The sequence below is a fragment of the Chlorocebus sabaeus genome, chromosome 12 (genome assembly GCF_047675955.1).
Source record: "Chlorocebus sabaeus isolate Y175 chromosome 12, mChlSab1.0.hap1, whole genome shotgun sequence".
NCBI classification, from domain to species: Eukaryota; Metazoa; Chordata; class Mammalia; order Primates; family Cercopithecidae; genus Chlorocebus; species Chlorocebus sabaeus.
The window spans coordinates 28195418-28483775 of NC_132915.1; the positions used below are offsets into that span (position 1 = coordinate 28195418).

At 42.7% G+C, this 288358-nt stretch overlaps 2 protein-coding genes and 2 long non-coding RNA genes across 11 annotated transcripts; 2 read left to right on the forward strand and 2 right to left on the reverse strand.

Moving 5' to 3' along the window:
* The first annotated feature begins 2770 nt into the window (after positions 1–2770).
* On the forward strand, positions 2771–14418 carry LOC103219553 (uncharacterized). The gene is made up of 5 exons (XR_492020.3): positions 2771–6326; positions 8240–8339; positions 8664–11495; positions 12944–13067; positions 14317–14418. It is a non-coding gene; the product is annotated as an uncharacterized lncRNA (long non-coding RNA).
* Positions 14419–15148: 730 nt separating this feature from the next.
* Positions 15149–81840, reverse strand: ENTREP1 (endosomal transmembrane epsin interactor 1). Its single transcript, XM_007969440.3, has 11 exons — positions 78331–81840; positions 68644–68700; positions 35556–35666; positions 31269–31397; positions 29676–29783; positions 29423–29556; positions 23548–23677; positions 23282–23360; positions 21377–21529; positions 18555–18847; positions 15149–15426 (listed from the first exon to the last, which is right to left on the reverse strand). The coding sequence occupies exons 1-11, from the start codon at positions 78742–78744 to the stop codon at positions 15223–15225; spliced, it is 1812 nt and encodes a 603-aa protein (XP_007967631.3). The 5' UTR covers positions 78745–81840; the 3' UTR covers positions 15149–15222.
* Positions 81841–94508: 12668 nt separating this feature from the next.
* LOC140713042 (uncharacterized) lies at positions 94509–107567 on the forward strand. The gene is made up of 5 exons (XR_012094925.1): positions 94509–94711; positions 95265–95407; positions 99190–99325; positions 100276–100278; positions 107419–107567. It is a non-coding gene; the product is annotated as an uncharacterized lncRNA (long non-coding RNA).
* Positions 107568–141573: 34006 nt separating this feature from the next.
* Positions 141574–280156, reverse strand: TJP2 (tight junction protein 2). Of its 8 annotated transcripts, XM_007969434.3 has the most exons (24): positions 279712–280152; positions 250037–250157; positions 186484–186537; positions 182587–182711; positions 180689–180791; positions 177568–178171; positions 172538–172641; positions 171773–171926; positions 169449–169557; positions 169208–169341; positions 168025–168091; positions 167048–167198; positions 162772–162880; positions 161417–161627; positions 160529–160716; positions 159546–159641; positions 158742–158821; positions 157501–157711; positions 150330–150430; positions 148899–149111; positions 147648–147758; positions 145463–145792; positions 143896–143981; positions 141574–142569 (listed from the first exon to the last, which is right to left on the reverse strand). In XM_007969434.3, exons 3-24 carry the CDS (start codon positions 186526–186528, stop codon positions 142404–142406), a joined length of 3498 nt encoding a protein of 1165 aa, XP_007967625.2. In that variant the 5' UTR covers positions 186529–186537; positions 250037–250157; positions 279712–280152; the 3' UTR covers positions 141574–142403. The 8 variants fall into 8 exon arrangements, with proteins under 8 accessions (XP_007967625.2, XP_007967624.2, XP_007967623.2 ...); XM_007969433.3 differs by lacking the exons at positions 250037–250157; positions 279712–280152 and adding an exon at positions 224523–224727; XM_007969432.3 differs by lacking the exons at positions 250037–250157; positions 279712–280152 and adding an exon at positions 193841–193944.
* Between the last annotated feature and the right edge of the window lie 8202 nt (positions 280157–288358).

Below are 288358 nucleotides of genomic sequence, written 5' to 3' on the forward strand. Positions count from 1 at the left end.
TTGCTGAGGAGTGCTTTACTTCCAATTATGTAGTCAATTTTGGAATAAGTGTGATGTATGCTGAGTAGAATGTATATTCTGTTGATTTGGGGTGGAGAGTTCTGTAAATGTCTATTAGGTCTGCTTGCTGCAGAGATGAGTTCAATTTCTGGATATCCTTGTTAACTTTCTGTCTCGTTGATCTGTCTAATGTTGACAGTGGGGTGTTGAAGTCTCCCATTATTATTATTATTAATGTCTCCCATTATTATTCCCATTATTATTGTTTAATATTAATATTATTATATTATAATATTTTAATAATATTAATATAATATATTAATATATTATATTAATATATAATAATATTATATATTAATATTAATATATTAATATATTATTATATAATATATTATTATATATTATATATAATAATATATAATATATTAATAATATTAATTAATATTATTGCCATTATTATTAATTAATAATATTAATTAATAATATTTAATAATATTAATTAATAATATTAATCCCATATTATTATTAATGTCTCCCATTATTATTATTATTATGGGAGTCTAAGTCTCTTTGTAAGTCTCTAAGGACTTGCTTTATGAATCTGGGTGCTCCTGTATTGGGTGCATATATATTTAGGATAGTTAGCTCTTCCTGTTGAATTGATCCCTTTACCATTATGTAATGGCCTTCTTTGTCTCTTTTGATCTTTGATGGTTTAAAGTCTGTTTTATCAGAGACTAGTATTGCAACCCCTGCTTTCTTTTGTTCTCCATTTGCTTGGTAGATCTTCCTCCATCCCTTTATTTTGAGCCTATGTGTGTCTCTGCATGTGAGATGGGTCTCCTGAATACAGCAAACTGATGGGTCTTGACTCTATCCAGTTTGCCAGTCTGTGTCTTTTCATTGGAGCATTTAGTCCATTTACATTTAAGGTTAATATTGTTATGTGTGAACTTGATCCTGCCATTATGATATTAACTGGTTATTTTGCTCGTTAGTTGATGCAGTTTCTTCCTAGCCTCGATGGTCTTTACATTTTGGCATGTTTTTGCAATGGCTGGTACCGGTTGTTCCTTTCCATGTTTAGTGCTTCCTTCAGGGTCTCTTGTAAGGCAGGCCTGGTGGTGACAAAATCTCTAAGCATTTGCTTATCTGTAAAGGATTTTATTTCTCCTTCACTTATGAAACTTAGTTTGGCTGCATATGAAATTCTGGGTTGAAAATTCTTTTCTTTAAGAATGTTGAATATTGGCCCCCACTCTCTTCTGGCTTGTAGAGTTTCTGCCGAGAGATCTGCTGTTAGTCTAATGGGCTTCCCTTTGTGGGTAACCCGACCTTTCTCTCTGGCTGCCCTTAAGATTTTTTCCTTCATTTCAACTTTGGTGAATCTGGCAATTATGTGTCTTGGAGTTGCTCTTCTCGAGGAGTATCTTTGTGGCGTTCTCTGTATTTCCTGAATTTGAATGTTGGCCTGCCCTACTAGGTTGGGGAAGTTCTCCTGGATGATATCCTGAAGAGTGTTTTCCAACTTGGTTCCATTTTCCCCCTCACTTTCAGGCACCCCAATCAGATGTAGATTTGGTCTTTTTACATAATCCCATACTTCTTGCAGGCTTTGTTCATTTCTCTTTCTTCTTTTTTCTTTAGATTTCTCTTCTCGCTTCATTTCATTCATTTGATCCTCAATCACTGATACTCTTTCTTCCAGTTGATCGAGTCGGTTACTGAAGCTTGTGCATTTGTCACATATTTCTCGTGTCATGGTTTTCATCTCTGTCAGTTCGTTTATGGCCTTCTTTGCATTAATTATTCTAGTTATCAATTCTTCCAATCTTTTTTCAAGATTTTTAGTTTCTTTGCACTGGGTACGTGATTCCTCCTTTAGCTCTGAGTTTGATGGACTGGAGGCTTCTTCTCTCATCTCGTCAAAGTCATTCTCCGTCCAGCTTTGATCCGTTGCTGGCGATGAGCTGTGTTCCTTTGCAGGGGGAGATGTGCTCTTATTTTTTGAATTTCCAGCTTTTCTGCCCTGCTTTTTCCCTATCTTTGTGGTTTTATCTGCCTCTGGTCTATGATAATGGTGATGTACTGATGGGGTTTTGGTGTGGGTGTCCTTCCTGTTTGTTAGTTTTCCTTCTAACAGTCAAGACCCTCAGCTGTAGGTCTGTTGGAGATTGCTTAGGTCCACTCTAGACCCTGTTTGCCTGGGTATCAGCAGCAGAGGCTGCAGAAGATAGAATATTGCTGAACAGCAAGTGTACCTGTCTGATTCTTGCTTTGGAAGCTTCCTCTTAGGGGTGTACTCCACCGTGTGAGGTGTGGGGTGTCGGTCTGCCCGTAGTGGGGGATGTCTCCCAGTTAGGCTACTCAGGGGTCAGGGACCCACCTGAGCAGGCAGTCTGTCCGTTCTCAGATCTCAACCTCCATGTTGGGAGATCCATTGCTCTCTTCAAAGCTGTCAGACAGAGTCGTTTATGTCTGCAGAGGTTTCAGCTGCTTTTTTTTTTATTTTGTTGTTGTTGTTGTTGTTGTTGTTTAGCTGTGCCCTGTCCCCAGAGGTGGAGTCTACAGAGACAGGCAGGACTCCTTGAGCTGCTGTGAGCTCCACCCAGTTCGAGCTTCCCAGCAGCTTTGTTTACCTACTTAAGCCTCAGCAATGGCGGGCACCCCTCCCCCAGCCTCACTGCTGCCTTGCTGGTAGATTGCAGACTGCTGTGCTAGCAATGAGGGAGGCTCCATGGGTGTGGGACCCTCCCGGCCAGGTGTGGGATATAATCTCCTGGTGTGCCCGCTTGCTAAGATCCTTGGTAAAGCGCAGTATTGGGGTGGGAGATACCCGATTTTCCAGGTGTTGTATGTCTCAGTTCCCCCGGCTAGGAAAAGGGATTCCCTTCCCCCTTATGCTTCCCAGGTGAGGCGATGCCTCGCCCTGCTTCAGCTCTTGCTGGACGGGCTGCAGCAGCTGACCAGCACCAATTGTCCCGTACTCCCTAGTGAGATGAACCCAGTACCTCAGTTGAAAATGCAGAAATCACCTGTCTTCTGTGTCGCTGGCACTGGGAGTTGGAGACTGGAGCTGTTCCTATTAGGCCATCTTGCTCCACCCCTCCTAAATCTTTCCTAATGGTATTAACAATAGCATCACAAAAGGAGTTCATATTTCCAGTTTTTTCCACTCCAGCTCATACTCTCTGCTGTCACTGGGCTTACTAAGGGTCTCCTCATGCGCCTCCAAGAGTAAAGGCTAATGGATTTAGCTTGGCATTCCAGGGTCTTTGCAAGCCTGGTTCTAACTTTCGTCATGCCTCATCTGTGGCCCCTCACTGCTCCCGGACACGGACAGCTTTATCCTGCACCTGCAACACCTGCCACCCCATTCCTGCCCATGCAAATCCTATTCAGTCTTCCTGCCTGCTCATAGGGTGAATGACTTGCTGCTTTGTGATGCCTCTAGTATTTTTTCCAGTATTTAGCACATTGGAATGTGATGTATCTGCTCTGCCTCTCTTCTCTGCTGTTCTGTGATTGTCATGAGAGTGGGACGGTGTCTGGTTCACTTCTTTACCCATTACGCCAGGATAGCACCTGGAACATAGTACATAACATGGGATTTTGTTAAAAGAATGACCACCAGTTAGCTAAAAACATACAAAAGTAGCAGAAACATCCTTGTTTTAAGTCATCAGCACCACTTCCCAGAAACAGCAATGTGGGAGGTATCACATCCAAATCTGACCATGTCTCATGACCTCCACTGTGTTCGCCTCAGAACAAGCCACCACCTTCTTTACCTGAATGACTGTAGCAGTCCCCTAACTGGCCCCGTTTCCTCTCTTCTACCCCATCCCATCCCTCATTTAGCAATCAGAGTGACCCCAATAACATGATGAAATCAGATTGCATCTTTCCTCTGCTCAAAACCCTCCAAGTGAGTCCCATCACACTGGACTAAACCTAGGACCTTGCAAAGCCCTGATCTGATGCCTGGCTACCTCTCTGATTTCATTTCCTATTCATCATTCCTTTGCTTACTCCATTCCAACCACACTACTCCCTGAACACACACCGAGAACACTCCTGCCTCAGGACCTTTGTCCCTGCTATACTTTCTCCCAATATCCCTGTGGCTGACTCTCATTTCATTCAAATGTCTGCTAAAATGTCACCTCATCAAAGGGGATTTCTCTGAGCACCTCCTCCAACACAGTGCAGAGGACCTACCATGGTCACTCTAAGGTAGCAGTGCCCATCACCTCCTATCCATTATTTTTCTTCATAGCCCTTATTACCATTGCTGTTACTTCAATTATCTTTTTATTCATTGTCTGACTCCTCCCATTCAAATATCAGCTCTATGAGGGCAGAGACTTCATGTGCTTTTTCCACTTCTTTATCCCCAGTACCTGGGGCTATACCCAACATTTCATTGTCACTTGATGAATATTTGCTGAGTGAGTGAATGAATGCAGGCATGAATGAGGGTGATCTCTTCTCTTTATGCCACAGGGCATGATGAAGCTTAGATTTACAGGGAGAGCAAGGAATGAGATCTGGAGGATGGCTTTAGCCTAGGCAAAATCCCCTTATTACAAATCCCATGGCAGAAATAAATTCTGAAAGGTCTGCATACGCAGCCAGTATCACTGTGATGGGTTTAAAAACACATTGTGAGAGAGAAAAAATTCCTCTTTTCACCCATGGCTAGCTTCATGGTTGAGGACCCTGTAACAAAAGACAAATTAACAAGAGAAAAGGTGTACAAATTTATTTAACATATAAAGTTCATGTGACATGAAAGCCTTCAAAACTGAAGACCCAAAGGACCAGAGAAATTTGTGTATTATTATGCTAAGTATGATGAAGTAGTGGATAGGTGTAGACAAGTATGTTTTGACAAAGAAGTTATGGTCTAATGGTAATAAACTGGGGAAAACTTAAGCAAGGCCTGGTTGTTCATGTTGCTCTCTGTGTCCTTGCATCTTCGGAGACAAAGACGTTCCTTTCCTCGGGTATAGGAAGGGAACCTCTAGAATGAAGGTTTTGTGACCTGCTTTAGGAGAGAAGAGTGAGGAGAAGGTGAAAGTGAGTTTCCTGCTTCTACTGTTTTCTCAAATGCCAAGGTGGCATATTTTGGGGTAGTGTGTTGCTGTGGTTTGTGGTTTGAGTGTGTTCCCCAGAATTCGTTGGAAATTTGGTCCCAGTGTGATGGTATTGGGAGGTGGGGTCTTTAAGAGGTGATGAGGTCTTTAGGAGGGATTAACACTGCTCTCTCAGGACTGAGTTAACGCTCATGGAGGTGAGTTCTTGCTCTCAAGGGACTGGATTAGTTCCTGTGAGAGCATGGTGTTATAAAGCAAGGCCACCCCTCATGTTTTGCCCTCTTTTTGCTCATGCCCACTTCCCTGTTCACTTCTCTGTATGTAACAACACAGTACAAGTCTTTGCCAGAAGCTGTCACCATGCTCTTGGACTTCAGTCTCCAAAACTGTGAGCCAAATAAACTTTTTTCCTATGTAAATTACCCAATCTCAGGCTGGGCATGGTGGCTCACTCCTGTAATCCCAGCACTTTAGCAGGCGGATCACCTGAGGTCAGGAGTTCGAGACCAGTCTGGCCAACATGGTGAAACCCTGTCTCTACTAAAAATACAAAAATTAACCAGGCATGGTGGAATGTGCCTGTAATCCTAGCTACTCAGGAGGCTGAGGCAGGAGAATCACTTGAACCCAGGTGGTGGAGGCTGCAGTGAGCCAAGATGCACCACTGTACTCCAACCTGGGTGACACAGCAAAACTCTATCCAAAAAAGAATCACCCAGTCTCAGGTATTTGGTTATAGCAACAGAAAACAGACTGAGATATGTGTCCTGAACCTCATCAACATCCATACATATTTTAAATACCCCTTCCTTCAAAAGGTACAGCTCAATTTCCCTCCCCTTGAGTGTGGGTAGGACCTAGTGATTTGCCTCTAATAAACATAAATGATGCTATATCACTTGTAAGATATGTTATAAAAGGACTGTGGCTTCCATCTTGGGTGGGCTTTCTGGTTTATCCTCTCTCTCTCTCTCTCCTCTCACTCTGGGAAGCAAGCTGCCATGCTATGAGCAGCCCTGTGGAGAAGCCTACATAGTGAGGCCTACATGGTGAGAATTTCTGCATGGTGAAGTCTTGGTAACCAGTGAGAAACTGAGGCCCATCCATAACTGCATAAGCGAGCCTGGAAGCAGATCCTCCAGCCCCACTTGAGTCTTGAGATGAGTGTAGCTCTAGCCAAACATTTGATGTCAACCTCATGAGAAAACCTAAGCCAGAAGCACCCAGGTAAGCTGCTCCTGAATTTCTGACTCTCAGAGCCTGTGACATAATAAATGTTTGTCACTTGGGGATAATTCAGTACACAGCAATAGATGACTAATAATTTGGTCACCGTGGTTTGTCAAATTCCCTGCAATAAGTAATCCCACACTGCCAGTACTTGTCTTTCCAGGTGACTTTCTACAAGAATTTCCTCAGGTCACGGCTTGTGGAAGAAGATGGCAGGAGCACTGAAGCCAGTCCTTTCTCGCACCAGCAATATGGTGCATGTAGTGAGGAAAACATAGCCTTCAGGGTTGGACTGGGCTGGATGTAGCCTCACTTAACCACATGTGTGATCTGAAACACATTACTTAACACCCAGAAACTCCTTTTAATCATTTGCAACTGGTGATAGTAAAACTACCAATATGGTAAGATTATATTGAGATTAATTCTGCCAAGTGCCTGGCACAAGATACACATTATAGTTCATTCTCTTTCTAGTTCCTTTTTCTTGTTACTCATGGCCTCAGAGTCTTTTCTTACTGCTGCCGATCTCAAAAATGCCAACCACTTACCCAAAACTCAGGTGTAAACTCCGAAGCCTTGTTCTTGAACAACGGTGGATTTATTGTGAAGCCACTGAAATTCAAGTATCATAGATTGTCCCATAATTAGCCCCTTTCAATGCCCTGTACCTAATTTTGTGTTCTTCTTTTTCCAAGGGGGTCCCTAATCACAATGAAAATGTATACGATTCTATGGGACTCAATTCAAGCAGTGATAAGAAAATCCATTGCGCTAAACACTTTATCAAAGTAAGAAACTAACATGAAACGAATTCAATTTCCAGCTCAAAGCACCAAACAAAGAACAACAAAGTAAAGCAAAAGAAAGCACAAAAAAGAAAATAATAAAGTTAAAGGCAGCCAGGTGCTGTGGCTCACATTTGCAATCCTAGCATTTTGGGAGGCTGAGGTAGGAGGATTATTTGAGCCCATGAGTTCCAGACCAGCCTGGGCGATGTGGTGAAACCCCATCTCTACAAAAAACACAAATATTAGCTGGCCGTGGTGGCATGTGCCTGTAGTCCCAGCTACTCAGGAGGCTGAAGTAGAAGGATCACTGGGCCTGGGGAGGTCAAGGCTGCAGTGAGCCATGGTCTCACGACCGCACTCCAGCCTGGGTGACAAAGTGAGACCCTGTCTCAAAAAAGAAAAAAAAAACTAAAAGCAAAAATTAATGAGAAAGCAAATAAACAGTGGATATAATTAATAAATAAAAATAGGTTTTTTAAAAAAAATAGCTAACAAGAAAAAAGAGGGGAAACCATAAATATATAAAATTTAAAATGGCAAGGGGGATAACCATTGGAACAAAAGAATTTTTTTAATTATAAGAGATGACAAATTTCTATTCAAATGAATTTGAAAAACTGGGTAAAGTAGACAGATGATTTCCCGGGGAGATAAAAATTACCAAAATTGACCCTCACTAGAGTTGGAAAGTTTAAATGGACCAATTTTAATAGAAGAAATAGAGAAATTTATTAAGGAACTATTCTGCCCAAAAGCACCAAGGGCTTTGACAGGAAATTCTACCATGCCTCCAAAGACTAGTGTTCTCTAAAATATTTCAGAGCCCTGAAAAAGAAGGAAAAGTTCCCAATTCATTTTATGAATCTAATAAAACACTGATACCCAAACCAGATAAAGAGTATACAGAAATATACAGACCAGCATCATTAATAAAATGCATTGAAATTTTTTGAAATAAAATATTAGCAAACAGAATCCAATATCACATTAAGAAAATAATACACCATGAATTAATGGGATTTATTCAATAATTCAAGGTTGGTTCACTATTCAAAATCCATTAATACCATAGTCCACATTAATAAACCTAAGGGGGAAAAATAATCTGATTATTTCCAGAGATACTGAGTGAGCCGTTGACAAAATCCAGTACCCCTTCATGAAACAAACAAAAGTCAACTAGGACAAAACAAAAACCCTCAAGAACACAGGAACTGAGGTATGCTATCTTTATATTTTATTTACTTATGTATTTATTTATGTCCTAAAGCTAATATCTTATTTAATGGAGAAACATCAATGGCATTTCCTCTAAGATCAGGAACATGACAAGGATGTTCTATTTCCACTACTCTTCAACATTGTACTAGAGATGTCCGCCAAATGTAATTAAACAAGAGAAATCAAGTAGAGTCATAAGAGATCGGTAAAGAATTGTGAAGACTATTACGAAGATTACTTGAACTTAATCTTACGTTAATAAGACAGCTCTGGAAGGGCTCACAATAAATGCCAGTCATTATCTTTTTTTTTTTTGAGACAGGGTCTCGCTCTGGCACCCAGGCTGGGGTGCAGTGGCACTATCACAGATGACTGCAATCTCAACCTCCTGGGCTCAAGCGACCCTCCCACCTCAGCCTCCCAAGTAGCTGAGACCACAGGTATACACCACCATGCCTGGCTTTTTTATTTTGTGTGGAGACAGGGTCTCACTATATTGCTCAGGCTGGTCTCAAGCTCTTGGGCTCAAGCAGTCCTCTCACCTTGGCCTCCCAAAATGCTGGGATTACAGGTGCAAGCCACTGTGCCTGGCCGCACTATCACTATTTGTAAGTGACACACTGGTGTTACCATTTCAGCTCCCTATGATTTCCAGTGATGTGTTTCTTTCGCCTCCCCAGAGTTCCCTGCCGCGGCAGTCTAGAGAAGAGCAAGCAGTCGGCTGTAATGGAAGGCAGGAGACACAGGCTAAAGTTGTGGCATGCTGACACTTGCAGCTCGTATGAGACCAAGCAAATCTGTTTACCACTCTGGATACTGGTCTCCTCGTCTGCAAAATGAGGAGAGAGGCCTCCGTGCCTGACATCTCTCATATTTTGGTGTATGATTACTGTTGAACACCTGCTTGCCTCCACCAAGCAGACACGGGGCGGCGGGAGAAACAGCTCACGACCAGAGCAGAATAATCCCAGCAACTCTCCTTGCTTGGAATTTTTTTCTGCCTAATCTGTGGCCCTGCCCCCAGTATGAAATGTTCCTTTTGGATCAGAATTCATGAACAGTGTCTAAAAGATTCTGGGAAAGCCTCCATAGACCTGGGACCTACAGCCACTTTGCCAGAGAAGAACGATGAATCATCCTGAATTTTGGCTCTAGCTTCTTTGTTAGGGCAAAACATAGAGATCCTGCCAGCTGTTGGAATGAAAGGAGCATTTTTCTTTAGACAGTGACAAGCCTGAGGCAAGGGACACAGTGTGATGAGAGTTCCCACTCAGAAACAGAGGTGCTCCTTGGAGTCTGACAAACTCGCCCCTTGACCAAACTTGAGTAGGGCTCCTCTGAGTCATCTTTCTTTTTCTTTTTTGATGTTTTTTGTTGTTGTTGTTTTGTATTTTCGAGAAAGTGTCTCACTCTGTCTCTCAGGTTGGAGTGCAGTGGTGCAATCATGGCTCACTGCAGCCTCAACCTCTTGGGTTCAAGTGATCGTCCAACCTCAGCCTCCTGAGTAGCTGGGACTACAAACATGCCTGGCTAATTTTTACACTTTTTTGTAGAGATAGGGTTTCACCATGTTATCCAGTCTGGTTTTGAACTTCTGGACTTGAGTGATCCTTCCACCTTAGCTTTCAAAGTGTTGGGATTATGGGCATGAGCCATTGCACCCTACCTTAGTCCTCTTTCTGACTCTTGGACTCTTAGTTCAGTTTTAGCAAGAATACTGCTGAGTCAGTTTAGCAAAAATCTCCTATCCTTGATATCTGATCACATTCCTCATTCCCTACCCTGATAGCTTATCACCCTGGCCTGCCTTCAACAAGAATCCTAATGAGTTGGTCTATCAAGAATTGCCCCAGCCCTCATGTTGCCTCTTAGTACTTTTCCATCTACTGACCCCAACATTGCTCCTTGGCTATATAAATCTCCACTTGTCCTGCTATGTTTGGGGTTGAGTCTGACCCTTCTCCCCTATTGCAGAACCCCACTGCGGTGGCTCCTGCTTGAATAAGTCTTCCTTACCATCTTTTTTTTTTTTTTTTTTTTTTTTTTTTTTGAGACGGAGTCTCGCTCTGTCGCCCAGGCTGGAGTGCAATGGCACAATCTCAACTCACTGCAACATCCACCTCCTGGGTTCAAGCAATTCTCCTGCCTCAGGCTCCTGAGTAGCTGGGATTACAGGTGCCCATCATCACACCCGGCTAATTTTTGTATCTTTAGTAGAGATGGGGTTTCACCATGTCGGCCAGGCTCATCTCGAACTCCTGACCTCAGGTGATTTGTCTGCCTTGGCCTCCCAAAATGCTGGAATTACAGGTGTGAGCCATGGCGCCCAGCCCATTACCATCTTTAACAATAGTCATGAATAACTTTTCATGAAGAATTCCCAGGATGGTGAACCACCTGCCACGTGAGCCTGTTCGATAATCAGGGATGAGGGATCCTTCACAGCAGCCTCTAAGAAACCAGGCGTGTGCCTGTTGGTCTCAAAGTCACCTTCTCTTGGCTCCTCCTCCTTGCTGGGGCCTGGGCGCAGTTCAGCAGCCAGGAGGAAGACGGCTTTGCGTTTGTAATTTGTGATTTGTGTGTCCCCTCTCCTTGCTCAGCATTCTACCCTCAGCTCCTGGTTCACAGCCTGGTCCCCTGGAGCTCCATAAATACCTGTTGAGTGAATGAGAGGATGGAGGCTCCTGCAGAGAGAGAGGAGTGGAAGGCGTCTTTGGACTTCAGACTTGGCTTTCCTGGCAGAGGCCTCAGGGAGGTACAACATGGAAACAAAGATGGCCTTGTCCTGGGCCCTTCCCTCCCCGCCCCACCATCCTCCTCTGCATCCCACAGCAGCCTGGGGGGAGGCGGAAATGGACCCCTTTGTTCTACTTCCAGAGTTCCGCTCCTGCGGGGTGGAGGCCTGGCTGCAGCCCCCTCCTTCCTCTGCCAGTTCTTCCTAATCCTGAAGGATTCTCCAAAGCCTTGGAGACCCACACCGTGAGTCTAACTGTGAGGACGGGCCTCACCTCACAGGTAGCCTCAGAGATGGACATGGGTGCAGAGAGAAGAGGGGGTCCCCACCTGTTCCCTCCCAGTCCTCTTCTTCCGTGTTCCCAGGGCCTGTCACACAAGACAAACGAAACTGGGAGGCTCTGTCTATAGTGGAACCCAGGTGAGCACTAATCCAGTATGGCCTGCAGACCTGCTTTTCCCTGGTCCCTGACATGAGTAAATTCAGAAAAGGAGGGTCAGTGTTTTGAGATGTTAACATGATAGAGTACTTTTATGACTATTGAATCAAATAATTTTTCAAGGGTTTGAATGGATTATCAGACCATGAAAAGATACAGGAAACTTGAATGCATATTACTAAGAAGTGAAAGAAGTCCGTCTGAAAAGGTTATGTAGTACCTGATTCCAAGTGTATGACATTCTGGGGAAAGCAAAACTCTGGAGACAGTAAAAGGACCAGCGGTTGCCAGGAGTTAGGGGAGAGAGGCATGGCTGGGTGGAGCACAGAGGATTTCAGGGCAGCAGAACTACTCTGTATACTACTACAGTGGTGGATACATGTCACTATGCATTGTTCAAATTCATGGAATGGACTACACCAAAGGTTAACTCCAGCCAGAAGTCTTAGTCTCTTACCCCTGCCCCATTCTTAGCATTGGGCCTCAGTTTCCTTTTCTGCAAATTGAGGGGGTAGCATGATCTGACCTACCCAATTTGACAGTTCAGCTAATGTCTGGTTCTTTTGACAAATACAGGCAGCCTCTGGCAATTAGGGGCCATAGACTCCCCCTCCAAACCTCACCATCAAGATGTTCCAATGAAAGCAGGTCTTGTTCTGCCAGCCAGCCACGCTCATTGGCAAGGCTGCACAAAATAGTGTGTACGCTTGGGGAAGTCCTAGCTGTCCTCAGACTCTCAGACATGTAGCTTGCTTGAAAGGTTGGGGTTCTGAAGGAGCAGCCTGCATCTCGGTCCATCCTGTGACAGTCTCACAAAGTGGGGACCAGATTCTGATGCCTTATTGGTACAGAGGCAACGATGACTGTGCAGGGCTCCTAGCTGTCTACATTCATGAACATTATTTACTTCACCAGTGAAAACTTATTTCAAATATCCCTTATGCTGATTAATCAACCCTCGGGTGTAATTTTGATGACCACATTTGAAATGCTTTGTCAACACCTCTGGACTATGGATTCCTAAAGAACTCCAAAGGCAAAACAGCTGCCTTCCCTATGTATATTCAATTAACCTATAAGCATGTGTATTATTAATGCCTAAGTATTTAAAAGTATATTACTACCCAGATGAACTAGCAGGAGATAAATCACATGACTTCTGAGTTCCCTCCCACGCTAAATATATGTAAACTATTGTATTACATATATATAAAAACATATATATATATATTTCCATGTGGTTTTTTTTATTTTTATTTTTCACTTTAATACTCCTTAAAGTCAGGGAAGGAAGGCAGAAGTAGGTTTTCAGATTTCGCCATCTCTCAAGTTGCAGGGACAATTCTGTGAAGCTAAGACAGGCCCTCACTTGCTCCTGGTGTCCATCTAACTGATGCTCTCATGTTTTATGCCTCCTCTCCTCTTCCAGTTGTTGCTGGCAATTTCTCATTCCTCGGGATGGCTGAGGCCATCTCTGTGACTGTCCCCTCAAGACTAGAAGCCAGACACTGTCCACACTTGTGGTGCACACCTGTCTTCCTTGAGCCTTTCAGGTACATAGGGAGGCCTGCGGTGGCGGGTGGAGGTGAGCAATAGGGTTCAGAAGGGAAGGTGGAGAGGGATGCAGCTAGGAAAAAAACAAAAAAAACAAAACTGATTCCAGAGCTGTAAGAAAGGTGCAGCCAGGCCTGAGTGAGGGAAGGGAAGGCCAGTCCCTTCTCTTGCCTGGCTATGGGAATGGGACAAAGTGGTTGGCTAAGAGCTGTAGGGCTTCACTTGGAGAAAGCAGTTTGAGGGTACACAAGCAGCTGTGAGGGAGAGAAGAAACCAGAGGACTCCTAGAGAAATGGAAAGATCATGAGCCTGAAGGGGAATTCAGTTTCTGGGAATGGGCAGATAAGAACGGAGAAAATGTCATTCTGAGATGTCACTGTAGTTCTTCCCCAAACACAGTTGACCCCAGGCAAGAGGCCAGACCCCAGCCTGTTCACAGCCCTCCATCTCTCCCCCATTTCCAGGGCTGTTTCCACAGCCTCCTTCCACCCCAGCTCAGCACCTCCACATGAGTGTCTTTCCCCTCCTTTCCTCCCTCCCTTGTCCCCACCGCAGTTCCCACTCTGGCATCGTTCGTTGGCTTGGAGCCAGGGAATCTGTGGTCTGGGGAGGCAAGCTAGAAGTCTTAACAGCCCTTTCTTACAGGAACATGAAATGGCAAATCCATTTCACGTTTGGGAGGTCGAGGAATAGAGCAGTTTCTGGAGTTGGACTGCCTGGGTGTGAATGCAGCTCCACCCCTTAGCTGCGGAGACACCATGGGCAAATTACTGAACCTCATTTTCCACACCTGTAAAATACGGACAATAACAGCTTCCACCACCTACGCTGTCATGAACACAAAATAGGAGTGTGTACAAAGCTCTTAGCATAGTAGCTGGTGCACAGGCAGTGCCCAGCAAGAAGCAGTACTCCATTTCTTATGTAACCTCTTTACTCAGCTCCTCACCTCCACTCGTGTCTGGCCCAAACTATTCTCCATGCAGCATGGTGATCTTTTGAAAATATGCTGACATCCATCACTCTCCTGATGAAAACTCCTTAACAGTATCTCATTGCTAGCACAGCAGGCAGCCTGCGCAGCTACTGCCCACCGCTGCCCTGACTCGGGGCTGTGGTCACAGTGGCCTCTGCTGTTCTTCATCTCTCTCTACCTGGAACATTATTCCCTGACCCGCTAAGTCATGACTCAGCTCAAGTGTCATTTTCTCGAAGAAGCCCCTCTAACCACCTACTGCTCTTTTTCAGCAATAATCCTCAATCTGTAATTACTTCATTGATTTATTGTTCACGATCCCACGAGAAGGCAGCTCCATGAAGCCATCCAGCCAAGCGCTTGCTGAAGGAATGAAGGACACGTTATCCACGGGTTTTAGGTGCTTTATAAATTAAACCGGTTCAGTGGCCTGCCCAGTGAGCCTGACCACCACAGTTCCAAGTTCCCAGCCCTCTGTACGGTAAGGCCTGGCTACCTAAGTGTAAACAAATATTACACATCAAGCCCAGTGGCCCAAAGTAAACATTTTTATTCTCAGTTCTGCCTTAAGGGTGTCTAGTTTTGCAAGCATGAGTAAATGGAATCAATAATAATCCCCTCCTTAAATGTCTGGCATTAAAATTTGTCACTTAAAAAGTTTCTGGTTTTGCCTAAAGAGAGTGTGATTTGAGGGTGACCTGAAACAAGGCTTGAGGCTTGTGGACACATAGGGTTAATCGCCTTATTTCCTGCCAATTCACAGAGCAGTGAAAGGCCACAGGCAGCTATAAATAGCAGTCAGGCAGATCTGTCCTTCCAAGAGGGAAAGAACTTAGCAACAAAGAGACGCGAGGGGTGAGGCGGGCAAAGAATCATTAGCCCAGTTTCTGCCCGTGCCAGGGCATGTGACCCTTGGGAATGCCGCGAGGCCCAGCAGGGGAAGGAGAGGATCAACGCTTTCATAACCTCCAATGCGGTGCATCCCAAACCCAGACGGGCCTGGACCGACCTGTGCATTTACTCCTGAATGTCCTCCGTCAGCAGACACGGGAGCCAACAGGTGGGAAAATGTGTCCTCCAGAGTGCTCCTTTTTTTGAGGGGGACCCAGTTCCCAGGCAGGAAATGGTAGAGAGGAGGTGGATCCTTTCCCTTGGAGTGGCCTTCTGTCTTCCAGGGTTCACAGGACAGTCTCTCGGATGACCCCAATGAGGCTGTGTGGCCGCTCAGCCTCCACTCGCCGGGACCTCCTCTCGGCTCGGGGCCTCCCCGCCGGTGCGAAGGTGCTCAGGTCGCCGCAGCTCTGGAGGTGCAGCAGGCCAGGCTGTCTCCGCGAGGGCAGCGTGCGGGCCCTGGATGTGCTGGGTTGCAATGGGGCCATTATCTTTGGGAAAAGAGAGGGTGGGGAGAAGTTAAGTAAGCTTTACCAGATGTGGCCCTTTGACCTACCTCCTAGGTCCATCCACCTATCTTAATGTGTAATTGCTTTGAAAAAGAAAGAAAAAAACGCATTTTCCCAATGTGGAACTCACCTGGAATTCCAGGGGTTCTTTGTAAATCCTCCAAATGTCCTACCACTTCCACTGTAGACCCATAAACCACACTTAACTGATTTGTCCACTGCAATTTCTTGCTTTAACATTCTTCTCAGAGCTTTTCTCTAATTTCTCTGAAGCCTAAGTCAGTGATCCTCACTGGCATCTGAACATTATTACTGGGTCAGGGAGGGACGGGTATTGTCAGAAACATGAATTTCCTGCTGAATTGCCACAGAATTCCCACAGCAATGGGAACAGTTAGCCTGGACTCAAGAACCTGCATTTTTAACAAGAATCCAAGTAAAAACCACTGGTATGGGATTGGGACCAGGTGATGGGTTTATAAAATGTCAACCAAGTCAACCAAGTATAGGCACAGTGGCTCACACTTGTAATCCCAGCACTTTGGGAGGCTGAAGCAGGTGGGTTACTTCAACCCAGCAGTTTGAGACCACCCTGAGTAACATAGTGTGACTCCATCTCTACAGGAAAAAAAAAAAAAATTTTTTTTTTAATTAGCTGGGCATGGTGGTTCATGCCTGTAGTCCCAGCTACTGGGAGGTTGAGGCAGGAAGATCACTTGAGCCCAGGAGTTCTAGACCAGCCTAGACAACATCGCAAGACCTCGTCTCTACTAAAAATAAGAAAACTTAGCTGGGCGTGGTGGTGTGTGCCTGTAGTCCCAGCTACCTGAGAGGGTGAGGCAGGAAGATCACCTGAGCCCAGGATTTCAAGGTTGCAGTGAGCTATGACTACACCACTGCACTTTAGCCTGGGTGACAGATGGAGACCCTGTTTCAAAAGAGAAAAAGTCAACCCAAACCATCCAATGATGCTTCAAATGGATCTGATAATCCTTTAATAAACAATATAAAAACTAGGCCAATTTATTTGTAAAAAGTCTTTAAGAATGATTCTTTTCGCTAAATCTATTTTGCAATGTGTCACAAACATAATTTTGAATATATAATAGTATCACTTACTCTGTAAAAATGGCAAAAATATGAAAAATTCCTCATCCAACTGGGATTGAAGAGGAGAAAACTGTCCCGTCAATTTTTTGTACATTGCACAGCCATGTCTGTTTGACCTGTAATAGTGTCAGCAGCTCGGGGAAAACTCGGGGCTTTACTGTTACCTAACATCACAGCACAATCACTTGGGTGACTTTTTGTTTCATTTGTACCATTCTGAGCTTTTAAGGTCATTAAAAGATTATTCCCCCAAAGATGGGAAATTAAATTTTATTAACAATCTACTTAATGACATCTGTCTTTGAGATCTGTCCTTGTCTCCCGATTAAGAAAAGTTCAACATTCATAGAAGTTGACTGTGCTACACAGTAAGTTAGGACAAGTGGTTTTGATATCAGTGAAAATTAAAATGGATCTAAAACCTCCAATATGCGAAGCCAGCTAGAGTCAGAAATAACCAGTCTCCTGCTGTCCTTACCTCCTTCTGCCTGGGAAAAGGTATGGAATTGTGAAACCTCACCTCTAGGGTCCAGTCCTGGAAGGCCCTGCAGATGACCCAAAATCCGTCGCAACAATCTCAGCACCTGAACTTTTAAACTGCCTGAGGCACAAAGATCTAGCAACCATCTGTGATGATAGCATCTAGTGAACTGTATAAGTGCTTGTTCTTTTTCCCCAGAGTTATTTCCCAGGGGGCAAGACTTTGCAGAAGGTCCAGGCCCGCTGCCTGGTGAATGCTCCAGCTCTTAGCTCAACAGAGCTTGGCAGCCTTCCAGAAGCAGCTCCTGTTTATTGGGCTCTTGGGGCCAGAGAGAGGGAAGGTGACAGAGAATGACATCTGGAGTAGCTAAGGGACACGAGGATGTAAAATGTTTCCCCCACACAGGTTAGTAACTAGAGCCTGACCCGTAATCGTAACTGATCACTCTTTTAGAGTGCAAACGCAAGACGGTCTGTGGTTCATGTATCTCTTCATGCAAGGAATCAAATCATTCCTCTCCCTGAATCCCCTGAGGGACTGGGAGAGAGTTTGGCTTCTGGCTTCTGTAAGAAGAGGCCAGCAGGTAGAAAGGGGGAACAGAAGGGAAAGTGAGAAGGGTATTTACTCAATCTGAATTAAAAATTTACCTACATCCTGAAGTTGGTAATTACCCTGAGAAATTAGCCCACTTCAATTGAAGAAGTATTTGTTGGACATTTAATGCACAAAGACACAGAGTCACATAACATCCATACGCCATTGTGGGGTGCTGTCTACGACATCTACCCCACTACCTACAGCAATGAAGCCAACACCTAAAAGGGAATGGCTTTTTAAAAAGGTGGAGAGAAGGCTCCTTCCAGAAGGAAACACCATTCATTCAGAAATAGAGATATAGAGACTACCTAGTCCAACCCTTTACTTTAAAGAGGAGAAACCTGAGACCTAACTGGATTATGTTCGTGCCCAATTCTATCTTTTCTCCAAGTGGCTTCAGTTTCAGGGATTGCCTTGTATTTTTTAATCTATAAGAAGAAAGGTGTTTATTCCCTTAGGACCTGTTGGCTTATCTTGCCAAACATTTCATGGGAATGTGAACAGCCTCTTAGAATCTTGTCAATATTAAAATTCACCTATGTCATCATTTTCAAAGGGCTGAGAAAACATGCCTTATCAAAGGAAACCTTCAATTCAGGAAATCAGATGTTGAATGCACTCCCCATTGTCCATATCCTCCGCTTTTATTCCTGGCATGCACTCTTTTCTTTTTGCAGACATGCTTCCACATCCCAGGAAAACTGGGTTCTCTTCCCTTGAGCCAAGAATGACGTGGGAAAGTTACCACACTTGAAAGCTCCATGGCTTCCTCTCTCTCTCTCCCTCCCCTGACCTCCCAACCCCATTTCCCTGAAGACTGTGACCATGAATTTACTCTGCCTTGGGCAGGAAAGCAGAGAAGCCACTTTAGCTGCTATAAAAGAGTTATCTGATTCACATCTGAGATTAATAATAGAACTACCTGTTCTAGGAAACTGGCACTTGTGATGGCTTCCTCCATGTGCTCCTCATCAGACTTCAAAACAGATTTAATGTTTTCTACAAGTTCATGGATGTCTGGGGTCATGGTACAGGAGGACTGCTCCAGGAACCTTGCCACCAGCAGCTTGGTGTCCAGGTAGGATTTGTAATCTATCAAAGACCGCGGTCTGCATCGCGAAGCTCTCGATCTCAAGCCTCTCCTCAGAGTCACCGCAGCCAGATCCAGTCTCCTTTCAGTCTGTGTCGCAGCTTCACAGCTGAGCACTGGGGCAGCTGTGGGCAGAAACAAACAACGCGAACCCATTGGCCAACCCCTTTTGAACACATGCCCATACCTGAAAGCACAGACCACAAAACTCAACATGGAAAGCATCTGACAAATGCTGATAGCCATGCACATCCTGCTTTTCATCTTGCAGAAGGGGGGAAAACAATTATGACACACGGTTATTCCCTGAAGTCCAGTTCCAATACGATATGGCCCAAAACATATCATCGTGCCATGTGACATCACCCGCAAGGTAAAGCCAGATGGTGGAGAGGAGAATCCAGAATGCAAACCATAATGAAGTTAAGTTTCATGGGGTATGACAAACAGATGGGCATGGATGGGCCAAGCAGGAAAAATGTGGTTGACCCATGAAAGGATGTTCCAAGGAGCAAGGATGAAGTAGTCAATTAAGAGAGGAAAGGGCTGAAGAGAGACAAGACTTGTCAGATGAATGTAATGCTCTGATCACTTTGACTATACCTTTGTCCCAAACATCCTCAAGGACATTGTACTGACTTGTGCTATCGATGCTCACACCATGGATATGAGGTAGATCTATAGCTATTACAGAAAGAGAAATTCAGATGCAGAAAAAGTACACATCATGCTGGAAGTCAACAGAGGGCCTGGGAAATCCATCGCAGGCTCTAATTTCCATGGCTACCTACATCAGCAAGGGTGTAAAGACCAGCAGAATGCTTCTGCACTTTGAAGTGGGTGAAGCAAAACTCAGATCTGGTCATTATGTGTCCAGAAGCCAGCCAGCAGCCTTCAGCATACACAACACTGGCATCAGTCAATGAAGGCCTGATAAGCAGAAATTTAGAAATTCAAAGAAGACAAGAAGCAGGGGATGAGAGAGCAGGTGGAATAAGGGGAGCACTCCTTTTCCTCTGGAGAAAGGCAGGCGTGGGGAGCTCTAAACCAGGATTCAAGACTGTCCTCTCAGGCAGCCATATGCGTGTCACAGAGAGCAAGAGTCTTCCAGAAGCACTCGCCAAAGACACTCATGTGTGAGGACAGAGTCAGGGTCTCCACTCTTCCACTTGAAGGCAACCTGACGCCTTCCACAATGGAGGGCTCCAGCAGCTGCTGTCTTCACCCCTGCAGGTCTGCAGAATGAGAAGGGGTTCCAGAAAGATTTCCCTAAGCTGTGCAAACAGCTAAGTTCCTGTTGAGGCTGGAGTCCTCAACTTGCCAGGTAGGGTGTAGGAGACCCACAGTGAAGGCAGGTCTTGGGAATCAGAAGCCAGGCTGCCCGGCCACTGTGCTTCAGAGACACGCTCAGTACCAGGCGGCAGGATTTCCCCTCCACTCAGAAGCTGCTGTAGAGACAAGAGGAATGTTCTCTCTGGCTCGAACATGGTCAGTCCAGAGCTGTGGCAAATAACACACACTGTCAGACAGGCAGAACCAAGACTGCAAGGGCTCAAGACAGGACCCTGGGGAGAGCAGGGTGGAAGATTATCAAAGTTTTATTTGCATAGGTGTTTTAGAGGAGCAGAGGTCGACTCTGCTAGACTACTTCACAGGAAGAAGCTGGTGCTGGTGGAGTTATAGGAGGTTTTAATATTCTTCCTTTAGTTTCTTTATTTTTTATAATTTTCTACAATGAAGAGATATTTGGAGATGTTCAGGTATTCATATATTCAGGAAAAACTCAGTGTTATTTTAATTTTTAATTATTCAGGTAACAGCTGTACACAAACAAACTTAACACAGAGAGAGAGGTGAAGTGTGTGGGTGTGTGTATTTCATTCTATCCAAATAAAAACAAGGTCAGATTTCAATAATTTAATCATCTACTCATACATAGTAAATATATAACAAACTATAAAAGAGGGAGTATACAAAAATCTTTTTGACTTTTTTTAAGACAGTGCATATTCCCATAGGATTGCAGCATCTAGAAATCAGAACTAGGTGTGCATAACTGTCTTCATGTAGTACCTAGCATAGTATCATGTACCACCAAATTCTTTTGATGACGACTTAAAAAAAAAAAAAACCCTACCACCTTTTTTTTTTTTTTTTTTTTTTTTTTTTTTGATACAGGAGTCTCACTCTGTTGCCCAGGCCAGAGTGCACTGGCGCAATCTCAGCTCACTGCAAGCTCCACCTCCTGGGTTCACGCCATTCTCCTGCCTCAGCCTCCCGAGTAGCTGGGACTACAGGCACCCACCACCACGCCGGGCTAATTTTTGGTATTTTTAGTAGAGATGGGGTTTCACCGTGTTAGCCAGGATGGTCTCGATCTCCTGACCTCGTGGATCTGCCTGCCTCAGCCTCCCAAAGTGCTGGGATTACAGTTGTGAGCCACTGCACCCAGCCCCCACCATCCTTAAAAGACATGGTAGATGTATAATCCTAACATGGACGTAGAATATTTTACTTTCCCAAGACCTCATAAACTCCTTCAAATGACCACTTAAACTGCAGGGTCTTGAGCTGGCCGGAGCCACCCACCTTCACCTGGCTCCTTTAAGCAAATAAGCACAGAGCCCCGCGCAGAGCTTGGGGAATGACGTCACCTCTGTCCTCGGCATGATGGAGCACAGGGTCGCTCTTTGACCTCGTCCTCAGGGGTGGGAGGGCTCTCCGGCTTCTCACAGGACGCACCAGGGTTGAGCTGGGAGTTGGCATGGATGCGTTTTCTTCTGCAGGTATGTTAGGAATGGCCCCACCTGATTTAAAAAAAAAAAAAAAAAAAAAGGCGAAACATAAATTATTTCACCAGCTGCAGTACTCAAAATGCTCAGGAAACACCTGTGAGCCTAAACCTGCCGGGGCAAGGGTAACGCAGTTAATAACATTTACTCCGGCTGCTGGCCCAGTAGGTTTTTATATCTCTGCGCTACGGGAAAACTTGCCTTTCCAAACCACCCCTCCACACCTAAAACAAACAAACAGAAAAATTTACATCCAACAGCAAAATAAAGGAGCCATGCCAAACTGTCAGGCTGTTTTTCCCAAAGGTGCTTAGACTCGTCTCCAGGGAAGCATCCTGGGGCAGTACTGAGAAGCACCCTGACCTATCGGGATGAGCCTGGTTCTGGGAAGGTAATACCTGCACAGATGAGGTGGCTGCTCTGTGGGCTGCAGAACTCCCGGAAGGCTGAATTAGAGAGTCAAGTGTCCACTAAACAAATCTGTAAAACCCCGCGGGAATTGGATAATTTATGCTCATAAAAATAAAATTGCATCATTCGTGAGCCTGAGTTGCAATTCGGGAAACTTTTCAAAATGGAAAAATTCGCTGGGCACAGTGTCTCATGCCTGGAATCCCAGCACTTTGGGAGGCCGAGGCGGGCAGATCACCTGAGGCAGGAGTTCGAGACTTGCCTGGCCAACATGGCAAAATCCCGTCTCTACTAAAAATACAAAAAGTAGCTGGGCATGGTGGCGGGCGCCTGTAGTTCCAGCTACTCAGGAGGCTGAGGCAGGACAATCACTTGAACCCAGGAGGCGGAGGTTGCAGTGAGCTGAGATTGTGCCATTTCACTCCACCCTGGGCAAAAGGAGCGAAACTCTGTCTCAGAAAAAATAAATAAATTGAAAATAAAGTTAAAAAATGGAAAAATTATGAACATACTTAGGAGACAGAACACTGCTTCATAATTCTACTTAGGATAGAAGGTGAACAGAACACAAAGTATTACATTACACATAGTGCTGCTGAAAAATTACCTTCATCTAAAATTGCTAAGTTGATCCATTATTTATTGCCATTTGCGATTTTGTCCTGCTGGACAATTTTCTGGGCCAGTTAAAACCTCCCCAAAGAGAGAAGGCCATAACAATGTTCCCTTAAATTACAAGGATAAATGTAAACTGACTCTAGTACTTACTATAGTACTGAAAACCAGAATTCACTCACTGCTCAGGCAGCATGACCTGGGCCCTAGGTTATAAATGACACAGCAAAATCTCACTGCAAATTCCCCCTGCAATAGAGGAAACTTTTTTCCCCCTGCCAAAAGTCTAGCTGATTTTAATAGGAGGAAGAAAATTATAGATCAGAAAACACAGGAATACCAAATCAAACTCTGTAACCTATTTCACGGTGCCTGAGAATAGTCTGGTTCATAAAAATGTCTAAGGATATCTTTTTTCAGCTCATGTATTTTCTCCCATTTATAAGCCCTAATAGTTGATGGCATTTTTGCACCTGGAGAAAAAGGTAGAGCTTGAACTATTTGCTCCGAGAATATCTGCCCTCCAGCACAATACCAGACAAGATCATTATTATTATTATTATTATTCGTTTGTAGAAACAGGGTCTCTCCATGTTGTCCAGGCTAGCCTCAAACTCCTGGCCTCATGTGATCCTCCCACCTCGGCCTCCCAAAGTGCTGGGATTACAGAGATTAGCCACCTTGCACAGCCTATTTCATCATGTTTTAATCTACTGAATCATGTCACAATGTATCTATTACCTTGAGTCACTTGTGTGCAGCCCGGATCCAGTGGGATCATAGCAGCTTCTGATCCTTCTGCCATTTGGAATGAAGATCCCTGCATCACAGGAAAAAAGAGGATTATTTTGTTGATGTTTAACTCATGGCTCATTAGACCCAGTTAACTCCTTAAAAAGATGTGTGGGGCCTGGTCTCCCTGCTGTTCTCTGGGGGCAGGGGTTGGGGAGATGCTGTGTTTCCCACTTGCAGTCAATGTACTTAGAGAGATGTGGGACAGACAGTACCTGCTCCTGGTCCATCTGGCTCACCACAGCTTCATACGGCGGCGGGGGATCCAGAGGACAGAACACTTCCACACCTTTGATTCGAGCTCCGTAGATGTGTGGCAGGGGAATAACATCAGGACCAACCATCCTAGGAAAAGGAACTCGGCGTCAGAAAGCACATTCTACAGACTGGCCACGTGACTGCAGTGATGCCTGGATACTGGCTTCGCTCTAAACGGTGGGCAAAACCACTCACCTCTCCATACCATGGTCTGCTTGGCCAGGAGAGGGAGAATAACAGAAGCTGCTCTCTGACGAAGTGGCCAGAGTTCCTTAAGCAAACGACAGTGTATAAAATGCAACCCCATCATTCCTTTTAAACCCATCAGTCAAAAAGCAAATAATCCACAGAGACACAGAGCAGATGAGTGGTTGCCAGGGGATGGGGGAGAAGGGAATGGGGAGTGACTGTTTGAGGGGTATGGGGCCTCCTTGAAGTATTGAAAATGCTTTGGAACTAGATAAAGGTGATGGTTACAAAATAATGTGAATGTACTAAATGCTACTGAATCATACACTTTGGTTAATTTCATTTTATATGAGTTTCGCCTCAATTTAAAAAACAACTAAGGATTCAGGAAAATTCAATTATTTCTTACATTCTACATGGCTCTTGTTTTTGTCCTGTGGGTAAAGAACCGTCAACAGCAAAATTCAAAATAATAGCAAAATCCTCCACAAGATTTCTCACTAGTGTTGATAGAAAATTCCACAAATCTTTGCCCAAGGTGCTAGATGATCTAGATAATGATGAACCTAAGTTTTAAAATAATTTATAAAATACATATAAAAGCCAGAAAACCTGTATTCCGCTATGGAGTATCAAAGAATGAAAAGAAAAGGAAAAAAAAAAAAAAAAAAAAAAACAGCAAAAGTTTGTTCTTGAAATACAAAAAGAGGATTTTAAAAAGCTAAAAGAAATGGATGAGAAAACAGATTCTGGGACTAGTTGCTTGCAGGCACTGCCTTTTGGGGAGCAGTGTTCTCTGAATTTATAGTTGTTTCATTTTATTCTTTGTGGGCATGTACAAAATGTGATGGGTGGAAGAAAAAGTTTGAAAAGGATGTCATCTTCTTTCTTCCTAACAATGAAACTTCTGGAATTCTGGGACTGAGAAGAACGAGACTCTGCAACCTGAATGAAAAGACGAGAATGCACTCCCTCATTTTCCTCTATATTTGTCTGTTCATAAGCGAGGCTCTCATCCCTTGCTTGACCTGAAAGGGAAGGCAGAAAGTGATGTGCTAACGCCTGACGTGGAGATGTTTGCAGGTTCAGCACGCAACACGTCAAGCCTCCAGTTGAATGCGAGGCACTAGCACAAAGGGTCCCTTCGTGGGGGAGGGGTCCTGGCAAAGTTATCAAGAAAGAGAGATTCTCCCCTTAGAGCAGGACTTGCCAACAGGCTTCATTCCAACTCCCATACTCCACTGAAACTGTTTAAGAACTGTAAGTGCTGAGTGACTCTGAGAAGCCAGACCCTTCTTGGATCTAAGAGTGAAGATTCTTTCCTGGCAAATGAACAGTGCAATTTGTTTTCATCGATGAGACCTATGGACTTCTATCCTCTCTAGAGGGCCAGCCTTCCATCTTTAATGAGCATAGCCCACATAAGCCATCTTCCTAGCACTTACAAACACTTGACTTTTTCTCTCTAACAAATGACACCTGTATTTCTTTGCTGCTGTGTCCCCTGCCTGGAAAGTTTCTATCCCCAGCTTTGTTACCTGTTTCTTAGCTCTGATGGTCCCTGTTTGGCAGTCCCAACGCAATGGGTACCTATGTGTCCAGAGAGAGAAGAGGGCTTGCTGAGGGCCAAGAGGTCAGAGGAACAGGCCCTGTTTTAGATCCTAAACTATTGTAGAATTTCTTCCAGAAGAATAGCTTGGGAAAGAGGAGGCATACTTTATCCAAGTTGACCACAAAATAAACAGCTTCTATGGTAGTTTTGATAATGCCCATAAAAGCCTCACTTTGAAGGAAGATGCTGCTAGAGTTGACACAGAAGAAAAGTTCCTTTCCAATTAAGCAATTTCTTGTTTTACTTCATTTGTGTTAACGAGGGTCTGTGGAGGAAAATAGGTCTGCTCCATACTGGCAGGTTGGTTTTTGTGTGTTTTTTGACTACTGTTTCTTTCCCCGGATCCCCATGGCTCTCAGTCCTGGCAAGGTGGGTAGAATCACCTTGGGAGGTTCTAAAACTCTGGATGGCCCAGGCCTCACTTCTAGAAATTCTGCTCTCATCGCCTATGGTGGGGCCCAGGAATCTGCCCGTTGTTAGCGCTCCTACGGGATTCCAATGCACCACCAAGATGGAGCACCACTGCAAAAGCAAATGGATAATGGTGATTGAAATTAAAGCCCTGTTCTACTGGGAAAGTTGATCAAATTTTTATTAAGAATGAGGGTCTTCAGAAGACAGTTGCCTAATAAGGTCAGGCTAAGGTTAAGAGCTAAGTGTTTCTTAAGAGCAGGACACATACTGAGAGCATTTTAAAACCCCGAACCAACACTGGGAAAGCCCAGTCTAAGATGCTCTTTTCAGAAAGCTTCTTAAGTCCATTCTCTCATAACGATACTCCCCGCAGCCACATGAAAACAAAGGTGAATGAGGAAACTGAGGCTCAGAAATGGTGACAGACTCATCCTGGGTCACCCTCTGCAGTGACTCTAGAGCTTGAGCTCTTTCGAATTCATCACCAAGTCCCCAGGAAGCCTTCACTGGTGCAGGCTCAGGAGCACTGAAGATGGAAATGCAACGCATGTTCTGCTTTCAGGCTACAAATAGGCCCTGAAGACTTACTCAGGGGGAATGCAGCAGCGAATACACCATTGACCAGAGAATCCTCCTCCTCCTGTACTGGAAAACTGTGCCCTGTGACTGAGTACAGGGTTGCTGCTCGCGGAGTGGGGCCCTCTCGCCCACTCCCTAGAGCTGAGCACAGACTCAACCCCAGCACTACCGGACTCCGCTTGAGTTTGGGTTTGGAAATTCTTAGGAAAGGAAATGAGTGGGGTTTGAGGGGGACTCTGCTTTAAGAAATGCCCATGTCCACCATGTCAATGCCCAAGACCCCCTCAGTCCTCAGTTTTCTTTAATAGGGTACATCGCCAGAGTAAAAACCAGGTCCATGTTCAAGAAATAGCTTGGAGACTCCTTGATTCCTGGTTCAAGCCAACTTCTGAGAACAGAGACACCCCGGAGTAGTGGAGGTGGGGTGCACAGCCCCTCCTGTATCACAAATCAATTCACAAAGTGGCGAATTCATCTTTGGACAGAAACCTCAACTGCAATCAGGCTTCCGTTTATGATAGTAACTCGAGAAGCCTTTTCTCAAGGAGATGCCAACGCATGAAGTGGTTGTATTTATAGAAGTTAAATCAACCTCTTCTGAGAGGTCATAATACCTTACAGGAAATGGGGAGCCTCTGTTGTGTGAAAACTCTGGATAAAACTGATCGCAGAAATAGTAACAAAAACATTCGTGAATATTCTTGCCTGCCTGCTTATGAGAAAGAAAATTACCAGCTGAGGTTAAACCATTAGTGTCTATAAAGTTTATTTATACTGTGAATCTAGCAAAGTTGGTCACATTTTAAAATATTTTTGATAGGACATGTATTTAAATGTGAATAAATTCAGCCCTTTTGAAAAGGAACGTGGACTACACTCTGATATTGGTAAAATTTCCAAAAATTAAGGTGTTTGCCCACTGGCAATATGATTATAGGGCTCTGGGCACGTTTTAGACTGGGCAATGTCTTCTTTCTCACAAGACTGTTTAGATTTAACTCCCTCCTTCTGCCTTCTTTCTAGAAAGTTCTGAATGATAAAGCCCTTGATGAGGAGCTTGTCTGTTTTCTTCCAACCTAGATTTGGCCAGAGGTTGTCTCAAGACTCAGAGACAAATCCGAGGATGTACCTAGATCTTAAAGAATGGAAATATCTGCAGTGATGAGCACTATTACAGTGAAGCAGAGAAGAGAAAGGAAAGCGAGGAGACAGGAAGGTCGGGAGTGCTCAGAGCACACTGCTGGATGGCTCAGCTCCTAAACCCACATGAGTCACTTTCCCCTTCTGCCACTGCAGAAACTAAATCTGTCTGTTGCCTCCTCCTAGGTCAACAGAGTGCTCATCTGCAACCTCAGCGTCAAAGAATTCCTCTTATTGGAGAGGGTATTTCTCATCCCCACCAAGAAATATCAGTCATTTTTACTGTCCTCCAATGTACCCTCTACAGACAGCCTGAGACAGTGCTAAGATTTTCGCAAATGTGTCCTCAGGTACAGAAAGAACATGTGTTTTGCTGCTGTATCTCTTCATCCTCTGTCATTCTTGGCTCATTTCCTGAAAGATTAGGGAAGTCATCCCAGCCCCTGAGGCTTTGAAATTCCAGTAGAGGCCACTCCCTGAACACCAGAGAGGCCAAGCTGTCCCACAGGCCTAGCCAAGCCACCTGTCACCCAGCTGATACCCCCTCCAGCTTTGCGGTCATCTCTGCCACTGCCTGGGCAAGTAAGCTGGGGAGAGTATAGAGGTAGGGTTCAGGTATAACTCTAAGGGACAAGTCAGCAGCTAAGTCACTGAAAAGAATACTAACAGTGTCTGGGTGGCAGCCCCACTGGTGACCCATCTCAAAGTCACATACAGTCACCCTGGACATTAGAAAATACTTCTCTAAAAACCTCAAGCTCAGCACCAACTTGGTTTGATAAGTCTCTACATGTACTACAGGGATTAAAAAAATAGAAATTTCTGGCCCTCTGAATATGAAGCCAAAGACACTAGTATTTCTGTGGAATTGAGAGATTCTCTTTCAGAAAGTTCAACAGAGGTTTGCTTATCCTTTAAACTCAGCTTAACGTTACTTCTTCCAGGAAGCCATCTTTGACTGCCTCGCCACTCTGGGTGAGGTGGACCTTCTCTGTGCACCCAAAGTCCCTCTTTTGAATACTACTGTGATCCTTCCAACACATTTTAATGACCTAGACTGTGAGCTCCTTAATGGTAGGGGAGGAAGCAGGTCTAGCTCATTTTGAATTCCAGTAACCTAGCACAGAGGATTCTATGTTTGTTGAATGAATAAATGAAGTCATTCTTTAAAAAAAGATTTGTTTCTAGAAGTTGCTAACAATCAGACAAATGTATATGGCACTTCAATGTACCAATAAAAATCCTTGATATTTAAGAAGGTCAAAATTTTGAGTTTGAAATTTGAAAAGGAAAGTAAGTACAGTATCTATTTTTTCTAGACCAGGGAAAGACAATTAATAATTAATCTCTTTTTAATGGCTAGGAAGAATTTCATGATTGTTGAGACCTGCTGATGGTATTACAATGAAACATCGATTTGGCCTAACTGGGAGTGTTTCCAAGGCAACAGCGACTCTAAATCATGTCAAATTACAGCTGTTATCTCCCTGGGTGTCATTTTCCCTTAGAAAGCTAATTGAAATTGAAAATGTCTACCTTTAGGTCAAAGTTTAACTTTTCTTTGGATCCATCTGTTTTATCAGACAAAAAGAGACAGACAAAGTAAGACAGAAAACAGAGAGAGTGACAGAGAGAATAGAAACCCCTGAAAAACAGCACAATTGTTTTTCAGTTTTCTAAAGAAGGCTGGCAGAAGTGGACTCTCTAAAAGCCATACCTCGGGGTTCACTAGCTGATTTTGTCACTCAATGGGCTAATAATGTTCCTTAAGTCGGGAACAATTTTTCTTTTTCTTTTTCAAAGCAAAGTGAGATCTCATGCTGTGAGTTCTGGAGATACTTCAGTCTTCAGAACCTACAGCACCCCACTCAGACTGCAGGGGAACTCAGGAACGATACCTGCGGTTCATCCGGGGTGTGCACGAGTAAAATGTGGCAAAATAGGAAGGGGGAGGCACAGGCGGCACAAAATCATCAGGGTCCGGGATGTGTCCATGATCCTCCACTTCTTCAGCAGAAATCTGGGATTCATCCTAATTAAACAGCAGCTCGGTTAGTGAAGAGTCTTCATGACAAAGGCACGGGGAGAGAGACAGTGGAGGACACGAAGGGGTCCATGGGCTGGCTCAGCGAAAACATGGCCATGACTTACGATGCAGGATCTCCTGGTTGCGAATATCTGGAGGTAGCGGAGGGCGGCGGCCACCAAGCAGACGGTGGTGGTCAGGGCATTCAAGGCACACAGGGCAAAGAGGACTTTCTGGGGCAAGGAAACAAGGGCACCACTAAGTCCTTCAACACACATCACCAGAATATCATGTAGAAAATCTTAAAAATAATAATAATGCTGCCTCCATAAGACAATTCTCAGGAGAGGCTGCATGTAAAGGATTTAGGTGGTGTCTGGCTCGTGGAAAGCACCCACATAAATGCTGGCTATTATTATGACCCTCATGCAATAATGCTCACTTCTTAATTCCAAAAACTTTTCTTAGAAGCTCCCTGTCACAGAACGCCCTGGTATGACAGTATTTCTTTTTGCAAGCATCAGAATACTGTCGGGAAACATTCCTTCCAGGAGAGCAGTGAGTTTCTCTTCTGAGGCTGATTTCCCCAGGGATAGCAATTCCCAGCCTCCTCCCTCCCACAGCCTCCCACCAGCACAGCGCACTGCTTAAATTGTGGCCACTGATTCTATTTCAAGAGCAATTGGCTGTGCGGCCCCATGCACACAAAGAGGACGCTGCAGGGGCTGGCCCAGCCAGAGTGGAAATAGGACTTCTCACCACTAAACACACATCTCAAAATAGCAAAAGCCATTCCAAACACTTCTGATAGTACAGTCCTGGCTCCTTTAGTGGGGCTTTCCCCAAGCTAAGTCCTGGCTCAGAAAGTTTGGGGGTGACTCAGCTACCAAAAATGCAGAAGCCACGGAAAGCAGGCCATTTCTACATCCCACACAACCCAGAGCTGGTAGCTTGGAACAGTTCTCTCTTTGCTTGGAGACTCTTCCTCCCCACCAAAATGAAACCCAAAACAAATATCTAAAGAAAACCAGTGGAAGTGGACTCTCTAAAAGCCATGCCTCAGGGTTCACCAGCCGATGTTGTCACTCACTGAGCTAATGTTCCTTAAGTCAGGGCACAAATTTTATGCAACTCCCTGATGAAGGCTAATTTTGTACTTCTCTTCAACTGGGATCATCCATTTGTTTAATCTCTTTTGCTTATTATAGTTGTTGCTTATTAAACAAGAGCTAAGGTGCTTCAATTCCCCCATACTTTCTGGCCAATCTCTCTCCTTAGTCTATGTGTTGCAGACTGGTAGTACTCAGTGGTGCATATGACCCATGTAAGCAAACAAATGAGCATCAGAACAGTGACACATGAGTGTGCAACTTAAAGGTTTTGCTAACAGCTACACCGTATATATGTGTGTATGTATACATATGTACGTATGCATATGTGTGTGTGTATACATATACATATATATAGTCAGGCTCCTTTCCATTTTTTACTATCTTATAGTTCTTCAGCACAAAGAAGGCTGTCCATACATAATTTAACACACACAATGATCTGTGGTTCTTTCTGCATTCAATTCTGTCTCTGGGGTCACTCACATGTGCTTTCAGCAGCTTAACTGTTTGAAGCAGGTAACAGAACAGGAATAGTTCAAGTAATTTTGCCTTCTTTGGGGGCTCCATGGTGTATTGACCGTGGGGGTGGGAATCTGTTCAAGGTACCTTAAGTAGAAGGTGAACAGCACTACAGGGCTGAACTGGAAAGAGTTTCAAGGCATTTTCTTTGTCTGTGCACTTGGCTGGTTGAAATTCTTCACAACAGAAGCAAATCTTGCCTTCACCTAAGTCCACCTTAATGGAGGAAAGGTAGAAAAATACTTTAATTATTAAGAAAACCACGCCGGCTCCACCATGGAGCACCGATCCTGTAGAATGAGGTTATGGCAGGGTTCTGTGTCAGGCAATGCCTCTCTCGGTCAGGATGGGCTAGGGTATGGCATGGTAACAACCAAAACCTACATTTCGGTGGCTTTCCCAAAACAAAGGGAATTTTAATATTCCTCCTTTATCCTTTAAAGTCTCCAGCTGAGAACTTCCTGTTTTTACACTAATCCTGTTTAGTACTAACAAATAAGCAGCTAAATGAGACGAAGTATCAGCCTCCATTCTGCTCATGTACACGAGTCCCACTCTTCCCCAAAAGGAACCAAACTCACTTTCTTTTTCCAACACGATGCACTCTGATTTTCATTTTTTGCACTTGGTGCAAGCCTCAAGCTCTTAACCTGAAAGCTCTCTCTCTCTCTCTCAGACAATACTAGGTATCATCTTACAAAGTACTCCCTTCCCAAACAAGTCCATTCTTGATACAAAGCATTTAGTTAAGTGGGAAACCAGGCCTATGTGGGCTGCACCCATGTGAGTGCTTTATCCATATAACATAGATGTCCAGCTCTTCAGAAACTTCAGCTACCTAGAACCTCTGCAGTGAGCCAGTCTGGATGGCAAAATTTTCCAGATGGGTGAAATTTAATCCCTTTAAACAAACCTATTTGAAAGTTTACTCATTATACAAATGATCATGAATACCAACTAATTTTCCCACTAGATACAAAGAAGCCCTCAGACTCTGTACAAAACGATTCCAGGCAACTGTGTATTGTGTATTCCTGCTCCCCTATTCCTGATCCTTGCAGAATCTAATACCTTCACCTCCATTCTTAATCCCATCTCTGCCCAATATTTCTAAAAACTTACTCTCGCTTCTCATCAGTCACTTTAGCCTATCCACAAACAAATCTGTAGAAGTCTCCCCGATCCTAAATAATGAAAATCCACCCCGCATTCTTGATGCTATTGCCTGAAGAGGTCAGATCCTTGTCTTCCCCCCATCGCCTTTCAACAGTAGCATTCTTAACCCTACCAGCACATTCGAATTTTCTGGAGAGCTTTTTTAAAAACGATGATGCCATCTTTAGCACTCAGGGAACTACAAATTAAAGTGACAGCAAGCTCTCCCTTTGGCCTCATCAGACTGGCAAAAGTTTAAAGAGAGAGAAACTCTCTTTGCTGGTGGAGATGTGGAGAGCCACTAGTAGAAACTCACCAGTCACTGGGGAGTTTAAGCCCTTTAATGAAGGAACTGACTATCCATTTTAAATTAAAAATACGTCCCCAACCACTTTGGAAAATTCTTCAGCACCACATGATCCAGCAACTCCATGCCTAGGTATTCACTCAAGAGAAATGAAAAGTGCCTCCCCAAAACAACAATGCTCACAGCAGCTTTGTTCATAATACCCCCAAACCGGAAACAGTCTAAATGTCCATCAACAGGAGAACAAAAAAAAAACAAAAAACAATTCTGGTATTTTTATAAAATGAAATAGTGTCCTGAAAAAAAGAAACAGCAGATACAATATAAAAATATGGATGAAGTTCAAGCACATTACTGAGCAAAGTAAGTCAGATACAAAAATGTTCAAACCATGTGACTCCATCTATATGAAGTTCAAGGACAGGCAAAACTAACCTATGGTGAAAGAAATAGGAACAGTGGTTGCCTATGAGAGAGTAGAGACTGCCTGAAAAGAGAAACTAAAGAACTTTTTAAGGTGATAGAAATACTGTTTGGAGTATAACAAACAATATTTTGTTTGCAGTATAGAGATTGGCATATAACATGATGTATACATTTGTCAAAATAAATGTATACATTGGTCAAAACTATAATGAACTGCACACTTAAGAGTTGTGTTTTTCACTATAACTTTTACCCCAATTTAAAAACAATGGATAGAACAATAAAATGGTTGAATTTGTAATAATAAATGAGACAGGCAGGAGACAAGATACTGCTGAGAACAATTCCTTGTCCTGGGAACCTACTCCGCTTAGAACTAAAATCTCCTTGAGAATATACAGAATGGTATTAATGGCAGCACTATGTCTATTGGTCAAAATCCAAGCCACAGCAGGCAATAACAAAATAAGGAACTAACTTGGTAGAAGAAATTAAGGGTGTTAGTCTGTATTTAATCTTCTCTAAGTGATACATCTTTAAGTGATAAAAACAGGATGCAGGGAAGTACATACAATATGCCCATTTTTAAAAACTCATGAACAACCCCACCCCATACATATTTATGTAATATTACATGACCATGAAAACATTAAGAAATATAATTCCCCAGCCTGTTACTAAGGATTTGGGGCGACAGATAGGGGCAGAGCGGGAAAGAGGAAAGAACAACTCCTTGCCTGAAAAGGTTTCATTTGTCAATAATTTCCCCAAAGGAAAACAACACTTATAGCATGATCCTGTTGACTATGTGCATTTTTGTGCATAAAGAGATGCTTAACACATGGCCAAACTGTTATCCAGGGATAGTGGGAATTCAAATGATATTTAAGTTCTGCCTTATACTTTCATGGCTTGCCCAAACTTTTATAATTATATCATCAGAAATAATCACAGAGTTGGTTTTGTGGTAGAAAAAAAATTTATTAAAAATAGACTTAGTGCAAACCATATTCTGATATACAGAATATATAAAGAACTTCTACAACTCAATAACAAAAAAACAAATAACTCAATTTTAAAATGGGCAAAAGACTCGTATAGACGTTCTTCCTTTAATGAAAACATACAAATAGCCAGCAGGCATATGAAGAGACTATCAACATCACTAATAAGGAAAATGCAAATCGAAACCAAATGAGGTATCACCTTATACTCATTAGAATGGCCACTTTAAAAAACAAAAAAGCAGAAAATAACAACTGTCACTGAAGATGTGTGGAAATTGGAACCCGTGTGCACTGTTGGTGGAAATATTAAATGGTGCAGTTGCTATGAAAACCGATACAAAGCTTCCTCAAAAAATTTCAAATAGAATTACCAAATGATCACTTCTGGTTACATATCCCAAAGAATTAAAACCAGGATCTCAGAGACATATTTGCATGCCCATGTTTATTGCAATGTTATTCACAATAACCAAGAGTAGGGGCCAACCTAAATATCCATCACAGATTAATGGATAAACAAAAGGTATCATGTACATACAATGGAATATTACACAGTCTTAAAAAGGAAGGGAATTCTAACACATGCTGCAACATGATGAACCTTGAGGAGATGATGCTAAGTGAAATAATCCAGTCACAAAAAGACAAACAATGTATTATCCTACTTGTATGAGGTACCTAGGGTACTCAAATTCATAGAAAGGGAATGTGAAGTGGTGGTTACCAGGGGCTGGAGGATGGGGAGCTGTTGTTGTTTAAAATGCATAGACTTTCAGTTTTGCAAAATGAAAAGAGTTCTAGAAATTGGTTGTATAACAATGTGAATATACTTACCTCTACTGAACTGTAGACTTAAAAATGGTTAAGATGGTAAATTTCATGCTATGTGTATTTTACAATAAAAGTTTTTTCTTTTAAGTTCAGAGATGGTACAAGTCCACAACCTCTTACTCACAATGCTGAAATCCAAAAAGGTCTGAAAACCAGAAGTCATGATAACAGCCTGCTGTCCCAGACTCCACTGGCATGCTATATAATAAATAGTATATGCAAAATATTTAACCTTCTAAAATTGGAAAAACTCTAAATGCTGACACACACCTGGCCTCCAAAGGTTTCAGATAAAAGACTGTTGACCTATATTCTGGCAATATCCAAATATCCATTTTTTTTCTCTTTAGATGAGGACAGAGACTGATTGCTTGTGGACACCTGATCCATCTATTCACTAACTAATGATGCATTATATCACTATGGTTCCAGGGTTTTGCTGGCTGGTCCCTGCTTTGGAAAAAGTAATCGACAACCTGGGTGAAATAATCAGCAGGCAGCTCTTTGTTTTGTTTTCCCACTTCCTTTTACCCATTTCAGGTTTCACTTCAGGACAGTTGCCTGGTGCTGAATGTTGCAAGTCTTGCCAGGAACACCTGACAAGCCAGGGTCTGCCTAGATGCCCGGTGATGTTTTAAGACTGCTTACCAGATCACACCTGGGGACACTGGACACAAACTGGGCCCCTTGGCAGCCTAGGATAAATCCAGCTAGATTTAAGAGGACACAAACCACAGAGAGCAGCACAAAGAGGTTTACCTGAAATGGCAAGAGAATGGACAGTTAGTAAAAGATAACAGCTAAATTCAGACAAGTTTTATCTAATTTTAAAAACTCATATTCTCTTCCAAGACTAAATTTTTTTAAAAAAGATCAGAACCATGTTTTTAATGTGACAAACTTTTTTTTCACATTTTAGAGTTGTTAAAATTGTGCTGAGGGATGCCATTGACTCTTAAGTCTTCTCAATAACCTCAAGTCCTTATTTTTTCCTCTTTGAAAATAATTCTTACTCCCTTATCTTTCATCCACCACATTACGCTAAGCCCTAGCTATTTCCTCCTTGAGCCACTCTTATTTTTTTTCTTTTAGTTTTGTGGGATCAGCAGCAAATAAACAAATGGAGAACTCTGGAATATAAGTGAAACCCAGGTACATCAAAGAGCTCAGAGCCTTTATTATCCAGAAATCACAGTATGCAAATGGACATAAAGATGGGTCCTTTTTTCAGTTCTGAACACTTTAGGTACTAAAGAATACGTACACAAAGATTTTCCATGTGCTTTTCTCTAAAGTTAATTATTACAACTATCACGCCGAATAATTAAAAAATTGATAGTAGTCAACTGAGAAGCCAGTATTTACTTAGTATAAGTTAGAGATTATGTAGGCTTTTCAACTTGAGAGCTATGATTATTAAGAAAATCAAATCTTATTGCAAATACAAAAGATTAGAGGAAATAATTATCAGTGTTAGAACCACACGTCAATTCAGGTAGCTGATATGTCAGAGTTGGCTGGTAAATGAGTTCACATATGAGCACTAAGGGAGAAACCTTGTTCTTTATTGTTATTCCAAGTCAAGCTTGAAAGCATTTCCAAAGACCCATTTTGAGTCAATGTTTAATATTACATGATGCCACTTTACCTAGGGGGAATTCCTTCTTCTCTCCAAGAGAAGTTTGGCTTCTTTCCTTTTATTGTTAATTTGGATACAGCCTGCCATCAGATTTTGGGGAAAATACTAATGGAAGCTGCTGTTGTTACTGTTTCCCAGGCTGGATTCCTCAGTGTCTATTGGACTTGACTTGAGCAGCATACAGAATATGTCCCCTCCTGCACTGTATCATTTATGATTATGCCACAGTTTCTTGGAAAAGGAGAATACATAATTGGCAAAGGACAGGGCTTGATCTTCCCACATGGGCTTCTATTACACACTAGCAGTTGCTACTCAGAGAGATCTAATATATCTGGAATCTTTATACCCAATAACACAGTCACTGTTACTATGGAAAAGTCTTGAGTTTTCCTTTGGAAGTTTTCTTTTAAGACAATGTACAATGCCTTGAAAAGAAAGTGTGGTTATAATGCCCATCAGCACGCCAATAAAAATTAACATCATCTGCTATAAAATGGGTGAGGGCCCATTACTCCTAACACCAAACCCAAAATCTCTTCACTAAAATCTTAAAGCCAGCCCACCGAAGGACATAGTTAGGAAAATCCATAGTAGGCAAGCTACAGACCGGTAGAAAATATTTTCATGCATACATTCAACAAACAACTTGTGTCCAGAATATACAAGTAACTCCTCAAATCAATAATAAAGAGACAAGCAACCCAATTAAAAATTGGGGCAAAAGACTTAAATAGACATTTCATACAGACACACAAAAAATATAAGACTAGCCAAAAAGCACATGAAAAGGTGTTCAACATAATTAGTTGTCACAAGTACAAAGTAAAAACCAAATGAGATACCATTTCACACCACCTAGAATGGTTAAAATGTAAAAGACTGACAAAACCAAGTGTTGGTGAGAATGAGGAACACTTGGACTCTCAGACACTGCTTGTGCAAGTATAAGATGGCACAACCACTTTAGAAAATTTTTGTCATATTAAAAAAAAAAAGCTCATCATCACTGGTCATTAGAGAAATGCAAATCAAAACCACAATGAGATACCATCTCATGCCAGTTAGAATGGCGATCATTAAAAAGTCAAGAAACAATAAATGCTGGAGAGAATGTGGAGAAATAGGAACGCTTTTACACTGTTGGTGGAAGTGTAAATTAGTTCAACCATTGTGGAAGACAGTGTGGTGATTCCTCAAGGATCTAGAACCAGAAATTCCATTTGACCCAGCAATCCCATTACTGAGTATATACCCAAAGGATTATAAATCATTCTACTATAAAGACACACACACACGTATGTTTACTGCAGCACTATTCACAATACCAAAGACTTGGAACCAACCCAAATGCCTATCAATGACAGACTGGATAAAGAAAATTTGGCACATACACATCACAGAATACTATGCAGCCATAAAAAAGGATGAGTTCATGTCCTTTGCAGGGACATGGACGAAGCTGGAAACCATCATTCTCAGCAAACTAACACAGGAATAGAAAACCAAACACCACATGTTCTCACTCACAAGTGGGAGTTGAACAATGAGAACACATGGACACAGGGAGGGCAACTTCACACATCAGGGCCTGCCGGGGCTGGGGGGGCTAGAAAAGGGAGAGCATTAGGAGAAATACCTAATGTAGATGAGGGTTGATGGGTGCAGCAAACCACCATGGCACATGTATACCTATGTAACAAACCTGCATGTTCTGCACATGTATCCCAGAACTTAAAGTAGAATAAAAGAAAAAAAAAGAAAATTGTTTGTCAGTTTTTTAAAAATTAAATATAAATGTCCCATGCAGAAGAACTGCAAATAATTTATGAAGCCACTGCCAAATTCTACCAAACTTATAAAGAAGAACTAACACCAATTCTCCTCAAGCTACTCCAAAAAATTGAAGGAGAGGGAATTCTCCCTAACACATTTACAAAGCTAGCATTATCCTAATACCAACACCAGACAAGGACACAACAAAGAAAAGAAAATATCCAATGTCCCTGATGAACATAGACACAAAAATCCTCAATAAAATGCTAGCAAACTGAATCCAACAGCACATCAAAAAGATATACATCATGATCAAGTGGAATTTATCCCATTCATGCAAGGATAGTTCAACATACCCAAATCAATAAATGTGATACATCACATCATGACAATGAAGGACAGAAAGCACATGATCTTCAAATTTAACATCCCTTCAACAGACTAGGCATAGAAGAAACATACCTCAACATAATAAAGACCATAAATGAAAAACCCACAGCTAACACCACATTGAATGAGGAAAAGCTGAAAGCCTTTCCTCTAAGAACTGGAACAAGAAAAGGATGCCCATTTTTACTACTTAAAGTAGTAGTAGAAGTCCTACCCAGAGCAATCAAGAAAGAGAAAGAAATAAAAGGCATCCAAATTAGTGCAGAGGAAGTCAAATTGTTCCTCTTTGCAGATGACATAATCTTATAGCTAGAAAAATCTAAAGACTCCCCCAAAAGACTCTTAAATCTGATAAATAAATTCAGTAAAGTTTCAGGATACAAAATCAACATTTAGAAAATCAGTAGCATTTATATACACCAATAACAAATGAGCTGAGAAAGAAATAAAGAAGGCAATCCCATTTACAGTAGCTACAAATATATATATACACACACATATATATACACATATATATGTGTGTGTGTATGTTTATTGCAGTACTATTCACAATAGCTAAGCTATGGAAGCCACCTAAGTGCCCATCAGCAGATGAATGAATCAAGAATATATGGTAATATATGGTATATATACATATTGAAAGGTTTAATTGGTCATAAAAAAGAATGAAATCCTGTCATTCGCAGCAACCTGAATGGAACTGGAGGCCCTCATGTTAAGGGAAATAAGTCAGGCACAGAAAGATAAATATTGCATGTTCTCATTCACATGTGGGCGCTTAAACAGTTAATCTCACGGAGATAGAGAGTAGAATTATAGTCACCAGAGACTGAGATGGGTGCATGTGGGGTGTGGGGGATAGGATCAAGGAAGAGAGGTTGGTTAATGGATACAAACATACAATTAGATAGAAGGAATAAGTTCTAATGTTTGAAAGCAGAGTAGGGTGACTGTAGTTAACAAAAATATATTGTATATTTTGAAACAGCTAGAAGTCTTGAAATGTCCCCCAATACATAGAAATGATAAACACTCAAGGTGAAGGATATCCTAAATACCCTGATTTGATCATTATATGATCATTATTTTGTTGCTATCCATGTAATGAAATAGCACGTTTAACCCGTATGTCCATATATTATGTATCAATGTTTTAAAACTGCATTGAGTGAAATTAGCCAGATACTGTATGATTTCACTTACTTAAAGTTAAGGAATAGACAAAATAACCTATAGTGATAGAAATTAGAAGAGCAATTGCCTATTTGGGAGGAGGGCAGGGAGGGAGGAGATTGACTGGAAACACATGAAAGAATGTTCTGGGGTGATAAAAATGTTCCACCTCTTGTTCTGGGTGGTAGTTACATGCAGTATTCAAATTGTCAAAATTTAGCTAACTGAACACTTGCAATCTGGAACAGGACTGTATATAAATCATACTTACCTTGTTTTTTAAAAGAAAATCCTAAATCCAGCAGTCAAGGCAGGATTGTGAGATCATACAATGAATGTGGCTACTTCTAAAATGTCTGATTGGCAAACAAGCTGAGAGAATGCTCCAGGGAGTCACTGCCTGGTAGGCTTCATTTCCCTCCTATACTGGAGGGGCTGCCAAGTGCAAGTCAAAGTCAAATCGTTAGAATGCCGCTCCTGCAAAGCCCAGAAGGAAGATCTGGGGTTTCACTTGTATACACAGACTCCGTACAAAATCGCCATGCACTGTTCTTCAACTTTATTCCTGCATATGACTTTACTATTACGTTATTAAAACTCTGGTCAAACTTAGCCAAATGGTCACCTGAATTACTCTAGCACAGACAACTATGGCATAAATCAGACATAGCTCTTTCAGAAGTTGGATCATCTTCCAGGATACAAAATATTGGAGTCATAAAGAACTCAGGGTTTACAGGGACCTTCAGAATGGACCCCTCTAGCTTTAACCTGGTTAAAATGTGATCACTTCCAAGACCCAAATGTATATCCCAAGCTTCATCAAATGGCATCCGCCTTAAACTGGTGACAATAAAATATCAGCTGCCAAAGCACATTATAGTCACAAAGACGACTCAGCAACATCTGGGAAGGGGAAGAATTTCTTATATTTCTTATAAGAAATTACTCTTGCCTTAAAAAAAAAAAAATCATTGCAGGTGATCGGAGTTTCTCTTGAAACTCAAATCTGAATTTGACATCTGGAGACCTGGCTCAAACTCAGGCTTTCCCACTTGTTTGCTGTGATATCTTAGGCCAATTTTGTGAGATTTTTCTCATCTATTAAGTGGGTCTATCTTCCCACCTACCTCACAAGATTATTAGGAGAGTCATGTTAGCTTATTTATATGGAAGTCCTTTATAAACTGCAAAATACAATGTACACAGCTTTATTATTAATGGGAATTTCCTCTTTGCAGGAGCAGCTTGTTATTACAAAGTGAATTTCACAAAACACATTTCATTAGGTTTGGTACCAGAATTTCATTCTTTTGCTTGTGACACCTGAATTTATGGCAGCTGGAAGGGACATTCAAATTGTAAGATAAATCTGCAGTTATATTATTTCCAAAACTTGTCCAAAAAGAATGATGTCTGCAGCCTCCTTTAGGAACTCGCTCTACACTGGACCACTGACATCTGCAAGTGGGGCATCTCCCTGTTTGCCCTGCCACAGCCTCTCTCCACACTTACCCTCCCTTTACTCTACCCATGGGGAAGGCTGAGCTATGCAGACTGGCTCAGTGGGGCTCCTCTGCCCTCTGGTCTCCAGTGAAGCTAACCAACAGGGACCCCGGACGGAAAGAAGACCACAGGAAGGGAAGAGGGTGAGGCTGGGGAAGTTCTTCTCCTGGTTCCTTCTCTGCAGCCTCAGGCTGGCTGTGTCCCTCAAAGGAAAGCCTCAGGGGTTCTCTGTACATGACTCTGACTCCCAGATTCTTGCCACCACCCCCACTCTTCCCTGCAGGCTTAGAAAAGGTTAACAGTTTCATCATTCCCCATACCCTGCACATACCTTTGTGAGTCGTCCCTTTATTAACCACTTGTCAATTGTAACTGTATTGTCCCATCTGTTTCCTGCTGGGAGCTTGACTGATCCAACTTCTCTATAAAATTTTTCCTTATATTAATATTTAACCTAATTTTCTTCCTGCTCATTAAGCCCCATTCCTATTGTTCTCATTTCAAATTAATCATCACTTGCCCAGTGAAGTGAACACTATGGATTACTGCTCCTGAATTCTACTAAAGCCAATGCATCATTGAGGCTTACTCTCGAGAAACAGAAAAACACAAAGTTGACAGCAAACTGTCTTTCTAGAACTTGTATTTTAGACCGTAAGAGGCGGTGGAAACCAAAAATTAGAGGGCTTGCCCCACATTGCCCTGTGGTCTTTAAGAGTAAGATGCAAAATCCAACCATTCAAGGATACATTGCAAAATCCAAGATCCAAAGAGCTAGTGCTCTCACAGGGACTGACGACACGGGCGTATCGGTCAGGGTTCTCTAGATGTGCAGAACTAACAGGACAGATCAATATATAAAGGGGGGTTATTAAGTAGTATTAAATCACACAATCACAAGGTCCCACAATAGGCTGTCTACAAGCTGAGGAGCAAGGAAGCCAGTCTGATCCCCAAAGCTGAAGAACTTGGAGTTCAATGTTCAAGGGCAGGAAGCATCCAGCACAGGAGAAAGATGTGGGCTGGGAGGCTAGGCCAGTCTAGCCTTTTCACATTTTTCTGCCTGCTTTCTATTCACTGTCAGAGATTAGATGGTGCCCACCCAGATTAAAGGTGGGTCTGCCTTCCCCAGCCCACTGACTCAAATGTTAATCTCCTTTGGTAACACCCTCACAGACACACCCAGGATCGATACTTTGCATCCTTCAATCCAATCAAGTTGACACTCAGTATTAACCATCACAATGAGTTAAGTCTTCTATGCTTTTCTTATTTTTTGTTATTCATTTGAATCATGACTATTTTATGATACTTATACCAGGTGCCTTTATGCAAAACGAATTATGTTTTTCAGTTCAGTATTTTGAATTCGCCTCAGCTCTGATCTCTGGTAATTGTGCCCCCAGTTCATTCCAGGTCTCAATTAACTGACCCAATGAAAGAATGTTTGGGGAACCTGAGGCTATCAAGAAGCAACATCACCTTCAATTTGCCTATCCTTTCCTGCTAAGATTTCTTCATAATCCCTGTCACACTGTATCATTAAATAATTATGCCTATGACAGCTTGGTATTGTTTGATATAAGATTTCATTCTTTAAATAGGCTGACCTTTCCCTACTGCCTAAGGACTTTCATTTTGCTCCTTGCTTCCCCACTGCTCCAATCTCTAGATGCGACTTAAACTTACTGTGCAGGTTTAAATAAATAGTTCCAATAACTGTGGGAAGGCAGAATAGTTTAAAAGTGAATAGGTTTTAAATGGTGAATTGAGCATAAGGATTTAGCTCTACTAGTTCCTGAAAACTCACCAAAATGACAGGAAAAGAAAATATTTTTAATGCAGAAATCCTTAAGGACAGAGAGAACATGAGAACAGCAACAAAATTTTAGAAGGTAGAAAGTTGGTGGACAAGAATGAATTGACTCAGTGGTCCTGAGAAAAGTGAATCCCACGAAAGCAATGAAGAAAGCCAAAACTCAACAGGATTTACTCTTCAGAATCCCCAGATGTTCAGAAATGGTGGCACCAGATACTCTTTGGAATGAAAGTGAGCCTCAAAATAGAACTGACAAGAGTCTATTTAAAAAAACAATTAGAAAATGGTACAACCACAATGGAAAATGATCAGCAGTTTCTAACAAAGTTAAATTTATACCATTCTATGACCTTTGCATATGTTCACAAAAAAATATAGACAAGAATGTTCATAGCACATGCTCCTAATGGCCCAAAACTGGAAAGAACCAAAATGTTAATAACAGAAGAATGGATGAACAAATTATACTACATTCATAAGTGGAATGAAGCTCAACAATAGAAAGAAACAGACAACTGATGCATATAAAACATGGATGAATCGCAGCAACCTTATATTGACTGAAAGAAGCCAGACACAAAAGGGCATGTGCTGTATGATGCCATATAAAAAAAAGTTCTAGAACACATAATAACCTATGGTAGAAAAAAATCAGAACAATGGTTACTCCTGCAGGGAGAGAGAGGAATCGACTGAGAAGAGGCATAAGGAAACTTTGTAGATTGCTGGAAAAGTTCTGTATCTTGATCTGGATAATGATTACACAGGTGTATACATGTATAAAAATTCAGCAATCTATACATTTAAGATTTGGGTCTGGTACCATATATAAATTATCCCTTTTTTAAAAAAGTCACTTAGAACTCCTGATTCCTTTTTCTGACCACACCTTTGGACCCAGAAGAAAAATCTCAACCACAGTTTAAGGTTGAAAGATTTTTCCACTGGAGAGCCAAAATTCTATGGAGCCATGCCTTCAAAATTTTCAACTTAGCTAAAAATGTTGATCAAGTTTGAATAGGATAAAAATATTTTCACTTTTTTTTTTTTGCAATTTACACATAAGATTTTTAAAATGTGTTTTTAACATACCCTTTTCTCAGAAATTTACTACAGGATGCTCCACCAAAATTTGGGGGGAGTTAGGGAAAAAAAGAAGCTATGGAATCTAGGAAACAGGGATCCAACTCAAGAGAGGTTAAGGGAACGCCCAGGATAATGGTGAAAGGATGACAAAGATGATAGTAACATATGCAGAGCCTACTGGACTGGCTAGTCCAGATAGAGCAAGTCAAAAGGCTCCAGGAAGGATGAAAGTGATAGAATATCCAACAGATGTGCTTGAATATATGGAAAAGCAACTTAAACAATAAGAGGATGGTTGACATTTGAATCAATAATACACAGAAAAATGAAGCAAATGAAGAAGGAGCACCTTTGTTAACTTGAAGAAAAATAAAATATTTTACTGGAGAGGAAAGGGGATAGTCAAAATAAAATAAGCATTGAAAATAGCTCTGACCAAAATCATGATAGAACTTGATTGAGAAAAGAACTATAAAAGTATGTATTGGGGCAGAGAGGTGAAATGTAAAAGAGAAAGATTTCCTAATTGTCTACAATGCCTCAGTGACTGATTGCCTTTGGAAATTGGTTGAAGTGATTGTGTTTGGAAAATGGGATAAAGAACTGAGGATTTCTTCTTCAGACTTACAGCATTATTTGACCCTTTAAACTATGTGCATACATAACCTTGATAAATGGAAAAACTAAATTTAAAGCATAAAATGGAATAAAAAACATGAACTCAGAATGAGATAAATGTGTGTTTAATTTCCAGCCCATTGGCTTACTGGATGAATACTCTTGAGCAAATTACTGAAACTCACTGGGTCTCACTTATTTACTTATAAAAAACGAGTAATACCTCAAATGGCTGTTGAAAGGAACAACAAAAAAAATAAAAGCAAAATAAGAACATGTCTATAAAGCTGCCCACAGCAGTGCCCAACACGTATAATACATTCAATACATCTCTCCTCAACAAATGCACTTGTCAATTCACAAACTTTTAATAGATCGGGAACTATGGCCATCTTTCTGTCTTCCTGCCCATCACTCCAGCTTAGCACTTCTCCCTTCGTGCAGTTGTCATCCCCATCTAGCCTGTAACTGTCCTCATTGTCCCACTCTCAGTCCTCACACCTGTCCCTGACCTTTGCCATTTGTGTTAGTCCATTTTCATGCTGCTAGAAAGAACTGCCCAAGACCAGGTAATTTATAAAAGAAAGAGGTTTAATTGACTCACAGTTCAGCGTGGCTGGAGAGACATACAATCATGGCAGAAGGTGAAGGGGAAGCAAGGCACCTTCTTCACAAGGTAGCAGGAAGGAGATGTGCCAAGTGAATGGGGAACAGCCCCTTATAAAACCATCAGATCTCATAAGAACAGGATGAGGGAAAATGCCACCAAGATTCAATTACCTCCACCTGGTCGCTCCCTTGACATGTAGGGATTATGGGGATTACAATTCAAGATGAAATTTGGGTGGGGACAAAAAGCCTAACCCATATCACCATCTCACCTCAAGTTCTTAGTATGCTCATAGGTGGATGTTGGTATAAAGCAACTTCCCAGCTGGGTTTGGCCTCTGTCACATCTGTCTGGCATCACATGCATTATTCTAATCAAGAAAGGCTTTGACTGGGCGCAGTGACTCACATCTGTAATCCCAGCACTTTGGAAGGCTGAGGCGGGCGGATCACTTGAGGTCAGGAGTTCGAGACCAGCCTGGCCAACATGGTGAAACCCTGCCTCTACTAAAAATGCAGAAATTAGCCAGGCATGGTGGTACACACCTATAATCCCAGCTACTCAGGAGGCTGAGGCAGGAGAATTGCTTGAATCCAGGAGGCAGAGGTTGCACAGTAAGCCGAGATAGCGCCACCGCACTCCAACCTGGGTGACAGAGTGAGACTCTGTCTCAAAAAAGAAAAAAAAAAAGAAAAAAGAAAAAAAAGGCTTTATTAATGCTTTAAAAAAATTTCCTTAACAATTAAATATGTTCATCAAATGTGATGTTTCTTTTTAAATTATCAGAAATAACACATATTTTTCCTAAATGTTAACAATGAATTTGTGCAGGTATGTGTGTTGTTTTCATTTAAATATGAGCAGTTCACCAAATTATTTCCTCACGAGAAGAAACTTCTAAGAAAGCAGGAACTTTTACTTCAAAAGGTGCTAATCCCACCCTAGAATTCTTTGCTTTCACACTCTGTTTTGTCTTTTAATTCCCCAAGAAAATATTACTGGTCCTCATTTCATCATTGTGCCCTTTTATCCCCCTCACATGCAGCCTTTTGATACTCTCAAAAATAAATTTTAAAAAAAATGCTTTTCTCCAGTGGGGTAGAAAATCTGAAACAAGAACACAAAAACATAAGTGGTGGTAAATAATACTGAATGAATCAGTCAACCAATCAATGGACAAATGAAAGAAAATCTATTCTTTCTGATAAGTGCTATATACAGGTATCATAATTCTTACTAATATTCTAGGACATATACAGACAGGCCTGAAAGGTAAACACCTGATTGACTATCACTGCTAGCATGAAAATGGCTACCACCATTGCTTCTGCTGGGAACTCATCACTTCCCCAAGAAAGAAGATAGGAAGGGTTGGGACTTCAATTCCATTATGTCGAAGGAAGAAGTGAGAATGGTGGGTGGGTGGGAGAACAAAATACCTGTTCCTTAGAATTCAAGTTCCATTTTCCCACTGAAACAAGAACAATTGTGTGGTCTTGCTGTGAATCTGCCATTTAACATGTATGTCCTCAGTGCCATGGAGTCCAAGCACCAAAAAATCTGATTAGTCACTGGTTAATAAGACAAATGGCACAGGACCCATGACAGTTGATGTAACCACTTATTTAACTCTTAACATTTTACATTTCAATTTAATTTGGGGAAGCATTTCAATATAAAGATCTAGAATCATGAGCAAGTCATCTGAACACAACACGATGGCACTGGAAAAAAAGTAATTAAAGACAAGGCACCAAACTAAAATTTTTCTGAACTGGTCTAGCAAAACGAATGCTTGGATTGACAGCCCAGCACCACAGCAACCAACAAAACATCATAAATCACAACCACTCACAAAGCCCACATTCTCACTACTGTCAACCTATTTCAGGAGCTCCCACATGCACTGACTTGGTTTGCCTGTTTGCCTTTAATCCTTAGACCCCAACAGAACCTACTCCCAGTTTCAGTCCCTTGACACCCTTTAAACTTCTGCCAGAAGTTTGGCAGATACATTACCATCACCCAGACCAGCTCTCCTTGCCAACAAGCCAAACACAGGCCCGTTGCTGTGAACAGAACCGACTGTCTCTCTTTCCTCTCCAGCACACTGAAGTGCCAGGTTTACTCATATCATGGAAGTCCCTGATTTTCTTTTTATAAAGTGTCTAAGATATAATAATAACCATTGCTTTCTCATTCCTCTTTCAACAGGGGTGAAAGGCCTCTTGCTTCTCCTACCAGAATGAGACAATGAGACACAAATATTTATCATTTGGGGACACAACTTTCAGGAGAGCTAAAAGCTCTTATAAGCCAGAGTTGCCTAGTCCTAATGAAAACACACATGTCTCAAGGGCACTTTCAAGCCTCTTGTGAAAAGCAAATTCTGCCCTCTCCCGGGTCCTTCAGTCCCTCCTTTTAGCACATTGTCTCTCATTTCTCAGGAAAGTGATTTTTTTTTTTTTTTTTTTTTTTTTTTTTGTAGAGACAGGGTCTCACTTTGTTGCCCAGGCTGGTCTCACACTCCCGGCCTCAAGCTGATCCTTCCACCTCAGCCTCCCAAAGCACTGGGGTTGCTGGTGTGAGCCACCACACCCAGCTGAAAAGTGACTTCTTATAAGCCAAGCAATCAGCCTCTGCAGAGAAGAGGGGACCCTCAGCACATATCTAGCTCTACAATTCCTCAACTCAAGTTGGGCATCACTGTCACCCCTACATTAACATGTTCTCATTAGGAATATGACCAAGACGAGGGAAGAGTCACAAGAGAAACAGTAAGTGAATCATGTGATACATGAGATTTATTGTTCCAATAAGGTGAACTGGTCAGGAACCCGATCTGCTATGCCACTTGGGAATAAGGTGGCCAAAATCAATTTGGATGTGAAGATTAGAAAGGCAGCAGAAAGCTCATTGTAAACAAAGTTGCATATCCATGGTTCCTAAGACTCCACTTCTCTGACTTCATTCCTCTTTTATCCTTTCCTCTGTGCCTCTCTAATTTTCTTTCTTTCCCTACTTCTGGCCCCTTCTTTGCTGCTCTTAGCTTCTCAAGGTTCAGCAGGTTCAAGAGTCAGGTCATATGACTCCCCAACCACAAAGATCACAGCTCCTAAGAAGAATCTGCAAACCATGGTCAGCAGTCTCCGAAGATGGCCAACAGCAAGTCCTTCCCTCTCTATACTCACAGGGCGTTCCTCACATCAAGAGGTGAGGTCCAATACCTACCATGTAATCTCATTCAGCCATGAAAAGGAATAAAGTTCTAATACATACTCCGACAGCATGGATAAACCTTGAAAACATTTTGCTAAGTGAAATAAGCCAGACACAAAAGGACAAATATTGTATGAGTCCACTTACTTATATGCAATACCTAGAACAGGCAAAGTCATAGAGGCAGAAAGTAGAATAGTGATTGCCACAGACTTGCAGGGAGAAGGAAATGGGGTATTGTTGTTTAATGGGTATAGTTTCTATTTGGGATGATGAAAAAGTTCTGGAGATGGACAGTGGTGATGATTGTACAACACTGTGAATGTGCTTAATGCCACTAAATGTACACTTTAAAATGCCACTGAATTGTACACTTTAAAATGTTTAAAATGGTAAGTTTTATGTTAGGTTATGTATGTTTTACCACAATAAAAAATGCACACACACACACACAAGTAGGCCTCCTGGAACACTACTCACTTGAGACACTCCATCTCAGAAACCAGCCACCATGTTCCATGAGGAGGTCACAGGGTCACACTCTAGTCACCAGCCCTAGCTGAGCTCCCAGGCAACAGCCAGTACCACCTGCCAGTCATGTGAAAGAGCCATCAGGGAGGTTTGGGGCAGTCAAACCTCCGGATGATTCCCAACCCAGCTGCCATCTAACTGCAATCACATGAGAGACGCCAAACAGGAATCCTGTCAATCCACAAAACCATAAGAGACAATGATAAGCTGTGGCTTGAAACCATTAGGTTTTCGGGTGGTTCGTGATGCAATCAGTCATGGATAATTGGAGTGCCTCACCCTGTCTCTCCCCTCTTCAACTCCTGACTAAGCAGTGGAATGAAAGCCCGATTATATGACTCTTCGGAGACAGGGATATTGCCTGTTTTGAGACACTGTATGCCCCAGTGATCAGATCATTATAATCTGCTAAGTCAAGTATTTCTCTCCACGTGACATTTGAAATATTCTAACACCAGACGAGTAAAGAACCAATCAAGCTTGAGAGTCCATTTCTATATATGTGTTTAATACAATGCCTGACATAAAGCAGGTGCTCGAAAAATGCTTACTGAGTGACTGAACAAATGATTTAAGGTGTTTCTCAAATAACTTTCCATTGATTACTTTTCTGAGAGGGCTTAATACGTAGTCTGTGAAGAAAGAGGCATGAAGTGAGGTAAATCTGAGAAACCTTAAGTTAAACAAAGTTAAACAATTAGCACTTCCAAGAGCCATTATAATTTTACAGTAAACTAAATTATCATAATTAAATGCCATAAGTGAACCTTGATAACATCCTGGATTATTTTTTAAAGCAAGGCTACATGGGAGTATTTACATTGTAATAATTCATCACAGTATATGGCACTCCTTGAATTTATATAAGGCCCCCCTTTTCCAAGGATACCAATCTAATATCTCAAAGGACAGAATGGTTTAATGGATATGGTGTGGGGATCAATGGTTTAAAGATTCCTACTTGCAATTGTTATTTATTGACATTTTTTAACATAAAAGATTCAAGTTACTCAAGCGATCTAAGGAAGTGTCATCACTGACTGCCAATATCACAAAAAGAGAGACAACTGAACAATGTGTGCTTCCTGTTGGAAATACACACCACCACTGGTGAAGTGTTCTGACCCCAGAACCGAACCTGAATCAGACCAAGCCTCTAGATTTAACTACCAGTTACTGGAAATAAAGGGGACAGAGAAACATGTTGAACAGCACCATGGGGATGCAATGTAACTCAATGGAACAAAGGACTTGGTTACTTTAACAAATAAGTTGCAATGGGCCAGGTGCAGTGGCTCATGCCTATAATTCCAGCACTTTGGGAAGCCAAGGCAGGTGGATCACCTGAGTTCAAGACCAGCCTGGTCAACATGGTGAAACCCCGTCTCTACTAAAAATACAAAAATTAGCTGGGCATGGTGGTGGGCATGCTACTCAGGAAGACTGTAATCCCAGCTACTCAGGGAGACTGAGGCAGGAGAATCACTTGAACCCAGGAAGCAGAGGTTGCAGTGAGCCAAGATGGCACCACTGCACTCCAGCCTGAGCAACAGAGCAAGACTCCATCTCAAAAAAAAAAAAAAAAAAAAAAGGTTGCAACAGAGAAAACAAGAGAAAGAGGGACTTACTGATTAAAAGAAACTTAAGAGACATATCAGCTAAGTGCAATGTGGGTCAAATTAAAACAAACAAAAAATATGTAAGGCAATGCCTAGATACTTGATGAGTCTGACAAATTATGTATCTGTTATAAATATATACTAAAATATTTAAGGATTAAATGTTATCAAGGCTGAAATTTATTTCAAAATAATCCAGTGGCAAAAGAGAAGGAAAATAGGGGTCCAGATGAGACAAGCCTGGACATGTGTTGATTGCTGTAGCTGGGCAATGGGTACATGGGGATTTTTGTATTTCTCTCAACTTTGGAGTATATTTGAAATTTTCATATCAAAGAAGAAAAAGAAGAACAACAATAACATATAAGCCAATTGGAGTAATCTCTTCACTAATTCCTACAAAAAGATAAAAAGGAAAAAGAAGAGTATTCTAGAACACAAAAGACTAAAGAGACAGACTAATTAAATGCCATAAGCAAACCTTGATAGAATCGTGGACTTTTTTGCACATTATACCTACAGAAATGTGCACAAATCATACTTCAGTTACAAAGGTTTTGATTAAGAAAAGTTATTTAAAGATTTTGAACCAAGTGGGGAAATTTAAACGTAGGCTGAGTATTAGATGACATTAGGAAATTTATTAGGAAAATTATAAGAAAGATTTTAATAACGTGATCATGTTATTATGGTGACGCAGAGAACGTTTTATCTTTAGAAGGTGCTTCCTATAGCATATAGGGGTGAATCACCACGAAATCTGCAACTTTGAATAGTTGAATATAGAATATCTATTTATATAGAGACATAGCAAATGTGGCAAAATGTTAATGGCATTGGAATTCAAGTGAAGGGCATATCAGAGTTTATTGTGCTATTTGCTCAACTGTTCTGTTGAGAATTTTCATAATAAAACATTGAAAAAATATTGAAGAGACATTCAAAGATGCAAAAGTAATAGAGAGTACAAGCATTTGTCCACCAGCAAGTACTAGTGAGCTTCACTCAGAGAGTGAAATAATGTGCCTTGGGGTACAGGGGTCCTGGTGCGGTGTTATCTTCTTTTACCTTTATTTTTCTTAGAGGTAGGGTCTCACTCTGTCACCCAGCCTGGACTGCAGTGGTGCAATCATGGCTCACTGCAGCCTCAGTTTCCTGGACTCAAGTGATCCTCCTGCCTCAGCCTCCTAAGCAGCTGGGACTACAGGCATGTATCATTATGTCCAGCTAATTTTTTAAGTTTTTGTAGAGATGGGGGTCTAGTTCTTTTGCCCAGGCTGGTTTCAAAGTCCTGGCCCCAAATGATCCTCCCACCTTGGCCTTCCAAAGTACTGGGATTACAAGCATGAGCCACCACATCCAGCCTTGTTGTCTTCTTTTTGGCATATTGGGGGTCATCGGCTTGCTTCTCTCAAGCACACACTAAAATGAAGCCTATCAATCGCTATGGCCCATTAAGCTGCACAGAGCTCTCAGACAGCTAGCTGGCCTCCCAAACAAGCCTGCTATGGAACCAGGTAGTGATTCCAGAGACAGACCTGCTGGAACTGCAGCCCAGCTCTGCCACTTCTAGCTATATGACCTAGGCAAATCACTTAAACCTCTCTGTGTCTTGGTTTCCTCAGAATGAGGATACTAATAATACCTCATGTGATTAGTCGCTTAGTACATGCATCTCAGTTATGTGTTGTTGTTATGATTGCAAATATTATTGTAAATATTACCAATCTAGCTCTTTAGTTATGACTAGAATGAATGATCAAGGATCAACAGACATTCAAAAATCTAACAACATGGCTGGATGCAGTGGCTCACGCTTGTAATCCCAGCACTTTGGGAGGCCGGGTGGGTAGATCACCTGAGGTCAGGAGTTCAAGACCAGCCTGGCCAACATGGAGAAACTCAGTCTCTGCTGAAAATACAAAAATTAGCCAGGTGTGGTGGCACATGCCTATAATCCCAGCTACTTGAGAGGCTGAGGCAGGAGAATTGCTTGAACCTGGGAGGTGGAGAGGTTGCAGTGAGCCGAGATGGCACCACTGCATTCCAGCCTGGGCAACAGAGCGAGACTCTGTCTCAAAAAAAGAAAAAAAATCTAACAATACAAAAAAGAAGGACCTAGATGTCAACCAGAATCACTGACCCCCAAAAAGAAAACAGATTACTCAGATAATAGAAAAATGTTAAATATATGTAACATGTATCTTCAAATAGGAAAAAAATACAGCATAATAACACAAGAACAGCTGCTAAGAAAAAGAATAAATCAGATCAAAAAAGTGTTCTTGAACATTAAAAAAATATAATTGTCAAACACTCCAATAGAATGGCAGGAGCAAAAATTAAGACAATACATTAAAAAGACAAACAGAAATGTGAAACTCTGAAAAGTTAAGAAACAAAGAGGTTCAATCCAAGAGGTCCAACATCTGATTTTTAGATGTTCTAGAAGGAAAGAACAGAGCAAATGGAGGGAAGAAAATAATCAAGGAGGCTGGGTGTGGTGGCTCGCGTTTGTAATCCCAGGACTTGGGCAGCCGAGGCAGATGGATCACTTGAGATCAGGAGTTTGAGACCAGCCTGGCCAACAAGGTGAAACGCCGTCTCTACTAAAAATACAAAAATTAGCTGAGTGTGTTGGTGCATGCCTGTAGTCCCAGCAACTCCAAAGACTGAGGCAGGAGAATCACTTGAACCTGGCAGGCAGAGACTGCAGTGAGCCAAGATTATGCCACTACACTCTAGCCTGGGGGCCAGAGTGAAACTCGGTCTCAAAATAATAATAATAATCACAATCATCATACCATCATCATCATCATCAGGGAAACAAGAAAAATTCTCAGTGGTGAAGAAAGGCACATATATTCAAATCACAAAAGCTCACCAAATACTCAAAAGGATAAAGGAGAAAAGACTCCACCTAGACATAACTTCATGTAACTTCAGAAGACTCCGAAAAATTATCTGAAACTTGAAAACAGGCAGAAGAGATTACTGGGTAATCTATTTATTGAAATGGCTACTTTACATCTGTAGAACAGAGTTTAAGTTGTAGATGTTATTTCAGTAGAGATGAAAATAAGGTTCTGTTCAATTGGAACTTCAGAAGTTACAGTTTATGGCTTTGCAGTATTAACCAGTTTTGTGTCTATCCCAGCAATCTTCTCCCAACATTGTCAATAAATGCTTAGTTTCTCAAATGCTCTTTGAACCAGTGCTCCCTCGTTAATCAGTCATGTTCATTTTATATTTGCCTGAGACTCATGATTTTATCGTTTTGAAAATCAAATTTTATTGATTTTCAAGGAAAAGAAAATATCTTAAAAGCTTCCGGATAGAAAAAGAAAAAGGTTTTCTACCAAGGAACAAGAATCAGATCAGCATCAAGATTCTCATCTATGACAACAAGCATCAAGCAATGACTTCATTTTTTGGAAGAAAAGTTATTTTGAACCCAGGATTCTATATCCAGACTAACTATTATTCAGGTAAGAGGGTGAAAACAAAGACACATCAAGGTGTTCAAACCCTGAGAGAGCTGTCTTCTCTCAATTCTTTCTGAAAATTATTATTTGAGAATGTTCTCTGGCAAATGAAAAAGGAACCCAAAGAAAAAGAACGCATGAGACCTAAGAAACAATGGATCTAATTTAAGAATACAATGAAAAGAAATATTCAGATGACATCTGTGCAGCAGGCCAGAAAACAATTAAGTCCAGACTAGAACAGGAAGTGAGTGGTCTTAACAAAAAACATCCAAAAGGGAAAGTGGAACAACTAGCAAAAAGAACATGTTCAAGAAGCCAGATACATAAACTTCACACTTAGGGTCAACTTATTTTCAACAAAGGTGTCAAGATAATTCAATGAGGAAAGAAGAGTCTTTCTAACAAATGGTGCTGGGGCAACTGTATATCCACATGCAAAAGAATAAACTTGGACCCCTGCCTCACACCATATGCAAAAATTAACTCAAAAAAAAATGAAAGACCTAAGCAAAACAGCTAAAATAATAAAAATCTTAGAAAAAATTTATAGGAGTAAGCGTTCATGACCTTGGGTTAGACAAAGCCCTGCTTAAATACAACAGTGTAAGCTACAAAATTAAAAATACATGAACTGAACTTCAAAATTGTAAACTTTTGTGCTTCAAAGGGCATCATCAAGAAAGTAAAAAGACAATCCAGAGAATCCAAGAAAATGTTTGCAAATCATATCCGACAGTCCCCAACTTGACAATGATTCACCCCATAATATTTTGCCTTTAAAACAGTGTGAAAGCCATACTCATTCAATAGAAACTATACTTCAAATATCCATACAACTATTCCATTTTTCATATTCAGTACAGTATTCAATAAATTACATGAGATATGTAATACTTCATTATAAAATAGGCTTTGTGTTAGATGACTGCCCAACTGTTGGCTAATTTACATGTTCTGAGTTTGTTTAAAGTAAGCTAGGCTAAGCTATGATGCTCAGTAAGTTAAGTGTATTAAATACATTTTTCACTTACAGTATTTTCAATTTATGATGAGTTTATCTGGACATAACCCCCATTGTAAGTGGGGAGTCTCTGTATCTATTAAAGACTCATAATAAAAAGACAAGCAACCAATTTTTAAATGGGCAATGGATCTCAGTAGACATTTCTCCAAAGATGATGTACAAATGGCCAATACATACATAAAAAGATGCTGAACATCAAATCAAAATTACAATGAGATGCCACGTCACACTCCAAAAAATAGCCACAATCAAAAAAAACAGATGATAAGTTTTGGCAAAATCGTGGAGAAACTAGAACCTTCAAACACTGCTGGTGGAAATATAAAATGACACAGCCACTTTGAAAACAGTTTAGCAATTTCTCAAAATGTTAAACATATAGTTACCATATGAGTCAGCAATTCCACCCCTACAAATATACCCAGGAGAAATGAAAACATATCCACAAAAAAAATTGTACATTAATGTTCATAGCAGCATTATTCCTTTTTTTTTCTTTTCTTTTTTTTTTTTTTTTTTTTTTTTTATCAGATGGAGTTTCACTTTTTTGGCACCCAGGCTAGAGTAGCATGGTGCAATCTTGGCTCACTGCAACCTCCACCTCCTGGGTTCAAGCAATTCCCCTGCCTCAGCCTTCTGAGTGGCTGGGATTACAGGTGCCCACCACCATGCCTGGCTAATTTTTGTATTTTTAGTAAAGACAGGGTTTCACCATGTTGGCCAGGCTAGTCTCAAACTCCTGACCTCAGGTGATCCACCCGCCTCAGCCTCCCAAAGTGCTGGGATTACAGACATGAGCCACCATGCCTGGCCCAGCATTATTCCTAATAGCCAAAGTGGAAATGTCCATCAACTGATGAATAAATAAATAAAATGTGACATATCCACATAATGGAATATTATTCAGCAATAAAAAAGGGAAAAGTACTGAAAGATACTATAGCATAGATGAAACTTAAAAATATTAAGCTAAAAAGATATGCTAACTAAAAGAAGTCAGTTACAAAGGATCACATACTGTATGATTCAAGTTATTTGAAATATCCAGAATGGGCAAATCTATGAAGACAAAAAGTACATTAGTGGTTTCCTGGGGCTGAAAGTGTTAAAAAGAAATCAGGAGTGACAGATTTTTTTGGAGGATGATGAAGATATTCCATAATTGATAGTAGTGAAGTTTGCATAGATCTGGGAATATGCGAAAAATCCATTGAATTGTATGCTTTAAATGTGTGAATTTTTTGGTATGTCAACTACATCTCAATAAAGAAAAAAGCAGCAGGTTGGGCATGGTGGCTCACACCTGTAATCCCAGCACTCTGGGAGGCCAAGGTGGGCAGATCACTTGAGCTCAGGAGTTCAAGACCAGCCTGGGCAAAATGGTGAAACCCTGACTCTGCAAAAAATTAAATTAAAAAAATTAGCTGGGCATGGTGGCACATGTCTGTAGTCCCAGCTAGTTGGCCTGAGGTGGGAGGATCACTTGACCCCAGGAAGTTGAGGCTGCAGTGAGCTGTGTCCACGCCACTGCAATCCAGCCTGGGTGAGAGTGAGATCTTGTCTTAAAAAAAAAAAAAAAAAAAAAAAAAAGACAGAAGCAGCAACTAGATGATCTCCAAGATTAGGTGCCTTTTTATCAACAAAAAGAAATAAAGAAAAGAATCATTTAGAACCTCTGAGAAAAATATAAAGATATACATCAAAGTCATGGTCCAAACATGAAGCAACCTAGAATGTGGCATGATACCAAGAACATACTAGAGAATAAGAAAAAATAATGCATTTGACTTGGCAAAGGAAACAGTCTTCCTTTGAATAACATGGAATTACATTTCCTTCTCTTTAGTGTCAATCATTCTTCCTGGTGTTGCAGTAAATAATGTAGCTGGTCCCTTGAACAAGCAGGGCTTATGGAGGTCAACAGAAAACCACTTTGTTTCCTTGCTGCAATGTTGTTCAAGGCCACTCTGTAGCGTTCATTATTCCTGATTGTTTAAGATGAAATTTGAGTACAGGACCATGACTTCTCTGATCAATATCAGGTACAAAAAGTCCTCCAGTCACTTCAAGTCACAAAACAACTCATTTCAGTAATTACAATGTCCAAGCCTGTGTCCCAGTCAAAACTTGGAACTTCATTTGAATGTAAGCTTCTCTCTCTGCCATCAGGCTTATTACTCTAGGCAGGGAGCAAGCCTGCTGTGGGAAGGCAAGGGAATGGCCTCAATCTGCTCTGTTTCCCTTTTTCCGTGTGGGTCTACCGCTCCCCCTACAACAGAGTTGTGTCATTTTAGATAGAAGGGAGTGTGGGGAAGGCCAAAGCCATGTTGGTAAGCAAGGTAAGGGGCAGGGAGAGTTCACCTGCCTGTTACGTTGGGACTTGGCAAGTGTTTACAGGGGAATCTCTCTGGAATGGAGCTTGCATTGGCTCCTCAGAGATACCTACTGCTGAGCTTCCAGCTCCCTTAACCTGAGCATCCAGGCCGAGCCTCCTTCTGCTGTGGTCCACTCACTCTCTATGGCCTCTCTGGGCAGGATGTGAGCTCACTCCACGCCTGCTATTTCCTGGGAGGCCCATCTGGTTGGGCTTAGTCTATGAACATAGAGTTATTTTCCAGCTACAGGCTTTAACTCTGAGGCCACATGGTGCTCCAGTCCATCCTTTAGAATCCCCAGGCATAGCGACAATGGTCCAGTCAAACACCAAAGAATCCCTATCATATTCTCCAATTGTTTATCTTTAAATACTCCCCCTTTCCCCCATGAGAAGGTGGAACTCAAAATGCCACAGCAATTCAGTAAGTTTCACCAAAACATTTGTCTCTTTAATCCCTAATCTTTTTCTAGGCTGGGAGATGGAGATCAGCTAAGGGTTGCAAAACTGGTTTTCACCCAGCAGCTTTGCAAGCCCTGCTTAGATAGTCTAACACAGACACTGGAATGTTGGCATCCCTTATACCAAGGCCTCAGGTGAATCTGGAAATAAAGAATCTAATAAATGCCATTAGCAGTTTTCATTATCTGAGAAACAATTTATAGGCAAAGTTCGAATTATATAATATAGTTTAAGAGCAAAATGTAAATGTTAAGACACTGACAACATAAAATAATAATGTCACTATCAAAAACTGGGAAAGCAGGGTAAGAAGAAAAGTCATAATTTCTTTATCTTATATAAGAGAGGGTCAAAAGATACTATCCAAAGTTCAGAAATTAAGAAATAGAAGCTTATAATATTATCTACAACAATAAAGTCATTAATAGGAGTAACAAAAGTAACTTTTTAAAAAACAAGAAAGAAGGGAAGTGGGTTAACATTAACCGTGGCAAATTCCTCACTTTTAACAAGGTGGGACAACCACCAAGAATGCTAAAACCAGAAAGTTTTTAAAATGTTATTTCTGGCCAGGCGCAGGGGCTCACGCCTGTAATCCCAGCACTCAGGGAGGCCTAGGTAGGTGAATCAACTGAGGTCAGGAGTTCGAGACCAGCCTGGCCAACGTGGTGAAACCCTGTCTCTACTAAAAATACATAAATTAGCCGGGCATGGTGGCACGTACCTATAATCCCAGCTACTCAGGAGGCTGAGACAGGACAATCGCTTGAACCCAGGAGACAGAGACTGCAGTGAGCCAAGATCGCCACCACTGCATTCCAGCCTGGGCAACAGAGTGAGACTCCATCTCAAAAAAAAAAAAAAGTGTTATTTGTGTGGAGTGTAAGTCAGGTTTAGGTGTGGGATAAATGAAGAGGTCTAATTATTTTTAATAAGAATAAGAAGGTAGGCCAGGCACAGTGGCTCACACCTGTAATCCCAGCACTTTGGAGGACTGAGACGGGCAAGTCATATGAGGTCAGGAGTTCAAGACCAGCCTGGCCAAGATGGTGAAACCCCATTTCTACCAAAAATACAAAAATTAAAAGAGGTATGGCGGTGCGTGCCTGTAATCCCAGCTACTCAGGAGGTTGAGGCACGAGAATCCCTTGGATCCGGGAGGCAGAGGTTGCAGTGAGCCAAGATTGTGCTACTGTACTCCAGTCTGGGTGACAGAGCGAGACTCCGTCTCAAAAGATAAAAATTTTCAAAAAAGAGTAAGAAGCCTAATGAACTCCCATTTTTTTAATAAAAAAATGTTTTCCCTCTTAAAAGGCACCTACTAAATTATAAAATATCACTGTGGTGTATTTGAGATACAGGTAGATGGATAAATAGAGAGATAATAGATTTAGATGTATAACTGTAAATATGAAATAAATGAGAAACAGTCTCCGAGGGGTAAAGTATTATGCCAAATGAATCAACTAACTACAGGACCCAGGTCAGATCTGGGTCTGACCCAAATCTATCCTCTTTCCTCTCCTTCAATGTGCACAACGCCTGCTAACACAGAATGCCCATTTAGAGATCATTACTTTCTCTTCACAGAAGACCTTTACCAGGAAACTCTTTGATATCATCATTGAGAGATTACAGCTCATAAGACCCAATTCTACCACCACCCATGCCCTGACACCCCGACCCAGCCTCCTTCACCCGACACTTCCCACCAATGCTGAGCTCACCACCAATTCGTCTACTTTGCATGCCCACTGGATTTCTTGTTTTTCAACTGAGTTACCATCAGTGTCCAAATGTTTAAAAACGAATCTACTTAGTTTGAAGTATTTTTAATTATTATAAAAGTCATATTCATAGAAGAAAAATCATGGTCTTAAGCATTCAGGGTTCTTGATTATGTTAGGAACAAGAGAAACCAACTCAGGCTATTTAAGAAGAAAAGGAATTCCTTGCAAGACTATCAGGTAGCTCACAGAATCCACAAGAACGAGGCCCAGGAACCCAGAAAGGAGCCAAAGAACCTGGGAGCCGGAACTTCTAGGAAGGTCATGCCACAGGAAAGCCAGGTCCCTTGTTGTCAGCCTTGGACACAAGCTGCCTCCTTTGCCCAGTAAGTTCCAAGTGGCCCCAGGGCTACAGCACATCCACGGCTCCAGATTCAAGTCCTGGGCTAGAGCTCTGGTGGGTAGAGGTCATGGACTCACAGGCTGGCTGCTGGCATTCAGAAACACAAGCACGTGTCCTCCGAAGCTGCATCGCTGGAGCAGGGCCCCGCGGCTCACCAAGACGCACACAAAGGCAGAGACACCAACTCCATAAAGGGAATTCAGACATTGCAGGTACAGGGTGGCAAAAATCAAACAAAAGATAACTAAACTAAAAGTCTCCTCTTCACACAATACGGCACTAATTCCTCCAAATACAAATTGGAGAGCAAGAAAAATCTTCCTCCTTCCCATTCTCATTTCACTCCACAGAGGGGCCCACTGTAAACAATTTCTCGTATATCTTTTCAGAAATTTTCCCTGTAACTACAAACACACATGTATGATCACTTGGTGTTTTTTAACATACACTACACACACACACACTACACACACACACACAGATAGGACCGTACACATTATTCTGCAACATTTCTTGACAACACATGAATTTTAAGATGTTCCCCAACTCAAAGTGGTCTCCCCTCTTGGCCTGAATCATTCATAATTGGAGAATTTTCTCATAGTCATATTCAGAAATTGATCACTGTAGTCTATCGGGCTCAGACAACCTGGATGCAGGACTGGTCAGAGGGCTCCCTTAAGCAACCCAAATACATATGTACTACTATTAGATTTGGTGCAAAAGTAATTGCGGTTTTTGCCATTACTTTTAAATCACAAAATAGTCTATAATGCACTTTAGCACTGGCAGTGTGATATTATGTATGTACACATTGGTTGGTCCAAGCTACACCCAAGGATAGTCAAGAATTCATATTCCAGGATGGTCAGCTAGCATTTATGAGGAAGGCCAAACTCCAAAAGCTTGCTTCCCTTATCTTGATCTCCCAACAACACCCAACTGATTTTGCTAAATTAGCAGAGTGAATATGCAAATGAGATGCCATTGATGAAATTATTAGCTTGTTTAATTAGCATAATGGATGTTAAAAATGGGCTCTCATGTTTAATTGTTTATATTAAAGGTATATTACATGATGTTTTGATATTGTGGTTTTGATTTTCATTTCCCTAGTGACTAGCGATGTTGACCAAGCTAATGATTACCTTTTCAACATCAGCTACTCAGGAGGCTGAGGCTGAGGTGGGAGGATCACCTGAGCCAAGGAGGTCGAGGCTGCAGTGAGCTGTGATGGTGCCATTTCACTTAGAAGCCTGGGTGACAGAGTGAGACCCTGTCTCAAAAAAACCAATCATCCAGCAGGGGCTCTAAAATCCTGTAAATATCCTCTCTTTGGCTCACCCCTTCTGAGAACTGACAAAGAGCTGCTCTCCCTTACTGAAGTGGGTCTCATAAACTTAGCTTTGCTTGGTCAACAGGTTTTCAAGGAATCCACAGTGGTATTCAAGACAAGTGAATAGGAAAATGAGAGACAAAACATTGTTCACACACCCTATTTTGTAAGCATGATACAAATCTCAACTCTCTATACTTTGAGCTTCAGAACAAAGGGCATGAACAATTTTTTTGTCTGATGGATAGCAATAAGTGTATGGATAGCAGAATTTGATCTGAGAATCAACTTCATTTGAACAATTAACTTGGCAGAAAGGTTACTTCTAAGATTTGGCAATTACCTGTAGCTACCAAATTAAACCCACTAATTAAAGCATACCCAAATTGGCTTAGGTCAGTCTGCAAAACAAGGTACTGCCCAGGTCTTGATTCTAACCGTAGATGAACTACCCAAGACTGCTTTCAATTTCTGAGGATCCCAAGTTCTTACCCAATGCACAGTTCCTGGGAGAAGGTGATTGGGGGAGAAACCAAAGATCTGTTGCCAACAGACTAAATGCACTGTGATCACAGAGAAGCCTGAACCCAGCCTAAGATGCCTTCACAATACCTAAGTGCACATTTTTCTACCATGGGTTGTTACATAATGACACATCAAATTGAGAGGCCAGATATTCTCTTGGAGATTTTCTCAATGAACGATTAAAAAATAATTCATAATGTGTTTACACAGCCTTAAATCCCATTGTACAGTTTAGTTTCAATGTGCATTACGATCCTGAGGAACGGGTATACTCCCACTGTACAGATGAGCGTACAAATTAGATCATTTCCTTGGCCACTCATTGATTGAAATTGATAGGACTGAGACTCAAAACTACACCTTGTGTTACCTTGGTCGTTTCTGCCTCTGGCTCTTTTGAGTGAAAGATAAAATTCCCAAAACGTTTGCCACTTCAGATCTTGAAAAAGAATTGGATATTCACAAATAAGACAACAGCTTATTTAATTTATATTCTACACCACAAAAAAACCACTGTTGACCACAGTGAGATGGCTACTGATTGGCTAATGGAGGAGGTGGTAAAATGTTACAATGCAAGAAGCAATGAACTAGGAGCCCAAATCCCTGGGTTCTTTCTAATAATCATTCAACTCATTGTGAACTGGACAAGCCTGAGCTAATATTAACTCCTGAGCTAATATTCTCTTATCCACATAAAAGGAATAATATCTGCCATGAGAAAAGTTACATGAAAGAAACTGGAAAATTCTTAAGCATTATATACATGCAAGAATGTATTACTAATAATTCTGAAGAGTAAGAAGAGTCTTCCATTTTATGCCTTAAAAGTAAGAAGAGTCTTCCATTTTATGCCTTAAAAAACACTGAGTGAAATAATCATAGCATTTCAGTTTATATACAAGGAGCTTATAATGACCAGTTGAAATGTCCATCTGAAATTAAAATACCATCGAGGTAACTAAAGAGGACTCTGGAAATCTATAATATGAGAGTTGGAAGGAATCTTAAAATATTATTCTGCTCTAAGCCATTTATTGGTTTAGACCTTGGGAAAATCTCTTGACTTTTGGGTCAAGAGATTTCCCCAAGATCACCTGACAATCAGTGGTAACGTGTCAGCATTAAAATCCAGGTTTTGTGAACTATCAAACAAGGGTTCATTTCAATTTATTGAAATGTACTTCAAAGAACTCAACTGCCAAAGTCAGAGAGCTTCAAAAACTGCACATAGGTATTCTGACCCCTCCAGCTCTCCATATCCTCAGGAAAAAAAAGACCACAATCTAATCTCACAGCATAATCCACCTAAAACTATTTCTGACTTTTGACAAAGTAAGTATTCTATGACTCTCCATCCAAGACACAATAAGAGGAAAAATTCCTAGCTCCCCAAATGGCTTTGTGAGCTTAACTATCTTACCAACCTAGCCTATATGGACTCTTAGATGAAAGAAAAAAAAAATTAAGCATACCTTAAGCCATTTTGTAGTCTCTTAAGGTAATGAGGTTTTATCCTAAATACTATAATCTTGAAGTTAGAAAATAAACTGAAAGACCAATAGCCAATACATTTACCCTCATCTATTCTTGGTCTGGGGTACAAATCAACAGGAGCCACAGCTGGGAATAAGCCACACGTGTGTGCCCCGAGAACATCACTGGGGAAGAACCTTCATTGTTGATGCTAAAGAATGGAGCTGTCCCTTTATCATTTTTAGGTCGTACTTAACCCATCTAATTGACAAGAAAACAGATAACAAAGCTCACATCACCACTTCATAAGGAACCAAAAATATAGGCAAAGAGCTAGGTGGACTTTCACAGCAGCAATTCTTACTAAATGTACCACCAAGGAAAAATACCTGCCACTAAAAATGCCTGTACCACAAAAGAAAAATTTTTTAAAAAATCTTATTAAGACCGTTCTGTTGTCTGAGGTGCCTAGACTAGACAATCTTTGAGGCTGTTTCTAGCATTGTCCGTCATTTGTAAACACTTACAGAACATTTTCTTAGAATGAAAGAGGAATGATGTCTAGAAGAAATAAAATATGATTTAAAAATGGAAAATGTTAGCTCTTCATGGAAAACACACAACCTAGAATACTACACACACACACACACACCCCCCATACTTCCTAGCTTATTCTTAGTCATAGCCATAAATAGCTACAAATATTTAGCAACTATTTTCCAATATGATCATTTTTGTTCTGAACACATGAGTAGGTTAGTATAAGAAACATGACCCAGTAAATGAAGGCTTCCAACCCTGAATTTCCATGAAAACTCGAGTTTGAAGGAACTAGGTCACAGCGACCCTTCTTTGTTCAACCCAGTAAAAAACCTGATGTTATCAAGGTAACAACCACAAAAGAGGAAGCCCAAATGCAAATGGTTCTCAAAAGGGAATATTCATGTGTTCTAGACTGATGTGAACAACTAAAAACAAGGACAGCTTGCCTCTCCAAGGGCCCTGAAAAAGAGTATCCTTCCCCTCCAAACCTCCACCACCAAAACACTCCCTGACAACCTTGAAGTTCAAAAGCAATGAATACAAGGTTCTGGAGAACAAATGCAAGTGGGAGAAATTTAAGACAAAAATAAAAGAAACTGTGAGAATTCACCCAGGACCTAAATTTCATATTGGCTGTTGAATTAACTCCACAGTCAACAACAAATGTGTATTGAGCACATTGGCCCTAGAGAAAGAGAGTGAAAAAGACAAGACTCTTGTCCTCATGGAACTGACTATAGTCTGGGGAGAGGGGCAACAAATGTAAGGTACATAGGGTAATCACAGACCACAAAGCCAGTAATTCAGTGCTGGGATATGGCTAGGGGCAAGGCAGGAGCCACTGCAATCAGAGTGGTCAGGAAAGGCCTCTGGCAGGAAGTGACTGCTGAACTGAGAGCCGGAAGAGAAGGCACCAGCCAAGCAACTAGCTAGGGGGTGAAAGTCCCAAGTCAGAAGGTGCCCCTGAGCCTACAGTATGGATGAGAAGGGGAAGGGGACAGAACTCTAATCAGCCAAGCCCATGGGGTCCTCTGGCTCCCCTAATGGAGCATGGCCTCCCGCCAAAAAGCATGCAAGGGCACAGTCCCTAAACTTGGGAAACTGAGGCAGAGGGGCTTGGAGGGGGTGGAATGGAGAAAAAATATCCATTAAGGGAGGGGTAGGGTAGAACTTCCCTTGGTATCACTAAATTATCCCCTCTGTGCCAAAAAGAAAACTAGGCTCAGAAGAGTTCAGTGGCTTGCACACAGTGATGCCACTCTTAAAAGGATGGGCTAGGAATATCTGACTGGCATTTTTCCATTTTTTAACATAACATAAGCATCTGGTATGAGTTATAATGGTATACTATTAAGATTCATGTGAGCCAGGCATAGTGGCTCACACCTGTAATCCCAGAACTTTGGGAAGCTGAGGTGGGAAGATCACTTGAGCCCAGGAGTTCGAGACCAGCCTGGGTAATGTTGTGAGACTCCCATCTCTGCAAAAAAAATTTAAACATTAGCTGGGTGTGGTGGCACACACCTGTAGTCCAAGCTACTCAGGAGACTAAGCTGGGGGGATCCCTTGAGCCTAGGCGTTTGAGGCTGCAATGAGCAGTGATCACGCCACCACACTCCAGCCTGGGCAATAGAACAAGACCCTCTCTCAAAAAAAATAAAAGATACATATGAACTGAGGATTTTTCATTTATGATATTGACTAAGTCTCCAATTATCAAGAGATAGAAAGTTTTCCCTTGTAGAATTCCTACAAATTAATTTATCTTCTTTATAAATTGATGCTAATTAACATTTCAAGACAATCTCTATATGACTTCTAAGTACATAACTCATAGCAGCCAAAATATAGAAGCTCAAATGTCCAACAATAGGGTAAAAACTGAGGATGATACAGAAATAAGGCAGAAGCCTGCTTACAGTTTTAAATGATAAGCATGTAGACTCCTCATACATGGAAACCTGATAGTAACTTAAGTTTACATTAAACAGAAAAAGCAGTGCATGACATAGTATGTACACACTGGTTACAACTTTGGGACAAAAAGCATATACTTAACAAAGATGAGAAATAAATGGATAAGAATGTCATAAGACAGGGCCATTTTCATTTAAGGCTGCTTAAGCTTACATAATAAATATGTGAGGCAGCTTTTTAAAAGACAACAAGGTCAAATAAATGTCTTAATAAGTATACTTTCTTGAATCTATCCAGAACACACTTATATTCTCTTCATCATTTGGAATTTTCAAAGTACAAATACCATTGAAGATTCCCTTCTTTTAATTCAATTTAGATACTGGAGATTTGCATTACTGAGCAGTTTAATATTAACTCAATGGCAAAAGACAGTGCAAAGGAGATTCCTGTTACCAAATATTCGTATAAACACTAAACACTAACCAAAATTCTTCACAGAGACTGTAAACCTAGAGAGTTATTGTGAAACAAATTTTCGCCACTTATAACACAGGCTACACAACTCATCCAAAGTCTCATTTTCTCTCATCCTGCTGTTTAATATATTAAAACGGTATGTTAAAAATTGATTATTTCCAAAATTATTAAAGGAATTTCATGAAATACAGTCATTGATGGAGATGTAAAATGTTGCCTATGTCATCTTGTGGGCCTAAAACCACTTCAGGTTAGTTTTTCAAGACCATCACAATATTGGGATCCATTAATTATTCTGACACATAAAGATTCCGCAATGTGCTTCTTCTCTTTGTATTTAAAAATTTAAGGAGTTTTGCACTGATTGCCCGTTGCCTAGCAAACAACAATCTGTTTAAGATGAACTATTAAGCATATATACAAAATGACTTTAGAAAATTATTTAACTCCATTTCAAGATGGATGAGACAAATAAAAATAAGAGATACTATAAAGAAAAAAATTTTAAGTATACCACAATTCAAATCTAATTTCCTAGACCCTCTATTTTATCTTTAAAAGTTGGAAACTCCATTAGCATTGTCTATTTTGATTCACTTTAAATGGTAAGTTTAAACTTACCATTTAAAACTGTAAATGATAAGTTTACAGTCCCTGAATCAAAATGACATAGCAAATAAAAACAAAGGATGAACATTGGAAATGTTCTAAAAATGCCACTGAATCATATACTTTAAAATGATTCATTTTGCTATATAAATTTTACCTCAATAACCAAAAAAAGGATAAAATCACCAGTATATATCTATATTTCCAAGAGAATATAATATTTATGTGATAAAGAGATAATATAGCAAATCTATGCAATAAAATTCTAAGGTTGTTCAACTCAAACATTATAACAATAAGAAGTCATATTCATGATTAATATATGAGATCTGCTTCAAAAGAATATAGAGGAGGCCAGGCGCGGTGGCTCACGCCTGTAATCTCAACACTCTGGGAGGCCAAGACAGGTGGATCACTTGAGATCAGGAGTTTGGGACCAGCCTGGCCAACATGGTGAAACCCCATCTCTACTAAAAATACAAAAATTAGCCAGGCATGTTGGTGCACACCTATAATCTCAGCCACTCAGGAGGCTGAGGCATGACAGTTGCTTAAATCTGGGAGGCAGAGGTTGCGATGAGCTAAGAACGTGCCACTGCACTCCAGCCTGGGCGACAGGGTGAGACTGTGTCAAAAAAAAAAAAAAAGAGTAACAGCTGGGCTTGGTGGCTCACGTCTGTAATCTCAGCACTTTGGGAGGCCAAGGCGGGAGGATCACGAGGTCAGGAGTTTGAGACCAGCCTGATCAACACAGTGAAACCCCGTCTCTACTAAAAATACAAGAAATTAGCTGGGCACAGTGGCGGGCGCCTATAATCCCAGCTACTTGGGAGGATCGCTTGAACCCGGGAGGCAAAGGTTACAGTGAGCTGAGATTGTGCCACTGCACTCCAGCCCGGGCAACAGTGTGAGACTCCGTCTCAAAAATAATAATAATAACAATAACAAATAAAAAGAATATAGAGAAAAAGAATATGAGAGAAAATGAGTGGGAGTATAGCTGTAAAGATTGGCTGGAAGTTAATCATTATGGAACCTGAGCAATGGGTACAGGGAGTTTATTATATTATTCCCTCCACTACTGTGTATATTTAAAACTGCCCATAGTAAGTAGTTTTTTAAAAATTCTATCTTTAGGATGGGTTTAATGCTGGAACTAAAGACACTTGTATAGCACTGGGTACTTAAGGAGCTTAAAGTGAATCAGAAAACCAGCAAAATTATTATCTTACTTACTTATTATCATCTGACTTCTAATATTATCTACTGTTAACTTATTTTTTTAATGAACAAGGAAGCTTAAGCATTTCTTCAGTGGTTTATATGAACAGACTTCCTACATAGCACATTTTATAAAGGATAGCAATTTATAAGATCGGTACATACCAGGAGTATCATAGGCCTTTTCCAAGTTGTTAATCCTATGATTCCAGAGAGTATCACCTGTAAAAATAAACTATCATAAATATAGAAAATGGACCAATTCCAATAAACAAATCCTCAGTCACAAAAGTACATATTTTTAAAGATACTGAAATTTCAAAACATTCTAAATCAAACATTTAATATTCCTCCTGGATTACAGGGTTCACCCTGGTAGACCACTTTGGACTTTTACTTCCAAGCCCTCAAAGCTTTTTTATTGACTTTAATTTTGTTTTGTTTTTAAAGACAGGGTCTTGCTCTGCCACCCAGGCTGGAGTGCAATAGCGTGATCATGCCTCATCGCAGCCTTGACTTTCTGGGCTCTGGTGATCCTCCCGCCTCTGCCTCTCCAGGAGCTAGGACTACAGGCGCATGTCACCACACCTGGCCTGTTTTATCTTAATGTCAATTAAGAACGCACAATCAGAAATTAGCCTCTCCTTCTGGTGAGTGAGGAATTACTATTTCTCAGCCAAGCTCCCTGTTCCTAGCAGCACCCAATCTGTTGCCAGGGTTAGCCTCATCGGATGCATGTCTGGCGGTATCCTTCCCTTCATCAGGTACCCATCCACTATGGGACAGGTAAAGTCTTTGAAATGGGAAACAAGGCCCTTCAGGATTTTCTCTTACCTACTCTCAAGCTTGGTTTTTACATACCCCAGCCCCTCCACCGCATACCTTCCTACCAAGTACCTGCCCTCCCTCAGGCCAACCAGGCTCCTGACATTCCTGGGCTCTGTGCTTCTTTCTCTTTGCTGAAGTGCTGTGTCCTCCCAGCTTCCCTCCTAGCCGCCTGAGAACTTTTACCCATCCTGCAAGGCCCCATTGAGCAGTCACCTGCCCTGAAAAGCCCTCACTGATTCCACCACTCCACACTCATGGAAGCCTTCTGCACACACTTCTTTTTTTCCAAAAACTCTATTGTAATAATTGAGGGATGTGTCTCTGTATTACCCACTAACTGTGAACTCCTGTCTTGTCTCTCTAAAGTCCTAGTTCCCAGTATTGTGTCCCAAATTGTTGGCAATTAATATATGTTCTACAGCATTTATTTCACAAAGTGGGAGGAACTACTGTGAGAAGGAGCCCATGTTGCAAAATGACACTTCGATAAAAAACGAGCTAAAAAATCTCAATAAGAAAAAAACAGGCTGGGCCTGGTGGCTCACTCCTGTTACCCCCAGCACTTTGGGAGGCCAAGGCAGGCGAATTGCCTGAGCTCAGGACTTCGAGACCAGCCTGGACAACATGGTGAAACCCCATCTCCACTAAAATACAAAACCTTAGCCAGGCATGGTGACACTACTTGGGAGGCTGAGGCACAAGAATCTCTTGAACCCAGGAGGTAGAGGGTGCAGTGAACCGAGATCGCACCACTGCACTCCAGCCTAGGTGGCAGAGCGAGACTCATCTCCAAAAAAAAAAAAAAAAAAAGTATTATTAAAAGGAAGTGTCCAGCTCCAGTCATAAAAACCCATAAAATAGCGATATGCCTAAACTGTTCTTCTCACCTTGCCTACCCAGGCACAGCACCCCACCCTCCTCCATGTTAACAATCTAGCATGTTTACATATTTTACATATGTATGTATTTTTCTCTAAATTCTTAGTACTACACACATATGTCTATGTGTATATATACACACTCACAGGGATGTGATTTTTGTGAAAAAAATCATAAAACATATACTTTCCCTGCCTCTTCCTTTACTCTCTCAATAAATACTTCATAGAAATCTCTTCACATGCATTGGAAGAGCTCTAATTCATTTCACTTTAGTGGCTACATAACATTCCATTGTGTGACTGTATTTAACATATTCAATCATTTCCATAGTAATGGGCATTCATTCTATGTCTAGTTTTTTGCTCTCACAAACAATGCTGCAGTAAACATCTATGAACATATATCTTTAAAAACAAGTGCTTTTATTTCAGCGGAAAAAAGTCCCAGGAGTGAAGTTTCTAAGTTGAAAGGTATTTCTAATTTTTTTATTTTAATAGATCATGACAGATTCAACTGTCATTTCAAATGAGGTATCTCTGAAACCAAAGAACTAAGCTATCCGTATTTCTTCCTTTGGAGGGGAGGTATTTTGTTTACATATGTTAGCAACAAACTATAGAAAATGTAAGTTTAAAAATATGTACAAAATGTATATATGTACAAAATGAGAAACAGCAATCATCTCAAACTATATATGACAGAGATCTTTAAGGCCTCAGTGGGGAGAAATACAAAGTTGATCGTGCAATATTAAATCAATAGCCAAGTAAGTCAAGGCATATACCAAGTCTGTGGATTAAAGAAAAACGAAGAAGATCATTTCCATTGAAGTTGTTATATAGACTCAGCACATATTCAAGTTAAATCCCACCAGGATTCCTGTAAGCCACCGCTCTTTACAATGTTTTAAGAAACTATATTCCAGCTCCAGGCGGGAGCTATAGTTGTGGTTCTTCATTCCTGAAGCCGGCAACAGAGGCACACACCTACTTTTATTCAACTTCTCCCTCTCTTCAAGCCCGGTGAAGCCCTGAGGCACTTGGGGAACCCTGTGAGTGTCGAAGGGGAGAAAAGCAAATAGAGGAAGCAGGCCTGGATGGTTAGAAGCCTCTCGAATGGTTAATGGGAACAGAGGTGCTACAGTTGGGGATAAATTTTTTAAGAGCTCAAGACTTAAGGAAGGATGCTTCCATTTCATCTGAAAGGGAAGCAGAATTCACAGATGGGGAAAGGAGTTGGGAAAAAAGAGAAGGAGGCAGAGTATTTAATGCCTCCACTCCCTTGGTGGCAGCAGTAGCTGGAGCTCCATCAGAAATGAGTCAAGAAGGTCCCTTAACAATGTCCTTCCATGGCTCCCATTATGCCAGAATGCTATTACATGTTTAACCATTAGTATCACGATGAGGGCTTGGACCTGTGCATACTCACTCACACACCACTAAAGGATCCCAGAAGGCACTCAATTAGTTACGGCAAGAGTCAATGAGTGAATGAATGAATGGAGGCCAGAGACAGGAGATGACCGCGCTCAAAGATGACTATGTAAGCCTAAACACATTTTTCATCCCCTGTGCTTCCTAAAAGAGTACAGCAGCAACAAAAAGCAACTCCATCAGCATTCTTTCCATCCAGCGCAAGATGGAACTTGCCCTGAATGAACAGGTAAGAACCTATTTTCTAACACCAAACAATCTCTATATTATTATAAGGAGAGGTATTACAAGTTTTGTTTCACTCACTGATAACCCATTTCTTGTAGCTTATAGGAAAAAGCAGAGGCTTTTCCTTTTTTCTGATACTACAAAGAAGGGCTCTGAGATACCCCAGGGGAGAGTCATTGTTACCCACCATAAATGGTTAATATGCTTTCATTTTCCAAAGTAAAAATCAAATCGTTAAGATCAGAAGCTTGTAATTCTACTGCCCTATTTCCCTTTGCTAATCCATTAACATGTGTTACAGCAAAAATGTTCTGAATCATTTATCAAAAGCTGCTGTATGTAAACACAGAGATTTTTAAAAAGCCATTGTTGTAAATATCCTGTGTTACCTTGTAAATAAGCAGAAAATCATGTCAAACTTCTCAACAACCTACCCTGCCCTATAGCTCTTATGATGGCAATTTTTTTAAAAATGTGTGTGTGTGTGTGTGTGTGTGTGTGTGTGTGTGGTTTTCTTCCCTATCTGTCTAGCATAGCTCATTTAAAAAAACAAATTGAGAAAATGGGCAACTGAATATTTCTAATGAAAACATAATGGTAACTATAATGTCCTACGAAAATACTGGCCTGTTCACTTTACTTTGATTAACTATTACCTCGGTGTTTAAAAACCATTGATAGAGGCTTCTGTGTATTCCAGGTCTGGTGCTTGGGTCCAGCAGTGATGCACTCTCCCATATATACTCTAGCTACACCTTCACAAAATCAGTCCTGAAGAAGCAGCATCCCGCCCATTTTACAGATGAGTAACTAAGGCCGAGAGGCAGAGAACTTATAAATGTGACTCTGCTGATACACAAAATAAAGGACCAAAGAAATCAAAACTCATCCTCAAAATTATATTTTAAATATCCCTGAAATATTAAAGTAGTATTTGATTAGTATGATAAAAAATATTTACTATCATTTAACTGGTAGTAAGCATAATCTTTATGTTAGTTTTTCCTTTGGTCCATTGATTTTTCTTTATGTTTATTCACTGCAATTTTTTTTAAAAAGGTTCACCCTAACGTTCACCAATGTCTGTCTCTTTGTATGAAAGTGAAACCTTGCCAAAGAATCATGGACTCAAAGAAGGATGATCATAAATTCAAATCAGTGACTTAAAGCAGAGACATGAATGTATACAACTGATAAAGAATAACAGGGCACTCAGTAAGGAACAAAAAACAAAAACCAATTCTCTACCACTCACCTGAAATATCTCCCAAGGATCATGCATGTCATCGAAGTTAGGAATTTTGTTTCTGAAGGAGGAGAGACAACCCAGTGCAACTCTCTCTCCTCTTTCATTAAATCTAGTGCAGTGTGGCAGACTGAGTCTCCCATACCACAGTGGAATGTAGTTAACCCCAGTGGAACCTAGTTAACTCCCATACCCCAGTGGAATCTAGTTAACATTAACGCCCATACCCCAGTGGAATCTAGTTAACCCCAGCGGAACCGAGTTAACTCCCATACACCAGTGGAATCCAGTTAACATTAACTCCCATACCCCAGTGGAATCTACTTAACCCCATTGGAACAATTAACTCCCATACCCCAGTGGAATCTAGTTAACATTAACTCCCATACCCCAGAGGAATCTAGTTAACTCCTATACCTCAGTGGAATCTAGTTAACTCCCATGCCCCAGTGGAATCTAGTTAACTCCCATACCCCGGTGGAATCTAGTTAACTCCCATGCCCCAGTGGAATCTAGTTAACACTAAACACACCCCCCAAACCGAGAGCTAGGACAGCACAGCTGAAGACGGACACTGAGACACTCCCGTAGCCACTCACCTCCAGTCAAACGTCAGGTTGTTTTTCAAGATGGCTCATCTTTTAGCTTCATGAATTTGGGGAATAATAATACATTGAGTGATTTACCAGTGATACCAGGAAGACATTGAATGCTCAGAGTGCTCAAAAACACAGACTACGTTAAAAACTCTCCCTTCAAGTTGCTGAAAGTATGAATAAAAACGATGAGAAAAGATGCTTTATAGAATTTGTTAATTCTTAAGTGTTTTTAAAAATAGATAAAATATACCTTCAAAGTTCAAACAAGTGACAGAAGCCTCCAAAATCTCAGGCTCAGGGCTCTCTTAAGGAAATATGTATGAAAAAATATCCTTGAACTATACGGTGTTCAACAAAGAGTCATTTCAAATAAATATATTTGTCTCTTGAACCTAATTTTGTATCAAATATACAAGCAAAATTTTTCAGTGAAGCCTAAAGAAGATGTGTGGGTTCAGTTGATATAGCAGGCTAAAGATCCTAATGGTCAAAGCTTGAAATATGAGAATATTCTTCTACTGTTTTCCTATGTGGTTTCGAAGTAACCTTAGACATAAGTTGGCACCTCCATTCAACTACCTAGTTTCATATGCCAATAAAACTTGTGAATGAATAAACATGGCATATCCATACAATAAAATAGGAATGAAGTACTGAGACTTGCCACAGCATGGATGAAGCTTGAAAACATGCTGAGTGAAAGAAACAAATCATAAAAGACCACATATTATATGATCCCATGTACATGAAATGTCCAGAACAGACATATCTACAGAGACTGAAAGTGGGTTAATCAGTGGGTGGCTAGGGGTAGAGGTGGTAGAGAAAGGGGAGTAACTACTCAAAACTTTGGGGGTGACAAACATTTTCTAAAACTGTAATAGTTGCACAACTGTGAATTTACTAAAAACCATTGACCAGTACACTTTAAATGGGTAAATTGTATGGCATGTCAAAGCTTTTTTTTTTTAATTCTGTAGTTCTCGACTTATACTCTTCCAGCATTTTTTTTAACAGAAACCTTAGTTTAGCTATCTTTGAATTAGTTACAATGTGCTATCAAGCCCATTTCTTTTATAAATACATACTAAAATACTAATGGCTGAAGTTGTGATATCTGGAATTTGCCTTAAAATAATCCGAGGGTGGGGCCGGATGCGGTGGCTCATGCCTATAATCCCAGTACTTTGGGAGGCCGAGGTGGGCGGATCACGAGGTCAGGAGATCGAGACTCTCCTGGCTAACATGGTGAAACCCTGTCTCTACTAAAAAACACACAAAAAAAATTAGCTGGGCGTGGTGGTGGGCACCTGTGGTCCCAGCTACTTGGGAGGCTGAGGCAGGAGAATAGTGTGAACCTGGGAGGCAGAGCTTGCAGTGAGCCAAGATCGTGCCATTGCACTGCAGCCTGGGCAACAGAGCGAAACTCCATCTCCAAAAAAAAATTATCTGAGGGTGTTAGGAAGGGGAGGCAGTGTTAGGTATAAAGTGGTCATGTGTTGATAGCTACTGGGTGAAGGGTAAAATGGGGGATCATTACACCCTTCTTTCTACATTTGTTGAGATTTTTTAAATTTTCATAATAAAAGATTTAAAGTTAAAGGGAGTAGTTCTTCGAACTGCCCACTCAATCCTATGCTGGTTCTATTTTCTTGTAATAAAAATACACGCATTGAAATATATATAGATGAAATGTGACACCTGAGATTTGCTTCCAAATAATAAGAGAATTTAATCTCACAAATGGACTAGGGAGCACGAAGGATCTAATTCCTACCCTGCTTGGAATATTCATCCTTCCTGAAGTTTATCAGAAGACACAAGGCCTGCAGCAGAGCCCAGGAAGCGGGTACAAATGAAACCGTTGTTGAAGCTGGGTGAAAGATATATGTGGGTTCAACATATACTGCATAAAATGTAAACTTTTCCACAACACGAAGTTTTTCAAAAACAACCTCTTGTCACATGCATAAATTCAAAACATGTGATACAAGGCTCTTTTTCCCCTAAAGCACCAAGAGAGTCATGGTGCCTAAAGCCATCTTCTTAAAACTGTATTTAATTAATTGTTCTACAAATACAGTATCTATTGCTTCTGTTGTCACTTTGCAAATTCTGAGGTCAATCTCAGGAACAAGTCACAAAAAGCAGGAATAACCAACAGTTATAGAGTTGCATATAGACCGGGGTTTGGAGGGTATGGGGAAGAATGGGGAAAGACATATAGCAGAGAACTTGTCAGTTCCAAATCACTGATTTCTTTCTCTGCTCTGCTATGCCCAGACTTGGAGACAAGGACATACCCAGCCAGCAGACCAGGAGTATTTATCTTTTATTTTATTTTATTTTATTTTTTTTGAGACGGAGTCTCGCTTTGTCGCCCAGGCTGGAGTGCAGTGGCCACGATCTTGGCTCACTGCAAGCTCCGCCTCCCGGGTTCACGCCTTTCTCCTGCCTTAGCCTCCCAGTAGCTGGGACTGCAGGCGCCCGCCACCGCGCCCGGCTAATTTTTTGTATTTTTAGTAGGGACGGGGTTTCACCGTGTTAGCCAGGATGGTCTCGATATCCTGACCTCGTGATCCGCCCGCCTCGGCCCCCCAAAGTGCTGGGATTCCAGGCATGAGCCACCGCGCCCGGCCCAGACCAGGAGTATTAACCTTCACCTTCTGGTTGAAGGCTTTTTTTCTTTTCTTTTCTTTTCTTTTCTTTTTTTTTTTTTTTTTTTTTTTTTTTTTTTTTTTTTTGGTACTTCATCAAATTCAACTAAGTGCATTTACCTCTGAAGTGATATCTAAGTGCATTTACCTCTGAAATGATTCACAACAGTAAATGATATCAGCTTTTAATTTTATAAGACAAAAAATAGTTTTTAGTAATTCTAAACTAGCTATGTTTGAAAAGACAATAGATCACGATTTTATGAAGAGCAAATTCCTAAAAATATATGCAAGATTATTACTGGCCCACAGTATTTAGAGAAACGAAATGCACCCACTCTTTGGCTGGATTTAGTCAGACAAGTAGAATAGGTAGCATAATAGGTCTAATTCCTAGCCCATCTGGAATATCCATCCTTCTGGAGTTTTCCTGAACAGTCATTGAGGTCAGCGGCAGAGCCCACAGGCAGGGCCACTAGGGTGGCATTTTTTCTTCATGAGGCACAAATCGTGGTCTTCCCTCACCACAGCACAGCATGTACCCCAATAAGATCATTCAACATGAAAGTATTTCAAAAGGAAAGCAAATTGGCACTGGATGAAGTATACAATTTCAGGCGAGTCTCAAGGAACCTAATGTTCTTATTTAAACAATTACTTTGGGTTCAACTAGTTCTTCGAGTCCTTTTTTTCAGTTTGGTCTTGAATTGCCATATGTGTGAAACTGCAAAAGCAGTTCTTACCATTCAGGACATACACTGATTACAGATCTTACTAAAAACTAGCAGCATTGCTAGACTTTCAGATTTACACAGTGAGTTCATAGAAAGGTTATTTACGGCCGGCTGTGGTGGTTCATGCCTCTAATCCCCACATTTTGGGAGGCCGAGGCAGGAGAATCACTTGAGCTCAGGAGTTAGAAACCAGCCTGGGCAACATGGGGAAACTCCGTCCCTTAAAAATAAAAAATAAAAATTAAAAATTAAAAAAAAAAGATATAAAGAAAGGTTATTTGCTTTACTCATCTTCCATAGTCATTCCACAAAGATGTGTTTCCAAGTCTTTCAACACCCAGAAAACTTCAGGGGGTTACATGCCTTGGACATTGTGCGATTGTTAGGAGGTGGAGGGGTGTGACCACCCGGTGTCCGTAGATACTGGCTGGCAGCAGCTTTTCTCTGAAGTTGGGCACTCTTTGGCCCCAGGCTCAGCGTTCCCGGTTGGAGGAGTGGGTCCTGGAGAGCAGACATCTCTAGCTAGCTGCTGGGTGCTCCAGGACCTTTGGCCAGCTCGTCCCTAATGACAGGTCCCGGTTCTCACAAACTGAATTCTGCACAGCAGCCTGCATGGCTCCAGGAACCAAGTGGGGTTAAGGCCCTCCTTTAATGACCAGGTACAAGCGCCATTTCACACACACCCTCTCATTACCTCCTGAACTCGTCTGGGGGTCGAGCCACCCTACACATTTCACATTTACGTGTGTCTTAATGGAGAATAAAACAAGCGATGTGTCCGAAACTGTCCCATCCCACAAATACACCTACTATGTGCCAGGCATTCTTGATACATCGGTGAACAAAAATGATCAAAATCCCTGCCCTCCCAGCACAGACGTTGTCAGTGCAGCAAATACTCAACGACCAAAAGAAGTTTAATCACTTTCCTCCCACTTTCCTGCCACCCACACCCTGTCCTTCCAACCTCCCAAAGAGCTGGGTGTCTTTGCTTAATTCTATTAGCTTACTGGGACAATAAAATCCTTCAGCCTGCGCGCAACAGACACTACGCAGGTGCAGCCCAATTCACCCCTGAACTCGACCGTCGCGGAACATTTTTCTCCAGGCTCCAAAAACTTCAGGTGGCGTTAAGGCTCCCCCAACTGCAGCCCTGGAGGCCAACTAAGGGACAATGGAAGGGTACGACCAGAACCCCCAATCCACGGGATGACCGGGCGAGCGGGGCGCGCGCGCGGTACTCACCGAGGAGCCGGCCCAGAACGGGCACGAGTTCTTCACCTGCGGAGAGCTGCTCAGCGACAGCGCCCCGAAGCTGAGCGCCACCATGCAGCAGCCCAGGATCAGCTGCAGCAGCCCGAGTGACAGAAGCGGGCGGGCGGGCAGCAGCGCAGAGCCCGGGGCCGCGGCGGCAGCGGCGGCGGCTGCCCGGCGGGAGGAGAGCGCCGGCGGCGCGGCCAGAACCCCGGCGGCAGCGGTGGCCGCGCAGCGAGGCCGCGACGGGGGCTGCAGCGCGCCCCGGGGCCAGCGCGGCCGCAGCGGGGGCAGCGGCGGCTCCTGGGCGGCGGCGGCGGCGGCGCCGGGGCCCCCGGTCTGCGGCCCACCCGAAAGCCCAGCCACGGGGCAGCAGGAGCCCGGCAGCACCACGGGCAGGGACATGGACGGACCGTGAAGGGTGCGGCCGGCGGTGGCGGGGAGGGGACGCTGAGCCGAGCCGAAGGCGCCGCACACTGGGCACCGCGGGCGGGCTCCGAGGCCGAGGGGGAGGGAAGGAAATGCGCACGGCCCAACCACTTGCTGCCGCCGCTGCCGCCGCTGCCGCCGCCGCCGCTGCCCTGGCTCCAGCCGGCCGCACCCACCTGCCGCCTGGCGGGTCCGCCTCCCGCTGGCCCCGGGCGCAACCTCACTCTCACCCACGCGCACCCAGTGCTCGCGCTGCGCTGGGGCAAGTGCGCCACAGCCTCGGGGTCCCCGCCAAATCTGCGCCGGCTTTCTGGGGTCCTGGCAGGGTGCCCTGCCCCAAATATTTAAATAAGTCCCTCGAGCTGGGAGGCACCCTACGGCCAGGACGCGTCAGCGCAGGCCACCGACAGTCTCAGCGTCTGTCCCCACCCGCCGAGCTGGGGCTAGAGAAGAGCTTGGAAAGCGCCGTGGACCCTCGGGCCCCTTTACAGTCCAGCCACTAAAGAGGCCCCGGCGCACTTTAATGAGAAGGGAGCCCGCCCTTAAACTTTTGCCCCCACAAGGAGGGGGATGACTGGAGGAGGGGCTTTGGGGCGACTCGATGGGAAGAGGCGTAAGCCAAGGACTTCGGGAAGGACGACGCCGAGCGCAGTTACCGCTCGCTGGGCGCAGGACCTGCCTACCCCGCATCAGCGCGGGAGTGCTTTCCCGGCATCTCGGTAGGAGCGGGAATGAAAGGACTGGGTTACCTTGGAAGCATCCAGCATCCGTAAAGAAAGTACCCGGGGCAGCCCGGAGCGCATGGCAAGGATTACGCTCTATCCTCCTCTTATTGACTCATGAGCTGTATCAGGCATCTATTAGGCATCACCTGGTAGAACACGGAACCCCCAAACTTCCGAGGAAATATCCTAATAAAATCCTAAACTATTTTGGTAATATATGAAAAATCTTTAGAGAAAAAAAAAAAAAAAAAAGATGATTCCTCTTTGCAAAATGAATTCCCTTAGTAATGTGCTTTTCACCTTGGAAGAATTCTAATGCGTAGAAAGTTTCGTACCTAAAATGATTATAATAGACTTTTTTTCCTGATAAGAACCACAGCAGTGTTCTTGGCAGTTAGTCAGTTCCAGTATTAGAAAACTTATCTTATCCTAAGGTATTTAACATCCTCCCACCCAATAAACCAAGAAAAGTGTGTGTCAGTTTTTATACTCTTTGTGGAAGCTGTATTTATATTGGTCGTTACACTTTAATCCACAATGTGATATACTGTCAATGTGCCCAAGTTTACATATACACTTCTTAAATTATTAAAGCACTTGTCATTAATGGTGCCTAGGACTTCCTTTACAGACTGCTCCCATGAATAAATTCAAATTCTGGAGGAAAAGGGAGATGTCTTTCAAAATAAGGGTTTAAAGTCTGTTGATTCATTTTTAAAATGCCATACAGTATATGCTTCTAAATTGCTGCTGATGTTAAATGAAAAGCTTCTTTGGGCCGAAGTTATACTCTATTTTATATACAAGCTTAACAGTATTTAATTTTTAACCATGTATTACACCATGCAATATAGTAAGTCTGACTGAGTCTTAAGAAATTCTCTCCGCTAAACAAATCTATTTCATTGGCCAGTTCTTGACATCTGAAACTTACAATTAAAAATGTATTATTTGTGTCTAAGAATGTTGCTGTTAGAAGTCAGGATATCCTCTGGTCCTTGGGGGGGGACATGATTATGACTGGAAAGAGGGTTTCAACGGGTGCTAGTGACTATTTCTTTCTTGATGTGGGTACTAATTACATGAGTAAAGTTCATTTTGTGAAAATTCATGGAGTTACAGTTATGATTTGTGTGCGTCTCTGTGTATATTTTATACTTAAATACTGTAAAGTATTTCCAAATACTTTATTCTTAAAAATTTTAAAGCCTTTTTCCCCATGCAGAAACAGATGATAGCAGAAGTAATTGAAATCCATAGATGATTTTATCGTCTTAAAGCCTTTACTCATCTTATAAGGTGACTAAAACTTTTCCAAAGCTACTAATTAAGGGTTGTCATACAGTCATTTGTTGTTGTTGTTGTTGTTGTTGTTGTTGTTGTTGTTATTGGCCACATTTATAACTGAGTTTCTTTTTCTGGTTATAAACGCAAATCCATATAACACTACCCCAACCTTTAAAATTATGCCAATAAAAATTCTCAAGTATTTGGGCTTGGTATTTTTGTAAACCAAGCTTGATTCTTTGCATCTCCCAAACCCTGCTTACATTAAGTCTTTAGTTAGATCTGAGCAAGTTGTATGTAACTAAGCTCTTATAGGATAATTCAGAGCCATTGATTTCCATTTGTCTTAATAAATTTTTTTTTTAAAGTGATGACTTTTGAAAACAGTCTGGCAATTTCTCAAGAAGTCAAGTATAGTGTTTATTGTTATTTGACCCACTAATTCCACTCCTAGGTATATACCCAAAAGAAATGAACATATTCACACAAAAACCAGTGCACAAATAGCAGCATTATTCACAACCACCAAAAAGTGGAAGCAACCCAAGTGTCAATCAACTGGATGAATGGATTAACAAAACATGGAATATGCAGCCAGTGGAGTATATTTGTCAGTAAAAAAGGAATGAGGTGCTCATCTATGCTACATGTAGAAACCTTGAAAACATTATACTAAGTTTCAAAATATCATATGTACCCCATAATATGTACAATTATTATGTATCCACAATAATTAAAAAATTTTTAGACATTATGCTAAGTGAAAAAAGCCAGTCACAAATGACCACATATTATATGATTCCATTTATCTAAATTGTCTAGAATAGAGAAATTTGTAGAGACAGAAAGTAGCTTACCAGCTGCTTAGGGCTGGGGAAATGGGGAGATTGTGGGGGGATGATGGCTAAAGGGTATGTGGGTTCTTTTTAAGGTGGTGAAAATGTTCTAAAATTGATTGTACTGATGATTGTACAACTCTGAATGTACTAAAAACCAGTGAATTGTACACTTTAATGGGTAAATTGTATGTAGGGTATGTGAATGATATCTCAATAAAGTTATTATCAAAAAATTTTAAAATGAATAAAGTGAGGAAGAACCTGTGAAAATTTGCCCCAGATTCTTCATTAATGTAGGCCAAAGTTCAAGGAAACAATCACTGAAGTGTGTTGTTTGGTGGAACCCGTATGCCAGTTTTCCTCAAGATCAAAGCTCAACTCCAAGAAGGTTCCGTACACCTTCCACTAATGCTTCCCCTCCCTGTCCCTCATTTTCCACTCCTTGCACTAGGAGTCTCCTCCACTGAGGAGTTCAGTTTCTTTGCCCAGGTTTCTTGGACATCTTTTTTTTTTTCTTTTTTGAGACAGAGTCTCGTTCTGTTGCCCAGGCTGGAGTTCAGTGACATGATCTCGGCTCACTGCAACCTCCGCCTCCCAGGCTCAAGCAATTCTCCTGCCTCAGCCTCCTGAATAGCTGGGATTACAGGTGCACACCACCACACTCGGTTAATTTCTGTATTTTTAGTAGCAACAGGGTTTCACCATGTTGGTCGTGCTGGTCTCAAACTCCTGACCTCGTGATCCGCCCACCTCAGTCTCCCAAGGACCCTTTAAATAAACTCCTCAGTTCATTCCGCACTTCTCAGAAGACTCCATCTGTCAGTTAATTAAAGGAGGCTGTTCCACATTGGAGTGAGAGCTGTTGAAGAAACTCTTTCCTCAAAACCTGTTCCCTGGCAAGATCCTCCAGGTCTTATATTTTACAGAAACAGGAAGTGCTTCTCTGAATTAAGGCATAGTGGACTCCAGAAGTCTCAGTTAATACACTGACTGGAGCAGCTTCTTGAAGTGTGCTCCAAAGACCACAGGATCATGCCAGGGCGGGAAAGGGGAATGTCAAGTTCATTGACTTCCCCCCACACCTGTGGGATCAGATACTGTGGACTGAAGGCCTGGAAACTTCATTTTAACAAATGCAAAGAAACATTAGTAGATAGTACTATTTAGACTCCAGAATTTTTATATGGGAATGCTTATATGGGAGAGGAAGGTAGGGAATTTGACTTGAAAGCAAACATACATGCAAATATGTTGGTGGAAGGGCTTTGCTGGCCCCCAGCGGAGCTCCACTGCCCAGGTGATCTTTATGCACAGAAGAAGTTAGACTACTGGATTCTAATGGGAAGGGTACCGTAGGAGAAACCAGCTGCTGGGTTCTAGCCCCTCCTCCACTGTGTGCCTCTGACCCAGTCAGGAGCTTCTTGGCCTCAATAGCTTCAGCTCTAAGAAACGGGTTTGTGAGTATCATCTGCCTGAGGTTGGGCTGTGCAATCATTTGGATACCCCCAGGCCTGCGATTTTGAAATTCAGTCATCCTCATCGCCATGATTTCTCAGATGGCCAGCAAGAGAACAAGGACTAAGAAAAGCAGGTAAATTTGGGGGTGGAATAAATTTATAGACTCAAAATTCCCCAACAAAACCCGAAGCTCACTATTCTAAACTTTAAGGCCTCAGGTTCCATGGTCCTAGGTTTTTCCCTGAGGAAATTGGTGAGTGTTAAGAGCAATTATAACATTTCACTTTGCAGAGAAAGGGCTGTGTGAGGTTTTTTTTAATTAAGAGAGACAGGAAGAATAAAAGAAAGAAAGAAAGAAACCCTGAGCAGAGCTGGGCAAATCAGGCACCAGATTTTTCTGAAATAATGGTGCAGACTGGTTGTTAAGAATTCCTAATGCCTCTGGCCCCAAGACAGACTTATTTGTCAAATAGACGAGCTGTAGCCATATTTTTCTCATTGTTCAAATTAAATACTGAAAACTTCTTATCATGCAAATCCCACAAAAGATAATTCAAGCCAGTTGCTTTAAAAATTATTCATGGCTGATCAATTTCTAGAATAGATAAGCTATATATATATATATGTACACACACACATATATATACATACACATACATATATATATATAAAATAAAGTGTGTCCTACAAGTGTGTGTGTATCTATGGGTAACCTTATATCAGGGCTTCCTGCAGTTTCAAGTTTCTGTAGAAGTCAAAGCTGTAATTCACAAATGGAGGCTGTTTCTTTGTTCTGGAGAAATCTGTTGAACAGGCCTTTTAGTTAACCCAATGTGAAGCACAGACCCCCGAAACAGATGTTTAGGAGACAGCTGTATGTTAACGACAGAAGTTGTCTTGTCTTGAACAGAGCCACCCATTCCCCGACGAAGGATCTCTTTGTCTAAGGTGCTTGTCAGACTCACCAGGGAAGCTTCAGAAACTATATACAAAGTCTAAGCCTCCAGTTGCAGATACCCTGATGTATAAGATCTGCAGTGGGGTGAGGTCTATACAGATATATTAGTAACATCTCCCCTAAGGTTTGAGATGCACAGTCCTCTAAAGCCATGTCTCAGAGACCAATACTCCTCTTCCAGATAGGGGTTTCTAGTACCTCCATATGTGCAGTGTGTGTGTGTGTGTGTGTGTGTGTGTGTGTGTGTGTGTCTGTGTGTGTGTTCTTGTTCCTGGCAACTACTCATGAAAGAGAGGACCTCAGGCCCCCCAAAGATATCCTGCCAGTCAAGCTGGAGGAAAGACAGTAAGAGGGACTTGGCTTGGGCTCCGCACAGCACAAGTAGACTGAGCTGTGGTTGTCCCTATATGGTAGGCTTTTTAAAGATTGACAAATTCTAACTGTGGGAAATGTACAAATTTGCTGAATTTAAAATATCTTGGTCATTATCCTGCAGAAGGTCACAAAGTCACCCAGGGAGAGAGAGGTGGGATGCCCCCTGAGAGGAGAGGGCATAACTGCTGTTAACTGGCCCAGCAGTGGTTATTCCTAGGAAAGGAAAAGAGAACTGAGGGAAGTGAAGCTGAGGATGTAGGAACAGCCTGGGCCTCCTGCTAATCCTCGCTACTGATTTTGATTGCCTACTGTATTCAGGCTTTGTATACATTATTTCTAATGCAACAGCTCTATCAAATAGGGCTTTGTTTTAATTAGGCCAGAAAAGAAGAGAAAGGAACAGAGGGAGATGTATTCACCTTTGTGTTTCTTGCACCCACAGTTTCTTTCTGCTTTTCTCAACAGTCCCTGGGATAGCAGAAAAACAAGATTTCTCTCTGGTATGGTTTGGACTTGTGTCCTCACCCAAGTCTCATGTCAAATTGTGATCCCCAATGTTGGAGGAGGGACCTGGTGGGAGATGATTTGATCATGGGGCAGTCTTCCCCCTTGCCCTTCTCATGGTAATTAGTGTGTTCTCATGAGATCTAGTTGTTTACAATTATGTAGCACCTCCCCCTTCTCTTTCTCCTGCTCCAGCCGTGTAAGACCAACTGCTTCTCCTTCACCTTCTGCCATGATTGAAAGTTTCCTGATGCCTCCACATCCATGCTTTCTGTAGAGTCTGCAGAACCACGGGCCAATTAAACCTCTTTTCTTTATAAATTACCCAGTCTCAGGTAGTTCTTTGTAGCAATGCAAGAATAGACTAATACACTTTCCAAGTGATTTTCTGATACGAAATCACCCTCCCAGCCACTCTGACCCAAGAAATGGGCTGCCCTTGATAGCAGATGTGAGTTCTGTGCATTAGAAAGCCTTTCATCTTGTTCTCACTTAATAAATTGGCATCCTGACATAGATCAGTCTTTTGTGTCAGGTGTTTTTTTTCTTTGGGGCATTTAAACTTACTGTTCCATCTGTTAAGAACATTGTTCTGTGCCTAACCCCTCGGTCCCCAATACCTATACACGCATTTCCCCAGGGCACTCCTACTCATCCCTAGGTTACAGATTGAGCTCATTTTGCTCAAGAAGTCTTCCTTGATATCCCCACAAGGCACCCCAGAGACCAGGGCCTCAGGTATCTGGATCTCCAAGTCAGAGCTGTTTCTATTTCACTATGCTGAGGTTCTGAGTCAATGTCATATATGTAGGGGGCACAGCTTTATTCCAATCTGGGCAGCATGGTGCCTTCTGGGCTCTCACGGTCACTGTCAAACCTAGACACTGCATGTGGCATGAAGCCGTTCAGGCCACAGTGATGACTTAGAGAGCATGTGGTTTGATGAAGGAGCTCTGCACGAAGAATCGAGACCTCTTGGTCAGATTGGTTCCGTTGCTGCACTAGGGCCTTTGTATCAGCTGTTTTCTCTATCTGGAGTGCTCTTCCCCCAGATATGTCTCACCACCTCAGTCCACTTACTTCATAGAGAAACATTTTCTGACCTCCTTGTCAAATTTGTCACTTCTCCTCCTTCTTTCCTCCCTATCCCTTTTTTCTGGCTTTCTTCCTAGTATGTATCACTATCTGACATTACATTGTTTATCCCGGTCTCGTGACAGTATGACAAATGTAAGCTCCATGAGGGCAGGGACTTTCTGCTGAATAACCTGATATTCTCATCTCAAAGGGTTGTGCCTGATAAATAGGAATCAATAAACTTTTACTGAATGAATAAATGGATGGTCTTTGCCCTTTTACTTATTTGGAGATCTTAGACTAGTCACATCACCTGTTCAGGCTTCAGTTTTTTCCATCAATGGAGGTGTGGTGGGGGGAGGGCAAGGAGGGGTTTATCCTGGATTATATCCAAGGTCTCTCCAGCTCCAACATACACTTCTAAATGCCAGGAATACATAGATCTTTGCTCTCTTCTTGATGTCATTCAATGATTCCTTGGTCTTCTTTGAATAGGAACATCCTGATTATGACTCATCGCCATAAATACAAAGAAAAATGTTAATGTGTGTGTGTGTGTGTCTGTGTGTCTGTGTGCGTGTGTGTAAGTGAAGCTGAAAGGGAACTCAGGGCCCCAAAGCCCTGGTGTCAGGCTACCTGCCACTGGAATATCAGGTGTCCCATTCACAGAGGCTGTGTTACCTGCCAGCCTCGGAACTCTAACCCTAGAGAGCAGGGACCATGTCCCCTCCTCAACTCAGGGCTTTGCAGCTTAGGATGGGACTAAGGATAAGCTTGACTATGAAAGACCTCTGAGGGGACCAATGTAACTACCAATGAAACCTTGTTTGCTGGGCTGGGGAGGGTGAGTGAAAGCTTAAGGTAGGGGTGGGGGCGGGGCGGGGAGTGGTGCATGGTTTTCAGCTTCTTGGACGTGGCAGGTGGATGCAGTCTGGGGAAAACCTCTGAAGACCCTGAGGAATTGAATTTTAATATAAGGCCATTAACCATAGACCTTGCAAACAGAGCCCCCAGTGGCAGCACAAAGTGGAAGGTAGAAATGCTGAGTGCACTTAACCAAGAATTAAATCTGAAATGGCTCCAGAAAGCGGTGGCCTGTGGAGAAACCATGCAGGGCATTAAAGAATCGGAGGGAGAGAGAAGATAGTTACTGGACGCTTATGTCTTCTAATGTTAAAGTCTTATGTGACTTCAGGCACATTATCTCTTCTAACACCAGCAACAATCATGGTAGGCAGTTAATTTTTACCCACGTAAAGGTGAAGAACCTGAGGTTCAGAGATACAAAGCAACTTTTTTCTTTTTTAAGACAAGGTCTCGCTCTGTCATCCAGGCTGAAGTGCAGTGGCATGATCATGGCTCACTGCAGCCTCGACTTCCTAGGGCTCAAGCAATCCTCCCACCTCAGCCTCCCAAGTAGGTGGGGCTAAAGGCATGTGCACGCCACCAGGCCAGGCTAATTTTTGCATTTTTTTTGTAGAGATGAGGTTTTGCCATGTCATCCAGGCTGGTCCCCAACTCTTGGGATCAAGTGATCCACCCACCCCGGCCTCCCAAGTTGCTGGGATTAAAGGTGTGACAAAGTGACTTTCTTAAAGTCAAACTGCAAAACCAAAGCAAAAACCTAGGCTTTCTGACTTTTACTTCAGTCCCTCTCCCCATATATCACAGCAATATTTTGCTTGTAATTTCATCATGATTTAGCATGGCAGAGGGCCCTTGAATGGCTTAATTAAAGAAGACATCTTCAATTCTGTCTGTTTGTCCCTTTCCAGGGATTACTCTTTGCTGTGCCCCAACCATGCCCTGATCAGGGCTACCATGTTCCTGATTGACTTTGCCTCTCTGTCTAGAGATTGGATCTGAGGCAGGCACCTGACCTGAGAAGGCCTGTTAGCATCTCTCTTGTGGGCCATAAGAGGTTGGTTCATGCCAACACAATGACCTTATCATTGTGAACTCAAATTGGACAAATCTGTGAGAGAAGTTCAAATCAAAAAGTGGGACATCTCTGTTCATATTTCCTAGAAAGGTTTTTAAATCAAATTTAACATCCATTCCTCTAAATGAAAAAAGCCAGTCATGAAAAGACCACATATTATATGATTCCATTTATATGAAACATCCAGAAAAAGTGAATTTTATAGAGACAGAAAGCATACTACTGGTTATTTAGGACTGGGGTGAACAGGATATAGATAAAGGGTATAGGGTTTCTTCTCAGGTGATTAAAATGTTCTAAAATTGACTCTGGTGATGGTTGCGAGTATCTGTGAATATACAAAAATCATTGACTGGTAGACTTTAAACGGGTCAGTTGTATAGTATGTGAATTATATCTCAATAAAGCTGTTCAAAATGTATTCTTGATTTTTTAAAAAATATCTTGAAAAAACAAACGACACAATTTCTTAATGTTATTATTGATCTCAACATCTTCAAGAGCATATAAAACAGTTTTCATTAAATTTAGAAGTTTAGAATGTCTGTTATCACCACTGTAAATATTTTTGTAGGCTTTTTAGCTAAGCAATGACAAATATTTGATAGCTTCAAATATATGACTTATGCCTGGGGAAAAAAAGTAGGATAATACCAAATATCCAAAACATGAATGAATAGAATAATCCATCAAATTCAAATATATTTAAAGTTAAATAAAAAGCATGTTTAAATATCATAGGTTTCTAACAATTTCAAAGTTGCATGTGACTTTTATTTTACATAAAAGCCACAGAGGCAGGAGGATCCTTTGGGACCATAACTTTGAGACTAGCCTGAGCAACGCAGAGAGACCCCATCTCTACAAAAGGAAAATTCTTAAATTGGATGGGCATGGTGGCTTGTGCCAGTAGTACTAGCTATTTAGGAGGCTGAGGCAGGAGGATCCATTAAGCCCAGGAGTTTGAGGCTGCAGTGAACTATGAATACACCACTGCACTCCAGTCTGGGCAACAGGCTGTCTCAAAAGAAAAAAAAAAAAAAAAAAAAAAGCCACACAAGTACAAAACCAATCAAGTGATCTCTTGAGTGGGGATTTGTAGATTTCATGAGTAAGCAGTGACTCAAGTATTTGGATAAATGGAGTCCAGCTAGTTGTCTACCCAAATCACATTTCTTTTTTTAAGTTTTGAACCCTATCACAGACACCAAAGAAGCCAACATCGACAGTTCCGTAGTGTCAATGCCTGGATGTCTATAGCTTCAGGTCTCATACCGTTTATTTCCAGATTCAGCCCTTATTTCCAGATTTAAGTAATCCCACTTGATATGGTTTGGCTTTGTGTCCCCACGAAAATCTCATGTTGAGTTATGATCTTCAGTATTGCAGGAGGGGCCTGGTGGGAGGTGATTGGATCATGCGGGTGGATTTCCTCCTTGCTGTTCTTGTGATAGTGAGTGAGTTCTCACGAGATCTGGTTGTTTAAAAGTGTGCAGCACTTCTTCCCCTACTCTCTTTCTCTCTCTCTCCTGCCACCACATGAAGATGGGCTTGCTTCCCCTTCCCCTTTCCAACATGATTGTGAGTTTCCTGAGGCCTGCCCAGCCATGCCTCCTGTACAGTCTGTAGAACTGTGAGTCAATTAAACCTCTTTTCTTGATAAATTACCCAGTCTCAGGTAGTTCCTTATAGCAATATAAGAACAAAGTAATACAGAAAATTGGTACCGGAGAAGTAGGACATTGCAATAAAGATACCTGAAAATGTGGAAGTGACTTTGGAACTGGATAAATGGACAGACGTTAGAACAGTTTGAAGGGATTAGAAGAAGACAGGAAGATAAGGGAAAGTTTGGAGCTTCCTAGAGACTTTGTTGAATGGTTATGACCAACATGCTGATAGTGACATAGACAGTAAAGTCCAGGCTGAGGTGGTCTCAGATGGAGTTGAGGAATTTATTGTGAGTTGGAGTAAATGTCACTCTTGCTATGCTTTACAAAGAGACTGGTGGCATTGTGCCCCTGCTGTAGAAATCTGTGGAACTTTGAAGTTGAGAGAGATGATTTAGGGTATCTGGTAGGAGAAATTTCTAAGCAACGAAGTATTTAAGATGTTGCCTGGCTGCTTCTAAAAGCCTGTGCTTATTTGCATAAACAAAGAAATGACCTGAAACTAGAACTTTTATATATATAGATATATATAGATATATAGAGATGAGATATATAGAGATATATATAGATATATATATAGATATATATAGATCCAACCCTCTTGACGTTGGAAATTGTTATGTGACTTGATCTGACCAGTTAAACATCACTTTGGAGCTGATGCTTTAAAAAACAGGGAATGAATCACCACCACCTCTCATCTTGCCTTGGCAATCATGGAAACTCAAACATGGAGCCTCTCTCAGTCTGGGTCTATATAGATATATATAGATATAGATAGATTTATATATAGAGATATATATAGATTTATATGTATCTATATATATATATTTTTTTTTTTTTTTTGGAGATGGAGTCTCGCTCTGTTACTCAGGCTGGAGTACAGTGGCACAATCTTGGCTCACTACAAGCTTTGCCTCCTGGGTTCATGCCATTCTCCTGCCTCAGTCTCCCAAGTAGCTGGGACTACAGGCACCCACCACCATGCCTGGCTAACTTTTTGTATTTTTTGTAGAGATGGGATTTCACCGTGTTAGCCAGGATGGTCTGGATCTCCTTAGAACTTAAATTTAAAAGGGAAGCAGAGCATAAAAGTTTGGAAAATTTGCAGCCTAACCATGCAGGAGAAAAAGAAAAATCCATTTCAGGCCGGGCACAGTGGCTCACGTCTGTAATCCCAGCACTTTGGGAGGCCGAGGCAGGTGGATCACAAGGTCAGGAGATCGAGACCCCTCTTTCCCTTTCTCCCACTTCCTCTACCCAAAGGCAAGCGATACTCAGTCTTTTCTTTTACCAAACATACTCCTTCTGGGGACATTGTAAAACCACACATCTCCACCCTCTTGACGTGGGAAATTGTTACGTGACTTAATCTGGCCAGTTAAACATCACTTTGGAGCTGATCTTTAAAAACCAGGGAATGAATCACCACCACCTTCATCTTGTCTTGGCAATCATGGAAACTTGAAGATGGAGCCTCTCTCAGTCTGGATCCCTGAGTGAGAATGAGATTAAGGCAAAGTCCTTCCCAGACAACCCAGGATAAACAGGTTGCACAAGTAAGAGATAACCCTCTGTTGTTTTAAGCCACTGAGAGTGGTGGTCGGTGGTTACCATGGCATAACCATGCTACCTGACTAGTATATTTGACGTGGCTGGTAAGGTTTTGGGTGGTCAAAAAGGTTTTGCCCCTTGCACCTTCTCTTGGTAACAAATTGTGTTTGCTAACGTAGGTTAACTGTGAAAACATAAACTCTTCCATTACAATTGCTCAGATTCAGTAGAAGTATATTTTTTCTTCACATAACAGTAGAAGGCTGATGAATAGGTGAGCAGGGTGGCCTTCTTCCATGCAGTCATTCAGATTGGTCACTGCCAACTGGTGGGATCATTGGCATATTCAACACGAAGTTTCCAAGGTTGCCCTGGGGTCCTCTCCCTTCCAGCCAACCAGAAGGGAAAAGGAACATGGAGGAGCACATAGATTTTGAGGGGCCAGACCTAGAAGTGGGGCACATCACATCTGCTCACACTCCATTGACGACAATGGAGTTGTCATCACGCCTCGCTACAGGAGGCTGGGAAAGAACTGTGGCTGAGTGCCCTGGAATAAGAGGAGAACATGGATTTGGGGGAACAGTCAGCAGCTTCCACCCCACAGACCCTGCCCCTTGGCATTCCACCAAAGGACTAGACATGTGCCCCAAACTAGGCCACTCGAAGCTCTTCCCTGGCGCTTTTCTGTGGATGTGACAGGAAGCTCTCTCTTGGCCTTGGAGTCAAGGTGCAGGAAAGACGTGAACTTGGAGCTATCAACAGCCTTTTCCCTCAGCGATGGAGAAAGCACATCCACTATCAGAGAAGATGAGGGAAAACACAGAGATGTGAGGCTGACAGAGGAAGAACTGAGGGACGGCAGGGAAGCCCTGGTGGCATTGCTTGGGGCCTAGATTCAGCACCTGATGTCAAACCCACCTTCAGCCTTTCCAGTTATGTGAGCCAGTGACTCCTTTATTGTTTGACCTATGTTGATGGATGTCTGTCACTTAAAACTGAAAGAATACAGTGTAACGGAGGCAGTTAGCTACTGCAGAAATGATCTGGTGTGGAAAAGTGAACACAGGTCTGTGGAGTGTCTCACTGTGTGCAAAAGGAGTCTGGTGGAGGGAGAATCAGAAGAGCTGACATCTCTTCTTGTCCCTGCCGCTAACTGCCTATGTGGCCTGAAGTAGAGCAGTTTCCCTCTCAGGATCTCAGAGTCCACATCTGTAAAATGTGAGGCCTGGGTCAGGTCTCACAGGATCCTCTTGACCATAAAAAGGTAAGACTTTGTCTATACGATTAGTGTCTTAACATAAATATTCCTTCCCGAAGAAGGCTCAGGGACCTATAGCTAATGCTGGCTTCATTGTAAACACTATCCTCATCTCTCCTAAATTTTCTTGACAGCAGTGTAGAAGTTAATATGTATATCGATTTCCTAGGGCCTCTACAATAAATTACTACAAACTTTGTGACTTACGAGAACAGAAACGTATTCTCTCACAGTTCTGTAGGCCAGAAGTATGAAATCAAGGTGTTGGCGAGGCCATGCTCCCTCCCAAGGCTATAGGGAGAACCCATTCTCACCTCTTCCAGCTCTGGTGGCGTTAGGTGTTCCTTGGCTTGCAGCTGTATCACTCCAATCTCTGCCTTTACCTCCACATGACCTTCTCCTCCATGGGTCTGTCTTCTCTTCTGTCTCTTGTAAGGATACCTGTTGGATTTATGGTCCACCCAGATAATCCAGGATGATCTTATCTCAAGATTCTTAACTTAATTACCTCTGCAAAGATCCTCTTCCAAATAAGGTTGCATTCACAGGTTTTAGGGATTCGGATGTGAACCTATATTTTGGTGAGGGTGGGGCACCATTCAGTCCGAAAAGTACATGTGAAGATCATGTTAAAAAGCTGTAAAAGAAGCACATGGCTTAATATATGTTACAGGCAGCACTAATATGATCTATAAAGAAGCCAGAAAATAAACCAACACCAGCTAGATATTCCCTTCCTCCACTCTGTCACGTGAATAGCCCACCTGGGGAAAATTCCAGAACTAAGGAAGTAGCCAGGTGGCTCTTTTAGTGTTGTTGTTGTTTTAAACAAAAGATCTCAAAGTGGGCCATATTGCCCATCTCACTGTTTGCTCCTTCCACGTAAGTGCTAATGTGTTTGATTATATTCTGCTCCAAATTTCACTACAACCACTAATAAGGCACATACAGAGAATTAACTGTGTCCAAACAGTTCTTTCCTCATGCCCTCATTCTTCTTGAATTTTAAATGCCTGTTGAACAGAAGCATTAGAGTACTTGTTTTCTGAAAACAAGCTGGAGAGCAATCACCTTGTCTTTTCAAAGAAGCCATACTGTGTCTGGTTTTTCCATTCCAAAAATAACATTGAAATTCTTAGAGACAGTCATGTGGCAGGGAACCAAGAGCTGGAATGCAAAGCTTTTGTGTTTCTTGTGCAAGGCCTCTTGAGTACTTAAGTAGTTACATTCCAGCTTTACAGGGAAGTTGAAGAGGGGCAAATGCAGTAAGGAGAGCACTTGAGGCAGGCCTGGTATTTCTCTTCTATGAAATGCCAAGTTTGGTCATGTCCTGGAGAAGTTAGGGTGCCCTACAAGAGGGGCTGGTACTGGTGTGGTCTGTGAAGGGAGACCACGTCTTCCCAAAAATCTAATCACCAGCTGCCTACAACTTCCCCAAACACCCATCTGAACACTGTTTTACTCCTCACCACCCTCACTCTGCAGAATCACACGACAGCCCAACATTGTTACTTCACCTAGTGACAAGTATGCAGATCAATTTTCTCCATTCCCTTTCCTACTGTAGTCTTTCTGTCAGGGATGTTTGAACCAGAGCAACTCCATCTTGAATAGGAACTGGGTAAAATAAGGCTGAGACCTACTGAGCTGATTTCCAGGAGGTTAGGCATTCTACGTCACAGGATGAGATAGAAGGTCGGCATAAGATACAGGTCACAAAGGCCTTGCTGATAAAATAGCATGAGGTAAAGAAGCAGGCCTAAACCCACCAAAACCAAGATGGTGATCAAAGTGACCTCTGGCCGTCCTCACTGCTCATTATATGCTAATTATAATGTATTAGCATGCTAAAAGACACTCCCACCAGTGCCATGACAGTTTACAAGTGCCATGGCAATGTCAGGAAGTTACCCTATATGATCTAAAAGGGGGAGGAACCCTCAGTGCCAGGAATTGCCCACCCCTTTCCTGGAAAACTCGTGAATAATCCACCCCTGTTTAACATATAGTCAAGAAATAACCATAAGCATTAACAGTGGAACAGCCCATGCAGCTGCTCTGCCTATGGTGTAGCCATTCTGCCATTCTTTATTCCTTAATTTTCTTAATAAACTCACTTTCACTTTACAGATTCACCTCAAACTCTTTCTTGTGTGAGATTCAAGAACCTTCTCTTAGGGTCTGGATTGGGACCCCCTTCTGGTAACATCTTCCTGGTGACCATGAAGGGACAATACTGAAGAGACCCCTGACCCTAAGGAAATAGACTGCAGCACCAATGGGCCAACTTTGGGTAAGTGTTGGGGTACATTTTATCTGGGTAAAGGATGGGATTGGGTTAAAGGCCCAACTTAGAGGAGTTAGCGTCTCGGTCCTAAGACAGTGTGGGTTAAAGGACCCTCTTCATAAAAGGTAAAGATGCTTGACCGGACTTGGGTTTGAGGCCCAACTTAGGAAAGTTAGAGTTCTTCCTAAGATTTAGGGGGTTAGAGGCCCCTGTCAGTGAAATCCCCCTTGGCTGGAAATGGATTTGCCATTACAGGATGTTAACCACGATTCTCTTTAGATTCATTTGCCTTGCACTCTTTGCTGATGGCTGTGCATAACGGGATTAGACCTGTCCAGGATCATGAGACGTAAGAGTCTTTTTCTTCCCATGGGGAAACTTGAGAGCTGACAGAGCTGCTGGGAAAGATCTCTTCACAACTGACAAGCGGCCACCTAAACTTTTGATTCAGTGTTGCTGCAATGGGTCTTTCCCTGAGCTCTTTGCCTCCCCACCCTGCTACAGGCAATGCTTTTCTTCCTTTCTCTTCTTCCCTTTTCCTATCTTTTCTGCTATTCAGGGCGATCATCTTGCCCAGAGACCTCATGTTGAAACTCTTGGTCAGAGGTTGGATGAAAGCTGACAGGGTCCATCCAGAAGCAAGTTTGAGCCTTGCCAGTTCCATTTTGGGTACTGAGTGGAGTGGTGACTGTAGTAAACCTGGTGTACTTTGTGCTATAAATTTGTCTTTCTGTATTGCTCTGTCATAAAGAGGAGTACCTTAAGATAGAACATGGGGTTAGGACCTCAGCAACAAACTTTGTTGCAGATCCCCAAAACAAAAAAAGCTGGATGAAGTTTCCCTCTCGTCTTGTTGCATGTCCTTGGGAGCTTGACCTTATAACCACATAGTGATATTTTCTCTTGGTCTCCATCACCCAGCAGACAACAAACATGGAGTTCATGTCAATAGTCAGCCCTAAAAATTATCTTGAGCAGTTAAAAGCCTTTGCAAGCTCTAGACTCCTTCTAGGAAGAGCAATGGAAACTGTCCAGTGCTGTAGCTTAGTGACTAAGGCCTTGTTTTTTCACAATGGCAGCCTGAATCCAGGGTTCAATTCCTGGCTTAGGGGATGAGTTCTTTCTGGTTTGATATCTGTGTGACCTTTACCATTTGTTAATTCTCTTCCCGTCCACAAACTGTCTGGAATTTTCCTTTTCTGAGGACCTAGGAGGTTACCTTTGGTGAAGTTCAAAACCCAGAAATATTGGCCATTTGTCTTGGCTAAAGCCAGGTAATAAGAGATTTAAAATAAATTTTTTTAGAGTGCTATGGTTAAAAGTCAGCTTAATTAAAAGTGGATATTCAAGCTGTAGCAGCCTGGTTCTCCTTAGGAAAAACAGAGGAAGCTCCCTAGACCTCATTTTGAGGGAAAACTCTGTTTTTCTCATGGAACCCTAGGAAAGGAAAGCAGATAGATCCCCCTCAAAATCTAAGGCTGTGTTCTGTTTTGCATTGTGTTATCTGATGGTTTTGACTTTTGAGGATTTCAGAAATTGCTTCACATTATGAGAGAACTTTGGTGTGTAATAACTGGTAGGAAATACACTTTTGGGGATAGCTAATGGCAGTGGGGGAATACGTGGTTCTTTGCATGTTTGGATTAAAGACACATGTTCCTGGCCACCTGGAAAGTAAGGAATGTCCCCACCCTGCATTGAGAGATAACACTCCCATAGGAGATGGGCTGATTCACCCTTTTTGGGATCCAGGATCAGGTATAAAAATGGGACCCTGAATTTTGGGGGATCTGTTTTGCCTTCCAGCTGTGCCTGCATAGTAGGCCCTAGAAACTGCATGCTTTAAAGAGAAACAAAAACTGGCAAATGAAAAATCTTACAAGTACTGGATCTTCTCCTGTCTATATTCACATGTGTGTGTGATGTTTATATAGGAAATAACTCTGATTAATTAGCTTAAAAGTAATAAGCACTGAAATCAAATATTTTGTCAGAAAAATAAAAACTGTAATGTCTTCACATGACTTTAGTAAGCTTTGGGAAATAAAGACAGTTTTAAGAATTATTGGTAATTTAAGGTCATAAATTGCTTCTTTGACTTTTGAAAATTATTCATCTTATCTACTTTGGAGCCATTAGATTCTAGGTAAGGCCTGGGGACATGTGGAGTTAGCCATGCCCCCTAGCTATGCTGGAAAGAGTCAGGCCTTACCGACACCAGACAGAAGTGTCCACATCTAGGACATAATTAAAATCCCTTACTTACCAAGGTTTTCACCAAAAGTAAAAGTTGCTAAGAGTTAACATTGTGACAGGTAATTGAGACTACTGAAGAAACAGTTTTTACATGCAAGGTGTGTAAGGAAAGCAAAATGTGTTCCTGGTGAAAGATTATAAGAACTTATGGGAATATGGATTTTTTTAGCCTAGGTTAAAGGGTTAAAGAATTGTTTTAAGTTACATAGGATATAGCTAAAGGCTTCAGCAAGTTGTGGAAGGTTTGTGAAAAGTTAATCTTGTAAAAGAACACAATGTTCTGTGTGTGAACATTGGCTAAAGTTGAAGAAGTATTATTCAGTTTTTCTGTACATTGGATGCTGGGATAAAAGCACAACAGGTTTTTCTTAAAGCACTAATCTGCTCTTTCACAAACATTGTAAAGAGTTTTAAAAGGTTTGTGAGAATCTTATCTGATGGTCAAACTGATTAAAATTGGATAGATTGGTCTATAAGACTTTATGAAGAACTGGGTTTAACATTAATAGTACATTAATGTAAAGGTGAAATTTTGCTTTTTCTCTTGAACAAGACTTTCATGTAATATTTTTAAAAATCAAATATTTGTGCTTGCCTTTTAAATTAACTGTAGGAACAATAAGAGAAAGAAAAGAGACAAATTCAGTTGGCTCACGCTGTCTTTACTTGGTCCTGTTTAGAAAGCTCATTCTCTCCTCTCTCAGTGAGCATCAGTTTTTGCCTTTTTAAAATATTTGAGTTATCATTTTGATTAAATGAATAACTTACGGTGACCTGGAATTCTATTTTGTAATATCAAGAGTTTTAAACCTTTGATATTTGACAAACTTTCCAAAATCGCGTTATAAATTATGTCTTTTTTCTGACCTAATTAACCTTTTAGATATTAGGTCTCCTAAAGGCCAAAAATCACATATTTGGCTTATTTGGTATTAAAATTATATAGAAAGTCTTGTCAAATATGAAATGGCATTTGGCTTTCTTTGGGCTGTATTTGTGTAAATATGTTATTGGTGTGTGTTCCAAAATTATGGGAAACTCCTATAATTCTGATATGACTTAATGTACATTATCAGTAATAATTATAATTGTTATGTTAAATTATTGTGTGCCATAGAGGTAACAAATTTCCTTGTCAACTGTGTCTTTGACTGTGGCTGCCCTAAAACTTTTCATCATACACAATTATCTTGTTTTGGTTCTCTTTAGATTAGTTTATAATCAGCTATAGGACTTTGACAGGTGCTCCTGCAAAATGGTTTCTGATAACTTTGGAGACTATGGCATTAGAATAGAAGAAAAACCTTCAGGACTATCATGGAGAGTGGAATGTTCATTAATATCAACCAGGACAGGAGTTAACTGCATGGACTGAACTAATAGAAGACTGAAGTAATATTTTTGACTTTTGCTTAAAATGTTGCTGATCCTTTGTTTTGTTTTTCAGAGTCAAGAAAATGTTTGAGCTATTTACAGCTTTTAACAATTGAGTAAAGTACACTCCTGTGAACCAAATTTGAAGCATATTTTTTTTCTCTCTACCTTATTTCTCCAGAATGTGGAAACTATTTGTGAGTATTGTTAACTTACAGCAATATAGTTTTGCATAAGTGCAATAAGAATCTGTTTTCTTTTGTAACAGGACACAATTGGAGACACTGATTATTTTACCAAGGCTTTGACTGAAGGGGTATGCTTTCCTTTAAGGAATCAAACTTGACTTATAGAGCCAATATAAGTCCCTTGGGAAAACTGGCCTCATACCTTGTCTACATAGTCTCTGTACAGGGTTTCTTACCTGTGGTAAGTAAAGAATCTCACTTTCTAACAGGCCCAGGAACCCTAAGTTATCTTGGGACCTCAAGAGGAGAGGACTTTACTCAACTCATAAGTATTGGAGGATATGAACTCATGACTAGTCTTGGCTTTAAAAAAAAGTCTTATCTGAAATTCCTAACAGAGCAGAGTTTCATCAAAGCCACTTAAAAAGCCTATGTGAAAAATAATTATTCTTGCTACACATTATGCAAATAATCAAGCCAAGTATAAGACTAAAGCTTATTTTTGCAAACAAATCAGTCCTATTATGATTTGTCTTTAGTAAAAATGGGAAAGTAGAGAGAGAAAAAAATTGTTTCAAGAACCTATTAGATTCTAGTCTTATTAGTTGTTTTTAAGTTTATTTCTGCAATTTAGACTAACTCTGCTTATTCCTGTGAACCAACCAGTGATCTCTGGCTGCTGCTCAGAAGAAACAAGAGGGATGAGTAATGTAAATAATCTGGATTATTATTCTAATTCTGAGCCTGTACTGGAATCAGCTAGCAACCCCATATCAGCTTGGTTTCAACAGTTTCCCAGTTTGTGATAAGCCTCCTTATTTAGTTTACTTGGGATAATTTTGCTCATTTTTCTTTACTGTTGTAGAATATATTGCCATTGAACTCTTTGCATAGGAATGCAGGATGAGCTTACTCAATCATGTCGTTTACAACAACATGGATTCAGCTGGGGACCATTATCCTAAGCAAATTAGTGCAGAAACAGAAAACCAAATACCACATATTCTCACTTATAAGTGGGAGCTAACCATGGGGTACTCATAGTCATAAAGATGACAATAATAGAAACGGGATTACTAGGCAGGGAAGGGAGGAAGCAGGGCAAGGGATGAAAAACTAACTAGTGGGTATTATGCTCAGTACCAGGGTGATAGGATCGTTCATACCCTAAACTTCAGCATAACACAATCTGGCCAGGTAACAACCCTGCACATGTACCCCTGAATCTAAAATTTAAAAAAAAAAAAAAGAAAAAATGTGGGCTGGGCACAGTGGCTTACACCTGTAATCCCAGCACTTTAGGAGACTAAGGCAGAAGGATCACCTGAGGTCAGGAGTTTGAGACCAGCCTGGCCAACATGGCAAAACCCCGTCTCTACTAAAAATACAAAACTTATCTAGGCATAGTGGCAGGTGCCTGAAAATCCAGATACTCAGAAGGCTGAGGTGGGAGAATCACTTGAACCCAGGAGGCTGAGTTTGCAGTGAGCCAAGATTGCACCACTGCACTCCAGCCTGGGCAACAAAGCAAGACTCCATCTCAAAAAATAAAAATTAAAATTAAAAAAATGCTGGGAAAAAAATAAGATAAAAAGACAAGCTATAGACTGTGAGAAGATTTGCAAATCATGTATCTGACAGAGGACTAGTATCCAGAATATGTAAAGAACTTTCAAAAGTCAAGAAAATGTCCATCTAATTAGAAAAATTAGCAAAGATATGAAGAGATATTTCACTGAAGAAGATATACAGATGGTCAATAAACACATGAGAAGATGTTCAACATTATTAGTCATCGGGGAAATGCAAATGAAAATCACAGTGCAATATTGCTACACAACTACAGAACAGCTAACATAAAAAACAGAGTCAACACCAAATGTTGATGAGGATGCAGTTAACTAGATCACATATACATTGCTGGTGAAAATGTAAAATGGTACAGCCACTCTGGAAAATTGTTTGGTAGTTTCTGGAAAAACTAAACATGCAACTACTGCACAACCCAGCAACTGCATTCTTGAGCACTTATCTTACAGAAACGAATATATATATTCACACAAAATCCTATACAGGAATGCTTGCAGCAGCATAATTTGTACCTCCAAACTGGAAACAATCCAATTTCCTTCAGTGGATGAATGGTTAAACTGGTACATCGATTCCATGTGGTATACTACTCAACAATGAAAAGAAAGGAACTATTGTTGATACACATAACTTCTCCAGGGAATTATGCTGAGTGGAAAAAAGCCAATCACAAAAGATTATATACTGTGTGATTCCATTCATGTAACATTCTTAAAATGACAAAATTATAGAAATGGGGTAAAGATGAGTCGTTGCCAGGGGCTAAGAGTGGAGGGAGGATGTACATACAGTTACAAAAAAGCAACAAGAGGCCAGGTACAGTGGCTCAGGTCTATAATCCCAGCACTTTGGGAGGCCAAGGCTGGTGGATCACTTGAGGTCAGGAGTTCGAGACCAGCACGGGCAACAGAGTGAGACTCTGTCTCAAAAAAAAAAAAAAAGAAAGCAACACAAGAGGGACCCTTGTTGTGATGGAACTGTTTCATATCTTGACTGTGATGGTGATCACCTGAACCTACACATGTGACAACACTGCATGGAATAAAACACACACATGCACACACATACACACACACGCACACACATACACACACACACACACACAGATGAGTGCATGAAAAACTGGTAAAATCTGAGTAAGATGATCAAGTGTACCAATATCAATTTTCTGGTTGTGATATTGTTCTATAATTATGCAAGATTTTACCATTGGGTGAAACTGGGTGAAAGGAAGGTGGAATCTCATAATTGCATGTAAATCTCAATGAGCTCAAAACAAAGGTTTTTTTAAAAGGCAAGCCTAATCACAGCCAATAAGCAGAGGATTCAGGTTAAGGAAACACTTGTGTTAACAAAAAGCAAAGGGTATGGATTTCTGAAGTCAGACTGGCCTCATTAGCTGGAAGTAGCATGGAAGAAGTGTCCACCCAATCTGGAAGTCCCTAGGTTTAGCATGACATATTACTGACTTGAGATCAAGTCTACTAGGTAACTCTTTTTCCTACCCACAGGAAGGGGTGAATGAAGAAAAATGCTCTGAAATGATAGGAACTGCTGCCTCCCTCAAAGCCCAGGGACTGAGGCTGCCCACTCCTTCCTGGGGTGGGTAGTTCTGTTCTGTCTTATCTAGATTTTGCAGCCTCCATCTCCTCATTCAGCAACTCCACCTCTGGGAAGCTGCACAGCCCATTCACACACATTACCCTGCCCTGGAAGGCGGGCCTATCTACAAGCTGGGCAGGCGGCCTCATGCAGTTCTCCTTACCTCCCCATCTTCCATCCTAGAGGGATCTAGGGATCTACTACATTCTGAGAAGGAAAAGGTGAGCCATCCCTCAGCTAGGCAAGCACACATACACAGAACCTCTAAGAATGTTCTATCAGTTTTTTAATTCAACTCAGGCAATGTAATCCAACCCACATGGGCTGCCAGGTGGTGAGGCTTTTCTCTAAAAGCCTTGAGAAGTGCCAGCCTCAAGGAATGGGATGCAGAGCAGTAGGAAGAAGGATAGACAAAACAAGCACAACAGAAATCACTAGAAGGTTTTTTGTAACAGTGCAGCTTGTGGGTTGAACAGCAAGTGTCAGAATTTCTGAGGAAATTAAAGTCACATATCAAAAGTAAACTTTTTAAAATCAACATATAATAATTATACATATTTAGGGGGTACATAGTGATATTTTGATACATACAACGCATAGTGATCAGATTAGGCTAATTATCTCACCCATCATCTCAAATACTTATTTCTTTGCATTGGGATCATTCAATCAGTCAACATTCTCCTTCTAGCTATTTGCAACTATATATTATTGTTAACTACAGTGGTGTAGAATGCTTAAAAAGTACACTTTTTTATCAAGCAAATTTGCCAGAGTTGTAACAGTTTACATACAGGCATAGCTTTTTTATTGCACTTTGGAGATAATGTGTTTTTTACAAATTGCAGGTTTGTGGCAAGCTAGATTGAGCAAGTCTGTTGGTGCCATTTTTTCAACAGCATGTAGACACTTTGTATCTTTGTGTCACATTTTGCTAATTCTTACAATCTGTCTCTTGTGATTTTTTGGGGGGCACCATGAACCACACCCATACAAGATGGCAAACTTAATCGATAAATGTTGTTTATTGTTTAACTGCTTTATCAACTTGCCATTTCCCATCCTTCTCCCCCTCACCAGGCCTCCTTATTACCTGAGACAAAACAACACTGAAATTAGGCCAATTAGTGGCTCTCACCTGTAATCCCAGCACTTTGAGACGCTGAGGTTGGGGAATCACTTGAGCCCAGGAGTTCAAGACCAGCCTGGGCGACATAGTGAGACCCCGTCTCTACAAAACAAACCAAAAAATTCTTTTTTTACATGGGGTCTTGCTCTGTCACCTAGGCTGAAGTATACTGGTGTGGTCTTGGCTCACTGCAACCTCCGCTTCTCAGGTTCAAGCAATTCCCCTGCCTCAGTCTCCCAGTCTCCCAGGATTACAGGAATGCACCACCACATCCAGCTAATTTTCTTATTTTTTTATTTTTAGTAGAGACGGGGTGTCACCATGTTAGCCAGGCTGGTCTTGAACTCCTGACCTCAAGTGATCTGCCCACCTCGGCCTCTCAAAGTGCTGGGGTTACAGGTGTGAGTCACGGTGCCCAGCCAAAAATTTTTTTTTAATTAGCCAGGCATGGTAGTGCACACCTGTAGTCCCAGCTTCACAGGAGGCTGGGGCAGGAGGATCACTTGAGCCCAGGAGTTCAAGGCTGTGGTGAGCTATGTAGCACCACTGCACTCCAGCCTGAGAGACAGAGCCAGACCCTGTATCCAAAAAAAAAAAGAAAGAAAAGAAAAAGAGGAAGAGAAAAAGAAATTAGTCTAAGTAATATCCTATAATGGCCTAAAAAGTGTTTGACTGAAAGAGTCAGGAGAATTGCATGTCTCTCACTCCAAATCAAAAGCTAGAAATGTTGAAGCTCAGTGAGGAAGCCGTGATGAGCCAAAAGCTAGGCCTCTTGACCAAACAGCTAAGTTATAAATACAAAGGAAAAGTTCTGAAGGAAATTAAAAGTGCTGCTCCAGTGAACATATGAATGATTTAAAAAAATGGTCTTATTGTTGATAAGGAGAAAGCTTGAGTGGTCTGGAGAGAAGATCAAAGTGGCCACAATATTCCCTTAAACTAAAGCCTAATCCAGAGCAACCCCTAACTCTCTTTAATTTTATGAAGCCGGAGAAAGGTAAGGAAGTGGCAGAAGAAAAGTCTGAAGCTAACAGAGTTTGGTTCCTGAGATTTAAGGAAAAGAATTTTCTCCAGGACATAGAAGTGCAAGGTGAAGCAGCAAGTGCTGTAGAAGCTGTAGCAAGGTATCCAGAAGACTTAGCTAAGGTAACTGATGAAGGTGGCTACACTAAACTACAGAATTGTTATAGATGAAACAGTCTTCTCTTGGAAGAAGATGCCATTCACAACTTTCGTAGCTAGAGAGAAATCAATGCCTGACTTCAAAACTTCCAGGACCTGGCTGGCTCTCTTGTTAGGGGCTCATGCAGCTGGGAACTTTAAGTGGAAGCCGAAGTTCTTTTACTATTTTAAAAATCCTGGGGCTCTGAAGAATTATGTGAAATCTACTCTGCTTGTGCTCTATACATGGAACAACGAAGCCTGGATGGCAGCACAACTGCTTACAGCACGGTTAAAACACTGCTTACTAAATGTTTTCAGTCCACTGTTGAGACATACTGCTCAGAAAAATAAAAAAGATTCTTTCAAAATATTTTTTACTGCTCATTGACAATGCATCTGGTCACTCAGGAGCTCTGATGGAGACATACAAGGAGGTTCATATTGTTTTCATGACTATCAACACAACATCCATTCTGCATCCATGGATCAAGGAGTAATTTCAACTTTCAAGTCTTGTTATTTAAGAAAGACATTTTGTAAGATTATAGCTGCCATAGACAGTGATTCCTCTGATGGATCTGGGCAAAGTAAACTGAAAACCTCTAGAAAGGATTCACCATTCTAGATGCCATTGAGGACATCTGTGGGAGGAGGTCAAAACAGCAACATGAACAAGAGTTTGGAAGAAGTTGATTCCAACCCTCAAGGATGGCTTTGAGGGATTTAAGACTTTAAAAGAGGAAGTCACTGCAGACGTGGAGGAAACAGCAAGAGAATGAGAATTAAAAGCCTGAAAATGTGACTGAACTGCAAAAATCTCATGATAAAATTTGAACAGATGAGAAATTCCTTCTTATGGATGAGCAAAGAAAGTGGTTTCTTGGAATGGAATCTAATCCTGGTGAAGATGCTGTGAACATTGTTGAAATAACAACACAGGATCTGAAATATGACATAAACTTAGTTGATAAAACAATGACAGAGTTTAAGAGAATTGACTCTAATTTTGAAAGAAGTTCTACTGTGGGTAAAATGCTGTCAAACAGCATCGCATGCCACAGAGAAATCTTTCATGAAAGGAAGAGTCAATTGATCTGGCAAACTTCATTGTTGTTTCTTTTAAAAAATTGCCACAGCCAGCCCAACTTGCAACAGCCGCCACCCTGATCAGTCAGCAGCCATCAACACCAGGCAAGACCCTCCACCTGCAAAGATTACAACTCACTGAAGGCTCAGATGATCATTAGCATTTTAACAATAAAATATTTTTAAGATATGTACTTTTTTTTTCTTTTTAGAGATGGGGTCTTGCTCTGTTGCCCAGGTTGGAAGGCAGTGGCATGATCATAGCTCACTGCAGCCTTGAACTCCTGGGCTCAAGTGATCCTCCTGTCTCAGCCTCATGAGTAGCTAGGACTACACCACCACACCCAGCTAATTTTTTCTATCTTTTGTAGACAGGAAGTCTCACTCTGTCATCCAGGCTAGAGTACAGAACCACAATCGTAGCTTACAGCAGCCTCAAACTCCTGGGCTCAAGTGATTCTCCCACTTTGGTCTCCCACAGTATTAGGATTCCAGGTGTAAGCAACTGGGCTCAGCCTGGTTTTTCAGACATAATGTTACTGCACACTTAATAGACTACAGTATAGTATAAACACAATTTTCATGTGTGCTGGGAAACCAAAAAATTCATGTGACTGGCTTCAGTGTGATATTTGCTTTGTTGTGGTGGTCTGGAACTGAACCCTCAATATCTTCAAGGGATGCCTGTCTATTGAAGTTTGCACCTACAGATGAATTTTTTAATGTGTCAGAATTTTCATTTGCTCAAACAATAAGTGTTTTTTCTTCAAACTTGGTGGTTTTGTGAAGTCACCACAATAAAAATGTCTATGTGATGGGTCCATGCAGAGAGCTGAGGAAAGTCATGTACACCCTTTGCACAACCTGCTCCTGACCACCCAGAGCACGAAGGGTGGGTCCCATGTGAAAGTGCTGCCTTAAGGGGGCCAAGTGGAACCAACAATGTGATTCCCATGCCCCTTGTGAGGGGCAGGATGGGAGCCATCGCATTTGCTGGTAGCCGATTGTATGCTCTTTGATTCAACCCGGCGTCTGTTGTAGAAGAGGCAATGGCCCCTTTAAGACCCTCCTTTCAACCCTCGGAAGGCCCAAAGACAAGTTAATACCTGTTGATCAGTCTTCTCCAGCCAAGGTTTTTAAGATCAGGGTCCTTTCAAGAAGACGTTCCACTTCAATTGTGCCTGGCCGCTAGAGAATCTTTTGCTTCAGATCCCCCTAGTAATGGGTGGTGTCTGGTCATCCTCACCCCACCGCTCAGAGCCCCATAGGTGATGTAGGATCACGCCCTTCAAAATAGCAAGTGTGCAGGGCAGAACGAAATGCCCAAGTCTGGCCTCACATTGAACTTTCCTTAATGACTACTGATCTACAAAATGCTGATTCAACAAAATTAGAAAACAACAACAAAAAAATGGTTTCTGTTCTGAATTTGGCATGAAAACATTTTTGTTCACATTAATGAAGGTGGCAGAAGAAAAAACTGCTATGGTTTTCCACTCCCGTAAACATATCTGCTCTGGTTCCAACTCAGAATGCCTTTCTCTTATCACTTCCACTGCTGGGAAGATAACAAAGCAATTTAGGGCCTACTAGAGAAAGTAGACTTGACCCTGGCACAAATCTCTTTGTCAAGAGACAGAGGCTGAGCCTTCTCTGAATATCTTAGTATCTGAATTTCTTTGAATATCTTAGTTGACAGTATGATCAAAGCATTGCAAGACTGCCAGTTCCAAGACAACTATGCGGTTCAGGGGGTTTGCCTCACAGACTGTGCATGAGCCCGGGCCAATACAATGTGCAAGAAAGTGAACTAGCTCACAAAAGCTGAATTTAAGGCTTGCAAGACCCAGGGACAGGATCTAGGTAAGGAGTAGGCACAGCGTTTCATAGACAAGTCCCTGAGGCAAAGTGAGGTACTTCTTGTCAAAGTTATTGCTGTGGAAAATAATAACCAGGGAGCATTGAACTGTTTACAATCCATTTGATGACCTAAAACATTGTCTTTGAACAATGTCTGGTTGTCTGGGAGCTATGTACCCGGACTACACTCTCCTGGCCATTCCTGGAGATTCCTTAATTACCTTTACATCCTGGTTACTCCTTTGAGAGACACATTCAGAATAAGCCTCTTGAAACCACCTATTGTTTTTGTTGCAGGAGTGATCTTGAAGGTATTGTACCTTTTATATCACACAAGGGCCTCCTGGTAGTGATAAGAACAGAAGTTCCAGGAAAGGATCTGTTTCTCCTGGATAGCTGGGTTGTTTTTATGTTAATGATTGTGTGGCTCTTGTTATTGATGCCATTGTGTGCTTTGGTTTCAGCTGCTGGAAATTTCAGAGTCAAACCTGAATCTCACCTCTGCAAAGAGCACAGGAACCCATGGCAAATGTTGTATATACCTAAGTCATCCCTGGCGCCATCTTCATTTACTGCACCAGGCTTTCTTCGTTGTGATGATGTTCTCTCTCTTAAAAAAAAAGTACTCTTCACATTTCTGCAAGCCACAAAAATACTCCTTGGGGGATAGATAACATATAAACAAGTGAACAAACAAATCAGACAGGTAATTGGCAGAAATAACTTGTTTTAAAATACTTTTACCCCCGTTTGGAGCGGTAGAAGAGTAATCTTGCCTTGTCTGTCTTTAAATGGCTGTGTTTGCAAACTAACATCTATTATGTTGAGTGAAGAACGTGTTTTTAAATGACCGTTGGTATTTTTAACCTCTGATGAAGGCGACTATTGGTCTTCTTCCAAGCGATGTGCCACGAAGAGCTTCTACTGAGTTCTACAAGAGCACTATGGGAGTGTTTCCCAAGACAAAGCTGACTTGTAGGTAGCTATGGGGAGCGCCCACAAACCTGGGCTGCGGTGAAAGTCAGCAGGATGGACTGGAAGAGCCAGAGGTCTGTGTGGGAAGTGTCAGCCCCTTCCTTCTGCCTTCTTCTCTTGGTCGGGGTACATGCTCCACTTTCTCCTGCGGAACTTAGTTTTCTCATCAGAAAAATGAGAAGAGCTGCTTACTGGTTAGGTCTGTTAGGAAGAGATTATATCTGTCTTTAATAAACAAATGTAGTATATTTAACTTTGTTGTATTTACTGATTCATTTTGACCTTTTTCTACCACATACTGTCTATTTTATCTCAAAATATTTTTATTTTTTTTTCTTTTCTAGACTGATGGATTGATAAAGTTTTCTGCATTTTCCCTTCCTTTCTCCCTAGGGTGATTCGTATTCTATACTTGCATGGCTTGTGCTTTTAGTATTACCCTAAGGCCAGCCTTTTTTTCTGTAAATGTTGAAAGCTATTCAATATTTCAATGCTACTGCAAGACTTGAAAAAGGCTTCACTATGATTTATACACAGAAATCCTTTTGCCCACCTCCATTCTTTCATGTTGCTGTTGATCTGAATTTTAGTTTATCTTTTCTTCTGACAAAACATAGTTATATTTTGGGGTTTATAACACATATGGATTTAACATATATGTCAATGATAGCACAGGGTGGGGTATGAACCTATCATGGAATAACGTTGCTATATTTTAGCAGAATTAGTGTTAATCTAGAGTAGATTATTAGAAATTAAATATCAATTACAATCCTTAGAGCAACTACTTTAAAATTAAAAACCTAGAGCAGAGCTGAAGGAGACAGAGACACAAAAAACCCTCCAAAAAAATCAATGATTCCAGGAGCTGATTTTTTGAAAAAGTTAACAAAATAGACTGCTAGCTAGACTAATAAAGAAGAAAAGATAGAAGAATCAAGTAGGGCACCAAAAAAAAAAAAAATGATAAAGGGAATGCCACCACTGACCCCACAGAAATACAAACTACCATCAGAGAATACCATAAACACCTCTAAACAAATAAACTAGAAAATCTAGAAGAAAGGGATAAATTCCTGGACATATACCTCCTCCCAAGGCTAAACCAGGAAGAAGTCGAATCCCTGAATGGGCCAATAACAAGTTCTGATATTGAGGCAGTAATTAATAGCCTACCAACCAAAAAAAGCCGAGGACCAGATGGATTCACAGCTGAAATCTACCAGAGGTACAAAGAGGAGCTGGTACCATTCCTTCTGAAACTATTCTAAACAACTGAAAAGGAGGGACTCCTCCCTAAATAATTTTATGAGGCCAGCATCATTCTGATACCAAAACCTGGCAGAGACACAGCAAAAAAAGAAAATTTCAGGCCAATATCCCTGATGAACATCGATGCGAAAATCCTCAATAAAATACTGGCAAGCCAAATCCAGCAGCACATCAAAAAGCTTACCCACTATGATCAAATTGGCTTTATCCCTGGGATGCTAGGGTCATTCAACATATGCAAATCAATAAACATAATCCATCACATAAACAGAACCAATGACAAAAACCACATGATTATCTCAATAGATGCACAAAAGACCTTCTATAAAATTCAAAATTCCTTCATGTTAAAAATTCTCAATAAACTAGGTATTGATGGAACATATCTCAAAATAATATGAACTATTTATGAAAAATCCACAGCCAACATCATACTGAATGGGCAAAAGCTGGAAGCATTCCCTTTGAAAACTGATTCAAGACAAGCATGCCCTCTCTCACCACTCCTAGTCAACATAGTATTGGAAGTTCTGGTCAGGACAATCAGGCAAAAGAAAGAAATAAAGCATGTTCAAACAGGAAGAGAGGAAGTCAAACTGTCTCTGTTTGCAGACAACATGATTCCATATGTAGAAGACCCCATCGCCTCAGCCCCAAAACTCCTTAAGATGATAAGCAACTTCAGCAAAGTCTCAGGATACAAAATCAATGTGCAAAATTCACAAGCATTCCTATACTCCAACAATAGATAAGCAGAGAGCCAAATCATAATGAAGTCCCACTCACAATTGCTGCAAAGAGAATAAAATACCTAGGAATACAGCCAACAAGGGATGTGGAGGACCTGTTCAAGGAGAACTACAAACCACTGCTCAAGGAAATAAGGGAGGACACAAACCAATAGAAAAATATTCCATCTTCATGATAGGAAGAATCAATATTGTGAAAATGGCCATACTGCCCAAAGTAATTTATAGATTCAATGCTATTCCCATCCAACTATCATTGACATTCTTCACAGAATTAGCAAAAGCTACTTTAAATTTCACATGGAACCAAAAAAAGAGCCCATATAGCCAAGACAATCCTAAGCAAAAAGAACAAAGCTGAGCCATCACACTACCTGACTTCAAACTACACTGCAAGCCTACAGTAACCAAAACAGTTTGGTACTGGTATCAAAACAGACATAGACCAATGGAACAGAACAGAGACCTCAGAAATAACACTACACGTCTATAACCATCTGATCTTTGACAAACCTAACAAAAACAAGCAATGGGGAAAGAATTCCCTACTTAATAAATGGTGCTGGGGAAACTGGCTAGCCATATGCAGAAAACTGAAACTTGGGCCCCTTCCTTAGACCTTATACAAAAATTAACTCAGGATGGATTAAAGACTTAAATGTAAAACCCAAAACCATAAAAACCCTAGAAGAAAATCTAGACAATACCATTTAGGACATAGGCATGGGCAAAGATTTTATGAAGAAAATGCCAAAAGCAATCGCAACAAAAGCCAAAATCGACAAATAGGATCTAATTAAACTAAACAGCTTCTGCACAGCAAAAGAAACTATCATCAGAGTGAACAGGCACCCTACAGAATGGGAGAAAAATTTTGCAATCTACTTATCGGACAAAGGTCTTATATCCAGAATATACAAAGAACTTAAACAAATTTACAAGTAAACAAACAACCCCATCAAAAAGTGGGCAAAGGATATGAACAGACACTTCTCAAAAGAAGATATTTATGCAGCAAACAAACATATGAAAAAAAGCTCAACATCACTGATCATTAGAGAAATGCAAATCAAAACCACATGAGATACCATCTCATGCCATTCAGAATGGCAATTAGTGAAAAAGTCAAGAAACAATAGATGCTGGTGAGACTGTGGAGAAACAGGAACACTTTTACACTGTGTGTGGGAATGTAAATTAGTTCAACCATTGTGGAAGACAGTGTGGCAATTCTTCAAGGATCTAGAACCAGAAATACCATTTGACCCAGCCATCCCATTAGTATCCACTAATATACCTAAAGGAATTTAAATCATTCAACTATAAAGTCATATGCAGAGGTATTTTTATTGCAGTACTATTACAATAGCAAAGACATGGAACCAACCCAAATGCCCATCAATGATGGACTGCATAAAGAAAATGTGACACATATACACCATTGGAATACGATACAGTCATAAAAAGGAATGAAATCACGTCCTTTGTAGGGACATGGATGATGCTGGAAGCTATAATTTTCAGCAAACTAACACAGGAACAGAAAACCAAACGCCATATGTTCTCACTCATAAGTGAGAGTTGAACAATAAAGTCACATGGATACACGGAGAGAAACAACACACACACCGGGGCCTGTCGGCGGGTGAGGGGCAAAGGGAGAGAGAGCATTAGGACAAATACCTAATGCATGCAGGGCTTAAAACCTAGATGACAGGTTGATGGGTGCAGCAAACCACCATGGCACATATATACCTATGTAACAAACCTGCATGTTCTGCACATGTATCCCAGAACTTATAAAATGTAAAAATAAAAATAAATAAATAACTTAAAAATTACCTTTAAAAATCAACAGAGAACACCAAAAGCATGAGTAACAACAGAAATAAATAGATCATTTAAAAGTTTTCAAAATTAAAAACTTCTGTGCTTCAAAGGGCATCATCAAGAAAGTGAAAAGACAACCTACTGAATGACAAAGCTTTCCGCAAATCATGTATCTGTTCAGGAGCTTGCATCTAGAATATATAAGAACCCTTACAACTCAGTAATAAAAAAGACAGCTTTAAAATGGGTATGGGATCTGAACAGATATTTCTGCAAAAATATACAAATGGCCAAAAAACACATGAAAAGATACTCAACTTCATTGTTGTTAGGAAAATGTAAATCAAAGCCACAGTGAGATACCACTTCATACCCACTAGGATGGATATCATTTTTAAAAAGACAGATAATAACAAGGGTTGGTAAGAATGTGGCAGATTTGGAGCTTTCATCTATTGCTGGTAACAATGTAAAATGGCGAAACCAATTTGGTAACCAGTCTGGCAGTTCCTCAAATGTTTATATAGCGAATTGACCCAGTAGTTAAGCTCTGAGGTACATATCCAAGAGAAACGAAAATGAATGTTTATGCAAAGACATACACATATGTTCATAGCAGCATTATTCACAATAACCAAAATATGGAAACAACCTGAATACGTATCAACTGATGAATGAATTTTTTTGAAAACAGTATATGCTTATAATGGACTATCATTCAACCATAAAAAGGAATGAAGTACCGATACATGCTACAACATGAACAAATCTTGAGAACATTAAGCTAAGTGAAAGAGGCAAGTCACAGAAGACCATCATATTGTAAAATGGCATATGTTTGAAATGTTCAGAATAGACAAATTCATAGAGACAGAAGTTGGATCAGTGGTTCCCAGGGTCTAGGGAGATGGGGAGATTGTGGAGTGATGGCTAAGGATTGAGGGGTTTCTTTTTGGAGTAATGAAAATGTTCTAAAATTCATTACAGTGATTGATATACAACTCTATGACTATACTTAAAAAACATTGAATTATAAACTTCAAATGGGTGAATTATATGGTATGTTAATTAAATCTCAACAAAGTGGTTAAAAATTCAGAGGAGAAGAAATTGTACACTAAAAAATATCTGTTTAATGCGAGTGAAAGCAAGAAGCATGCAATAACATTTGCAGACCTTAAAAACATTATGGTTACTGAGAGAAGCCAGATGACAAATAATACATATTGTCCAATTCTGCTTATATAAAATTTCTAGAAAAGGCAAAATGATACAAACAGAAAGCAAATCAGTGTTAGTCTGTGGTTCAGAATGAGAGCCAGGATTGAGGGCACACAGCCATGTAGGAAGTTTGTGGGTGCTGGAAGAGCACTAACACTGGGCTGTGGGCTGGCTGTACAACTGCATGGATTCACTAAAACTCACTGGACTGGGCATGAATATTATGGTGTATAAATTATACCTCAATAAAGCTGTTTCAGGCTGGGCGTGGCGGCTCACACCTGTAATCCCAGCACTTTGGGAGGCTGAGGCGGGTGGATCACGAGGTCAGGAGATCGAGACCATCCTGGCTAACATGGTGAAACCCCATCTCTACTAAAAATACAAAAAGTTAGCCAGGCATGGTGGCGGGCGCCTCTGGTCCTAGCTACACGGGAGGCTGAGGCAGGAGAATGGGGTGAACCCAGGACGTGGAGCTTGCAGTGAGCCGAGATCGCTCCACTGAACTCCAGCCTGGGCAACAGAGCGAGACTCTGTCTCAAAAAAAAAAAAAACAAAAAAAAAAAACTGTTTTAAAGAAGAAATAAAATGCTTTACAATTTTTATAGTTGATAATTAATTATATTCACTGACATATTGTTTCAATTTCTGTGTTTACCATTTTATCTTGTTTATCTTTTTAGATTAACTTTACTTTCAACTGGACACATCATTTAATAATTCTTTTGGAGAAAGTCTGGCAGTATTAAACCATCTTAGTTTTTGTATGTCTGAATAATCTACATTTTGCTTTCACTCTTTTTGATGGTTGAGATGAATATAAAAACTATGGATTTCATGAAAAACATTTTTTCTTACCCCTACTTAATGGAGTCAAACTCCTGGCTGACTATGCCTGCTCCCAAAACTGAAGCCCAACAGCTTTGTGGTGCCAATCTGGCTATTATTCTGCATTTCTGTTCCATTTGTTCTGCCCTCAGCATGTCTTTGAATTTGGATATGGCTTCCATACTTTCCTTCACTAGGACTCATTCTCAAACATGAATGGTCAGCCAAGGATCACCAAACACTTGAGGAAAGCTTCTCTCACAAGAAGGAGATTAAGGAAACAAAAGGAATAAGGAGCTCAGAGGAAACCCACAATGAAGAAAGCAGGAAAAGATTAAAGCAAAACAAAACACTGTTTTTTTAGTGCGATGATAGACAATGGTAAACTGGAAGAGGATTTCTTTAAAGGAACAAAGAACAAGAAAGTGAAATAGCAGCAATACATTTTCACTAGAATATTTAGAAGATAAAATGGAGAATATCTCAATAGCAAGAAATAAAATAAATCTCAATAGCAAAAAATTAAAATAATTTTTTGAGAAATTGCTGCTCTTTTGGTAAACAAAACAAAATTTGAGAAAGTCTCACACACACAAAAAAAACACAAAGACAAAAGAGATGGATAATAAAAGAAAAAATATGAGAAAAACCAGAAAATGAACTTAGGAGATCCAATATCTTATGAATAGGAGGTCTAGAAAGAGAAAAAAGAAGGAAGAAAATTAACGAAGAATTTTTTAAAGTCAGAACTGACAAACCTAAGTCTTCAGACTGAAAGACCCACAACATGCCCCAGTGCAATGAATAAAAAAGTGCTCACCCACATGTGTATCTCTGGGAAATATTAAAACATCAGACATAAAGAAAGTGCCTAACAGCATCCCAAGATCCACAATAAATAAACTGTTCATACATGAAGAATCAGGAATCAGAATGACCCTGGTCTTCTAGCATCACTGGGTACTATGTTTTCAACTTTAATTCTACTCCCACATTAAAAATGAAGTACAATGAGGAGGGCAGGGTGACTCACGCCTGTAATCCCAGCACTTTGGGAGGCCAAGGTGGGCAGATCACTTCAGGTCAGGAGTTCAAGACCAACCTGGCCAACATAGTGAAATCCTATCTCTACTAAAAATACAAAAAAATTAACTTGGTGTGGTGGCGTGTGCCTATAATCCCAGCTACTCGGGAGGCCGAGGCAAGAGAATCACTTCAACTCGGGAGGCAGAGGTTGCAGTGAGCCAGGAACATGACATTTTACTCCAGCCTGGACAACAGAGTAAGACTCCATCTCAAAAACAAAAAAACAAAACAAACAAAATGAAGTGTAATGGCCAGGTACAGTGGTTCATACGTGTAATCCCAGCACTTTGGGAAGCCAAGGTGGGTGGATCACTTGAGGTCAGGAGTTTGAGACCAGCCTAGCCAACATGACAAAACCCTGTCTCTACTAAAAATACAAAAAAAAAAAAAAAAAATTAGCCAGGCGTGCTGGGGCGCCTGTATAATCCCAGTTACATGGGTGGCTGAGGCAGGAGAATTGCTTCAACCTAGGAGGTGGAGGTTGCAGTGAGCCAAGATGGCACCACTGCACTGTAGCCTGGGAGACAGAGTGAGGCGCTGTCTCAAAAAAAAAAAAAAAAATGAAGTGTAAAGACAGAGCAAAATTATTTTGAGATGTTCAAAGTCTTTAAACATGTATCTGCCTTGCACTGTCTCAAGAAGCTACTGGAAGGTAATATTCTCACAAAAATAAACAAAAAACGAATAAGTAAACCAAGAATGAAAGACATGGGAGAATTAACATGGGTGGCCGGAAGGGGAAAATCCAGATGACAGCTGTGCGTCAGGCCTTGGGAGCAAGCCGTCCGCTGGGGCACCATCACAAAGAGCTACAGGAGGGAGGACTCTGGTGGGCAAATGAGCTGGCAGAGTGTTTGAGCATTTGGGAAAACGGCTGATAGGCCCATTAAGAGATTTATCAGAGAATTAGGAAACACATAGAAAACTAAACAAGTGGAAAAAATGAAGTCATTACTAACTCCAGGAATAAATGAATAATTAAGGATAAAGGATAAGTAATATGAATGCTAAGTCAATATGCCATAAAAATGGCATGAGCATCATGATGTAAACACGATTTAACTCAAAACTGTGATAGAGATTTAGCAGAGATTATTAGCTGCCTACCCAATATACACTGTCCCCATCTTCTGTAGTATGTGAACCCAAACTTTACTTATTTAGGTAAAATGTCCCAAGCAAAAAATACTACCTGTTCCAGCTTCCCCGGCAGTTAAGTAGGCCACGTTTTGCCACTGAGATGTAAGTGGGGATACTGTGTAGGACGCTGAGAAGGCTCCTTATAGGCGCCGATTTTGCTGAGCTGCCTTTCCCCTTGCCTCATGTCTGAGATGGTGCTCACAAATATTCACTGGCCCTCCCTAGGAGAAAATTATCATTCCCTACCCCATCAACTCAGGCTTGGCCATGTGTCTCATTTTGTATAGTGATCTATGAGCAGAGATGACACAAGTCACTTCCAATTAGAAAGTGTTAAGAGGTAGTGCACAGTATATGGTGCCTTTTTGATCTGTCATGATGATCTATAAGGTCCCAGAGAGAAACTGCTCCATCATCCTGGGTCCCAGAGGGAAGGTCAGAGAAGCAGAGCAGCTGCCAACCAGTGACAGGCGTGTCATGTGAGAGAATTACTGCTTCTCACAAGCCAGAGATTTGGGCCTGTTCATTACTGCGGTGTAACCTACCTCATCCTCGTTAATGCAGCCCCTTCCTCCTTCCTTCTCCTGGAAGATGGAAGCCAGAGCGGGGAAGGTTAGGGAAGCCTCCTTCCAGGTACCTGTGGATGCACTATCCCAGCCCTGAAAGGCCTACTTCCCAACTGCTTTTACTCAAGAGAGAAGAACATTCTGCTAAAACCACTGTTGTTTTGCATTTCCTGTTATATGCAACGGAATCTTATCATCTCTGATAAAAATAACCCTACTGAGAAGATGGGATAAGGGAATTTATGTAGGAATGAGATTAAGTGAGGCATATCCTACATAAAAATAAGAAGTCACCAGATAGATGGTGTCAAAATACATAAATAAAAAATAGCAGCATCAGCATACTCTTTAGAAATGGGGGGATAAATAACAGAAAAAAATAAAACAGCTAACTGGGTTTGAAAGTCATTGGCTCAGGGAGCAGAACTGGGGATGGGGACAGGTAGGACAGGGGCTGCTTTATTTTGTTATAGATGTTTTTACAAAACATTTGATTTAAAAAAATATATAGACATGCATTACTTTAACAACAATCAAAATTAAGTTCTTATTTAAAAAAAGGTCAAACCAAAACCAAAACATTTTCTCTAGGAATCATATCTAGAAAACTCAGCACTCAACATCTAGGCAAGAAAGTCTCCCTCAACTAAGGACCAGTCCTGTCAGTTTCTCTCCTTGCTGTGGAGGGACACACAGCACGACTGCTTACCAGTTTAGAATGACCCACTCCCTGTTCTCAAACCCTGATGTCTCAAATCTTGAGGACTGCCTCCATTTAACTACTGATATGGTTTTGCTGTGTCCCCACCCAAATCTCATCTTGAATTGTAGCTCCCATAATTCCCACATGTTGTGGGAGGGACTCAGTGGGAGATAATTGAATCATGGGGGTGGTTTCCCCCATGTTGTTCTTATGGTAATGAATAAGTGTCATGAGATCCGATGATTTTATAAGGGGTTTCCCCTTTCACCTTTCACTTGGCCCTCATTCTCTCTTGTCTGCTGCCATGTAAGATGTGCCTGTCACTTTCCACCATGATTGTGAGGCTTCCCCAGTCATGTGGAACTGTGAGTTCATTAAACCACTTTTAATTTATAAATTACCTAATCTTGGATATGTCTTTATCAGCAGTGTGAAAACAGACTAATACAACTATATTTCACCACAACATAATAGCCCAATCCTGGTGCAAATGTTATTTAATAGAAACAAAATATAGTAGGATGTGTATTTTCCTTATGAAAGTTCTCCAGCATTTCTCTCCATTCTCTTTTGCTCCAGGAAAGTCTAAAGGGAAGAAAATAAATAAGTATATATTTTCTTGTTTTGAACCCAACACATACTTATTGAACACCTGTCACATGCCCAGCTGAAGTTAAAATGGAAGAAAATTATTTTCTTCTCTCACAAAGTTTACAGTCCAAAACAGGGGCAGTAATTGGCATTTTCAAAAATTTGATCGATTATTTGTTAGGGAGAAGCACAAGCTACTGTGGGAGCCCATGGTGGGGCCTTTTAACTCAGCCTTGGAAGGTCTCCTGGAGGAGGTGACATTTAAGATAATACTTAAAGCAAGAGAGAACAGCACTAATGAATCCAATTGGAAGCACTCCCGAAAAACAAAACTGGTTGCATTGAAAGAGGAAGTGGGGCCGGGCACGGTGGCTCACACCTGTAATCCCAAGACTTTGGAAGGCCAAGGCAGGCAGATCACCTGAAGTCAGGAGTTTGAGACTAGCCTGGCCAACATGGCAAAACCCCATCTTGACTAAAAAATACAAAAATTAGCTGGGCATGGTGGCAGGTGCCTGTAATCCCAGCTACTCGGGAGGCTGAGGCAGGAGAATTGCTTGAACCCGGGAGGCAGAGGTTGCAGTGAGCCCAGATAGCGCCATTGCGCTCCAGCCTGGGCAACAGAGCAAGATTCTGTCTCAAAAAAAAAAAAAAAAAAGGAAAAAAAAGACAAGAAACAGTCTGTAAAGCCTAGGTTTCCAGAAGAGAAGCACCCCCTCCCCAGCCTACCACTCTTCCACTGGATGCTAACTTCCATCTGACTTCATTGTTAAAGGGTAGCCCAGAAGTTGCAGTGAGAGGAAGGAAGCTGAGGCTTCAGCCCCACTCTTCTCTTCCTTTTCTTTAGGTTGCCTCTCCCAACCTTGCTTGTCTCTGGTTCTTCTTTCGTTGTGTTAGCATTTCCCTATCAACTCGGAACAACTGTTGGGGCTATGGAGTCAGCAAAACATGCTCCTACCCTATTCAATGTCTGGTGCCAAATAATCACTCAATACATGCATGCAAGTCCACATGATTAATAATGTTCCCTAGCAAAGACTTGAAACCAACCCAAATGCCCATCAACGGTAGACTGGATAAAGAAAATGCAGCACATATATACAATGGAATACTATGCAGCCATAAAAAAGAATGAGTTCATGTCCTTTGCAGGAACATGGATGAAGCTGGAAACCATCATTCTCAAGCAAACTAACACAGGAACAGACAACCAAACACCACACGTTCTTACTCATAAGTGGGAGTTGAACAATGAGAACATATGGGCATAGGGCGGGGAACATCACACACTGGGGCCTGTCAGGGGGTTGGGGGGCAAGGGGAGGGATTGCATTAGGAGAAATACCTAATGTAGATGATGGGTTCATCGGTGCAGCAAAACACCATGGCACATGTACACCTATGTAACAAACCTGCACATTCTGCACATGTATCCTAGAACTTAAAGTATAATAATAATAATAATAATAATAATAATAATAATAATAATGCTCCCTCTCAGCAGGCACAGAATTTCTAATGGAATCATCTGCAACTTTCAGGTCCCTTCCTGAAGAAAAAGGATGAAGGAAGAACTCGGCCAAAAGGTACATGCAAATCTCAAGGGTCCTCTTCATAGAGCTCCCCAGAGGTTTGCAATCCTTGCACTGCCTAAGGAATGTCAACATGTTGAGAGCATAAGCCCTCACTTAGGACACTCGGAATGTAACCCTACTGGGTAAGTTAGGGACACAATCTTTATTCTCGGATCTTTGCCAGTACCCAGCCCCCTCTATGGCCCTCTTGTTCACACGTTGCTGGAGCTGTAGGTGGGAGGCTCTTTGAACACATCTTAGAAAGAGGCAGACTTGGTGCCTGCCTTTATGGAGCTCTGTTCTTCAAGTTTGTCAGAAGATTCACTATTTAAACTTAACAACTCTGTTGTGAGGGAGTGTTTTAACCTACTGGGTGTCCACTTTTTACTTGGGATCCTTCTTTGACCTTCTTTTTTCTTGGAGTTTCTCTCGGGGATGGTGGAAGGAAGCTAGACCAAACATCTACCCTCGTTTGTCACAGTAGAGCCAGCCATTGTTCCTTCCCAACACCATCACCCTTGCTCTATTCCAAATAATCATTATCCAGAGTCTTGGAAGCACCTTGAGGCATTCCCTTAGGAATGTGGAAATGTGGAAGATAGTATTTTCCAAAACTGATTACAGCCATATTTCCAGTCCCACATCCTTCCAGAACCTTACCTCTTTCCATCAAGAGGCAGATTCTATTTCCTCTCCTCTTGAACCTGGGTGGGACTTTGCGACTGCTTCAATGAATGTAAGGTAGTGGAAATAATGATGCATGATTTGTGAGGCTGCGTCATAGAGGAGACGCCAACGGTTTCCTGCTGGCTCCCTCTTGTGGATGGCTGACCTTCAGAACCCAGTGACGGGGCTGTAAGGAAGCCCTCCCAGATAAACCACATGACAAAGTTCATGGGGCGGGGTGTGGTGGCTCACACCTGTAATCCCAACAATTTGGAAGGCTGAAGTGGGAGGATCGCTTGAGTCCAGGAGTTCGAGACCAGCCTGGGCCACATGGCAAAACCCTGTCTCTACAAAAAGTACGAAAATTAGCCAGGCATGGTGGTGCGCACTTGTAATTCCAGCTACTCAGGAGGCTGAGGCACGAGAATCGCTTGAACCCCAGAGACAGAAGTTGCAGTGAGCAGAGATGGTGCCACTGCACTCCAGCCTGGGTGACAGAGCAAGACTCCATCTCAAAAAAAAAAAAAAAGAAAAGAAAGAAAGTTCATGGAGAGAGGAACTGGGATTTCAGCCAACAGTAGCATCAACTGCTAGGCAGATAAGCAAAGTAGTCTTCAGATGATTCCAGCTCCAAGTCTTCGAGTCTTCTAGCCAAGGCCACAGACATCAAGGGGGAGCAGAGACAAGCCGTTCTGCACTGGGTCCAAATTCTTGACCCAGGGAATGCATGAGCATAATAAATGGTCATTTCTACCACTCAACTTTGAGGTAATTTGTTAGACAGCCATAGTAACCAGAACAGCAAAACAAGCATACAGTGTTATTGAGCCTTCCCAGGTGCTTTCATTATCTCAACATCTGTAGACTCCTTGTCATACTCACTGTGGCACTGTAGCAATGCAGGGATATTGTCTGGATAACCAAGGGTGTACTTCTGCTGCCACAGCCAGCTCAGCCATGCGGGAAGCAAAGACATGGAAAATGGGCAGAGACTTGCAGGATCATAAGAGTAACTGGGAATTGACTCTACAGTGAATAAAATGTAATTTGCTCAACACTGACTGCTATGGTTTGAATGTCCCCTCTAAAACTCACGTTGAAATTGCCATTGTGCAGATTAGGAGCTGGTACCTTTAAGAAGTAATTAGGGGCCGGGCGTGGTGGCTCACACCTGTAATCCCAGCACTTTGGGAGGCCGAGGCAGTGGATCACCTGAGGTCAGGAGTTTGAGACCAGGCTGGCCAACATGGTGAAACCCCATCTCTACTAAAAGTACAAAATTAGCTGGCCGTGGTGGCACATGCCTATGATCCCAGTTACTTGGGAGGCTAGGGCAGGAGAATCAATTGAACCCAGGAGGCGGAGGTTGCAGTGAGCCAAGATTGTGCCATTCCACTCCAGCCTGGGCAACAGAGTGAGACTCTGTCTCAAAGTAAATAACAAATAAAATAAAATAAAAAGTGATTAGGTCGTGAAGTCTATTTGAATGGACTAATGCTGTTATCTAGGTTCTGGGTTCGTTGGCTTGGGAATGGACTCCTGATAAAAAGGCTGAATTCTACCCAACTTCCTCTCGCTGTCTCTCACTTGCACTTCCTCAGCACATGATTCCTTTTGCCATAGGATGACCCTTGCATGAAACTGGCATCATGCTCTTGGACTTCCCAACCTCTAGAACCTTGAGCCAAATAAAATTCCTTGTTACATAAATTACCCAGTCAGTGGTATTTTTATAGCAGCAGAAAACAGACTGAGACACAGATCATCTCTTATCCTGATGTTATGTTTACTAGAACTCTGTTTTGGCCATTGGTATTTTATAATCCCCCTAACACACACACACAAACACACACACACACACACACACACAGTTTTTTGTTTTTTGTTTTTAAGAAAGAAAAACAAAACTAAAAAAGGTATTTGGGGTATGGGGAGTTTGAATCAGTCCATACCTCTGTGGTTTATCACTTCCAGCTTTTGGGTTCCCTTAAGGCCTCCTGCAACTCATACACATCCAGTCCTTCTTCCTTGGTTTGCTAAAATCAAGATTTGTAGACTCTAATGAGCTGAATACCAAATCATCCTAGTTCTTGTCAGCATTGTTGTTATCATCATCTTTCATGTGACCAAATGATACTTACTCCTGTGAAGTGTAATTCAGAATACTCTGCTGTTTTTGTTAATTTATGGCCATCTCGCCTTGGGTTCATTGAAGTAGAGGCCAAGACAAAGATCTTCATACAGGTTAGCCTATGTGAGAGGTGATCCGAAGGAGTCAAAGGGAGGAAGGAGCATGAGATCCCGAAGAAGGGGAAACCAGTACTGTCTAAGGGTGCATTTTTGAGGTTGCTACTCTGGGCCTTGGGGTTTGAGCCCAAGGGACTTCTTGAGAAACACATGGATATTCTCCTCTGTAGGAGAATATTGGCTGACATTCTTTGGGCACTTAATATGTTAGATATGCTCCAAATACTCATTTAATCATCATAACAACACCAAGAGGGGGGTTTAAATAACCCCCATGTCGCAAATGAGAAAGCTGAGGTTCGAAAAGCTTACAGTGCCCAAAGCTACAGAGTGAGGCAGTGAGGGAGCCCCATCCTCTAACTTCAAAGTAATTTGCTGCTTTACAACAGCACCTACTGTGCAAAGGGGGCAGAAAACTTCATTGGTTTTTCTTAGAAACTTTTAGAAAATGCAAAAATATCCTTTTGGCCTCAAACCAAAATGCCTCTGAGGAAAGACTCGCAAAGGTGAAATAGAGAATTGCCTGGCAAACTTAGACCCAGGGTCCCAAGCTGGAAGCCTACTGAGAAGAAACATTCCCTGGTACTCTCCGCAAGTATCTCCAGCCCATATTATTTGTGTGATTACACAACTGACAAGATTTCACAGAAATACATGGAACAGCAAAACCACAGGCTGATGGCAAACCGAGGAGCAAAGAATTAAGCTGAGTTTTATGCCTTTTAATGAAGCCCTGGCAAAGAGCAAAGTTCCTCCCAGCCCACAGCTGTCACCTTCCTTCATCAGTCAGAGTCCTATTCTTAGCTTGAGGTATCTCAGTTGTCACAGAAGAGAACTCTCCACTGGCTGAATAATTACCGCGGCCCAGAATAGCACAGTGAAGCGGGGAAGAACAAGTGCAGGCACTGCTAAATTGTTAAGTGAGACAGGGCGGAAAGGAAGGAGATTCTGTGAATAGCGAGGATCCTTAAGCCCAGCGGTGACCAGATCCTTTTTTTTTTTTTTTTACTTAGGAAAAAGGCCAGAATAGCCGGTTTTGCTGCAAGGACAATGCTTTAGGGGAGGAGAGGCAAGTTCAAGCCAAAAAAAACATACCTTCATCCATTTATTGCGTACCATTCATTTTGCTAGATTTAAAAAGAGGAAATAACTATGTTGTCTTTTAGTTATAAAATTAATATATTTTCATTGTTAAGAATTCAGATGACTGGGCAAGGTGGCTCACGCCTGTAATCTCAACACTTTGGGAGGCCGAGGTGGGTGAGGTCAAGAGATTGAGACCAGCCTGGACAACATGGTGAAACCCCATCTCTACTAAAAATACAAAAAATTAGCTGGGCATGGTGGCAGATATCTATAATCCTACTACTCAGGAGGCTGAGGCAGAAGAATCGCTTGAATCCAGGAGGCAGAGGTTGCAGTGAGCCAATATTGCACCATTGCACTCCAGCCTGGGCAACAAGAGTGAAACTCCGTCTCAAAAAAAAAAGAGAATTCAGACATATAGTAAAGTATAGAAAAGAAAGTAAAAATCTCCAGTTATCCTATGATCCAAAGCTCAGAGATACAACCATTATTTGTTTTTTTGGTGATTTTTTTGTACTCGACTACTAGTATTTGCTATGCAGTTCCTTCCTTCTTTCATCTAGGAAAAGTTTCTCCACACTTCCTTTGGGAAATGCCCTCTCCCTACCAGTGCTCAGGCTGGTGGTGCAGAGATTGCCTCACTCTCAGCTCTGTGGTTGTGTCCTCAATGGTTTAAGTCAATCATCATAGCCCATTGCCCTGGCCGAGGAATTTGGTTTGGGATCAGTCATGCCACCCAAGCCAGTTCAATCAAAGTGACATTCAGGTCTGTTTCTAGGATGTTGAAGCAAAGATATTCTCTATCCCCCCCTTAATGAGGAAATATGTAGCCCTAGGAACTGTTGGCCACCACCATGGGATCATGAGAGGTGAAGCAACTCCCCAACACGCGGAAGAGACAGAAAGAAACCAGCCCCTGTGAGACATTATTGAGCCCCTGGAAGCCTCAACTTTTCAGTTTCATGGTCAATAACTTACTCCTTTACTAAATGAGCTGTGAGATGGGTTTTCAGGTACTAGCAGCTAGGAAAGCATTCTAACCATGGTCAGTTCCTTCAGACATCTTTCCAGCACATTCCCCACCTCCCACCCCACCTTACCCTCATACGGTTGCATGAAAAAATAGGTTTTCTTTTTTTTTTGAAACAGACTCTTGCTCTGTCGCCCAAGCTGGAGTGCAGTGGTGCAATCTCAGCTCACTGCAACCTCTGCCTCCTGGGTTCAAGCGATTCTCAGGCCCCAGCCTCCCAAGTAGCTGAGATTACAAGTGCCCAATACCACTCCTGGCTAATTTTGGTATTTTTAGTAGAGATGGGGTTTTGCCATGTTGGCCAGGCTGGTCTCCAACTCCTGACCTAAAGTGATCCACCTGCCTTGGCCTCCAAAGTGCTGAAAAATAGATTTTCTAATGTATTTTCATGTCAAGAAATACAGGCTTGGCCAGGCATGACGGCTCACACCTGTAATCCCAGCACTTTGGGAGGCTGAGGTGGGCTAATCACCATAGGTCAGGAGTTTGAAACCAGCCTGGCCAACATGGTGAAACTCTGCCTCTACTAAAAATACAAAAATTAGTCAGGTATGGTGGTGTGCACCTGTAGTCACAGCTACTCAGGAGGCTGAGGCAGGAGAATCTCCTGAACCCAGGAGACAGAGGTTGCAGTGGGCCGAGATAGCACCACTGCACTCCACACTCCAGCCTGGGTGACAGAGTGAGACTCTGTCTCAAAAAAAACAAAACAACAACAACAACAAAAACAAGCTTATATACATAATGATTTCTAATATCCCTCTTGCCATCTTCACCTCCCCTTAAGTGATACTGCTTCAGACTTTTCCTTAGCTGCCTAAAGTAACCCCACCCCCAGTCACTCTTTATCACATCACCCTTTTAATTCTTATCACAGAACTCATATGACCTAAACTTTAAAACTTTATCTGTTTATTCTGTGTCTCCAACCTCTCCATAAAAACAGATAATTTTACAACAGCATTTGGTACAAGGCAGGTGCTCATTAAATGCTTGTTGAATCAACGAATGAATATCTGAATATTCCATGGATTTACCATAATTTATTTAAAACAAATCCCCATTGTTGAACATTTAGGTTGTTTACAAGTTTTTTCTCATAAAAACATCTCTGTGGCATCTTTATACACTTATACATTTATTTTTATTTTTACTTTTATTTTTTGCGACAGAGTCTCTCTCTGTCACCCAGGTTGGAGCACAGTGGCATGATTTTGGCTCACTGCAACCTCTGTCTCATGGGTTCAAGTGATTCTCATGCCTCAGCCTCCCCAGTATCTGGGATTACAGGTATGCACCACCATGCCCAGCTAATTTTTGTATTTTTAGTAGAGATGGGGTTTCGCCATTTTGGCCAGGCTGGTCTCAAACTCCTGACCTCAGGTGATCCACCTGCCTTAGCCTCCCAAAGTGCTGGAATTATAGGAGTGAGCCTCCGTCCCAAGGCATCTTAATACACTTATATATTTAATCTATTATATCACAAAACGGAAGTGTGGATTAAAGGTGAATCTATTTTAGGGGTTTTGATGTATTGTTGTTGTCCTGCAGAAAATTTGTGCCAATTTATACTTCCAACTACAAAACATTAGACTCTAGAGTTCTTTCTCTGTATCCTTCCCCACAGATGAAAAATATTATTTCATTGTTTTCTTATTTTCATATTGTTATTAGTGGAGCTGAATATTTTTTCATACACTCATTTGCTATTTGTATTGCTTTCTCAAAAATTTTATTCCTTACCCATATTATTATTGGGCTTTCAGCTTTCCTTGTCAAATAGAAGGAAATTTTTTTTTTTTAAAGAATAGATCAAGGTATTAACCACACATTTATATTATATCAATATCCAGAAATTTAGACTGAGCCTTCAAACATTCATTTGGAGTTAAAAAGTCCAGCTGCAATTTCTGATCCTTTCCCTGTTGGTGGGCTTCTCCGATAGGGAAGTGATGGGAACTATCACTTCCTATCTGGATGGTAGAGGCCACGTGGCTACACCTGATTGCCAAAGACATGGTGAGCATGGTTACAGGGACGGGTATGGTTACAAGGATAGGCCATAGAGTGGATCAGTAATCTGCAGCCAGATGGCGGTGATTTAGTAATGAGCTAGTAGATTAGGCTGTCCCTAGAATTGATATACATGGCTAGCTTTCTAAAGTCTTACTTGTTCGTACAAGCTAGAAAGCTCTAAGTTTGGTCAAGAGAAGTCGGATTAGAATCATCAAAATGGAGACACATGGTCCCCTAGTCAATTTCCACACTTGCACCAGTTCTTAGACCCAGGGCCCCTTGAGGAAAAAACTTGCTACACCACCAGAAATTTATACCTCGCAGCCTTCCCCCAAGGCACCTGAGGTCACTTACTAAGTGACTTTGGATTGGAAAAGGGGGAGTAAGCAGACTTTGGGAGGCATTACTAGTCACTGGCTTTGAATGGACACTACTTTCTGGAGACCCAAATACCACTGTTGCCCACCAGTTAGACAGGACCTATGAAGGTCCGTGATCTATGGAGCTCAGGTTTGTATGACAGTAGCGGTGGTGGGTCCCTGAAGTCATCTGTGGTTATTTCCCCATTTCAGAAATGCATAATTGGAATAGATCTGATATAGTTTAGATATGTGTCCCCTCCAAATCTCATGTCGAGATGTTATCCCCAGTGTTGGAGGTGGGGCCTGGTGGGAAGTGTTTGGGTCATAGAGATGGATCTCTTGTGAATGACTTGGTACCTTCCTTGCGATAGTGAGTTCTTGTAGAATCTGGCTATTTATTTTTGAGATGGAGTCTCACTCTGTCACACAAACTGGAGTGCAGTGGTGCAATCTCAGCTCACTGAAACCCCGGCCTCCCGGGTTCAAGTGATTCTCATGGCTCAGCCTCCCGAGTAGCTGGGACTACAGGTGCATACCACCGCATCCAGCTAATTTTTCTATTTTCAGTAGAGACGGGGTTTCACCATGTTGGCCAGGTTGGTCTCGAATTCTTGACCTCAGGTGATCCACCCACCTCGACCTCCAAAGTGCTGGGATTATATGCATAAGCCACTGTGCCCGACAATCTGGCTCTTTGAAGGTGTGTGGCACTTTTCCCTACTCTCTATTCCTTGCTCTTGCTCTAGCCATGGGATGCTCTTGCTCTTGATTCACCTCGATTCATGAGTAAAAGCTCCCTGAAGCATCATCAGAAGCTAAGCAGATGCTGGTGCCATGCTTGTACAGCCTGCAGAACTGGGAGCTAATTAAACTTATTTTCTTTGTAAATTACCCAGTCTCAGCTATTTCTCTGTAGCAATGCAAGAATGGCCAACACAAGATCTACACAGCAACTGGCAGAATCCCCCATCCCCAAAGGACTGAACTGATATTTATTTATCTATGTATCTGTCTACCTATGTATGTATCTATCTAGCCATCTGTTTCTCTATCTTACTGCTACTGCTACTACTACTATAATTAATAATCAGAAAATAATCCACCAATCAAGGCACCATGATAACAGTAATAATAACAGCTAACCCCCATTGAGTACCATATGCCAGACCCTGGTTTAAGCCCTTTATGTGGATTCACTTATTTGTTCTTCATGACACTGACATTCCTAGGACCTCGTTTTGTTAATTTCCGTGACCCTAGTAGCCAGGCACTCAATAAGTGCATGTTACAGGAAAGGACTTATGACTGGTTGGTTAGGTTGATGACTTTCTTTTAAAAGGAACTTCTCCCTGGGAAGGGCTTTGGGCTGCCATCCCTGGAGTTTCTCTCTCCTGCTCCTAGGGTGAGGCACTGTTTGTTGACCCCTTTGCCTATTACCTCAGTGCTCAACACCTGCCTAAGGCCCAGTGACATGGAGAAATGTGGACACAGTTCTTCATGCTGGTCTTCAGCATTCTGGTCCCTAAATGGTGGTATTTGCTCTCTAGCCTCATAAACTGTAGCTGTGGGTAAGGGACAATTCAGCCCTAACCTGTTCCTTTGGGTCTTCCCACTAGCAAGGCAGGCACATCCCGCCCGGTCACTTGTGCCACTGTGGGGCTTCAGTGACCCAGGGATAGCTTTCTTTCCCACTTACCCCAAGATGTCTGACACTTAAACATGCACAGAAAGAGGCTCCATTTGTCCAGAAAGAGCATTTTAACCATTAACTCGTTTGTTTTTTTTTAAAAGTATCTTCAGTCCCCAAAAGTAAGCTGATCATTCTGGGATATTAGCCAAGGAGTTCAGAGGATAGCAATAATCGAAATGGCTTTTGAACCTCAAAAATATTATGGTGAGCCATAGAAGCCCTTCTTAAAAGGTTACATATTGTATGCATCCTTTTGTATAAAATCTACAGAACAGGCAAATCTATAGAGACGGGAAGTAGATCAGCAGTTGCCAAGGCTGGGGGAGGGGTGCATGGGAAGTGACTGCTTAATGGGTACAGGGTTTCCTCTTGGGATGATTAAAATGTCTTCAAACTAAATAGAGGTGATGTTTGCCCAATATTGTTAATCCACTAAATTTCACTGAGCTGCACACTTTAAAATGGATAATAGGCCAGGCACAGTGGCTCATGCCTGTAATCCCAGCATTTTAGGAGGCTGAGGCAGGTGGGTCCCTTGAGGTCAGGAGTTTGAGACCAGCCTGGCCAACGTGATGAAACCCCATCTCTATTAAAAATACAAAAATCAGCCAGGCTTGGTGGCCCATGCCTTTAGTCCCAGCTACTTGGGAGGCTGAGGCAGGAGAATCGCTTGAACTTGGGAGGCGGAGGTTGCAGTGAGCTGAGATCATGCCACTGAATTCCAGCCTAGACGACAGAGTTAGACTCTGTCTCAAAAATAATAATAATAATAATAATAAAATAAATAAATAAAATGGATAATAGTTAATCATCTTGTATTATGTAATGTTTACTTCAAGTTTTCAAAAACAGAGATGAACTTTTGCATCTAGTTTTTTTTTTGACAGAGCTCTGCTCTTGTTGCTCCACCCAGGCTGGAGTGCAATCTTGGCTCACCACAACCTCCGCCTCCCAGATTCAAGTGATTCTCCTGCCTCAGCCTCCTGAGTAGCTGGGATTACAGGCATGTACCAACACGCCTGGCTAATTTTGTACTTTTAGTAGAGAGAGGGTTTCTCCATGTTGGTCCGGCTGGTCCCAAACTCCTGATCTCAGGTGATCTGCCTGCCTCAGCCTCCCAAAGTGCTGGGATTACAGGCGTGAGCCACCGTGCCCGGTTGCATCTGGTTTTTGTTTTGTTTTTTTTTTAAAGACTTACGTTTGTTGAGCCTCTACTGTATGCCTGACACTGTGCTCAGTGCTTACCTGCACTATAGTATATAATCCTCACAATCAACCCTTTGAGATAGGTGCAATTTTTATACCTAATATATAAGTATAAACTGAGGCACAAAGAGGTTGTACAGTTAGCTCAAGTTCTCATCATCACCAATTTTCAGGGAGGGGCTCAAGCACAGGCAGTCTGCTCCAGGGCCAACATTCTCCACCACTGTACTTTGTCCATTCCTTGCCCTTGGAGCGATTCCACACCCTAAGCATTGAGAAGAAAGGAAGGAGCTAACATATATTGGCGGGAGGGGTGGGGCGACTATTTTTGTAGTGTCTACTCTCTGGCCAGTCATTCATACAGGTTCCTCATCGAATTCTCACAACCACACTTTGTGGAAAGAAATTCTGCTGTCCCCATTTTGCAGATGAAAAGCCTGACACCCAGAAAGGGTAGGCAACTGACAGGGCACAGTACCCGTGAGGAGCTGAAGCCAGATCTGCTGAGATGTCAGCCCTTGCTCTGAACCCGGAATGAGGTGACTAGCTGTCTACCAGCCTCGCAGCCTCCCAGGTTCCCTCTCACAAGGCCCTTTTCCTCGCACAGAGCAACCATTTGTGCAGCAAGTAACAAAGTGCTGAATAGGGAAGAGGCATCCGCCTCCCCTTCCCATCCCACTGAGCATTGCTATCCCTTGGGATGTGAAAGTAAATCAAATCTTGGGAACTCCAAACTCACTAGGCCAAAGTTTGGGAACTGAATCACCCAATACTGCCTTTCCTTTTGTGCTCAGGTGTCATTTCACGGCCCTGTGTCATAGCCTTATCCATAAGCCAGGCTCCCACAAGGATAGGAGGCCACATATCTCCTCTCTCACAATTTGCTCACAAGGAAATTTCTTGTGAGCCCCTAAATCTTTCTGGATAAATATCACCCCCTATAAACTAGCCCTAAAACCAAGTTCTGCTCAATCGTACCCTGACAATGTCAATTGCCCAGCTTATCGACAAGGACAAGACCAGAAATCATCCCCCCACCTACTCTAAGACAAATGCGTAATTGACTTTTCAGCTACTCCCTCTCTTCACATTCACTTTATCATACATAAAATGTAGATTTACTAAGCACTAATCAGAGCCTCATTTGCCCACTGCCCACCCTTCCTCCTTTATTTCCCTCCTGCTTGTCCTTTTCCCTTTAAATACTGAGTTCCCAAAACTCTCTTAGGAAAGCACAGGTTGCAGGATTTTTCCCTGGGTGCATCCTCAAACTTTGGCTAAATAAACCTCTATTGACTTCTCTCAGGCAAGTTAGTCCAAATGGGGAAGACTAGCCAATTAATTTCTTTTCGCCTCTGTCACATGAGTATCTATTGATGAATAACTAGTGTTCAATTTAGGAGATGTTAATTAACTTAGTCCTAAAGAGTTAGGGTTAGGGTTAGGCACAGGGAGCCCTGAAGCTGCACCTAAATTATCTAATCTCCTGTTTATGTGCTAGAGAACCTTCTATTTCTTTAGGTAATTATCAGAATGCTTTTTCCAAGACCATGTCCACAAACCTAACCTAACCTAACCTTTACTAAACCTAACCTAATCTAACCTAGCCTAACCTAACCAAACCTTTGCTAAACCTAACCTAGCCTAACCTAACCGAACCTTTGCTAACACAGGTGAACAGCAATCTTTCAGAAAACACAGCTTTGGGAAATAAAATTCTAAACCACAGAAATATATTTTCCATGTTCCCCTGAATCTCTCTGCCTTATTCCAACCCATTTAAACTGTAATAGCCACAGAGAACAGGACCTGAAAACATATGCTCATTAGTTCCTACCAGAGCCTGGTGACACAGCCTGTCTTCCCGAGGAAGCTGCAGACCCACCCAGGGAGCTTCAGAGTTCCTTCTGCATGCACGTTCAAAATGCTGGCTCTCCTTAGGGCTGTGTGGGTGCTGCACGTTGCATGGGACTCAAAGGGGAAAGAGGAAGCAGCAAAGAGGTGAGCAAGGGTTGCAAACTCAATGCTCAGAGACATTAGCAGGGCCATATGAGTGAGTCAGTCCATACGGAGCAGCAGCCACCCACCTCCAGCCTACAGTTGTCATGCAAAGATGGATGTCCAGCACCACCAAACTTACCTTTATTTTCTTTTCTTTTTTTGATATGGAGTCTTGCTCTGTTGCCCAGGCTGGAGTGCAGTGGTGTGATTTCGGCTCACTGCAACCTCTGCCTCCTGGGTTCAAGCAATTCTCGTGCCTCAGCCTCCTGAGTAGCTGGGATTATAGGCGTGCACCACCATGCCCGGCTTTTTAAATTTTTAGTAGAGACAGGGTTTCACCCTGTTGGTCAGGCTGGTCTCAAACCCCTGACCTCATGATCTGTCTGCCTCGGACTCCCAAAGTGCTGGGATTACTGGTATGAGCCACTGCGCCTGGCCAAAACTTAACATTTTTAAAAAGAAAAGTCCCAGCCGGGCACGGTGGCTCATGTTTGTAATCCCAGCACTTTGGGAGGCCAAGGCAGGCGGATCATGAGGTCAGGAGTTTGAGACCAGCCTGACCAACATAGTGAAACCCTGTCTCTACTAAAAACACAAAAAATTAGCTGGGTGTGGTGGCGTCTGCCTGTAATCCCAGCTACTTGGGAGGCTGAGGCAGGAGAGAATCACTTGAACCCGGGAGGCGGAGCTTGCAGTGAGCTGAGATAGTGCCACTGCACTCCAGCCCGAACAACAGAGTTAGACTCCATCTCAAAAAAAAAAAAAAAAAAGAAAGAGAAAAGAAAAAGAAAAGAAAAGTCCCAAATCTTGACTTAATTTTTAAATTTAAAAATGTCATCACCCCACGCAGGCCAAATAAATCATATTTTGAGCTAGGTTAGTTCCATGGGTTCTGTCAGTTTGCAGACTCAGCTCTAAAGTGCTTTTTAAAAATGTAAATAGAAAACCAAAAGACATGATCAACAAACTATTTCAAGAGATGCTTCAGAAGGGAGCTCTAGATGGAAAGAGAGGAACACTGGACTCAAAAGCAGGAAACCATTTTGAATCTAGACTGTATGTGTGACTTATAAGCTGAAGGACTCTGACCAAGTTACAGAACTAGGTATGGATTACTAATAAAATGGATATAGTCACACCTGCCATTCTTACTATGCAGGGCTGTTACAAATAACAAATCAAACTATTCAGGAAATTTTATCATAAACTCTAAACAATAAAGCAAACTAAAAAATTTACAATGTTAAATGTGAAGGCAGAGAATAAACCATATTTAGTCCATAATGCCTGTGTTTATCTGCACACAGAGGCAGTCAATAAATATTTAATTGACTTAACATGCCTTCCTGCTATAATCCAAATCTAGAGAATTAAATGACCTACAAAATAGTTTGGGTGATTACTAAGCATAGTAATTCCATAATGACTGATTAGTGCTAAAACTATTGATCAAAATTCCCAGATTTAGTGAAATTACATGTTAAGTGTAAATTTTTGTCTGGTAGAGATGCAAATAACTTCTGTCTAGTGGAAAAGATATTTACAAAGTTTATCATTTACTGTTCTGTAGGTAATTAATCAATTTTGTATCAACTCAAAGTTCTTATCTGAATATTTCTTAAATTGCTTATATTAATATTACCTAGTTCCTCAAATGCTCTTTAAATGAGTCTTAACATCTTATTGGTTCCCTCTTTTAGTACTGAGTTCATTTTATATTTGGATGAGAATAACTTCACCCCTTTGAAAATTACACTTTAACATTAGCCTGGTCAAATTAAGATCTTAGCAGATTTTCTCCACTTCTACTAATGTTTTCCAGTTTGTGTCAATGGTGTCAAATTTAAACCAGGCATGATGGGAGAAAATCATTATGTCATCAACCCTCTTTTGTCATAAAAGCAAATGGTACATTTCAATTTATTTCTCTCCTTATTAATTCACTCCATTTTTCTTTTCTTTTCTTTTCTTTTTTTTTTTTTTTTTTTTTTTTTGAGATGGAGTCTCGCTCTGTCACCCAGGCTGGAGTACAGTGGCGTGGTCTCAGCTCACTGCAAGCTCCACCTCCCGGGTTCACGCCATTCTCCTGCCTCAGCCTCCCGAGTAGCTGGGACTACAGACGCCCGCCACCTCGCCCGGCTAATTTTTGTGTGTGTGTGTATTTTTAGTAGAGATGGGATTTCACCGTATTAGCCAGGATGGTCTCGATCTCCTGACCTGGTGATCCACCCGCCTCGGCCTCCCAAAGTGCCGGGATTACAGGTGTGAACCACCGCACCCGGCCAATTCACTCCATTTTTCATATAGGGCACTGATAAGAATACATAGGTAAATACAGATACACGTCCCTTAATGGAACTTAGAAGCAAGTGGGGGCCAGGCGTGGTGGCTCATGCCTGTAATCCCAACACTTTGGGAAGTCGAGGCAGGTAGATCACCTGAGGTCAGGAGTTTGAGACCAGCCTGGCCACATGGTGAAACGACATCTCTACTAAATATACAAAAATTAGCTGGGTATGGTAGCATGTGCCTGTAGTCCCAGCTACTCAGGTGGCTGAGGCCAGAGAATTACTTGAACCCAGGAGGTGGAGGTTGCAGTGAGCCGAGATCGTGCCATTGCACTCCAGCCTGGGCAACAAGACCAAAATTCCATCTCAAAAAAGGAGAAGCAGGAGGAGGAGGAGGAGGAGGAGAAGAAGGAGGAAGAGGAAGAAGGAGGAAGAGGAAGAAGAGGAAGAGGAAGAGGAGGAGAATGAGGAGGAGGAGAAGGAGAAGGAGAGCAGCAGCTAGTGGGAAGCAGATTTGTGCATCAATAACTAGAATGCCAGAGGATATAGATAAAGGGCTATGGGAGCTTTTTGAAGAAGTCAAAGACAAATTTGATTGGAGGCATCAGAGAAGGCTTGACAGAAAATGTGACACAGTAACTGGACCTAGAAAGATAATAGGGTTTTAAAAGATGGTAAAGAATAAGGAAGGATATCCCCCAGCGGAGGGGGCCACAGAGAAGTCAGGAAGTGCATTGAGGACAAGTGCTTCCATGTAATTGGAGCATACATGAGTTTTGCAGGACAAAATTACATGGAAAGGATTTGGAGGTTTATTGTTACATAACAACTCACCCCCAAACTCAGTGGCTTAAAACAACCCTTGTTTATTATTTCTCATACATCTATGGGTTGGCTGATCTAAGCTAGACTTAGCTAGAGTGCTTCTGTTTACATCTCTCTCGTGCTGACCTGGGCACACGGCACCTCTCATGGGTGGCAGAGGTGCAAGAGAACAAGTCTTGTGGTCAATCCAAAGCCAAGGGTCAAGGAAATATCTTCTGATCTTTAGTGGGAGGAGCTGTAAAGTCACATGACAGAGGACACAGATACATAGAGGACATAGAGGGATGAAGAACCGAAGCCAGTGATGTAATCTACTATAGAGACAGATGGTGTGGAAAATCATTTTAAATGCTGTAATAAAATTAAATTGGGGTCGGGCGCGCAGTGGCTCAAGCCTGTAATCCCAGCACTTTGGGAGGCCCAGGCGGGTGGATCATGAGTTCAGGAGATTGAGACCATCCTGGCTAACACGGTGAAACCCCGGCTCTACTAAAAATACAAAAAATTAGCTGGGTATGGTGGCACACGCCTGTAGCCCCAGCTACTCGGGAGGCTGAGGCAGGAGAATTGCTTGAACCCAGGAGGCGGAGGCTGCAGTGAGCTGAGATGGCGCCATTGCACTCCAGCCTGGGTGACAGGGCGAGACTGTCAAAAAAATAAAAAGAAAGAAAGAAATTGGTTCTAGACAAGGGGAAGTCATCACTGTTTTTCAAGCAGGAGGGAGACATTCTCAGATCTAAGTTAGAAAGATGATTCTGCCTGCTAGCTGAGTAGAGGATTAGAAACTTTACAACCATCTGAACTAGGGTAGTGGCTGTGGGAAAAGGGACAGAGGGACAAGTTAAAAATAGTTATTAAGTATAATAAAGTAGGTCATCATTTGGAGGAAGAGTAAGAAAATCAAAGACACCACTCAGGTTTCTAAATTCATATGGCAAAACCATTGACAGTGATAATAATACTAGCTGCTTTTATTGAGCACTTACTTTGTGCCAGCCACTCCTGCAAACATTTTATATATGCGCTCTTCTTAACGTGCCACAAAAAACTTAGGACGTCATGTTAGTTATAGCTTTCCATTCCTATTCTATAAATGAGAAAACTGAGGCTTAAAACATTTAAATAACTTGCCCAAGGTTTTACAGCTTGTACCTGACGGAGCTGGAGTTTGAATGAAAGTCACTTTGATTTCAGAATCTGAGTTCGTAACTTTTGTGGGCTGCCTCAGGAGGATGGGGATAATAAGGAAACCAGCTTTGGGGAGGAACTAACATCTGATTTGGGGTAGGGACTTCATTCGTGATTTTTACATTCTGACTCACCATATTATTTTGAGTAATAAAATGCCAATGTATTTATAGATGTATAACATCATTTTAATATTTTATAATATCTGGTGTGAATAATTTACATATTAGATTTGCCCAGAGAATCATATGTTTCATTGTGACTCAAAGGTGCATTCATTTGGACAGCATTCAGGATCTGTCCGTCCCCTGTTTAATACCCTTCCAAACCATCTTGCCGTCATCCCCGTTTCCCAGGCTTCTCATGAGGTGGAGCCATGTTTCCTATGTGGAGTCACCCTTTCCATTTCCCACAGATCCTATGGTGGGCCTCTCTGTGCTTCCTAATGGAAATGTGTGAGAATGGCAGGGGGCAGAGGGCAGGGAATTAAAGCAGAAAAGAAAGAGCATGTGGTGGGAGATTAGGGAAGGAGGGGGAGGAGGAGGAAGGGGGAAGCTCCTGCCCTGCTCCAGCCCTCCCCTCCTTTCTTCCAGGTCCGGGTTCTCTCCATTCCTCTCTCCCTTGAGCCTCAGAGGTGGGTCTCCTGGACACTGGGCCTTCTATACCTGCAGGCTCTGCATCCTCGGATTCAACCAACCTCAGACCAAAAATATTCCCTGAGAAAAAAACAAACAAACAAACAGAAAAACAATACAGGATAACAGCAATTTACACAGCATTTATACTGTATTGGCTACTATAAGTAATCTGGAGATTAAAGTATACAGGAGGATGTATGTAGGTTATATGCAAATACCACACTATTTTATTTTTTTGAGACAATGTCTTGCTCTGCCACCCAGGCTGGGGTGCAGTGGTATGATCATAGCTCACTGCAGCCTCACACTCTTGGGCTCAAGCCATTTTTCCACCTCAGTCTCCAGAGTAGCTGGGGCCACAGGCAAGTGCCACCATGCTGAGCTAATTTCTTTCTTTCTTTCTTTTAGAAGTGGTGTCTCACTATGTTGCCCAGGTGAACTCCTGGCCTCAAGCAATCCATCCCCCTCAGCCTCCCAAAATGCTGGGATTACGTGCATGAGCCATTGCACTCGGCCTACCACTCCATTATACCAAAGACCTGGGCATCGCTGGATTTTGGTATCCATGGGAGGTCATAGGAAACATCCTCCACAGATACCAAGGGACAGCTGCATTTTCAAAGCTCAACCCATGTCTCTCGGGATACTTTCTTTCTGTTTTTATTTTTGTTTATTGAGATGGAGTTTCGCTTTTCTCGCCCAGACTGGAGTGCAATGGTGCAATCTTGGCTTACTGCAACTTCCACCTCCCAGGTTCAAGCGATTCTCCAGCCTCAGCCTCCTGAGTAGCTGGGATTACAGGCAAGCACCATCACGCCTGATTTTTGTATTTTTAGTAGAGATGGGGTTTTGCCACGTTGGCCAGGCTGGTCTTGAACTCCTGACCTCAGGTGATTCAACCCCCCTACCCTTCGGCCTCCCAAAGTGCTGGCACTACAGGCGTGAGTCACCACACCCGGTCTTTTTTTTTTTTTTTGAGACGCAGTCTCGCTATGCTGCCCAGGGTAGAGTGCAGTGGTGTGATCTCAGCTCACTGCAGCCTCTGCCTCCTGGGTTCAAGTGATTCTCCTGCCTCAGCCTCCTGAGTAGCTGGGCTTACAGGTGCTTGCCACCATGCCCAGCGCCCAGCTAATTTTTGTATTTTACTTAGTAGAGACAGGGTTTGACCTTGTTGGCCAGGCTGGTCTCGAACTCTTGACCTCAAGTGATCCACCTGCCTCGGCCTCTCAAAGTGGTGGTATTACAGGCATGAGCCACTGCACCCGGCCCCAGGATACTTTCTTTCAGTCACGACCTTCTTCCCCAGTTATCCTTCTTAGAGAGACTCAAACTTAGGACAGAGCAACCTGGACTCTCGAAGGCGGAATGGCATCCGAGGACAGTGCAGAAGCAATCAAACCACATTTCACTTCTTATTGCACAAAATAAATGCCAAAGTGCTGTAACTGCCTTTGCAGTCACTAGTGTGGGGAATATAAAATGTACCAATTTTATACCTATGTATATACAAATGAGATTTAAAATAAAAGGCAGGATGGAAATAAGACATTTTATCTGTGTCTCTGTATATATACACAAACATATATACGTATTTTTGCCATTCAGCCTTTTGTCTCATTTATTTCACTAAATATTATTTTTAAATGTGAAGTATTTTATTTTTATTGGGGTTTCAGTTCTATTATTCAAATTTCATTCGTTTTTGTTTCTTCATTTTTAAGGCTTTTTTTTTTTTTTTTTTTTTGAGACAGAGTTTTGCTCTTGTTGCCCAGGCTGGAGTACAATGGTGAGATCTCGGCTCACCGCAACCTCTGCCCCTCGAGTTCAAGCGATTCTCCTGCCTCAGCCTCTTGGATTATAGGCACCCGCTGCCACGCCCAGCTATTTTTTTGTATTTTTAGTACAGACGATGGTTCACCATGTTGGCCAGGCTGGTCTTGAACTCCTAACTTCAGATGATCCACCTGCCTCAGCATCCCAAAATGCTGGGATTACAGGCGTAAGCCACCACACCCAGCCCATTTTTAATGCTTTTCTATTCATTAAAATTAAATTTGCTCATCTTTATTTAAAACAAATTATAGGCTGGGCGCGGTGGCTCTGTAGTTCTGTAGTCTGTAGTTCTAGCACTTTGGGAGGCCGAAGTGTATGGATCGCTTGAGCCCAGGAGTTCAAGACCAGTCTGGGCAACATGGTGAAACCTCTTCTCTACAAAAAATACAAAAACTAGTCAGGCATGCTGGCACAAACCCGTAGTCCCAGCTACTTGGGAGGCTGAGGTGAGAGGATTGCTTGAATCCAGGAGATCGAGGCTGCAGTGAGCTGTGACTGCACCACTGCACTTAAGCCTGGGTGAGACTGTGTCTCAAAATATAATAAAATAAAAAATTTATAATATATGTATATCCAGAGTATATATATTGTATAAAACCTATACATATGTGTAAATATATGTAATTAATTCTTCCTTTTTCTGGTTGATTCATTCACTTATGCTTTAACACTAAACAAAAAGGATGGCTGCAGGGTGGCCTACATGGTAAACGGGATGAGGGATTGTGATGGTTAATTTTTATGCATCAGCTTGGCTGGGCCATGGTGCCCAAATATTTGGTCAAACATTATTGCGGTTGTTTTGGTAAAAGTTTTGTTGCTGTTGTTGTTGTTTTAGGAGATTAACACTTAAATTGGTGAACTTTGAGTAAAGCAGATTGCCCTCTGAAATGTAAGTAGGCCTCATCCAATCAGTTGAAGGCCTTAACAGAACAAAGACGGACCTCACACTGGCTAGGAGGATTGGACTGTCTCTCCCCTGGCTCTCCAGCCTGCTGGTCTACCCTTCAGATTTTAGACTTACCAATCCCCTACAATCCTGTATGACAATTCATTAAAATAAATCTCTCTTTATATGTATATGAAAGCTAGAACTGGCAAAATGACCCCAACTGAAAAGAGGTTCAAAGGGGACAGGGAGGATTGACTGGAAACCTCTCAAAAGACAACTGTAATTGCTTAAATGGACTGTTCCTAACCAACGTTTCTTCCTCTGAAGAATTTGTATCAAATTACTACTGATGTTAGTGACATCAGTAGCACCTGATGTCATTCTGGAAGACCCATCGCTCATCTATCTCACTGGGCTAGAAGCACAGGCATAATTCTATCATAGATGCAGGTGCCGCTGGGGCCACACTGGCTTCCGGAGAGCAGCAGAATCCTGACAGTGCAGAAACTGAACACAGCTCTCACTCATGGCCCTATCTTCCCTCTACTGATACTCTTCTCCCTGTTTCTTCATTTGCTTACCATCATTTTTTTTTCATTATGCTCCATGTATACTGTAGGCAGCTTTACATCTTTCCAGAACCAGGGAGGGTATGAATAAAAAGGGGTGGCGAAGGTGCCGGGGGTCCATCAGGCACGCTGCTGGACATCCTCAGGAACAGAGGCACTGCCTGCATCACAAAATTGCTGGAACCAGATGACAACCTAGCTCCCGCCGAAAGCCTCCTCCCCTCCCCACCTACGTTTGCAAAGCGCTCATTCCCGGATTTAAAGAATACAAGCCAACAGTATTATCGTACAGTTAACTAGTACATTTTTCTCCTATTCACAAAAGGTAGCTTTTATTTATGGAATGTGCAAATGTTAGTCAGTGCCCTGAGGAGTGTTCAGAAATTCAAGATACATTAAATGATTTATAAGTGACAGTACCCATACTGGAAGAGACATAAACAAGGACACCTTTATAGTATAACTCAGTTACCAGTAAGCCAAATTTCTAACTCCACTAAAACACAAGCCTAACTCCTTTGTGTCAATTCATATCATAAAAGATCCTTAATGGAACCAAGACTCTTTTCTCCTTTTCCAAATTCATTGTTCTTTTTATTAATACAAGCCTAAATTCCTAACCTGTCTTGCTTAAGTTCTAAGTTTATTTCAGTACTTCAAGAATTTAAGTGGTGTTTGGGCATGGTGGCTCACGCCTGTAATCCCGGCACTTTGGGAGGCAGAGGTGGGAGGATCGCTAAAGGAGTTCAAGACCAGGACCAGCCTAGGGTCAGCAAAGCAAGACCCTGTCAAAAAAAAAAAAAAAAAAAAAAAAAAGGTAAAGAAAGAAAGGGAGAGAGAGAGGAGGGAGGGAGGGAGGAAGGGAGGGAGGACGGAGAAAAGAAAGGAAAAGAAAAGAAGAAGAGGAAGAAGAGGAAGAGTGGATGTGGGGGTGTAAATTGATGCAACTTTCCTAGGAAGTGATTTGGCAGTAAACATCAAGGGCCTTAAAAATGTTCCTATACTTTTACTCAGTAATTCTACTTCTGAGAACTTGCCTGCAGAAAAATACTGAAATGTTGATCAATGATATACAAAACTGGATTACATACAAAGAGGTGCATTTCATGTATTTAAAAAAAAGGGCAAAAAACTAGAAATAATCCCAACAGCTAACAATAGGAGAATTGTTCACTTATGAAGCAGTCATGGGATATATTGCTCTGTGGTTGTTAATGACGATGTGTGCACCACGCTTTAACTACCTTGCTGCACAGTCGTAACCACCTGAGAAACGTTAGTGATAGAAAGACGAACAGAAAAAATATGAAATAGAACTACAAACACAGTACACCCTCAAGCATCATACACACAGACATCCACGAATACGTAATTGGAGAAAATACACCAAAATTATCTGAGGGATGGGATTATGGGTATAATTTTTTTTTTCACGTTTCCATTTTCCAATGTTCGACAAGGAGTAAGTACTCACTTCTATGATTAGGAACTGAAATAAAAGTTGTATTTAAAATAGAAAGTAGCATACAAATCCACCACAAAGAAAATTATGGATTGCAATGTATTCCTTTTTATTAAATTATAAAACTGTTGTCAATACACGTGCTTTTGGAAATAGTGTTTTCCTCAAGTATCTGCTTTTGTGCAGCACTTGGTTTTAAACAAACAAAAAATTTCGACACCAACTTCTTGGTCTCCAAGCTATTGAGCACTTATAGCCAAACTATCAAGTATAGCTATGATATATACAGTCTGAATTTAGGGAAAATATTACAAAGACAAATGCCTTGAAAAGATGACACAGTGCAGGGAAAGCTACAGCTATTAAGATGGTATAAAAACTTAGTCAAAATGTTTTAGTCCATTATGGCTCTGCCTAAAGCTTCAAAGGAAGAAAATTTAAGACACTTCTCATCCAAGGCACTTTAGAGAGTTGCAATAAAGTACTTCTTTGAATTTAGTTTGAGTCCAACAGTATTTTTTATTCCTTTTTCACATTCTGACTCACACTGAAACAGTCCTTGAAGGCAGCTATTAATGAGGAAAAATAGTTATTGCTTCTTAATATACATATTAAAAGTATGCAAACAGAATGCAGATTTTGGTCCACTGAAAGCAAGTAACAGGATCTGACTGTGGTGTTCTGCTTAATTCTGAGCAAAAAACCACAGACTCCTCTAACCCAGTCCCACAAACAGAGCCTTCAGTTCTGAATTTGCACCGGCTGTCCCCTGGGTTCTCTATGAGGACACACAAGCTAGAGTACCACCACATCTCCATGGTGCATTCTAACTGGAGAAGAACCAACCCGGCGGCCTGGCAGGACCGGCTAGTCCGATGCCGTGGCGCGGGCCCGGGAGAATCCACGCTCAGACATCTATAATTCTGTGTCCCGGTATCGGGCGGACTGGCCATAGTAACCGCGCTTGGAGTGTTCCGACAGCTGCTGGCGGTACTCCTCTTCCTCGGCGTCACTGCCATAACTTCCTCTGGTATCCTGATAAAGTCTGGAAGGAGCTTTCTGTGGCTCAGGGGGTCTGGAACTAACAAAGAAAGGGTGTTAAAGACATTTTGAGCACATCCATTCCTCTGGCTGCCCAGGAAGGCACGGCTCAGAGCACAGCGGCTGAGAATACTGAGCAGATCACTTACCTCTGAGCCACATTCTACAGAGCAACCAGAGGCATCCCGGGTCCTGCTCCAGGTTCGTAATAAGTCAAATCCAATGCCCACTTGGGCGGTGAGTGAGGAAGCCAGCCAGGTGCTCCCTGTGCTCCCTGACCTAAGAATCTCCCTGTTGGACAGGGGGAGCCCTCCTCACCCCTAAGCTCCCTGGCTAGTCTCACCCAGCAGCGAGAGTTCTCTGTCAGTTTCAGTCTGTCATAACCAAGAACTCTTTGTTGTCAGAGGCAACCTGGTTGACTGTGTTACCATTCAACTGGTAAAGAAGAAATTTGCTCCCAGTTTTCTATTGCTGGAAGTCTAGACTTCAGCTTCCAGATAGAATGGCCACAAGAGGCCAGGTACAGTGGCTCACACCTGTAATCCCAGCATTTTGGGAAGCCGAGGTGGACGGAGGTCAGGAGTTTGAGACCAGCCTGGCCGACATGGTGAAACCCCGTCTCTATTAAAAATGCCAAAATTAGCTGGGTGTGATGGTACACACCTGTAGTCTCAGCTACCTTGGAGGCCGAGGCACAAGCATCGCTTGAACCTGGGAGACGGAGGTTGCAGTGAGCTGAGATTGCACCAGTGCACTTCAGCCTGGGCGACAGTTACTCTGTCTCCAAAAAAAAAAAAAAAAAAAAGAATGGCCACAAGAAAATGTGACTTTTTTTTTTCTATTCTCAGAAGCAGGAAGCAATCCAGTATAAAACTTCAGCAGGAAGACACTGTGAACATTCCTTCTGTTTGTGTGGCATTTACCGAGACTGCTCATTTGCTTGTCGTGGTCCCTTCAGACCTCAGGGCAGCACAAGTGGTCTGACTTTGCTGGATGATGCAAAGGAACTAAGAATCTTGGCTGAGAGGCAACAAACAGTGACAAAACAGGTCTAAACCCTAGGAATTCTGCTCATGTGCTAAACATGGGCAATGCAACATAACCAGGCTCCAATGTGTCAAAAGTACTGGCTTGAAACATCAATGATTACACTTTGTCAGAGTTTTAGCACACAAGCAAACTATGCTGAAGTTTTGACTCTGTAATCTTTACAATTAAATTTGATGGAATGAGTAAGGTAAACAGTCATCCTGTGGGAAAAAAATCCTCGTGTTACCCTGAAATTTGGGTAAAGGAAATTCTTTCTTCAAGTCCCAGTCCTTGAGAAGTCCCCGCCTTACACTTGCACCTGCTGGGCAGCCCTTACCTCGTGTGCTGGGACAGGCTGGGGTCTGGCTTGTGCGATTTGATTGGAACTGCGTAGATATCAGGATGCTTCTGGGCAATTTCGATCTGTGGTAATTAAAAAAGAAAAGAACAAGAGCAAAAGAATGAACCACTGGGCACTCTGCTTGCTGGTTTCCTGTTGGTCCCACCCTTTCCCCATATCCTACTTATTTTCCCATCCCATTTCAAGAAGAGGAAACACAGAAGCGGCTTCCTCATTTCCACGGTTGTGTGCAGTACACATCAGACAGGAAAACTGTTTAAAAGGAATGGAACTTTGACACATGCTACAATCTGGATGAACCCTGAGGACATCATGCTAAGGGAAATAAGCCAATCACAAAAAGACCAATAGTGTATGATTCTACTTATAGGAGGTTCCTACACTGTCCAAGTCACAGGAAACAGAAAGTAGAGGGGTGGGTGCCAGGGATTGTGGGGAGAGGAGAATGGTGAGTTAGTATTTAATGGGTATGGAGTTTCACGTGGGGAGGATAAAAAAGTTTTGGGGATGGACGGTGGTGATGGCTAACAGCGATGTGAAAGTACTTAATGCTGCTGAACTGAACATTTTAAAATGGTTGAGGCTGGGTGCAGTGACTCATGCCTGTAATCCCAGCACTTTGGGAGGCTGAGGAGCGTGGATTGCTTGAGCCCAGGAGTTAGAGACCAGCCTAGCAACATGACAAAACCTTGTCTCTTCAAAAAATATGAAAAATTAGCGGGGTGCAATGGCATGTGCCTGTGGTCACGGCTATTCAGGAGGCTGAGGAGGGAGTATCTCCTGAGCCTAAGAGGTTGAGGCTGCAGTGAGCTGTGATCGCACTGCTATACTCCAGCCTGGGTGACAGAGGGAGACCCTGTCTCAAACAAAACAAAACAAAACAAAAACAAAAACAAATAAAACAAAAGAAAAAAGTGGTTGAAATGGTAAATTTTATGTTATGTATATTTTACCACAAGGAAAGAAAAATGCTCAGATGTACTGCTGTTGTTGTGCTAGACCTGAAAGAAAACTCCCACATCTACTGGGCAAATATACTCCACAGACCTTTAGTTAAATTCTTCTTTGATGTCTGAAAAGTTCTATGTGCACATGGTATACAAATTCAAACAGCTCAGAAAGTACAACCTATGGGCCTTTCTGTTTTAGCACCCAAAGTTTGCTTGGTTTCCATGGCAAATCTGGGAGCTAATAAAGACATGCTTAAAAGAAAAGAAAAAAAAAATCACATTCTAATTAAAACGACTTCTGAGAGGCACCAATTCTCTCCTCACACTTCCTCATTCCAGAACCCTATACAAAGTCCTGTGTATAAAGAGCAGAATCTTCTTCCCCTATATTATCAAGTTTTCTTCATTGGAAGAACAAGGGACGTGCTGGGAGCTAGCAATCTGAAGTGACACACACAGCCCCTGCCTTGGGTGCAGTGTGTGTGAACAACCCTGTCACATCTGCAGCAGTGGAAAAGGGGCTGTCCGCTGTTATACTGAAATCAGACTTATTTAAAACTCTTATTGATGATGCGTAGTTTAAAAACAATTACCCTTGCATTCTGTGCTTCTTGGAGTTCCTGCATTCTCTGTAATCTGGCCTTGTGATCCATCTTCTCAAATATTTTGACTTTGCCCAGGACTGATTTGGGAGCATTATCTTGCTCCTCACTGCTCTCTCCTACCTCCTCACCCTCTTGAGGAGGGATGGGAGTGGAGGGCTTCAGTATAGACCGCCCAAAGGCAGGTTTTGCTGCAACAGGAGGAGGATAACCTTTGGTAGATGCCCCAGGAGTTTCATTACCAGCAACGGCAGAGGGGTTTGACTTATATTCATAGGATTTGGAGAAGTCATAGGATTCTTCTTTGTTCTGGGTTTTGGCCTGCAGAGAGCAATGACACGTTTTTACCTTGGGCTTTTAAGTTTATTTTCAAATCTGTATTAGTGATTTAATACACTCCACTTCCTGATCAGTTTCCAAAGGTGGTCCACAAATGCCATTCTGACAAGGAACGTAATACAGCAGGGTAAACGGCCACTGGCCAGGCTTCCTGAGCCCTACCTCCCTTCCTACATTAGATTATTAGGAATGCCAGGAAGCCAAAAAGGAGCAGGGAAAGTGCTGGGAGGGCTGTGATTGCCGGAGGTAAGATCAGACCTGGAATAATTTTGTTCTAGAAGAGGTTAGCATCTTGGAGAAGATCTCAGAACAATTCAGGCTTTGGGACTGCAAGAGTAGGCTTCTGAGGTCACTGCTGCACCGAGGGTACATGAGCCGGCCCAAGTAAGACCCATGTCCAGCTGAGGAATGAGACTGGGGTGGGGAGCGAGGGGAGCACTGCTTCACGCTAGCAGCCACTTCTCCTTCACGTTTCGTCTTGCCCAGCTTGCAAATTTTCGCTGATGTATTTTATGAGGTCACTTATTATTATTACTTAGTACCTATCACATTTACTACCTCTGATGGCTCACACAATCAATTATGGCTTTCTTCTCATCTAAATTATTGAGTTAGGCCAGGCGCAGTGGCTCACACCTGTAATCCCAGCACTGTGGGAAGCCAAAGTGGGTGGATTACTTGAGGCCAGGAGTTCAAGACGAGCCTGGCCAACATGTTGAAACCCTGTCTCTACTAAAAATACAAAAATTAGCTGAATGTAGTGATGCACGCATCTAAGTCCCAGCTACTCGGGAGGCTGAGGCAAGAGAATCACTTGAACCCAGGAGGTAGAGGTTGCAGTGAGCCAAGACTGCACCACTACACTCCAGCCTGGGCAACAGAGCGAGACTCCATCTCAAAAAATAGTAACAATAAACAATAAATTATTGGGTTAAATAGATTTTATTTGGGTATAAGGAAAAACATAGAGTCATAGCTCTGATTCTGACTGGAGGTAAATAATATTTTGATATAAGCCCTTGTGTCTTTCTGTTCTGGATAATGATTATTAAACAAATAAGCAGCTCTCTTAAAGAGAGGCATTGTAAGCAGTGGTAATGATTATTCTCTTTAGCAAATCACCAGTAAGAATTATCTGGTGCATCTAGGCCGGGTGCAGTGGCTCACGCCTGTAATTCCAGCACTTTGGGAGGCCGAGGTGGGTGGATCACGAGGTCAGGAGATAGAGACCATCCTGGCTAACACGGTGAAACCCCGTCTCTACTAAAAAAAAAAAAAAAATACAAAAAATTAACCGGGCGTGGTGGCGGGTGCCTGTAGTCCCAACTACTCAGGAGGCTGAGGTAGAAGAATGGCATGAACCTGGGAGGCGGAGCTTGCAGTGAGCCGAGATTGGGCCACTGCACTCCAGCCTGGGCAACAAAGCGAGACTCCGTCTCAAGGGAAAAAAAAAAAAAAAAAAAAAGAATTATCTGGAGCATCTAAATCAGACTGTGGACAGAAAACTTTAGCTGGACAGCAAAAGAAAAACAGATTCTGCGATTGGTGATTCTAGGTATGCAGTATTTTTTCTTTACAATCTTTTAACAACAAAAAAAATAAAACTAACAGCCCTAAAATTATATGTTCTCCTAATATTGCCTTTCCTTCCTTTTTGCCCTTCCCTAATGTGGGGGATTCACCCAACAGGCCAAAGACAGGCTCTAATAGAGAACACAGTGAGTCAGAACCATAATTAAACACCATCTCAGTCTGCATGCTCCTCCCTGGCTGTCCAGGAGGTTCCAGAGGCATCTGCTTCCTCTTCCTTCCCATTCTGGGCTTCCCAGCCACGTACCTTGGGCGGCTCTGGCTTGAATGCTGGGGGCGGGCTATTGTCCCTAAGTTGATCGCTGCTAGCAGCCCTCCTCATCTGAGCTCTTGGCTCTGGGCTGGGTTTCCTTATGCTCTACAAGACATAAAGGTTCATTCACAACAAGAACATCCAAGCAGAGAGAATAGAGCACTCGACTGCTTTGGAGGAGTTCTGCAAACTGGAGTAAGTTCAGAAGTTGAGGTCCTGAGCCGGTGCTTCTTTACTGGACAGGCAGACACCATCACCAAATGCTTCAGACACATTTTTAAAAACTGGCTGCATCCAATGTAGAGTCTCTTCCGTTAAAGCACAGTTTTTTAAGAACTCTCCAAAAGTCTAAAATCTCTTGCGTCACTAATATCTATGTCTATAGGCATTTGGGAGTTAATTTATTCTTTACAACTTGTCTAGCGTAAACTAATTTGTTGCTGTGGTAATGGTGTATTTTTCTCCCCCTTCAGTTTGTTGTTTTGGGTTTTTTGTGGTTTTTTTAGGGTAGTTCTATTTCATAAAGAAAAAAATCATTTACTGGAATGAGCTAAGATGCTAGAGAGAAATCCACAGCAATAATTATCCAAATATATGAACAATCCCATCTACAAAGATCATTATTCCAGCATTCTCTGAGGTGCAACTAATAATTGCTAACTTGGCTGTGACTTTACAGTGTCTGTCAATGTGATTCAAGGATCCCATAAGCTGTCTAATCACAGTGGATGCACAGTACATGTGATCAGATGAAGGTTTGATCATGAACTCAAATAAAAAACTGAAATACAAGAGAGAAGGAAACTGATGGGGAAACACTCAAGAGCTTTGGCAAGATTAGAAAGGTTAAAAGCAGGATGGGGAAGAAAAGCAAGGACATCTAAGAGTACAGAGAGAAACCTAATCAAAGGTTACAAGTACATACAATAATACTGCATGGGAAGGAATGTTCCGCTAGTAATTTGGACAGCCGGCACATAAAGCCATTCTGTTTATCCGTTGCACCTGAGGGCATGGGTGTGAGGAGTGCTGACTCCTCAAGCTCTTCTGAAGTCCACCTGCCTGTCCCACTTTCCCACAGACTCAACCATGCCAGCGTGGACTCAGAGCGAGAGACTCCCTGGAAGTCATCTGCTCCAACCCCTAGGAATGCCTTCCACAGCACCCTGAACACACAGCTGTCCACGAGAGTGCAAGGAAAACATCATGCTCTCCTGCTCCTGCCCGTGGCCTGCCTCGCCTCACCTCCTCGTGCTGCACCGGCTCCGAGGAGCGGGTGATGGACGACACCAGCGGCTCCTCGGCTGGCTCATCCAGCTCATTGTCAGTGTAGGCGCCTCCTTCGCCGTCCGTGTCTTCAAAGTCACTGATGAGGCGGCTGTCACAACTCAGATAGTCCGCGCCCATGGCGGTTAAGTAGGACATGCGGTCTTCAGGGTCATCATCCATCCCTTCCATCTAGAGGAATTTGTGTCGGAGGGTCAGTGGGGTCTGACGTGGCTCCTGGGAGTGGGGACTCAAGAAAATTCCCAAGGACACAGCCAAGCGACTGAAACCTTGATGTGCTCGCCAGGGAAGTCATCTTTTATTTTTCTCCCTGAAATCACTTGGCTTTGGTACAATGTTGATATTATGGACATTTTTGTGCAGGAGCTCAAATTAGGGGCCCTACAGCCTATCTGTGCTACCATCCATCCTACATACCGCAGCTAAGCCACACTGCCTCAGACTGTCTTGCTTTTCTTCTGAATCCAGCTCCTCCACAGCCTGTTCTCCTGGTACCATTCTCCTAATAATATCAACACATGCACACTGCCTTGTGCTACACTCACATCCATGCCTCTACAAGATTCTCAGACCCTCAAAGGCAGAAGGTACGTCCTGTTCAACTTGTCCTCCCCAGGGAAGCTTGCATAGAGCCTTCCAAGCTGGAAGCACGCCATAGATGCCAGATACTCTGACTAAACATCTAGTTCTCAAAGAGCAAGACTTAGTCAATTCTGCAACAAAATCAGTCACTGTAAAGTCTCACAAAACTACTCAGTTCAGCTGGTGTACAGGATACTAGCACCAAAAGCTTCTAGAATAAAAGGGGCCACAGAATCTCCCTCTTTCCTCCCTGAAACGCAGCCGTGTGTGAGCTATCTCCATCAGGGAGAAGCAATCCAATTCTGGAGGCCTAGACAAATTCCCTAACGCTCTCATATCATCCATTCAAACTCCCAGAACGATGGCACATTCTCAACCAACCTTTTTGTCTAAGTAATTCTGACTCCATTAGCTTTTCTTCTTTTTAATTAATGTTTAGCCATATTCTCCAAGTTGCTTGACCTCACCTCTCATCTGCACTCTAAGTTTCCCACGTCCTTAGTAAGCTGTGGAGCTCAGCATGAGATCTTGTAAGCTCTGATTAGTGTACTTGGAATATAACACTAGTTACTACGTTAAAAGTAAAAGGGAAGTGAATGTAGGACTGCACATGTCACATTCTGCTCTTCTTTTAAAAGTCCCTTCATTTTTATTAGTTGATCAGAGAATTTATGAAATTTCAAACTTGATTAGCACACATGTGAGCACCACTTCAAATGGGCATGGCTTGACTACATTCACTGCCCTCTTCAGGAAAGTTTCAGAACAGGGACTCTCACCTCATAGCAGCATATCCATGCCACATACCTTTCCTTCAGAGACCCAAACCGCTTCTCCTTGCTGATGCTGAATAGTGTCCTTTAAGCTGCCAAACCAGCTATCATTGGCTGAATTTAGGTTGATTGTAGCTATAGAAATATAAACAAAAAGGTCTGCATTAATTTCCAGAGCCATGTTTATTAAGGATGCTATTTGACATAACTTATACTCATTTCTGTGCTATTTGAATTAAGACTTTGGTAGACGCAAGAAAATGTTGGCATATCTTTGAATATTAAACTCCTTTTAATGAATGCAAACTATTAACCATGTAGCTGTCGGAGTTCACATTATAGGATGTGATAAAGCTAAAAACAGATTTTTAGAATGTTTATTTTCAGAAAAGCTAACTTTAAGAAATGTTTTTAAAAAGTGTTTTTGGCTGGGTGTGGTGGCTCACACCTGTAATCTCAGCACTTTGGGAAACTGAGGCGGGCAAATCGCCTGTCGGGAGTTCAAGATCATTCCTGCCACATGGTGAAACCCTATCTCTACAAAAATACAAAAATTAGCTGGGCGTGACGGCAGGTGCCTGTAATCCCAGCAACTAGGGAGGCTGAGGCAGGAGAATCCCTTGAACTCAGGAGGCGGAGGTTGCAGTGAGCCAATATCATGCCACTGCACTCCAGCCTAGGCGACAGGGCAAGAATCTGTCTCAAAAAAAAAAAAAAAAAAAAGCCAAGAACAAAAAATGTGTGTTTTCAGGAACAAAGATACATCTAAAACAAATATACGCAAGCTGCCATGGCTCATGCCTGTAATCCCAGCACTTTGGGAGGCATAGGTGAGTGGATAACTTGAGGCCAGGAGTTTGAGATCAGCCTGACCAACCAGGTCTCTACTAAAAATACCAAAATTAGCTGAGTGTGGTGACGCACACCTGTGGTTCCAGCTACTCAGGAGACTGAGGCACAAGAACTGCTTAAACCCAGGAGGTGCAGGCTGCATTGAGCCGAGATCGCACCATTGCACTCCAGCCTGGGTGACAGAGCAAGATTCTAAAGATCATTTACATAGATAGGTATATTACAAATAAGAAAAATATACACTAATATATTGTTGGCTACCTCCAATAAAATACTAGAAGTAACACTTAAACATAAAGTTGTCCCTTGGTATCTGTAGAGGATTGGTTCCAGGATACCCTCCACTTGGATACCAAAATCCACAGATGCTCAAGTCCCTGATACAAAATGACATAGTATTTGCATACGCCTTATGTACATCCTCTTATATAATTTAAATCATCTCTGGATTACTTGTAATTCCTAATACAATGTAAATGCTACACAAATCGTTGTTATATTATATTGTTTAGGGAATAATGACAAGAAAAAAACCCTGCACATGTTTAGATGTAACCATCCATTTTATCCCTCAAATATTTCCTATAAGTGGTTAGTTGAACTTGTGGATGTGGAAACTACAGATATAGAGAGCTGACTATATCATTTTGATAGACTTACACATTTTAGAACATACATATGGATTAAACAAACTCAACCAGTTTTTTCTACTCAGAACAAAGTATATCTTACATAATAGCACTTACTATGCATCAATCAGTTACTTTCCAAGTACCTTACCTGAATTAGGTCATTTCATGATTACATAAACTTTGCAAGGTAGGTATTGCTATGATGCCCATCTTATGGATGAGAAACCAAGACAGAGTAGTGAAATTAACTAGCCCAAGGCCACACACCAAGCAAGTGTGAAGCCTGGATGCAAGCTTAGAAGATTGCTTTCAGAGCCTATGGCCTCAGTCACCACACTACATGGCCCATCTAAAACAGAAATTTACAGCACAGATATAAAATACCAACAAAGTACAACATATGCCATCTCTTCAGCAATATGTATTATGGACCTAATGGAGATAAACGAGACAAGAAAGTCAGGTAAATTGTACCCCTAAAATTATCAGACTGCAGGTAAATCAGGATTTCTTTTAAACTACATTGCCATGGCCTCTGTAATATACTATCACTTCTAAAGCCAAAAATAACCATTAAAGCAAATTTTGTGAGCAGGGATGCTTCAGGTTTTCCTCCAAGTAACATAGCTTTCTTCTGTTTAAGAAATTCTAACAGTGACCTTGGAAAATCCTGAAGGAGCTTACGATTTCCTTGGTTAATTATTTACAACATTGAAATAAACTGATCCATTGGCCAACCCGAAGAAAATGAACTTTGGTTCCATGGACTTCTATATTCCTATTGTGGTACTCTGCAAAGATTACTGTGTTTTTCTCACAGCTAAAATATTATACTTAAAAATAGAAGTGAGATTTTGTACCCCAGAGACAAAATGAGTGATTTACACTAAATATATACAAAATGTTAAACAGTCTTTTAAAGCTTTATGTTGTAGCTGTCTAAGTATGGTCTGTATTCATCATAAAGAAAACTTAAAAGGACCATTTGTGAGATGCAGGAAATATGTTCTTGCCCCTTGATAAAATAAAGAATATCACAAAACTTCTTATTGAATTCACATTAACAGTCAAGTTTATGAATAAAAATTGAGAGCTTCACAGTAGCTAACTTCCTAAGCTGCATGTAAAGGTAACATCCAACTCATGCACTTGACCCCTTTTTAACAGGCAGGTGCACAGACATGAGGCTTCCTTCCCTTGACTCTGCTGAATTAAGTACCTTTGGCTTATTATTGGATTATCTCATCCTGCTTCTCAGATTCTTTGCCTTAGAGCAATACTAGTTAATTATCTGTTGCTCCCAACCTCTGGGCTATGCCTATATCCCCTTGGATAGACTTAATCTATCTTTTGAGCTCAAGAAAGTGAAATACTGAAAGGATGCTCACTCAGCCACTGCCTTAATTGGGAGTACTGAGGTTCTGAGGGCATGTGTGTCCAGCCCTGACATGTATGGTCAGTGCTACTTCCCTCTCCCCAGCCAACGAGGTTTGGAAGTACCAAGAACAGCAGCAAAAGGTAATATCTAAGACTAGAGGGTTTAGGAAAAGGGAGAAATGGGGAATGCCTGCTAATGGGTATGGGGTGTCTTTGGGGATGATAAAAATGTTCTAAGATTGATTGATTGATTGAGAGGACAGCTGTACAACTCTGAACATACTAAAACCCACTGAATTGCATACTTTTTTTTTTTTTTTTTTTGAGACAGCATCTCATTGTCGCCCAGGTTGGAGGGGTATAGTGCAATCTCGGCTCACTGCAACCTCCAGCTCCCAGGCTCAAGTGATCCTCCCAGCTCAGCCTCCCGAGTAGCTGGGACTACAGGTACCCACCACCACGCCCAGCTAATTTTTGTATTTTTAGTATAGACAGGGTTTCATCATGTTGCCCAGGCTGGTCTCAAACTCCTGAGCTCAAGTGACCCGCCCACCTTGGCCTCCCAATGTGCTGGGATTACAGGTGTGAGCCACCATGACCAGCCGAACTGTATACTTTCAATGGGTAAATTATATGGTATGTAAGTCAAATCTCAATAAAGCTTGTCATATGCCTGGGTTAACAGTAGCACACTAGACACCCCTCTAAATGGGCAACGAACAGCAAAGGTATCCGGTTAGGGGGCCCAGCATCTTCCTTCTGTTTTCTGTGGTCAACCAGCTAGTCTATAATCCTTTGAGAAATCAGGAATTAAAATTCTACAATTTAGTATAAAAGGGTAGCCCCATTTGGGTCTCTAAATCCATAATTCAACTTAAATGATCTTCAAACCATGAACTGAATGCTTTGAAGACTCCAAGAAAACATGTAATTCAAAGACTGTTTTTTTTTTTTTAAATTTTGTGATACGCAAATGTATTTTATAGCAAATGTTTAAACATTGGTAGTTGGGGAGGCAAGCCTAACGCTTAAACTTATTATGACAAGTCAACTTGCTTTTGGGCAAATCTCAGAATAAAGCTTCTCCTGTTTAACTGAGAAGTACTGTAAGACTGTAAGGAGAACCACTTTCATATTGTCATAATTAAATACTTGTGAGGAAGAGGGGCTTTCTTATTACTTTGCAAAAGGGGAAACAAAAGGACATTGAGCCTAAAGAGACTAATGCAACATAAAGCTTGACTTCAAATTACTGTGTTCATCGAAGCACTCTTTCTCAATTACTAACTCACAAAAATGCCGTACACTTAAAATAATTTTAAAAGCCTATAAAATAGGCCAGACACGGTGGCTCATGCTGTAATCCCAGCACCTTAGGAGTCCAACGCGGGCAGATCGCTTGAGCCCAGGGGTTTGAGACCAGCTTGGGCAACATGGTGAAACCCCGTCGCCACAAAAAATACAAAAATTAGCTGGGCATGGTGGTGTGTGCCTGTAGTTCCAGCTACTTGGGAGGCTGAGGCGGGAAGATGTCATACACCAGAATTGTGCCTTGAGCCTGGGAAGCAGAGGTTGCAGTGAACTGAGATCGTGCCATTGCACTCTAGCTTGGGCGACAGAGGGAGACTCTGTCTCAAAAACAAACACAAAAGAACTATAAAATACTCATTCTGCCAGAAGGTTCTACTGCTCAAACGTAAAGACTAGCGTTTCTGGCCATGGCACACAGCCTCAAGTCAAAACCTGGTCAAGCTAAGTGGGACGAGGGTGAGATGGGGAATACAAGCGATTAGTGCAGTCATCCACGAAGCTGTAGGGAGTCAAACTTACAAGTCTGGAAGAGTACTGTAAAAGACCACTTGCTAGAAAATTGGAGCTTGCTGGTCAAAGTTGCTCGACACCCTGCACCATCTATCCTGAAAACTGCACAATTCTACACAAGAGATTGGCCATTTCTGGTGAGATAAGATGACTTCAATGTTCTCTAGATGAAACTCGATGCTCACAGCGTGTGTTTCCATTCCAACCTCTGACTTGAGTTATTCTAAAACTTTCAACTTCCTGATGAGGTTAGGCAAGAAAAGGCTTGGTGTGCCAGGGGCAGTTCTGACGTAAGTTACAAACATTTATGCCTTGCCCAGGTGCTAGTCCTGATGCTGGCCTCAGGCACACAATGCTGGGAAATGTTCAGGCTCTGCCTTCAAGGATCTTCTAATCCATCTATGGAGCTAACAGAGGTATTACTAACCCCTTCTACACACATGGACCCCTCCAGATCCTCACTCAGACTCAGCCAGCTATGGTGGCCTGTGCCCCCAAGAGCAAATGATGCGGACTCAGGTTAGATCAAGGGAGAGCCCCACAGTCACTGGCTGCCTTCTTCTGCCCTGCTGTCCTCGTCCAGCCGCCTTCAGCCTAGTTCTTCCTCTACAATGCACTGTTTCCCTTCCCAATTTCCTACATCCTCACATGAACCCCAAATTTTACCTCTCTGAGGGAAGACCCTAGCCATTCAGTGTACTCAGACAAAAGCAGGGGGGAAAATCATCACTTCAGCCTCAGTTTTTTAATCTGTTAAAAGGAAGGGCTACATTACGCGACCCCTTTTGGGATTAGACTATGTCTGTGCTGTAACATATGTACAATATTGGACAGTTATGGACACGATAGTTTTGTCTGGGCTCACCCATACACCAGAATTGTGACTGCCAAATTGCTGGCCTTTCTTATGGCCTAATAAGACAGCACACATGGAAGGCTGTACCACTCTGCACTATATTACTAATATATTACTATATTATTGTATAGCAATAATAATACTAGTAAAAAGGACAGAAAAGATATTGATAAATATACCAAGAGTATGAGTACTTAAGACTACATTCACAGAAATCTAGTTTATGATAGACCACTTCCTCCTCTGCATTTCGTTAAACTATCTCTCATTTGGCCACAGTGGTAAGTAGTGCATCTCTCTTTAACAAGAAAAACCAAGTTACACTAAAACAAGCATCTAATGTGAACACAATCATTCACCCCCATCGTCTCCAGTATCAGAGATATGCTAAAAATGACATGGGTGGATGATGATGCGCAATGAACTCAATAAGCTATCCTCATCCTGAGGGTATCATACCCTTGCAGTCTCCTCATGTTGCCCCCACAAAATAATGCCCCGCATGACCACAAAACTTATATAACCCTTTAAAACTCTTAATAATCCCATATGCACAGAATTCATCATTTATATAGATAGTGAATATTTTGTTATTAAAATATGTCACGTTCTTAGACCATTTTACTTTCATGAGTAATAGCAATGGGTCTTCATTTCATGGACTTAAAAATATATTCTATTAGGTAAATCTTTAAACATGTACAAAAGTACAGATAGCAGTTTAATGAACTCCTATGTACATATCAACCAATTCAACAACTAACAACTACCAAGTCTCGGCCAGTCTTGTCCTGTTTATAATCCCATCTACTCTCCTCACTCCAGACTATTTAGGCAAATTCCCAACATTATATTAGGTCAACCATAAATATTTTATTTAGTATGCATTCCTAAAAGAACTTTAAAAAAAAATTACAATATTATTACACCTAACAAAGAGGAGTAATAAATCTTTAAATCATCCAATATTTAGAGTGTCCAAGTTTCTAGTTTGGAGATTTTTTTTTTTAAGAGACAGGGTCTTGCTCAGTCACCCAGGCAGGAGTGCAGCGGTGCCATCATAGTTCACTGTAGCCTTGAACTCCTGGCTCAAGCAATCCTCCCACCTCAGCCATAGGCATGTACCACCATGCTTGGCCCTTTTTAGTAGAGACGGGATCTCACCATGCTGCTCAGGCTGGTCTCCAACTCCTGGGCTCAAGTGATCCTCCTGCGTTGGCCTCCCAAAGTGGGAGGATTACAAGTGTTATCCACCATGCCGGACAGGGATATTTTTAAATAATGAAACCAAGTTCCTTTTGCTTTGTGAGTTAATACATGTATTGATGGTGAGTTCTGAAAAATGACACAATCTCTACAGAGATGTAGGTGTTCGGCCTGGCTCAATCACTAGCCTTATAGTCTCACAGGAAAATCTGAACTTCATCAAAATGGCTAATTATTACCATATCATAGATCTTTAGGATCATTTTCAAATAGACAAAATTACAAAGTTCAATATACAAATGCCATTGGTCTAACATCCCGTTTTATAGGATTAACTATTTTTCAAGGAGTCATGAACACGATTTCAAATTCTCCATTCAGATTAGTTAGTCATTTCTTCTATTCTTCAATTCTCTATTTCTCATTTTTGAGCAAAGGGACAACATTTACATTTCACTTACCTGTAAAAAGGTGTGCACACGTTTTTTTAAGCTTGTTGGCTTGATCAAATAACTTTCGAGAACTTTTGTTGGACGCTGGATTTAACCTTTGTCTCATGGTTTTGACACCTTGTCTGGAGTCTGGGTTGAAAAAAATCACAATTGGGAACCACTGGGTGTAATTCAACAGGTCCACAGCTTTCGGAGTCACATCCAGTAGTGCATGCTTATCCTGTTACAAATGGGGAAGTTACATAAATGGGTATATAAAGTAATATAGCATCAAAGACTTTGTTTTAATAAGTAAAGGCTGTATGAGACATATCTTGTTTGTTTATTTATTTACTTATTTGAGATGAAGTCCTGCTCTGTTGCCCAGGCTAGAGTGCAGGGGTGCAATCTCAGCTCATTGTGACCTCCGACTCCCGGGTTCAAGCAATTCTCCTGTCTCAGCCTCCTGAGTAGCTGGGATTACAGGTGCCCACCACCACCATGGCCAGCTAATTTTTGTATTTTTAGTAGAGACAGGGTTTCACCATGTTGGCCAGGCTGGTCTCAAACTCCTGACTTCAGGTGATCGCCTGCCTCTGCCTCCCAAAGTGCTGGGATTACAGGCGTGAACCACCATACCCAGCCTATCTTATAAATTTAAATCAAGAAGCAGAACACATTTCCTTCCACATAATGCCCACTTCAATATTATCAATGTGTTAGAACTTCTGATAAAATGAATTAACACATTATTTGGTATAATGCTGAGAACTCTGAAAAAAAAAAAAAGTATGTTGCTGCCAGAAAACAGTGACTGGTTTCCACATAGTGAAATGATTTGCATTTACATTATCTTTTTTTTTTTTTTTTTTTTTTGAGATGGAGTTTTGCTCTCATCGCCCAGGCTGGAGTGCAATGGTGCCATCTCGGCTCACTGCAACCTCCGCCTCCTGGGTTCAAGCGATTCTCCTGCCTCAGCCTCCTGAGTAGCTGGGACTACAGGCACCTGCCACCATGCCCGACTAATTATAATTTTAGTAGAGACAGGGTTTCACCATGTTGGCCAGGCTGGTCTCTAACTCCTGACCTTAGGTGATCTACCCGCTTCAGACTCTCAAAGGGCTGGGATTACAGGTGTGAGCCAATGCACCTGGCCAATTTTTTATTATTAACATTTAATGATTAAGGTACAGATACTATTCTAAAAGTGACTACAGCAAACCATGATCTAATTATTTCTGAGAACATGGTCTGTGGATGAATTTTCTCACCTGTTCAATAATTTGCCTCACGGTATTTAACCGGACCACTCCAGTGGATTTCTCAGATCCTGCATCTTTTGGTTCCGTTTCTGCAAAAGCAAAAGCAGGGAGCTAAATAATTGTTTAGAAAACGGTGACAATCAAATACTCCCACCTAGCATCAGCAACGACGGCACACCTGACATTAGGTGCCTCCTAAAGAGATTCAGTGGGAAGGACCCACACAACCTGCTTAGCGGAAATCTAATCGTGAAGAAACAGTTAGGCCAGTCCAACAGGAAGCATTCTAGGAGACAACTAGCTTGGATTCTTCAAAATATCAGTGTAATAAAATTATTTAGGAAAAGAGGGGACTGGAAAGACATAAAGATCACAAAAAGACATAAAAGTCAAATGTCATGAATGATCCTTGGTTGTATCCTGAATTTAAAAAACAAAAAAGCTATGAAGCACATAACTAGGATGAAAATGTGGAAAATGGACTATATACGAAATTACACTGTATCAATGTTACCTTTCTTGGCTGTGATAATGGTATTGCAGTTATGTGGGAGAAAGTCCTTGTTCTTAGGAGATTCACACAAGTATTCCGGGATAAAGTGTTATAAATGATTCTGCAGAAATATTTGAAAGAGTTCGTGTGTGTGTGTCTATGGTGCAAGCAGTGGGTGAGAGATAGTGCATGAAAAATGTTAGCAACTGGTGATTCCAGGTGAAGGGTATGTGGGTGTTCACGATTCTTCCAACTCCTCTGTTAGAAATTTTTCAAAATAAAAATATGGGAGAGAAAAAAAAAAACACTGACAGACTTACTAGCAGTTTGAAACCAGTCAGGTAACTCATTTGCCAATTTTTCCATTGCTATATCAGCTATGGGGCCGAATAAGACCACAGGTCTCTTGAAACCAGCTGAAATGACAAGAAAGGCCGTTAAAGCATACACACTTGCCTAGCTGTTAAGAAAAGCAGTACAAGTATTATATGGCCTTTTGATAACATAACTAAATGAGAGAAACTGTGGTTTCTACCACCCCCAACTCAGCTTGGCTCTGTTCTGAAGAATATGCCTTCACTATCCTCACCATTTAAAACAATTTTTTTCTTTTCATTCAACCACATACTAACCTAGATATATTTTCTTTAAGAGACAAGATCTCACTATGCTGCCCAGACTAAACTCAAACTCCTAGGCTCAAGTGATCCTTCTACCTCAAGCTTCCTGAGTAGCTGGGACTACACTGCCTAGCTCATCACCATTTTTAAACACAAACTTTGCCACTGATAATATATGGAAACTTTTTTTATTTTTTGCAGAGATGAAGTCTCACTATATTGCCCAGGCTAGTCTTGAACTTCTGAGCTCCAGTGATCCTCCCACCTTGGCCTCCCGAAGTGCTAGGATTACAGGCGTAAGGTACAGTGTCCAGCCAATATACGGAAATTTTTGAACAGTGGTATTAAAACATTTTTTAGGTTGCAGAAATAAACCTGAATTTAGGAATTAGAACAGCTTTTTATAAATTATGCTCCTTGTTAGAGTTTGATTTCAACTCTATAAACTGCCCTTGGCATAACTGACATACATAAGTTAGAACTTGACCATACAGTCTGAAAATGAAGGTGAACAGTTAGAACCTGACCATACAGTCTGAAAATGAAGGTGAACAGTTAGAACCTGACCATACAGTCTGAAAATGAAGGTGAACAGTTAGAACTTGACCATACAGTCTGAAAATGAAGGTGAACAGGCTCAGAGCCCAGTCAGATCATTTCCAGGTCCCATGTTGCTTCCTCACCTTCTCGCAGCAAAACCCTCTCATAAGCTGGGAATTTGGTGCTGACAGACACAACGGCTGTAAGGTCTTCCCGACTTTTCCTCAGGTTCTTCTTCACCCCAGACCTCTGGCCACGCATTCTCCAGAAATCTGCCCTGTCCCCAGCATTGTCTCTCTGGGCATTCTGAACACTGGCCATTTGTTCAGCTCTGAGAAGAAACCATGGGAAGTAAATCTCTAAGCCAGAAAATGCAGCAAACATACATTTCATTAATCAAATCCAATCGATTTTACTTCTGAGCTCAGAGAAGATTCCGCTTGACAATGAAGAAGTTTCAGAGGGTGGGAAATGTGGGGACTGTCACTTCCAAATGGGAGCAGAAAAAGGCTGGGTCTCTATGAAATCTACCAGAAATGGCTCAGCAATAAACATGTGAAATCTGGCTCATTCTGATACGCCGGTACACAGTACACACACCTGGAACTCCTGCTCAAATACAGGCCTCTTTTCTAGGTTCCTGCACTGTCAGCCAAACACCAAGCGTTCACTGGGGTGCATAAGCCTCTCCAAGGATGGAGACGGGACATCAGACAAGGGTACCTTGTCTCTAAGAGGTGTGCTGGCATGCTATGGCCATTCAGTATCTCTCTTGTACACGGTACAAGGCAGTAGACGCTCTTTAGGAAGTTGTTCAAACAGCCACATGCAACAACCAACCACATGATGCTAAATTTACTCACAACAAACCAGCTGGTGGCTATTTACAATTCACGCCACTCTCCATAAACAAGAAATAGATGATGACACGTAATGAACTCATGTGGGGTTTCCTTTTGTGGGGAGGGGGCCTGTAGTTTTCTGCAGGGGGAAGGATTAAAAGGGGTGTGTGAGAATGCAATCTCTGTTACCTGCTCTTGTTGGGGATTAAGCCTTTCTCCAACTCGTTCCCAATCCTCACAGCCAGCCAGTGGCCCAGTTTGCCGTCATACAGTGTGTCTACCACTCGGAAGACCTCCCCTCTGGTGAAGGCCAGGCTCTGTGGAGTTTCCTTCTCACATTCAAAGTGGCTTCTTATAAAAAATGAATCCCCTCTGCCACAAGCCAGGATGTCTCTATACACTGAAAGACAAAAGCATTGTTTGTTGCATTCAGCTTAGTACAAGTTAAAAGTATTAGACACTCAACACAGCTTCTCCCATCTCTGATCTCCCCTTTACCTTCCTTCCATTCAGTGCACAAGTCCTATGGGAATCACAGCTCCAACAGGAACAAGGAAAAATTACCAGCTTCACGGCTTGCTGCAATGGTTATTTTTATTTCGACTTGACCGGGCCATGAAATGACCAGGTATTTGGTCAGACTTTATTCTAGGTCTTTCTCTGAGGGTGTTTTTGAATGAGAGTCACGTATACATGGGTAGACTGAGCAAAGAAGATCGCCCTCCCCGATGCGGGTGGGCCTCATCCAATCAGTTGAAGGTCTGAAGAGAACGAAAATCAGACCCATTCTCAATTAAGAGGAAACTACTCTTCCTGCCTGATGGCCTTCGAAAGGCGACATCAGCTCTTTTCCCTGCCTTTGTACTGGAACTACACCATTGGCTCTCCAGGTTCTCAGCCCTTCAGACTGAGACTAGAACTAAATCACTGGCTCTCTTGAGTCTCTACCTTGCCCATTTTCACTGCAGATCTTGGCACTTGCCAGTCCCCATAATTATGTGAGCCAATTATTTACAATAAATCTCTTTCTCTCCTATTGATTCCAATATCTCCTATTGGTTCTGTTTCTCTGGAGAACTTGATTAACACAGTCGCCAATCAAACTCTGGAGCAGACAAGGAAGATACTCTCAACCCTCACTTCACAGATGAGAACAAGGCCTGGAAAGGCAAAACAACTTGTCAGACTGGCCGGGGGTAACAGGGGCACCAGCCAGCAGCCATGGCCTTTGCACCTGTCATATGTAAACTCACTAATAACTCCAGGCAGAACGTAAGGCTGCATCACTGTTCAGGAAGGTAGTTTTATTCCAAATTGACACAACTAGTAAAATTATTTCAGTGCATGCATGGAAAACATTTTTATGGAAAAGTTAAATGGCACCCAGATTTTCTTCACACACCTAGGACCCAAGGATTAGGTGTGGAGATCCATCTCCATTTTTTATTACCCAGATTTGCCTATTCTGGTACCAAGACACCTCTCTCATCCTTCCCACTCCCCACCCCCAACCCCAACAAAACTAAATGACCAAACTTGCTCACCATCAGCGCGGCTCTGAGCTAAAATGGTCACCATTTCACCTTTAGGGATTTCTAACAGGTAGAGAACGGCATCTTCCCGCACTAGTCCTCTGAAATCCTGTGTGTTCACCTATTAGGAAGAAAAAACAGAAAGAGAGAAAAAAAAGAAAAAACAGAGAAGTTTATAGTAAGGTGCCACTGAGCCTTTTGTTTGTTTTCATCAGGGCCTGACCAGAGCAAAGCCAACACATAAATGAGTAATGTCACTATTCAAGCCCTCCCACCCAGCACCTTGCTATGGGCCTGGGCACTATACCTTCTGGCCTCCCCATACTGCCAACCGCACCTTAGAGATAAGCCATTGAAGCAAGGATCTGTCACCAGATCAGATTAGAATTTCTTGTGGTTGTTTCCATCCATGTCCCTTCTGTGAGTCTCTCACAGAGGTGGCCAAGGTAATACACAAGTATGAAACAGATAACTATAATGCAATAGGGAGTGTTGGGGTCTGTGGCAAATGAGTATGCTGGCCCAGCATTCACGCTAATTTTAAACTGGTTCAAATAAAAGTGTGCAAATAAAGACTCTGACCAATTCCACCCTTTTCCTATAGCTTCTATCACCTAAAAGTGTTTAACATGTGTTTATAAAATTAAAAGGTATTTATCAAATTAAAGAGCCTCAGCCTTATAGTTAGAAAGCAAGTAAAACTGAAATGCAGCACAAAGAACAAGACATTTTGAAATCATAGTGCTACATCTTTTTTTTTTTTTTTTTTTTTTTTTGAGATGGAGTCTCCCTCTGTCGCCCAGGCTGGAGTACAATGGCGCGATCTTTGGCTCACTGCAACTTCTGCTTTCTGGGTTCAAGCAATTCTTCTGCCTCAGCCTCCCCAAGTAGCTGGGACTACAGGCATGTGCCACCACACCCAGCTAATTTTCTTTTTGTATTTTTAGTAGAGACGAGGTTTCACCATGTTGGCCAGGCTGGTCTCAAACTCTTGACCTCAGGTGATCTGCCCACCTTGGCCTCCAAAGTGCTGGCATTACATGCGTGAGCCACCACGCTCGGCCCATAGTTCTATTATGTTTAAGCCTATTTTAAAACAGAATTATAAATAAGTAAAATACGAAAATCATATTAAAGTACCTGATGTTAATAATATTTTGTAGAAATAAAGATATAAAATTCCTATGAAATATTTTCTTCAGTCGTTGACAATTACAGAATCCTTTTAATCACAAGAGTAATGCTTTATTAAAGAAGAAACTTATCCTTAGTTGGGTGGGCTTTAATTAAGGCCAAAATCTATGAGTAAGTGAAAGTTGGCATTAGACTAAAACTAATTTGGTGCTTTTAAAATAAAGTGATGTGCTAAAGCAATCGAGTTAATTTTTCCTTTGAAACAGTATTTAGTATTTAAGGTTCGTCTCTGTCCCCCAATTAGGGATCATCCCATTTTGGTATCCTTTCTTGTGCCATTTGTTTATCTACATCTGTATCTACATACAGCCATATTATATTTTTACATGTACTATATATGTTTATATTTATTTATTTAAATAAGACAGGGCCACAAGGCTGGAGGAGGACCTTGGGAGTCCTTCAGTCCATCTCTCTGGCCACAAGAGATTGACCTTAGGTCAGGCTCGATCACAGTCTTCGATAGCCAAAAACTATAATGGTCAAAATTAAAGCACACATGGTAGCTACATTTGAAAAATCTACATGGTTAATAACCAAACTTAGAAGTTTTTTTTCTCTTTTCCATCCCATAAAAGTTTCTGAAAGAGAAATGACGCTATCAGATAAATAACAGGCAAAGAGCAGTTAAATCAAACAGGAATAAGCAAAAGCACATATATCTCCATTATTGATAAGGAACATACATATCCTGCTCATGCCTTCATTCCACACGTCAAGCTGTCACCTTTGCAAAACAAAGAGCCACACTTAAAAACCCTACAACAGAAGAAAGTGACTAGCATGTGTATAAGGCTCACTTTATATATTCAATTTGGCCATAAAAAGGAGCATTGAAACAAATTAAAGTAGAAAAAGGCTAGGGCAGCACTTTTCTACTTGAAGGTTACATTGAACAGTCCTTTCCAATAAATATCCTCTTTGATTAGCTGTTTAGTAGTCTACAGGGTCTAGCCATGTCTGCTGTGAGCCTGAAGAGGATCCTGTATCAGCCACAGCTTAGTATTGTGCAGCAGCTTCTCCGTCCTTGTAGGCAAACTCAATCTTTTTCACCCCTTTCTAGAACTGAAAGTTTCTTTTGTAGTCAACAGAAAATTTATTCGCACCCAAGAAATGAGGACCACCTATTGCCTGACCTCCACATGGGACGACTGCAAAAGACGCCAGTTCCCAGAGTTCCTTCCATGTTGCCAGGGTGATAACAAGAAACAAAACACCTTAAGTAAAAATGCTGATACCATGACTTTTTATCCATGGAAGCGACTCTCCCCAACTAACAACAACTTACAGAGAGGTCTGACTGCCAAGCCTCTAGGTGAATTCACTACTTTTCTTCACGGAAATTTAGAAAATCTCCCAACCCCTCAACGTACAAAAATATTTTATCCTTGAACCTTAATGAGCAAAGGCTCCAAATTTCTAGCTATCATCCTATGGCCTCACACTAGTTAGAAAAAATGCCTTTTTTTTCTTCATTACCATATATGCAAAGAGTAAACTGGTATGAGCTGGTACTCAGATGGGTTTTCATCAGTAACATTTGGCAAGAGGTATTTCTTAGGATCATGCGGTACCATGAGGTTCGTGCAGCTACAGTCTTCTAGGATCCTGACCAGGGCCAAGGAGGGTCTAGAATTTCACCGGAAAGCTTTGGCAAAGCTCACGATCAAGGTTTGCCCTTCATCTGCTCCACAAATGAAATCCGAACTACTGCAATGGGGCCAAGAAGGAAGGGGGCTGCCTGCTTTTGTACTTTGCTGCCTGCTTCCTTGAGAATTCTAGAACTTTTTTCTCCCCTCTCCTTGGAGCCTATAAGCCCCTACCAAACACTTTAGTTTACTACATATGGACTTTTTACTAACATTAACAAGAAAAAAAAAAAAAAAAGCTCATATATATGAACTGCAAGTTTGCAGAAGCAGAAAGAAATTTCCAATGAATACAGTTAACAACCGGGCACAGTGGCTCATGCCTGTAATCCTAGCACTTTGGGAGGCCAAGGCGGGTGGATTGCTTGAGCTCAGGAACTCGAGACCAGCCTGGGCAACATGGCGAAACCCTGTCTCTACTAAAAAGACAAAAATTAAGAGGGCACCTGTAATCCCAGCTACTGGGAAGGCTAAGGACTAGGAATTGATTGAACACAGGAAGCGGAGGTTGCAGTGATCTGAGACAGCACCACTGCACGCCAGCCTGGGTGACAGAGCGAGACTGTCAAAAAAAGACAGTTCCCTAGTATTCTATATTTTTATTGTAAGTAGATACTTGATGTTCTTGAAATTTATTCTGAAGTCAACAAAGAATGCTACACACACACACACACACACACACACACACACGCAAGTTATTTTTTAATTCTTTAACAGATTATACTAACACATAGTAACTTTAAATGTATCAATATTTGATTAACCAGGAATTCCCTTTCCTGGACAATTTTAGATGTAAATAACATTGAGTAGCAGCTATTTGTTATCTTCCAATAAGAAAAAAGAATGGACACTGACCTTCCTATTCGATGCCAGGGAACTCTGCTAGGTGCCTTGTAAGTGTTATCTGGTCTAATCTTCCCAGGGTCCCTGAGAGGCAGGTATTCTCATCCCCATTAAACAGATACAGAAACCCGAGTCTCAGGGTGAACCAGGGTCACAGAACTAATAAGAGGCTGGAACGAAATTCAAATCACCCAGTCTGATGCCAACACTCACCTTTGTTCAATTACAGGACACTGCCTTAAGAAAGATGGCAGTCAGGGGGAACACAGTGAAAAAAGCAAACATCAGAAAGATCTTTTTGAAAAATCTTTCCTGTAAGTGCTTACTTAGAGTCTCAATGTTTTCACATTAATCAGACTAATAAAATCTTGGCAAGAACTGAAACACTATCACCTCTCACAGATACATGGATGAGTTCTGGGTTCCAAGACCGACAGGACCCATTTGAGGAATACAGAGACTTCAACGCTGGGCATTAACAAACTCGCAGCTGCTCTGTTTCACCAGCTGAACCACTTTCTCTTCCTTTACAGAAAGAACACCCAGAAAAGCACACCCCTTACAAGTAACTTCTAGAAATAGAGCTGGACTGTTCTTACCTTCAGAATCTGGTCTCCTTCTTGAAGGCCCTCCTGCTCTGCCGAGGTCCCCTCTTGAATGCCAGCAACAAATATCCCAACATCATTGCCACCAGCCAACCGGAGGCCCACGCTGTCTCCCTTCTTGAACCTTACCATTTTGGTATTAGGGCTGCAATAGGTTCCGTTTCAGAAAGGAAAGATGGGAGATATTTTTTAAAAGGGAGAACAACATTAGCAAATGAGAGATTTAATTTCTTCTAGCTATACAGTAATTTATAGTTTACAAAGCCCTCTCATTTTTCTCATATATCTCATATATTCTACAATTTTATCTTTCTTGGGACCATGAGATGAGTATCAGTAGGTCCCTGTTACTGGTGAAGACGTAGAATTATAGAATCTTTATGGCAACGCAGTCAAGATGAGAAAGCAAATAAAGGGCAGAGTCAGGGCTAAAATTCTTCCAAAGGAAGGCCTGCTTGCACTGCATTGTTGTCAAATAAAGACACAGTCTGGGTACAAAGAAGCAGTATCCTAATGCAGGAGGCTGCTGCCCTTGAACCCTGCTGAACTAGGGGTTCTGATTATCAAGGGCAGAGCGCAGCAGCACTCCTCCTCCCTCCCCGACACGGACGGACACTGGGTCCATCACATTAGTGCAGTCACCACGGGGCACCGTAGTTTAGCAATACTTCACCTATTTAGGAGAGAATTTATCTGACGAACACAAATATTCAGAATAACACTCTGGAAAGGTAGCTAGATGGGTAGATAAACAGACAACAGTAACATCACAAAGTTCACCCACTTCTACATTTTGCTGTTCATACAAATGATTCTCTTTCTCATAAGCACTACTTAATGGGGGTTGGTTAAAGGTGGCTGATAATGTACAAAATCACCATCTAGGCAAAAACCACCACTCTTCTGGATTTCAGTTACAGAGAAAGAGCTGTAAGGAAGAAGGGAAAACAAAGAGAGACTGAAATACATACCCATATATTGCTTCATCTTCAGGACTAGGACGAAGAAAAGTTCTTGGGGCTGCTTTTGGTTGAGGAGCTGTGGGTTAAGAAATATCTATTGTTATCAATCTGGACTAACAAGAGTGCGTTTCTAAATAGAAAAATCACAAAATCCACAAAAAAAATGTAAGTCTATGCCACATATATGTCATCATAAACAAAAAGAAGATGCTAAGGTGCAGTTTAATTCTGAAGCATTAGCAGGTGCCACTGGTTTCTCAAAATACAAGAGATAAAAAATGAACCTCTAATATGCAGGGTATACGATCACATGTACAAGAACATAGAATTTTTAATAACTTATAAAACATATAATAATGATAGTTTCCCCTTAAATATTTATGAATATAAAATTATGATGATAATTGTAGGGTGGTGGGGAAGGGTTGGGGGAAGAGGTCAGGATCGAGGATGGGAGAAAACAATGACCTCAACTCATCAAACATGACAAAGTGTGACCAATTCTAATGGCATTTAGACAAGGCTATTATTTTATACTTTGTCAATGTCAAAAGAAGAGAGAGAAAGGAGGGCCTCTTCCATATATAATTTTTTATTTCTCTCTTCCCTTTCAGCCACCCTCTGGAATTAAGTACACTCTTATTTATATATACACATATACATGTACATACATATCTGTATACATACACATATATACACACATACATGTATGTACACATCTATACACACAGACATGTATGTATACATCTATACACATATACATGTATGTATACATATATGCATAATTTCAACTTTTATTTTAAGTTCAGGGGGTGCACGTGCAGGTCTGTTACATGGGTATACTGCATGATGCTGAGGTTTGGGGTACAACTGATCCTGCCACCAAGGTGTGAGCATGGTACCTAATAGTTTTTCAACCCTTTCCATCTCCTCCTTTAGTAGTTTCCCCCCTAGTAGTCCCCAGTTTCTGTTATTGCCACCTTTATGTCCATTTGTACCCAATGTTTAGCTCCCACTTAAAAGTGAGAACATGTGCTATGTGGTTTTCTGTTCCCATGTTAATTAGCTTAGAATAATGGCCTCCAGCTACATCCACGTGGCTGCAAAGGACAAGATTTCACTCTTTGTTATGGCTGTGTGAGCACATACTTCTGAACACAACTGTTGAAACTGAGTGGTCTTAAAGGCTTACCTGGTGGGTCCTCTTGGTATCTGGGTTCCTTGTTGGTCTCTGGGACAACTGTGCCTGCAATATCCCCTGTAGATTTAAAGGGAGTGGGTGTCGCACCCATCCTGGACAATCTGCTCGGCGTGTCCTCTCTGGAACTGAAGCACATGTCGTATGTTAATGTCTCAAGAGATAACAGTTTCATAAATACATACGTGTGTATATTCACAATGACATGTACAAGGGAAAATGCATGTCATCTTACCTTGGCCTTTCCTTCAGCTTCTCACTTGAGGAATGATAATCATAATCAGAATACTGCTGACGTCTCTCCTCTGGAGAAAATGATCGGTTTGACTCTATTTCTGAGATATCTAGTTTCAAAAATAAGAAAAGATTTTTAAATAAAATATTTAAAATATTCTCCTACCCAGAGAAATTGCACTATTCTCTGGGTAGGAAACACAGGAAATGGAAGCGAGGTAGGCAGGAAATGTGCTATTAGTCTAATAGTCCTCCCCTGGAGAAAAACTTGCTCGTTTTAAGGGAAAGGCATTAATTAATAAAGGGGAAGGCAAATTTAGAATTGTGTATTTCTCTTTTGTCTCATTTTCCATCAAAGCTGCTATAGAAGAGTCAAAATTCTATTATCGGATCATAGATGTATACACTAATTCTTCCCAAGAAGCCCAGTGCTTCTCCAACTTTAAGGTGCATGCAAATCTTGTTAGGATACAGTTGTTGTTGAGGGGAGACGGAGATTCTGCAATTCTATCAGGTTCCCTGATTATGCAGATGCTACTGGGCTCAGGGGTTGGGGGATGAGGACCACATACTGAGTAGCAAGGAAAGAAATGCAAACCCCCTAACATGCTGGCATTATTTCTCATGTTCCTTTTGTTTTCCTGCACTGCATCCATAACAGTGATCAACAACTTCTGATACATTGGAAACTGAATTAAGTTTTAAGGTTTTATAAAGAAATTCCTTAAAAAAAAAAAAAATCAACAAAAGCCTGCTTTACAACTTGCTAACTTAATATTTTCTAAACTTCTCTGCATAAAAGCAACAGTAGATGGTTCAGTGGGATATATTGTGATTAACTATTTCTATTGGCAATTTTTACAAGGTTAAAATGTTATCCTATGTATAATTCATATTCACATAATGAATATAGCTCTTTAAAAGGGAAGAGGTGGTGGAGACTGCTAACTAATGAATGCCACAATATTAGTCATTTTGATTCTTTTTTAGCATCTACTTGTCTTAGCTATCCTCCAAATTATCTTCTCTATTAGAAATACTAATCACCACTTTTAAAGAATGAGCAATTAGGCCGGGCGCGGTGGCTCAAGCCTGTAATCCCAGCACTTTGGGAGGCCGAGACGGGCGGATCACGAGGTCAAGAGATCGAGACCATCCTGGCTAACACGGTGAAACCCCGTCTCTACTAAAAAATACAAAAAAGGCCGGGCGCGGTGGCTCAAGCCTGTAATCCCAGCACTCTGGGAGGCCGAGGCGGGCGGATCACGAGGTCAGGAGATCGAGACCATCCTGGCTAACACGGTGAAACCCCGTCTCTACTAAAAAAATACAAAAAACTAGCTGGGCGAGGTGGCGGGCGCCTGTAGTCCCAGCTATTCGGGAGGCTGAGGCAGGAGAATGGCGTAAACCCGGGAGGCGGAGCTTGCAGTGAGCTGAGATCTGGCCACTGCACTCTAGCCCGGGCGACAGAGCGAGACTCTGTCTCAAAAAAAAAAAAAAAAAACTAGCCGGGCGAGGTGGTGGGCGCCTGTAGTCCCAGCTACTCGGGAGGCTGAGGCAGGAGAATGGCATAAACCCGGGAGGTGGAGCTTGCAGTGAGCTGAGATCTGGCCACTGCACTCCAGCCCGGGCGACAGAGCGAGACTCCGTCTCAAAAAAAAAAAAAAAAAAAAAAAAAGAATGAGCAATTAAGGCTGGGCCTGGTGGCTCACCCCTGTAATCCCAGCACTTTGGGAGGACAAGACGGGTCACAAGGTCAGGAGTTCGAGACTAGCCTCGCCAACATGGCGAAACTCCATCTCTACTAAAAACACAAAAATGAGCCAGGCGTGGTGGCAGGCGCCTGTAATCCCAGCTACTCAGGAGGCTGAGACAGAAGAATCACTTGAACATGGGAGGCAGAGGTTGCAGTGAGCCAAGACTGTACCACTGCACTCCGGCCTGTGCAACAGAGGGAAGACTCTGTCTCAAAAAAAAAAAAAAAAAAAAAAAAAAACAATGAGCAACTAGCAAATATATTCATGATATGGTTAGCTCTTTGAACCACTCAAACACACATTTTTTTACTGACACGTTTTGCTTTCAATTGCCTAATTAATAGTTCTCTGAGAGTTTGCAAGTGCACCAGAATTTTATATTGGAAACCTAATTTCAATAGGCACTTTAATAAGCAAATTACAACCAAACAGTGACCTTTGGGGATTAAGGTTTCAAGGGCGTTTTCCTTGGAAATTTAACTTCCAGCTGGATAGCTACACTAAATAGAATAGGGAAGCAACGGCCTTCCTCACTTCCAGCTAAGCTCACAGCCTCCTCTTCATTTACCTTCTATTTCTGAGTCACTGTCATTTAATGATGGGATGTTGATGAGGGTCTGCTGGCTGTCTCTCAACACCACCAGCTGTAGTTTTCCTCTTGACTTTTCTATCAATTTTCGAGCATCCGTTAAAGACATGTTCTCAGTTACAGTCCCATTGATCTGTGTTTATAAAGAACGGTAATGTTAAATGCAATAAAATTATTCACAGTAGAAAATTCATATTTTCCCCTTTTAAAAATGTAAAGGCTTTGCTCAGATATTCAAACAGATATTGGCTTTAGGATGACTCAATAAAAATGAATTGTCCTTTAAATTAAATATAATCCTGCATGCCTGGATCCCAAATACAGGTGTAAGTTACTCTGCTAATTTATTTAACTTCCAAGCTCAAGACAATGGTTTGGTTTACTACTGGAACGTGTTTCCTGACTGGAGAGGTTTACAAGACCTATTAAATATTCAGCATTCATATACCACCAACTTTCCTTCTCATCTTTCCTTAGTTTAAGGAATAGGGACCTAAACTTTAAACAGGAAAGAAGAAAATATTCACAGAGTTATTTGTTTTTGTTTTCTAAACTGACATTAAACTGTTACAACCCTCGATGTCTGGTTTTTCTGATAAAAATCATTTCATTACGCTGCTCTTGCCTCCTCTGTCAACACTGACTCTCACTGCATCTAAGTCTCACTGTGTCGGTGCTGAATGCGGACATGCAGGCTATGAACGGCAGTATGCACACTACTGTTCTCTGCCCTCATCTACCCACCTTGAGAATTATGTCTCCTTCGTGAAGGTTGCCATCTTTAGTTGCCAGACCTGTTCTGGTCATTTCCTTTATGAAGATCTGACTCCCAAGCCGGAGACCATACTCTAGGAGACAAACACATAAACATACACGTATGTCATCAACTTGTTCAGAAAACTTAGTCTGGTTTATAGGACTATTTTAAAATATGTATTAAAAAGTTAATTTTGTATATGGGAAATTCTGTAAGATGACTGGCCTGAACTCTTCAAAAAAAGTCAATGCCATAAAAAACAAAAAAGGCAGAGAAACTGTTCTAGATTAAAAGACACATAAAAACCAAATGCAATGCATGAACTATGATAGGTTCCCCGATCCAGTGGAGGGTGGGAGGAGAATGAGTTACATCATTTGGAGCAATTTGAAATGAACTATAATATATGAAAGCGATACTAATGCTAATTTTCTTAAGTGTGATGATGGTATTACGGTGACTGATGTAGGACAATGTTCTTATCCTTGGAAGATACCTCTGAAATATTTATAAGTAATGGTGAGTTGCCTGCAACTTACTTAAATAGTACCGAAAAACCCACTGAGAGAGATACAGGGAGGGTGATGGAGCAGAAGGAAAAAAAAAAGAGGAGGAGGAAAAAGAAAGTAAGTGTGGCAAAATGTTAACAATTGGTAAAATTAGGTGAAGGTTATAAGTGTATTTGCTATAAAATTAACATTTTTCTTTTTTTTTTTTTGAGACAGAATCTTGCTTTGTCACCCAGGCTGGAGTGTGGGGCCATGATCTCAGCTCACTGCAACCTCCGCCTCCCAGGTTCAAGCGATTCTACTGCCTCAGTCTCCCAAGTAGCTGGGATTACAGGTGCCCACCACCACGTCCAGCTAATTTTTGTATTTTAGTAGAGACAGGGTTTCACCATGTAGGCCAGACTGGCCTCGAACTCCAAATTAACACTTTTCAAATAAAATGTTGGGGAGAAAAAAACAATTCAGCACACCTTAATAGGCATTTTCTGCTGACAATGAGGCTGTCTACAGGCAGGCACTGCAAAAAAATCTAGCACTTTAGATTATATGAAGTTTGGCATTGAAAGGAATTCAGTGGGTGAAGAAAAGGGGTAAAGAAGTTAGGCAAAGCAATTAATAAAGCATTTAACTAAAACCAAAATAGCTTTGGGGGTTTATGGACTCCGAATTGCTATCAAAAGCAAAAACACTATAATTACTATGGATGTATATTTTTAAATACTTTCAAGGCTACTTAGACTATTCTGGTTTTACTTAATAAACTTGTAAAAATACATTATTTTAAGAATAAATTTTCACATTCTAGGAAACCACCACAACAGAGCAGGTTTTAAAACAGGCACAAATTTTTTTACTATTGTTCAAACTAAAAATCTTATAATTACAAAACAAAGTAACTTTCCACAATTCAGGAAAGGTATGAAGTCGATTTTAAAATAAGTTTTAAATGATTTATGGTAAATTTGCCAGCCAGATCTTATCATAAAGATTAGAAGTGTTGTGGTCCAACCCTAGTCCTTTAGGAAGCTGATAGTCAAGAATGGAATAAGAGAAAGGCAAAACTACTTTCATGGATGGCGATCCTCTAGTGGTCAAACAGCCTCACAGCCCAGAACAGAAGGCTGAGTGAGACAAGCTTGGGTGACGTCTCTCTGGCATTTTTCCTCAACTCCTCAATCCTCTTAAAAAATGCACTCATTATAATTTTGCAAATAGATATACCGGTGTGTATGTGGGCATTTCACAAATGAAGATTTAAAAATCAGTTGACCAGCTTCTAAGAAAGACAACTGGTGCCATGAAATGTAATAGCCGGATCATATTTTTTCTTAATCAAATGTAGGTCTCACCTACTGTGGAATTTCTTTAAAGATTAATTCTTACACAACCCTAGCCAATGATAGCCAAATTATTGTGAAAACTTAATAAAAGGTAGCAAAATTTTTCTTTTACAAAGTGGAATTGGCTGGGTGCAGTGGCTCACACCTGTAATCCTAACATTTTGGGAGGCCAAGGTGGGCAGATCACCTGAGGTCGGGGTTTGAGACCAGTCTGGCCAACATGGTGAAACCCCATCTCTACTAAAAGTGCAAAAATTAGCTGGACATGGTGGTGGGTGCCTATAGTCCCAGCTACTCGGGAGGCTGAGGCAGGAGAATTGCTTGAACCCGGGAGATGGAGGCTGCAGTGAGCCGAGGTCGTACCACTAAACTCTAGCTTGGGCAACAAAGTGAGACTCTGTCTCAAAAAAACAAAACGAAACAAAACAAAACAAAACAAACACAAACAAAAAAACCACTGTGAGATCCTTACACTTCCTAAGATGCACACTCCTCAGGTAGATATTGCAATCTCAACGTTCTCATTTATTTTCATGGACTGGACTCCAGGTATGTCACTATTCACATCTTTGCATTATTCTTCAGTTATTTCAATAGACACCTAGTTACATAACTCAACTCTTCACAAAAAAACCAAAGAAAACAAACCCTCTCATCTGATAGGCTATCAAAATGCAAATCCCAAACCTTAAACGCAAGTCTTTTCCTTTGCATTCTCAAGTGCCCTTTATCTTTTTTCCTCTTAGAATGAGCACAATGAAGAGAACAAAAGGAAATTAAAGATTTTACATGCTACAAGGAATCTTAAGTCAGAAGACAAGAAATAGTGCTAGACATATCTCAACACTAGGCTCAAAAGCCCTGCTCACTCACCTACTTGTTTCCAATCACCTATTTCCAGAGGATGAGGTTTGAGTTCCAGCTCCACCTTTACTTACTGGCTTCCATGGGCAAGTCACTTCCCCAGTCTGAGTTTCAGAATCCTCACCTATAAATGTCCCCTGTAAACTCCACTGTATGGCTTGGCACAGTGGCTCACATCTGTAATTCCAGCATTTTGTAATCCCAACCAAGGCACATGGATCTCAGATTGGGAAACATGGTGAAACCCCGTGTATACCAAAACAAAAAAAAAAAAAAACAAAAAAAACCCAAAAAATTAGCCAGGCGTAATCCCAGTTAGCTACTGTTGGTTGGGGAAGTTGAGGTGGGAGGATTGCTTGAGCCCAGGAGGCAGAGGTTGCAGTGAGCCAAGATCATGCCACTGCACTCCAGCCTAGGTGACAGAGTGAGACCCCATCTCAAAAATAAATAAATAAAATCCCTCTCTATCATGGTATTCCTCACTTGTAAAACAGGAACAAAGTCTAACACACAGGGTTCCTGTGAGGACTACGTAAAAGAATATTCAACATGGCCCCTTGCATAGAGCAGAAACTCTACAATGATTAGGCGGAGTACTGTCCTCCACTGTGGTTTTCCAACGGAGATGCAGCAAGTTCACTAGGAGAGCTTATTAACACAGAGACTCTGGGGGCCCACCCCATGGTTTCTTTTTTTCTTTTTTTTTTTCCCAAGACAGAGTCTTGCTCTGTCACCCAGGCTGGAGTACAGTGGTACCATCTCTGCTTACTGCAAACTCTGCCCCTCAGGGTTCAAGCTATTCTCCCACCTCAGCCTCCCGAGAAGAGGGGAATTACAGGCACCCGCCACCACGTCCAGCTAATTTTTGCATTTTTAGTAGAGATGGGGTTTCATCGTGTTGGCCAGGCTGGCCTCCAACTCCTGACCTCAAGTGATCTGCCCACGTCGGCCTCCCACAGTGCTCAGATGACAGGTGTAAGCCACTGCACTGACCCCATCCCATGGTTTCTGATCCAGTGGGGCTGGCCTGGGCCTGAGAGTCCGCATTTCTCACGGGTGCCCAGACGATGCACTGCCTTGAGAATCACTGTTCTCCTAGTTTAAAGCCAAAATTCTGGAGCCTGGCTCCTCCACTGATGACACAACTTTGTGTATGTCAATGAACCTTTGTGCCTCAGTTTCCTTGTCTATAAAATGGAGATACAAGAGTCCTCCCCCATTAGGTAGTTCTGAGGATTAAACGAACTAAGTAGTGTTAGGCATTTAGGTCAATGCTGGGTACAATGCTGGTTAAGTGCAATCAAGAGATAGCTCGGCCAGATGCGGTGGTTCACAACTGTAATCCCAGCACTTTGGGAGGCTGAGGCGGGCAGATCACCTGAGATCAGGAGTTTGAGACTAGCCTGGCCAACCTGGCAAAACCCTCTCTCTACTGAAAATACAAAAATTAGCCAGACAGGGTGGCAGGCACCTATAATCCCAGCTACTTGGGAGGCTGAGGCAGGAGAATCACTTGAACTTGGGAGGCAGAGGTTGCATAAGCCGAGATGATGCCACTGCACTCTCCAGCCAGGGTGATACAGTGAGACTCTGTCTCCAAAAAAAAAAAAAAGAAGTTAGCTGGCCAGGTGCAGTGGCTCATACCTACAATCCCAGCACTTTGGGAGGCTGCAGTGGGCAAATCACCTGAGGTCAGGAGTTCAAGACCAGCCTGCCCAACATGGTGTAACCCCGTCTCTACTAAAAATAAAAAACTCAGCCAGGTTTGGTGGTGCACGCCTGTAATCCCAGCTACTAGGGAGGCTGAGGCAGGAGAACTGCATGAACATGGGAGGTGGAAGTTGCAGTGAGCCCAGATTACGCCACTGCATTCCAGCCTGGGCACCAGAGCCAGACTCAAGACTCTGTCTCAAAAAAAAAAAAAAAAAAAAAGGTTAGCTATTCCTGGCCAGGCGCGGTGGCTCACACCTGTAATCCCAGCACTGTGAGAGACCGAGGTGGATGGATCACCTGAAGTCAGGAGTTCAAGACCAGCCTGGCCAACATGTTGAAACCTGTCTCCACTAAAAATACAAAATTAGCTGGGCGTGGTGGCGGGCGCCTGTAGTCCCAGCTACTCAGAAGGCTGAGGCAGGAGAATCGCTTGAACCCGGTAGGCGGAGGTTGCAGTGAGCCGAGATCATGCCACTGCCCTCCAGCCTGGACGACAGAGCAACTCTTTCGGGAAAAAAAGAAGAAAGAAAGAAAAAAAGTTAGTTATTCCTATCACAACACTGCTTTTCTTCCTACATGAAGCATGCCTACCTTCGTTCGCTCTGCTTTTGGTCAGGAGGACCCCGATGGGCCCCGGCCGCCCCCTCGGCTCAGGGCTGGGGCTGCGTGAGCGCGGGTGCTCGCGGCTGCGGCTTCTGGGCCCCCGAGAGCGGGCGTCGTGGCGGGCCCCGCGCCTGTACTCCGGGCTGTAGGCCCGCTCGTAGTCTGGGTCGTAGGCCTGGTGATAGGCCCGCTCATAGTCCTGGTCAATGCTCCGGCCGCGGCTGCGGTCGCGGTCCCGGGATGGCCCAAAGTCGTGGTCTAGGCCCCGCTCCAGGCTCCGGCCACGGCTGCGGTCTCGGGCACGCCCATGGTCTTGGTCCAGGCCCCGCTCCAGGCTCCGGCCGCGGCTCCGGTCCCGGCTGAGGTCCCGCTCCCGGCTCCGAGCCCGCTCGTGGGGACGCCCCCTTTCCGGGCTGTCCTCCCAGCTGCGGCTGCGCCCCCCATGGCTGCTCAGCCGGCTCCTCTCGCTGTACCCACTCCGGAAACTTCTGCCGTCAAACTCGTCCATCACCTCAAAAGCACGGTCATCCTGATCCAGGGGAGGGCTGGCCTGAAGCGGGGCCACCTGGACCTTCCGGGGCCTCTTGACCACCTGTTGTCAAAACAAACTCAGTGTGGACGCAGGGCAATCACAACTGAACGTGGAGAAGGCAGTGGTTTTAAGAGCCCTAGTTTTGCTTTCAGTAAAACTGTATCCCTGCCGACTCACTCAAGTTCAGGTTCCTCATTGGGAAACGGACAATAAAAATCTCACAGGGTTAGAATAAGACAATGATGTTGAAGCTCTGAGTACAGTGCCTTGAATTAAGGTAATAATAAAATAGTACCTCCAAAATCTGCTTCTACTCAAGTTTGAAAAGCCTCAGAGGCCCAAATCACTAAGTTCTAAAACTCAAACAAAAATTCAGAAAGTGTGACATTCTATACCCAGCTGCCTAGGGGGCAAAGGGGGATGGAGAGAAGTTGATTGATAGGTACAAATATATGGTCTGACAGAAGAAATAAGACCTAATGGGAGATTGGTAGGGTGACTATAGCTTACAGGAATCCACTGTACATTCCAAAATAGCTGGAAGAGAATAATCTGAATGTTTCTACCATAAAGAAATGACAATTATTTAAGGTGATGGATATTCCAAAAACATCGATTTGAATTTTACAAATCATGTCTATGGCCATACCATCGTGAACGCACCCCATCTCGTCTGAATTTACAAATCATATGAATGTATTAAATTAATCACACATACCCTGTAACTATGCATTATGCATAAATTTTTAAAATTTTAAGGAAGAAAAGTCAATGCCTTATTTATTTACTTATTTATTAATTATTAAGACACAGTCTCACTCTGTTGCCCAGGTTGGACTGTACTCAGCTCACTGCAACCTCCGCCTCCCAGGTTCAAGCGATTCTCGTGCCTCACCCTCCCAAATGCTGGGATTACAGGCACACACCACCATGCCTGGCTAATTTTTGTATTTTTAGTAGAGACGGGGTTTCACCATGTTGGCCAGGCTGGTCTCGAACTCCAGACCTCAGGTGATCCGCCTGCCTCCATCTCCCAAAGTGCTGGCGTGAACCACTGAGCCTGGCCCAATGCCATTTTTAAAGTGAGCAGTGGGGAAGAGGGGCAAGGGGAAAGAGGAACCCTTCTAGAGTAAAAGGAACTAAAGAGATAATGATTAAATGCAATGAGTGAACTCTGGATCCTGGATAGGGAATAAAACATCTATCAAAGACATTCTGAGAGCTAGGTATGGTGGCTCACACCTGTAATCCCAGCACTTTGGGAGGCTGAGGTGGAAGGGTCGCTTGAACCCAGGAGATCCAGATCAGCCTGGGAAACACAAGATCCCATCTCTAAAAATGAAAAAGACATCTTGAGATATAGACTGGATATTAGATAATACTGTAAAATTATTACTTTTCTTAGACTGGATAATAGTATTATATAGATGAATGTCCTCATTCACAGGAAATGCATGTGAAGCACGTAGAAACGAGCTGTCACGTCTGTAACTTTCCTTCGAATGGCTGGCAAGACATGAGTGTTTATATACATACAGAGACCAAGTAAAGATGGCAGAATAGTAATATTTTAGAAGATAAATGTTTATTACACTGATCTTTCAACTTTCCTGTTTGAAAATCTTCATAATATAAAGTTGAAAAACATTAAATACCATATATGTGGCTGGCTGTGGTGGCTCACGCCTGTAATCTCAGCACTTTGGGAGGCCAAGGTCAGCAGATCACCTGAAGTTCGGGACCAGCCTGATCAACATGGAGAAATCCCGTCTCTACTAAAAATACAAAATTAGCCAGGCATGGTGGAGCATGTCTGTAATCCCAGCTACTTGGGACGCTGAGGCAGGAGAATCGCTTGAACCCGGGAGGCAGAGGTTGTGGTGAGCCAAGATCACGCCATAGCACTCCAGCCTGGGCAACAAGAGCAAAACTCCCATCTCAAAAAAAAAAAAAAAACTTGTATCTATATCTCTCTCTATATATATATGTGTGTATGTGTGTGTGTATATATATATACACACACCATATATGTGGGTGTATCCCTATTTCATTAGCATTCTCACTTTGTGTGTCTACCTGCCCCACTAGAGTGAACACACCTTGCAGCACAGATTGGCCCCAGGGCCTAATGGCATCCAGCTCATAGTTGATCTTCAGCCAGTGAATGAATGAATGAATAGATGAATGAAGATTATAGACAGTCTTCTAATGAAACTCTTAGTCTATGAAGATATAATACACCTTGCTTGGGCCTTTATAAGGCGTTTTTGAGCTGAAAATTTTTTCCTAAATTTTTTCTGAATCTAGCTAATTCTCTTAGGGAATAATTGCCTAACTTTGTTCCTAAGGCAAACTAACTCAGATCAGAGAATCACTGGCCTCAGGAGAAGACACAAGGAAAGGCAGGAAGGATAACTTACACACATCTTCACACCCCTCCAAAAGTACTGAGAATCCAAGAACAGCGGTCCCTAGGTTATGTAATTCTGTCAAATGCTTAAAAGCAAGGGGTAATTTTCTTCTGGGCAAAAGAACAAAATGCTATTGAGGCGAGCTGAAAGCAAACCCAGTACTTACAATAGCAGCGATCTTCCCACTTTTTCTGAGTTGTTGAACTGCAAACGAATGAAGCACATCCTCCATGGGGGTGCCATTGACCATGACCACTCTGTCATTTTCTCTATAAACAAGAAACAAAAATGGGTCATGAAAAACTCCCATCTATTCATTGTAAATTATTTATTTAGGAACAAATAGAAGCAGCAAATCGACCTGAAAGGCTTTCTAAAGGGCTCAGGGTCTGGTGGCGCCCAAGGCCCAGTCAACTTGGCATGAGATCTTCCGAAGAAAGGAACTGGGGGCCATACAGCTCAATTCTGAGTGTCTAAATGGAAATCATCTGGGAAGAGAGAGGCCTGATCTCCCCAAACTGCAGGGTCACACCAGGAGGTACTGGCACTTGATGACAGTGAGGTCTGGACACCAAAAGGAACTTCTCTATCAATCCCCTATTGCCTGAGTTGCACGGTGAGCTTCAGAAAAGTCTAAAAACACTCCTTCCAAGTAGGTGTATATCCATCCATTTGTGCTTTTGTGCAGGAAAAGGGCCAAAAGCTTGCCTTGGATTCTTAAAGAAATTTTGAAATCACAGAATCCTATTGCTCCAGTTCATCCCAAATATTACTTTAAAATTTTGCATTTCTCCATATGAAATACTAACTTTGATAAAACTACAGAGGCTTTCTTAACTATAATTTTATTTTTTTAGAGGCACGGTTTCCCTCTCTCACCCAGGATGGACTGCAGTAGTGTGACTGATGATAGCTCACTACAACCTCAACTTCCCGAGCTCAAAGGATTCTCACCTTAGTCTCTCAAGTAGCTGGGACCTGAGCAGGTGCACGCCATCCCAACAGGGTCTCACTATGTTGCCCAGGCTGATCTTGAATACCTGGCCTCAAGTGTTCCTGCCACCTCAGCTTCCCAAAGTACAGGATTATAGGCATGAGCCACTGTGCTTAGCCCACAGAGGCTTTAAACACCAACAGAACCTAAACTTTTGAGCTATTTAGCCAATGCAGCCATACAGTTAACTTTCGATTTTGTCCTGAGAAGTTATCCTGTGGGAATCAGGCATGCATCATTTAAAATGGCATTACCAGCTGGGTACGGTGGCTCATGCCTGTAATCCCAGCACTTTGGGGGGGGCCAAGGTGGGCAGATCACTTCAGGTCAGGAGTTCAACACCAGCCTGGTCAACATGGCGAAACCCCGTCTCTACTAAAAATACAAAAATTAGCTGGGTGTGGTGGCAGGCACCTGTAATCCCAGCTACTCAGGTGGCTGAGGCAGGAGAGAATTGCTTGAACTCGGAAGGTGACGGTTGTGGTGAACTGAGATCGCACCACTGCAATCCAGACTGGGTGACAGCAAGATTCTGTCTCAAAAAAAAAATAATAATAATAATTAAAAAGTAAAATAAAACGGTGTTACCTCTTCAGGCCAGAAAGCTGGCAGTTGGAAAACTTGTGGTTTTCCTATAGTAAATTTTCCCAACTTCCACATCCCTCTTACAAATAAGATAATCAATAAACCAGAGTCTCCTTATTCAATTCTTAAAAGAATATAAATTAAAACAAATATAAACAGTGTTGGGTAAGCATTGGGGTTGAGAAGCATGCCAATTTAAAACTGCATGTTCAGAAATGATTCCTAAACCTAGGAGGGATGTTTGGGACTATCTCCTTACAGAAACAACTGCCCTCCTCGCTCCAAAGATGGGGTGTTCCCAAGATTTGGGCATTGTTCAAACATGGTGTGTTACGGCTTCCACTCCAGCTTGAAGACTTTTCAAATATTATACAAAAGTTTGTTGTTTTTTCTTTTTGTAATATAAAGTGGATACCAACCAAAATACCCTGTCTAGGGCCAAACAGTAGGGCTGGCAGGGGCTGCGGGGTGAGGGAGACACTCACTGGAGCAGCCCGTCAGCAGGCCCACCCGGGAGCACATCAGAAATGACAATCGACGTTTCTCCATTTTCAAAGTGGGGGTTGTCTCTGCCTCCAGACACTGCAATTCCAAATCCTCTTTTGGAATCCTGTACATCAGAGAGGAGAAATATTAAAAATCCTTCAATAAGTGGCTTTCAGGATTTATTACACGCACTCAATAAAAGAAAGGTCAAATCAATAACCAGAGACTGTTCAGGAACAGATGGGCTTACAGAAACAAATGAGAAACAAAATAAAGTATAGTCATAGTCAGCTGACAGGTTTATAAAGGGAAATTCCTTATCTGAAAGAAACAGCCTGTGGAGGCTGGAAAAGATTGATAGTACAGACTGGAGTTATCACTAGAAGCTGGCAGCAATAGGAAACAATGTCTTCAGTCCAAATAGGAATGTACTGTTTGAAGCACCAATTGTACCTCTTTGCATCATGCTGGCCTGAGCTGGAAAAAACTTCAGTAAAAACTGAATCTGTACTAAAACTGTATTTTTTTCATTTTCAGATTTTCTTATTGTAGTTTTTTTTTTTTTTTTTTTTTAAGAGACAGAGTTTTGATCTGTTGCTAGGCTAGAGTGCAGTGGTGTGATCACTACTCACCGCAGCCTCAAATTTCCGGGCTCAAATAAGCCTCCTGTCTCGAACTCCCAAAGCATTGGGATTACAACAGGGAGCCACCGTGCCCGGCCCATACTGTAAATATTTTTAATTTTTCCATATATTATGATGTTTTGACATCTTAAAAACAAAAAAAAAACAAAAAAAAACCTTCTGCCTAGACTCACAGCTCATGTCTATAATCCCAGCACTTTGGGACGCCAAGGCGGGCAAACTGCTTGAGTCCAGGAGCTGGAGACCAGCCTGGACAACACGGCAAAACCCTGTCTTTACAAGAAATACAAAAAATTAGCTGGTCATGGTGGTGCACGTCTATAGTCCCAGCTACTAGGGAGGCTGAGGTGGGAAAATCACCTGAGCCTGTGAGGTCAAGGCTGCAACAAGCCAAGGCAGCTTCTGCACTCTAAATGGGCAACTGGAGATGTCTCTAAAAAACAAAAAACAAAAAAACCCCACAACTTTCTAGCTGCGTGGGAAGAGACTGCTCTTCCCTGTGCTAGCCAATCCTTTTTAATTTTATTTTGCTTTATTTTTATTTTAGATTCAGGGGTACATGTGCAGGTTTGCTATATATGGGTATTGTCTGATGCTGAGGTTTGGGCTTCTAATGATCCTGTCACCGAAGTACTGAACACAGTACCCACGTAGTAGTTTTTCAAGCTTTGCTCCTCTCCCTCCCTCCCTACTTTTGGAATTCCCAGTGTTAACTGTTCCTATCTTTGTGTCCATATGTACCCAATGTTTAGTTCCCACTTCTAAGTGAGAACATGCAGTATTTAGTTTTCTGTTTCTGCATTAATTTGCTTAGGATAATGGCCTCCAGGTGCATTCGTGTTGCTGCAAAGGACATGATTTCTTTCTTTTTTATGGCTGCCTAAAATTGTATTTTTAAAGTATACCTTTAACCTCAAAGTAGATGAGCTGATAGTTTCATTTCAACATACAGTGAAAAAGACGTAAATGGATTTTTTTTTTTTTTTTTTTTTTGAGACGGAGTCTTGCTCTGTTGCCAGGCTGGAGTGCAGTGCTGCTCAGCTCACTGCAAGCTCCACCTCCCGGGTTCAAGCAATTCTCTTGCCTCAGCCTCCCAAGTAGCTGGGACTACAGGTGTGTACCACCACACCCAGCTAATTTTTGTATTTTTAGTAGAGACAAGGTTTCACCATGTTGACCAGGATCGTCTCAATCTCCTGACCTCATGATCTGCCTGCCTCCACCTCCCAAAATGTGGAGGCATGAGCCTCACACAGGCATGAGCCACCATGCCCAGCCCATAAATGGATTTTAAAGATAAAATTTGAACATAAAATGTGTGTTGAGATCTCATGAGAAAGCAAAGCATTAAACCCTTCTCTACATGCATGGAAGATAGGAAATAAGATTACATCCATGATCGGTCTAGCAATGCACAACAGTGAGCACAGATAATACATAATCCTAATTCATTTGTGTTTTAAAAAGCTAAGTCTGGGCCAGGTGCGGTGGCTCGCGCCTGTAATCCCAGAACTTTGGGAGGCCAAGGCAGGTGAATTGCTTGAGTCCAGGAGTTCGAGACCAGCCTGGCCAACATGGCAAAACCCCATCTCTACTAAAAATATAAAAATTAGCCAGGCATGGTGGCACATGCCTGTAATCCCAGCTACTCAGGAGGCTGGGGCAGGAAAATCACTTGAACCTGGGAGGTGAAGGTTGCAGTGAGCTGAGATCATGCCACTACACTCCAGCCTGGGCAATGGAATGAGACTGAGTTTCAAAAAAAAAAAAAAAAAAGAAAAAAATCTAAGCCCAGTTTCATCCAGATAATGAGTATATGTGACTGTATATTCTTAAATCTGGGTTAGATTATATAAAAACTTACTCCAAGACTAAAAGAAAATCTTTCCTCCCAAGGAAAGTTTCCCATGTGGGGCCCACTATGCTGACTGATGATAAACAATTACAAACTCAAAACAGGTTGGGGGTGTTGTCTATTAATCACATGGCTTTGAATTTGGCAGCTTCCACCAGCTGGCACCTGGTTTTAGACAGAGGCAGCTCCATCCTCTATGCCAAGCCTAAAACAATCTCTGACCTCTGCCAATTTTGGGTCCACAACTCAAGGAATGCATGAAATGCTCAGGGAAAGGGCAGAGGAGAGTCAGAAAGATGAGGAGAGTTGAAAAATAAGACCTAAGCAACAAAACCCCTCAACTGAAGAAATTGTGATTACTGATCTGGAAGTCTGGGCACCTGGGCACTGGCCCAGAGACATTTTTTTCTACCTGGGTTAATTCAATAAACATTAAATTCGGGAATGTCTTTAATTTTCATAGAAGACAAAGCTTGAAGCTCACAGTTCTGAGGGCCAAAGGAAAACTTTCCCTATGAGGAACTTAGGGTCCTTCTAGGAGATGACAGATCCTGGAGGAATTCAGAGCCAGAAAAAACCCTGAAGAACCCAGGAAAATCAGAGTCATGAAGACTGGAAGGCAGCTTGATGGAATAAAAATGTGGAACCGGCTGGGCGTGGTGCCTCACGCCTGTAACCCCAGCACTTTGGGAGGCCGAGGCAGGTGATCACCTGAGGTTGGGAGTTTGAGACCAGCCTGACCAACGAAGAAACCCCATCTCTATTAAAAATACAAAATGAGCCAGGCGTGGTGATGGGCACCTGTAATTCCAGCTACTTGGGAGGCTGAGGCAGGAGAATTGCTTGAACCCAGGAGGCGGAGGTTGCAGTGAGACTAGATTGCACCATTGCACTCCAGCCTGGGCGACAAGAGTGCAATTCCGTCTCAAAAAAAAAAAAAAAAAAAAAAAATGCGGAACCATGAGGGCAGTTCTCCAGCTCAGCCTCACCCAATGACTTACAGTCTCTTGGATCCTACACTTTTTAAGGGTTATAAGGTATGTATATGTTATAATTAAAATTATAGAAGTTGTAAATAGCTCCCTCAACATCCTTAAACATTACAGATCATTTTCATTCTTCCCTTTCTTTTCTCTCTTTCATAACCTGTTCTATCTGGAGCTAAGTGTATACACTAAATAACCTCTAAAATGTTCTATATTAAACAGTCCTTAATCAAAAAATACAATAGCATGCAAATCTTTGTTAACATAGCAATTATTAACAGTATTTATAATGCATTATGCACCTCAAGGGAAAAAAAAAGCCAAAACTGTGTGTAGGCAAAAATAAATAAGACCCATGATCCGTAAAATCAAGAACATGACTGTAGAATATATGAAATGTGCAGAACTCACCTTTTGTAGGGTCACAGTGTACTGTTCCCATATCAGCTCTTCCATGCCTGGGGCCTGTTTTAACAGAACAAAACCAGTCTGATGAAAACCACAACCTTTTCAATACTAGAAATAAAATTATCATTCAAAATGCCTCGACATCAAGTCCAGCTCACACTCTATACCAAAAAGAGTTAATATTTGTTCATTATGCTACCTATTTTCAAACACACTCCTTCAGTGAAATGAAACTGGAAACAATACTTGAAAGGTAAGTGAAATACAGTGAGAGACAGACCCTAAAAAGAATGGAATGTTAAGTGCTGAGTCCTTCTATTATCACTATTCCAAAACATTGTCATCATAAAACCCTTTAAAAATATCTAGTTTCAAATAGATTATTTTTTTCTAATCGTTCTCCCCCTCTTCCTGTCAAAGGTGACCTCGTAGGCAAGTTTTCTGCATGTTTATGTCTAAAAATAGCCTTAGCCCTATCATAGGGTATGCCCAATTGGGCGACCTGCGGGATCTTTTGGCTTTTTCTCCATCTGTATCACTGGGTATGAAAGATGAATGTTTTCATAAATGGACCACTGGGACTTCCATCTCTGACAATATTCCAAAGTAGGTATCTAGAAAAAACTAAAACTGGTGGTGTCATTTTACAAATAATAATCCATTAAATGCAGGCTACCTTGAGAAAGCTAGAAAGGTCAAGAACACTCAGAACCACAGAGACAAGCCAGCACTGAAGCAGGCATTTAGAGGAGGCTGGGGATCCCAACAGGGTGGGAAATCAGGTCTGGGTGGATCTATTAGGGGGAAAAAATACCAGCACACAGATGGAGATGCAGGGACTGTCTCATCCTTGGCTATGGGTAGAGTGGAAATAACTAAAAATAAAACCCTGGAGAATTTCTATCAACAGACCCGTATTCACATAGGTTTGGGCATTCATATTACAGACATGACCACACCTTGCCAAACACTAATGCTTACTGTGGTTCTGCACTGGCCATACCACCAGGTACACAGAGGCAGATGCGAATTCTCTCCAGAGATCACACTCAAACACAGCCTTCAAGGACTCCCCAGATAGTATGTATCCAAAGAAATGAGCCCACAATTTAAACATCCACATCACCATGAGTGAGAGGTAAAAGAAACATAAACTGAAGAATCAAAGACTTTAAATATTTGAAATAGCAGCCACAGACAAAAACGGAGTATCTATAGTATGTGTATACATTGGTTTTTTGTTTTGTTTTGTTTTGCTTGAGACGGAGTCTCGCTCTGTCACCCAGGCTAGAATGTGGTGGTGTGATCTTGACTCACTGCAACCTCCACCTCCCAGGTTCAAGCGATTCTCCTGACTCGGTCTCCTGGGGTAGCTAGGATTACAGGCCCACACCACCATTCCCGGCTAATTTTTGTATTTTAGTAGAGATGGGGTTTCACCATGTTGATCAGGCTGGTCTCAAACTCCTGACCTCGTGATCCACCCGCCTCGGCCTCCCAAAGTGCTGGGATTACAGGCATGAGTCACCAAGCCTGGACTATGTGTATATGTTTTAAGAAATTAGAGGAGGGCTGGGTGCACTGGCTCATGTCTGTATTCCCAGCACTCAGGCTGAAGCGAGAGATCGCTTGAGCCTAGGAGTTCAAGACCAGCCTGTGCAACATAGTGAGACTCCCATCTCTACAAAAAATTTTTAAAGTTAGCCAGGCATGGTGGCACATGTCGTAGTTCAACCTGAGCAACATACTGAGACCTCACATATATTAAAAAAAAAAAAAAAAAAAAAAAAAAAAAACTCAAAATACCTGAAAAAGGCCAGAATGAGAGATCTGTGCTACCAGCAATCCTGGGTCTGGATGGTGAAAGGGGCCCGGGGTGCCAGGGACACAAGCAGCCCAAAAGTGCAAGATTTAGGTTAAATGAAGGCCCATCAACACAAGGAAATATGTAAACATTCCAAAAGATTATCTAAAATATGTAAAACTCCCCAATTACTTAAAGTCTGTTTACTGTGATGACTGTTCTTCAATTTAAAAAAATAAAAGTGAATTTTCAGGTGAAATTTTTATATCCTACTCACCTTTGTCCCATTATCTGCTACAACAGTGTCTGGCACACAGAGTAGGCACTCAAAGAAGTTTTTTTCTTTTTAATACATCAAGCATTGGATACACTATTCATTCATCATTCGATTAATATGATTGAAGCACTCATTGCTACTTACATTTCTTTTTTTTTTTTTTTTTTTTTTTTGAGACGGGGTCTCACTCTGTCACCCAGGCTGGAATGCAGGTGTGTGATCTAGGTTCACTGCAACCTCTGCCTCCTGGGTTCAAGTGATTTGCATACCTCAGCCTCCCAAGTAGCTGGGATTACAGTTGTGCGCCACCACATCCAGGTCATTTTTTGCATTTTTGGTAGAGACATGGTTTCACCATGTTGGCCAGGCTCATCTCGAACTCCTGACCTCAAATGATCTGCCCGCCTTAGCCTCCCAAAGTACCAGGATTACAGGTGTGAGACACCGTGCCCAGCCTATAAATTTTCTTAAAGTTTCTATCGAATTTGTGGCTCTCTGCTTCTTTGATAGCATACGTGAGGTGGGTGGACTAAAAACTCAGGTGCCCACGGTCTGACTTTCTAGACGTGCTCTATAGCCATTCCTCTCTGGAATTTTGCCTATGTTTAAAACAGCATTTTCCAATATGTGGCAGTATAACAAATTTTCCAAGATTTTAATGAAGTTGTACATATTTGTTAAAAAGGTTTTTTGTTTGTTTGTTTGTTTGTTTTGAGATGGCATTTCGCTCTTGTTGCCCAGGCTGGAGTACAATGGCACGATCTGGGCTCACCCCAACCTCCACCTCCTGGGTTCTAGCGATTCTCCTGCCTCAGTCTCCCGAGTAGCTGGGATTACAGGCATGCACCACCACGCCCAGCTAATTTTTGCATTTTTAGTAGAGATGGGGTTTCACCATGTTGGTCAGGCTGGTCTCGAACTCCCAACCTTAGTTGATCTGCCTGCCTCGGCCTCCCAAAGTGCTGGGATTACAGGTGTGAGCCACCATGCGCGGCCAAAAAGTTTTCTTAAATGGAAACAGAAAGCAGAAACCCAGTCGGGCATGGTGGTTCATGCTTGTAATCCCAACACTTTGGGAGGCCAAGGCAGGTGAATCACTTGGGGCCAGAAGTTCAAGACCGGCCTGGCCAACATGGTGAAAACCTGTCTCTACTAAAGACAAAAAAAATTAGCTGGGTGTGGTGGCACACATCTGTAGTCCCAGCTACGTGGGAGGCTGAAGCAAGAAAATCACTTGAACCTGGGAGGCGGAGGTTGCAATGAGCTGAGATTGCACCACTGCGCTCCACGGTGAGACTCCGTCTCAAAAGGAAGGAAGGAAGGAGGGAGGGAGGGAGGGAGGAAGGAAGGGAGGAAGGGAGGGAGGGAGGGAGGCAGGGAGGGAGGGAAAAAGAAAGCAGACACTCAACTGAACTCCTGCAGTAAATCGGAATTGGTTGCCCTTTTCCATTTCCATAGAACACCTTACTAACTCCTTGCCAACTTCAGTTTTAAATGTGGCCTTAGTAAAACCAAGCCACTACCACCCAGAAATGACCTTATGAGCATGCCCACTTCTCCAAGCTCATCTTCTCAATGCCTTCTTATACCTTAAAGCTGTCAAATTTCAACAAAGTGAACTAATCTAGAAGTTGTAAAATAAATATATTTGCCAACTCTTCTTTGGATATAGTTATAGCCACATGAATTAAAGGGGAAAAAAAAAAAACCACATGGCACCCTCCCCACAAAACTTACTTTAAAATTATCAGGAAAAAAACTAACTGGGACTATGACAATCATCCCCAGGACTGGGCAATGCTACATACCAAAAAAAAGCTCAACATCCCAAGGAGCTGTGCTATTATAGAGAATATTTTTATGAGTACATTACTTTTAAAAATACATTTCTATTTTAGAATTTAAAACTACAAACTCTTCAAAGTTTTGGATTTAAATTTATCATTTAGCCAAATAAATGAGTCCCTGCAAAATTTTGTTTTTTAAATGTGGCTCAAGTAGAATGAATCTGGCTTTTGAAATTCACAGCCCTTCAACGACGGGATGACACTATCTTTAAGTGTTCCTGCGCTGCCAGCAAGGGTAATTTAAATTAAATTTGTCAGAGAGGATTAATCTCCTACCACCACCACCACCAATCAGACCTTGCTATTAACTTGCCTGGTGCCTGAAACCAATCAGATCGCAAGGCTTCTTCTTACTATGGTTAACAGGTAGTAAAATTAACCATTAGCTACTTAATGTAATATTCAAAGAATATATGCTCTGCTAAGCCAAGTGATAAACAGAAAATCTTAATTGTAAAGGTAGGGAACTAGAGTAAATTTTTGTAGCTCTGTTGAGCATTAAAAATATACCATAACTATGTATATTTAGCCTACAGAACTGTGACTTTTTGGGAAAGTCTCACAGAAAACTCTTCATTATTCATTTGTTTGTTCATTTACGCAAAAACATTGATTAAGCATCCACCTTCTGCCGAGCACATGGTTTGTGGCACTTCAGACCCATCAGCGAATAAAACCGCCAAAGCCCTTGGGCAGCTTACCAAAGAGCAAACTACTGAGTGTCTTTCCTGCCTCGTTTATATAATTTTTCAGAAACATAGAGCGCCCCACATAATCATCCTTATTCCTCAGAACATCGGCTCTGGGAACATCCCTGGGCACAGGCTGCCAGGGTGCAGCAGCTTAGCTGGGAGCTGTGGTCATGACATTCAAACTAGGCCACCGGGCTCTGGTCCCGCCCAACTTGTGCTTGGCTATGCGCAGATCAGACTTGCTAGCAGTAACTGACGTTTCTCTGAATGACAGCAGGTAGCTGCTTAGCACGAGGGGGAGCTTTACAGGCAGGCCCATAGAGACAGCACACATACATCAGAATTAAAGATATGCACATTCCACGACCCAGTGATTCCTCTACCCAGGCAGAGGCCCCCAGAAAACTGTGTGACTATATGCACAAGGACACGTGTATAGAGTATTCACAGCAGCAATGTTCCCAAGGGCCAAAACCTGGAAAATATCCCAGTATCTCTCAAGGGCAGGATGGACAAATTGATACATTATTAAAATACAATGTTATACTGCAATGAAGACAGACAAACCAGTCACACAGACCACCACAAAAGGGATGCATCTCAAACATAAAGTTGAGTGAAAAACACCCCAAAAGGATTTGTAGAGTGTGATACCATCTTTTTATAGCTCAAAAAACAGTGTTTTACAACAACTTGAATAACTTAACACTACTGAACTGTACATTTACAAATGGTAAAGACAGTAAATTTTGTTATGTATTTTTCTCTACAGTAAAAAATTGCCAACAAAATTAATCTATTATTCAGGAGCGTGTGTTCGTGTGTGTGTGTGTGTGTGTGTGCACGCGCGCACGTGTATGCATGCATGCAGCGAAAATATAAAGAAAAAGCAAGGAAATGAAAAATGTAACATTCAGGATGAGGTGACCTGGGCAGGAGGCAGAGTGTGGTGGGAGGTACACAAATCTCCCTTGTGTTTTGTTTTGGTAACGGTCTGCAGATATGTGTAATGGGCTCATGGCATCTGTTTAATTATTATGCTTCATGATTTAGATATTTAATTCTTTTACAGTACCAAACATTTCATAAGTTTAAAAAATAGGGAGATGAGGCCAGGCCGGCTCATGCTTGTAATCCCAGCACTTTGGGAGGCCGAGACGGGTGGATCACGAGGTCAGGAGACTGGGGCCATCCTGGCTAACACAGTGAAATCCCGTCTCTACTAAAAATACAAAAAATTAGCCAGGCGTGGTGGTGGGCACCTGTAGTCCCAGCTACTCGGGAGGCTGAGGCAGGAGAATGGCATGAACCTGGGAGGCAGAGCTTGCAGTGAGCTGAGATCGCACCACTGCACTCCAGCCTGGGTGACAGAGCAAGACTCTGTCTCAAAAAAAAATTTAAAAATAAAATTAATAAATAAAAAATAGGGAGATGAGCGGTTGAACATCAAAGTGAATACTCACTCCTGGTGAAGGATCTAATACCAAGAGGTACAGTTATACTTAACAGCAAATTTTTCAATGCAGTTAGAATTTTGCAAAGTGGAGAGGGTATAATAATTTCAACTCGAAGGAGAGTGAGTTGAGGGAGGGTACCAGTAATTTGAAAGGGGTAAGAGGGGTGAAGCAAGGCAGGTGTGGTGGGCAGGGTGGGGACACAGGTGTTAGGTCTGGGGAGCTGTGGGGGGAGGTGCACGCAGAAAACGCTAAGTCGCCTTCTTAATCCAAGTGTCAACGTTCTATCCATCAGGAGGATCTTCAATGTGCTTTCATCATCTTTCCTTATCACTTTTACTTTTCATGTAAGTAGTGTTCATGACTACCCCCTTTATATCGTAACAGGTCATTCTTAGACCTCATGGAAAGTTAAAAGTAAGCTAACTCTTCTACCATAAACAAAAACTTAACGCATTAACAGTAAGGTTTTTGTGTGACAAAACAAGAGAAAGGAACTAAGGCAAATAGTTATTTGTTGTGCTTTTTTAAATCTGCTTTTTATAAAGCTTTTTTCCTTTGAAAAATCTTGGCCAGATAGGTTAAAATCCTATATACTTTACATAAAAAATGTAGAAACGTGTTAAAAGCCAAAACAGATACCGAAGTGTTCACTGCCCAAAGTCCCCTGAGCAGGCGGCTTTTAGATTCTATATCCACGGACTGCTGCTGCCCAGTGATGGAGGTCAAAGCTAAAACCAAAGATTAATTGAAAGCTGTCCACATAAGGGACACGCTTCATAAGTCTCAAGTCATAAAAGTAAACACTCACACATGTTCAAACCACAAGGAAAAAAGGAACATGTGAAAAACACTTTTTCTTCTAAGTTAGAAGCCTAGACATAATAAGAATATAGATTTCTGCAACATAAGAAAGCAAAAAGTTTTATGCCAAAACAAGAAATTCTCATACATGAACAAACACAAAAGCCAGTATGTTAAGCTCTACCCAGGAAGCAAAACCATTACAGATTCCGAGCACATGGACAACAGCAGCCTTTGATCCACAGATCCGGTAAGAGGCTATAAGTTTCACACGGATGTGCTAAAATCAATACAAGTATTTTTTTTAAAAAACCACCAGGGACTAACTACAACCTACAATCTCACAATTTGTTGCTGAAAGATGCCAGAAGCACAAACACATCTGAGGATAAAGGAGTTACTGAGAGAATGGTTTCGCTTCCCTCCCCTTCCCATGAAGAAAGGTTGGGGAAAACAAGGGGAGAGCTTGCAGAGGGACTCACACGGCCTTTCCATCTCCCCAACTTTTTAACAGCCTGGATCCACATCCTACGCAGGGCTTGAGCAGTCTTCATGGTCTCTGGAGATGCATGGGCCAGGCCACCGCCTACATCCCGGGCTGCTCACCCATTTCCATCACTCCACGTGGTTACGTAAGGCGGATACAATAGTGGCCCACATTTCCAGCAAATCCTGTTGTCATCTCACACAGTGACACATCCATACGGCAGGGATGCCAAACGCTTTGAAAAGCACTACTTATGAGCAAAAAAGAAAGCAGTTCGGATTTGCACCACTTTCACAGCTTTTTTCTTCTCCCTCTCTCTCTCTTGCCAGGGAACTAGAGCATCCGAGTAGATATTTCTTTTAGGCACATAAAATGATTCACCATCTAAGTTGACAGTATTAAGTAAATGAGACATTTTAGAGCAACACTATGGAAAAGAATATTTAGAGAAGTACTTATGTATACAGTATAGACCCTCTGATACACACACACACACACAAGCCAGCCAGAAATAAACTAGCAATGTTTCAGGTCAACTGAATGGCTAATGTTACATAGAAATTAAAAGGCATGAAAAGAAAACATTTTATATCCTTGGAGATAACAAGGGGGAGATAAGACTCGGTCATTTGGTGCTGCTCAGAGACAACTCAGGGACAGAAGGCTTGCTCAGCAAAGTTCCACTATCTAACCTTTTTGGAAACTTAGCAGATAAAAGAATAACAAAGAGCCCTGCCGTCTGTTTCTTTGTCTTTACCACTTGGGGAGAAGGGAGGGGTGGAGAAGCAAATTTTAGGTTTCTGAACATCTAGCAAAGATTTTATAGGATGCTTGGGGCTTGAGAGCTGGGGTTGGGATTTCAGAAGCCTGGTCTTGGGGAGCCTCTGGCCAATTCTTGCTACCATAGTGTATGTTATATGCCAATGAGCTGGGCCAAACAGCTTGCAAATGGAAAATGTGCCATTTGATTTGAGGCTGAGATGTATATAAATCTGGACCATGAGATGGCCACCATCTAGGAAACAAGGCGAAGCAGAGCCAAGAAAGTGATTTTTAAAGTCACAAGATCTGGAGTGAGATCCTTGTCCTGTCACTTAGCTGTGGGGCACTGGATATACTATACCCTTCTTTATACAGTGGCGATAAAACCATCTACACCTCAGGAGGGCAATGTCAGCAAGAAACAAGGCAATCTCCACAAAGCACTCGTGCTGGTGCTGGACAGGCACTGGGAAATGTGTGTGTCCTTTCCTAAGGGTCTATGACAGTAAGTTCTCAGTTGAGTTCTTAGTAAGTGTTATGACAGTTAAATGAGATCAAAAGTGAATAAAAGTTTGTTTCAAATCCTACACTTTGCCAGGTACAGTTGCTCATGCCTGTAATCCTGGCACTCTGGGAGGTCGAGATGTGCAGATCGCCTGAGCCCAGAAGTTCGAGAGCAGCCTGGCCAACATGGTGAAACCCCATCTCTACTAAAAACAGAAAAATTAGCTGGGCATGGTGGTGCACACCTGCAGTCCCAGCTACTTGGGAGGCTGAGGTAGGAGGACCACCTGAGCCCAGGAGGCGGAGGTTGCAGTGACCTGAGATCAGGCCGCTGCATTCCAGCCTGGGCCACAGAACGAGACCCTGTCTCAAAAATATATATATATCCAGGCTGTTACAGTGGCTCATGTCTATAATCCCAGCACTCTGGGAGGCTGAGGTGGGAGGATCACCTGGGGTCAGGAGTTCAAGACCAGTCTGGCCAACATGTTGAAACCTCATCTCTACTAAAAATACCAAAACAAAATCCGGGCATATTGGCAGGTGCCTGTAATCCCAGCTACTCTGGAGACTGAGGCAGGAGAATCGCTTGAACCCTGCAGTGAGCCAAGATCCCACCACTGCACTCCAGCCTAGGTGACAAGAGCGAAACTCTGCCTCAAAAAATAATAATAATAATAATAAATCCTACAAGTGAAGAGGGCAGTGGGTACAAAGGAGGACCTTGGAATCTAAGCAAGTGTCCAAACCTTAACCTAGGCTGTGCAGATATGTGCAGGCTCTGTACACACCAGTCTGGATCAGCCCATGGACTGGCTCACTAGGCTCCAGGTGCAGAGGAGCCTGAGAACCCAGGCAATTCGGGGAGGGTTCAGGTCAGCTCACTCCTTCACTCTGACAGTCCTAAGGAAAACACCTGAGCTTACCCTGACACAGAAATAAATACTTCTTTCCCTTAAGTTCACGCATATTACCCAGAAGTCAGAGTTGTCCTAGAATTTAAGAATTCCAGATTCTTCTACAGTGATCTCCAGAGGTCATAGTTTCTAGCAACACTAATTCTTTTTTATTTTTAATTGTGCTGAAAAATATATAACCTAAAATTTATTATCTTAACCATTTCTAAGTACAGTTAGGTTTGAACAGCAAGGTTGTTGAACAGCAAACCTCTTGAACAGCAAAGTTTGAACTGCCCTGGTTCACTTATCCATGGGTTTTTTCAGTAAAAGCTATACAGAGTGTGCCTGCCTCCCCTGCCTCCCCTTCACCTCCCCCACCTCTTCCTCCTCTGCGGCCAGGGCACAGCAGGACCAAATCCTCCTCTTCCTCAGCCTACTCAACATGGAGACAATCAGGACGAAGTCCTTTAGGATGATCCACTTCCACTTAGTGTAATAAATGTATTTTCCTTCCCTAGCTTACTTTATTGTGAGAAAACAGTATATAATACATATAGCATATAAAATGTGTTAATTGTTTATGTTATGGTAAGGTTTCTGGTAAACAGCAGGCTATTGGTTTACTTTTTGGGGAGTCAAAAGTTACACATGGATTTTTGACTGTGTGAGGGTCGGCACTCCTAACCTCTCATTTTTCAAGGGTATACAGTGTAGCAGTTGCTGAGGTTTCAATGTATGCGTCCCACCAAAACTCACATGCTGGAACCTAAGATCCAATGCGATAGTGTTAAGGGGTGGGGCTTTCAGGAGGTGATTAAGAGGGCTCCAGCCTCATGAATGGGATTCGTGCTCTTACAAAAGGGCTAGAGGGACCTAGCTAAAGCCCCTCGCTCTTCCACCTCTTCTGCCATGTGAGGATACAGCAACAAGACACCATCTTGGAAGTAGACAGCTGCCCTCACCAGATGCCAAATCTGCTGTTGCCTTGATCTTAAACTTCCCAGCCAAAACTGTGGGCAAATAAATTTCTGGGTTTTTTTTAATTTCCCAGTTACAGGAGTAGGAGTTGACTAGGACAGTAGTATATTAACACTTCAGAATATACTGAACTTAAGAACTCTTCATCCTGCAAAATCGAAACTCTTGCCTATCAAACAACTCCCCATTTCCCTCTCCCCACAGCTCCTGACAACCACCTTCTGTTTTGTGATTCTACAAACTTGACTACATCAGACACATCATATAAGTGGACTCACACAGGATTTGTCTTCCTGTGACTGGCTTACTTCACATGGCATAATGTACTCAAGGTTCGTCTATGTGCTGGCGTACGTCAGAAGTTCCTTCCTTTTCAAGGTTGAATAATATTCCATTGTATGTATGACTTATTTTGTTTATCCATTCATCTGTCAACAGACACTTGGGTTACTTTCACCTCGGCTACAGTGAAAAATGCTACCATGAATATGGGTATGCAAATATGCCATCACTAATTCTTTATTCATTCATTCAACAAATGCCGACCAAGTGCAATGTGCTCTGAGGGACAAATGAAGAGCAAAACAAAGCACTGCCCTCAGGAAGCTTTGCAGGAGCCAGCATCTGATCAAAGCAGGTTGGCCAGGGAGGGTTTCCATGAGCCAGGGACACCGACATGAGGTCTGAAGGAAAGGACAGGATTGGAGGGGTGGGGAGAAGGGTTTGTTCAGGGTCCAAAGAACAGCACAGGGCAAAGACCTGACAAAGAAAAGGGGGAGGGGACAGTAGAGGATAGCCATCAGAACATAAGAACAATTGCAGCCTGCTCCAACCAGCACTTGTTCTACCACTGGCATCAGAAGGACATTTTGTGGTGGACAGCTGCCTCCACGAGCAGAGCTTATGGGGTGAAGGATGTGCCTTCTCAAAGATTCCCAGCTTCCATACTCATAGATCCAAGAGTAACCACGCACCTGGCCCTGTGGACGGAAAGACAAATCACCCCAAGTCCTGACGCTAAGGAGGTGTGTTCACACAGCCCAGTGGGGAGGCGGGGTGTGTAAACAAGCAATTACAACTCAGTGCAAGTACAAGAGCGGACCAAGAGGCTCATTCATTCAACATATACTCCCTGAGTACTTACACCATGTCAGATGCTGCCAGGGAATATGTGCCAAAGTCCTTTCCTCAAGGGACGGTTTTAACAGAGGAAGCAGACAAGAGTCAATATATATCATCATCTCAGGACAGACATGTCAAAACAGTTTAATAAATGCCATGGGATGGGAGACTGGGAAGAATTAATCCTAGGAAAATCTGAACAGCTCTCCAGATTGCTGTGGGAACAGCAAACGCAAAGGCCCTGGGGTGGGAAACAAGCTTAGTACATTTAGGAAAGAGAAAAGGCCACGTGGGCTGGAGCAGGGTGAGTGATGGGGTTATAGCAACTACATAAAATGTGAAGCGAGGCCAGCCCCCATGGTGGCTTAAGCCTGTAATCCCAGCACTTTAAGAGGCTGAAGTGGGAGCATCAGTTGAGCCCAGGAGTTCAAGACTGGGCTGGGCAACAAAGCAAGATCCTATCTCTACGAAAAGAAAAATGTTAAAATCTAGCCAGGTGCAGTAGCATGTGCCTACAGTCCCAGCTGCTTAGGAGACTGAGGCAGGAGGATCACTTGAGCCCAGGAGTTGGAGGCTACAGTGAGCTATGATCATGCCACTGCACTCCAGCCTTGGCAATACAGTGAGATCCTGTCTCTAGAAAAACAGTGTAAAAAACCACAAACAGTGAAATCGATGTCACAGGCAGGTTGTTAACTGGAGATGAGAGGCCTGGGGCGGAGGGAGGTATGTCCCAAGCACAGGGGCGGGCTCCCTCTCCCACAGCTCCATGCTGAAGGATGACTTACTGGTCAGGTGAGTGGGCGTTCTGCATAGAGGGAATAGCACGTTCAGAGCCAGAAGAGGTGACTTGCAAGGTGTGTTCAAGACATTGCAAGAACTCAGTGCAGCTGGGCAGTAAACTGTTTGTTTAATAACACACACAGGATTTCACGTTCTCAGCAGGGACAGACATGTCAAAACAGCTTAATCTATGGCTTGGGAGCCTTAAAATGCATATTCACCCCAGAAATGGGAGACAAGTTGAGTGTGAAAACTGGAGAGGAAGGAAGTCATTAACATTTGGCAGGGTACCACACCAAGTACTAAATATACAATACTTCCCTGAACGCCCACAACCCTGTGAGTTAGCACCACCATCCCCATTTTACAAACAGGGAAGCTGAGGTCAGAGAGTTACACAGCCCAGCACTGTCAGAGATGGGATCCGAGCTGCTGCCTGACTCCAGATCCTCATCTCCATGAAGAATGTGATGTGTGCTTTCCACATGCTGAGCCCTTAATACATGTTACTGGATAGGTGGAAAAAAGGAAAGGAGGGAGAAAGGAAAGAAAGGAAGGAAAGACAAAGTAAGACAGAGGGAACACTCACTGAAATCAGCCAGGTTCCAAGTAGGCTCCAAACAGTGGATCTGAAACTTCGGGAGGACACCACCCAATAAATGGGCCAATGGTTTTATGCACGATGTTTCCCCCTGGTGCGTGCGTGCCTGCGTGTATGTCTGAGACAGGATCTTGTTCTGTCGCCCAGGCTGGAGTGCAGTGCACAATCAGGGCTCACTGCAGCTTCAACCTCTTGGGCTCAAGCAGTCCTCCCATGTCAGCCCCGGAGTAGCTGGGACTTAAAGGCACATGCCACCACACCTGGCTAATTTTTTTTTTTTTTTTTTTAATTTTAGTAGAGACAAGGTCTCACTACGTTGCCCAGGCTGATCTCGAACTCCTGAGACTCCTCCTGCCTTGCCTTTGCAAAATGTTGGGATTACAGATGTGAGCTACCACGTTCAGCCCCCTCTGGTATTATGTTGTGTCTGCTATGTCATTTTACAAACCAACTCAAATCCTTAGAAAGGGGCAGTGTAAAGAAACAGCTAGCTGGCCTAGGCTGGTAGGTAAACCTACCTCCAGACGAAAATAGGACTTTTATAGTTCCCCACCTGCCCCCAGGAAATTGGTCTTATTTTTAACTATTGTGAAGAATTTAGTCAAAATTCTGCTCACTGGACAAAACTCTGAAACAGCTGTCTAATAACAAAACAGGAAATGCTTTTTTCCCAGAGAAGGCAGAAAATGAGTTCAACTCTTGTTCTTCCAAAAACAAATAATTTTTAACATTATAAACCAAGTCCTTTTGGCTTCAGAAGGGCACTTACCTGTGGTCTATTCAAACTTAAACCCCTCCTGGTAACAATAAACTAGTTGCCACCTAATCCAACGATCTCTTATATAGTGTTTGTTTTACAAATAAAACCCTTTCATCATTTATTCCACAAGTATTTCAGCTTCAGATGTGATTTCACCAGCTCCTTACGCTCCCTTCACAACGCAATGAGTGCCGACAGTGGATGATTAAATATAGCGTATGCAATGCGCTCACAGCACACTCTTCACAATGGACACAGCTTGGTGATGACCAAGTTTAAAGGCAAAAAGCTACATAAATAAGCTTAGAGAGGGGTTTGTGATAGGTCACCAGAATTAACACAACTAGATCCCAGACCTACTACTGAAGAGTACCAGATTTACTGAGTTGTGTTTTTTAACCACATTGTCCTTTATTTACCTAAGGTAAATTTTTTAGCGTGCATTTAAATAAATAATAAAGAATTGGGACAGGTGGCCAGGCATGGTGGCTCACGCCTGTAATCCCAGCACTTTGGGAGGCCGAGGCGGGCGTATCATCTGAGGTCAGGAGATCAAGACCAGCCTGGCCAACATGGTGAAACTCCATCTCTACTGAAAATACAAAAATTCGCTGGGTGTAGTGGCACGTGCCTGTAGTCCCAGCTACTCGGAAGGCTGAGGCAAGAGAATGGCTTGAACCTGGGATGCAGAGGCTCCAGTGAGCTGAGATCGTGCCACTGCACTCCAGCCTGGGTGACAGAGCGAAACTCAGTCTCAAAAAAAAAGAATTGGGAAAGGATGACAGGGTGCCTGAGGCAACCTGTAGCTTTCAAAGCAGTTGTGTTGAAATGCAAACAGCAATAAACTTAAACTCCAAAAACAGACCTCCATCCAAGACTGCGCCTCAATTCACCCATGAGTTTGGGCGCTCACTGAAATTCACTGCCACTTCATCAAATAATCGCATCATCACCCATTTCACAGGGTGAAACCAGGCAAACCCCATGAAAGTACTCTGTAACATCCAGGCTGGTAAACCTTCCAGTGGGAGGTAGACAATGGTGTCCACATAACACAGTGGCAGGAGCTCTGGAGGCCGTCACACACACCTGTGTCTAAGCTCAGTCCCCTACACTCTCTCCAAGCTCTGTGATCTGGAACAGTTCACTTGGTAAGGCTCAGTTGCCTCATCCGCAAAATGAGGTCAAGATCCCTACCCTATTCAAATTTATGAGGATTGAATAAAGTAATGCTTCTGAAGAGCATTGCTCAGTACTCATCACAGGATAAGCATTCTTGATGAGGGTTTTCCATCATTAATACTGTAGCAGCAAATAAGCTGACTGCTCCCAAGTAAGAAAAGTCTGTTGTCTTCCTCTCAGAAGAGCATTATGAACACATGGTAGAAAAAAAGAAAAACAAAACCAACAAGTACATCACAGAACCCAAGAAAATTGAAAATACATATGTACACAACAACTTGTATACAAATGTTCATAACAGTATTATTTAAAATAGCAAACATGGCCGGGCGCGGTGGCTCAAGCCTGTAATCCCAGCACTTTGGGAGGCCGAGATGGGCGGATCACGAGGTCAGGAGTTCGAGACCATCCTGGCTAACACGGTGAAACCCCGTCTCTATTAAAAAATACAAAAAAGTAGCCGGGCGAGGTGGCGGGCGCCTGTAGTCCCGGCTACTCGGGAGGCTGAGGCAGGAGAATGGCGTAAAAACCCGGGAGGCGGAGCTTGCAGTGAGCTGAGATCCGGCCACTGCACTCCAGCCTGGGCAATACAGCGAGACTCCGTCTCAAAAAAAAAAAAAAAAATAGCAAACAAGTGGAAACAGCCCAAATGTCCATCAACTGATGACCGGATAAATGAAATGTGGTACATCCATACAATGAACTGTTACTCAACAATAAGGTGGACCAAAGTATCTACACATGCTACAACATGGATGACCCTTAAAAATAATATAAGCAGGGCCAGGCATGGCGGCTCACGACTGTAATCCCAGTACTGTGAGAGGTCGAGGCAGGTGGATCACTTGAGATCAGCAGTTCAAGATCAGCCCGGCCAACATGGTGAAACCCCATCTCTCCTAAAAATACAAAAAATTAGCCAGGTGTGGTGGTACCTGTAATCCCAGCTACTGGGGAGGCTGAAGCGGGAGAATCACTTGAACTGGGGAGGCGGAGGTTGCAGTGAACCCAGATTGCGCCACCGCACTCTAGCCTGGGCGAGAAAGTGAGACTCTGTCTCTAGAAAACATTGTGTGTGTGTGTGTGTGTGTGTGTGTGTGTGTATAACAAGCAAAAGAAGTCAGACATAAAATGACAAATATTGTATGATGCCATTTATGTGAAATGTCAAGGAGGGGCAAATCCACAGAGGCTGAAAGATTACTGGCTCCCTAAGACTACGGGAGTTTGGGGGAAATGAGGAGTGACTGCTAATGGGTATGCAGTTTCCTTTTGGGGTGAAGAAAATGTTCTAAAATGAATTGTGGTGATGGTTGCACAACTCTGAATATACAGTACTAAAAACCACTGGTTGCATACTTTTATTGTATGGTATATGAATTATATCTCAATAAAGCTGTTTTTTAAAAAAGCGCAACGTAGAGTCTGCAGTCATAAAGTGTGGATTCAAATTCATGCTCCACCCTTTACCCAGGGCAAGTTATTTAATTTCTCCTTGCCTCAGTTTCCTCCATCTGTAAAGCAGAGGCAGTAGCAGTAACAAGACCCACCTCTCTAAGGTTGTTGTGAGAATTTAATCAGACAATGCATGTACAGAAATCAAGATAATGCCTAGCACATAGCACATGCTCAATTTTAGCTATTATCAATATCATTATTAATAGACTCATTTAACAGAAAGCACGCTGAAGTCAGAAGTAAAATAAGTTGGTTGAGCTCATACAAGTAAAAAGTGGCAGAGGACAGACTCTTAACTCAGGCTGGTGTGGCTAGAAAGCTTATATCCTTTCCACTGAAGAACCTTGCCTGTCCGCTATACACCTAGTGTGCCTTCCAAAACCTACTAGTGACTGATCACTGGTCTTCAAATCAAAAGAAATCCCAGCTGGGCTCAGTAGCTCATGCCTGTAATCCCAGCACATTGGGAGGCCATGAAGAGAGCACTGCCTGAGCCCAGGAGTTTGAGACTGCAGTAAGCTACAATGGCACCACTGCACTCTAGCCTGGGTTCCAGAGTGAGGCCCTGTCTCTTAAAAAACAAACAAACACACAAACAAAAACATGATTGTTGGTGCTTGGGCACCAGACCAATCATGGATTCAATCACTCTGACAACTCAGAACATCTTTGCAAGCATGATAGCTATTTCCATGCCGCTGGCCTGGGTCCAGTCGACACAGCTAAGTAACTCTTCTGTAGTGAGTTGGTAACAAGAGGGTGCAGGAAGCGAGTCAGGTCAGATTCTATTTCTGGCTCTTTGACTGGTCAGCTTTGGTATATATGTACAAGTTCCCTAATGCTTGTGCCTTTGTGAACACCATGGAAAAGGGGGGCCTGAAAGACATCATCACTGACTGGACATTAATAATATGCCAGACATCATGCTAAGTACTTTATGGCTATTGCCTGTTAATCCTCCAAAAACCCTACTCCTGCTTTTTTCACATACAAAAATAGAAGGCGTGAGATCTCAAGGAACTTGCCCATGGCAATGCTCCACCACTAAGAGGTGTCTGGTCACAATTTGAATGCAAATTTGCGTGAGTCCAATTTTCATAAGATATGAGGCAAAAAAAAAAAAAAATCAGCAGATAATTACATTTAAGACCTCTATGTTCCTAGTTCTGACACACTAAGCTATAAACAGACCATTCTTATTTGTAATTACAAAGAAGCCATTAATAAGTCAAAAGGAAGGTGCTAATTTGGCAACACAGGCACAGCCCTGTCTACCCTATGATTTTAAACCTGACTAAGCTCATATAACACTGAAACATAGCTTCATTTTAAAAAAACAAACATACATACAAACCACCACCCCCATAATAGGCACCAAGACAAAGATAATTATAAACGGCTTTGTCAAAAGGTAGGTTGAAAAACCAATTATTAGAGCTGCTCAGCTAAATGCAATCAAGGTTGGCCCCATAGGAAACACATAAGGTCAACTGTCCCTCCCTGACCTTGGGCACCATCAGAGGATGGTTCCCAAAGAAAAGAAGGACACATTAGTGCCACATAGCAATGAGCCTGGTTAATCCCATAAAGCCAGTGAGCCTACATATGGAGTCCTGAGCTTCAAACACATGCCTTTCCTATTAGAATTGGAGAATAAATGCAAGAAGCCCACCCTTTGGGTATTACGTAGCCAACCCCTGGGAGCCTGTTAAAAATACAGAATCTCAAGCCCTAACTTGGACCTACTGATAAAAACATGCATTCTAACTAGAGCCCCTATGTGATTCATATGCACATTAAAGCTTGAGAAGCACCTCTCATCAGGGAGGTGACGGGAAGAAAAATTGTTTGAGAAGCACCTGTCTAGCAATACTCTCCAACAGAAGTTTCTGCCCATGGTGACAATGTTCTATAGCTGTGCAGTCCAACACAGTAACCACTAGCCACATGTGGCTACTGAACATGTGAAATGTGGCTACTGCAACTGAAGAATGCAATGTTTAATTTTAGTTAATTTAAATTTGGAAATAGCCACATTTACCATATAATTAACCATATCCCTAGCAGTCATTTAAGCCATTTCCGACGTTTTACTAGTGTAACTAATGCTATGGCAGACACTGTGTGCATACAGCTCCCGCTCCATATTTTGTAGTTAATTATGGATCAAAGGGCACTTTTAAGCCTCTTCATGTGTAATGACCTATAACTTTTAGCAATTTACAGTGCTGCAACCATTAGCAGAATGCCAGATTTTAAGGAAAAAATAGCACTTACTCTCAAAAACACTGAAATTCATTTTTACACTTTAAGAATCCTTTTGGTAATCTCTAAAAACTTTCCTGGGAGGGAAAAATAAGAAGGCTGAGGGAGCGCAGAGGAAGACTGAATTCCTTACAGAGGCACATGACAAAACTTAGCAAACTGATACTCCGAAAATACTGATTTCACCAGCTGTCAGAGACACAATAATTTTATTTTAAACTGTTAATCTATGGACAAGACTAAAAATCTTACAATTTATGGTTTCAACTGCATAAGTATGTTACATATTTGAAATATCATAAACGTGATACCTGAATGCGTTCTTGCATGGTATACTTAGCACAATGACTGGTGCCCACAGCACCTGATGGAAATCAACAGAGAAAAACAAACAATTGCTCCGTCATACAGGAACATACTCCATCCAGGCAGGGGGCAGCAAAGACAAGAGACAGGGAGGGGAAAGGTGAGGTTTCCTGTATCAAACGTGGAGCCAAAGCTAAGCTACTAAAAATAATGAAAATGCAAATCAACAAGCCTTCCTAATTCTTTTGACTTAATAATAAAACAGAGCAGATGAAATTGAAGCAAGTTATAAAAGAATAAAAAAAAAGTTCGAGTGTTTGAAATAGCCTTGTTTCTAAACTTAGAAGAAGACCTCATTCTTCTATCCTGTATGCCATTATCATATAAACTGAGTGAAGCTCACAGTTTGCATCATTATCCCATTGGTGACATGGGAAACTTCAAATACAGGCTGACATTTTTAAAAATTCTGAATTAAACACTATTAAGCTCCTCTCAAAAAGTCCGTACTTGCCTGGTAACAAAAATTGCAGGCAGAAATTATATGTGATTTAAAAGCATAAAAAGGCACCCAGTTTTCCTTTTTGTAGAATTTGTAGTTACAGGAAATCATCAAAGGCCACTGCCTGGTAACAGATGTATTATCCACTAGGTGGTGCAGTGATGCAGAAAGAAAAAGGGAGAGAATGCCGGTTCCCCACAAATTGAAAATTTCAAAACATAATTCAGAGGAAATTAGAAATAGACTTTAAAAATTACAATAAAAGCCAGGTGTGGTGGCTCATGCCTGTAATCTCAGCACTTTGGGAGGCTGAAGTGGGTGAATCGTCTGAGTTCAAGAGTTCAAGACCAGCCTGGGCAACATGGTGAAATCCTGTCTCTACTAAAAATACAAAAATTAGCCAGGCATACTGGCGCACGCCTATAGTGCCAGCTACTCAGGGACATTGAGGTGGGAGGACAGCTTGAGCCCAGGAGACTCAAGTGAGCCGACACTGTGCCACTGCACACTAGCCTGGGTGACGGAGTGAAACCACATCTCAAAAAAAAAAAAAAAAAAAAGTGAGAGAGAAGAAAGAAAGGGAGACCCTGGCACTGATCACACCTGCAGTGATGGCTTCCTCGGAGCCACTGAGGCCAAGGGAACCATCCAAGGACTTAGCACCAATCAAGATCCCCTTGTCACTGTGAGGAATGAATAAAGCAACCTATACTGTCTACACCAGGTCCCAAAGCCACTACCGCAGCACATTACTGAGGAGTAGGTAAGAAACTGGCATTAGGGTATGCAAGAGAAATGTTTACTAAACATTCTGAGAAATGGATGTACATACCAGAATAAGAACATACTGAGGGAAGAACTGCACTCTCAAGAAATGTTTATCCCAAGGAGAGCAACAAACCACCACCAAAAACTGTCTATTGAAAGAAAATCCAAGCAAGAACTTCTACTGCATTTGCCAAGATGAATTAGGCTTTTGCTTCCTCTTGGGGCCTGGAGACCAAGAGACAGACAACGTCACACACACCAAGCTTTCTCTGACTGCTCCAGTTTATAAGTAGTTCAAGTTCCTGGTATGCACTAGCCAGCTGTATGATCTCTAGGTTCTCTGAGCATCCGGTGAATAACACTCATCTCACAGGGTTCTTGGTGAGGATCAAGTGAGAATTTTATAAGAAAGTTTATTTATTTTTTATTTTTTGATATAAGTTCTTGCTATGTTGCCCAGGCTGGTCTCGAACTTCTGGGCTTGAGCAATCCTCCTGCCTCAGCCTCCCAAGCAGCTGGAATTATAGGCGTATGCCACCATGCCCAGCTTTATGTAGAGGTTGCTATAAACTGTAAAGTACCACTCAAATGAGGGGTGTTTCTAATATTAACAATAAGCCCCACTCTAGCAAGGGCAATCAACAGTGGTATAAGCTTAATATAAGATTTAAAACATACGGCTGGGCGTGGTGGCTCACGCCTGTAATCCCAGCACTTTGGGAGACAGAGGGGGGCGGATCACCTGAGGTTAGCAGTTCAACACCAGCCTGGCCAACATGGCAAATCCCTGTCTCTACTAAAAATACAAAAATTAGCCAGGCACGGTGGCACGTGCCTATAATCCCAGGTAGTCGGGAGACTGAGGCAGGAAAATCACTTCAACCTGGGAGGTGGAGGTTGCAGTGAGCTGAGATCATGCCACTACTGCACTCCAGCCTAGGCAACAGAGTGAGACTCTGTCTTTAAAAAAAAAAAAAAAAAAAAAAAAAAAAACACACAATTAAAAAATGAACTGCATTCAGTCATTGAACATTTAGTCTCCATTGTACATCACACTTTGAAAACAAAGACCTGTCAACATAGGACACAGTCCCCACCCACAAAATGATGTTTGTTTTTAGGACACACAAAGGCCTGGAAACAGCTAATGGACCTGGAGTAACAGTGACTGATACATACATTCATTCGCTCAAAGCCTTTCTGAATCTTCTAAGCCAAAGGAACCTCACAAAATTTCTCCACTGCTTTTCACTTCTCCAAGCCTTTGAACCCACACCAGCACTTCATTGTTACTCTGAAGTTTCCTCTGACAGGAAATAACCAACTGTTTGGAACTGAAATAGTCAACAACTCAGAAACGCAACAGTCCATGTTGCAGAGTTGAAATCCTGCAATCCAGAGAAATAGGAACATCTGAAACATCAAAAACACAGACAGAAATGTTTGATGATAGAAAGACATTTCAGTTTTATGGCCTTTCTACATCCTAAAAACAAAATGTGCTTTTATTGGTCACCACCTAACACGGGGAAACCTGCATTTGCAACTTCTCAAGTGGCCCTTGTTATCAGTCCTACATTGAAACCAGAAGCAAACCTGCCTGTCAGTGCTCAGATCCAACCCCTTTTCCTTTTCGCTTCTCCAAGCTATGAGTGACTGCAGACGGGGGCATCTCATGCAGCCAGCATCTTCCCACAAGTCAGCATCCTGATCTACTATTCCCAGATTGCAGAACTGGAGACAATCAAGCTAACGCCCTGCTTCCGGGAGGTCTGAGGCAGGAGCCAGGAAACATTTTCTCAAAGGGCCTGACAATAAATAGTTTAGGCTTTCCATTACAAGAGGCAAAAATCAAGGAGATCATACAGATATTTACATAACCATTTAAAATGCAAGAACAGTTCTCAGCTAACAGGCAGAGAAAAAAACAACCAATAGGCAGCTGCCTGTATGTAGCTTGCTAACCACCAGACTCAATTTATGCAAAAGTTAGTAACAGAAGACTGACGTGCAGGGGCCATGGACCTTACCTGCGAGGCGCCCACACGGGTGCTGGTACAGGCACACACACATCTCAACTCCTGGTTTCTTTTGCCTCATTTTTCACTTCTATCCTCAACAAACTTTAGGTCTGTCCTTAGCATCAAGCACACCATTTGGGGATAAACTTGTTTTAAGTGTTTTTATTGGGTTATTGATTTCTTTGTACTTATTTAATTAACAAGAGATAAGTTCTTAGTGAGTACATAATCCAAAAGTTAGGTCAGCTCAAAGTGAACTAAGCTTGGTAGCAACTTCTCTGGTTACATTTTTACCTAAACTAAAATCTGAACTTGTTCAGTTTCCAATCACATACTGCAGGGGAAGCTGACTTAAGGTCAAAATCTTGCTTCAGATAATCTTCAAAGAAGAAGATTAACTATGTTTATCAGTATTATCAACACATGTATTGGGCAAGACACTGTGCAGAAAAATTATGTTGGACACAGAGAAGTAAAAACCTTGGCTCCTGATCTCAAGCTAGGATGCAGTTTATGTACCCTCAGAAAAAGACACTGAGGGAGGTGGCACCCACAACTCAAGGCAAACTGCTATAGGAGAAATTTTTTAAAGAGAGGGGATAGGCAGTGGAAATTTCCCTTGCCCACCATGAAGTCCAATTTAGAATCTGGTCAGAACCATATATTCACCATTTGTCACAACTGAGTTAGAACCAAGAATCAACTTTCCTTTTTCTTTTAAAAAAAAAAAAAAAAAAAAAAAAAAAAAAAAAGGTCGAGTCTCCACTGTGGCGCCCAGGCTGGTATCAGAACTCACTGTAGCTTCCAACTCCTGGGCTCAAGCGATCCTCCTGCCTGCCTCAGTCTCCAAGTAGTTGGGACCACAGGCATATGCCACCACACTCAGCAAGAATCTCAGTGAATCTGAAAATGCTACTAACATTTTAAATAGTAACACAACCTTAGACTGCCCACAGAAACTCAACTAACCTATCAATTCTGGGTCCTGGGGAAAGACAGACAGTGAGGAAGAGAAATAAGCACCCTTCCTAGGGTTCAGTGGAGAAACAGGAAAGAAGCAAAGTTTGTATGTGGAGACTTCCTAGGTCTTTCTACACCTTGGGCTGGTTGCTCTGGTTATCAGTGTCCTCCTCCTCCACCCTGTCCCAAGGCCAACGTCTAGGCAATATCTGCTCCACCACCAGAAAGTTCTGGCTTCAAAATTCCCTATCTCCATCCCCAATCAAAATTATCTCTTTAACAATGTGTATGGTGTCAGTTAGATAGTAGAAGAAAGCTGACTGGTCTACTCCACACTAAAGTGTGGCTGTCTGATAACCTAAAACCTCTTGGAGGTATTAGATGTTTTAGGAGATGTACTTTGACCCCAAGGAAACTTGCAATGGAATTCCAATCCTCAAGGTAAACACAGCGTATCTATGCTGTCCTTTCCAATTCTATAACCCTGGAGTTTGTAACCATACGTTTTTCCTGATATTAATAATAGTTTTTGAGGGAAGTGGTTGATGGAACAACACAGTCATTTCTAACTAGGGGCTATAGACCTGAAGAAAGAATACTCTCACATGATAAGACATATTCTTAACATGTCTATAATAAAGTTGTGATTTTAGCTAGCTATATACATAATCGCTTAATACTTCCCTATAAGGCTGTGTGTTAGAGGGAATTTAGAGTCTTTGAGATCTCATACAGTAATGAGCACAGAGAGGTCTCTGATGAATGAAGGCATCTCTTGACAACATTGATATGTTACTGTTACTCAAGATTCTCTGGGGATACAAATATTTCTATGCACTTTCAGCAATGATATTTAAACTCCTAATAATCAACACAGGGCCTTAAGCTTCTCCTATTTTCTTGCCACTGTGATTCTAAAAAGCAGAGACAGGTGGAGTTGACAGAATCTACAGGTTTCAAATTAGTCAAATGGACCTTGGCTCAAATCCCCTCCCTGTCACACAAGCCATGTGACACTGGGCAATTTACTTAATGTTTCCGAGCCTCCGTTTCCCACCTACAAAATTGGGTTAACATTTACCCCTCGTTCATTGGGAATAGTCAGTGAGATCTACACCAAGGGCCTAACACTACATCAGCCCTGTGATCTCCTTCCCCAGCTTTGCTAGAGAAAAGCTAACCAAACGTGGTCTTACAGCAGAACAAACCACACCTTCCTTTGTCTCCTGGGCTCCGCCAGGGTTAGGCATTTCACAGATCAGAAGTTCCACTTAACACACGGGAACTGAGCTGGAGTGAGCCAGCCCCCAACACAGCCCATAATATTTGTAGAACTCAAGAACACATTCTCAGAGCAGTTCTATAAGCTCCATTAATGCATATTTTGGACTTGTCAGTCCAACAATACAGTCACAGGTTCAAAAGATCTCCATATTTCCTGCAAAGTGCTTTTTACAGGAGGCAAGGAATACTCTAAGAAAGGGAAGAGAATACAAACCCAGTGTGATAAACGTGTGCTTATCACACTCCAGGCTTTTGAGACTCACCTTCTCCCTTCTCTTCCTTTCACCTTCCCCTATTTACTGAGCAACTACTCTACACCATTCCTACTTAGGAATGCAAAGAACCAGCCCTGCCCTCGAGCTCACAATCAATACTCCCTAACGTTAAAACTGACCACCCATCCAACAAGAGGTGGAATCCAGGCCAGTGGGTTTAGACCCTCACTGAAAACACACTGATCTTCTGAAAGGATAAACACATGCACTGAAGCCTATATCTAACTGAGGACATTTTTTACAGTTCACTGTCTCCAAGCATTCCTTTTGATTACGCTCATCTCAATCAAAAAGCTTATGTTGCTTATGTTGCTGAAAGATAAAGGACTATCCATGTAGCAGACTACACTAACATAGCCAGTATATCTCAAATTGGAACAGATGAAAAAGATAGAGAAACAGAAATGACAGCATCCCCAGTTTCTACAACACTTAAATATAAAGCCAGCCAAGTAAGTCTGGTAACCGTCTGGAGTGGTATGTTACAGCTGCTGTTTTAGGACAGTTCATTGCTGTGATTTAATCCAATCAGGTCAACATTTATATTTAATCATCCAATCACACTCAAAGACAATTCAGAACAACAATGCAATTGTTACTTGGAGCTTACTACTAAGCCAAATGAGATGTTTTTCCCCCACATAGACATGTGTATGTTCCTTCTGTTCTATTAATAGGCGAGAGCAGGCCATGCATGCTGACTGCAAATATTCTTTCTGTGGTAATAAAAAGGAGCAAAAACATTGCCAATTTATGTTTCCTGGAAAAGTGCATCACAAACATGATACTTAGAAGTTCAGCAATGCCTGAACTAATTTTATTTTTAGCCCAGTCCTGTTTCCCCACATTTCTCAGCAGAAACGCCCACAGAGAAACTTATCTTTAAAAAGCAGGTGACTAACAAATTCCTGATTGTGGGGAGGTTCCAGGGACTAAGGAGGAAACTGATGGAATTTCAGTTGCCTCTCTTAACTTTCCCTAACTTTTGTGGAACATTAGTTCACTTGACAATTTACTTCTAAAGAATACTGTCAAATAAAAATAAAGGCTGTACTTTATAAAAATACACAAAGCAACACCACGGGTCCCTTCCTCCAGCTGTAACACTACTAGCTGAAATACTGATAGATATTTAGGTCAAAAATATGTATGTCGATTTAAAACCAAGCATTTTTGCCAAAAGAAGTGAATTAGGTCAATGCCCATAAGAAGCTCCCCTCTGGCTCTATTTTCCAGTCTCCAAACAGTGAAGCCCTTTGTGCATTGTATATCAGCCACTGTAAACTGTTTGGACATCCATTGTTAGCCCTGGCCGACTAAAAGTCTGGAGAAAAAGAGATAAAACCAAATTCTGTCAATGTATTTCTAGCACATTCATTTACTAAGCAAGCTTTACAAACAGCCAGCTCACTTGAACTGCTAAACCAGTGGCTGAAATAGTCACTGGTTATACTTATCTTTCCACTTAGAATATTTGCTTTCCTTATCATTTCAAATTTCTCTGCAAGGAGCCTTCAGAAGTAGTACTACAGAAGCCGAAACTGTTAACCAACACATCTTGACCACTCCGTTTCTAGCAAATTACCTTAGGGCAGTAATAGTAGGGTCCCTGGAAAGTAAAACAGGTCTGGGTTATAGGAAAAATTATGTGAAGGAGGGAAAAATTCACATTCTAAAGTTCAGAAAAACTCAGTTCTTTCCATGTGTGACATCATTACAGAGAGGTTGTTGCCAATATTGATTCAAGATTTTTAAATGTCTTAAAAGCACTACATTATAGCTCATGTTTCCTAAAATAAGCTCATAACAGGACAGACACTTCTGCCAACTGTTTTGGTAGACTAGTGTTCCCTTCGCGAGAGATTTGAGGTACAAAATATGATCAAAATCTTCCATCTCATTTATCAAAAGACAAAGGAAGTTAAAGACAGGGAAAAAAGTAACCCCATCTATCAGCCAGATTTATATATTACCTTTTATTAGTAATAAATTGGAATGACTTTGAAAAGAAAACACCCATTAGGTTCCATAAAATTATACATCAAAGCAGCAGCTCTTAGAATTAAGTCACCTTTCAGCTCTACATTAACTTACAGGCTTGAAAACTAATTTCTCAAGCTTATTCCTTTAGAAAAGTACCTAGAATTACAGAGCAATAGATGCAGAATCTGAGAGGCCCTTCCAGAAAAACAACACCTTATGTGGCAGGGAGCTCTTACAGTGGCATCCATATGACTATAAAGTGAAAAGAATGAACATGAGTTATAAAAATCAGTCTGGGCCGGGCACGGTGGCTCATGCCTATAATCCCAGCACTCTGGGAGGCCAAGGTGGGTGGATCACCTGAGGTCAGGAGTTTGAGACCAGCCTGGCCAACATGGTGAAACCCTGCCTCTACTAAAAACACAAAAATTAGCCAGGCATGGTGGCACACGTCTGTAATCCCAGCTACTCGGGAGGCTGAGGCAGGAGAATTGCCTGAACCCGGGAGGCAGAGGTTGCAGTGAGCTGAGATTGTGCCACTGCACTACAGCCTGGGCGACAGAGCAAGACTCTGTCTCAAAAAAAAAAAAGAAAGAAAGAAATCAGTCTGGTGGCCACAAGCATGGTGACTCATGCCTGTAACCCCAGCATTTCGGGAGGCCAAGGTAGGAGGATCGTTTGAGCCCAGGAGTTTAAGATCCACCTGGGCAAAATGGACAGACCTTATCTCTACAAAAGATTTAAAAATTAGCCAGGTGTGGTGGCACATGGCTGTGGTTCCAGCTAATCGGGAGGCTGAGGTAAGAGGATCACTTGAGCCAGGGAAGTCTAGGCTGCAGTGAGCCGGGATGGCACCACTGCACTCCAGCCTGGGTGACAGAGCAAGCTCATCTCAAAAAAAAAAAAAAAAACACTAAAAAGAGAGAAAGAAAGAAATCAGTCTGAACTGCAGCAGCAGTCCTTGAGGAATAATGATGAAAATAATAAATTATAACGACTGCCATTTACTGAGCACCTCAAAGCAACCCCAGATGGCATCTATGCCACTTCTTCTTTGCTGGCACTGAGTTTCTGTTTCTACCAGAGACCCCTCAACTCTCTTGCCAACAGAGTTCTACCCGCGAGGTACACGTGTTTAAGATCTGGAAGGATGAAGGAAAGCAGAAGCCGTTTGTTTTTCTACTTCCTACAGACAGCAGCAGTAGCAGGCAAAAGTTGGAATCCTCAGACATGAGCTTTCCAGCATGTCCAGGTTCCCTGCCCTTTCACCACCCTCAAGGCTGGAGAGGCTGAGAAGGTGGAAGGTCAAGACCTTCTGGGTCTGCTCTGGGTGGCAGCAGCTTTCTAACTTTCTTTGCGGCAAATCAGAAAGCCAGCAGTGGGCTTCCATTTTTTGCGCATCTCGCCTTTTCTTTGTTCTGAAGGCAACTAATACTTTGTATGGAATCCCCTTCTCCTTGAAATAGCTAGAATGACATGTTTTCTTGACTGAACCATAAATGATAGGGTGGGCCCATTTTACAGCTGAGAAAACTGAACATGAGTAAAAGGTAAATTGCTCAAGGTCAAGCAAGCAAGTGGCAGGACAAAAGAATTCACACCCAGGTCTATCTAACTTCAGAGGTTAAAGAATCAAAGTTAAACATCCGTTACCTGGCTGGGCATGGTGGCTCACACTTGTAATCCCAGCATTTTGGGAGGCCAAGGTGCGCAGACTGCTTGAACTCAGGAGTTGAAACCTGTCTCTACTAAAAATACAAAAATTAGCTAGGTGTAGTGGCACATGCCTGTAATCCCAGCTACTTGGGAAGCTGAGGCAGGAGAATCACTTGAATCTGGGAGGCACAGGTTGCAGTGAGCTGAGATCACGCCACTGCACTCCAGTCTGGGTGACAGAGCGAGACTGTCTCAAAAAAATATTTGTTTAATTTAAAAAAAAGTTTTTAAAAAAATCCCTAACCTATAGTCCTAGGAATTCACACAAGAGAAATGAGTGCACGTGTCCACAAGGCAACGTGTAGGTGCTTTTCATGGCAGCTTTATTCATAAGAGCAAAAACACTGAAAATAACCCAAATACCTATCAATAGAAGAGAGAAGCCAAATGTGGCAGATGCATATAAATGGAATACTACTCAGTGGCAAAAAAGAACTACTGAATCTCACGCAACAAATATGGATGAATTTCACAGAGGTTCGGCTGAGTGAAAGATGACAGACATAAAATGTTCATTTTCTTTATATAAGGGTCCTCTCTCAAGTTCAAGCAAAAGTATTCCATGGTGAGAGAACTCAGAGGAGAAGTTCCCTTGTAGGTAGGTGTGGTAATCATTGGAAAAGTGGCAAGAGAGAACTTTCTAGAGTGATGGAAAATTCTAGTTTTTAATCTAGGTGGTAATCAAGCAGGTGAACACATTCATGTAGAAATTCATCCACCTCTGGAACTAGAGAGTGATGATGGTGTTTACAAAATACTGTGAGCGTATTAAATGCCATTGAATGTTATACTTTCAAATGGTTAAAATGGTACACTTAGTGTTATGTGTACTTCACCACAATAAATAAAATTCATTGACCAGGCGCGGTGGCTCACACCTGTAATTCCAGCACTTCAGAGGCTGAGGCAGGTGGATCACCCAAGATCAGGAGTTCGACACCAGCCTGACCAACATGGAGAAACTCTGTCTCTACTAAAAAAAAAAAGAGATACAAAATTAGCCAGGCATGGTGGCACGCACCTGTAGTCCCAGCTACTCGGGAGGCTGAGGCAGGAGAATCGCTTGAACCCAGAGGGCGCAGATTGCGGTGAGCCGAGATGGCGCCATTGCACTTCAGCCTGAGCAAAAAGAGTGAAACCCCTCCTCAAAAAAAAAAAATTTATCAAGCACTCTACTTGAGATTTGTGTGTGTGTGTGTGTGTGTGTATACACACACATATAACATATATAACTTCAATGAAATTGATAACACAGAAAAACCTTCATTATCAATAAGCAGACTTGTAACAGAGGATATGCCACTGCTTCCACAGGAAAATTTTCTTCGTGGAAACATCAGGCAAATTTTTTTAGCTCTACGTCTGGCAAATTGAGTCTACCTACCTTTTCTGCCTCTTCCTGATCCTTCACTTCCCAAAGTCATCTGCCAAACTGCACACTTAAATAGTATAAGTAGACTAAATATTTCTCCCAGACCTTTGATTAAAATTCAATTTAGGCTCAAAACAAACTTGGGGCCTCTTCCTTTCAATGTGTTGCAAACTTGGGGCCTCTTCATTTCAATGTGTTGCCACTTGCCTTTGTTTTTAGGCTTTAACAATAACAACAGAAGGAAACGCATAAATGTTTCCAGTTCCATTTCTGGAAAATTTCAGTGAGTGTCTAAGATGCCACAATCTCTCTCCCCTCTTAAAACTCACCCAGACACTAAACAGACCAATCCCAGGAAGGCAAAGTACTCTGCCTAAGGTAATGTTGAAAAACTCCAACATGCCTGAAGTTATGCTGAAACTCAGATGACAGGAGTGATTTTACACCAGTGAACAATGTGGTTTTGCAGTAGTGACCAGTAGGCTCATCTTCAACACATTTGTGAAGAACAAATTAGACAGAGCTCCCAGCTGCAGGCCTGCTCCTCCTTCCAAGCGTATGTCATAGGCTGTGTGGCCCTGGGGAGAAGTCCATGGGGGTGGAGAGGAAGAGGAAGAGGAAGAAGGATTCTCAAGAAGCTCTGCAAGATGGCTGCAGTTGCTGGTTTAGGCTGCAGAGTAAGGAAGAGAATCCAACACATGCTGTGCTGGTACATAATTTAAGCTGCAACTGAATAATAGATCTTTCCATCACTTCATGAGCAAAACACCACCAGTCACTCTTGGGCTCTGTTTGTCTTTTTAAAAAATGCTTTTCAGAGAGAATCCACTAAAAAGAAAAGAGAAAAGGAGAGAAAAGAAAAAGAAAGAAAGAAAACATAATTTAAGGAGCACAAAAACATTTTAAGATGATAAGAACAAATAGAAATCATTTAGAATGTTCTCTAGGTTTTATACTCAAACTTCAAAACCCTCAGAATCTTAAGTGCAAAAGACTGAGACGATCAACTGTAACTACTCATTTTCTGATAAAGAAATTGAGAACTAGGCCGGGCGCGGTGCCTCATGCCTGTAATCCCAGCACTTCGGGAGGCTGAGGTAGGCAGATCATGAGGTCAGGAGTTTGAGACCAGCCTGGCCAACATGGTGAAACCCCGTCTCTACTACAGATACAAAAAATTAGCAGGGCGTAGTGGCACATGCTTGTAACCCTAGCTACTTGGGAGGCTGAGGCAGGAGAATCGCTTGAACCTAGGAGGCGGGCATTGCAGTGAGCCGAGATTGGGCCATTGCACTCCAGCCTCGGCGACAGGGCTAGACTCCAACACACACACAAAAAGAGAGAAATCAAGAACTAGAGTCACAAGACAGCAAAAGTCACCCAGCTAATCAGTAGTGTAGCTGATGCTGCTTCCACGCCATTACAAAAATGGTCTGGATGAAATTCTGTAATTTTTTTTTGGATAAAATTTTCTGGATGAAATTCGCAATTCTAACAAATGATCATCCACTCACTATATAAATGTCAGGAATCCACTGTCCTAATTTCTCAATTAGTATCTTATTCCTACTAGCTTATACAACAAGCCTGCCCCAAATCAAGTCAGTCCAATTTTAGTGGATATATTTGGTGCTCTGTTAGCTTCTGGGGTTACCAAGATGACTCAGACCAGGGAGGGACTCAGGGCTGATGGGAAGTGATAAGGGCTAGAATAAATACTAGCATGTGCATCCTCACCAATCACAGGCAAGAACACAACTGACTCAGCCAGACTGCAGAAGGGTAAGGGACTAGCATGTGCATCCTCACCAATCACAGGCAAGAACACAATTGACTCAGCCAGACTGCAGAAGGGTAAGGGAGAAACCAGGCTACTAAAACTGAGTTCACCAGGAACTTCCTTCCAAATGATTCATTCTTTTCAAAACCAGAAATGTTAAGTTTTGCTAATTAATTCCCTCAAATAATTTCATCTGCTTTGCCATATACACCTAGGAACCGTCTTCCAAGGACTGAGAGAGGAATGGTTGTCTCTCGAAGCCTACATTACTTACTCCTGTTCCCATTGCAGAGCTCCACCCAGAGTCTCAGGTGTGCTCCGCCTTATAAGGCATCAAAGAAACATAACCTAGAACTCGGAACATTTCCTTTAATACTCTGATAACAAATGACTCTCAACAAATGGAAATAAACAGCTCCAAATGGAGCATTATTTCCCCCTCAGAGGAACTTAGAAAGTCCTTGAAGCTACACATCCTGGAAGAGTTCATTAATTCCTACTGATGACTAGAAAGTACTGTTTTCTCTGTTTACCTTCAACTCAAGGGACAAAATCCAAAGTATCTGCAATACTCTCATGTCTCCATCAAAGCTTTTAATATGATGGCAAAGGCATAACTGGATTTTAGTCATGATCTATTCATTACAGTCATAACTGTTACCTACCAGTAAGAATAACTACTCTAATAACTCTCTCCCACAATGGGTTACAAACATTCCCTCCAAATGCCTGACTTGTCACTAACTCATGTATTTAGTCCCACAGTTATATAGGGAATCTATAATATAGGGCATACTATAAAGTTTCCAAAGATGATACCATGTTTTCCCTGTGAGCATAATGCATATATTTAATATGGCTGATTGAAGTCCATAACAGAAATAATAATTACCCCACTAATTAATTCTGAAGTCCATGTTCACATACACATATAAGTAAAATTTAGTAAACATGTGTACTCAAGAATGTGACATAAGATCTTTGCCATGATTAAAGGTATGATTTAAAATCTTTTGGTCAGTCTAACTTCCTAAAACACAAATATTTGATTCATGGAAGATCCATTAAGAAATTCACTTTCAGCCGGGTACGGTGGCTCATGCCTGTAATCCCAGCACTTTGGGAGGCCGAGGTGGGCGGATCACAAGGTCAGGAGATCAAGATCATCCTGGTTAACACAGTGAAACCCCGTCTCTAGTAAAAATACAAAAAATTAGCCAGGTGTGGTGGTGGGCGCCTGTAGTCCCAGCTATTTGGAAGGCTGAGGCAAGAGAATGGTGTGAACCCGGGAGGTGGAGCTTGAAGTGAGCCAAGATCACGCCACTGCACTCCAGCCTGGGCAACAGAGCCAGACTCCATCTCAAAAAAAAAGAAAGAAAGAAATTCACTTTCACCACTGCTGCTGTTATTGCACCCCCATACAGTAACTGTAGGAAGAAAAACAAAATAGAAAACATAACCACTGATATTCTAATCAGGCTAAAAGTTAAAATAAGCATTCATTATAACAAAATGTATCTGACTATGGTCTGAAATATATAGTGGTGTGTAAATGGTTAAGGAAAGCTACATTATGTTTTTCAGGTTTAAAAAACCTGATTTAACTTTAACCATCTGGCAGAGGCACTAAACAAATATCTGTGCTGATTTTAAATGACTAAAGTACAAGTTACTAATTGAAAACTACGGATTTCTCATAACTGGTGTGAACACACACATCACTAGAGAGTCTACTGAAACAGTATTTTCTCTTCTCCTTGCTTTATTCGCCTACCATGAGCATGCATCTCTCTAGGTCAAAGCAGGGCTACTTGTTTTCTACCTCAAGGCTTCCAGTTCCTACGAAAATCCTTGTTAAAGCCTATTTTACAGGCCAATACAAGCTTCATATTAAAAAAAAAAAAAAAGAAGAAGAAGAAAAGAGAAGAACAACTTATCCAGTTGACATTCTTCTGACTTTGAGAAATTAAATGCATTTATAGGTGAAGCTGTTTGGCTGTCCACATTCTTCGGCAATGAATCATGAGCAAGAGTCACTTGATAATAGAGTGATGTCCTTCATCAGTGCCAAAATACTTCCTCCCCTATCACTCTATCATATCAAAAATGTCATACCAACAGACCTTTAAAAACTGCAGAATGGCTTATGGAAGCAGAGAAAGGAATGAGAATTGGGCCAGACATTAAAATATACAGCTCTACAAATCCACTGTCTGCAACCGCACCTAAGACATCTGGTGGATAACAGCAGGATGTGCGCGCTTAAGACAGAAAGTCCATCAAATTCAACTTTCCTGGCTATTCTGGGCCATTCTGTGTTTGACTTTCTTGAAGGCATGGTCGAGGTATACTAGGCTCTCTATTAGTAAGTGCCACACTCAAATGTTAGGCAGTACTGTGCACACCTTAGATGTCAAGGGCTATCTTTACCATTTTTGCCTTAGCCTCATATTACTCATTCCCAATTGATAATTTTTCTTAAAGCAAACTCACTGCTTTACTTAATATTTATTTTTGCCTCATTCTAAGCAATCTAGCCATGAAATAAATGGATGTGGTAACTGGTTTTCTGCTTTTTATTCCTAACATATAATATTCATGCATCATAACTGAAAAATAGAATATCTATCTCCCTGCACCACCTATAAGTCTGTCTGTATACCAGACTTTGGAAAGCACTGTTGTGGGCATAGCATAAAAGGTAGAGAAAATATTTCATTAAATGATTAGGTATTGTGGGGGTATGACAGTCCTTACTCTGTCTCCTTTGAGAGCTCACAGGTTATCTAGGATGATGAAGCTTTGATTGTTTAATGGCCAGCTGGATGATAGAGACACAAATTCCTTTAGAAAACAGAATGGAACCATCACTGTTATGGGTAGCCATTGCCCCAGCTTGTGCAGGTCTTCTGGGGCTCTAGCTGTCAGTCACCCAGTTCTAAGAAGTGCTTTTCCTAATCAAATGGAAAAAGTGGGAGCAGACACTCTCCAACTTGGAACTCTGTCTCTCACACTACAATGTATGCAGCATACTAGCTCAATCAACTGCTTTCCTAGGTACCAACCACAATTAAAACTAGTGGCCGGGCACGGTGGCTCACTTCTGTAATCCCAGCTACTTGGAATGCTGAAGTAGGAGAACCGCTTGAACCCGGGAGGCAGAGGCTGCAGTGAGCCAAGATCGCGCCACCACACTCCAGCCTGGGAAACAGAGCAAGACTCCATCTCCAAAAAACAAACAAACAAACAAAAAATAAAATTAAAACTAGCTATTGCAATACTGCATATTGAATTTCCAAGCCTGAAATTTTTTTCCCATTGCTATCACATAGCCTTTTCAAAAAGTTTAATCGTAATACCACCTTAGACTCTCCCAAATTCAATTTCTATATGGGCATCTACTAAAAAGGCTGATTGCAAAAATTCCTATGAGGGTGAAATAGGCCCTAAATAGTTTTTTAAACCTTAACAAAGTTCCCATAACCATTGATGTGTTTAAACCACTAAATGGGTGTTAAATCTAACCTCTGAGTCTATGTTTCTGACCCTGACCCTTGGATTTAGGATCAAGACACAAACTCAGTTAAACACCAGAGAAAATTGTTCTGCTTCCCTCCACTCCCATCTGGGGCAATCTCACCCTCAGACACTACCATATACCAAATCACCTCTGGAAAATCAAAGCTGGCTGGTCCAACAACTATTAGGCCCCTGATTACTGCTTAGAGTCAAATCAATGAGGCATGTTATTGGGAATCAGCTCTCAACCTAGATAAATTCATCTGTAGCCACAACTGCTTAATGAGATTCGTTCTAGAGATTAGGAAAGGAATTCCCTGGTGGCTCATATTGTTGGCAGAATATGTTGAAAGTTTCAGCAGTGATTGCAAACCCTTCTACCGCTTCAACCTGACCCCACACCACACCCACACTTCAGCCACTCCCCAACCAAATCTGCATGACTTTTTAAATTACTATTTATATTACTACACATATTATTGTACACAGGACTAAAGTGGCCCCACCTAGTTTCAAGAACTTGTGTCTCGTAAAAAGATAACCTTCTTAAGGAGGGAAAACCTTGCTAACCTCAAAATCTCCCTTGCCTTCAGTAGCATGCAGAAAGTTCTCACGCTTGTCCTGAAGAGAAATGGTTGGCTGTGAACTCTTGTCAATGTACAAAGAACTAGATCAAAAGTTAAATGTAGGCAGAAGTCATTGCAAATGCAGTTCCCCAGGGGGTGATGTAAAAATTCATTGGTCTTAAGCCTATGAATGCCTCAAAAATAGTTATGGGGTGGAATGTTTACTGGGAAACTGGTTCACTTCTTTTGTAGGGAAAGACAAGTCATATAATACATTAGGGATTTCTATGACTTCCCCCCACGCAAAGCTTCGTTATGGCCTTCAAGGCCTTTCAACAGAGTGTGAACAACAACTCTTTCAGTTTTTTCCTGGACACCTACCTGGCACCTCCTACTTGTATCTCTAGATCTCACTTCCCTTTTCAACCCAGGACCCAGCACTTAAGAGTTTTCAGCACCCGTTTTGGTTCATGTTACTAGCTACCATTTACTTAGCATCCACCACATGCCTTGTACCCTACGGCATTTCACTCAGACCTCACTCAGCCCAGTGAGGTGGGCGCATTACTAGCCCCATTTTCTACAGCGGCTTGCACGGTGAGGTATCTGTTCGAATATCTTTTATTCCCAGCAAGAAACCCTGAAGGGAGTGCATATAGGACCAATCCCACCCTTTGCTGAATTTCTGTATTACAGAGTGTGCATCGGCATCATACATCCCCACTCTCAGTCTCAGGAATCCCGACAGAGATTGCAGAGTAAAGTCTAACAGTTTCAGGTCCACTAGCTTCCGAAACGCAGAAATTGAATCTTGTTCATCTTTGTATCTCCCACAGTGACTGGCAGGAGTAGGGGCTCATTCAGTATTATAATAACCGGATGGTACTGAAAAAGTTACAGCAGCATTTCATGAGGGAAAAGTTCCCCTTCATCAATCTGCAGAAGTAGCTCTGAAAAACCACAAGAAACACCTCAAAAGCCACCGGTGCTTTAGTAGAGCACCTCCGCTTCTGCTGTCTCGCCACAGTGAGGAAGCTCCAGCACCCTGTCCATATTACTAAATGGCACTCATCAGATTCTTAATGACTTCCAGGCTTTCCCAACAGGACTGGGTGACAGACGCACGCCCCTACCCATCTCCGTAATCCCCACACTGAAGTGGAGTTGTTCATGAAAACTTACTGAATAATCGAATTTCATTCTCTCAAGCAGGATATGCACTGGTACTTTGCTACAAATATATTTACCGCTATGAATTTCTCACTTCAAGTGATCTGCCCAGGTGTGCTTAGAAAATTACCTCTCTGAATCATGCTGACAAAGGTGGACCTGTTTTCCCAAGAGGACCGTCAGCACACCCAGCACAGACCACCTGGGAAGCTGAAGAAAACGGCCTCCCTCCTCCCCGCTGGGATTCCCCGGGCTGAGAGCGGGAGTGCGCAGCGCAAGGCAGTTTCTATCATGGGATGATTCTCCGCTGGGAACTTAAGGGAAACCACAACCATCATTACTCAGGCCAGACAGCTGCCAGAAAAGCAGCCTAGCCTAAGAACTGAAGCTGAAATAGAGGTGGGAGGCTGTATTCCATTACTAAGCGCGGGAGCACTCACTCCCAAGTTTGTCCACATTTCAAGAATGTTAAAACCCTGTGGCAGAAACCCCTGATTATTTATAACTTAAACTACCGTGTAAAAGCGGAAACTTGACAAATGAAGACACAAAATAAAAGGAACTGGTGACAGGTAGGATAGTATCAGAACACAAAGCATTCATCACACTCCTCTTTTGTGGGTCCTTCCAAACCTCCATCCCCATTCTCTACTGAAAAAAAACAAAAAATATACTTATACTACAGAGGCAACTGATTGAAAAGGAAAAGGGATTCTGCTCTGTGAGGAGTTTTCAGTTTCTCTCATGTACACAAGTCTGTAACTGCATCAATACAGAGTGTGGTTTGAAAGAGAAAAGGAAACACAAAAGACATGCAAGCGACACAACAGACACAACGAGACGCCTCCAAGCCAGCAGAAATCCAGGACACTGGGTTCAAGACAGTGTCCCCTACTCGCGCCTTAATCTCCAGCCCCAGTGACTTCAGAGTAAAGGTTCTAGGAGCCCCGGAGGTCACGAGCCATCAACCCGGACGGTGAAACCTACCCCTCCCCTGCGTCCCACGCCCGGGTGGGAGAATCCCAGCTTCCTACGGCGCATCGGGGAACAACTTCAGGGCAGCACGCGAGCAGAGCCCCCGCGCTCCCACGCTCACGCTCGCGACCCTCCTCCCAACCGCGCGGCGCAAGGAGGCACTTACGCGGAGCCAACCTGACAGCTCCCGCCGGGGAGGAAACCCGCGGTCTCCTCGCACCGGCATCTCGGACGCAGGTCCCGCGTAGGCGCGCAGCTCTGGGTCCCGCTTCTGCTCCTGCTGCTACTCCTCCTGGGCACCACGGGACAGTACTCTGACCCGCAGCCCCAGCCGCCGGGGTGCCGACCCGCGGGGACCCACCCCTTTGTCCCTCCTCCCGCGGCGGCGGCGGCGGCGTCGGCCCGCCCCCAGCCCCAGCGTTGCGCCTCCGCGCGGGCCGCCCGGCCCGGGAAACTCTCAAATCGGCCGCTACCACCCACACGCCTGCCGGGGAAGGGCTCGCCGGCGCCGCGCCTCCTAGGCCCCCGCGGCGAACCGCGTCATGCGCGACTCCTGGCCGGGGACGGGAGGCGGCGGCGGAGGCAGGAGAAGCCCAAAGCCCGAGCGGCCCGCGCGGCTCGCGCCTGTACCCTTTCACCCCTGCCAGCCCGATGGTTCGTTCCGCGGCGTGCACTGGAGCAAGCAGTTCCAGCTCCGAGCGCGCGCGCCCTGGTTTGGAGACCTGGAGTGAGCTCCGGGCGCTGCTGGCCCGAGTGTCCGCAGGGTTTCCCCGATGAGGTCGCGGGGGTATCCTGTAGGAAGACTTTTGGGCGAGGTTCGCAGGGCCTCACACAGGCGGTGCTTCTGTTCTCTTACGAAGAGTCGAACTGGGAAAAACCTCAAAGTTTTGAGTCCTGTCTAGAGGCCTGCCCGGCCAACCAACACATACACGGCCTTGTACCCCAGATTTCTTAGCCCAACAACTGCCTACCCGAATTCCAAGGGTATAAGATGTTCGTATTAAATATTAAAACAGGACTTTTCGGGACAATATACTCCAGGTTATCTCTTTGGCACATTTCCAACAATTCCAATAAAGAGATTGAAACTCCTCTCCCATCATCAGCTTATAAAAGGTTGCCAGTAGGTCACAAGTGCTTATCTGACAGGATTCATGTAATGCAACTCAGTGTGCTTATTCGTTTCAAAGTCCTCTATGTGCACAGAATTGTGCAGTTAGGTAAGTGTCTTTATTTTAAGAGCATATCAATTAATTTGGAGAATCCAAACAGGTACCGATTAAAAATATAACCTTGGGTTTGAAATCTTAAAAAACCATCTTGTAAGAGAACAGTTTTGCCTGCCGTGCTCTTCCCTTAATTGTAAAGGAAAACTCGACCTAGGCTCACAAGTAGAAGGTAAAAGGTGTGATCTGCCCCAGAGGAGATGCAGATGCTGGGCTTTCTCCCTGAAAAGTTGCTTCACTTCCTGCCTGATCAAAACAAGTCTAGCAGTTTCGTGGAAAAACAAGTCCAGTAGATGCCTCTCCAGAAGTGTTATGCTTCTGGCCTCCTTTGGAGTAACTAAGTCCACGCCTCTGGATAAAAAGCACTGTGACTAACGTTTCCCACTTTGCCTCAAGTCTTCAGACTTACACATTTTGGTCGTATTCCTGATGTAAGACGTTGCTTTCCTGATCTAAGCACCTATTTATGTTTCCCAAATCTGGCCAGGCACGGTGACTCATGCCTGTAATCCCAGCACTTTGGGAGGGCAAGGCGGGAGAATCACTTGAGCCCACACGAGTTTGAGACCAGTCTGGGCAACATAGCGAGACCCCATCTCTATTTTTAAAAAATTGTTTTAATCAAAAAAAAAAAGGAAAAAAATAAAATATTTCCCAAATTAGGTGGTGCTAATAAAAATGATAGCTCTTTTTTTTTTATTTTTTTTATATATTCTTTAAAATATTTTAATTATTTATTTATTTTTTTTTTTTTTAAATTTATTTATTATTATTAAACTTCAAGTTGTAGGGTACATGTGCACAACGTGCAGGTTTGCTACATATGTATACTTGTGCCATGTTGGTGTGCTGCACCCATCAACTCGTCATTTACATCAGGTATAACTCCCAATGCAATCCCTCCCCCCTCCCCCCTCCCCATGATAGGCCCCAAAATGATAGCTCTTGAGAGATGGCCACACCTTAGTGACGTGGGCTTAGAGCCACTAGCATTTAAAAAATAATCCAGAATGTGGCAGTTATGTCTACTGACTGATTTCCTTTTTTCTCTCCAGAGCTGCACTGTTCAATAAGATGACCACTTGCCACCAGTGTTTACATGTACATGTAAATTAACTAAAATTAAAGGAAATGACAAATTCAGTTCTTCAGTCACACTTGTCTCATTTCAAGGGCTCAGAAGCCACATGTGGCTAATAGCTACCCTATTGGACAGTGCAGATATAGAATATTTCCATTACTGCAGAAAGTTCTGTTGGACTGCACTACTCGAAATGATGAAATATTTATAGACAGGAACTCCATTCTTCTGGCACAACACCTGACAGATGATAAGCATTCAGTAAATGGTTGTTAGAAACACGGTTCAGTTGATATACTGGCTTTTTTGTTGGTGGCAGTGTAAATCAACAGAACTCTTTGGAGAAGAAATTTATTAGTCATATTCTTCACACATTCTGCACATTTTAACCCCACTCCTAGAATGTGTTTATCCAAAGAACTTCTACTTGGCAGGGCGCCGTGGCTCATGCCTGTAATCACAGCAGTTTGGGAGGCCGAGGTGGGTGGATCACGAGGTCAAGAGATCAAGACAATGCTGGCCAAGATGGTGAGACCCCATCTCTACTAAAAATACAAAAAATTAGCTGGGCGTGGTAGCATGCACCTGTAGTCCCAGCTATTCAGGAGGCTGAGGCAGGAGAATCGCTTGAACCCAGGAGGCAGAGGTTACAGTGAGACGAGATTGCACCATTGCACTCCAACCTGGTGACAGAGCGAGACTCCGTCTAAAAAAAAAAAAAATCTTCTACTCAACAGGTACTTCCTGAACATCTCTGGTAACTCCTTGATAAAATACTCAGGATCCTGCCTCAGGGAATTCTGTCTATTGCAGTAGACAATCAACAAGTAATGCTAAACTGTGTAAGTACTGAGATTCCTGGCAGGTTCAGAGTGGTCTGGAGGGAAAGAGGGAAGGCTTTCCAGAGATGGGGTTGCCTATGCATTCTAAAGGAGAGGTCGGAATGAGTTTTGGAGACACAAAGTAGGAAAAAAGCCTTCCAGGTAAGGGTAATAAATAACACAGAGAGAAGTAAGGAATGAAGAGACAGCAGGCTTACTCCTGAGGTGCCAGGACGTGAAGTTGCCCAGGCAAGTATAAAGATGGATGTGACAGTTGGTGGGGGACGGGGCTGGCGAGGAGAGTGTTAGTAAGAATGACAAGACAGGCAAAGAACGCATTTTTGTGTGAATGCAGGTAAGAGATGATGTGGCTATGAAGTGAGGCAGTGTTTGACAAAAGGGAGCCAGATTCTAAAGAAACTAAGGAAGTGCATCGGGAGGCTGGATGACTGCCTGACTAGATATGGGGAGACACGAGAGGGAAGTGAGCCTACGCTGACTCTCAGGTTTCTGGCTTACTTAAAGGAGATGACGGTGGCTTTTATCAAAACAGAGAACACAGGAGTGGGAGCAGATCTTGGGAGGAGCTTGAAGAAGGATGATGAGTTTAGTTATACTGATTTTCAAGTGCTATGGGTCATCCAAGTGAAGATGTTAAGTAATTTAACAAACGTATCAAGTGTCTAGTATGTGCTAGGCACTGATGAGTATTTGGGCAGAGAGATTTGGGATGGAGGAACTGATTTGGGTATCATCAATATATCATAAAAGTTGAAGTCTTGGGAGGGGACAATCGCACATTCAGAGACGTGATACAGATTAAGCCAAGAGAGGACTAAGGACAGGACTCATCTCTGGGAATGCCAATATTTAGAGGGCAGACTTGAGTCGCCGGAACAGAGACCAAAGAGGAGCTGCCGGAAAGGAAAGAAAACGCCTCTGGAGGAGTGTCCAAAAAGCCAAGGAAAGAACAAACTTTAGGAAAGAGGGGGAGGCCAACAACATGGAATTTCGAGGAGGTCAATTAAGGTAAGAACTGATGATGTTCATTAAGTAGAGGACCACTGCTTATCTTGGTCAGAGTTGTTTTAATGGAAAGATACGACTAGAGGTTAGATTACAGTGGGTAACTAGGTGTGAGGCAGCACTTCATTGTATGCCTATATCTAATAATGAATGGTGGAAATCACCGATGTCCAATGATGGTGGGCTGGGCTATTAAATTACAGTGAATCAACTTAACTGGCATAGCAGACCATCATTTAAAATTGTAATAAGGGGCTGCACGCGGTGGCTCAGGCCTGTAATCCCAGCACTTTGGGAGGCCGAGGTGGGCAGATCACGAGGTCAGGAGATCGAGACCATCCTGGCTAACACAGTGAAACACTACCTCTACTAAAAATAAAAAAAAAATAGCTGGGCGTGGTGGTGGGTGCCTGTAGTCCCAGTTACTCGGGAGGCTGAGGCTGGAGAGTGGTGTGAACCCGGGAGGTGGAGTGAGCTGAGATGGCGCCACTGCACTCCAGCCTAGGCAACAGAGCGAGACTCTGTCTCACAAAAAAAAAAAAAAAAAAAATTGTAGTAAGGAATTCTATACGACAAGGAGAATGATAATGCTATAATTATCAAAAAAAAACACAAATTATATCTAATATGATGATGACAATGACAAAATCATTTTAAAAATATAAGAACTGGAAAGTATGCAAAAAATTGATTTCATGAAAAAACAGGCTTGTGCATATATTTTTCTTTTTAGTTATTGTTCGTGCAATGGACAATTTTTTCAACACTTTTCAGTGTATATTACAATATATAAGGTCTCTGAAACAGGTTGGTCAGCTGGGTGCAGGGGCTCATGCTTGTAATTCCAGCACTTTTGGACGCTAAATGGGAGGATTGCTTGAGCCTAGGGATTTGAGTCCAGCCTGGACAACATAATAAGACCCTGTCTCTACAAAAAATAATAATAAAATAAAATTAGCTGGGCATGGTAGCATGTGCCTGTAGTCCCAGCTACTCGAGGACTGAGGGGAGAGGATTGCTTGAGCCCAGGAGTTTGAGGCTGCAGTAAGCTATGATTGCACCACTACACTCCAGCCTGGGTGACAGAACAAGACACTGTCTCAAAAAATAAAATAAGAAATAAGTTAGTCAGAAGACCTCAAATTAATGTGATAAACTAAGTGCCTCTTAGTCTTATTTTCTCAAGAATGTGGAGATTCTTGAGAAAAACACACACATATACCTATATATGTATATCTATGTATATATCTGCAATATGGTTATAATGTATCAATGACTGGGAGCAAAGAAAACTAACATTGAAAAGTTTACGGTTCAGCCTGGCGCACTGGTTCATGCCTGTAATCCCAGCACTTTGGGAGGCCAAGGCGGGTAGATCAACTGAGGTCAGGAGTTCGAGACCAGCCTGACCAACATGGTGAAACCCCGTCTCTACTAAAAATACAATAAAATTAGCTGGGCGTGGTGGCAGGCACCTGTAGTCCCAGCTACTTGGGAGATTGAGGCAGGAGAATCACTTGAACTCGGGAGGTGGAGGTTTCAGTAAGCTGAGATCACGCCACTGTACTCCAGCCTGGGAGACAGTGAAACTCCATCTCAAAAACAAAAACAAAAAGTTTACAGGTTCACCAAACAATTTAGTTAACGTGTACACTGTAAAGTAGACTGGAATCATAACTCTCCTTTAACAAACCTTTCTTGAATGCCTACCATATACCCTGGGGTAGCTACAGAGAAGATAATGACAATTTATAAAAGGGAGGCTGCTCACAGTATGATGAAGACAAAGATATGTAAACACATGGTGACACGTCAGGAGAATTGCTCAACTACAGGGATGACTAAAGTGCTGAGGCAGCAGCTGAAACTCCGCCAGAGGGACCTGACGTTTTTTCAGTAAAGGCCTTGTGTCCTCCCCACTCCTCGCCCCCGCTTCCAGGTAGCTTCATCTCCTCTCCTGGCTCCACCCATCTTCCTCAGTCCAAATACCAGTTAACAACAACCACCCCAGTTCAACTGCAGGCTTCCTCCCACAATAACTACCCCAGTCAATGGCCCCTCTGATTACCTCCGGGAGAGCGGCATCTAACATTCTGCTTGCCCCCTTATGCTTTCACTTTTAGTTATTATTTATTACTCACTTTCTTTTTTTCTTTTTTTTTTTTTTTTTGAGACGGAGTTTCGCTCTTGTTGCTCAGGCTAGAGTGCAACGTGCAATGGCGCAGTCTTGGCTCACTGCAACCTCTGCCTCCCCGGTTCCAGCGATTCTCCTGCCTCAGCCTCCCAAGTAGCTGGGACTGCAGGTGCCCATCACCACACCTGGCTAATTTTTGTATTTTTAGTAGAGACGGGGTTTCACCATGCTGGCCAGGCTGGTCTCGAACTCCTGACCTCAGGTAATCCACCTGCTTCGGCCTCCCAAAGAGCTGGGATTACAGGCATGAGCCACCACGTCCAGCCCTCATGATCACTTTCAAAGTTTGTTAAAGTCCTCTTCTTTTTTCTTTTTTGGGGTGGGGGTAGTTAACATGTACACTTCCCAGATCCTAAATAGCTACAAGACTGCTTTCAGTTGTATACAGAGCTGCTTCTAACGCCATATGCCCTCTGACACCCACCCCCAAAAATAATAGACCTCTGAATTGAGATGCTCCTCATTCCAGTATATGATGGGTCTAGAAATAGGGAACAAAGCTGACTTTATAGCAATCATAGATGTGTGAAGATTACAAAGACAGCAAAGTCTTTTCAAGCTATCTTCCAGCACAGAGAAACACATTCTAAACCACTGTAGGAACTCTCAGGCCTCCTCCGTCTTTTGGGCAACTGAAGATTCTTGCTTTTCCTTTAGAAACAGTCTGTGGATGACTCATAAGTAATTTTCAGACTGCCTGTCTTCAGGATTGTTCCCATATCTTGATATTATGTAGAAAGAACAGAAAGCTGCTCTAAGTTGCCACTTTTCAATTATTTTAGGTTGGTGCAGAAGTAATTGTGGTTTTTGCCATTAAACCCAATATGTTACTATCTACATTTCTAGCATCTCAAAGAATAGAACAAATTTTCATGCAGACAGTCTTCTTCTTCCTTTTTTTTTTTTTTTTTTTTTTTTTTGGACAGACTTTTGCTCTGTTGCCCAGGCTGGAGTGCAGTGGTGCAATCTTGGCTCACCACAACCTCTGCCTCCCAGGTCCAAGCGATTCTTGTGCCTTAGCCTCCCGAGTAGCTGGGATTACAGGCATGTGCCACCATGCCCGGCTAATTTTTGTATTTTTAGTAGAGATGGAGTTTCACCACATTGGCCAAGCTGGTCTTGAACTTTTGGCCTCAATTGATCTGCCTGCTTCAGCCTCCCAGCCTCCCAGAGTGCTGGGATTACAGATGTGAGCCACCACACCAGGCCAGGTAGACGTTCTTCTATTTAGTAAAGCAAGTAATTTTAGGTGTAAGGCTATTTACATTGTTCCATAGTTACTAAAAACTATTTTCATTTTTGTTAATTTTTTAGACCACTGAGTTTTGCAAGAACAAGGTGCTCATTATAAAGCATTTGAGGAGTTCAGAAGAGCACAGATAAATTTAAAAACTAAAGTCCTAACACCTATCTTCGACATTAGGTGAACATTTCAGACACATATACACTGAGAAGACTACATGAATGACCATCAAGAGACGAAAAATGTTTACGAAAATGAGATCCTACTACAGTTTTTCTTTTCCCTTCCCTTCCCTTCCCTTCTTTCCCCTCCCCTCCCCTCCCCTCCCCTCCCCTCCCCTCCCCTCCCCTCCCTTCTTTTCTTTTTGAGACGGAGTCTTGCTGTTGCATGATCTTGGCTCACTGCAACCTCTGCCTCCTGAGTTTAAGCAATTATCCTGCCTCAGCCTCCCAAGTAGCTGGGATTATAGGCATGCGCCACCATACCCAGCTAATTTTTCTGTTTGTTTTTCGTAGAGACGGGGTTTCACCATGTTGGCCAGTCTGCTTTCGAACTCCTGACCTCAAGTGATCCACCTGTCTTGGCCTCCCAAAGTGCTAGGATTACAGGCGTGAGCCACTGCACCCAGCCTATTTTATTAATTTTTTAGAAAAGGTCTCACTCTTGCCCAGGCTGGAGTGCAGTGGCACAATCACAGCTCACAGCAATCCCCAACTCCTGGACTCAAGCAATCCCTCCACCTCAGCCTCCCAAGTAGCTGGGACTACAGGCCCACGCCACCAGGCCTAGCTAATTTTTTAAAAACGTATTTTTAAGGCTGGGCACGGTGGCTCACGGCTGTAATCCCAGCACTTTGGGAGGCAGGCAGATCACTTAAGGTCAGGAATTCAAGACCAGCCTGGCCAACATGGTGAAACCCCGTCTCTACTAAAAATACAAAACTTAGCCAGGCATGGTGGCACATGCATGTAATCCCAGCTACTCGGAAAAAGAAATTATTTTTAGTAGAGATGAGGTCTTGCTATGTTGCACAGGCTGGCCTCAAACTCCTGGATTCTAGCTATCCTCCCACCTTGGTCTCCCAAAGTGCTGTGATTACAGGCATGAGCCACGGTTCCTGGCCCTGTGTTATTTTAATTAAAAACAGTAAATAAGGTCAGGCAGATGGCTCACACCTGTAATCCCAGCAATTTGGGAGGCCAAGATGGGAGGATTGTTTGAGCCTGAGAGTTCAAGACCAGCCTTGGGCAACATAGCAAGACCTGATCTCTACAAAAAAATTAGCTAGGTGTGGTGGTGCATGCCTGTAGTCCCAGCTGCTTGGGAGGCTGGAGCAAGAGGATGGCTTGAGCCTGGGAAGCAGAGGCTGCCTAGCCGAGATCGTGCCACTGCACTCCAGCCTGGGTAACAGAGCAAGACTCTGTCTCAAAAAAAAAAAAAATAGAAAAGAATTAGCTGTGCAATTCAGAGTCAGCTGTGGCCTGAATGGATTAAGAAGCTGAGGTGCCCTAGACTGGTGTCTGGGGGGAGTCCTGGGTTGGAAGGAGATGGCTGTAGTCTAGGCTGACCACATGCAGACTCCTAGGTGACTTATAGGGCTCATCTGGGTGTGCTCAGGCTGGTGGGCAGAGGCCACGGTGGTGCTCCGCCTAGGGCTGAGGCAGAGCGTAACCCAGATCCAGTCCTGGAAAGCCAAGAAGCATCCTATGGCACACGGTCTAGTTTAGATATACCTGCCGGGGAGCGTGCTCTGCAACATGGAGGAACACTTCTTCCTGGCAGGACACCCTGGGTCCTCAGAGGCACTCCAAGGCGCTCCAAGGTATGACAGCTTTTACTATTTTACTGCTGTTTACACTGCAGAATATATGAAAGCCACACTCTCTTTTCGGGAATAGAGACCCCCTTATAGCCCTCCACTGAGAAACAAACAGAAACAGAAACAGAAACTCTGATAAATAATGATTGACTACATGCATATTATGTGCCAGGAGCTTTTCATATACTACACTAAGTCATTCAATGTAGTGACTATATAGTCAGTATTATTGCCCCTGCTTCATACGTGAAGAAATGATGCTTCAGAGAAAGCAGTTTGCCCAAGGTCATCCCTAAGCAGATGTAATCCAAACCCACCGGGCATGGTGGCCACACCTGTAATCCCAGCACTTTGGGAGACCAAGGTGGGAGGATTGCATGAGCCTAGGAGTTCAAGACCAGCCTAGGCAACATAGGAAGACCTTGTCTCTACAAAAAAATAAAAATAATAAAAGTAAATGAGCCAGCATGATGGCATACACCTGAAGTCCCAGCCACTCAGGAGGCTGAGGCAGAAGAATCACTTGAGTCCAGGAGGTTGGGGCTGCAGTGAGCCGTGATTGTGTCACTGCACTCCAGCCTCAGCGACACAGTGAGACCCTGTCTCAAAAAAAGAAAGAATCCAGCCAGGCGCAGTGGCTTATGCCTGTAATCCCAGCACTTTGGGAGGCCAAGGCAGGCAGATCACTTGAGGCCAGGCATTCAAGACCAGCCTGGCCAACATGGTGAAACCCTGTCTCTAGTAAAAATATAAAAATTATCCGGGCATAGTGATGGGCACCTGTAATTCCAGCTACTCACAAGGCTGAGGCAGGAGAATCGCTTGAACCTCGGAGGCAGAGGTTGCAGTGAGCTGAGATCGTGCCACTACGCTCCAGCCTGGGCGACAGAGCAAGACTCCGTCTCAAAAAAAGAAAAAATCCAAGCCCAGGTCCATCAGATTCAAAACCCATTCACTTCATGGCTTTCTGGCCCCTCTATTCTTCGCCTCTACCCAGTAAAACAATTGCATGGGGTGGGAGGAGAGGCGTGGCTGTTATTGTTGCTTTCCTTTTAGTTCCTTTTAACAGAATGCAAGACGATTTTTGCTCTCACAGCAACTAAAGTCAGTTTTATCCAAGCAATGCTGGGGAATCAAGTTTGTGAAACTCTTCCAATGAAATATTTAAAAGGTCGATGCCACAAATGCGATTTGACTCCCTGCAACAAGAGAATCCTTGATTCAAATGTTGTTCTGTTGTCTAACTGAATTTCAGAGCCCCCTTCCCCCCCAAAATACTTTAAGAAAAACACTTCAGTAAACAAAAATTTTCACTAAATAAAAAGGCACTCCTCTCAGTGGCTCTAAGAGGGAATCTAAGGTGAGCAAGGCCCATGGGACTGCCCAGTACTCTGGGGAAAACAGAGGGCCCTGTGCACTACTCCTGAATTGCTTTAAAAAACTTATCACCAGAATCCGCTAGCTCGAAGAATTCAGGATCCTCGAGCAACACAGATTAAAGTTGTTGAAGAGTCTCTTAGATTCACAAAGTATTTTCGGATCTGAAAGTGGCCTTAGGAAAAGCCTGCAAATAGCTTTCCAGGGTAGCCATGAAAATTTGCATGGGCCTCTTTAAACAAAGGAAACTGGCCTGGAAAAGGCACCTCCAGGAGATGTTCAATAAAAATTGAAAATGTGACTCATAAAATTTATGGTTCTATAGGACAGTGTCCTAAATTTCACTGATGATAAGAATCACCAGAGGCAGTTGTTAAAACCAGTGGCCTGGCCGGGCACGGTGGCTCACACCTGTAATCCCAGCACTTTGAGAGGCCAAGGCGGGTGGATCACGAGGTCAGGAGATCGAGACCATCCTGGCTAACACAATGAAACCCTGTCTCTACTCAAAATACAAAAAATTAGCCGGGCATGGTGGCGGGCACCTGTAGTCCCAGCTACCCAGGAGGCTGAGGCAGGAGAATGGCATGAACCCGGGAGGCGGAGCTTGCAGTGAGCTGAGATCGCGCCACTGCACTCCAGCCTGGGCGACAGAGCAAGACTCCATTAAAAAAAAAAAAAAAAAAAAAAAAAGTGTCCTAGGTCCCTTACTAGAGATTCCAATTCAGTGACAGTCTGAGAAGGGCATTGGGATCTGAAAGCTTTCACATGCAACCCAGGTGATTCTCATCATGGGAGCGGTTTAGAAAATTCTGCTAAAGGGACATTGTTACATTTCTCTGACACAAGACAGAAAGATTACAATTTTGAAGTCAGGTAAAACATTCTGAAGTTTAAAAAAAAAATTATTTGCAGCGGGGCGCGGCAGCTCACGCACGCCTGTAATCCCAGCACTTTGGGAGGGCTGAGGTGGATGGATTGCTTGAGCTCAGGAGTTTGAGATCAGTCTGGGCAACATGGTGAAACCCCATCTCTTTTTTTTTTTTTTTTTTTTTGAGACAAGGTCTCACTCTCTCGCCCAGGCTAGAGTGCAATGATACAATCTCAGGTCACTACAACCTCTGCCTCCCAGGCTCAAGTGATCCTCCCACCTCAGCCTCTCAGATAGCTGGGAACACAGGCGTGCACCACCATGCCCAGCTAATTTTTGTATTTTGGGTAGAGATGGGGTTTCGCCATGTTGCCCAGGCTGGTCTTGAATTCCTGAACTGAGGCAATCCCCTGCCTTGGCCTCCCAAAGTGCTGGGATTACAGGCCTGAGCCACTGCACCTGGCTAAAAATATTTTAAAATAAAGATACTTTTTTAAAAAGTAATAATTTGCAAAATGCTGTGTACAGTTTTCAAAAGAAAAGCGTCTGGTCTTACAATTCTTTTTATGTTATTTACATATATGTTTGTACAAACACACACACATTTGGATTTCAGTTTTTAATGTAAGTGATAATTGTTTATTCACTCAAACTATACAGTAAGTAGATCACCAAAAAGTGATAAAGTGCAACTAAAATGTCACCATCCAGAGTCAACTACCGTGCACCTTTCCAGGTATCTCTGCACAGATAAGTGGGCACATATTGTACACATCTTAGATACCTGGGGTATATAGTTGGGATATACCAGATTTGCTCTTTTGCAACCTACTTCTACATAAGAATAGAGTTTGTCTATTTGTTTCATGAACTAGATCTATATCATCATTTTTTTCTAACTGCATAATATTCCATTTGTATGAATATACCAGAATTGGCTGAATAAATACTTTCATTTAAAGTTATCTTTCAAACTAGTATAGAGGATAACTTATAAACCAAATGAATGAAACTCCTGATTTATTTAGCATAATGAGGAAATAAGTAGCTTGTAAGACTCACGCAGAATTCATAAGATGTGTTAAGTGTAGACAGGAAGTTGTAAGACATGTAAGATAATAACCTGTAAGATATGTTAAAGATAAACAGAATAGAATATTCGTGTGTTAAATATAGATTAAAAGAATGAAACAAATGAGAGTTTTACTTATATATACAAAGAAATGGAAGAATGAGATTTTAAATCTTATAATATTTACTTAATAGTAAACTTAATATTTAACTTATAATTGTATTTTATATATAATATATAATAAAAATTATACATTTTATGTGTATTTATATATAATATATAAAGGCATATATATTCATATATAATATAAAATTATATTTATTATATATAATACAATTTTATAAAATATAATTTGTATAATTATATGCTGTTATTTATTTATTTTTTGGGGATGGAATTGTTGCTCTTGTCACCCAGACTGGAGTGCCATGGCATGATCTTGGTTCACTGCAACCTCTGCCTCCGGGGTTCAAGCAATTCTCCTGCCTCAGTATCCCAAGTAGCTGGAATTACAGGCATGCACCACCACACCCGGCTAATTTTGTATTTTTTAGTACAGACGGGGTTCCACCATGTTGGCTAGGCTGGTCTCAAATTCTTGACCTCAGCTGATCCACCCACCTCGGCCTTCCAAAGTGCTGGGATTACAGGAGTGAGCCACCACACCCAGTCAATTATATACTGTTTATATAATATATAATTCTATATAAAATATTTTTCTAGATTATGATTTACATTGTTGTTAATAATAAACACTTCATAAATATTAATAATATATAATAGTGCTCAGTTCATGTTACCCCAAGATTGACAGCTATGTCATTCCTAATTGATCACCCATCAGTGACATCCATCATGTTCAGTTCTGGCCCCACATATACTCTGCCCCAAAATGTGGACAAAACACAGATCAGGCTGGGCACAGTGGCTCACGCCTGTAATCCCAGCACTTTGGGAGGCTGAGGTGGGTGGATCACGAGGTCAGGAGTTCTAGACCAGCCTGGCCAAGATGGTGAAACCCTGTCTCTACTAAAAATAGAAAAATTAGCTGGGCATGGTGGCACACGCCTGTAGTCCCAGCTACTTGGGAGGCTGAGGCAGAAGAATCACTTGAATCCAGGAGGCGGAGGTTGCAGTGGGCTGAGATCGTGCCATTGCACTCTAGCCTGGGCAATAAGAGCGAAACTCCATCTTAAAAAAAAAAGAAAGAAAAAACACAGATCACTGATGACCTACAGCTATTGGCAGGCATATTGCCTTGCATCCCTCCAACAGAGTACACATGTACTGACTTTCAGATACTTCCCATCTGTTGAAGCCCCTTGTTCAATCTTAACTTTGGTTTTTGTGACCACACCATCAGCAGGGAAAGCGGACACTGCAAGCACAGGGTTCCAGAAGTGTGGATCTCTCACCCCATTTGTAGCTTCACCTACCTATGTTAGTCTCCATCTGATATGGTTTGGCTGTGTCCCCACCCAAATCTCATCTTGAATTTCCATGAGTTATGGGAGGGACCCAGTGGGAGGTAATTGAATCAAGGGGTCAAGTCTCTCCCATCCTGTTCTCAGGATAGTGAATATGTCTCATGAGATCTGATGCTTTTAAAAAAGGGAGTTTCCCTGCATAAGCTCTCTTCTCTTGTCTGCTGCCATGTAAGACGTGCTTTTAACCTTCTGCCATGTTGTGAGGCCTCCCCAGCCATGTGGAACTGTAAGTCCAATTAAACCTCTTTCTTTTGTAAATTGCCCAGTCTTGGGTATGTCTTTATCAGCAGCATGAAAACAGACTGATACACCATCTTTTTCCCCTTGCTTTTCACTATGTTTTCAAGTTGAGTGAATAGTGTGATGTAACACCTGGTTTTGATCTCTGAGCCTTTCTGTCCCATGATCTCTGGGAGTGCTTGCTGGTAGGCCAGGACTACATCCAGCTAAACTTTTCCACATTCCTACACTAGTGAAGGAAAGCAAGCAAGGTGGGGAGTCATAATGAATAAAATCAGGTTTGTAGAAGGTACATCAGATTGTTTGCTAACCTAGGATCTGACGGCCAGGTTAAACACAAGAGTGAAATCTTTCATTTAATTTCAGGGATGTAGAGAGCTTTCAGCTATTCCTACCTCCAAAGCCATAAGCTAAGTTTTTGTTTGTTTCTGGGTTTTTTGTTTGTTTGTTTGTTTTTTGTTTGTTTGTTTTGCTGAGCTCTGTTACTGAGACATGATCTAAGTTTTTAAACAAGTCAATCCAAGTTTATTTCCAAAAGATTCAGACATCCTTCAGATTCACATTGTAAACACTGAATCACATAAGCAGAGTGTTTTTCTGTTATTTTTTCCAGAGCCAATCCTAGCTATTCTTCCCAATGACACTTTATTTTTTACATATCTTCTCCCTTCTTGATAGAGTTCTGCCTTTGCTTGAATCATCCTTCAGTTGCTAAAGTATTTTGATTTCTTGTTCTAAGTCTTGGGAAAGCATCCCTCTTTATTGCCATATATATATATATTTCTATTTTTTTGAGACAGAGTCTCCCTCTGTTGCCCAAGCTGGAGTGCAGTGGCGTGATCTAAGCTCACTGCAACCTCTGCCACCTGGGTTCAAGCGATTCTCCTGCCTCAGCCTCCCGAGTAGCTGGGACTACAGGCGCGCTCCACCACACCTGGCTAACTTTTTGTATTTTTAGTAGAGACGGGGTTTCACTGTGTTAGCCAGGATGGTCTCGATCTCCTGACCTCTTGATCTGCCCACGTTGGCCTCCCAAAGTGCTGGGATTACAGGCAAGAGCCCCTGCACCCAGCCGACTATTGCCATATTTATTCTGCTGAGCTACAGCTATCAGAAGAGACAAATTTAACTTTAACAATTTACGAAGCCTCTTTCAAAGTGTATTGACAGAGTTAATTATTTTAAGTAACCAGTCTTAAGATGTGAAGTAAAAATAATTTTATATATGCATATTTTGATTACTTGAATATCAACAATTGTATTTCAAATATCAATATCAAACAGAAATAATTATAATAAAAATTGTGTATTTTTTTCAAACATCACTTTTTTTTTTTTTTTTTTTGAGACGGCGTCTCACTTTGTCACCCAGACTGGAGTACAGTGGCGTAATCTTGGCTCACTGCAGCCTGGACCTCCTGGTCACAAGTGATCTTCCTGCCTCAGCACCCCCAAGTAGCTGGGACTACAGGTGCCTGCCACCACACCCAGCTTTTTTTTTCTTTTTTGTATTTTTTGTAGAGACAGAGTTTCGGCATGTTGCCCAGGTTGGTCTCGAACTCTGAGCTCAAGCAATCTGCCCACCTCGGCCTCCCAAAGTGCTGGGATTACAGGCATAAACCACTGTGCCCGGCCTATTTTTTTCAAATATCAAATAATTTTGATGGAAGGGGGTGGTGAATTCTGCCCAAGGGGATTGCCTAATCTCACTACACAATCAGATTACCTCTAAATGAATAAAAATTTTGACTGAACTGAAAAGTTCTATCATCAACCATTCAACTGATATGAGTGAAGAATCAAAACCGATGTGAGTGAAGAACTCCCCATTCCAGCTGGAACTAGAAGCAAATTTTATCAGATGAAATGGAAATCATAAGATAAGCTTCCCGCCTGATGCAGTGGCTCACACCTATAATCAATCCCAACACTTTGGGAGGCTGAAGCGGGAGGATTGCTTGAGGCCAGGGGATGGAGGCTGCAGTGAGCTATGATCATGCCACTGCACTCCAGCCTGGGGAACAGAGCACGATCCTGTCTTGAAAAGAAGAAGAAGAAGAAAGAAGAAAGAAGAAGAAGAAAGAAGAAAGAAGAAGAAAGAAGAGGAAGAAGAAAGAGGAAGAAGAGGAAGAGGAAGAGGAGGAAGAGGAGGAAGAGGAAGAGGAGGAGGAAGAGGAGGAGGAGGAGGAAGAGGAGGAGGAAGAGGAGGAGGAGGAGGAGGAAGAGGAGGAGGAAGAGGAGGAGGAAGAGGAGGAGGAAGAGGAGGAGGAAGAGGAGGAGGAAGAGGAAGAAGAGAGAAGAAGAGAGAAGAAGAGAGGAGAAGAGAGGAGAAGAAGAGAGGAGAAGGAGGAGAAGGAGAAGGAGGAGAAGGAGAAGGAGGAGAAGGAGGAGGAGGAGGAGAAGGAGGAGGAGGAGAAGGAGAAGGAAGAGAAGGAGGAGAAGGAGGAGGAGGAGGAGGAGAAGGAGGAGGAGGAGAAGGAGGAGGAGGAGAAGGAGGAGGAGGAGAAGGAGGAGGAGGAGAAGGAGGAGGAGGAGAAGGAGGAGGAGGAGGAGGAGAAGGAGGAGGAGGAGAAGGAGGAGGAGGAGAAGGAGGAGGAGGAGAAGGAGAAGGAGGAGAAGGAGAAGGAGGAGAAGGAGGAGAAGAAGGAGAAGGAGCAGCAGAAGGAGCAGCAGGAGCAGCAGAAGGAGCAGAAGCAGCAGAAGCAGCAGAAGAAGCAGCAGCAGCAGAAGAAGAAGCAGCAGCAGAAGAAGAAGCAGCAGCAGCAGCAGCAACAGCAGCAGCAGAAGTAGAAGCAGCAGCAGAAGCAGCAGCAGAAGCAGCAGCAGAAGCAGCAGCAGAAGAAGCAGCAGAAGTAGCAGAAGCAGAAGCAGAAGAAGCAGAAGCAGAAGAAGCAGAAGCAGAAGCAGCAGAAGCAGCAGCAGAAGCAGCAGCAGAAGAAGCAGCAGAAGAAGCAGCAGAAGAAGCAGCAGAAGCAGAAGCAGCAGCAGCAGCAGCAGCAGCAGAAGCAGCAAAGAAGCAGAAGAAGAAGCAGAAGAAGAAGCAGAAGAAGCAGAAGAAGAAGCAGCAGAAGCAGAAGCAGAAGCAGCAGAAGCAGAAGCAGAAGAAGCAGAAGAAGCAGAAGCAGAAGAAGCAGAAGAAGCAGAAGCAGAAGAAGCAGAAGCAGAAGCAGAAGAAGCAGAAGCAGCAGAAGAAGAAGCAGAAGAAGAAGCAGAAGAAGAAGCAGAAGAAGAAGCAGCAGAAGAAGAAGAAGAAGCAGAAGAAGCAGAAGAAGAAGAAGCAGAAGCAGAAGCAGAAGCAGAAGCAGAGGAAGCAGAAGCGGAAGCGGAAGCGGAAGACGAAGACGACGACGACGACGACGAGGAAGCAGAAGAAGCAGAAGAAGCAGAAGCAGCAGAAGCAGAAGAAGCAGAAGAAGCAGAAGAAGCAGAAGCAGAAGAAGCAGAAGAAGCAGAAGAAGAAGAAGCAGAAGAAGCAGAAGAAGCAGACGACGACGACGACGAGGAAGAAGAAGCAGAAGAAGAAGAAGAAGCAGAAGAAGAAGCAGAAGCAGAAGCAGAAGCAGAAGCAGAAGAAGCAGAAGCAGAAGAAGCAGAAGCAGAAGAAGCAGAAGAAGCAGAAGCAGAAGCAGAAGCGGAAGCGGAAGCAGAAGCAGAAGAGGAAGCAGAAGCAGAAGAGGAAGCAGAAGCAGAAGAGGAAGCAGAAGCGGAAGCAGCAGAAGGAAGCAGCAGCAGAAGGAAGCAGCAGCAGAAGGAAGCAGCAGCAGAAGGAAGCAGCAGCAGAAGGAAGCAGCAGCAGAAGAAGAAGCAGAAGAAGCAGAAGAAGAAGCAGAAGAAGCAGAAGAAGAAGCAGAAGCAGAAGAAGAAGCAGAAGCAGAAGAAGAAGCAGAAGCAGAAGAAGAAGCAGCAGAAGCAGAAGAAGAAGCAGAAGAAGAAGAAGCAGAAGCAGAAGAAGAAGCAGAAGCAGAAGAAGAAGAAGCAGAAGCAGAAGAAGAAGAAGCAGAAGCAGAAGAAGCAGAAGAAGAAGAAGCAGAAGCAGAAGAAGAAGAAGCAGAAGCAGAAGAAGAAGCAGCAGAAGAAGAAGAAGCAGCAGCAGAAGCAGAAGAAGAAGCAGCAGAAGCAGAAGAAGAAGCAGCAGAAGCAGAAGAAGCAGCAGAAGCAGAAGAAGAAGCAGCAGAAGCAGAAGAAGAAGCAGAAGAAGCAGAAGAAGAAGCAGAAGAAGCAGAAGAAGAAGCAGAAGAAGCAGAAGAAGAAGCAGAAGAAGCAGAAGAAGCAGAAGAAGAAGCAGAAGAAGCAGAAGAAGAAGCAGAAGAAGAAGCAGAAGAAGCAGAAGAAGAAGCAGAAGAAGAAGCAGAAGAAGCAGAAGAAGAAGCAGAAGAAGCAGAAGAAGAAGCAGAAGAAGCAGAAGAAGAAGCAGAAGAAGCAGAAGAAGAAGCAGAAGCAGAAGAAGAAGAAGAAGCAGAAGCAGAAGCAGAAGCAGAAGCAGAAGAAGCAGAAGCAGAAGCAGAAGAAGAAGCAGAAGAAGCAGAAGAAGCAGAAGCAGAAGAAGCAGAAGCAGCAGAAGCAGCAGAAGCAGAAGCAGAAGAAGCAGAAGCAGAAGAAGCAGAAGCAGAAGCAGAAGCAGCAGAAGCAGCAGAAGCAGAAGCAGAAGCAGAAGCAGAAGAAGCAGAAGAAGCAGAAGAAGCAGAAGCAGAAGAAGCAGCAGAAGAAGCAGCAGAAGCAGAAGAAGCAGCAGAAGCAGAAGCAGAAGCAGCAGAAGCAGAAGGAGAAGAAGGAGAAGAAGGAGAAGAAGGAGAAAGAAGAAAGAAGAAAGAAGAAAGAAGAAAGAAGAAGAAGAAGAAGAAGAAGCTGCTGCTTGCCAATTAGACTGCAGTTCCTCCTAAGGGAAGAGCTTTTATTTAGTGCTGTGCCCAGCCCATAGGACACCTGAAACCACTTACTGGGTTGTAAGTTTCTGGCATAGGTAGAGGAGAAAGTGTCAGAAGGGCAGGTGATAGTGAGGAAAAGGAACAAAAAACACAGAGAAGCCTTTTAAGATTTGGCTGTAAAAAGTTAAGAGATCTAGGGCTCTGGGTCAGCTTTTTTTTTTCTTTTTCTTTTTCTTTTTTTTTTTTTTTGAGGCAAAGTCTTGCTCTGTCCCTCAGGCTGGAGTGCAATGGCAGGATCTAGGCTCACTGCAACCTCTGTCTCCTGGGTTCAAGCGATTCTCCTGCCTCAGCCTCCCGAGTAGCTGGGATAGCTGGGATTACAGGCGTGCACCACCACGCCCAGCTAAGTTTTTGTTTTTGTTTTTTAGTAGAGATGGGTTTTTGCCATGTTGGTCAGGCTGGTCTGGAACTCCTGACCTCAGGTGATCCACCACCTCAGCCTCCCAAAGTACTGGGATTACAGGAGTGAATCACCACACCCAGCCGGCCACAGTGCCTGGCTCTGGGTCAGCTTTTAATTTTTAGGTTCTGAATTCTTTTAAACATGCAGAAGTATAATTAAATTATGTTTCAGAACCTAGCTTGAGTATTACTCATCTATATGCTATGCTTAAGATGTCCAGACATAACAGATTTCCAAGGATAGGCCAAATGACCAGCACTCTGTCTTGTTAGTTCATGAGTAAAGAAGCACACACTCTGATTTCTATTTGGAAAACATGTTTGACTTTAAGTCATTAGAAAGTAAGAAAGAATAAGGACCAGGCATGGTGGCTGATGCCTGTCATCCCAGCACTTTGGGAGGCCAAGGCAGATGGATCACTTGAGGTCAGGAGTTCAAGACCAGCCTGGCCAAAATGGGAAACCTGTCTCCACTAAAAATACAAAAATTAGTTAGGCATGGTGGTGTGTGCCTGTAATCCCAGCTACTCAAAAGTCTCAGGCAGGAGAATTGCTTGAACCCGGGAGGTGGAGGTTGCAATGAGCCAAGATCATGCCACTGTAATCCAGCCTGAACGACAGAGACTCTGTCTCAAAAAAAAAAAAAAAAAAAAAAAAGAAACCAACACTGCAGACACCTTGAGTTCAGACTTCTAGCCTCTAGAACCATGAGACAATAATTTATGTTAATCTCTGTTTAGGCTACCCAGTTTATGGTGCTTTGTTACTGTGGCTTCAGCAAACTACTACAAATGGGGATTAGAGTTGGACCTCCACCTCATGGGATGGGTATTAGAAATAAGACAATGCAAGTAACATGTTTAGCACAGCACCAACTACACAGTGAGCACCCACATTTCATCATTATCATCATATAGTTGCGTCTTCCTTTCATATCTATAAACCAAAAATAAAATTTGAAGGGCCCCTGCAACCATCTGAATAGACTTCCTTCTCGGCCAGGGCACCCTGAAATTTAACCTGAAAGATTGGTTCAGGCCATGAAGGGAAGTGGGGGTTGGACATGCCCCATCGTACCCCTCCAATATTAACATCAACACTGACCTTAAGTCTGAAAAGAAATGTTTACAGTTTATTCTCTAAAGCCTGTTACTTGGAGGCTTTAGAACAGCAGTATTTATGCCCTGGCAGCCCCTAGGTACCTCTAGAGTAGAGTACCTATGACCTGGCAGCCCCTCCACCCCTTTCGAGTTGTCCTGCTCTGCCAGATGGAACCAATGTAGTTGGTTATAAATCTTATATGTATTGATTGATGTATTATGTCTCCCTAAAATGTATAAAAGCAAGCTGTACTCTTACCACCTTGGGCACATGTCGTCAGGACCTCCTGAGCCTGTGTTATGGGCATGTCCTGTAACCTTAGCAAAATAAACTTTCTAAAATTTTTTTGGTGGGGAGTGGACAGAGTCTGGCTCTGGTGCCCAGGCTGGAGTGCAGTGGCAATCTCAGCTCACTGCAACCTCTGCCTCCCAGGTTCAAGCAGTTCTAGTGCCTCAGCCTCCCAAGAAGCTGGGATTACAGGCGCACATCACGTACCCAGCTAATTTTTGTATTTTTAGTAGAGATGGTGTTTCACCATGTTGGCCAGGCTGGTCTCAAACTCCTGGCCTCAAGCGATCTGCCGGCCTCAGGCCTCCCAAAGTGCTAGGATTACAGGTGTGAGCCACCCTGCCTGGCCAAACTCTCTAAGCTGATTGAGACTTGTCTCTGATACTTTTTGGTTTACATATAGGAGTCACAATGGAATTCTCAGAACAAACACAGACCTTTTCTTCTCACCTAGTGCAGCATCTCCAGACCCTTTAATGTACAGGCTGTGCTCCCTGAGTTTCTCTTCCCCCATAAGCGCACATAGCCAATAACCTTTTATCCTCAGGTTTCCTTTCAAATACCACCTGCCCCAGGAAGACTCCCCTGACTTAGTCACTGCTTCAGGCCTCTGCCACACCCACTTAAGGGGGTGAAGGCAGTACTTTACACACAGCAATGCAATTTACTGATTCCAAATTAGGCTCCAAAGTCTACCAGGGACAAGCTTCATATTCCTCTACATTTCCGTCAGCAGCACAGTGTGAGATGCTCATTAAATATTTGAGGAAAGAATCCCTTCACCACAGGTAAAGAAACTGACCACACACACCATCTGTAAACAAGCCCGTGCTCTGAATCAGCCATTACAAGTACTCTCCAGGTTAGTGGTTGTCCAAGTAGTGGAAACCAGACATGCAAATTCCTGGGACTTACCCCAGACTGCCTGAAGCAGAAACCCTGGGGGTGGGGCCCAGGAATCCATGTTTTAACACGCCCTCCAGGTGATAACGATGTGTCACTGCTCTGGGTCTGTCCATCCCAGTACGGAAGTTTGGCTGCTGGAGTGAGTTCCCTGAGAATTCCTGTAAACCGAGGAGCCCCTAGAGGGAAAGAAGGTATAGAGGGGCTCCCAGGTGCAAAGAAGTAAAAGTTTCAAGCTTTCATCTTCAATTCACTTTTCTTTTCTTTTTTTTTGTTTTGGAAATGGAGTTTCACTCTTTCACATTTTCGCCCAGGCTGGAGTGAGTGAAGTGGCGCCATCTCGGCTCACTGCAGTCTCTGGCCCACCAGGTTCAAGCGATTCTCGTGCCTCAGCCTCCTGAGTAGCTGGGATTGTAGGCGCCCACCACCACACCAGGCTAACTTTTGTATTTTTAGTAGAGACAAGGTTTCACCATGTTGGCCAGGCTGGTCTGGAACTCCTGACCTCAGGTGATCCACCCTCATTGGCCTCCCAAAGTGCTAGGATTACAAGCATGAGCCACTAAGCCCAGCCTCAACTCACTTTTCTAAGCTTATATGATGGGGTGAGTCAGTGATAACTTTAAGATATCTAAATTGCCTAACAATGAGACTTCATATCTAGAAAATGAAGCTCTTCACCAGACTATTAGCATCTTTTCTTTTTCTTTTTTCTTTTTATTTATTATTAATTTTTAATATAATTATAAAATTGAAAAAGAGGGTCTCCTTATGTTGCCCAGGTTGGTCTTGAACTCCTGGGCTCAAGGACTCCTCCTGCCTCGGCCTCCCAAAGTGCTGTGATTATAGGTGTGAACCACCGTGCCTGGCCTTCTCCTTTTTTTTTAGAGACAGGGTCTGGCTATGTCACCCAGGCTGATCTTGAACTCCTGGGCATAAGCAATCCTCCTGCCTCAGCCTCCCAAAGCCTTAGCATTATTTCTGAAGGCAAAGAGGATTCTGCCAAATCAGAAAGGTGATAATCAAAGCCCCTTAAAGTAGCAAAAATCCAGCCTCAGGTAAATAGTGCTCATCAGAGGAGACTCTAGAATGGCAGAGGAGGGCAGAATGAGTAGAGGCTGATGATTAGAAACCTCAGGTCCAGAGCAGCTTGGCAGACACCTGCTCCACCCACACCGGACATTGCCAATCGATCACAACATTCTTGCTCAACAAACTTGAGCAGCACTTGCAAATCCTTAACTCTAGGCAGCCACCTAGCAATTGATCCAAACTGGCCTTAGAGAGAAACCTTTTGACTTGTCTGAGTTAAGGAGTTAAGTCTTCAAGCTCTGTAGAATTAGTGTAGAAATCAGCTGTTATAGAAATCTCACTGAACTTGGAAGTCAGGGGCTGTGCAACCACAAGGGAATCATTTAAAATCTTTGAATCTCAGGTTATTTATTTACAAAAGGGAGCTAGTAATACCTTCCTCTTAGGTTGTTGTGAGGAGGAACAATATGGGTGAAAGCACCTTGCCCCTTGCCTGGTACATAAAAGGCCCTTAATGAGTGTTCGCTGGATCTGAAACTAGGGCGATGTGAGATGCCTGGGAAAAAAATCCTCATCACTCATGCCCGCCCAAGGCTAATTCGTCCCAGAAGCCAAGCTTCAGTGTTTACACATGAAAGAACTCTGACTTAGGCAATCAAATTGATGTTGGAAAGGCATGTGGTTCGAAGTGCAGGTACGGGGAACCAGAACAAGGGAGGTACTTATCAGGAGGGGCTGGCTAGAGTGAGAAAGAGCCTTTCCTCCAACAGACAATGCTAGCTCCAATCTCTCTTTGCCATACTCTACAGTACCCTGCCAATTTATTTGAATAATCAACAGATCCTATCTAGAAATCTAATTTAAAGATTTTAGGAGAACAATTTTTTCTTTTTTGAGACAGTTTCTATCGCAAGGCTAAAATGCAGTGGCACGATCTCAGCTCACAGCAACCTCCACCTCCTGGGTTCAAGTGATTCTCGTGCCTCAGCCTCCTGAGTAGCTGGGATTACTGGCATGCACCACCACACCTGGTTAATATTTTGTATTTTTTTGCAGAGCTGGGGTTTCGCCATGTTGCCCAGGCTGGTCTCAAACTCCTGGGCTCAAGCCATCCTTCCACATTGGCCTCCCAAATTGCTAGGATTACAGGCGTGAGCCACCACGCCCAGCCAAGGAAAACAATTTCTGGAGTCTGAGCAGGTATCTGTCTTCTCATGTTTGGGACTTTTTTTGTTGTTGCTGAGACAGTCTCTCTGTTGCCCAGGCTGGAATGCAGTGCTGTAATTATAGCTCACTGCAGTCTCGAATTCCTGCACTCAAGCGATCCTCCCACCTCAGCTTCTCATGTAGCTAGGACTACAGGAGCACACCATCATGCCCAGCAAATTATTATTATTTTTTTTAATAGAGACAGGGTCTCACTATGTTGTCCAGGCTGGTTTTAAACTCCTGGCCTCAAGTGATTCTCCCACTTCTACTTCCCAAAACAGTGGGATTATAGGTGTGAGCTGCCTTGCCTGGCTGGGACCTTTAAGAGCTCCAGAGAGAACATTTCAGTAAACAAAACCCACATCCAGCCCTGTTAATTCAGTGGAAAATGAGGCCTTCCCCTACTTAAATGTCCTCATTTGGACAACTAGACACTGAGAAAGGCCTTAGCATGGGCCCGGTACTTGCTGGGCCCATTAACTCATTTAGTTTCATGTCGACATTCCCTTACAGATGAAGGATCTGAGGCTCAGAAGCATGAAGACATGTGCCCAAGATCACATAATCAGAAGGTAGCAGAACTGGGATCTGAACGACTATCTGCTCTTCTGGAGTGTGCCATTCACACTCCACTAAACTCCAGTACACACGTTTATCTGGAATCCACTCAGGTAGGGGCTGCCAGTTTCAACAGACAGTAATTATAAAACAAGCACATGAAAAAAATTCCAACCCCATTCCAGCTAGCCATGGACTGGCCTATAAACAGAGGTCAAAGTGTAACAAAAAACAAATGCATCCCACATCTGTCAAGATTTAAGACCTTGTAAATCTCATTTAATTCATTCTTAAAAGTGAATCAGTAAATAGATAATACTCGCTCCTAGGTCTTTCACTAAAAGCTTGGACATAATTAATCTTTAGAAGCCAGCGTGACTGATGTCCTTTATCTTTTCATCAAAGTGCTTACCACTGTTATATAATTTTACTACCTCAATGATAATGAAAAAACATAACCTATTAAAATGACCTCCAATCCCAGACATCATCAACACCAAATGCCAATTGAGGCATTTACTCTGAACCACAGAAGTTGTACTTATATGCCAGGAAGGTCATCCTCAATAAGCATTCACCATCCATGGCAAAGTTATACCTACCAATTCAGTCCTTAATTCAGGTAAGATGTTTCTGCTCTTTGGTAAATAGGACATTACCATTAAATTTTCTATGAAAATGTATGTATCAGCAACATTGAAAATGGTAACTCAGACTACCTCTAGGATGTGAAAACGGTAACTCTTAGAACAAATTTTGGGGGAGACCAGTAACTAGGTTGATGAGAGATAAAATAAGCAAATACCTGGCAACGTGGGCCGTGTACTGGCACAGCTCTGTGCTTCCTGGAGTACTTTCGTCTGGAGCTGCAGCCGGGGTACCAGTCCCACTCACAGGGAGATGACAGTAATGTGGTACTTCGCACCCTGGAAAAGACAGTGTTGTTAAAAATCCAACATGCTCATTCCCTGCATGGTAAGATTTTGGGAAATGCATGGAAGTCCACATACCATACAATTTGCTTGTTTTTAGGATGACTTTTAGTACCTTCACAGACTTATGCAATTGTCACCACGATCCATTTAGTACCTTCACAGAGTTATGCAACTGTCACCACAATCCTTTTTCTTTTGAGACGGAGTTTTGCTCTTGTTGCGCAGGCTGGGGTGCAATGGTGTGATATCGGCTCAGCACAACCTCCGCCTGCCGGGTTCAAGCAATTCTCCTGCCTCTACCTCCTGAATAGCTGGGATTACAAGCATGCCCTACCACACCCGGCTAATTTTGTATTTTTAGTAGAAACGGGGTTTCTCCATGTTGGTCAGGCTGGTCTTGAACTCCCGACCTTAGGTGATCCGCTCACCTTGGCTTCCCAAAGTACTGGGATTACAGGTGTCAGCCACCGAGCCCGGCCCACAATTCATTTTGGAATATCTTCATTACCCCCACAAAAAAAGCCCCATAACCCTTAGCCATCATTCCCTGATCCCCCAATTCTCTCCCTGCCTCTTGGCTCTAGGCAACCACCAATCTAATTTTTTACTCTATAGATTTATCTATTCTGAATATTTCATATAAATGGACTCATATGATATGAGACCTTTTGTGACTGCCTTCTTTTACTTAGCTTAATGTATTCAGGGTTCACTGATGTTGTGGCATACATCAGCACTTCATTTCTTTTTATGGCCAAATAATATTCCATTGTATGGATATACCACATTTTATTATCTATTCATCAGTTGGTGGAGGTTTGGGTTGTTTCTACTCTTTGGCCATTATGAACACTTGTTGTACAAATGTTTATGTGGATATATGTTTTCATTTCTCTCAGAAATAATGGAATTGCTGCCCCTAATGTTTTCAGTCTTCAAAAAATGGAGAAAGTGAACTGCCACCTAAACTTTGGTATCACCAGTTCACCTAAGGATCACTCTGAGAAACAAGATCTTATAAGAATTCGCCTTTCAGGTTAAACAAATATTCAGCTGGTGAGGAAATAGCTAGAACAAAATATTTTAGGCTGGACACGGTGGCTCACACCTGTAATTCCAGCACTTAGGGAGGGTGAGGCGGGCGGATCATCTGAGGCCAGGAATTCGATCAAGACCAGCCTGGCCAACATGGTGAAACCCCATCTCTACTAAAAATACACAAATTAGCTAGGCCAGGCGCGGTGGCCCACGCCTGTAATCCCAGCACTTTGGGAGGCCAAGGCAGGCGGATCATGAGGTCAGGAGATCAAGACCATTCTGGCTCACACGGTGAAACCCCGTCTCTACTAAAAATACAAAAAAATTAGTCAGGCGTGGTGGCGGGCGCCTGTAGTCCCAGCTACTCGGGAGGCTGAGGCCGGAGAATGGCGTGAACCCAGGAGGCAGAGCTTGCAGTGAGCTGAGATTGCGCCACTGCACTCCAGAATGGGAGACAGAGTGAGACTCTGTCTCAAAAAAAAAAAAATTAGCCAGGTGTGGTGGCGGGGGACGGGGCACTGTAATCCCAGCTACTCAGGAGGCTGAGGCAGGAGAATCGCTGGAATTCAGGAGGCAGAGGTTACAGTGAGGCGAGATCTTGCCACTGCATTCCAGCCTGACGACAAGAGTGAAACTCTGTCTCAAAAAAAAAAGGAAAAAATTTTTTATTATGGTAAAATATACATAATATAAAATTTACCATTCCAAAGTATACTACAGAGAAAACATTTTAAACTAAGGGGGAATTTGTTTTTCATAGCATTTATAATACTGGCTTGTGTTTATTGTTTTGTTTTTTGAGACAGAGTCTCACTTGTCGCCCAGTCTGGAGTACAGTGGCACGATCTCGCCTCACTGCAACCACAGCCTCCTGGGTTCAAGCAATTTTCCTGCCTCAGCCTCTCAGGTAGCTGGGATTACAGGCACGTGCCACCACGGACGGCTAATTTTTGTATTTTCAGTAGAAACAGGGTTTCACCATGTTGGCCAGGCTGGTCTCGAATTCCTGACCTCAAGTGATCCACCCACCTTGGCCTCCCAAAGTGCTGGGATTACAGGCATGAGCCACCGCGCCTGGCCTAGACTTGTGTTTATATTTATTGGTTGCTCACCAGCAGGGCAGATGGCAAATACTTTCTCATTTTACCCCTAAGACCAAGAAACCCAAGAAATACCCCTTCTGCACATTCTTATGAAGCCTGCATGTGCCTTTCAAATACCACAAGGAGGCAAGCTCCTTTCTGGGTTGAGCTTGTGAAGGCAGCTTCACTCGGGCAGTCACAGGAAAAACTTTCAGTGGGAGGAAGAATGCAGCCTCTCACCAGTTCTGGACATACTCTTCTGTTTGCTAGACAAAGTGATATTGTGACATCTGTGCAAAACACTCTACTCCCTACACGATGAAGTAGAAAGAAAAGATGGTGTCGATTTTATTTGTACGGGCGGGAGGCACATTTCCCTTCTCCGAGGATCAGCAGGAAATGCAGGCAAAGGCTAAAGCTAGGCCATCTGGACATCCTACAAAGCAAGCAGCGGGATTAGAGCCCAGCCCATACATGGTTTCTATTATTACTTCCAAAGATAAATAAATGGCTTACAAATCGAGAGGTGCTTGGTTATGCTTTTGGCTTCATATGCAAACTTTTCTACAGATATCAGCTCCAAAGAGAGCTTATTTCTTTTATTAAAATGGCTTGCTTTTTAATTCAAGCAGTTTTCTGCATTTCTAAGGCATCTTGGTTTTAACTTTTTCTATAATAATCCAAGGAGTTTTGTCATGTATACAAACTCCCAATAACAATCAGTTGTTTCTAAAATACACTATTATTGAATAGAGCCTCTAAATTAAGAGAACACTTGGCAGAAAGAAATAAAATATATTCTTGGATTTCAATAGTATTGACAGATAATGTAAAATTGTCAGGTAACATGAGTTAAAGCTGAAAAACTTTACAGATTTCAAAAGGAAGATTCATAGGTGGCTGAGTATTTTATTTTAGTATTTGGGTATCAGTTCTTTTTATTCTATCTTTCTTCATTTGTGGCTATACTGAAACCGAGTTAGCACTGGAAAATATTTCCTGAGCACCCACCATGTGCTGGGCAATGGGCAAATATGCACATGTATAAGTCATCCACTCTCTGTTTCAATGAACTTGCAACACTCAGTCAATTGTCGGTTGGTAGCTGTTCGTTTTGGCCAATCATGCAACTGTACAGTTTGCAGAATAGAAGCCCAAGCACATCCTTGCTTGCAGACAGCAAGAAAAAGTATTACAGAGTGGGGCTGGGCATGGTGGCTCATGCCTGTAATCCCAGCACTTTGGGAGGCCGAGGCGGGTGGATCACTTGGGGTCAAGAGTTCGAGACTAGCCTGGCCAACATGGTAAAACTGCGTCTCTACTGAAAATATAAAAATTAGCCAGGCATGGTGGTATCTGTAGTCCCAGCTACTTGGGAGGTGGAGACAGGAGAATTGCTTGAATCCGGAAGGCAGAGATTACAGTGAACCAAGATCCTGCCACTGCACTCCAGTGTCCTGGGTGACACAGTGTGACTCCATCTCAAAAAAAAAAAAAAAAAAAAAAACAAAGTATTACAGAGGGGGAAGCACAAGAATAATGAATGAATTTCTTGAGGTTTTAAATACTGGATTATAACCTGACTTCCAATTGTGGCTTTTTTTTTTTTTTTTTTTCTTTTTTGGAGAGGGAGTCTCACTCTGTTGCCCAGGCTGGAGTGCAGTGACGCGATCTTGGCTCACTGCAACCTCTGCCTCCCAGGTTCAAGCAATTATCCCTGTCTTAGCCTCCAAAGTAGCTGGGATTACAAGAGCCCGCCACCACTCCCGGTCAATTTTTGTACTTTTAGAGATGGGGTTTCACCATGTTGGTGAGGCTGGCCTCGAACTCCGGACCTCAGGTGATCTGCCCACCTCAGTCTCCCAAAGTACTGGGATTACAGATGTAAGCAACTGCTCCCAGCCTCAGTTGTGTTTTAAAATGCAAAAGCAGCTGTTCCTAAAAACTATGCAGTATTACATGTATGTTGTAGTAATCAGAATACTTCTTGAAAAGAATGAATGAGACAGAGTTCTTGGGAGAAAAAAAATCAGCCTCACTATCTAGTCAACCAGGCCAACAGAAAGTTCTAGTCAAAATGCTCCTAGGACAACTTCTTTCCATAGAAGCTCAGCCAATAACTTACTCTCCTACTGCTGGTATCTTTAACAGCTGCTGAGAGGGGCGGTATTGGGACTGAAAGCCATCAGGAAGATCAGAAAGTACAAGATTAATCAGGAGGGGTGAACTGGCCCCAGGTCAGAAGCAGAGCAGGTCGAAACTCCTGGGCTTATCAATGGTGAGGTCACACCTGTGAATAGCCACTGCACTTCTGCCTGAGCAATACAGTGAGAGTCTCTCCCTATTTTTTTTTTTTTTTTTTTTTAAGAAAGAGGCCAGGTGCAGTGGTTCACACCTGTAATCCCAGCACTTTGGGAGGCCGAGGCAGGCAGATCACACTATGAAACCCTGTCTCTACTAAAAATACAAAAAATTAGCCGGGTGTGGTGACACGTACCTATAATCTCAGCTATTCAGGAGGCTGAGGCAGGAGAATCACTTGAACCTGGGAGGCAGAAGTTGCAGTGAGCTGAGATTGCCCTGCTGCACTCCAGCCTGGGTGACAGACCGAGACTCCGTCTCAAAAAAATAAAAATAAATAAATAAATAAAAAGAAAGAAAGGGCCAGGCGTGGTGGCTCATGCCTGTAATCCCAGCACTTTGGGAGGCCAAGGTGGGCAGATCACCTGAGGTCAGGAGTTCGAAACCACCCTGACCAACATGGAGAAACCCCATCTCCACTAAAACTACAAAATTAGCTAGGCATGGTGGCGCATGTCTGTAATCCCAGCTACTCGGGAGGCTGAGGCAGGAGACTCTCTGGAACCCGGGAGGCAGAGGTTGCCATGAGCCGAGATTGCGCCATTGCACTCCAGTCTGGGCAACAAGAGCGAAACTCTGTCTCAAAAAAAAAAAAAAAAAAGAGAGAGAGAGAGATCAGTGAAATAATATTTCGTCCCTGTGTATTCACAGAACTCGGAGTATTATAGGTATAAGGAAGATCTTGTTTGTCCTCTGATCCAATGCTATTTCATCCAGCTTAAGGAAACGTTCTCTCTCTCAAAAAAAAGGCACGTTCAACTTCCCTTGTTAAGGGCCACTTTGTAATAACTTGACTTCTGGTTGGTTTGATTTGGGGAAATGAGGAGAGGCAGAGATCTATTTAGGTCTATTTAGGGTACTTATTCCAATTGCTAGAAGAGGTTATCTCCAAACAAAAATTAATAATCTAGCAATCAACTTGTACATCTGAATCATGTGAGCTTGTTTAGGGCGAATCTCTTCATGAAAGACCCTGAGGCAGAAACTAAGAACATCCCGTTTCTGTCTGAGAGCCAGACCCTTGATCAGGATGACTCCAATGAGGCTGAGTTTCCCACTTGTAAAATTTGAACACTAAACTAGAATTCAGGAATGGCAAATACATAGGCCACAGCTTGCATCTCCCCTATTCCCTAATCATAGGTTCAGAACAAACATCCCTAATCAGTTGCGATATTCCTTTCCCTCTAAGCCCGGGTTTGGCCTCAGGGTCCTCCTAGCTAGATACTCCAAGCACCAACCATCAGCTGGCACCTGCCTTCCACATGAAACCTGTTTGCCATCACTGGCAAAGGTCCTCCCAGTTCTAAACTTCGGTCATTCTGAGACTAAGGTCTGGGCTGCAGCATGCCCAATCTCGAGAGACTACTTGGAGAATCACAATGTAGTCATTACAATGTTTTCCACAGCCCTGGCTGAACAGCATTAACCTATGTGGACGCTGATCGAGTCTCTATATACCCCCTGCCCTCTCCACGCATATACATACTTCCATTTACTTTCAAGACAGTAACAGTAGAATCATAATAAGATAATTAAAATGTTGCCTCAGAATTCCATTCTAAAGCATCCCTAAGATTTCCCAAAGAAATATTTATTTTTCTTCTAATAAAATGCACCCTTTTACAGATGGGAAGAAAATCTATCTAAATCAAATGTCTCACCAGTGGCACTATTGACACTGTGGGCTGGATAATTCTTCGTTGCAGGGGGCTGTCCTGTGCATTGTGGATGTTGGGCAGTATCCCCAGACTCTACCAAGTAGATGCCAATAGCAACCCCTGGACTATAGCGAGAAAAAAATGCCCCCAGACATTGACAACTGTCCCCTGGGGAGCCAAATTCCCCATTTCCACCTCCCCATAGACAGCCACTGACCTAAATTATTCTAGTAGTTCTCGTGGGGAGATAGAACAATGAGTAATTTTCCCCCTTATTTTTCTGTATTTTCTAAATCTTCTATAATGAATGTACATTGTTCATATGACAAAAAATAAGCTAGTAACAGTCTAATTATTGAAAAGAAATATTTGCTACACAGATGCAAGTTGATCAGTACATGCTACTGTGTGACTTATTCAATTTAAAAATTAAATTCAGATCCTAAAAATACTGTCTACCATACAGGCACCTTAAATTCAACTTGTCTTTAATGTGTAAAAAGCACAAAAGAAAGACTTCAGGGAAGGAAGTTAGAACTAAGGCTTGTAGCTATGCATAAAGAACTTCTAAACCTTTCTGCATCATGGTAAATCAATGGGACTGCAGAAAGAGATGTCGAATGAAAACTGCTGTTTCAAGCAAAGTATTTCACCGAAACATAGTCTGCGCATACACTTTAATCAGAAAAACACTTGTATTGTTGAAAAACATTATAGTAATAAGGCATATTTTCTTCATTCTTAAGAATTGCTACCTTTGTAAACCATGTAAAAAAAAAACTTTCAAAATCAGAAAATTAAATATCTAGATTGTAAAAATGGGCTCTAGACACACCCATTATTCATCTCCTTGGGTATTAGAATATTATCCCACAATTTCATTCCTATTTTTAAATCAGTCTAGGAGTTCCATCTCCACCAAAAAGAAACAAGTTCTTAATGAAGAACTCATTTATTATCCCCACAAGACAGAGGACCCTTTTTTCTATCTGGGTCCCCAAAACAGCCAAAAAGTATTTACATCTATAGCGAGAAGCTTCCAGCTTCCACTGCTTACCCAGGTTGTTGCCAAAGGTTCACGTGTCTTCTGCTCTCAGGTAGAAGTTCTCTTTTGTTAAGTGGGGTAATACCAACTGCTGCTTCCAAAATACCGATATATTTCTTATACCTCATCTTGTCTCTCTCGATACAAGGTCCTGTAAATTTCAGTCACTGTTCACCTGAAGCAACTGAACTAATCTTTACTGGAAGCTGCTGTTCCTTTGGATGTTCTCTATGTAGCCCTAGCTAGATCTATTAAACACAACCGTGGTGATGGGGGGCAGACCACAAATAAAGAGAATGTCTTTCAGATTTCCCTGCAATGGCAGCATTATACAAGGCTACATAATTCTGAATAAAGCACTAATGAAAATGATTTGCAGGAATGACTGCGGTTTTAAACACGGCGATCTAATGTACACTCCAATTAATCCGCACATAAATCTTTGAGGCCGCTAATCCTTCAAGAACTAATGGCTCATGAGGTGATTTATCTCAAGGTCTGGTAATAATTGGTCCAAAAAGCCTGCCTGCTGCTGGATGAACTAAAATCAGAAGCAGATTTGCTCTTTCTACAAATATATCTCTCTCTAAAAGACTGTGCTTTGACAAATGAGGGAGGAATTCCAGTTGTCATTTTATAGCAATGCATTTCTAAATACTATAAACTCCTTGCTTGGGTCAATAGCAAAGATTAATTAAGAAACAATTTGGTGGGTTTTGTTTGTTTGTTTGTTTGTTTGAGACAAAGTCTGGCTCTGTCGCCCAGGCTGGAGTTCTGTGACACGATCTTGGCTCACTGCAAGCCCCGCCTCCCGGGTTCACATCATTCTCCTGCCTCAGCCTCTCGAGTAGCTGGGACTACAGGCGCCCGCCACCACGCCCGGCTAATTTTTTGTATTTTTAGTAGAAACGGGGTTTCACCGTGTTCGCCAGGATGGTCTCGATCTCCTGACCTTGTGATCCGCCCGCCTCGGCCTCCCAAAGTGCTGGGATTACAGGCGTGAGCCACCATGCCCAGCAATTTGGTGGGTTTTTAAAATTATTATTAAAAACATCTTTTTAAATACCTCTAGAACCCAACATGTGCAATCCCTGCCAGCATGAAAATACATTGTTTGGAGAGGTTCAGAATCTACTTCATCTCTATTTTTTTAAAGTCTCCTCTTGGTTTTGAAGAGCTTCCTTACCCTTTGTCCATGGGTAAAGGTGGACCACCCATCTTGGTGGCCCACTCAATGGACCATGGTACACATGATCCACATACCGGGTCAACCAGTCTTCCCTGGGATGAACATATGACTGTAGGAGGGCAATGTCCTGTTTCCACTGGATTTGCTAACCAAGGCTGATAGGAAGTTGGAGCTCTTGATAGTAGTCATGTGCCCCGCCACATGGAGAGGGCTCTTTATATTATATTATATTATATTATATTATATTATATTATATTATACCAAGAGAAATGTCATGACATCACGCGAGCTTCTGGATCTAGCTATGCTGGAGGCCACTGTCACCCTAGGAGATTCCAGTTATCGTTTTATGAAAGCTAATAAATTGACTCTTGTGAAATTTAATTTTAGTTGAGTTTCTGTCACTCTGAGAGTTCTGACTTACATAGCTCCTTCCTCACCAACTTCTTCAAGCTTTTTTTTTTTTTTCTATTTGATGTGCTATGGTAACATACAAGAGTCACGCTGCTCTTTGTCTAAACAAACCCATACATAAAGGGAAGCAAAATAGAAGGGGAGCCATTATGTTATGTTAACTGTGATTAACCTACATGTCCCAAGTGAGTGTTCCAAACCCTTCCCCATCCCCCCAAATCTTAAACCCTACTTCTATAGGTTCTCTTTCCTCATTAGCAAGTTTCTTTTCATCTAAATGACCTAAATCTCCAAAGTGAGGTGCACGTACCAACAATCTTTGGGATGTGGGAAGAAAGTATTAAGCCATCTATTTCCTCTTTTCTTCTCTCATGGTTTAAAAATTTGGGTGTTGCTGGGCATGGTGGCTCACATCTGTAATCCTAGCACTTTCAGAGACTAAGGAAGGAGGATCACCTGAGCCCATGAGTTCGAGGCTGCAGCAAGCTATAATCATGTCATTTTATTCCAGCCTGGGTGACAGAGAGAGACTCTATCTCAAAAAAAAAAAAAAAACAACGAATGTTTGTGTTTTAAATATTCATAATATTTACCTTGAGAACTAATATATTTTAAATTGTAATAAGGTACATTATTTACAAACTAATATATTCATGTATATGGTAGACTGTACTTAAAAATCTGACAGGGTATATTAAAGTTCGGTGACTTTAAATAACCCTTCAACTACTCCCTAAGCCTCAATTTCCCTGTTTATGAGAGGACTGAATAGATGAAGGCTAAGTTTTCTTCCAAAAACAACAAAAGACCAAGAGCTCCCACTTCACTTGGCCTGATTATGCAATTAATATAATCTGACCACAATAAAATAAAAAAACAAGGGTTAAACCATTTGGTCTTGGAATATTTCATTTCCATAGTATTCATGAATATTACTCCCACTGGTTGTTCTGCAAACAATTAGTACCAGTTAGTCCCAGGAATTCTTTTATAGGCTGAACTTGGCTGGCTACAGCTGCCACCTCTGAGTAAAGGTCCCATACAGCCCTCATTTAATCATACAGGAAGATGTAATTACACTCACACAACAGTCATTGTTCTAACAAATTGTATTTCTGATGACGCATGATAAAAATTACTATACAGTACTCTCAAATAAGAAACAAAGCCTGAGCTAACAATAAGAAAAAATCAACTTAAACTTGTTACCCATTGGAAGCCGTTCTCCTGCAGTGAAAAGTGACATGATATTTTGCAAATGGGATGTTTTAAAGTTTCATTTTATTGGAATTTTTGGTGCGCTTAACATGCAGCTCTTACAGTGATTCTTATCTATGATGATTTCATATAAAATTAAAATTGCATCTTTCATTAGGAAAATAATTCTGCCTTAGCAAATATTAGAATTTGATTTTCTTCCATAAATTAGACTGTTCAATTTGCTAATTTATTTATTCATTTTTTAAAATTGTCATCTTTGTGTGGAATCTCTCATAATTGTACATAAGGTTAATAACACAGGAAATAATAAATCTAACCAAAATGCCCCTTCCAGATATGACACTTTCTTTATAATTCTAGAAATTATTTAGAAATATGCATGTATTGGGTTAATTCCCTTAGCATTCTAGAAATTGTTTATAACTGCAACTATTAACTAAAAATCATTTATCTATTAAAAAATGTTTTTAAATATACATGATCCAAAAAAGCTTTTAAGTCAGCATGCTCAGGTTTTCTTTCTGGATGATTAAAATTGAATATAAAACTTCACAGATCAGACTGACATTTCCTTTGAACGAATATTTCTACTTTATTTCTTCTGGAGAAAGACAGTGGCCATGCTTCTTCACTGGGTGTTTTAACAGTTACTGTGCTTTGGAAGTATAAAAATGGAAATGAACTAATGCCCTGTACAGTCTGTTTTATAGGGTGTGGTCTGCTTTTCGGGAGCTGGAAAGAGCTTTAACTAAAAGTAGAAGAGTTAGGGAAACAGCAATTTTTTTGTTTTTGCTTTTTTAGCTCTACTGAAAAAAGCATTTCATTTCTCTCCTCCTTAATATGTTCATAAATATCTTTACATATTTGCTACTCAGATGCCCCACCAATACACTGTAAGAAGAGCAGATTACATGATATACAATAATTACCAAAGAGTTTATAAAGCTTAGTGTGGCTCTTCTAGACTCACCCCGCTCAGCCCAAACTAGCCATCTCTCCCCAGAGTCATTCATCCTCAGAACATATTCACTATTGGGTTTAAACTATTACCTTCAACTGGATGTCATCAAATCTATCACTCCAATCCTGTCCTCTGGCACAACGCAGTATCTATTGGAAATAACGCATGTGCCCAACCCCAGCTGCAGTGCCCCTCGCCTTTTCCTGCTTCTGCGCATCCACCTCCTGGTTCACCCAGCATGAGACCTTGAAGACACCCTCACCCATTCCTGTGTGTGCCCAGTCATACCAACCCCGTGACACAGGGGAAAGACTTGGTTTGAATCCCACCTCTACTGTTTAAGATGTCGTGACCGTGAACAAGTTACTGACCTTTCTGAACCTCTGTTCCATCATTCATACAGCTAGACTAAGACCACAAGGGCTTGTTTTAAATAATAAATGCAGCCGGGCATGGTGGCTCACGCCTGTAATCCCAGCACTGTGGCAGGCCGAGGTGGGTGGATCACATGAGGCCAGGAGTTCAAGACCTGCCTGGCCAACATGGTGGAACGCTGTCTGTACTAAAAACACAAAAATTAGCCGGGCATGGTGGTGGGCACCTGTAATCCCAGCTACTCGGGAGGCTGAGGCATAAGAATCACTTGACCCTAGGAGGTGGAGGTTGCAGTGAGCCAAGATCATGATACCGCACTCCAGCCTGAGTGACAGAGTGAGACTCTACCTCAAAATAAATGAATAAATAATGCCATAATGTATATCCATTCGGTGGATATCATCCCTCCCTCCTTTCCTCTCTCCCATCTGTCCTTCTTTTTCCATTCCTAATGCCTCTTCAAGAAGAGTGGTCCTTGTGGGAAAAACAGTGAGACTGAAAGACAGGCTGTCTGGAGGGTACAGGGACCCCAGGGCTGGAGTGAGCGGTGGAAAACACCACAAAGAAAGGAAAGCAGGCTCCTGAGTCCTGCTGCGGGAAGCAGAGGAAAGGGGCCTGGCTCTGGTGGGCCAGCTGGGGAGGCCCTCCCTTGTGCTTGTGATTCGTCCTAGATTTTTAACCCCTGCTACTGAATAGTTAAAGCCAAAATTAAAATCACTTAATCGAATGCCCTTCCCAAACAACTTGCATATATATAACAATTCATGGATTCTTTGAGTACTCTCAGTCCTAAGAAATAAAAACTTTAAGGCTGGGTGCAGTAGCTCACACCTGTAATCCCAGCACTTTGGGAGGCTGAGGCAGGCAGATCACCTGAGGTCAGGAGTTCGAGACTAGCCTGGCCAACACAACCCATCTCTACTAAAAAAAAAAATACAAAAATTAGCTGGGTGTGGTGGTGCACGCCTGTAGTCCCAGCTACTTGAGAAGCTAAGGCAGGAGAATCACTTGAGCCTGGGAGGCGAAGGTGGCAGTGAGCCGAGATGGCACCACTGCATTCCAGCCTGGGCGACAGCGAGACTCTGTCTCTCAAAAAAACAAAAAGAAATAAAAAAACTCTGAACTCCTTATGTGAGGGAACACCATTCCCTATTACTGTTGGTAGAAATTGATCTTATGCTGTGTCTGCTATGAGCCTAGAGTTGTAGGATTCTAGCAGTTCCCTTGCCTGGGAACACATGAGCAAGGAGGTGTTGCACAGAATTCAGAATCTTGGCAGGAGCTGGTTTAAGACAAGTGTGGCTTGACCATTCATTGGGTGAGGGTAATATCAGTCATCTCTGCTCTGGAATTTTAGGGAAGGAATCCCCCTCACGTCAGAACTGGGAACTTGGTAGTGACTACACTGGGTATGATGTGTTGGGATACAGCAGTCGGCTGACAGCAGCTGAAGAGAGTAGTTCACGTGATCCCAGGCTGCACCTGCTGACACACCCATCCCACTCTGTAGCATGAATTGGGAGACCACACTGCCTGGGAATGAAGTCCAGCTCCATCACTGACTAGCTGTGTGACTTTGGAAGAGTCAATATCTCTGCCTCAGTTTTCTGTAAAGCGGGGCTAATAACAATGCCTACCTCATAGAGTTGTTTTTAAAATTACACCAGTTATTACATGGAAAGCATTTAGCACATGTAACATCCAGCACATAATATACACCGTGTAAGTGTATTTTAATTTCCTTGCTGACTAGTTGTGGCTTCATTTCTTCCAGAAAGCTTTCTTTGGTTGAATCCCCAGACTGGGTTGGGTGTTCCTATTCTGCCTTCTCACGTACTTTGGGCTTCATCTATTAAAACTGGAACCACGATGACTTAAAATGTGTTTAAGCACGTGCGGAGGAAAGGGTGGGCACTCTGAGGTCATGGAAGATTAAGCAGAGGAAAGAAGGAGGCCGGGGCAGCTCTGAGGGTGTTTGAGTTCCATACTGATCTAAGCCTGCCCCCAACGCTCTTGGCAGCGGTCACCTACTTGCTCTAGACAAAGGTTTGACTCCAGGCAGAAGCCTGCCCAGTGACCACAGTGTTGTGCTCCAGTTGGCCAGAAAGGCCTCAGGGGACTCTGTGGCAATATAGGGCCCTATGGAGGAACTTTGTCCTGCTACAGAGCTGTTGCTCTTGGTAAACCCAGGAGACACTGTCGAGTTCGAGACAGAAGGACCTGGCTACAGGAGACCTGGTCTCGCTCTCGCTGCTCATCAATGGGCGATGGTAGCTGTGCCACGAGCTGCTGCATTAATAGCTCTCTTGATTTTAGGTAGAATTTCTTATTCTGCCTGAATTAGTTTCCTGGGGCTGCCACAAGAAAATACCACAGACTGGGTGGCTTCAACAACAGAAATTCATTATCTCATGCTTGCAAATCTAAGACCAAGGTGCTGGGAGGGTGGGTCCTGCAAGGTCTGTGAGGGAAGGAGCTGCTCCAGGTCACTCTCTCTAGCTTGCGAAGGCCCATCTTTTCTCTATGGCTCCACATCACCCTCCCTCTGTATGTGTCTGTGTCCAAATTTCCTCCTCTTATAGGAACAGATTGGATTAGGGCCCACCTTAATGATCTCATTTTAGCTTGATTAACTCTATAAACACCGCATCTCCAAATAAAGGCACATTCTGAGGAACTGGGGGTTGGGACTTGAACATATGAATTTTGGAGGTGGGAAATACAATTCAACCCATAACACTGACTAAACTAAAAGATTTTGTTTATTTGTTTGGTTGTTTTTTTGAGATGAAATCTCACTCTATCACCCACGCTGGAGTGCAGCGGCTCAATCTCAGCTCACTGCAACCTCCGCCTCCAGGGTTCAAGCAATTCTCCCACCTCAGCCTCCCCAGCAGCTGGGATTACAGGTGCGAGCCACCACACTCAGCTAATTTTTTTGTATTTTTAGTAGAGACAGAGTTTTACCATGTTGGCCAGACTGGTCTCGAACTCCTGACCTCAGGTGATCTGCCCACCTTGGCCTCCCAAAATGCTGGGATTATAGGCCTGAGCCACTGCACCCAGCCCTTTTTTTTTTTTTTTTTTGAGATGGAGTCTCGCTGTGTCACCCAGGCTGGAGTGCAGTGGTGTGATCTCAGCTCACTACAACATCTGCCTTCCAGGTTCAAGCGATTCTCCTGCCTCAGTCTCCCAGGTAGCTGGGATTACAGGCATGCGCCACCGTGCCCAGCTAATTTTGTATTTTGAGTAGAGATGGGGTTTCTCCATGTTGGTCAGGCTGATGACACACACAGAGCATTGCTCTGAGCAGTGGGTGTTGCTTCCTTAGAGACAGGAGGGTCCCAACCTCTTCCCTCTCCTCCTGCTCTTTCCCAAATCTGTTTCCAGTGAATCCAAATGTGGAGTTCATGACAAGAGGATATCCTCTTCCTTCTCCTTCTCCAGGAAGCCTGAGTGAACACCCCCTACCACCATCACCAGGCTTCTCACCAAGGGGTCATTGTCCTCCTCATCCTCTCCCTCTCCCTCATGGGCTGAGTTTTGCCCCAGACACCCCCAACCAGGAAATGGATGTGAGTTTCCTCCTGCATTCACTGAGCTTGCACGTGACCCTAGTAGTCAAGATCCAGAAACACTGCAAAGTCTTTAAGACATTTTGTTCTAAATTTTTCCTATAAAATATTTCCAAATCATCTACATTTATTTTTAGCTAAAAAAAACTTTTTTACATAAGTAGTTCTACATTTTCTCAAACTGTATTATGATTTGATTAGTATTATAAATTTTAGAATACCTTTTACCATCATTGAAGTTATTCTCCTCATAGTATACACTCTACTAAAATGAATTGTACATTTTAACTTGATGACTCAGTTCATTATTTATTTATTTTTTTCAGCAGAGATGAGGTCTCATGATGTCACGCAGACTGGTCTCAAACTCCTGGTCTCAAGTGATCCTCCCGCTTTGGCCTCCCAAAGTGCTGGAATTATAGACATGAGCCACTGCACCCATTATTCTTAAAGAAACCTATTTTTTTGTCTGCAGTTCAGCCACAAGACACATTTTGAAATTGCAAAACACTTTCCTCTGCTATTGGTTCTATGGACCACAAAGACAAAAGTTTCTTGGTGGTATCAAATTTGAATTGACATCAAAAAATGATGTCTCTTTGAGCATTCTGAGATAGCCTAAAAGGTAGGTATGATGTCATAGTTATCCTTCTATCTCTAATATCTCTCCTCACTCAGGAACTAGCACTTGACAGATGTCCAGTAATATTAGAGTTTACTTCTTAAGAGTCAGGCATATATAATGATTAAGACCCTAGACTTGGCTGGGCGGGATGACTCATGGCTGTAATCTCAGCACTTTGGGAGGCTGAGGCGAATGGATCACGTGAGGCCAGGAGTTTGAGACCAGCCTGGCCAACATGGCGAAATACCATCTCTACTAAAAATGCAAAAATTAGGCCAAGCACGGTGCCTTACACCTGTAATCCCAGCACTTTGGGAAGCCGAGGCAGGTGAATCACGAGGTCAAGAAATCGAGAGCATCCTGGCCAACATGGTAAAACCCCGTCTGTACCAAAAACACAAAAATTAGCTGGGTGTGGTGGTGCAAGCCTATAGTCCCAGCTACTCGGGAGGCTGAGGCAGGAGAATCGCTTGAACCCAGGAGGTGGTGGTTGCAGTGAGCCGAGATCGCACCCCTGCACTCCAGCCTGGCAAGAGTGAAACTCCGTCTCAAAAAAAAAAAAAATTAGCTAGGTGTAGTGGCTCGTGCCTGTAATCCCAGCCACTTGGGGGCTGAGGCAGGAGAATCACTTGAATCCGGGAGGCAGAGGTTTCAGTGAGATGAGATCGTGTCACTGCACTCCAGTCTGGGTGACAGAGCAAGACTCTGCCTCAAAAAACAAACAACAACAAAAAAAAACCCCAGACTCTCGAAGCACACTGCCTGATCAGAATCCCAGGTTCACACTTAATTAGCAAATCACTTAAACTCTTCAGGGCCTGGGTTTCCTCATCTATAAACTGGGGATAATATGTTTGAGAATGAAATGTAATGACTATATGCAAAACACTTAGGTCCTGTCCCATCCAAAGTGCTATTAGAGTGCCAGCCATGATTATTTACTCAGCAAATAGTTATTGGCCTGGGTTGCTAAGAACTGAATGTCTGTATCTCCCCAAAATTCATATGTTGAAGCCCTAACCTCCAGTGCGATGGTATTTGGAGATAGGACTTTTGGGAGGTAATTAGGTTTAGATGAGGTCATGAGGGTGGGAACCTCATGATGGGATTAGTGTCCTTACAACAAGAGGGAGAAGGAGAAACAGCTCTCTCTCCCTCTCTCTCTCTCTCTCTGTTTCTCTCTCTCTCTCTCTCTCTCTCTCTCTCTCTCTCTCTCTCTCCCTCCATACTCAATGCAACTAGGAAAGGCCATGTGAGCACATAGCAAGATGGTAGCTGTCTGCAAGCCAGGAAAAGGGCCCTCAGCAAGAACCCAACCATGCTGGCACCTGGTATCAAACCTCATGTCTCCAGAGCGCTGAGAAACAAATGTCTGTTACTCAACCCACCTAGTCATTGGTACTTCATTATGGCAGCCCGAGCTGACTAAGGCACAGCTCAGACAGGTCTTTCAGGTTGCTGGGTCATACTTCCTCTATCAACCCTGGGTTTCTTGACCCCAGTTTGTCTTTCTTGAGTGGAACACTTCAGCCTTCCAAGTGGACACTTAGATCTTGCTGCAGTCCTGCCCTCTGGCAGCTGAGGTGCTAGTGACCACTGCTCCACGCTCCACCTCCATCTGGAGGACTCCTAGCTCTCCAGGTGTGTACCCCACAGGACCAGCCCTTCAGGCCTCCACCACCATCCACACTCCAGACAACAACCCCCCCTTGCCCAGGGTATCAACATTGCAACCTCCTATTTCTCCCTCTTCCCAGGAGAGACTACCTGCACCTGCTGCAGGACTTGTGTCACTGCTCAGTCTCTAATGGTTATATTTATGTTTACCTGTTCACCATCTGCCTCCTCCAGACTGTAAGCTCTGCTCTGAGGGCAGAGACCTATTTTGCTGACATTGTATCCATTTCATGTTGGGTGTTCTAGTCCAACTCCATACTCATTCATTCATTCCCTCCACATCCCCTGAGCCGGTCCCTACCAAACACTCTGATTGACATTGGAGATTCAAATAAGACCACATCATCCTTGCCCTCAAGAATCACCCAGTCTAATGGAGCAACGAGCAACTGCGACCCAGCATGCTGTCATATGGATGGGAGTGACCATGGAACCAGGACATGGTCAAACTAGGACAAAGAAGAGCATGAACAATCCTGTCCAAGGGGCTTGGCTCGGGAAAGAGAAAGAGATAAAAGAGAAAGTACTTGAGTTGGGTCTTAATAATAGGTGTACACATTCCTTAGGCTGACAAAAGAAATCTGGGGCATCCAGGCAAAGAGAAAAGTGCCTTCAAGAGCCAGAAAAATGAGGCTGGGCATGGTGGCTCACATCTGTAATTCCAGAACATTGGGAGGCCGAGGCAGGCGGGTCACTTGAGATCAGGAGTTCGAGACCAACCTGGGTAACATGGTGAATGAAACCTCATCTCTACTAAAAATACAAAACTTAGCTGCGCATGGTGGCGCACGCTGTAGTCCCAGCTACTCAGGAGGCTGAGGCAGAGGAATCACTTGAACTCAGGAGGCGGAGACTGCAGTCAGCCAAGATCAGCCACTGTACTCCAGCCTGGGTGACAGAGACCCCGTCTCAAAAAAAAAACAAAAAAAAAAAACAAAAAAAAAAACCCAGAAAAATGAAACAGGAAAGCATTCTTAGACCAGTAAGCGGAGCAATGTGGCAGGAATGCAGGCTTGTGTGCACCTATGAGCCCAGGGCTGAAGGGAACGCCTCTGAAGTGACTTGCAGAGTGAGGATGCAGCAGATGCCAGTCTTTCTGGTGAACACACACCTCTCCTTGGCTAGGCGTCGCTAAGTCATTATTTAGTGAGCATTTCTACTGTGCCAGCCCCTGAAATAAGTACCCTACATACATGATCTTGTTTAGTTCTCCCAACAGCCTTAAAAGAAAAGGTGGGCGTGGTGGCTCATGCCTGTAATCCCAGCACTTTGGGAGGCCAAGGCAGGAGAATTGCTTGAGCTCAAGCGTTCGAGACCAGCCTGGGCAATATGTTGAAACCCTGTCTCTACAAAAAATACAGAAATTAGCCGGGTGTGATGGCACATGCCTGTAGTCCCAGCTATTTGGGAGGCTGAGGTAGAAGGATCCTTTGAATCCAGGACGCAGAGGTTTCAGTGAGTCGAGATTGTGCCACTGCAGCCTGGGCAACACAGTGAGACCCTATCTTTTAAAAAGGTTATAAATTGTCCCTGTTTTTAGATGAAGAAATGAAGAAATCTAGGTACCAGGTGACTAAGTAACTTGCCCAAGGCACACAGGTAATAAATACTAGAGGTGTGATTCCTACCCAGTTTGGTCTGATTATAAAATTCGTGCCTTCTGACTCCCACTAAGTCTACCAGGTGGATACCCTAGGGCCCTTGGTATATCCCCATAGCAATGATTTAACTGCCCTTTTCCTCATTCATTCCCTCTAGAAGTGGGTCCCATGAGGACAGAGACTTTACCCTGCTCACCATGGTAGCCTTAGCACCTTGGCACAGTGCCTCAAAGGGTATAGGCATTGATAAGCCCCTGTTAAGAATGAATAAATGGATGAATGAATGCACAGGACTTTGAACTCTTTTCCATCCTTCCCTATCCCTGTAGTGTGGGAATCCCAGTTATTCTGAACCCAGGATCTAAGTGCAAAACCCCAGTTCACTTCCTTCCACCTTCTCCTGCAGTACCAGGCCCTGAGGCTGCATTAACAGATCCCTTCTCCAAGTTCAGGGGTCCCCACCACCATCCTCACCTGCCACTCTCATCCCCATCCAAAAGGTAACATAGCAAGCCTGACTGTTATCCTGTGAAAGATCCACTTACAAGGTGGCTCTCAGCTGATGCCTGAGAATTTGGATTCCCACCATTGCCAGGACTGGTAAGAGCCACACCGTCCCTAAACTGTACAAACCATGTGGTTTATGCTGAACAGCTGCTTTCCTTGTGTGAGTCTGAAATGTGGGTAGCTGGTAGGCAGAGGACACCAGTGTAACAATCCCCCTGTAAAAATCCGGGACAGCGAGTCCCTTACAAGCTTCCCTGGTTGATAACATTTCACACGTGTGGTCACAACTAGTTGCCAGGGAATTCAGCACATCACGTGTAACTCCACTGGGAGAGGAACCTTGGAAGCTTGTGCCTGGTTTCCTTGGACTTCGCTCCTGTACTTTTCCCCTTGGTTTATTTTGCTTTGCATCTTTGAGCCATAATAAATCATAGCCATGAGTACAATCCTATGCTGAGTCCTGTGAGTCCTCCTACTGAATCATCGAAACTTGGGGGGGTGGTCTTGGGGATTCCAAGACACTCCCTCTCCACAGATGCAGGGTTGTGAAATATTTCCTGTCCAGTCCTGTCCATTAACCAGAGGAATTGCATACCCAGGGCCTAAAGGGGCCAGCAGGAATGTTCATGTGTGCAAAGGGGTGAGTGGGATCAAGGGCAAATTGGAAAGTCTAAACTAAGGAGCTGCTACTCCTGACCACACAGCAAGTCACCAGGCAGTTGGTTTACAAGCACTGATATTAAATCACCTTGCTCTCTGCTAACAACAGGTGCCCCGAAGGATAACAGAGAACACTTTGGGGCAGGCTTTGGCCTCTTTCCGAAACCCAAGAGAAATATTTTACATCCTCAGACACGATGAGGATTCCTTTAAAATGAAATATACAATCAAATTAGGGGATGTTTCTCTCAGCTTTGTGACATGAGTGGGAAGGGTAGAACACAGCTCACTTTCAGAGGACCCAGCACCAGTCGGCCACTGCCCTTCTTGGATTTCTTTCCTATAGCAAACGTCCTGACCTTCACAACATGGATTGTCAAAAACACTTCCATATGTCAGCACCCACTCAGAATCGGCTTATATCAAGTTATGCTAAGAAGACTGGATGCCTAAAGCTATTAAGCTGAGCAGGCAAATGCACACAAGGACACAAACTCCAGTTTTAGAGATGACAGTAACTCCTTGCACAAAGAACCTTTGCTTCTGGTTTGTAAAACTCATCCTGGTTTTAGGTTGATTATCAGTGACAGGCAGAAAGAGGGAGAGAACTTAGTCACGACCCCTGGGTCTATGGCCGGAAAGACTGAAGGAATTCCCTAATCTTACAGGAAAGTCCACATGTGACCCTGTGGCCACAAGCAGCACATCCCACTGCCCAGGGATGCTGCCCTTCCTGAAGGTATGGTGGAAAGGCCAGGCCTGCACAGCTACTACACCTACCATCCGGGTGACCGCTCAGTCCCTCCCCGACACCAACACCGATACATGTTCTCACTCTCCTGAACCTTTACAGAGGAGTTTGTGGGTCTTCACTCACCCAGGTCTCCTCATAACCCTCTGTCCATTCCTTCCCCATCTCTTAGCTGGCTCTGATCTGCCTCGCAGCCACCCCTCCCCACAGTATTCCTGCATTCGCCCTCAGCACTTGTCTATGCGCCCTGCTTTGGCTGGTACCTACTTCCACGGCTCCACCAAGTCCCCACACACACAGGATGCCCAGACCAGCCTCAAGCCCGCCCCTTCCCTCAGCAAGTTCCGATCCCACACTTCCAAAGGCCTCCAAACCGCTGGTTCTCAAAGTGGGATTCCCAGAGCAGCAGCAGCAGCATGACCTGGGTGGGCACTCTTAGATACAGATTCTTGAGCCCCCACGCCCAATCTACGCAATCAGAAATTCCAGGAGGGGGGTCTGCGATCTGTATTTTGACAAGCCTTCCAGATGGTTCAGATGCAAACTAATGTTTGAGAATCACTGCACTACACACTTCCATTCACCTATCCCACTGCTGTCTCAAAGAATCCTCAAATGGAAGTTTTCTTTTTCTAAATCCAGCTGACATCCCTAGTTCTCTGCTATTACCGACATTTCCCCATAATACAAGATCCAAACAGTATAACCTGAGGTCAATATAGCGAGCCTCCAAAACACAACAGATATTTAAGAAACTCAATACTGGCTTGTGACTGTAGAGAACGAAGATAATTCTCCATGGCTACAAAGAAAAAACACTGCCATGCAGCTTGGGAAAGAAAGAACGAAAATGCACTGACTCGTGAAAAATGTCTTATTAATCTACTCTTTTTTTACTCTTTTTTTTGAGACAGAGTTTCGCTGTTGTCCCCCAGGCTATAGTGCAATGGCATGATCTCAGCTCACTACAACCTCCGCCTCCTGGGTTCAAGCGATTTTCCTGCCTCAGCCTCCCAAGTAGCTGGGGTTACAGGCATGCCACCACACCCAGTTAATTTTTGTATTTTTAGTAGAGATGGGGTTTCACTATGTTGGCCAGGCTGGTCTCGAACTCCTGACCTCAGGTGATCCTCCTGCCTCAGCTTCCCAAAGTGCTGGGATTACAGGCGTGAGCCACCGCGCCCGGTTTTAGTCTCGAACTCCTGACCTCAAGTGATCTGCATGCCTCAGCCTTCCAAGGTGCTAGGATTACAGGCGTGAGCCACCGCGCCCAGTTTTAGTCTCGAACTCCTGACCTCAAGTGATCTGCATGCCTCAGCCTTCCAAGGTGCTAGGATTACAGGCGTGAGACACTGTGCCCAGCCTTAGTGTACTCTTCATTTGGCAGTACTTGAGAATAAAATAAAGAGTACCCTAATAAAATATGTAGACAATGTATTAATATGATTTTAAAGTACATTATTGTATATTTTAGTAAGTAGAATTGACGGATTTTTTGGGGGGGGTAGGGGACAAGTCTTGCTCTGTTGCCCAGGTGGAGTGCAGTGGTGCAATCACAGCTCACTGAAGCCTTGACCTCCCAGGCATAAAGGATTCTCCCACCTCAGCCTCCTAAGTTGCTGGGAGGACAGGCACACGCCACCATGCCTGGCTAATTTTTCATATTTTTAGTAGAGACCGGGTTTCACTATGTTGGCCAGGCTGGTCTGGAACTCTTGGATTCAAGGGATCTGCCCACCTCAGCTTCCCAAATACCTCTCCCTGGTATTACAGGCATGAACCACCTCATCTGGCCCTGACAGATGTTAATCAATAAATATTGTGGTGAAAGAGTTTAAAATGTCCACCATGTGCACTAGCCCATTTGTGTGTGTGCGTTATTAACATCTTAGTGTATGATTTTTTTCATGGACATTAAGTCAGCAGGTAGAATAGGAAGTCCCTGCTTACTTACTCCCCATCAACCCCAAGAAACTATGTATTCATTAATTCTTCATTCAAATCTTTAGGAACATCAGGTATTATACTAGGCCCGGAGGCCTAAGCTGAAAGAAACTCCTAAAGAGCAAAGGGCTCAATTTACATTTTCAGTATTCTCATCTAAACCATTGAGGCCGGGCGCGGTGGCTCGCGCCTGTAATCCCAGCACTTTGGGAGGCCGAGGCGGGCGGATCACAAGGTCAGGAGATCGAGACCATCCTGGCTAACACGGTGAAACCCCGTCTCTACTAAAAATAGAAAAAAAAATTAGCCGGGCGCAGTGGCGGGCGCCTGTAGTCCCAGCTACTCGGGAGGCTGAGGCAGGAGAATGGCGTGAACCCGGGAGGCGGAGCTTGCAGTGAGCCGAGATTGCGCCACTGCACTCCAGCCTGGGCGACAAAGCGAGACTCCGTCTCAAAAAAAAATAAATAAATAAAAATAAACCATTGAAACTGGAGAATCTATTCAAAACAGCATTTCCTCTTACCCTGTGTCATTTTCCCTTGGAAAAGAATCAAGAAAAAAGTCCAGGAAGAATGGTCTAATAAGCACATGAAAAGTTAAATATTCAACATCATTAGCCATCAAAGAAGTAAAATCCAAAATCACACACCAACTAGCATGGTTAAAATTTAAAAAGACAGACAACAGTAATAATGTATGTGTATGAAGACGTGGAATTGGCACCCCGAATACCTGGCTGGTGGGACTGTAGAAGAATGTAGCCATTCTGGAAAACAGTGTGGCAATTCCTGAAAATATTAAATATGGAGTTACCATATATTTGCCACTTCTAGGTATGTACCCAAGCAAATGAAAACATATGTCCACATAAAAACCTGTACATGAGTGTTCATAGCAACATTGTTCATAACAGCCAAAAAGCAGAAACAATCCAGATGCCCATGATGGATAAATGGATCAGCAAAACATGACATGTTCATGCAATGGATGATTATTCAGCAATAAAAAGAATAAAGTAGTGGCCTGGCATGATGGCTCACACCTATAATCTTAGCACTTTGGGAGGCTGAGGCAGGAGGACTGCTTGAGGCCTGAAGTTCAAGGCTGCAGCAGTGAAACATGACCGTGCCACTGCACTCCAGCCTGGGCAACAGAGCAAGATCCTGACTCAAAAAAAAAAAAAGGAACATATACATACTACAATGTACATAAGCCTTTAGTTTTTGTTTCTGTAGAGACAGGTTTCACCATGTTGCCCAGGCTGGTCTCAAACTCCTGGACTCAGGTGATCCTCCCACCTTGGTCCCCCAAAGGAGTGGGATTACTGGCATGAACCACAGCTCCCATAGATAAACCTCACAAACATGCTAAGTGAAAGAAGCCAAACATGAAGGGCCACATAGTCTATGATTCCACTTCTATGAAAAGTTCAGAATAGGCTAATCTATAGGGACAGAAAGTAGATTCCTGGTAGCCTAGTTGGGGGTGGGGGGGGAATATTGACAGGAGCCAGCTAAGGGGTGGAGGGGGTTTACTGGGGAAAATGTTCTTTGGGGGGCATTAAAAACATCTTTCTTTTTTTTAATGTTTATTTTTTTTGAGACAGGGTCTTACTGTGTCACCCAGGCTAGAGTCCAGGGGCATGATCATAGCTTGCCGAAACCCCAATCTCTTGGGCTCAAGTGTAGCCGGTACTATAGGCATAGACTCCTGAGTAGCCGGTCTCCTGAGTAGCCGGTACTATAGGCATAGACTACCATGCCCAGCTAATTTTTAAGGTTTTTGTAGAGACAGGGGTCTCCCTATGTTGCCCAGGCTGGACTTGAACTCCCGGGCTCAAGCAATCCTCCCACCTCAGCCTTCCAAACTGCTGGGATTACAGGCACGAGCTACCACACCTAGCCTTGAAAATCTCTCAATATTGATTGTGGTGATGGTTAACAACTCCACGAATATACTAAAAGACATTGAATTGTAGACTAAATAGGTGAATTATATAGTATGTGAATTATATCTCAATGTAACTATTTAAAACAAAAATGGCCAAAGCTAAAAGAGATTTATAGATAGCCTCAGTTAACTAAAAAGTAAACTGAAAAGTGCTAGGTCAATGTATGGCTTTTTCTACTTCCTTTACATTATAAATTTCCCCCAAATGGAGGTGAGCAGCCTTTGTTATCATTTTACATTTTACAAGCCCTTGTACAAATAAGGTCTTTTTGAGTCTTCACTATAATTCAGGAGCAAGATAATTATTTCCTTTATTTTATAGAACCGCATGTGGCAGCTCCGAGCTTATGAGATTTACTGTGGTTCATTCAGCTGGTCATAGCAGAGGTCAGTTCTTCCGCACCTAAATCCTGGGTCCTTTCTTTCACACTGTGTAGCATTTCAGGGTGCCAGGTAGGTACTGTCATGCGGAGATGACACTTCTGACCCATCTCAATAAGAAAATGCCCAAGACTTGATTTTTAGGGGAGCTGGCCTAGCCAACCTAAGACCCCATTCAAGTATAATCTAACTCATTGGAGGTCTCATGGTACCATGGAAAGAACCTTTTGCTTTTGAGTCCTTTGCTGTTTTGAAATTTATTTCCATTTTGGCTCATCCTTTTATTTGCCTCAGGGCCTAGCACAGTACCTGATGTTCCAAAAGATTTGAATGAAGAATTTATGAATACTGTACGCAGCTTGTCATGCATTACATCTCAATATAACTGTTTGAGGTGAAGGGGAGTAAGGAATTTCTTATTCTACGTGGGAGGACCATGAAAAGAATCATGATTTCAAGCAAGAAGACTCGAAGTGGCCTCAATTTTCTCTTCCGTAAAATGAGAAAAAAAGAAATACCACGCTCACGGTTGTCATAAAGATTTAATGGGAGTATATCTGAAAAACCCTGTTTCGCAATGGGTGCACAACTAATGTTCATTAATGCTAAATCAAATACTAGCCCAGTACCTTGATATCTCCTATGGAGTCCAGTAGTTCTGGACACTGGGGATTCTAAAGTTCAGTGACGATCAATATCAAAAGGTGCTGATTAGATTTGCCAAACTTGAACTGTCTACCTAATTATAAGGAAGAAACTATTGTTAATTTTATTTCATGTTGTATATAAAATTGTGTTCTCTTGTAACTTCAGATTAATTTTATATCTTGGTTTGCACTCACATTCAAGTGTGTGTGCGTGGGCATGTGTGTTTATTTTAGTGACCCCCAAACCTAGTTACATATCAGAATCAAGGTGGGCCAGGTGCAGTGGCTCATGCCTGTAATCCAGCACTTTGGGAGGTGGAAGCCGAGGTGGGCAGATCACCTGAGGCCAGGAGTTCAAGACCAGCCTGGCCAACATGGACAAACCCCGTCTCTACTAAAAATTAGCTGGGCATTGTGGTGCATGCCTGTAGTCACAGCTGCTTGGGAGACTGAGGCACGAGAATTGCTTGAACCCAGGAGGCAGAGGTTGCAGTGAGCTGAGATGGTGCCAGTGCACTCCAACCTGGATGACAGAGTTAGACTCTGTCTAAAAAAAAAAAAAAAAAAATCACTCAGGGTGCTATTAAATGCACAGATTGTAGTATAAAGACTTTGACTTGGCCAGGCACAGTGGCTCACACTTGTAATCCCAGCACTTTGGGAAGCCGAGGTAGGTGGATCACCTGAGGTCAGGAGTTTGAGACCAGCCTAACTAACATGGAGAAACCCCATCTCTACTAAAAATACAAAAATTAGCTGGGCGTGGCAGCACATGCCTGTAGTCCCAGCTACTTGGGAGGCTAAGGCAGGAAAATCGCTTGAGCCTGGGAAGCAGAAGTTGCAGTAAGCTAAGATTGCGTCATTGCACTCCAGCCTGGGTGACAAGAGTGAAACTCCATCTCAAAAAAACAAACAAAAAAAGAGTTTGACTTAGTAAATCTGGAATATTTAGAGAGTTTCCACTTTTACTAAGCTACCATGTGATTCCCCAAACATCACTGAATCAGTGATAAAACCATTCACTGGACATTTTCTAAGAAATGTTTTCTTATGTAGATTGCAAAATGCATCCATTTACCAAATAAAACTCTGAACTATGTTGTTATTTCAGAAGAGAACATACTGTAGGAGGGCAAACCTTTTCTCTCCTGCCTTACTAGAATTAAAAGGAAGTAATAACATTCTGAAAGTCTGTGAATGCAGGAATCTTCTGAAGAGAGAATGTTCTGCCAAATCTTGCCGTTTGAATTATCTTCATTCACCATTTCAAAGGGACTTTTCAATCAAAGGAAGCTGTAAATTCTTACTACAAGTTGATAACCTCATTCTGATGAAAGTCATAACACAAGAAGAGTCAAGGGTCAAGAAAAAATAGTGGAGGCTCTCACCTGTAATACCAACACTTTGGGAGGCCAAGGCGGGAGGATGGCTTAAAGCCAGGAGTTCGAGACCAGACTGGGCAGCAAAGCGAGAACCCGATCTACAGAATAATAATAATAATAAACTAGCCTCTACAAAAATAAACAAAATTAGCCAGGCATGGTAGCGTGCACCTGTAGTCCCAGCTACTTGGGAGGCTGAGGTGGGAGGATCACTTGAGCCTGAGAGGTTGAAGCTGCAGTGAAGCAAAATTGCACCACTACACTCTAGCCTGGAAACACAGCAAGTTTCTGTCTCAAAAAATAAAATAAAATAATGAAAAAACAAAAACAAAAAACTAAACCCAATATCAACAGGACACCTAAGATGAGGCCAGTTCAGAGAAGTGCAGAGTTAGAGATCATCAGGCATCTATGCATAGCTAATTAGAGCAGGTTGAGCACTGGGTAACTCCATTCCATTTCAGTCAAAATAGGAAACCCTTGAGGGTTTACAGTTGTCTCTATTAAAGAAAGTACATGTACTCTAAGAACCTTGAGCTATAGTGCTTTGTCTACCCAGGAATTCCCAAATGTTTGTTCATATTCTGCCAGCATGATTCTACTACACATTTACTATACATTCTCTTATTTTTTGAGACATTTACTGTACATTCTTAGTCAACATCTTCTGCTTCCTCCAAAAAATATAATAATAATAATTAAAAGTATCCAGAAGCCCAGGGGCTGAGGAAAGGAGGGAATAGGGTATTCTAATGGCTTTCTGTTTGGGATGATGAAAAAGTTCTGGAAATAGGTAGTGGTGATGGTGACAAAACATTGTGAATGTACTTAATGCCCGTGAATTAAGGGTACATTTTTAAATGGTTAAAACGGTACATTTTATTTTATGTATATTTTACCAAATATAATCATAAAAATCATAGAATCAAAAAAAAAAAATCACAGGCCAGTATGTTAATCACATTTCCTGTCACCCTGGGGTGCAGGTGCTCTAACCCATGCGGCTGTAGAGTGTTTGTCCTGGTGGACAAAACAAAGATTCAAATACATAACTTGATGGAAATGTAAAGCACTCCTTGAAAGCTGAACAGAAAATTTCCCTCCAACATACCTAGGCCAGCGTTTCTCAGAGTTTAACGTGCAAATGGATCCCTCAGGTGATCTTGATTCAGCAGATCTGGGTGGGGCCTGAGATCCTGCATTTCAAAAGGCCTCCAGGTAATGCAACCGTGAACATGGACCTTACTTAAAGTGGCAAGACACCTGAACACTTCAAAGTACACAGAATGTCACCCTATCACCAATAGAATAACAGTCTCCTCACCAGGAGACGAAGAGGATAGATAGTATCTCTCAAGTGAATTGGTTAAAGGCTTAACTTACCCAAAAGCGTTTAGAAACCTGGACAGAAGACCTGCCTGCGGAGGCCTCCCTATGGAACCCGCCCACCTCTGGGACTGGGAAGCAGCCACAGACAATAAGGATAGTTGAGACACTTAGTTGCGCAGAAAGCCCTCGTGCAAACTTCAAAACACTCTTGAAAATGCCCTTCTCAAGCTCGAAGAATGCTTGGAATTCAGTGGCCTTTTTCCAACATAAAGATCTCTGACTCGGTTTTGACTGAGAGCTCCCTACAGAAGAACTTTGCAATGCATCCCTGGAAAACTGACAACGCCCTGTATATGCTGACAAGCTCGGCCCCTCCCTTACAAATGGGTCAGAAAGCGAAATTTGTTGCTGCTGTTGTTGTTTAAATGTTTTCTAAGGCTCTGCCGCGTTAGGCAGAGGAGATCCCCGTTTTTCGGGCTGCGCGGGCAGGGCGAGCACCTCCGGGGCTGTACAGTCAAGCTCTCTGGAGTGCGGAGTTTTCAAGCCCGGCGGCGGAGGCTCAGCGGGCACTCAGCCTCACCAGCTTCCAATAACCAGCGCCGCGCTCCGTCCGCGTCACTCCAAGGCACCGGCTCCTGCCCCCTCCAGATACGGTTGGCTGCGCCAACAGAAACTCAAAGGCCCTTTTAATCGGGTAATAGAGAAGCTCAGCAGAAAGTGAAACAGTTTCCATCCCTTGAGTGAAAGGGTGCCAGGCCAGGGAGGAGAAAGAAGGTGGCTCCCAGACACCTGTGGCTGCCGCAGGTGCGTGTTCAGGCACACCTGTTGATGATTCCCCCAAAGAGACCCTGTGAGGCGCTGCCGCCCCGGGGGCGATGGGGAAGCAGGGAAAAAGTAAATGCCGGATGAAGTACACCGCACACTCTGCAGAGAAACCTAGAGGACGTCAACCCCTACTTACTCGCGCTGCCCCTCACCCCCGCCTGCACAAACGACCCAGGGCACCAGCGCGAATTCTCGCCCACCAAATCATTCCCTGGCCAAAGTAGGGACAGGAGGGAAGGCATCTCGGCGACGCCTGGGCACAAGCTGCCGCGCCTCGGCGGCTCTCCCAGGGCGCGCTGCAGGCAGCACCGGGGCCGGGGAGGGAGACGGAGGAGGGTACTCGCCTAGAGCGGGTGGCGGCCGCGGCCGGCGGTGTCGGGCGCTGGGCGAGGACGAGGGCGGCTCTCCGGGGCGCTGGGCGACGCGGCACTAGTTGCTGGGCTGGTGTCCCATGCGCTCCCTGCGCGCGTCGCTGGCAGCACTTCACCCGAGCCGGAGTGCGGGAGGCTCCCCGGGAATGGGAGGGCGCCAGCGGCCTCCGCGGCTGCTTCTGTATATTATTGTGACTTGGGCTATTTCCTGTTTAGAGGTTTGAGAGAAGGGGAAAAAAAATCCAGGGTGGGGGCAGGGGGAATTGGGCGGTGGCGAGCCAGAGAGCGGCGGCCGGGAGGGGAAGGAGGTGGGCGGCGGCTGTCACCTTCTTCCTTGAGACCAGAGGGTTCTGGGCGCGCGAGACCCGGGAGGAAGAAGCAGCTGCTCGCAACGCTACTTTGGGGTGTCGGGAAGGGCGGACAGGGTGGGCCTGCACGGACGCCACCCAGCGGTGGGGCAGGGGCCGCGGCCGCCTAGGAGACCTTTGTCACTGGAGTCCGCGCGCCCACTTTGCCGCCTCTTTTCTTTTACACAGAACTGCAGCTGAGCTTCTTTTCAGAGCGGGTGCAAGAGGAATTTGCTGGGCTTCTTTCTCTATGCGTGCCCAGGTCCGCTTCCTGATCCTCTCCAGGGTGTGGGCAAGGAGGAGGTCAGCTCCTCTACGCTTCAAAGCCCCCGGGAAGCATGGTTGTGGACCACTGTGGGTGCGCGGGGGGCTCTTGGAGGGGCGGAGAGGTCACCGGTTTTATTGAGGGGTGTGAGACAAGTTAATGATTTTAGTGTAAAGTTAACTTTTACGACCCGCTTCCGTTCCCCTCCCCCGCCAGTCTCGCCCTTAGCCGGGATCACTGGGTCTGAGGCCCCAATCCGGAAATACCGGTTCCTCCACCCGGAGAATAGGTGAGGGCGGGAGCGCTACCCAGAGAGCCTGCTTAGTCACCTCGGGAATCCCTGCTCAGTCGGGAGGGCAGAACCCTCCCAGTGCCCAGCCCTCCACCTGGCAAGCAGGTGCCCCTTCGGTTTAACACGGCTTGTTAAAAACCCTGGGAAGAGAATGGGGACTTAGTGTTTAATCGGTAGAGTTTCAATGTGGAATGACAAAAAGTTCTGGAGACCGAGAGTGGGGATGTTTGCACAAGTGTTAATATACCTAATAATGCTGTAACTGCACAGTGGGTTCACCTTGCCCGCTGCGTAGACAGAGCCGATTTATCAAGACGGGAATTTTAATGGTGAATGAGTAATTCACGCAGAGCCGGCTGTGCGGTAGACCGGAGTTTTATTATTACTCAAATCAGTTTCTTCACGCATTCGGGGATCAGATTTTGGTTGGTTGGTTGGTTGGTTTCGGGTTTTTTGTTTGCTTGTTTTGTTTGAAAGCGAATTTCGCTCTTGTCGCCCAGGCTGGAGGGCAGTGGCACGTGCGATCTCGGCTCACGGCAACCTCCGCCTGAGTTCCAGGGATTCTCTCCCCTCAACTTCCTGAGTAGCTGGGATTACGGGCGCCCGCCACCACGCCCAGCTAATTTTTACGTTTTTCATGGAGACGGATTTCCCAGGTTGGCCAGGCTGCTGTCGAACTCCTGACCTCAGGTGATCCACCCTCCTCGGCCTCCCAAAGTGCTGGGATTACAGGCCTGAGCCACCGCAACCTGCCCTGAGTTTTTAAAGATAATTTGGCGGGTAGGGGCTTCAGAAGTGGGGAGTGCCGATTGCTCAGGTTGGAGATGGAATCACAGCGGGGTGGAAGTTAGGTTTTCCTATGTCTTCTGTCCTTATCTGCGATGGCAGAACTGGTTTGGTCTGGGTGGTGTCAGCTGATCCATCGAGTGCAGAGTCTGCAAAATATCTCAAGCACTGCTCTTAGGTTTTACAATAGTGATGTTATCCACAGGAGCAAATTTGGAGAGGTTCAGACTTTTGGATCCTGAAGCTGCAAGACCCCTAAATTGTTAATTTCTAATCTTGTAGCTAATTTGTTAGTCATGCAAAGGCAGACTGGACCCCAGGCAAGAAGGGTGTATTTTCGGGATAGGGCTGTTATCAATTTCGTTTCAGAGTCAAACCATTAACCGAATTCCTTCCCAAAGTTAGTTCTGCCTATGCCCAGGAAAGAACAAGGACAGCTTAAGGGTTAGAAGCAAGATAGAGTCAGTTAGGTCTGATTTCTTTCACTGTCATAATTTCCTCAGTTATAGTTCTGCAAAGGCGGTTTCAGTGCCTTACACTCTACACTTAAAAATGGTTAAAACGGGCTGGGCACGGTGGCTCACGCCTGTAATCCGAGCACTTTGGGAGGTCCAGACGGGTGGATCATGAGGTCAGGAGATCCAGACCATCCTGGCTCACAGGGTGAAAACCCGTCGCTACTAAAAATACAAAAAAATTAGCCGGGCGTCGTGGCGGGCGCCTGTAGTCCCAGCTACTCAGGAGGCTGAGGCAGGAGAATGGCGTGAACCCGGGAGGCGGAGCTTGCAGTGAGCCAAGATGGCACCACTGCACTCCAGCCTGGGCTACAGAGCGACACTCCTCTAAAAAAAAAAAAAAAAAAAGTTACAACAGCTGGGCTGGGTGGCTCAAACTATAATCCCAGCACTTTGGGAGGCTGAGGCAGGCGGATCACTTGAGGTCAGGAGTTCCAGACCAGCCTGGTCAACGTGGTGAAACCCCATCTCCACTAAAAATACAAAAATTAGCTAGGCATGCTGGCGCACGCCTGTAATACCATTCCTACTCGGGAGGCTGAGGCAGGAGAATTGCTTGAACCTGGGAAGCAGAGGTTGCAGTGAGCTGAGATCTCACCATTGCACTCTGCACTCCAGCCTGGGCAACAAAGTGAGGCTCCATCTCAAAAAAAAAAAAGTTAAAACGATACATTTTATGCTGTGTATATTTTACCACACACACAAAATCCTGAGTAGGATTCCATCACTCACTCCAGACAACTTTGCTTAGGACTGCCAAACTCTTCTTCCCCACGCAAACTTTTGCCAGAAGTAATAGAATGGATAACAGTACTTTTTATAAAACTCAGGTTTAGGCCGGACATGGTGGCTTACGCCTATAATCCCAGCGTTTTGGGAGGCCAAGGTGGGCAGATCACGAGGTCAGGAGTTCGGAGACCAGCTAGGCCAATATGGTAAAACCCTGTCTCTACTAAAAATACAAAATTAGCCAAGCATGATGGTGCACACCTGTAATCCGAGCTACTTAGGAGGCTGAGTCAGGGAACCCGGGAGGCGGAGGTTGCAGTGAGCTGAGATTGTGCCACTGCACTCCAGCCTGGGTGACAGAGTAAGACAATGTCTCAAAACAAAAGCAGAAACTCAGTTTCATTTAGGTTAGACTTCTGATGATACCCATCAACAACTTATTTCAACAAGAGGGAAGATCAAACCTGAAGAACACTGCAATTTTAAGAAAGATGAACAACAATTTGTCAGAAACTAGGGTATTAACAAAGTAATAAAGGTGTATGTAGGATGCTCCTGTTTACCTATGAAAGCAGTAAAAAAAAATTACCCAGGCGTGGTGGCGGGTGCCTGTAATCCCAGTTACTTGGGAGGCTGAGGCAGAGAATTGCTTGAACCCAGGAGGCAGAGGTTGCAGTGAGCCAAGATCCCGCCACTGCACTCCAGCCTGGGCAACAGAGCAAGACTCTTAAAAAAAAAAAAAGAGAGAATATACCACGTTTTGTCTATTCGACTTTGGAATGACATAAATGTTTTACATTCTTGTGAAACAAAACTAAATTTAAAAAAAGCAAAATGCAACACATGAACACTGGTATCAAGTTGGTAGCTTAATAGTATAAAGGGAAGTTATATAAAGTGACTTTAAAACACAATTATTGCCAGGAGCAATGGCTCACCCCTTTGGGAGGCCGAGGTGGCCAGATCACAAGACATCAGGAGTTGGAGACCAGCCTGGTCAACATGGAGAAAACCCATCTCTACTAAAAAAAAAATACAAAAATTAGCCAGGCATGGTGGTACATGCCTGTAATCCCAGCCACTCAGGAGGCTGAGGCAGAACAATCACTTGAACCAGGGAGGCAGAGGTTGCAGTGAGCCCAGATCACCCTGCTGGACTCCAGCCTGGGCAATAGCGCCAGATTCTGTCTCAAAAGAAAACAAAAAACAAAAAACCACACACAAACACAATTAATTATTGGGGCTGGACAAAGTGGCTCATGCTCTTGATCCCAGCACTTTGGGACGTTGAGGCGGGCAGGTCACTTGAGGCCAGGAGTTTGAGACCAGCCTGGTCAACAGGATATCTCTACTAAAAACACAAAAATAAGGCCGGGCCGGGCATGGTGGCTCAAGCCTATAATCGCAGCACTTTGGGAGGCCGAGGAGGGCGGATCATGAGGTCAGGAATTTGAGACCAGCCTGACCAACATGGTGAAACCCCGTCTCTACTGAAAATACAAAAAAACTAGCTGGGCGTGGTGGTGCATGCCTGTAATCCCAGCTACTCAGGAGGCTGAGGCAGGAGAATCGCTTGAACCAGAAGGCGGAGGTTGCAGTGAATTGAGATCGTGCCATTGCACTCCAGCCCGGGCAACAGAGTCAGACTCCATCTCTAAGTAAGTAAGTAAGTAAATAAACAAACAAATAAATAAAGTAAAAATACAAAAATTAGCCAGGCATGGAGGCTGAGGCACAAGAATTGCTTGAGCCCAGTGAGCGGAGGTCGCACCACTGCACTCCACTTCAGCCTGGATGACTGAGCGAGAAAATCCACAATTATTTGACTCTATATCCTTTGGGGATATACCTAAGGACAAAGAGAACTTTAAGAAAAAAAAAAAAAAACTATAACCTTTTTCAGTAATCATAATGTTAGCAGTAATTATGTTAATATCCTTAGAAATCAAGATTTTTCTTTTTTTTTTTTTTTTTGAGACAGTCTCATTCTGTTGCCCAGGCTGGAGTGCAGTGCGCGATCTCCGCTCACTGTAAGCTCCGCGTCCCGGGTTCACCCCATTCTCCTGCCTCCGCCGCCTGAGTAGCTGGAAGTACAGGCACCCGACACCACGCCCGGCTAATTTTTGTATTTTTAGTGGAGACGGGTTTCGCCATGTTGGCCAGGGTGGTCTCAATTTCCTGACCTCGTGATCCATCCGCCTCGGCCTCCCAAAGTGCTGGGATTACAGGCGTGAGCCACCGCGCCCAGTCAAGATTTTTCAGTGTAAAAGATAAACATAAAATCAAAGAAGTTGAGCAATATTAAAATTTGAGTTGGAATCATTACTTATAACTCATGATGTACTTTTCTTAAAATAAATAAATAAATAAAATTAATAAAGTCCACGATCTACTCACTGAAAACAAACAATAACCAAACTGATAGGAACAAGTATCCTCAGATCCCACACTATGCTCTCAAAATACCATTTTCCTTCAAAAGAATCTACTTATCCTTGGAGACATGGTTGATAATAGGTCTAGAGTAAGATGAATGCCAAATAAGCCTGGAATATCTTGCCAATTCAGAAAGCAAGGAAGCTCTCAGAAACAAATTTATTTGAAATGTCATCTGGAACCAATTTGTAGAAACTCTTACTGGCCAAAGTGGAATAAATTTGAGCATCAATAAGAAAAATAACAGCAATAAATTGAGACATATCAAATATTTGTATATCCATGAGTCATAATGATGCTTTTTAAAAAATCTTAATTGCTCAACTTTGGAAATACAATAGAACTAATTCATTATTTTGAAAGCTGGCAAATGGTAAATGAAGGCAAAGAATTGCACATGTTGCAATTTTTGGATCTAACATTTCCTATGTACCATTTCAGGTCTTCTTGGCCTTACCTGTCTTATTCCAGCCACTACTGTAGCAACAAGTTCCAGGTGGGCTCTGACCAGCTTCATGCAGGGACAACCCTTAAAAACCGTGCCACTTGGTTGGCCGGGCGTGGTGGCTTACACCTGTAATCCCAGCACTTTGGGAGGCCAAGGCGGACAAAACACGAGGTCAGGAGATAGAGACCACCCTGGCCCACGTGATGAAACCCCATCTCCACTAAAAATACAAAAATTAGCTGGGCGTGGTGGCATGCACCAGTAGTCCCAGCTATTTGGCAGACTGAGGCAGGAGAATCTCTTGAACCCGGGAGGTGGAGATTGCAGTGAGCCAAGATCGTACCATTGCACTCCAACCTGGGCAACAGAGTGAGACTCCATCCCAAAAAAAAAAACAAAAACAAAAACACACACCTTACCATTTGGCGGTTCATGCCTATAATCCCAGCACTTTGGGAGGCCTAGGCGAGCGAATCACAAGGTCAGGAGTTCGAGACCAGCCTGGCCAACATGGTGAAACCCTGTCTCTACTAAAAATACAAAAGTTAGCCAGGCACTGTGGTGGGTGCCTGTAATCCCAGCTACTAAGGAGGCTGAGGCAGGAGAATCGCTTGAACCCGGGAGGCAGAGGTTGCAGTGAGCTGAGATCGTGTCATTGCACTCCAGCCTGGGTGACAAGAACAAGACTCCAGCTCAAAAAACAAAAAACAAAAAAAAATCTTACCTCTTACCTCCCACTCCAGGGGTTCTCTCTTAATGACAGTGTGGGGATCCATGGAAGCTATCAGGGTGCCCATGCACCCACCACCCTGAAGTGTGAATGAGTTAATGTTTCATGGTCTAACATTTAACCAGTGGGGGATAAGAACTGATAAACCTTGCTCCCTTTTCCCCGCAAGATGAAGAAGCCCGAGACTCGTCCTATACAACTCATATGGTCACACACAACCAACCAGTCAGGAACCTGAAGCAGCAGCCTACTCAGTGAGGCTCCCTTGAATTGTCTGTCCTGCTTCCCCATCCCTCACTTCTTTGCCTAGGATCACCACATTCTCCAGTCAAGCCTTTGTCTCTATTCTCTGCTTCCTGAAAGACCCAAGCTAAGATGTGTGTGTACCACTTGTATCTCAGGGTAACTGAAGACTCGATGAGGAAATTATGTCAGCCAATAAATAAGGAACGACAACATTTGAATTACCAGCATTTTGTAAAACTCTAATAAAATAATGGATCCAGGCAGTGGTCATTGAATAGCCGCTCACATCACAGAAAAGGAGATCACCAGGCATTATGTGCCGTCTGATGGAAATATACAACCACAAATGACATATTCTTGCCAAAAAGAGCAAACTAGTGTCTGACCCAGCATCTAGATCCAACTAACTGTTGAGAAAAACTCTTGAAATAGAGGAAGGTGTTAAACAACACTACACTACTGCTGTGTGCAATAAATGAAGTCCAGGATATAAAAAACTCCTAACAGAAAAATCACTCAGGCTGGGTGTGATAGCCCCTGCCTATAATCCCAGCACTTTGGGAGGCTGAGGCAGGAGGATCACAGGAGCTCAGGAGTTCAAGATCAGCCAGGGCAAAATAGTGAGACCCTGTCTCAAAAAAAAAAAAAAAAAAAAAAAAAAGACTGGGTGCAGTGGCTTACGCCTGTAATCCCAGCACTTTGGGAGGTCGAGGCGGGCGGATCACGAGGTCAGGAGATCCAGACCATTGCACTCCAGCCTAGGCAACAAGAGCGAAACTCCATCTCAAAAAAAAAAAAAAGGTGGAGGAGAAACCTGTAGATTAAAATACTTAAGAGAGATCACTGAAATACAATGTGTAAATCTTGTTTGGATCTCGGTAAAAACAAACAAACAAACAAAAACCTCTAGAAAAAATAATGAGATATTTGAAGAAATTCTATATTCTCTAAGTTGGTAAAAAATTTAGGAAAATTATTTAATGTCATGTTTTATTCACATACCATTGATTTAGTATATAGAGTTGATGTTGCTACTATATGTGTCTGAGTGGCATATTAATTTAATTTTTCTTTTTTTTTTCTTTTTTTGAGACGGAATCTCACTCTGCCACCCAGGCTGGAGTGCAGTGGCGCGAACTCGGCTCACTGCAACCTCCGCCTCCCAGATTCAAGAGATTCTCCTGCTTCAGTCTCCCAAGTAGCTGGAATTACAGGTGCTGGCCACCACATCCAGCTAATTTTTGTATTTTTAGTAGAGATGGGTTTTCGCCATATTGGTCAGGCTGGTCTTGAACTCCTGACTCAGGTGATTCACTCGCCTCACCCTCCCAAAGCGCTGGGATTACAGGTGTGAGCCACTGCACCTGATCTTTTTTTTTTTTTTTTTTTTTTTTTTTTTTTTTTTTTGAGATGGAGTCTCCTTCTGTCGCCCAGGTTGGAGTGCGGTGATGCAATCTCGGCTCGCTGCAAGCTCCACCTCCCAGGTTCATGCCATTCTCCTGCCTCAGCCTCCCCGAGTAGCTGGAACTACAGGCCCCCGCCTCCTGACCCGGCTAATTTTTTTTATATTTTTAGTAGAGACGTGGTGTCACTGTGTTAGTCAGGATGGTCTCGATCTCCTGACTTCGTGAGCCGCCCACCTCAGCCTCCCAAAGTCCTGGGATTACAGGCGTGAGTCACCGTGCCTGGCCTTTTTTTTTTTTTTTTCCATGGAGTCTCGCTCTGTTGCCCAGGCTAGAGTGCAGTGGTGAGATCTCAGTTCACTGCAACCTCTGTCTCCCAAGTTCAAGTGATTCTCCTGCCTCAGCCTCTCAAGTAGCTGGGAT

Coding starts and splice junctions, on each gene's coding strand:
- ENTREP1 (XM_007969440.3), bottom strand. CDS start 78,744: ATGTCCCTGCCCGTGGTGCTGCCGGGCTCCTGCTGCCCCGTGGCTGGG. Junction 29,784..31,268: donor CTGTTCACCTTCTACTTAAG/GTACCTTGAACA, acceptor TCCTTGCCCCAG/AAAGTCCTCTTTGCCCTGTG. Junction 18,848..21,376: donor CCATCATGCCGAGGACAGAG/GTGACGTCATTC, acceptor TTCTGCCCACAG/CTGCCCCAGTGCTCAGCTGT.
- TJP2 (XM_007969432.3), bottom strand. CDS start 193,912: ATGAAGACTGCTCAAGCCCTGCGTAGGATGTGGATCCAGGCTGTTAAA. Junction 169,558..171,772: donor CAGTGACTCAGAAATAGAAG/GTAAATGAAGAG, acceptor TTTTGAAACTAG/ATATCTCAGAAATAGAGTCA. Junction 145,793..147,647: donor TCAAGCCAGAGCCGCCCAAG/GTACGTGGCTGG, acceptor TGCTCTCTGCAG/GCCAAAACCCAGAACAAAGA.